Genomic DNA, 287,655 nt, shown 5'->3' with positions numbered 1-287,655 from the left:
ACGGCAGCAGCACAATAAGGTTTTATAGGTGCTGCTCTTAACCAAGAAGGGGGAAACACACTTGCAGACCATCATTAGAAGCTGGTTGGGGTCGCCATCTTGCTCCAGGCAAGTTGTAGCACTGTGCCAAGTAGTGTGGTGCAGGCCAAGGAAATAATATGCCCATATTAGTACATCCTGTGTAATTATAATTATGGTGTCATCTACTGAATCAACATGCAGTTTTAATGTCTCACTCTGTTTGACTTTTTAAATATTTATACTATATATTATAGCATATACTTTACTAATATGTATAATATTGTCTACATTCTTTTCATATTTTGTGGCAGTACCCGTTGCCAATTGCTGGCTGGTAGTTTTATTTGAGTTCTTCTAAAAGAAACTCGTGCTGTTGTATCTTTGGGCAAGACGTTGCTCCCACTTGCTGACATTCATTATGCATGGTATAGCTGCCACGTCTCTATCATTCTTTCCCAGGCAAGAAATTAGCACTGAAAAAGTCACTTGGGAAACAAAGAGATAGATCCCACAAAATTACCACACTTACTAGAACTGCAATTATCTCAAATGCTGCCTTTAAGTGAGACGTCAAAATCAATGTAGTGTTTCAATACAGCCTTTGCAAAAATTAAGTTTGTATAAATAACAAAGATCACAAAATCTCCCCTGACGTATAATCATGAATACACTATCATACTAATCACTATATTTCAAACCTATTTCCCTGGTGGTCTTAGGTCGACTATGGAACTTGCACCGACTGAGAAAATCCCTCGCTACTCTTAAACGATTTAAACGCGGATGTCTGTACCTTAAAACGGTATAATGGCTTAATTTGTTTGCTTATTACATCCATGTGTGGTGTGGGTTTTATGGCGAGGGGTGGAGGAAACTCACTGTCTGTGTGCGGTCCTGATGTCTGCAGCCGCCTCTGGGACATGGATACACTGGACGCCATGCTTTCTTTCATTGACTGGGAAAAAGCTCCAGTCTGAAGAGGCTATGTTTGTCTGACCTATAGCAGCTCTGGTTTCATATGTGACCGTGTTCACCTATAAAGACAGTGAAGGAAAAGAAACAGTGTAAACGGAGCAAGTGCATGTTTCAATGATTAGAAAAATGCCAAATTAAAATACATTACCCACCTTTATTCTATTAAAGTTGCAAACAGTAACTAGTAGCACAGAATGGCTAACTAGTACCACAGTAAATTTGCAGATTTTTTATGCCGGATGCCCTTCCTGTCTCAACCATTCGCATGTGTTGTGACTGGAGCAAAAACCGTCTTGGTGAAGTGCCAGGCTACCTTTTAGTTGTTGGGAAAACACTTATTTAACTACAAATTAGCCGTAACTAACTATCCCAATGGACTTACTAGTTTCCATTAGATTTCCTGCCACGTGCGTAACATTTTTTGCAACTTCCCCCTTTATTACAGGTGTTTTGTGGTGATTTGGTCCTGGGATAAGAGATGATTATTACCCATTAGATCACAGACAAATTAAGGGAAATGGTCATATAGAATTTCAAAATATAGAAATGTACTATATAAAGGAAAACTGAAATAATTTACAACCTATTGCCTTGAGCCAAAGAAAGTACTTTGACAGATTATGTAATGTATCTGTACATCTCTCCGTACCTATAGTTCCATTGTGCGTCTTTGTGCCGTTTGAGAGTACACATTATTAGACCAACTGTCTCCCAAGCCCTGACACATGATCTGACAAAGACCTGGGTGGGAGATAACTCAGTGGTATTAGTTTGCAGACGGCATATTGTGCACAAAGGAAGGTGCATGGCGATCAAACACGCTCCATCTTTGATCCTTAAGGTGCAGGTGGTCTTCCCGGGTTCACACCTTTGATGAGAGGCCTCCAGATCACGGCGGACAAGTGGCTTTTGTTGAACACCAGCAAACAAAAAGGACACATAAGTTCAATGGGTGGAGTAATTGCTACATGGATGTATTTAGTACTTGGGTTTGAAGTTTGAATACTGCAGTCAATACTCACTTCTAGTCACTCATGATTTGTAGTCAAGGTTTTTTTTTTTTTCTTTTCATGGGGATAGCCAGATAGTCATGCCAGAAAATTCATATCATGATTAAGATCTCCAAGATTTATGTGGCATTTTAATATAGCCTTTAAGAGGTAAAAACAGCGACCAGGTTATGAAATTTCACAATTCTGTAATTAGTTAAACCCGGATTTAGTCATTTGTGATCGTTGATGAAGTACTGAAGTAAGCATGTGGTTTGGAGCATAGTTCAGACTTTGAAGAAAGATATGTGCCTATATTTTGCTAAAAGACAGTCATTAAAAGTGTGTAGCAACTAGTAATATTCAGGAAATACATTCTGAAAGCAATCTCATTAGTTTTTAATAGAACAAAATCAAGTTGTGCTTAATTCTTGGCATGCAGCCCAGCCCTTGATTGTGTGGACAAGTGTTTGCGTGTTTGATCATAAAGCTGCATTAGGAATCACACTATTATACTATTATATCACCCAGGGAACAGATTATAATGTGATTTTTAGTTGTTGGGCTGGTCTTACCCACAATATCTAAAGAACAAAGAACATCCATCCAGCTCAGTTTTGATTTAGTGTAAATAACAGGTAAAAAAGCATTAGAGCTGGGTGACTACAGTGTGATAGAGGCAACAACAACTCATTCTATGCAGCGTTTGAGTATTTCACCAACTAAAAGTCTTGTATGTGGTCCATAAACTTGAAAAACTCTTAGTGTTAAAGAGTTAAACATCTAGGCGTTTGAATGCTACACTGGATTTCCTTCATCACCTCCCAAAACAATGTGGCGTCCTGAAATGCTGTTCATTTAAGTGTACAGGCCAACACAAGCTGCCTTTTTTTACCTCCGAGCCACCCACTCTGAGCTGACTGTGAATCCAGTTTGGACAGTGCTGCTTGACTAAACTGACTGACAACTGAAAATCCCTCTGCAGTTGTTAGAGTGCTAAAGAATAACGTACCCTTTAACACGATGGACCTTGGTTTGTTATTACATTACCTACAATAAATAGAGGGGAGATTATGAAGCTGCAGTGAGGCGTGGAGACAGAACATGAAGGCTGTTTGTTTTCTGTCCACTAGATGGCAATGTGTCCACAGGTTTGACGCACAAGCCACTGGTGAGATGATTCTTCTCTCTCTCTCCTCAGCCAAATCATTTTCACGCCTGATGAACGATAAATAATAACCTTCAGAAGCAGATCATCAGATTTGAGGGGAAAAATAGAACTCGTTGTGAAATTTGTTGTCACACGTTTAGTAGCTTCGCATGACAAGACACAAGAGTCTGATTTGAAGTAGCTCAATAAATAGGCCTTTAGGAGAATTACATCTTTCAACAATTAGCTGAGACTAATATGAGAACGCATGAACTTAATCTTGGCCTATGTTATTTGCAGTTCACAATTTGTAAAAACATGCACAAACTCCATCTTGTCCTGTGCGTGTGCGTGTGCGTGTGCGTGTGTCAGGTTCACATTCATTCACTGGTTACACAAAGTATTCAGCATAAGTTATATCTTACCTTTGGAATCAACATTTTCCACTTACATTATCAGCTGAGTCCTGACCCTCTTGATCTTTTCAGCAAATGTAACTAAATTAAAACAGTCTACTTAGTCTTCCTAATTACAGACTCCAGCCACAAGGGGGCAGAAAAATTAGTAAATTGATTCAATAACAGCCTGCAGATGTGTCGTGGAGATAGATCCCTGAACAGGACAGATACAGTGGGTCCATGGATACTCCCATGTCAGAGCCTCATCAGGTCTGGGCTAATGTATTAGAATTAGTATTAATTGTAGTTTTTGCAGGCCTGTTAAGAGGTGAGTGTTGTGTAGTACAGTTCAGTAGGATATATACTGATAATACTGATAATATACTGCCTAACTCTTCTAACATGCTTTACAGGCTTGACACAAAGCTTCTCAAACTGCTGCACTGTAATCATTATTCATTCACTCTATACTTGTAGTGTTAAGCTACTTATGCAGCCACAACTGCCCTGGAGGGAAGGAGGTTGCCAGTTTGTGCCATTGGCCCCTCCAGCCACCGCCACCATCACTCACACACACATCACAGTCATAGGAAAGGTAGTTTATAGATTAAGTGTAGTTCAGTATACATTTGATGGAGTAATCATGCTTTCAGTTCCCTGTTATAGAAAGATAGAATATTTTTATTTTGAATTGTTAATTTCTATGGCAATGGTTCTATTATTCATCACTATGAAACCTACTGAGTGCAGCAGTTGTGTAGCATGCTGTATTGTATTGCATAGGTTAATTAGTACTTGTATAGTATTGTATTGCATGTCATAGTACTGTTATCACCTCTTGATAAATGCTGTGATATGAATGTCTTTATGCAGTAACAGTTTGTTCTCCCAGTTATGCAATGTTCGCCTTCACAGCCACATGTAAAGGCCCATGCCCTCTGACGTACTTTGCTCCTCTTCAATAACAGTACAGAGAGGGGGGAGGAGTGGCGTGGACACTCTTAAGCGTGTGGGCCAGGTGTGGGATTATGCACGGGACATGTCACCCTCTGTACGACTGACTTAGGTGTCTGCTCCTGTCTGAGTGAAAGCCCATTAGACAGCATCATGTTGCTATGACAAAGCAGCAGGCTGGAGCACTGATCCGGTGCAAAGCAGAGCGCCCATCCCCCACTGCCTCCAACAACAACACTCTACTGTTAGCTCTTTGAAGAAATCATCCAAGAGCACTGTTGTATCTATGCAGCATGTATGGTGGTCCCAAGGTTAATAGCTATTATAAACTTAAACCTATTGCTTTCAGTGAAGAAGGATTCATCACATCATATAGGTGTTCAGAACAAAAACATAAAAGACTCAACACTGATGAATGAAAATACTTAAATCTGGAAGGGGATCTTGGATATGTATTATTAAATTGTATTCAATGTTATTTATGTAATAAAATAGTATTAGTGAGAAAATGCTGACTTCAGTGACCAACCACAAACTTCAATGGTAAAGTGTCATATAATGATGTTTTTACACTCAAAGAAACTCAAAGCATTTTACACTAAGGAAGCATTCTGCCACTCACAAAAAACAAAAACACTTGTCACAGACAAAAGATGTGAGGCTGGCGAGGTGTTTTGCCCAAGGACAAAATACAGTGTTTATTTCCTCACGCTTTATTTTTGTCACTATTGGTTGTTGCTTACTTTTACTAAAATTGCCCTGGTTTCAACAAGTATTCCATTGTTTTATTCCCCACCAGTCTACAAAGGTAAAAGCCACTTAATTTAACAGTAAAATATTAAAATATTAAAAGCTGTGGAAAGAAACACAACTTTAAGCAGATTTTATTCAATGGCATTTAAAGCAGTGTATGAGGACTGTAAAAAGCATTGTAAAGTCATTAGACTAAAGCATTGTACACAGAGAGGGGGAGGGTTGCCCAGGTCACCAACCCTTGACCTCAGGCCTCGACCCTGGATCCCTGACATCTGTGGCCCTGTTCCACCTCCAGGAGCCCCCTGTCCTCCCCCACCCTTCCCCTATTCTACCCCCGTCCTGCCAAAGGAATCTGATTAGAGTCAGAGGGGGCAGGAATGTGACTTCATGAAGCAACATGCTTTACAAAACACTTGTAGTTGGTGGAAAATGATTACACAAAAAACACGAGACACATATGAAGAGCAGCAACCTCCAGTGCTCATTCAGATGTCTGCTTTCTCGGTTGTGGTTTGTACACCAGTAAAACCGGTTTACTTTTTATCAAGATGGAATTGCTGTGTGGTTTGAATATTGGTTTTGTTTCAACAGTACGACTTGATCAGAAACATTTTATTACATCATTTACATCATTCGACATCATTCAACCTTTATCAAGAAAGAACTGAATGAATGATAAAGCCTGCCATGTGCTTGTTTGCAGTCTCAAATACACCACACCATTCAAGCTCCAACCACTGGCATAATGTTGATAGAGGCCCAAGTGGTTATGCCTGCTTCTGTGAAAGGGCATGTATAGAGTCACTTGAGCATATTCACATAACACAGCTGGACTGCACTTAAAGCTACCTACGCAACTCCACTCAGAGTCGATTCGGTATTCATGCAGTTTTCAGTAAAATAGGCAGTAGGACTTCTGTCATAGCAGCATTCCCAGGTTAAACAGTTCTACTTATTACGCATAGAATTATCATGTAACAGTGTGAAACTATCATTTTAGTAGTGTAAATTGTCATAGCTAATTATTCAGCCTACAGCTCTTTAGGTCACCAGCGAATAATGATTCACACAGTGTACTCTTTTACAATCGATGTATGCCCTTCCTGGCACAGCCCTGTTTATCATATCGACTCTCGCACAGTAGGTCCTTGTGGCTGGATTATATAGGCTGTGGTCATACATATTTTAACTTCTCCAGTCTAACAACTGTTGGTGAGACTCTTGTGTATCTCTAGGCAGCAGAGGAGATGATGGCTGGTGTGGGGGAGGGGCGCTTTGTGTACAGTACTGTATAGCTCAAAGCATACACACTCTGCTTTGTACAATGATACCAGTGAGTCCAGATACATTGACAAAGGCCTACAGAAATACAGTCTGCTGCTACTATACCAATAACAATAACAATACAGAACACTTGTATGTGCATTAGGGGAATTTTGTCCAAAAATATCAATACATTAGAGACAACAGTGCACAAAACGCAATAGATATTTGACCGGATATACCCACTCCAGAATAGCTTCTCCCAGCACGCCCTTATAACGCCATAACAAGAGTGGTGTGACTTACAGCACCCTGCCCCCACCCATGCATATCACCATTGCTCCTCAGTGCTGTCTAGAAAGGTCATGTGACCCTCATCAGCTTCCCGGCTTGGGGGGAGGGGAGCCATATTGAACCTGTTCTTTGTTAGGAGGTCAGCCCTAGCTCTATGGCAGGAAGCACCACTACCGTAGTACATGTAATGAACGTGCAGGAGAGGAGCAGTCTGCAGGGGGAAGTCAAATAGCTGGTTTTGATGTGTTTAGTTTGAACAAGGGTTGAGCCATAGCAGTGAAAATACTCCCGAATGGTGGAAAGGCTTTCTTGTCGAAAAGCATGCAGTTAGCTTTTTAAAATGGTGCAAGACTGATGTAAGACAAAGCAAAATGTGGGTCATGTTCACCAGCCAAGGAGCTATCACAACTATGTCTGTGCAAGTCTTGGTGGGAGAGAAAGTAAAACAGATTTTGTAAATGTGTATATTAGATAATCTCTTAAGCAAGGCGATAAGCAAATTTGAAACCATGGCTTTGATAAATGAAATTTGTTTATTCATGTGTATTTCTTCCGATTGTGGTGACAGAAAAGCCTTACACCAGCTGCATAGAACTCAGCCGCAAACCATCTGCAGGCTCGACAGTTGTAGTGCCAAAAATACATGATCCACAATGCGTCTTTCACAATCCCTCATACAGGCTGCTCTAAAATAGTGCTCAGATGAATATAGTTTTCATTGAGACGCACAACTGTAGACAGAAATTGCACTGACTACACACTGGAGGACCACTCCCAAGCTCTTTTGCGATTGTGGTTATAATGACACAAAGAACATAAGAGACCCGGGTCAACTGAATATCAAGGCAAAACTGCAGTCTTTGTGTTCATATCTGCACCAGTGTATTTGAAACTAGGTAACAGTATTAGCAATGCCGTAATGGGTCTAAAATGCAGTGTTTGGTTGGAGAGGTACTATGTGAAGATGTAACCATAAATTAACACATTTATATAGACCAGGTGGGTAAAGTGCCTTGCCCAATGACACAATAACCATCAACCTGCTTAGACAACCCTTCTACCTGAACTACTCTGAGACACTTTCTATTGTTCTGGTATTTTTGAACTAGTATATAAAGAATCCATAGTACTTTTAATACTGTAATAATGAACAAACTGAACATTCACAGTATTTTGCTTTCAGTTATATTGTTTTATTTATGCTAATGTTGCTGCTAATATCCCTATAACTTAAACTACATGATATCCTTCGAACCAGGTGCACTGTATCTGTTTTAAGCTAAATACCTCAGGTCTCTGAAATGTATCTAACATTCTGCTGTCACTACAGGGGAGCTCTGAAATTGTTTTCTGGCAGCGTGGGGCGCCCAGCTCATATATCCATTTATCTGCTCTCATCAAAAATGGATCAGGAGAAGGGCTTGTAGAGGAATGCAGCCACAGAAAAAGCTTACACTACGACATCATCTGGACATAAGACAATATTCCACTGAGTTTCCAAATGCCATGAGTTTTGACAATTTGGGAATGTTATATCTGTCTGTGTAAGAAGTTAGGGTATCCAGTGTGACTCAATTACACTGCAAATCCATTTATGATTAAAACTTTGCTTTAACAATGTTTACACGTTAATATTCTATGAGCTGGCTTTTATCTTTGAGGGGCCATACAAAAATATAACACATTTTTGTCAATCCTAAGCATGGATAGCCTATGGGATGAACACAAACTCGAGTGCAAACATTGACCTAAAGGTAAAAAATCAGCCAGATGGAACTTTTGTAGACTAGGAGTGTCAATGAACTAAGTTAAACTATTGATCTTGAGAAAATAAGAAGCACTTTGTACAGTATAGGCAAGTAGTTTGTTATATATTTGATATTTGAGCACATCTAAAACCAATGATATTTGGACAAGTCAGCTTCAGTTTAAGTCTAGTAAGGTATTGTCTTTATTTTGCGCATATTGCTTATTCTTTACGGTAACCAAAGGAATGTGTCACACCAGTGTAGAGCAGTAATGATGTCAACTTGTTATTTACTTTCCAAATCTGAATGACTGAGCAAGGCGAAAGGAGAATTAATCAACCGCTGTGTGACCAGGCAGGCGAAAAAGAGCACAGTGTGGGGGAGGGGAACCTCAGAGGCCACAGAGGCAGCATGCTTCACTGTAGCCTATGAAACTCACTTATCTCCTTTTACTACCACCAAAATACCACATTATAAGATATTTTAGGCTTAGACGTTGGTGAACACATAGCACAGGAAACATAAAATACTTCTGTTTAATTTGACTTGGTCTTTGAGTATTCCAGTTGATTGTACAGTATATTCTTGTACTGATCCACTGACAGGACAAATTGTGACATAAACAGAGTATCTTCTGTCCAAATCTCTGTGCGTAAAATGCGCGTCATCGTTGAATGTTGGTGATTGGTGACACACAGTAACACATATACCGTTTTCATCCATATTCTACAATCCATACTGCATTGTGCTTTGGCCTTATGCATAAACCTGTTGGTGAATGTAATAATTGTGTGTTTTCGTCTCCAGGTTTAAGGTCAGCAAACCCCCCTCCACCCCCACACCGGCGGCTGTCTCTCTCCCTCGCGCGCGCTCTCTCTCTCTCTCTCTCCAGTGCTCCCTGTCTGCGTCTCTCTGCCGCTGCCGTCTTCTTTCCGTCCTGTTTCTCACACACTCCAGAGTAGCCTGCAGCCCTCCACGCCAACTGAAACTCCCGGCTTTGTTATTCCAACTTTACCGAGACTTGCGCGCGATCCGGTGTCCGCGTAAAAATTTCCCCGATTGCGCGTCACAGGGGTAAACAGCCGCGGTCGGAACTTGAATTATGACGAGAAGCAAAATGGGAGGAAAGTCGCTGCTAGCTCACTGAAGTTGGAGGATCTCCTTGTGGAAGAGGAAAGAGGTGGCGGACAGCACGAGTTCACTCTCACAGTTAAAGGTAAGCAGTCAAAGTGGCCGCTTTATGGCTACATCTTCTCACTTACTGTTTCTCCGCTTTGAAGTTGTTTTTACGCACTGGATAATGCTTTTGGAAGAGTAATAATGGCGTTGATTAAAGAGGGTTAACCGGTAGATGGCCCAAGCACACGTGTATTGAAATTTTACGCATATTGTTTCTGCTTGGATAACTTTGCCATGTTTGTGGAAATGCGCACTTTAACCCCCCAAATCGCTTTAACTCTAAAACACAAACAATACAGTAAGTTTGAACCTTACTTCACCCGTAGTCGTGGTTATTTTACTATTATTTATCCTATCATTTATCATATAAGATTATCCATAGCTTATACAAGATACTGGGACATGATTAGAGTTTATGTATACAGGCTTACAACATAAATGTGTATATTTGTGTCATGTAAAGGTTTTCAAATAGTCAGGGTGGGGGAGGGGCAGAGCGTTTAACTGTACTAGACATTGCCAACAGTTTTCAATGGACAGCTCATGTTACTGTATAACTACTATAACTTATATCTTTATGTTTACACTCTGTCAGTAACAAATAACCCACGTTTTCACACCATGACACCAATAACAACACAATGTCAGTTCATAATATAAAATTAAACCTCACATCTTGATTTTAGATGCTGTTAAATGGAAAAAAATCTACTTAATAGCCTTCACATTTCTTTTAAACCAGCATTGGACTTACAGTTGAATCATAAACCCAATGACAAAATCATTTTAACTTTTCAATGCCCACTCTATTCCTGGTAGTCTGACTGATATTCTTCATTATATAAGGCTTTTTTTCCCCTCTTGTTTGTTTTTAGTGTTGGTTGTTGTGTGGTAGAGTGTTACTGATGCGTCGGTTTACTTGTGATTACACATAATTGTTCAACGCCTGCTAGTTTTGCTTATTTGAATGACCCCCTCAAATGCGTGTCCGGATATATTCCCTACGTGCTTTTTCAATAGGCCTATACAAATCATATTCAAAAATAACATTATGTCCAATGAGTGCTCTTAACCTGATTGTCACCGCAGTGAAAGGCCATAATTACAGTCGTTACAAAAAACAGCTTTAGGGTGGCCAATTAGGACTACAATGGAAGTTTTATTATTGCCTAATTGTACATTTCGACCCATTTGAGTTACATTTATTGACCTCCAAATGCGTCAGAAGTCATCCTCACTGGTCCAAAATGGAAGTTGGACAAGAAGAAGCGAGTGCACTTTGAATTAGGTCAATGCAATTTATCGTTTCAACATCTCGGTGAGCTGGTGGTGTGGTGTAGTCAAATTTCAGGATGTTCAATGTCAAGCGAGGCAAATCTCCTTCCCTTTTCATGAGAGAGTGTTATCGTACAAATACTTTTTTTTTTACTTATTCAGCAGAGGTCTAGGCTGGGTTAGACGTCTAGCAAATCTTTAGATAAGTATGCGTGTCCTTGAATATGAATACATCCTAAATATGTTGTTATTTCATCCATTACGTCATGATTCCCTCCATTATTTTGGTGCCTTTTGTTTCATCTTGCAAACTGGGAGCATTGTGCTTTATATCGTATTGTCATATGATACAGTCTGTAATGAGAATCAAATCCCATAATACCTACATTATTTGTCAAGGCTCCGCAATGTGAGATAATTTTGATTGGCACCCTAGAGTGTTTTTGTGATATAGTCGTAGCTATATGTATTTTGCATTAGTTGATGTATTAGCTTTATTTTCAAGCTTAGTAACCACTATCGCTACACATACAGTTGCTAACCCATGAATCAGGCCATTTTCTTGTAGTAAGTTGTGAATTTCTTTCCAGTCTTTCACTTCAGGGTTTCCTACATGAAATAATCTTCCTCTTGGTTATTTTCCAATGAATTCAAATCTGGTTTAATGCAAGAAGTCCAGTCTGTTTAACCAGGCTTGGGATTGGTACACGTTGTACCCTGGATATATCAAAAGTGTGCATCTTATTATCAACACATCTTTTGTTTGTACCTTTGGTTAAAAATCCTTGAAAGGTTTGAAAGTAAGATCAGCCCATGTGCTGAATAAATAAACTAGGAATAGTACTGGAAATTATGGCTGCCAATACTATGTTCATTGTGCTGGAGCAAGTGTTCAAAACAGAAATGTATCCCCAGCTCATAAGTAGGGCAAGGAAGTCCCTGAGAAAGCTCATGTCGGCTCAAGGCTTCTTAAATCCCTGTATCTGGCTGTCCAAATATTTCTGTAGCAGTATTTATTTATGATAGACCATGGGGGAGGTGAGCCATTCTCTTCCTCCACTAGAGATATGCAGTGTGCATGGGCTACCAGCCAACTGGCACACTGATGCTCCTTCTAAAATAATACCCATGCACTCTAAGCTTTAAGACATGTTGAATTTGTGACAGATTTTTATCATTGTGAAATATGTATATAAATACTACGCACTGAGTATGAAGGAATTCTGGTGCAATGCTTCTTAATTAATACTCTAAATTAATACCTTTCCCTGCTATCCACTTTGTAAACATTGTGCATTAGGCTGTTGTATTTATAAATCCATGATGACACAGTGCTATGGGACATTTTTATGCAGAATGCCAGCTTGTCCCGTTGTAACCAGCGACCTGTGCAAGGGTGACTCAAATGAGCAATCAGGTATGGCTGGATGACATCAAAAAATTAACAAATACATTTTTATTTTCCTTATATTGACAAAAAATCTGAACTCCAAACCACAAACTGCCTGAGAGACCATGTTGAGGCTTAAAAAGGCTCACGATTGCACCATTAATTTGAGCTTTACTATCAGGACTGACTAACCAATGGGCACAAAACCAGTATGGATTTTGAGTATGGAACAGACCTTCAAAGACAACATTTGCAGACAGCGCAACTGCTGCTCCTTCACCATACTCCATCCAGGCCAATACCTGTTTCTATATCTAGTTTAGCATTGCTTGTCTTTGTTAATCAGTGGGGGTTTTTTTCTGCGTGAATAGGATTGTCTAGTATATGAGAGCGTAATGATATCTACCTGCATACTATGGTGCATTTTACACTATGGTATTTATATTTATAGCTGTATGTTCTGAGAAAACTGTACTTACAATGAAATTTAGCATCTGGGTTCCTTGCCTTGTTTGTTTGACCCTGGTGTCACACAGGAGGAGAGCTCAAGGAGAGTTGGGGGTATTTAGGGTGGTATGAGCAGCTGTTGACAGAGAAGCAAGATCTTCCCGTCACCATAGCAACCATTGTATTGCCCACTCTGGTGTGCTACTGTGTTTATGGCTTAATCCTCCACTGTTCGGCTCGCTGCAGGAAGAATGGTCAGGTAAAGGTCTTACTCTATTTTCTAGCAACATGTTACGAATAGTTATGATGAACAAATAAAGAATATATGTAATGCAATGTAATGCAGAATGAAAGTTGAGTTGTTGTGTCTTGTATCTAGACATTCAGGGTATTTCCAGTAAATAAGTGAAAGTTTTGTTTCCGTATTTGAATGAATGAACGGCAGGGTATAAGAATAACTAGAATATTTCAAAGAGGTGTGAAGCCAGTGAGTTCCACACATACAAAGCGGATGATAGTGTGGTTTAGTCTGTGCCCTACATTCAAAACAATTCACAAGCTCATTTTGTACAGTCAGTGCCTTGTTTATTACTGAAGATGGGGATGTGTTTTCCGCCTCAGATTGCTTAAAATGACGGTACACTGTACTAGAGTATTTTCAGAAATGGCAATATTGAATCAGTTGATATAGATTCAAAATATGATTTGACCCAGTTACTAAACTACTCCCATGTGACACTGGAGTGGCGTTTTCTGATGTAATAGCTCTAGGGTCAAGAATAAGTGAAGATGAGACATGAACACTCAGAGGAAGCAAATTTTTCATTATTTACTTGTTACTAGGGCAATATTAAGTTACAAAGTGCACCAAGAATTGTGAGGAAATCAAAGAAAACTGTGGCATGAAAAGGTTTGGCTAGAATTGGAGATTGGATAAAACGGCCATAGTATTGCTATAAATAAATTTCAACCTTTTCTTTGTGCTGTATTATATGTATTGTGAGGTTAAATAATGCAGATGTAGCACTGTAGCAGTAAAGATAAAAATCTGAAGTATTGTATTGTGCTTTTATTTTAGCTGTGGCAAAAGCTATGCGTTCTGCTTGTAACTGGCTGTTGAATACTTAGTGAGACCATTTAGCATATGGAAAGAGGTGGAATAGAGTTGATGGTAATGGCTGTGCATAAAGACAGAATCTAGGTCTCGGCACTTTCGATTAACCGCCATGGCAATGACCGCTTAAAGTGATCCATGCTGTCTGACACCATCCCCCATTCATTCCTCTGGTGTAAATAAGGCCTGTAGTCTCCCATGTGCTGCACAGGAACTAAACACCTGGGGTGTTGATAGCGCTCATGCTAATTTAGTGGATTAATATTTAAGATGCATCACACATGGATGGTAATTCAAAGCTCAGAAGAGATATCATGGATGATCTTGTGTGTAATTGGTTAATTAGTATTTTATATAGTTATAGAAAAATGCCTTTGGAAAACCACCTAGTTGCAATTTCTATGACGTGCATTGAAATTGTGATTTTGTTTTGATTTATCTTGCGGTACTCATAAAAACTCAAGTTATGTCATGGCCAACCGGAAGATAGTCAGTTTGAATCTTAGATAAATCATGCATACTTATATGTATCTTTGCTTCAATCCAATTCCCTACTGCTGTTACATAGGGGTGGGCGGTATTGACAAAAATTAATACCTTGAAGTTTTTTTGGGTATGCCGACATAATATTCAAGGAATATTGTGACATTCCAAAAGAAAATGTTTTGAAAACATGTCTTTAAATGTATTTGTTGATGTTTAAGTATCAGGCAAATGTGAAATTACGCGCAGAAGTGCTGAAATATCTCTTTATATCCTTATTTGGAATTTTACAACATATGTTTTCTTTCCATTTTCATTTTTAGTCTGTTCTTAATCAGGTCAAGCTGAAAAAAAGAATCTAGCCTTGGTCGATTATGAGACTATTATTATATTCGAACTGCTGTGATTATGCTGCCATTTTGTATCAACATATCATTTGCTAGACTGAATCTATAGGGGAAAACTGGCTCTTACAGTAATACACTAAATGAAATTGCAAATGAGTCAAGGAATATTTTTCAAGATTGCACTCGTCTATTGGCTCTATATAATCATCTCTACAGAAATGTTCAGAATTTGCAGTGGAATGTGTTAAATGCAGAATAACCATATTGCATAATGGTCCCTGCTGTGAACCATACATAAATGTAATTCCTCTGTCTGCAAGTGCCGGACCATTCAGTGCCATACTTCAACCCATTTCCAAGTGGAATGTTGTCATTCTTATAATTAGCGGTAGGTAGGTGCTGGAATAAAGGGCTCCGGTCTGGTTGGTCAGCTTTAATCACACATGGTTGGCCACCGCTGGTAAACATGAAAAGTGTTGCCACTCACAGGAAGCGTGGGAGAAGTGTTTTCCCCTGAGACTGAGGCCCTAACAACCCCCCCCCCCCCCCCCCCCCCTTTCCCCCGCCCCCACACTCCGCCGACCTACATTGACTGTCGCCAAGTGAGTCATTGAAACAGGCTGGAGAATAATGCACAAATGGTTGTTGTGATTACCTGTGTGCCGATCATTATTTATCACCCTGACTACCCATCCCCCCACCCCGGCTGCTCCTCACCCCTCCCCCACCTCCCCACCGCCTCCCCCCAGAGAGACTGCAGCCCCAACCAGAAGCTTCAAAGGCGGGTTTTACTCAGCAGAGCAGTTCAAGAGAAAATGGCTGCTGTTTCCAGGTCTTGTTTGCACATCTGTCAGAAGGTGACTGTGCAGGAGAAAATGAGGTCCTTGGCATGGTCTGTTTCAGTGTTTCAAATCCAGATAGAAGATAGATCTTTGTGTTCCTGTGGCTGCACTGCGTCTTTAAACACTTTCTATTTAGGGATGGATGCATTTTTAGTGATCAGAGAGAAATGAAAAGGAAAAGAGAAATGTAGTGCCAGTCCCAGGCTTGGTTAAATGGCAAGAACTGTTCCAGGATGGGCCTCCAGTTTAACTACTTGAATGATTAAAGGAAGGATGCAATAATGTTTTCATTTTTAAAAGAAACTATACATGCAAAGTGTTTTCTCATAATTATTTGGTATTCATTCGATCGTTGAAAATTTGTGCTTAGGTTGAATATTCGCCACCATCACAGATTTGCTAAAATAACATTTAGTTTAAGGAAGTAGATTGTGTGGAGTTGCAAAAAGTCATTTGCTGAACTCTAGCCTTTCACAATGTGTTCTTGTGTAATGATGAGGCTCAACAATATATTTATATTTGACATTGAAAAAAATCACACTATTCTTTTCAATAGTAATGTTTTGTAATTGTAAGGCTGTTTCATCTGTCTTTCTGCAGTGTGTCCAAAGAAAGTGTAAACAAAAATGACACTTGCTCAAATTTTAATCAAGATCTTGCTATTTTCAGTTTATCAGCTTGAGCCTTTTAATGAAGAGGTCTATATTCAGTCCTTTATCAATAAAAGTATGTGGTTTGGAGTTCAGGCTTTGTAGGAAAACATTTTAATTTTAAATGGCACTGATTGAAAGTTTGTCAATACAAGGGGAAAAAATCCTCATATTTCCACATTTAATTTTTGAATTGTTCAGTCTTCTGTGTGATTGTAATTGATCCTATTTCCAGTTTTATTTAGTTCCTCCTTTCAGCATCCGGGATTCATAGAACCATAGTTACGTTTGATGTTTCAAAGTGTGACCACAGTCAGTCCACTCATGGTACTTTCTGTGAATCTCAGTAACTGTCTTCAATGTAAGCAATCAGGACTCAGTCGGAAGCTCATTCTTTAACAATTGACAGAAAATCCAAGGTGGTCAAGAGGGTGGCATTGGATGATTTGACATAGAATATTGAACCCTATTATGTGAAGCAAATTGTGGTCCAAGGCACACAAGTATATTGAAATATCCCTTTGAGTATACACTGAATTGTTAGTCAGTAATATTAGCATTTGGTGAACTAGAAACCAGAATTTGGCTGTTGTATTTCACTCCCAGAACTCTGTTGTTCACACACATTATAGAGTTACATTACATGTAGCTTTGAGAACAGTTTCTTCTATCCCTTTAAACCACCAGATGCATTTGCCGGGTTAATATTGAGTCAGAGATGTGCTGTTTAGTGACAGACCTGGGCGTCTCAGTGCTTGTGCAACAACTGGTATCACAGGCCTATCTGAGAGGGATTAAAGCTGCCCTCTTCCCTGCAGCATTCTGCTAATTATGTTTCCAGTAGTCTAGTGTGTAGTAGTCATGGCCTCATGTGCTTGCTGCTTTGATGTGGTTTGCCCTGTCCTGGTCTCATGTGGAAGCTAATTATCTTCACAAAAACACGGCGGCAGTAGGTAGCACAAGGCATAGTGGCTCAGGTGAAAAAACAGTCAGTCTTATGGCTTTTGCTTCCTCCTTTGTTTGCTTTGTGACAATAAGTTATGTAGAGGACTATAGCACCAAAGAAATAATGAGTCACTGTAATAGTAGAAGAGATTAAACATGCAGAATGTTTTGATGTGCAGGGAAGACATACCCAATCTTAAACAATCTGCTCAGGTGGAAAGGTGAATTATTCATGTTGAGTAACATGCTACAGCCCTCTGGCTGTGGTCCATTGGTAATTGGGACAGCACAATCCTCTGTTTACCATTACCAAAGGGGAAGGTGAGTGGGCCTGGGCTGGATTTGGACACAGTTGTACAGCCATGCAGAGCCCATATTTCTCACCATCCCACTATTATCGTGTCTTGTGCTCATGGCCCCCTTTTGCTCCTAGTGGGTGTGCAATTATTACATATTGGGATGACTCAATCCCATCCAGCATTTTGTTTAATTCATTTAAACCTATTCCTCACCTAATGCAAAAAAACAAACAAACAAAAAAAACAAACTAAAAACTTTTCTGTGCTCAAACTGCATCATGTCTTTTCAGTGTTTTTGTAAGCCAAATAAAATCAGTTGTGTTTTAATTATTCTAACATATATTGCAAAATAGTACCTGTGAGATGGGACAAGAGAGACGTGTGTTGTACAGTTTTCAAGCATTTATCCTGCCTAAGACATCAAGTTCCTGGGATAGGCTTCTCTTACCTGTGACCTTTTATTGTAAAAGCTGAAGAAGACCATTAAATAATTCAATGTGTTTTTTTTATATTGGTGCAGTCATGGCTATTAAAGAAATACCATTGAATATATAGCTAAAGGCAAAAGTTTTAATATCCCGATTTAATGAAAATATAGATAAAGGTCAGAATGCCGGTGTATCTGCTTAATTAGCCCTTAGCTCTCCCATGTTATTTCCTCAATGCGTAGTCTACTAACGTTTAAGATCATGACTGCTTTAGCGAAGCTCCTTTCAGTAAGATGGTTGACCCGGTCACTAATGGGAAGCACCACTCACTACCGAGAAGTCCAAATGGATACAGACACCTTCATTAGTCAAGGGAAGGGGGCGTCACATACTTACTTTTAGTACTAGACATAGATTCACGGGTCACATTTCACTGGTGTTATGAATGAAGGAGAGTGGCTTTTTACTAAAGCACAGCAAGTTAGAGTATGTTTTGCATTACTGTATGTTTCTGATTTGGAGACAGAAGAAGAAATTATATGCTCAGAAAATATCAATGTCACAATAACAGACACTCTGATTGAATGGAAGCCAGATGCCATTCAATGCAAATGGAATGCTAATCACTGTTCTCTTGTTTTCCAGAGTGGACCTATCCATCAGGCAGACCTCCTCCGGCCGGTTTAAGATGAGTATTACGAGTGACGAAGTAAACTTCTTGGTCTACAGATACCTTCAAGAATCAGGTTGGTTCTGGTTTTGTCATACTGCGACTGAGTACTTGTTGTTCCGATTGTTATAGCTCCATTTAAAGGCAAACACATCCTCATTTTTTTGTTTTATGATGGTTGTCTTCCTCTAAGTAGTGTACTTACTTATGCCAGTGAATGTGCTTGTATCCAGGTTTCTCCCACTCAGCCTTCACCTTTGGCATTGAAAGCCACATTAGCCAATCTAACATCAACGGAACACTAGTGCCCCCTGCTGCTCTCATCTCCATCCTACAGAAAGGGCTTCAGTATGTGGAGGCAGAGATTAGCATCAATGAGGTAAACACATCAGTGCAAATAGTGCAACAACACGCATGTTTAAATGTGTGAGTAACCACTGGTGCCCTACAGGACGGTACAGTGTTCGATGGTCGGCCCATTGAGTCTCTGTCTCTCATTGACGCGGTGATGCCAGATGTGGTGCAGACTCGGCAGCAGGCGTTCCGTGATAAGTTAGCCCAGCAACAGCCCGGTAATGCCATATCTGCCTCAACCTCCGGAAACCAAGCTAATGCACCAAAGAATGGAGATGCCACTGTCAATGGGGAGGAGAACGGCACACATATGAGTAAGAACCTAATTGTACAGAATAAACGCCCGCGATGGCATCACCTCAAAGGAGATACGCTATGCAAAATGGACTTTCTAACTCCTTTTAACCATGTTTTGTCATCATTAGCATAGTTGTAGTTTTATTTGAGTTCCACATGAATGCGGGACAATACAGGATTACTCAGTCATACATGAATCACTCAAGACATGAGGGTTTAGAAAATGGAAAATGAGTGTTTGTTTCCATCTCTTATCCACTACTGCCTGCACTTGCAACCATAAAAAAAAAAAAAAATCTGACTCGTTCACACACGCAGAGTTTGATAATGTCTGCTGCATTGCCATTTTTCACAAATTAGTCCATATTTTGTAATAATATTTTGGGACAAAGGTTTATCTTGTCTTGTCTTGCTAGCTACTGTGCAACATATAGTAATGGGAGTAATTTTGGACCAATCAGTGGCCTTTCTGTTATCAAATTGTTAAGTGGGTTTAGAATAATCATGTTCGATGTTCAGTAAATAACAGACAAAACGTTTTTTTTAAAGTCTTGAATATTCTAATTGTAATTAACAACAGATGAAAACAGGTGTTACATTTGAATGGTTTATTTTAATACTTTTTATCCCTTTTCTCAGACAACCACAGTGAGCCTATGGAGCTGGATGTAGATGTGGAAATCCCGGCCAGTAAAGCCACAGTGCTCCGAGGACATGAGTCGGAGGTGTTCATCTGCGCTTGGAACCCTGTTAGTGACCTGCTGGCCTCAGGGTGAGTCTGACACTACTTGCTATATTGACTTATTCATTCAGTATGTGATAGAAAGAGCAATATGTTGTAGGCTCAATATTAAGTGGATATGCTTTTTCTTTGCATAGTGGGGAAGTATTATTTTTTATGCTCACAATTAAGACTGATTATAGATACATCAGTAACTGTTTACATGCACCAAAATCTCATTATTGTCAGATTTCGATAGTTGTAAGATTATTTAAATGAAATGCAAACTGGAAAATCTGATGTGACTAATCGGAGATACCATATTTAAGAAGAAATCAGATTACTCACAGCAGATTTTGCTGTTTACATGTCATGTCAAAATCAGACAACTCCAGAAATCTGAAAATAATGAAATTTTGAGTGCACCACCACAGTTGTTCTGCTATTGATTTATTGCAGTTCTTCTAAATTTTCTTATGATACTGTACATAAATAGAGAGAAAAGAAAAAATACTAAGATATTGCGTCAGTGGCATCAAGTAGTCAATATTATCGTTAATGGTGTTTTTTTTTAATATATGGTACATTAATTTTTTTTAAAGTGACAGGCCTTGTGACATTCATGGTTTAATTCTTTGCACTGCTTGTGTGTTCAGTTCGGGAGACTCCACCGCTCGGATATGGAACCTGAATGAGAATAACAGCTCCAGCTCCACACAGCTGGTGCTCCGACACTGTATCAGAGAGGGAGGCCAGGATGTCCCCAGTAATAAAGACGTCACCTCACTAGACTGGAATGTACGCCCTCTATCATCCATCTATCATGATTCCACTTTTAATTTTTCCAAACACACCTGGGAAGACAGCTGAATAACTATGATGTTATATTTTCAACAGAGCGATGGGACACTACTGGCAACAGGTTCATATGACGGATTTGCCCGAATATGGACAAAAGATGGTAAGACATGTCTAATACAGTACTTACGTGAATAACATAAGATTTGATAATGTATTCAATTATAGCTTTTGTCTGATATGAATATGACTGTCTCCCACTAGGAAATCTGGCTAGCACCTTGGGGCAACACAAAGGGCCGATATTTGCACTGAAGTGGAACAAGAAGGGGAATTCTATTCTCAGCGCTGGGGTAGATAAGGTATTTCATAGTTCTTTTAATTAAAATTAATTAATTCTTATTTTCACTGCTGTCACTGTTAAACATATCCGTAATAAAATATTTCATAATAAGCTCTGTTCTGTTTTTTAAAGACGACAATCATTTGGGATGCGCACACAGGAGAGGCAAAGCAGCAGTTTCCATTTCACTCAGGTAAAAGCTTATAAAACAAATAAAAGTGCATGCATTGTTCTTACTAGTGTGTAATTGTAATGATTATGTTCTGTATTAATGCAGCCCCAGCCCTGGATGTGGACTGGCAAAACAACACTACTTTTGCCTCCTGCAGCACAGACATGTGCATTCATGTATGTCGCCTTGGCAACGACCGGCCTCTGAAGACTTTCCAGGGCCATAGAGTGAGTGGAGTTTGTGCTCAAAACTCTGCACTGTAAACAGTCTCATCAAAGCTAATGCTGTCTTTCTTCCCTGTAGAATGAAGTTAATGCCATTAAGTGGGATCCATCGGGCATGCTGCTCGCATCCTGTTCAGATGACATGACCTTAAAGGTAGGAGCCACTCTGAATACTAATAAAGTCTTTGTGTTTATTAGATTAGCATTTAACCTGTTTCTTTATACACAGATCTGGAGTATGAAGCAGGAAACATGTGTCCATGACCTTCAGGCTCACAGCAAAGAGATTTACACCATCAAGTGGAGTCCTACCGGCCCAGGGACCAACAATCCTAATTCTAATATCATGCTTGCTAGGTATGGACCACTATCATCTTCTCAGCACTATGTGCCCCAAGATTATGTAATACATGTTTTCAACATATCCATTGTGCACATGTTTTAAAGAAATGTATGTTTCAAGAAATGTATAAGGGTTTACTAAGTATAACCCTGACCCAGATGTGCATGCATGTGTAAATGTGACTGCATGGGTCACTGCCACAGGAATGTACAGCCCAGAATACCTGCCCACTAATTAAATCTGAAAACCACCATTGTAGACAATAGTTATAGAGCCTTACAAATCTAAAAACTGTGGTTGCACAAGACTATAGTTATACTGCGGTGTAATATCGCCTTTCTCTGGTGCCTCAGTGCCTCTTTCGACTCAACTGTGCGCCTGTGGGACGTGGAGCGGGGGGTCTGTATTCACACACTGACCAAGCACCAGGAGCCAGTCTACAGCGTGGCCTTCAGTCCAGACGGGAAACACCTCGCCAGCGGCTCCTTCGACAAGTGTGTCCACATTTGGAACACTACGGTAAGTGTCCAACCATCATTTTCCGCCTCAGTGTTATTCCAGACTGATTGAGCTGCTCTTAATGACTTCCCATTATTTGCAGACCGGAGCTTTGGTGCACAGTTACAGAGGGACTGGGGGTATATTTGAGGTCTGTTGGAACAGCACAGGGGACAAAGTTGGTGCCAGTGCATCTGATGGATCGGTAAGTTATTGAGACCATGAGACTGCATCAGGAATTTGTACTTCTTTTCACTTGAGATATTATGTTTTTGTTACTGTATGGTAAATACTACAGAAACTATTACTGCAGCTACTACCACTGCAAGCCTCTCCTCCTTGTATTACTATCTTCATGATCATATTTTCTCCTAATCATGTATTAATTAATCACAAGGGCTAATACAAATTTGTTGCAGTGGAGGGTTGTTTAAAAGTTCCATTTGTCTTGCAGGTTTGTGTTCTTGATCTTCGGAAATAGCTACTCGAGAATTTTATATTCCTGGATGAATTCAGGAATGTGCATCAAAATGCCTTTGTTCATCAGCAAATGCGCACACTGCTCAAGAAGGGCTGTATGTAAAGAGGGGACCAGAAGAGTGACTGCAGCAGCTTCAGTGGAGCCAAAAACTGAAATCTGTGCACCTTACAGTTTGTGATGTGAATTTTCTCAAGCACCTATTGGGGCATAGAGGAGGCCCAAGAACCTCGACTCCCTCGTCTATGGACTAAATGTATCCCTTTTGGTGAACCCTAATGAGCTGTTGTCGTATCTATGCTGGTTGTTCCATTTGTGAACTGGAGCAAGTGAAAACACAAAATTGTGTTTTATGTACAATGATCATATGGTATGCAACAGAGATGAATGGTATGCATCAGATTTAAGATGAAAATACAATGGAAGTAGCGATTACTGATGTGTGCTTATACACAGGGTGCTTAACATCTCCTGCTGGAGAACAGTTTGTCTCAAGAGTACTTTGTGATGTCTTTTTCCACAGATAGGTAATTTAAAGTCAAAACAGAATGTGACGTCATAAAAACATGGCAGCGAAGAAAAATCTCTGCCAAGGAATCATGATCACATCCTGCTTCATTTACTTGTCTTTTGGAAAGATGTGAAATGTTTGATTTGACAAAGAGAATCTTCTCCCTTTGGATGTAAATATAAAGAATGTAAAGAAATGTAAATGCGATAAATACACAGACTTATATACTGTGTGAATATGTTTATATACAGTATGGTTTATTTCCACGCTGAGGGGTCCATGAATGGCAGATGCCATAACTTCTGATCACCAGTGGCTCAATGTTTGTTTTACTACCTTTCTGTCTGTCACAAAATATTTCAAACTTTTGTTCTTGGAGGAATGTGCCACTGGTAAAATGCAGATGCGTCCAGAGGAGAAAAAAGTATTTTATATTTTGTCTTTGGCACTTTCTGCAAAATGATCTATTGATAAATTTCAGATTTTAACCAGAGAGATGACCATGTGTAGATAGAATACATCACTTCTTATGTTGCAGCTTATCAAATCTCTGTGTATATGAAACACCTGCAATGTGGGAGGCCACTGTTGCTTTTCCACTGTTTCTCACAATATCTTCTGACACACCATCGTTTATTTGCCTTTTGTAATTTTCGTTCTGTTTAGAGCAATGTGAAGTGCACTTTTATAATGGCGGGACAGCAAATGCTCTGAGTTTGCTGTGCATGAAGGGCCAAGGTTTAACTGTTCTTTTGTCACATTGTTTTTGATGGGCGGGTCTTTTGTTTTGTGACATTTGGATTTGCTGAGAGCCATTATCGTCTGTGTCAGACTGAGAATTGGGCTTTTAGTTGATAGCCATCATGGTGTGATGCAGAGCCCCATATGGAGTATGTGCTGTGACAGCCATTATCTCCCCTGATCCTGATCCAGGGTCTGAACATCTGTTTCCAAGACAAAATGTTGAAGTCATTCATTGTCTCAAATAAATCACTCTATTTTGATATCGTAAATCAAAATATCTTTCATCGTGTTTGTTTTTATTCATAAATGAACAGTACATAAAACACAATAGTAAAAAAAAACTAAAGCTCATTGATGTGTTTAGTGAATATGACAATGTAGTGTTAAGTATAAGTATATTTCAGCTTATTGCACTTTCACCAAAGATTACACCACTGCCATGGACAATATTGTCTTCAAGAAACCATTTCAACAGATATGAAAGGCTCTGAATGTTTAGCTAATGGGGCTTAAAGAGAACTCTGCAGAATTCTTCCAATGAAGATATACATTCTATAATATACAGTACATATTCTATTTTCTATAATGTCTATGCTATTGTCTATAATGTGGCACACAAGGCACAAAGGCAGACAGCAGTGATGTGGGATGAACCAGCTAATGCCTTACAGAGGTCCCCAAGGATTCTCCATCAGCATCTATGTCTTCATAGTCTCGTAGTTCACTGGAAATGTGGATTTCAATTGTACTAGACTCTGAACCTAGCCAAAACAAAGACAAAAGATGGGGGCAAATTACTGATTGAAGAGTGGCTTATGAAGCATCCTATTATACTGTTATACAAATGGAAGTCATTAAAAATGTATTTTGGGACTTAATTGAACCTACAAGTTTTCTTATGTTTTCCCATTTATATTTAGTAAGAAATTCATAGAGAAACTGTTTTACAAAGACAACTTTATTTCTAATAGTTCACAGAAACATTGTGTATGAAAAATGCTACAAAATGGTAGAAAAAGGCTTTACAAAGTCATCCCAAAATACATTTACATGAAGATGTGTGACATTACGTTGACATTTTATTCAGTTAACTGGTTATTATGTTCATTTGTGTGCTTGCCTCCTAGATTTCTCTACATGATTATTTCTAAATACCTCTAAATTTTTAAAATAAGTTTCACTCAAATTATTTTTCCTCACCTTGTTCATTTTGAGCACATCACAGGGATTTGAAGTAATTTGTAGTATTACAAATTGGCATGCAGAGGCTTAGCCTTTCACATCAGAGGACTAGAAAACAGGTGATTGGATGCCAAATTGTGAGGGACAAATTTGTAATGATATAACTTAAAGCAATAAAAAAGTTCACCACACACATAGGGAATAGTCTTCAGTGGGTACTTTTCAGCCTTTACTGTAGAGAAGAAAGTGTCTCATATAAAACAATGTCCGGCCATACCCTTCATGTAAACAACAGCTAGCTGCAGAGTGGCAGTTTCACCAGCCCTGGTACACAGGGGAGCTGCTCCCAACACTCTGGGCCCAGTTACCTTCTGACAGCACACTGATGGCATCGGACTGGTGCTGCCCGTTACTGACCATGTTCCTCTTCACGTCCTGCACATGGCTCTGGTACAGCAGGGTAGTCCCACTTAGAGGGTTATGGCCCGCTGTGTTGGGCACTGATGTAGACACTGAGTCCCAGGTCAGCTCCCTCCTCCTCTGCAGACTGAAGTCAATGTGGCACCCGGTCCAGCCGTGGAAGGCCAGAGTGTTGAGGAAGGCCTGCATAGGATTTAGGATACCCTGGAACCACAAAAGAATGACGATAATATGGATAGAGTTCATTATTATTTTGGAGGGAATGCAGTTTGCCATGAAATATCCAAAATGTAAATGCAGGAATGTGGAATCTGATCATTTCTAGAATTCACCGTATTACATCTTTACCCTCCCATCTATATCAAATATTACTGCTCTATATAATGTTGTGATATCAAAATAATTTAGGATAACTTACCATTATAAACCAAGTGATAAGAGCAGCATTCCTAATATTCCTGAAAGTGTTGTCGTTGATGTCGGACTGCATCTCCAGATAGAAGAGCAGACATTCATTGATGATGTTGGGCACCCAGCTAAAACAGGACACAGAGCTCACAGCGTTACAAAGAGATGGCCATGTACCATTCAACTGACTTAGCTGTGAAATGTAAGGCTTTTGTGAGGCAAAATTTGTTATCTGGGAACATCTCAAAACAACCACGAGGAGAAAATGATGGGTGGTGTTTGTCTTGTGAGAGCTACAGTTAATATCTTGGCTATTTTCAAAGCATTTTCTTTTTATAGTAGAACATACAAAACCATGGGTGTGTACTCACTGCTAGATCCAGAATAACACCCAACACGTGCAAATCTCACATAACTCTTACCATATGAAGAAAACCAGCATTATTTTGAAGAAGCGCATTTTTATTTCATTGGCTAGCCGCCTCTCATTCTCTGTGTATATCCCTTGACGGCCTTTCAGTAAAGATGTAACTACAGAGGAAACACAACACAAGAAGATTCTTACATATTCATAGATGTTAATGTGTAACAATCAATAAAGAAGTTGAAGTGAATGAATGAACCTACCAGCTGATGTGGTCCGGCTAAAGAACACTGGGTTTACTATGAGGACCAGCAGCATTGGTGCGTAAGTAGTGACGTAGTGGGGCACAGCGTGCTGCAGGCCCTGCTCACAACTGTCAGAAAACAAAGCAATTATTATTATCAAATCGTGCAAAAGTATATGGCTGATGGCTATAATTGGAGTCAAACTAGTCAAGTGAATATTGTGGCTGTACAATGATGTGGAAAACAGAGCCACTACATAGAGAGAGTGTATTACTGATAAAAATCTAAATAGTTTTTCAGTTTTGCCATTTAAATTTAACAATGCCCTTCTTTGTGCTGAAAGGTCTTGTGGCATGTGTCTTACAGTTTGCCTAGTCAAGATAACAATAACGAGCATTAAAATACGATTACAATTGTTTAATAGATGATTAGTCACGATTATTAAGATTAATCGTTGCAGCCCCGCAAAAGTGAAATATTTCATTCATTCATGATTTAATTTTATCATGAAAGAATGTGTATTTTGGCTTACTCTGAGATGGATGGATAGTAGAGCATGGCCACACCTTCAATACAAAGCAACGCAGCCAGACCCCAAGTGATCATGTGATACAGGATAATGGTGCTGAAGGAGAAAGAGTCAGTCATGAGACGAGTTCACAACACATGAGCATAGGTCTGGTCCAAGAGGATGAACAAATACATTGTATAAAGCAAATGTTGCCTGAGGTACAGAAGGAGGAACAAAAGGTGAATTTATCAACATTCGTTCCAATGGAAGCTGTTTAATTAAAAGACTGTGAAACCAGATAAAAGACAAAAGTGAAATTTGCACATTTATCTAATTGTACAGTAGAATATTTGTTCTTGATGTGTGATTTCTTTTTATAGAATGTGCTACTTGAGGTGATAATGAATAAAACTACACCTGATCCCAGCAGATGTTTTCACCACCAGAAATACGTCAACAGCATAACAAAAAGTCCACCAAAAAGAGGCGCTAAAGAACAACTGGATCCACATCTGTGAAGCAGGAGTGATAAAATAAGCTGTCAGACTGTCTGACATATTGTCAGTAATATTTGCTGTAAAAAGTTAATGGTTTAATACATACTGCACTTCCCACACAGAAGACTTCTGGCCACACTTCAGTGTTGTTGGCCACTGAGATCTCTTCAATGATATTAGGTACACCCAGCCAAACAGATGACCTGAATATAATACCTGCAGGGCAAAGCAGATCACATGGTTACACATAGTTTAAGAAACTTGCATGCTTGCTTACCGGCAAATTATAGAATATGATTTTGCCCTGTTCTAAAATTATTAGTGGGTAGAATGAAAGATTTTAGATGAATGAAAATTAAGTCTCAATGAGTATACTTTTATAACAGACATACAGACTGTGTCAAAACAGATATGAATATGTAAAAAAGCTATTTATGTAGGCCTATGTATGTATGTATGTATGTATGTATGTATGTGTGTATGTATGTGTGTATGTATGTATGTATGTGTGTATGTATGTGTGTATGTATGTATGTATGTATGTATGTATGTGTGTGTGTGTGTATGTATGTATGTATGTATGTATGTATGTATGTATGTGTGTGTGTATGTATGTGTGTGTATGTATGTATGTATGTATGTATGTATGTGTGTGTGTGTATGTATGTGTGTATGTATGTATGTATGTGTGTACGTGTATCATGATAATATATAGCCTACTACTACGATTATTATTATTATTATTATTATTATTATTATTATTATTATTATTATTATTATTACTATTATTATTATTATAAGCAGCAGCAGCAGCAGTAGTAGTAGGAGTAGTAGTAGTAGTAGTGATGGTACAAGTAGCCTTTAGGAGTAGTGGCCTAGTATTGCGCCTATAGTTTAATAATATTAATGTAAAAATGTAGGACACAAAAGGGTTAAAATTCCTGTGCCCCATAATCAAACACAGACATGCAAAAGGGAAGTACTTTTGTCAGTACTTCACAGTGAAGAAAGCTAAATCTCTGCTACCTTTCTGTACACATTTGTTCTTTACCTGCGCATCCCAGAATGTCACAGATGCTGATGATGAAGAGGATTCTTGAAGAGGAGGCTGGTCGAGGCAGAGGGCTCTGTCCAAGTCTTCTGTATCCTTTGCGTTTTGGCAGCATTTGTATAATAGCAGAAATGGCACTGAACGCAGCGCTTCCTAAAGTTAAAGCTCCGAAAAGGACAGGTTGGAAAGTTACCACAAAGTCGGTCGCAGGGTCCCGGTTGGGGCAACAGAACGTCTCCAGTCTGGGAGACGCCATTACGCACGCACCGCGGCCTGGACCCAAGAGGGTAACCGTGTCAGAAGAGAGAAGAAAAGGAAAAGAAAGGAGAGGAATCGGGTTGAGTCTATGACCTAAGTTTGAGAAATCACGGGGCTGAATCATCATGTGCTTCTATTTAATCCTGTAGCTTAACTAGCCCACAATGCCAAACACTGACAAAGCAGCGCTGTGTGAGGAGCTCTGTGCTCATATTTGACATTTTAGAAGCTGTTCGTTTATTCTGCTAGTCACAATATCCTACAACTATAAGCCTTACATTTCATTACTCATTATAATTGGGGAATTTCAAATGGGAATTATATTGCAAGCTATATATTTTCTTTGATTAAATCTCACCATTTCATTGAGTTTTCTGTCTACTTGCACAATATTGGCCCAAATAGAGATTATCATTGAAATGGCCTATGCATTGGTTTGTTTTACATTAGTGGTTCAAATTGAGCATATTCTGTGATGCATTCAGCTGTTCCCTGGACAGACTGTCAAAGGCCTGAGAATGATGCTGGGTGCAAACGCCTGGAATGAGATCTGAAAAAAATGGTAGGCATTTGAAACAGATTTATGTGCAAAAACAAAGCAGCAATGGTTTCCCGTAGCTCAAACAAAAAAGGGCATTCATTGAGTTTCTACAATGGCATTTAAATCCACGAGCACCTTCTCTGACAAGGCACAAAGTCATTTGTATTGCAGGTCAGTGGACAGAGATTAACTGCCCCCAGAGGACCACTGAGCTCCATTGACTGGCTTCTCTTTTACTGCTCTGGATGTGCAGGCTCATGCTACCCTCTACTGGTCAAGTCAAAAGAAACACAAAGCATATGCTGTGAGCAGATTCATTTGATGAATGTTTCTGATACAGTAGAAAATTAAATCCGAATTTACAGTAAAAAACAAAACAAATGTTATTAGTATAAATATATTATGTGCTAATAGTCACATGTTTACAAATGAAAACCTTCACAATATTTTACTTGTAGTGTAAATCTTGCAAAAATGAAACATAACATTTCATTGTCACTATCACTTAATGAATTTATTTTTCAGTTGTCTTGTGCAGTGGCAGGACCCATGCACTTGTTTTTGTGTTTGTATGCACGTAAAGATGGAATTTTAAAAAATACATATAGTTTTTTTTACTGGGTAAAACCATGGCAGAGGACAGTATTCTCACAGATATGCCCTGTACAGTGTGTGGAGTAGTTGCTATGTTGGCAGTGGTTAGTAATAATGATATGAGCAGGGCAGAACAAGGCCCCACATGGGCCCAATGCAGCTGCACTGTCTGAACTGATGTTGCTCCACTGGGCTTGTGCTTAATATTAATTCTGCTTCAGCACAGAATTGTACTTTCTTCAGTATCTGACAATTGTGTGTCTGCTTTTAACTTACATTTCTTAAGTTGCAGTGCGTCCTGTTTCAAACTGTCTGTGTGGGATGGGCGGGTTTCTCGTGTCAAATTACAGGTAGGTCTTGTCTGTGCTGTCATTGGCCAAAACCATCTGTTCTCCTCACCTAACCTGTTTTGTGCAACACCTCCTACATGTTTTAACAGGACGTGCCAAAGTTGAGTTTTGTTTTGACACCGAGTTAAAAATCAGCCTGCACTGTTCTGCTTATGAAGCCTAGGCACTGGGCCGTGAAGGGATTTAGGGACTCCACTGTCAACTATGTCTGTGCGAGACAAAGAGACACGTCCTGATAGAAGAGGGCCAACTGGGAATGCTGTAGTCTTCTCCAACCCGCTCATGAGTGGTGAGTTGCTTCTATACAACTGTAAATATAACCTTCTGTGAAAGTATGCAAAGTTAAATAAGTACTCCAGATCTGCACATAACATTGTTTTTATTCTTTTGCTATAACTAGTACAAAGACTACTGTAATAGTTGAAGGTGTTTCCATCTCTTACTTCCTTTGCTGTTGCCTCATGCTTTCCTTTGGTCAATGTTCTTGCACTCATTTTGAGATTAAGACCAGTTTAAGTAAACCCATGTACCGTTTTTCTCAAAAAATTCTACTGTGAAAAGAAAAAAACACCAGAAAAAGTTTAAGTAGGAGATTATGTGAAGCCTAATAATATTGCAAATTGTGTATGTTTTTCTGACAAGATTATGAATCAGACTGGTCACAAATGCATGATGCAGCTTTCAATGGACATGTTCTCACCCTACGAAGGCTAATTTCTCAGGTAACTTAATCCCATTTTTACTGCACACCACTATTATAGAAGGCTTCCTGTATGTATCTCAAATTAAATCTGTTCATAGGGTGTTAGTGTGAATCTCAACACTCTAGACTGGGTCTCTCCTCTCCTCACCGCCTGCACACAAGGACATACAGCCTGTGCCAAACTTCTGCTGGAAAATGGGGCAAATGTCAGTAAGCTTCTATTGAAAACTTTCCTTTGTTATTAATTATTGTTAGATTTTACTTACACAGCTGTAAGTGTTTAACCAATTGCAAAACAACATATGGATATGATTTAACCCTCTGACAATAATTAAACATGCATAGTTGTAGAAAATTGTCCAAAAATCCTTCATTGTTTTTGTGTGCAGCTATTTAAAGACTATATTAAATTATTCATGAACGTGTGTGTGAGCAGATCAACAGTCCGACAGTGGATGGACACACCGCCCTGACAGAGGCGTGTGCCAGGGGTCATGAGGCCTGTGTTTCTGTCCTGCTGCAGCACGGAGCCGCTTCTACAGGAACCACTCTGTCCAGCTCTCCAATACACAGGGCAGCGGCTACAGGTCAGAGAGCTCCTCTGTACATTTACCTTCTCTTTTATGGTTTAATAGTGATATAGTATATTTGTAGAGGTGACTATGGTGCCCCCCTAAAGCCTAATTCTCTCTCCCATATCAAGCTGAACAATAAGTTTATGCAACCATTTACGCTTTTTGAGACTAGGCCTGTCACAAAAACACATTCTGAACTATAATATATGGCAACAGAAAATATCCTAATAAACAAGAATATTGAAAGTACATCATACAATAATCCTAAATAAAAATAACCCCAATCCTCTCTATAGCACACATCTTATCGTACTACAAAATGCATAAAAGTAGAGTCATCATGAGGCTGTATTGAATAAAATCAAATATAAAAATGTAAAAGTAAAATTAGGATTCCCTGTGTCATCGTATGTCACCAGTGAGTATAGTAAGATTTATTGCCACATTATTAGTAACATCGGTCACTTATTTCACCTTATCAATGTAAATTTTGCATTAAACACAATAGTATTCAGTATTCAGTAGCTCAGTTGGTAGAGTGTCTGCGTACACTGGTGTATGAATGTGTGTGTGAATGGGTGAGTGGTTCCTTGACGTAAAGCGCTTACAGTTGACCAAATATGACCATTTATCACTTACCAAAAGTATTCAAAGTATGTATCATCTCATGCATATACCCCTCTGCAGATAACGTGGAGTGCATAGAGCAGCTCGTCCAGTTTGGTGCAGATGTCGACCAGCACATCGACCAAACCGGCTCTCCTCTTCAAATTGCTTGCAGGCATCAGCAACCCAACACTGTCAGAAAACTACTCCAACTCGGTAAGAATATTTCTTCCCTCTCCGACCTAAAACGACCCACTTCTTCAGTTCACATTCATGCAAAGCCTCTTTAAGTTACTCCTAAAAGTGCGGTTGTGTGTGCTTTGTGGAGTTTAGTTGCTCTAAGCTCAAATGTCACCTCCTGTAGGGGCTAACGTAAACAGCGTGGTCAGCGGAGAGTCGGCCCTTCACACAGCGGTGCGCCTGTCCTGCCCGGAGATGGTGTCCACACTGCTGGAACACGGGGCAGATCACAACCTCAGAGACCCTCAAGGCAACCGGCCGCTGGACATAGCCCCTCCCAACAGCCAGGTGGCACAACTGCTAAAGCAAGTAGGAGGTATTTGTTTTGGTCTTTTTGTTTGAGCATGAAGTGGGTTACACTGAAAAAACAGCAGTCTCAAATTTGAAAATTTAAAAAATGTGCAAATCAAGACTGAATTCAAGCAGTTTTAAATGTTTTTGTTAAATGAAATATGACTTCCTTCATTGGCCATTTTTGTTCCTTTAATACCAAAACGTTCTAAAAGCAAGATAAATACTCCTAATTCAAGCTATTTTCAAGTTATTTGATTGATGATTTTATACAATACAGTAACCCTAACCCAGATTTTATTCTCTAAGTTGATGCATTGTAACAGATTTGTAATAAATATTGAAAATGAAAGTGTTGACAGATATTTTATTGCTCAGGCAGTTTTGTTTCCAGTAGTTATTAAAGCGTCCACCAAGAACAGTTGCAGTAGTATAGTACATATATTTTCCTCCCTATAAATCTGGCCACAAAGCTGTTGTCTCTTAATAAATAATCCAAACATTTTGTGATTCCTTATGCCATTATAGCTCTTTGTGTTCCCTTAAGTTTCTGTTGTAGTTACTGTTACTGTATGCTGACATTGATAAATAGTAGTAGCAATGTTGAATTCATTGTATTTTGAACAAACTTGGTTGTAAAAAGCACTTATAATGGCATATCCTGTGTTGCAGAGGAGTGCTCTCTGTTGAACCTGTGCCGAGTGAGCATCAGGAGAACAGTCGGCAAGAACAGACTGTCTGAAATCCATGACCTGCAAATTCCTAATGAACTGAAGCACTACCTCCTCCACCAGTCAGAGCCAAGACTGATTAAATCACATTAACGCGTGAGCTTCACTTTAAGGTCAAAAGGGGGCGCACTTGTGCAGCCTTACAATACAAGAGACCACACAGCATTTAATGATTATTTATGTACAGGCTGTGATTAAATGACAAGATATTTTACTTAATTAAGCTACACATGGGAATGCCATTACGACTGACAATGCTGATGCAAATGTGACTGTGAAAACATATCATTATTTTTTAACATGTATTTATTGTATTTTGGTTATGGCATTTCTCAAGAATGAAAACACGTGAGCATTAAGCTGTGACTTCCTATTGTGTTTATGTCGTAGATGTACAAATACATTTTTTTACGCAGTTGTGGATGTGGGAACTCCCGGAGAATGAATAATAAATGTTTAATAGAGTTTGCCCTGTAGAAACACTGTAGTAACAAAATTAAATGTAGATAGTAGATAGTAGATAGTAGATAGTAGATAGTCAGACAGTAGATGGTCAGACAGTAGATGGTCAGACAGTAGATAGACAGAATAAATGACAATTCTAGTTCCTCTTTATAATGTGTCAAATGTCAAATATGTAATTTGTAATAAAAAGTCATAAAACAGTGTTGTATGTTGTATTTAAAAGTATTCATTTTGGTTTATTCATAGTCACATAATGCAATGGTAGAAGGACACAAACTACTGATTGTTTCAATGGTTTCATCCACACAGCACCTATGAATTCTTTATGTAGCAGACCGTGAGGCACAAGCGGTTATAATAATGCCTGAGAACAACTCCTTATAGACTCACTGACCTTTGAACTCTCCGTGGCAGCCTGAACTTACACCCAATCAGTGGAGCTTTCTCATATCAGATAGAAAAATCTGTAGAAAACACACTAAAAGCAGAGTAATCCAAGTCATCATGCTAACAATGCCACAAACAATATGATGCATTTTTATTAATGGCAATTGCAACAGATGTTCAGATCACACTTTTTGTATTAAAATGTAACCGTTCATTAACCCTCATTGATCCACTTTGTCACTGGACTAAATCATAGCCCCATTTCGAACATTACACTACAGGTTTTCAGCAGAAAAGAACAGCATTTTTTATTTTCATTGTTCTGCCTTTCAATGGTAAATCAACAGACATGAGATTTGTATGTCTGAACCAGACACTAAACATGTACAGTATCTGCTGCTGAACATAAGATGTGGAAAAACGGGTGAGACAAGTTGTTCTGGTAATTTAATTATTTCAATTACTTGTCTTGAAAGTGTGCCATTCTTTACTGGTAGCTGCTGTCTGTTTTGCTTGGGGCCTCCTTGGGTATTTTCTGAAACATTCCCATGATGAAGTGGTATAATTCAAAACTGCTATGACTGAAAACAAAACTATAACTTCAATTTTTTTTAAATATGCAGGCTGCAGCTAAAAAAAATAAGATGAATGTAAATTTGTTATTAAACCGTTCAAATTTCATTTCTTTGAGTTAGATAAGTTCTCATGGTTTAACATTTTCTAATTAGCCACTAATTGTGAACACTACCATGAACTGTGATCAGTCATGAACACAGACACCAAGCAACTGATGATGAGCACATAAATACAATTACTCACATCCCAGTTGCTTAGGGTAGGATCTTGTTATAGATATCGTTTGTTCTAACTAAGCTACAAGTGGGTTGTGCTGTGTCCTTGTACTCTGCAGTAATTGCTTTGGTATTTTTAGTTAGCTGGAGTCTGGGTAATTAAAACTAATGGAGAAGATTGTGGACGGAGATCTCCTGAGAGTGCTTGGTTTTGATGTGAAGAGGTTTGGTAAGGTCGCACATGGCAATGTTTTCAATTAAATGCCACTGTACTAATGAGAGCTTATTAAAGTGATGCACCACCGTGATGTGAATACCAGCTGAAATAAATGTGCACAGCTTCATAAAAACAGTTTATTTTGTACTGCAGTTAGCATGATATAAAAGTGTACAGTATAATCGCAAAAATAGCTAATCTTTGTAACATTAGAAATAAATACATTTACCTTTGATTAGGCTTGGAAATAGCTTAATGATTTTACAATGTCAGGTCTTAAATTACGCTGAAGTGCCTGGAGAGACAAATCTCTGCGCAGTAGATCCATCAGAACTCACTTGCCCTTACAGTCCTCCTCGCTATGGCAACAGTCTGTGGGGACAGCTGTGAGGGTGTGGCAGCTCGAGTTCTCCCAGGACAGGACAACCTTCTCTCAGGTGACCTCACTCACAGTCCCCGCTCCAAACTTTGTGGGCAACCTATTCAGCTGCTGGTTTTGCCAAGGTCAAGATGGTCGCTGCTGACCGGTGCCCAACAGGTACAGACAGAGCAGGTTTAGTACCATCAGGATCAAGACCAACCCCACTAGGACCTTCTGCACCCAGAGACACGTGTTCAGCTTTAGCTCCATCCGCTGGTTAGCTGCCATCATCCTCATGAGCTGTTGAGAGGGAAAAATAACTATGAACATATTGTTATTTACTGTCAAGAAAAAAGTACAGATATATCCTTGAATGAGAGCACAAGACAGGCCTGGGTAATTAATCGAATTTTAATCTAGACTGAGGTTCAGCTATGTCCAATCGTCAATTATATGCTTGGGAAGAGGTCCCTGCCAGTAAAATCATGTGGTTTGAAGCAGCAAAAAAAATACTTTTTGAAGAAGAATAAGAATGCAATGAATACATTATTTTGTTTTTCAGAAAAAAGTCTAATCTAATCACATTATATATATATATATATATATATATATATATATATATATATATATATATATATATATATATATATATATATATATATATATATATATATATATATATATATATACACACATATATACACACATATATACACATTGCATTTTTGTATTTCAGGCATCCTTAAAGAGACATCCTTTTGAATGAACCCCTAAGAAATGGCTGGAAGGTACAATGTGTATCATGGTTTAATGAAACTAAACTGGGTAGGGAGACTAAACAAAACTACAGAGCAAAGTACAAAGTATGGAAGAGATCCACCATCATGTCTGTCAATGACACAATAAATTTATAGACAGATAGAGACTGTGAGTGTGAGTGTGTGCGTGTGTGTGTGTGTGTGTGTGTGGGTGTGGGTGTGTGTGCGTGCGTGCGTGTGTGTAGGTAGATAGATAGATAGATAGATAGATAGAGAGCGGGCGACCAAGAACATCTGAGGTGCCCATATAGAGGTGTTTTAAATGAGGTAAAAAAAACACACAAAAAAAAAACCACTCTGGAAACCACTGAGTACAATAGAACACGTTTGATTAAGATATCTTATCAATTGCCTTTGTAGAACATTTTTGAATTGTTTTTTTTCCAATTATAAATAAACTTTATGGACACCATGTACCTCGCTCAGTCCCAGCTCAAGAAAAGCAATGCCTGTTTCAAAGATGCAACTTTAACTATCAACTACCAAAACATTTACTTACTATATATTTACTTGCTTACACAGTCTACATGTCACAGCTACGCTACAGACTTACTGTTGAATATGTTAAAATGTTGTCATCCAAAGCCTGCATTTATATATTTGTGGTATAGAAAGAAAATAAAATGTAATGCAAATAAGATAAATAAATAAACGCAGCTTTCAACTGCCTTTTTGTCCATTTATGTAAAAGCTGTAGGGGCATAACATACCATTGTGCCAAATTCTGGCTGTCCGCTGCTTATTGCCTCCAGTGGGCTGTCTTTGAGAGGGCTTAGAGGGGTTTTAAAACTCTCCAAGACATAACAGCGCAACCTGTGGATCAGACAATAATAGAATGTGCTTTTACTATCACACTACTGCAATAGAGTTACGCAGAAATCAAAACACTCTGTACCTGTGCTCCATGATCTTAGATTTTTGTACTTCTTTCCAAAACTGTGTGAGTTCTTGCGAGCTCACATTGTCCATTTCAGCAGCCATAATGAGAAATCTGTCTTGAGGGGAGGCCTGGGAACCTGCACACAAATCAAAATGATTGAAGAAATGGTTGGTATAACAAATGGGCATTTGTTACAAAATTAAAAAAAAAAGTAATAATAATAATAATAATTGAAGCATTGCTCATTTAGCCCCTTCACTTTCCAACAAGATATTGTGTAAAAATTACTGTAAACAAAAACTTACTCTTAAATAAGCAGCAGCTCTGAGGTTACTGAGCTAAAAGCAGCAGAACATAACCCACAGCTGGCACGTGACTTGCAGGTTCAAAAACCCAATAGTTTTTACAAAACAAGACAAGAGATGCTTCTTTTATCAGTCATAAAATAAATATGTCACGCATGAAATGGCTGTGAGCACTTCGTAAGGGTAATCGACTACGTCCTGAGTGTATTGTGAAGTTGTGGCACAGCAAACAGTGCTGAGAGCAGATTTAAAAGCCTTACCTCCATGTAAGGACACCACTATCTCCACCGATGCTCCGGGCTCACAGCTGCTGCTGCTGGGCTTCACCCGGTACTTCTCTGGGGCTGTTGTCCGCACCTATGCCATCAAATCAGTCAGGTCAGTGGTACTTATATTGAACTTAAAGCCTAGAAACTCACCTTAAAGGCCACTTGATTTTTGGTCACATTGCTCAAAATAATGAGGCTTTTCTTTTCTGTTTCTCCAGACCCAAAACTGAGCTCTTCTGCAGGACTGTGAATAAACAAGTCACAAACCAGAACACAGACATGTTATGAGCATAACTTAGAGGTTTATGCCCTAATTAATCTAGATGTAATCTGGATTCAAGTAATTAAGATAAATACTGACTGGTCTGCAAGTACAGGATTAGGTGCTAAATGTCACTAGAAAATATTAGGGAGTTTCACAGCCTTATTTTGTGGTTAATGTAAAAATAAATAAGATTATCCAATAAGGGGACCTGAACAAATTAGTAGCAAATGTAAAAACATTCATCAATAAAAAGCATTATATCTTGTTTGTCGTTCACAGTCCCTTTCACACGGTGCTTACTTTTGACCTATGAGCCACAGTTTCGAAAACATATGAAAATGTTCCCATTTTTCTCACAAAGCCATTGCCCTGTTTGGTGTTTGTCCTTATATCCCAAGGCCATATTGTCCATAATAATCCTTTTCAATGCATCCCTAATCAGATTTGCAACAGTTTGCCTAGTCCATATTTTTGTCATTTCAAAGAAACTTCAAATCAAAGAACACAAGTCTACTTTAAAGAAGAACATAAATAGGTTACAATACCCAGTGAGCACGAGTCTCCTTGATGTAACCTGGCTCACACTCTTGGAGTAAAACCGCCAAAAACAAACCTATTTTTTCCCACTTTCTCTGTTTCTGTGTTGGTTTAAAACAGCTGTAGAGGCCGGCTTTTGCTGGAGCTCAGAGTAAGTCTCTAGGCTCTCCAAACCTTTGGCAAACACAAGATCAAAGCCCCCCACTCTCTACTGAAGCCCCCAGTTCTGAATTAAAGCTAGCACAGTTCCCTAACATAATTGCGTTTAAGGCTCATTTAAATCTGTTTATCACTATAACTCACAGCCCAGAGCAGGGAAAATCCTCACATCAAAGCCATTAGTGCTTGAAAACATAACTCTGTGGACACTGTTTATGACCATGTGGATTAATATGGGCAGAATATGTGCTCTACTTTGAGTTTACTTAAACTACAGCATGCTACAGAAGACATGAGCTGAGGTATACTCTCACCCACTCATTACTGTATCTCTGTTAATTATTAACACAGGCACCACCTCTCTACTCAATGAACAATTGATTGAGTTGTAGTCCTAATGCCTGCACACAAGTGATCGACCCATTGAGCTATAATGGGACAAACATATCAATAATGGCTTTAGGCTTTCAGCCAATATGAGGTGTGCAATTTCTGTCAATAGATGCAAGGCAATTACAATATATTCAAAACTTTTCTATATTTAAGAGTTTGTTCATAACTAGGCTATTGTAGCAGCCAGTATTCTGTTGATATATACTTTACATTACAACTAAACTTCAATTATCAACATTAATATGACATAAAGAGACACAAAAGCCATTTATATTTAGTGCTTTTCATATTCTTGAATGTGATGGTGTCATACTCTGAGATGGGGAACAAGAGTCAGTTTCTATATTGTATTTTCCATTGTTGAACGAGATGATTTCTATTAGTAACTAGACTCATATATATATATATACTATACTATATACACTATATTACAAGAAAACTCCCCAACAATGTTCATTGTTGCTGTATTAAATAACATTGGCCTATAGAAGGTTGTGATGTCATCTGAAGCCCAGCAATACCTAACGTCCAGCAGAGGGCCCTTAAAGGTGGTCTCTGGCTTCCTGGCTCCTCTGGTTCTGATGTTTGTTTCTCCGCTTTTATCCACTTCCTCTGACCTCAGACTGTCCTCTACAAAGTTCACCTGCAACAACAAGACAATTTAATGACTCACTGGACTGATAACAGAATCACGTGACTTTTATATTTAAGTGAAAGGTTTCTGATTAATGGGAATAAAATTGAGGTAGTATTTAATGATGATGAAATATTCTATTTAAAAAATCTAGATGCACAGATGCAATATCCGTGACCATTGTCCTCAAATGATTCAATAGTACTGGTACTACAAACCATTAAAGAGAATCAAAATAACCCCTATGACTTTTCCCAAATGAAACCTGAGACACTGCTGACATCATTTCAAGCATTAATCATGTGAGGGCTTCCTCAACTTTGACACAGCCAAAGCTAAGACACACCATAAGACTAACAGCTGACCTATCACAAATGAGGAAATGGTTGGGAAAGTGTGTAATCAGAGCAACACTATGGTGATTGGTGGAACTTGTGTTTTTTACAGATTTTTGAGACAATTATAAACAAAGGGAGTGAGTAAAGGGACAAACTGCAAAAGGGGCCAAAGTGGACTGTGTGCGGCATGTGATGGAGACATTTGTGACTCAGGCAGCAAGTGTGTCATATAATATGATAGAAACACAACATGTCAGCTTAATTTAATGTCCTGTCACCCAAGTGCCACAATGAAGACTTCAAGAGAAATCAACTGCTGATGGAAATGTCGCCATTTATTCATCCTTTAAAGAGCAGATTTAATACAAGACGAGGTAAAAATGTTAGTATAAAATCAAAACAAGTTTCAAGTTTTAAATAGTGGAGTGCTTCATTCAGATTTGAAATTTACAGTGCTGTGGTTGAATAATGATTGGCTTTACAAGGCATAATAAATCATACAAATTAAAAGCAACTTATAAAGACAACAAATAAAACAAAGCTGGCTGAAATAAGCGGACTATTTTTTAAAAGTACTTAATGAGAAATCTCTGATAAATACACACAGTGTAAGCTATTAAATCAAAGTACAAATTGATGACAAAAATCATTTAAGACAAAAGTGAAATGTTTAAGGCACTAAAATTGAAACCTTTCAAAATGTTAAAACACAAGGTACTGGTTATAAAATATTGATCATGAACATGGGAGTTAGTGCTAAAAGGTCAATACAATTTGGTAGAAATAACAAGGCCACTATGTTATTAGTGCGAGGTTTGATTTGGTGCAATATACTGTAATAATGTTGTAATAATTTGTTCTGCTTTTGATGAAATTTTATAGAAGGCAATTGTAGTATTATTCTGTAGCGCATGTTTACACAATTTGTGTAAAAGGCACAGCGCGGTTTAGTGCAATTCTTTTCTGTAGCTCTATTGAAATGTCCTTGTGAAAGTTGCCTGGGCAAAGACATGTCCACGGCTGGTCAGAACTTTAGTTTAATGCTGAGGAGAGCACATGTGTTTCCACCGGCAGAAATCTTCTTACCACCTCCAACCCTTGTTTGAAAACAAAAAGAGAGTGAATTAGCCACCCTCATGGCCATGTTGGAATCCAGAGAAACCGTTATGGGCGGTGGTGGTGGTGGTAAGTGCAGCGTCTTGTTTGTTTAGACAAAACAGATCAGAGGCAGGGTGCAGAGCACAGTGGAATGCATTCAAACAGGCTTCAAGTGCCAACAGACAGGTACAAAACGAGATATGAAAAGGAATACTGAGCCGTCTCTAAAATACAAATACATGTAAACAGGAAGAACATTTCTAAGACAAGTGGTCGATCTTTTTTTCCGTACAGAAGTTACTTGTGTTTATGTGGTTTGAAGTACAATTACCATTACCACAGCTGACTGGTTGGCTAAGAACCTTTCCAGAAGTTGATTTTCCATTATGTTATGATTATTAGAAAAAATACACCAGACACTTGCTCCATTAGATTAGAGCTGGAACAACAGTTGGGCAACTCTTTGCAAATCTAAATCTGTTGCGCATGCTGAGTAATGTTTGGTCATTAACAATAAAAGCTTTGTTGCTGTACCATGTTACTGCAGCAGGGACGTAGCTTTGGGTGAGCACTGCTAGTTCTTTTCAAGAGATACAGTGTGTCCGTGGCAATCAAATTCACTGAAGTCCACTGAAATAATTTGGTTGCAATTCAGTTGTGCATACTGCAAATGAACCCTAGGGCTGGAACAATTAATTGCTGACAAAATATTAAAAAATAAAATAATTTCCACAAAGTACAAGAAAAATGTCAAGTTTAACTGCTTTTTGGACGTTCAAAAAAAACCTCTCTCTGCCACCCGTGCTTTCTCAAGATGATCCTCTTTATACCCACATCTTTTCTCATGCAAGCCTTCCCTGCATGCCCCTGGCTAGAAAAGCAGCTAAAAAGATTATGAAGTGCACGCTGTAGGGAGTGAGCTGATTCTTTGACATAACCTACAGTTCTAACTTCAACCAGGGTGCAGTTTGGTGGCATCAGAGCAAGTGGGTGGTTGACAGTTCACACAGAAACTTAGCAGGAGTTTCACCCTGTTAGCTATGTACTGCTGTTTAAGAGGGAAACATCGCAACAGCAGAGAAACCATGAGCAACTGACAAAACAAGCTCTATGAACTGAGTTTGTAAATAAACTTGTCTGAGAGACAGTGTAAACAGTTTCTTTACTAAAATTAGGGAAACCTACTCTAAAAGAAAAGCTAATATGAAAACAAACAGTTAAATGTACCTTTTTTGGTTTTACAGCAACCTCTGAGTTGAAGCTGGATTCCAGAGCATCTTTAACATCCAATTCTCCCTCTTTACCCTCCGTTTCTTCCTCACTGACGATTGGCCCATTGTCACAAATAGGTGTTTGGAAATCATCATCAGGAAGAGGAGGGTAACTATATTGGAATGGATCCTGGAGATAAAAATCACCAAACATTTTATGATTAACACACATGTGATCAACACACGCAACAAATAAATGACGTTTATAGTATCTGAACACCAATTCTAGCATTTATTAATTCAATTTTAACATACCGTTCCACCCAAGGAAGGTGGCAGGTACTCTGGGTTTATATATGTCTGGACCTCAGATTTGGATGCAAATCTGAGTTTGCTGATTGCCTCTGGTCCCAACCATGACTTTACAATCTTCCAAGCAGCTGAGAAAACAAGTAACCAACTTAAAACATGAAAAACACTTTTCTAACTAAAGATAAAGATACGGTTCTGTATTTGGGACCTACCATTCATAATCCAGGGCATATCCACAATTACCATTTTGGCTATAGGAATATATAGATATTAGATTTGTACAGTTTCTAAATGGTGCAGACTGTTGGTCATATAGTATGGTACTTACATAAAAATTTTGGATAATATATCTTAAAGCAGTTAATGATGTACTTCACAAAATCCATGTCCTGAAACACAAAGAAAATAAGTGCAATGTTTACATATTCATTCAGAATAAGTGTTACTTTTAACCATCTCTAATGTTCCATGTGATAAATGCCAATGTCACTGCTCTACGCTAATTAGGAGCAGCGGACAAACAGTAGATATGTCAATGGATACAGCCACTCTATCCTGGCTTAGCTCCATAATTGGCTAGAAGCCTCATTGCTATGCAGTAACCTCACCGCCAAGCTTTAATGAGATCATACAGGCTAGCTCTGTTCCAGTCTCAAACAGTGCTTCCTCTTTATGGAGCTGCTTTAGATATGATCCCTACTAAACAATTATACCATCTTTTTGTTTCAATTATCCTTTTTCCTACTTTCTAACTCCCGCTTTGTGCAGACTGCCAAAAGCTTCCCACATGCCGCCCAGGAAGAAGCTAACAGTGTATCTGTGGATTAGACCGTCCACTCACTCAATTTGACCAAGGAGATTTAAAGGTTACTTTAATCTCTGAAGTAAAACACAACTGAGGCTGTAAAACCTTTGGTATGACAAATCACACAAAGACTTTCTGATGAGTCTGTTTGTTAGCTATTTATATACACATATTTTGAAATATTTCAGTATTTCCAAGCACTTACTATATTGCTGATGCCAGACTCTGTCATGTCAAACACAACGGTAAGTGGCATTCCTGGCTCCTTCTTGGCATATCTCTCCAACCAGAAGGCTACATACTTCTTCTTGTCCAAGATTGTTTTTGCATCCTTAACATGCAACTTCACTTTGAACCAAACTGCCAGACAATAAAAATCCACACAATTAATGCATTTGCAAATTTTACATGTCTCATAATTGCTCATAAAAAGTACTTACAAAGTTTGTTTCCCTCGTTGTCATATCCATGGAGGTAGACAGCGCCAGTCTCAAACATCCATCTGGGAATACTGTTTTCAGTAAGATCTGAAACACAAAACATTTTTGTCATTACAGCATAAAAACACAGCCATTATACAGTACATATTCTGTAGCATAGGAGACTTAAAGTTATTTTTTATGTTTTCAGAATTTCTTAAAGGGACTGTGCTTCTGTTTCCTAATTTCTGTATTTTATAGCTGTATAATAATGTCATTTTCATAGGAGCTTTCACTTTGTTTGAATAAAGACAAGAGAATTTCCACAATGACGTGAATGAGTACAGCAGCAATTGTTCTCTGGGATGGTCAGTACACACTAAGTACACAGAGTTCTCATTCAGTAACACACTTGCTGACTCCAGTGTTGAACTCATCTAAATACAGTGAACTTCAGTAACTTGACTAGTCTGTTTGTCATCCATTAATATTGAATACAATTCCTATTCACTCTTTAAATAAAGTCATATCCAGACAACAGATACATCATACCATTAACACCAAACTCCTTTCTCCACTGTAGACTTTCATCTATCATTTTCAAAGCATCATCTACATTGTAGAGCCTCCATGTCAAGTAGCCTTCGACCAGGGCATCGTCTGTCTGAAGTTTTTCCACATCTCTGGAGTCGTACTTCTCTGCTGAATCTGAAATGATCACATGATACAAATTAACTGGTAGCTAAGATGTCATGCACAAAATTAACTTTAATCTAATCACTCTCTAAACTTTTGCATATCAAAAATTCAAATCACTCCATTTGCAAATATAAAAGAACCAATAAAGGTGTCATTTTGTCAGCTAAAACGTTTATAGAGAAGTATATAGAAGGAACAGTTTGGTTAGCTTGCTCTCTGATGCAGCTTTTAACAGTGAATGCAAACTAATGATGTAAACATGCCAAACTATGAATGTATACTATATTTACAGTAACAAACGATTATTATCAGCGTTATTAAACACATTTTTGAAGAACTTAGTGGTAATCGGTTGCTAAATCGTTGTCACCTTGAAGTAACTCATTCTTAAATCTCTCTCTCGTGTCTTCAATCTTCTTTTCAATATCCTGAAAAATAATAATGAAAATAATCTTAAAAACAGATACGTCGTATAGTTGAGCGCTGAATCATACATTTCGGTGAATTTAATAATACCTGCTCTCCGTGCTGTTCAACTTCAGCCATGTTCAGCTGTTCCTGTGTTTTTACCGAGTAGTTCCTTGAACAGCTAGCCCTTAGCCTCAAGCTGCTAACGCTGAGATGAATCAGTGCAAATAGTGAAACTCGCGTCTCTCGCTGCCATTTTGGCTCAAAATTTGGCCACTCCTCTTCTGTCTTTTGTGGTGGTAAAAGTAAATAAAGGGTGGAGTTTCACATTGTATTCCGGGAGTTATATTTACGATCTCAACTCATTAAATTCAGCGTTACCAAACTGTTAAAAGACGCTAGCTTATGTCATCGATGAATAATCTGTTTGCCAACTCAGCCCTGACCCAGAATGCCCTGCGAATAATAACAGGAAGTGTTTAATTTTTCCTTGGCGCGTTTGTGACGTGTTTGAGAGCTACCGTCATATGTCCTCTATTTCTTGTACAAACATGTTATTCACGTATAAAAGCGCTTTCTGTCAGTGAATGGAGATTCGGATCGTAAAGGCTTCACTGAACTTTCTAACGGTACACGATGGAAAAGTTGACCTCGCAGACTTGTTTTCACCACCACCTTGTGTCTTCATGTGGAAAATTAATCTACTTTCACAAACAAGGGTCGAGCGGAACTGACAGCGAAAGAGGCGAGGTATTATTCTCAAGACTATCGTTTAAAAGGGAAGACAATTTATTCCTAAATGAAGCGAATGGAGTAGCTGTCATCTCAACATCAAAAGGTTCACACTTGGAAATTATAAAGTGCAGATGCGCATTACATACTCAGAAGAGAGTGATTGTGCCCTGTGTTCTTGTGGCAAAACATTCTAAGAAATTAGATGATTTCCACTATAGTCTTCTCTGTCTGACCAACTCAAATCAACTTGAACCTTGCTTGAAGTTTAAGCTCCCCTATAAGGTTAAAGAGGACGTGTGCATCCTTGAGGGACCTACATTGATGTGGAGCCATGCAGACCACGTGTGGTATACGTCCTTACAGACTGGAGTGGTCAAGCAGATCCCCTTTCACATGTCACGCACTGCTATTGGGGAACTTCCACTTAACAGAGGATTATTTGTTCTTGGATTACTAAGTGTTTCAGAATCAGATCAGGAGGTGTCAAGTCAAACCTGTGGATACTTCATTCAAGATGAACAAAAGTTTGATGGAAATTTGGTTTTACCTCATCCGTACATTTCGATCACCTGTTGCCTCTTGGTGCTCTCAGCTATAAAGACTGATGATGTGCTAAAAACATCTTTAGTTGTAGCGACATCCAATCAACAACTTCTCTATGTTGAAAATGGTGTTGTGAAAGATGTATGCCAGCTTCCTTTCACTCAGCCAGAGGACATTCAGCTGGTCAATACTGGCAAAAATGGTGATCTATTTGTCATATCTTTCAGTGACAGTCATGTCTGTGCAGTGTGGAAAGACACGTTGTCTGTATGTAAATATTAAGCATTATCAATACCCTGATAAGATACACAGTTTAATTCTGCTTTATTTTCAGGTTGCTTCGAAGTGGTCAGAAGTTGTTTCGTTGCTTGTGGATGACTTTCTTGGCATTGGAACAGATCAAATGTTACTGATTTTTAAAGAGATTGATGCAACAAGTCAGCCTTTGAGAGTGTTTTTAATAACAGATCTTTGTGGTGTTTCTTACTCTGTAAGTCAGCAGGTTTATTTTGACTTAACTTCAGGAATATCGTTTCAGGACATCTTTTCTCCTTTTTAGAGTGTCCGAGCTGATGAGCCCATGAAACCACCTTGTGCTCAACCTGAGAATTATTTTTTTACCATTCAAGCTTTAGAATCACGGCTACTGGTATGCCACAACAAACAAAATTATATCATTGCTTTTTTTTTAGTATTAATCTCAAATGTGTGGTCTTATAGAGTGGGTTTACTGTACTCCAAGAACTTCAGAGAGAAGAAAGGGCAAAAGAGACAGTTATACAACAGTCATTACTATCTCTTACAGATGCTACCACAAGACATAAGCCTGCACTCACTCTGCTTGAGCAGGTAAGTACAATATTGTAACAAAAACATTTGTTACAACTTTTTAGCAGATACCATCCACAGCAGTGTGTACTTGACTGATTATCACAAATACATCAGCACTGTTGAACAACTTGGCTCCACTGGTAGGAGGCTGTAAAACCTTTGGTATTTCTGTCACTGAAGTGTAATAAATAATGCCGGGTATAAATCAGTGCATTATATAGTCCTTATCAAATTCTCTTCTCTGTAGACCTTGTCTCAAATCTATTTCTGTGAATGAAATATATAATTAAAAACGGTTTGCTGTTTTTATATGCTTTAAATTACTGAATTTTTATAACCAGCATGTATATATTTTTGTTCTGAATGACCATGATGTCATTTAGTTAGGATGGCAGTATAGGCTCACGGGTTGGCGGATCAACCCAGGTTCTACAGATACATATTGACCTTGTCTCCTTGGATACTTGCACCACATACGCTGGTGTATGAATATGTGCATGAATGGCATTTTGAGTCCTTATTGGAGGTAGAAAAGTGTTATATGAATTAGATTGGAATTTTTTAAATGTCACAACTGTTGCAGCTTTGAGCACTGTCCCACTTTCCAATGCTGACAATTGTCCTCCACTCTTTGCACAGGAAAGCCTTGCTGCTCTTTGGGACTGTGATGAAACAAAAGATGAGATTGAGGATGACAAAATGCAAGATGTGCTAACTGTGTCATCAAATCCTCAAGTGGACAAGCTATGGCATCGCGTCACAGGAGACCGGCTGGTTGTGGGAGTGATCCTATCAGTTGACAGCACTGGGTAAAATTTCTATCTCTTTTCTCTATTTCCTTTACTGCTTAAATGCATCTAATTTCTCACCTTCCTTAAATCAAATTATGTAGGAGCTACATATTTAAATTTACACAACTACATGTTTTGTCTGTATATACAAGGGAAAAAATGCCCTCATAGATCTGTAGTAAATATGAGAGAAAGATACAAATATACACGGAGACATGAACCCTCAAGACATTATGATAGTGTTCCAATCTAGCACAATCCAGTCTGGGTATGCTTCCATTGTAGGGAGTATTATACCTCTGATGATGCAAGCTAAAATAACAATGACTGAACTGGCAGTGAGTCTCCTCAGTATACCAAAGAAATGGAATTTCTCTAACCTAATAGTAAAATGTAAGCACCGCCTATGATGTCAAAAACCTTAAAATGCTGCAGAGGCAAAGTTATCTCACTGCAAGGCACATTTTACACTGTATCAGCATCTTATCTAAAAAAAACTAAGATCTTTAGAGGGATTAAATTGATGAGGTGGTCAAAAAACTATCTAATCTTTGTCATAAAAGCATTAACCAAGTAAGCATAAAGCATTTTTTGTGCATTTGGTGTGTTTTATGTTTTAAAAAAAGAAAAGAAAAAAAGGAAGAAGAAAACAGAAGTAAAATGAATTAGGAGCAGGATACACATCATGTTGTTTTTATAGTGAACCAGCTTTGTTTTTTTTTAATCATTTGCCTCTATATATATTTGTGTGTAGGATTTACTGCACCTCTCTTTGCATGCATTTTATGTCAATGTTGCATCAATATTACACTATACCCACATATTTACATTGCAGGAAAATGAGATCTTTAATCCTGCAGTGTTACATCTACCACTTTAAATAAATTGAAAGCGTATTCATCTTCACATATTCAAATCCACTTTGGTATTTCTGTCTCGAGTTAGGTTTTCTTCACACCCTTATAGCTTACTGTCTCTTTGATATCTGATTGTAAGTGATGTTTTATTTGTGTTCTAGACCAGTGTCCGGTGTGAGCTTATTTACTGTGACAGAGGCAGACCAGAGTTCAACGCCCACGGCTGTCCAGACCCAGAGCCAAGTGTTTTGGCTTCCCACACTCTGCCCCTCAACGCCATCCCCCATGTTGCCCTCCGCCCCCTCATATGCCTCCTCCTCTTCTTCCTCCTCTTCCTCCTACCCAGAGCCCGCAGCCAAGAGAAGCAGGCAGCAGCACAGCACCGAAAACAGCCATGATCTCAACACAGGCCGAGTGGCTGTGACTGCGCTGGCTGCCCTCACACCTTTGTTGAACTCCGGCCGTGTCAAGTGCCATGTCATGCTACATTACGCTCCGACACGAGACAGTTTTCACCCCGCGAGCAACCCGGCACCAACCGTTCTACACTGTGGTCAGGTGGTGCTGGACTTACACCATGACGTACAAACGCAGCTAGTGTCCAGGCCAGAGGTCAAGACAGGTAAAAAACAAGCAATATCATCAAAGTTTACCCTGTATACGTAAAACACATTCAGTCATTGGTTAACCCCACAAAAACAGTTTTATTCATACATATAATCGTTCATTGGGTGTTTGGTTGTCACGATTCTAAAACTGAAAACTCTAATTTGATAATAAGAAAAAGGGTCAATACTCAATAACGATTTTTATACCCGTCAAACACTATGTACACAACAGAATGGAAAATCCAAAATATTAGTACTTTTTTTTAACATCATCATGAGATGTTCTAATGAACATCAAGATGATTCCAAACTATTCAGAAAAGTTTTTTTTTTTCTTTTTATGTAAATGTTTTGTTATATGCTCAATTCTAAGTAGCAATTAGTCACTGATTTGTATCTAGTTATTAATTGGATTACAGCAACATCTTCTAGACATCTTTAGTTAATTATTTGATGATTCAACAAGATATCTCGAGACATGAATTTAGTGTATTAATTGTAAAAGGTTGGTCTGTTTATTCTATAGAGAGATTGGCAAATCATCATTTACATTTTATAAAATGTCCCAATCATTTTGAAATTAAACTTGTGTTAATAGAAATATAATTTTTGTTTTCAGATGAGAGCTTGGAGGACTTGCTGAGTTTGATGGCCTTACTGGATCACTGGACATTTCACATAGACTCTCCTGATTACAGCCTGGGTGACATAGTTGGCCAGATTCAGAAAAGAGTGGGCTGTAAAAGGATAGAAGTGAGCCCTCAACATCTTCTGATAAATTCTGCGGGACCATCTGCTCCTATGCTGCTCCGCTGGCATCAGATAACCCCTTTTCAGGCAGAACTGTCAGTACACACCAGGTAAGGTATTATACTCAGCCACGATCGTATCTTTGGCATCCTCTGGGTCATATGAGATGTCTTAATGTATTCTGTATTACCTCTACTAACAAATATATTTAAGGGCATATAATTTTTCCCAAAGTTTTATTCATCAGCATCAGTTTGTTTTGGTCCAAGCCTTAATTTTGCAGCAGCAGAAACTAAATGAGTAGAATTACATGCAGCAGTTATATGGAACATTTTTCAATTTACATTAATAGATTCACATGGCTTTGAAGTTGTCCCTGAGATATTCCATTGAATATTAAATAGATCCTGACTTTGCTGGATACTTAAAATTATAAATCGTTACATAAACACTGTAGCATAGTAGGTTATTGCAATGCATAGCGAAAAACAAACATTTCAGTATTCTAGTCTTGTTTTTAGTCATTTGGCATATGTTTATTAATTTATTTTTTGGACTAATCGCTGCTCTTGTGCAGTGAGTTACAGATGCTACAGTTCCTGGACTTGCTGTTGGCCTCCCTCCCAGGGTCATGCACCATGGAGCCTGTCAAAGCTACCAGAGGACAGAGTGAAGCACAAATCTTTTCTCTGGCGCTCGAGAGGGAAATCACCTCACTGAGGGACTGTGTGTCTGCGATGCTTTCCAAAGAAAAGGATGATGATAACAAAAGAATAAGCTCTTTTATCTCTCCTGACCCACGCTGTGAGGAAGCTCTCCAGAGGTGCAGGGATGACTGGCAGAGGGACGTGGAGCGGAGTAAAAGGAACTTGTGCCCCCTGGTGGACGTGCAGAGATATCGTGCGTCGACTGAAAGCTTCTTCAAAGAGCTGCTCGGTGGGGATTTGGCAGCTCTCATAGAGACGCAGAAAACTTTGTACAGCTAACAGGCTTCTGTCAGCACTTCCATCAGCCGTCGCTCGCCCTCAGTCCCTCAAGTGTCACTGTGTTTTGACTTGTGTGCTGTTTACATTGAAGCTGTATTAAAAGCTGCTCCTGATTCGCTGCTTGCTGACCTCTGTGTGTTTGCTCTTTCAGACGACCTCATGGGGGGATATTGTTTCTGATGCTGTGGTGTGGTGCTGCTTCCTAATTTCCTTAGATCACCCCTGGGTTCCACAGCCTTCATGTGATACTGCACTCTGCCTGGTCTCCTCCCGTTTGTGTCCCTGTGCACCCCCAATGCTCTACAGCATTGTTTTATGTTTTGTGTTGTTTGCCTTGTTCTGTGACAGACATAACCCTTGGATTCACATTGTGTTGTGAATAAAGGCACACGGTGATGGAGGGCAGAGGGCTTCACAGCTGTGGGTGGGGTTGCTTTTAGTGGGACTCTCGCCTCATGGTTCAGCTGTTTTGCAGTGAAATGAAAACTGTTGTCCATAGCCATCCGTGCTGTTATTTAAAAGGCCACTCCTTCAAGTGAACATCAAACTGTACTTAAAAGAACTGCGCTGGCTCCTCAGAGGATGGAGAGTTTTATCTCTCCCTGTGGAGATGAGAAAAGGACATGTATTTTGTTGGCTAAAGGTCCTGGAGTGTGTAGCAGTTACTGTCTGTCTGTTTCATGAATCCCAAAGAGATACGAACTCACTTATATCTGTGCTTCAGCGCACATAACAGGCTTTGATGGACTCTTGTGTAACATAATTATAGCTTACACTCTGCTTTGACATGTTAGATGACCAGACCTGAAACATGTTGAAAAAATGCTACTTGTGTTCCTAAATAAACTTCTTCACAAAGGCTCCTACACACTTACTATAAACACTCTGACCAAACCATCATTTCAAGTGACAGGTGGACACACCTGTGAAGCCTGTTCAGTAAATAACACCATTAAATGGCCTGGGGCTACAGTTCTCAGTTCTCTCAAAATACAAATTCAATTTCCTTCTCCTTGTCTGTCACTGAAATATACAACATTTGTCTTCACATTTATTTCCTGTTAACTCTTAACTCTGAAAAGTGAAAGGCTCTAAGGTTTGTGGTCTCTATTGATTCCGTCTCAACCAACAAGGAATAGGCATGACAGATTCAATGGTTATTTAATCATATTTGTACATCCTGATTGTAAGTTATTAATGACAACATGAGTAAACAATTCTTATTTTAATTAATAACACATTATCAAGACCATAGCCCATTTTGTCTTGTTAATGTGTATATAACCAGTGGTTTCCTGGTTAGGTGACCGTCTAATGCCTATACATCTGAATAGTAGTTTGAAGTATTAGTCTTCTTTGACATGTGTAATGATGAATGTAGCTCTGATGCATGGTTGTATATTGACAGTGTGGTTTGAGGCCCTAGTGCACTCACATTGATTCGGTTCAGAGGGTCTTTCCTCCTTTGGGGTTGTCCTCTCAGTGGGTCACCAAAACAGTGGGCGAACATCAATACTGTAGTGGTAATATGCAGGACACTGGCTACACTAATGTTGTCCTTCACTGTACGCTAATTAGAAATGCAAAGACATCCCACTAGACTAGAAAACATCAAGCAAATATATATTCATACATATTTTTAAAAGCTTACGAAAAGTCCTAAAGGGTTTAGAGCTTGGGGATCTTCTGTTTGGATCTGCTGTGCATTTCAAAAACATATATTTATGAATCTTTGAACCCTAGTAATTACTTTGATTTACTCTCTAATGTTTTACATTTGTGAAGCACAATTGTTGGAACAAAAAAAGTACAGCTTCTTTCCACATTCTGGTTGGGGTGGACAAAATGATAATGATTTATTTCCTCATATTCATTATCTCACTTTTTTCATTAACAGCTCTACTTTCTGGTAAAATGCAATTGCAGGAAATATTAATTGCAGTAATGATGTTTCACCAGTAGTACTTAATTCTGACCATTACCCCATCAAATTCAGTCAAGCCATGATTTTCCACAATGCTTAGTTGCTTATGTATTCTAAAGAATGTTTAAATTTTGAACTAAAGTTATCCTTTGTTCACATCATGTTATATTTTTTTCAGTGCTTGGTTAAACAAACTACTCTTGCTCTTAACTTTAACTTTAACTTTTAACACACAGATGATTCTTTACACAGACTAAAAGCTTTACATAATATATACATGTATATTCGAGAGTATTAATTTTCTCATACTCTGACCTTCTAGTGGCTGTGCAGTTACCATGACAACCCTCATCTCTCCCCTCTTTCCGCTCTCTCACAAAGCAACCCCTCTAAACGCTAATGAATGAGAAAGTTGCTCACCTCCAAAACACAATTATAAGCAGCAAATCATTTTTCCCCCTCACAAGCCGTCATACTGAACTTGATTACATAAAGGCATCTCTGCATATTAAAATAGCAATAACAATGCGATGTTACGTAATGAGGTGCCACTGAAACGAATGGTATTTCCACACGGATTAGTATCATTGATTAGTTTATAATCCTTTTGTTTTGGTCATTAAACAGCAATTGAGTGATTCATGCATCCTCGGTAAAACTGATATGGGCAAGTCTTTACCCAAACGGGGACATCTGGTATAACAAATATCATAGTGTGCCTCAAATAACAAGCTGATTTAATCCATCTGCATATTAAAAGCTGTTACTATTTTTGCCTTTTTATTAATAGTATCTTCTCCACAGAAACAATAGGTGGTGCCTCTGTTCTAATACAATTTGTCATGCTGTTTCCCTGATGTGTGTGTTGGCTCTTACAGGTTGATAGGATCTGGGCGCATACAGTGTGAAGGCCATTATCATGCATTTATGGAAACCCTCTGTCATATCAGATCTGTGTCACTGCAGGCCACCCAGCCGTCTACTGCATGTGTCACCACAGCAACGTGCCGGCTGCATGAATGAGACTGGTGCTGAGCTAAGGAAGGGTGGGATCAGCCACCTGCTTGGTTTTCTGCTACTGTGAGTTTGTCAATGGCTTTTGATTTAGTTTAGCCCACCACTTGTCACAAACATTGTTAGAAAATTACAACCACTAATTTAGTATGTGAAAGACTGATTGCCCAATATTTATTTAATCATTCTCCTGTCATTCATCATAATGACTAATCATTAACAAAGCAAATCTAAATAATTTATTACAGTTGGATCTAAAATCAATATGTGCACAGCCAATTTTATTGATGTATGAGTCAAAAAAACAACCTTTTAAAAGACAATTGTATATAAAGGACGTCTGAAGTGCAAGAACCAATAATCATTCAAATAAATGTCATATAAAACCATCTTGAAACATTTTCAGTCAACACCATAGGAAATTAATTAAGATAACCATTCTAGGGGGAGATTTGAATACTATTACCCCCTCCCCCGTGATAAATATATATTTCAATTATAGAACAGACTAAATCTACAAAAGGTTTAAAACTTTAAAAATACCAGTACAGAAGAGACGTGTGGAGCAACGTCGAGTAATGCAGTTTCACAGTTTGAATTTCTTCCTTTAAGGTTTATCTGTTAAATTGGATCTAAAAGAATGTCCTTCAAAGGAATTGTCTGATTTGAATTGATTTCATTGACATCATTTGAGTATGACTGTAATATCCACAGAAAAACACATTTACTGTAGAAGAACCTTTGGATACTTGGCCACGGGTAGAAAAGATCAAAACCACCGAACAAGAGGAGATGCCTGAAAACACTTCATCTCACCAGGTCTTTGATATCTAAGGCTTCAGGTATTTCATAAAAATGCAGCGTCCGATTTTTATCTGAGTCCATGCCTAAGATGTGCCCTGCTGTTCAATGTTCTAGAGTATACTCCATGTGCTTCTTTCATACAAACTGTGAGGAAGTGCTTTGAAAACACTGACAATATAAAACAATACAACCTTGATTCTAAAGTTTAAAATGTTGTTCTGTTTTGTTTGCTGTTCCTTCACTCTAGCAAATGTGGCCTTTAAATGGGTATTGTGTGTTAAATGGATTATGAGTTTGCCATCTCTTTGCTGAGAGGCAAGTGATTATTACTCTGCCAGTGTGCACACCCCCAAATGTAATAACTATATGCAAATTAATTGCAGCTATTGAATGGGTGTAGCAAACAGCACTACAATAAAGTTAGGCTTGATTGAAGAAATTCCTGCATGGATAAATAACACCGCAGGCCTCAGTGAACTTGAGGTGTAGTTTATGCTGCATTTCCTCAACAGTAATTATTTGCTTTTATTTGTAATTCATGGAATGTAGAGTGACTTTATGGTGGTGTTTTGGTCTGCTCTTGTCTAGAATTTTAACAAACCATCCTCTGCAAGAATGTTATTGTCTTAGGTACTTAAACATTGTATTTCCTGAACACTGCAACATGTGACGTTATCCCTGAAAAAAACACCCACCATGTGTCTTCTTGTAAACTGTCTCTGATTTTGTGCTTTCTGAGTGTATTCATCAGTCTATTTCTGATGGATGTCCTCGTGTCTGATGATTTTGTAGGTAACCCAGTAGAAGACGTTGAAGATGAGGAAGGCCAGTGGAAAGGCTGCCCTGGAGATGGTGTCTATCCTTTTGGCGCGATCCACAAACTTCTTCTTCATGGCGTCTGTGTCTTTGGGAGCGGGCGGCAGAGGAGCGTTAGGAGCTGGAGCTGCGTTCTTCACAGCTGAGCCATCTTTGGTTGGCAGGCTCATGTTGTAGCTGGCCAAGTTAAAGCGGCCTTCATGCATGTCATCATCCTGGAAGAGAAGATCACACACACAGCTCTTACTCACAAGGTACTATTTCTGTTGCTAAAACATCCTCTAGATAAGATTTAACACACAGCATATTTTTATTGCACATTTTATTTTATCATAATTCTTATCTTATGGAAAAGTCACTATATTCTCCACTATTTTAAATATGCGAAATACAAAAAAAGAGAAAAATAATTGGATTGTTATCAGTCTAGAAATGTGTTTTCTTAAATATGCATAGAAATGTCTTAATAAAAAGATGACATTTCATTGAGTAAAAAACCTGGCTGCCACATAATTGCATTTTAAGAGTTTGAGTCTGAGTTTATATTTTACCATATCTAAAGATAATGACATCCACAAACCAATTCTTACAGCCAGTAGCCTACAGTTAAGTTGGTTAGAAACTTCACACTCCTGACATGGACTGTCATCTCATACTTTTTGATTCCTCCGTTGTCTTCTCCTCAAGCGAAGAAACTCTTTCTGTTGCCTGGAGACAAAATTAACCCCAGCGTATTCAAGCAGCGCCGCAAAAACGAAGAGCAGACAGACAGCCATCCAGATGTCAATGGCTTTTACATAAGAGACCTGGAAGCACAGGGAGAACAACTATCAGCTATGAATCATTAAATACTGGTGCACCTGTTTTTCTGTTCAGCCACATAAATGTAAAATGGATAGTGGACAGTGAATTATTATTTTTGGTTTATTTTGCCTACCTTTCAATTATACCCTTAATTATGGTGAACATTTTTGTTGTAGAGACACTTTGTACCTTGGTGTGTTTTAAAGCACTTTGATAAGCTTTGGCTGTTTTAAATTTTAAAGTTTTGTTTTTTTTGTTTTTTTTTTTTTTTTTGCTAAAGTGGTGGCAGCAGTTGGGGGTTTGATCTCGTCACGATGTAGCTGAAATCCTCCGCTGACCTTGCCTCTTGGATGACAGCTGATTAGCATGTGGTAAAAACAACTCAGCTCTTCTGTAGCTCTCAGGGCTTTCCTTAGCTCTTGTCTGAATAGTGTCTTTCAAATGTTTTTTCTTTCAATATTTATCAGCATATGTGTCTATCTTTTCAGGCGTGGAGTGCTGATGGGATGCCAGCCTTTTGTTGTTCACCGCGCTGGATGATGCGTGCACAGAGCGATTGATGATCAAGGTCTGACTGGAGTTCCCTAGTTTCCCCCCTTTCACACTATCTGCATGAAGTTTATCATAATTGGAAAATAAGAAAGCGTGCGCACGGATCAGATGACAGAGCGGCAACGTGGAAGCTTCATCTCGCAAATTGCAGGAGTTGATGCTCTCGTGATCCCGAAAATGAACCACCTCTTATTTGTGACTAATATAAATGGAGTAAACATCTTGTGTAAAGTAAACAGAGCTGTGAAGAAGACTTTCATCCATGTTGCTCAGACTTTACATGATAATAACTACACTTTTAGTACACTCAATAAAGCATGAACAAATATTTCAGAATTAACAAATACTTATATAGTTGTTATATAGCTTAATAACTACTTAATTCATACTTAAACGAACCCTTTAATTAATTGTAAGTGTAGTTATTGGTACCAACATGTTTTTTTGTGCTGTACTGGTAGTCTACAAGCAAGACAGTACACATTTCTCTCACAGCTAATTGAAAGTGTAATACATTGAAAAAAATGCAAATTATGTTGTGTTGTTTATCTAGCCACAGTACTGATCCACGGTACAAATTGAACTTGGAAGGGCATCTGCTGTAATACCTGTTGACCAAACATTCAAATCATATCCTGCTTAGAGTTTATGCTGTGGCTTTCTAAACAAGATTAAAAAAAAAATGTTTTATTGATTTTTAACCAAAATTGTCCCCGCCTTGCAAGGGTAATGTTCCTAAGGCTAAAACAAAAAACTTCTCCCTTGAGCCATTAGTATTTTATGCCTGAAAAGTTCTTCAAAATCTGACCTTCACTTTTTCAGATGGTATGCTAAGAGACTGTGAAAACCAACTAAAAAAGTGAGAGTGAAGCTTCTAAAAATAATATAGCCTTTTGGTGATCCCTCCAGACAGCATTTCATTGGTAAAACATGTCATAATTGTGTGTGACTGTGCACTTACAATGAACTATAGTAAAAAAAAAATATATATATATATATATCTGAAATGGTGCCATATATGACATTTTAAAATAGTAATTGGTGATCATTAATAATACATCTCTCAATGAACAAATGCAAACTGTGAATAAAAATTTCAGCTGTCTTCCTGCCTTTTTAATTCATGTTTTGAGATAACCTTGCTCAGTGCATTAATACCGTAGCATCTAAATAACGGAACTTCTTCTAAATATTTCAAGTGATTCTTCACTGTGTGAGGACACCTTAATTTAGAACTCTGACTAATTTATTAACCCTTTGTGCATATATTAATCCTGCCTTCTGACTTTATGCTGCAGGAGAACAGAAAGCAGATTTGACCTTTGGAAGAGAAGCCCTAGAGCCCGAGCTTTGTGTGGTCATTGTCAACACAGTGGTGATGCCCAGTGCTACTCTGGCCGGGGCCGCATCCATGTTTATCCAAAAAGACACCCAGGAGAGGATGACGATTAGCAGGGATGGGATGTACATCTGGATCAGGTAGTATCCCATCTGTCTCTCCAAGTGGAATTTAACTTCTATACAGGTGAATTTGCCTGAAAACAAAACATGAAAAATATATTTGTGTAACTGTGTGGGAGTGACAGTGGGTACATTTATACTGCAAGGCAAATCAAATAACTAGAATAATCAGATCAGTCCCAATAATTAGATCTGATTTGATCTGATTTATAACTGATTTTGAGTTATATGCACAAAAGAAATATGATCTTCAAAAATACCTAGTGACAAGTTTTAGTTAGTGAAGTGATTTTTTTTGTAAGACCATGTAATGAATTTTAAAGTGACTCTTTCAATCTTTAACATTTTCTATTTCATTTTTGTCTTCGCCACATTACCTATTTTTACATAATTGACCTTATCAAAACAGATGTGAAAAATCTGAATACTGACGCCAGATGCATCTGTTTACGTGACATTTCAATGATCTGATTTTAGATGTCCATGTAACCATACCCAGTGAATTTGAGTGTAGGACTTACCGGTGTTGTAATGCTTTGTGCAGTATCCCAGCTCCTTCTCCTCCCTCATGATGAACTGAGGCAAAGTGAGACCTTCGGACACTTGGACAGCTCCATTCTCAAGCCACTCGAAGACCAAATCATTCATTGTGTAGCCAACTGGAAAGTCAAGAGATGGGTCCATTCAGATGGTCCAAACTAGTCAATGTAAACAGTATATTCCAATACTGCCCAAAAAAAAGTCTTGCTCAAAAGCCCTTTTACCAGTTTGCCCCTATAAACTGAACAAACTATATATAAAAACATCACCATTAGAAAGTGATCTATGTTCTAAAACACCATTTGCAACATTTGTTCAAAGAAATTCTGAACTGAAAAACATTTAAATTTCTTTTCTACAGGAACAGAACATTTTCAGCGTATCTCCTGAATACGTCCAAATGTCCACATCACAAAAAAAAAAATACATGACACCAAAACCATACATTTCTTGACATCATTATTAAAATAGTACATACAACTTTCTAGCTGCATTGTGCATGTTTGGACATCCATGGGAAAGTTCTTAAGATCCATAGGGCAGGACAGGATCAGTGTCAGCCTGAAATTGTAAGAAAAGAAAGTGTCAATCTACGGCAGCATGTAAACACACTCGGCTACTGTGAAATTGTCTTATTACAGCCTGAACTTCTGAGATGTGGAGAAGTAAAAAATAATTTGCTTGAAAAATCAAATTACAACCAAGGCGTTGGTGTGTTCTCCCACATCTTGTAACCTCTTACCTATCAAGTTGGATTCCCTTCAGCAGGTTCCTATCACACTTTCATTACTGTAACTTATTGTCTCTGTGATCCATTGTGCTCGCTGGGCTCCTGGCTATAACATTTTTTTTCACTGAATAGAGCAAGTGGCTAACCATCTTTTCATCTTGGTGCAAGTGTCACGCTCCTGCCGCCACACCTGAGCACTGATGCTGTTTGGCACTCTGCAAATAGGGACCAAATTGATCTGCCGTATATGCCTTTGTACCAGTGAAAATTAAATGTGAGTGAAACTGTATTGAAATTCATTTGGGAAAACAGATCTGGCACAGTTTAACTCAAGAATACGTACCTCTAATTTTGGTATTACTTGGCAAAAGATTATGACCACCAGTAAAGGGAATTACAGTGATTAAGTCCTCATTTGTTACGACATGTTTTGGATCTTCAAAATTGTTGTTGAAGCTGAAAAAGGCAAGCTCAAGGATTCAAGCATCTTTGACGATATAAAAATTCAAAATGGCTGTCATATACTGTCAGAGCCCCTCTTGTGGGGTGTTTATAGGTTGGCATTTATCAGAATCTACAAAAGGGCTCCAAGGAATGAATGAGGAGCTAAGCTGAGCTAAGCTTGATCTGCGCGACACTATATTTAGTTGATTCTGTCATACTTCTGTCATCAACCATACATAAATGATTGTTTGTTATGGCCTAGGCGCTTGCATAATTGACATATAGTCGTAAAGGGGAGACATGAGTGTGTGTGTGTGTGAATGGATAAATGGCTTCAGTAAAATGTCTATATAGAATGGGACTATGTGACAAGTCGATGTAATCCCTCAATTGTCCAGGAAAATGAAAATGTTTCAAAGGTATCTGGGCAATGTTTATTTAACCAAACCCTTTTAGCTCTGAATCTGGTAGTCCTCACATTAATTATATTTCTTCCAGATGACTACCTTTGAAACCTTTTCTACCATTTAATGTTCTGTTCATCTCTGCATTTTCACATTTAACTTTGATTCCTCAGGTGAAGGATATACCACTAACTGTTTTCATCTTTGCTTTTGATTCTCAACAGCACTCCTGGGATTATCTTGCTCTATTGTAATCAGTAAATGTATACATTACACAGGGCATTGTATGATATAGTACTTCACTGCTGTTTCAAAAGGCCTGATCACAATCTGATAATTTCAATTTAAATGCTATCCTTTTGGATTGACACTCTTTGATGTGCACGGGAAAGAATGTAAAAAAGCAATAAACGAACATGTCCTAGGGAAATCTCTTCATCAACGCTTTGGATTCAATATCTCACTGCCCTCATTTTTCCCCCTCTCTGAATATTATATGTGAATTCTCATTATGTCTTATCTGCAGCTCTACTTCACCTGATGCTGTAGAGAACCGTGCCATCCTTGAAGATCCGAAGCAGCTTGTTGTCCGTGGTGACATCGTGGAAGTTGGCGCCTTTCTCGTTGGCGAAGAAGAGATCAGGCTTCCATATGGAGTCCAACATGGAGGGGTCTAAGTCCAGGGAGGAGTCGGGGTATTTGCTGTATGCCAGCCGAGGGTCATTCCACTTCTGCCGCAAAAAGATGTTCACTCGGTAATCCTGTGGAGATGACAAGGAGATGTGAGCATTCTGTGAGCAGTGGTCCGGCAGATGTGATGGCATGCTGCAGACAAGATATGTGTGTTCTATCATGGTAACATTCACTATTAGAAAAATAACTAACACAACAATGCACTGTAAGACAAATGCACAATGGATGGAGAAATAAACATGAAACACTTTACTATAATGTCATTATTGGCATATAAAGGGCCTGACTATACATGACAAGTATAAGATTCAATAAAAAAGTAATTCTTTGGGTAAGTCAAATTGTATTGCATTCAAAGCCTGTGTAAGCTTAGTTTGGATTTGTTAGGTTTAGGGTTAGGGGTAATATAGCAGTAAACTATATTATTTTAACTGTAAAGCCTTAAATTAAGCCCTCTGTGTATTTTCAGCGAAGTAGGGCTCACTTTAAAGCATCATGTCCTCTTCTCCACTCTTAATATTTAATCAAAGGAAGCCTCTGTTGAGAATTTGTATTTACTGCTCTTAGGATCAGTCAATACTTTTCATGTTGGTTACTGCATTTCAAATTCTGACACAAATGTGTAGTTGAATGCCAGGGCTTAAATATCTGCTACGATACACAAATGCATCTGTAGTCAAAGTGAAAAATAGTTATCAATTTTTAATTGGCCATTATGTAAGAGCCATAACAGAGACTGAATGATACATTCATGAGATAGTGCTAATGGGGTAACTTTTGACAGTGCAGTTAGTAGTAAGCTGCATGTCACCAGAAGTCTCTCGCTCATCATAATTGATATGTCACTATGATGAGAGGCCTTTATGTAGTTTGACGTTTTCACAGCATATTGGCGGTCCCAAAACACTTGCAGTGGCAGCCATGTCTAAAACTGCCATTTATTGGCACCCTCCAGATCCACTAATCCTGGGGCCAATGAAACACCCTCCATTTATATAGTGTTATTATCGCTCATTAGAAACCCTTTGATCGTGATTAGTTTCAAAAGACACACAGGTTTTATTTTTGTGCGCTTATGGCAATTTGCACGTCACTTAATCTGCCACGCACAATTAATTAACTGCTTCTGATGCAGAGAACGATGAGGATCTGGAACAAGCTGTACTGCAAAACTACATCATCTTAAGCAAAATTACATAAAAGAAGAAAAGGTGTCATAGAAAAGCCTTCTGTCAATGCACTAATCCTTTCCTGCAATAATAAAGATACACTTACAGATCTACTTGCTCTGTAGAAATTATTTTCCTATTAGGCTCAAAACACCCACACATATTTAAAACTAAATATTGTTACAAGAAGTGATTCCATATGATTCCTCAAAAAAACAGTTACCTCCAGACATTTTGCTCTGGTGACATTGAAGGATGGCTGGGTCAAATGCAAAGGATACTTTTCCCTATTATGGGGATCAATATATAACTTAAATCTAGCACATTTTCATCTGTCAGAAATGGTTGGTGCCACCAATAAGCTTTCTCATGACTAGAAACAATGAATGAAATGAAATAAACTAAATGACATAACATGATTTAGCGTCAACTCCAGAGCAGCACCAAACTCACCATAGTAGTTTCTGCTATAGAACCAAAGCTGTTGATAAATATGTTGCAGGTGACATTAACTGGTGGACCTGCAGTTTGTGACACAATGACAAGACAAGAAGAATTAGCCAGAGAACACCAGTGCACCCACCATGGTGGTCTCAGTGACCGAGCCGAAACTGTTGATAAAAATATTGCATGTAACATTTACTGGGGGACCTGTGGAATGGACATGACAGTGACATGAAAGTCTCAAGAAGGACATGCTCGGTTATGGTTTGCATTTACCACATCAATGAATGTCAACGCTCTCTGTATGTGTTAAATGCATTATTAAGAGAATATATTTGCAAATAGCATAGTATATTGCATCCACAACTGAAACATCCCTTTTTCAAATTTGAGTCTACCTTGATCCACTCTCAAGATTGCACCCTTATGTAATCACGTGTCATACTGATTACATCATAAATAAAATCATAAATAAAAATACTAATATTACAAATATATTACTACTTACATTTTACACAATATTTGTCTTTGGCAGACCCAGCTCTGAGGAAGGATGTTAGTTGAAGGCAGGGAGTTAGATATTATAAACTGGTTAACAGAGTAATACATACACACTCAAATGTATACTTAAGTCAGCTTCACCTTAGCCCTGAAACATGCACGATGTTGTTTCAAGTCAAAGCAACTTTTTACCCTCTTGTCTGAGGACAGGAGTTCTAAACCCTTCCACTGCCTTTTTTCCTCATTAATATTGTATGAAGCTCAGTGTTAATATTTGTCTGTGTTTGTTGGCAGGTAGTAACACGTAAGAGCTGAGGCAGAGGAACAAAAATGAGAGGAAGAACTCTGAACAAAGTCAGCACAAGAAATCTAGGTCACCCTTCGGAAGTACAAACCAGCTTCAGGTATGACTGTCATCTGTTTACATCTCAACAGGAACATTGGGACTGTTTTTTCTCTCACTCTGCTGGGTGCCACATTAGTACAGAGTGAGGAGTGCTTCATCTGCGTAAAAAGTTGCAAATGTGGCCCAAAAACTGTTCAAGTTACTTGCCAAAAAGTTTATCCATGCAGAGATTTCTAGAACTAACAATTCAGATTTTGTTATTTGAACACATCTTATATTTATAGCTGTAACTTCAATGGATGTCATATATATGTGTGTGTTATATTTGGAACTTGTGCCCTCACCACAGCTGCTGTTTCTCATGTCAGGTATTGTTCAATTGTGATAAGCAAAATATCTTTAGTCCCATTTTCCACAATAACTCCACATTGTAGAAAGTAAGTTTATATTCTGTTGTACGTCATAGACCCTTCCTGCCCTGAACCTTCTGGACTATTTACTTCGTGTCTCTTAGCTCAATTCCCCCTGACAGATGCTGCGTGTGTTCACCAGCTTCACAACATGACAACAAGAGAAGAAGTCAGTAGCCTGCAGCCTTGCCACGGGGGCACCATTCGTCATTTAGCCTGTCATGGTGGCATCCTGTGTGCTGCCAGTGCTACTTTTTACATGGGTTTGATTAAGGAAACAGTACTGCCCTATGAGGGAAAGCAAACATGTATGATTTCAAGAAGGCAATCATGTTATTGTCCAGAGCTGATTGATTGTTCTTATCAGTGGAGTGGCAGCACCGTATCCAAGCAACAGCCACCATAAGTGCATCCTGACATCATTTGAAACTGAAGTGTTTATGCTGCCAATTGAGAGAAAAGAAAAGTGATGCTAAAGAGGCATCTTCAGCATGCGTATCCAATGTTTGTCAGCGTGGTGCCTTTGTGCATATGGGTAAATGGGATGAGGGATATGAATGACCAACCTTTAAAATTGGGTCTGATTCGTGCGTCGTAGCCGGATGTACGGCCCATGAGGGAGTCGAGAAAGTCTGAGGGAGACAGGTTTGATGAGGACCTGGGGTCGTGCTCCTTAGCTTCCACCGCTCTGAAACACACAAAGGCAATGAGAGCCACTAACCCGAAGCAGTAAAGGCGCGCGGAGTTTGGGCAGTTTGGAAACGACTCTTTTTACCTACACAAACCAAGCTGCGCGTGCTGTCAAAATGATACGCAGCAAAACCGATACTTTGACAGATAAAAGAAAAGTGCGTGCGTAAAGCGCACTGGAAAGTAGACGCTCACCAGAAAGATTTACGCACGTTCGTGACCACATTTTGGTTTGAAAACAGGAAAAACATGCATTTTATAAATTAATAAAACAAATTTACCTTAAGTTGATCGACTCCATTAGATAAGTAAATAAAGCCAAAACCTTGATAAAAGAGCGATTCATTCCTGGTGCTTTTCTCGTGCGCTCGCGTCCTTATTTCTTCCGTATGTTGACATTGGTCAAACACATAATCCAAATTGGTGCTTGTCTCTGAGGGAGTCGCGTTTGTTTTTTGGCTCTTTTCGTGTCACACAAAAACGCGGGAGGCATTCCTCAGTGACGCCGCGGATCATAGTTTTGTTTTACCAGAGTCTCTTTCGCTGTTTTCTCTCAGAAGAGCTGCGCTAAAACTCTTCATTGTGTTTGTGGTCGTTCCTATTTATTGTTAACGCTGAAAATTCCGTTGGAGAGGAAACCATTTGTGACTTGTGAGGTGAGGAAAGCCACTGTTGAGGAATGGGGAGTGGAACGCCTTTTTCTCATTTCAGCACTTGGACAGCTCCCGGTTTTCTTACGCGCAAGCGCATATGCCCAAAAGTGCCGAACGTGAGCTGCTTCTCAATAAATCCAATAAGTGAGCGAGGTAATCAACACAAACCAATTACAGCAGATCTATTGTTATATTACGTAAGGATTTGTTATGTACAAGAATGAGCTGACACAGCTGATATTCTAGGAGGAACCATAGGTGCTGTGTAACAAGTGGCTACTGCGTTTAAGTTTTGTGATTCATTTTAGATGCCCAATCAGTTGGATTAGTCAACAGTCTACAGTTTACAGTACCGTTACAATTAAGCTATGTTTTTCTCATATTTCCCACGTTTCATATAGCCTGATACATTTTAATAAACCCAAATGTAGCCATGGCAAAGAGATAAAAGGAGCAAAGCTGATGCCCTGTACTACCGTTTTACATACAGCTCTGTCTTGGCCACATCAGTGTTTGTTTGTAGCAGCCCACATGCCCCACAATGATATGAAAAGTGTAAACAAAGGACGCACCAGCGAGAAGCCTCTGGGAGAGTATTTGGTACCCCGGTTGCCCTGGAAACAGCTTTTCCTAGGCACATCGTTGGAAATGCTGAAAGGTTGGCCTCCCAGAGCGAGACGGAACAGAGCTGAGTGACAGATAGAGTCTCAGACGGGTGCAAATATCGCCTACTGTATCCATATTGCATATGCACTGTTTGTTTGTAGACAACGGTCCTGGCAGAGCTCGAGGATAGGCCTAAATGAGTGGGTTGAGTGGTTTTGTGGACCACAGGTGTGAATGAGTCATTCCACGCAACCACACTTGTGCTTTAAGTTTGTGGAAAAACTGTGAATTTTAAATGGCTTCATTTTAAGTGTTAATCTATTGTGGGCGGATGTATTTAAATAAGCGGTCAAACTTTCCAGTCAAGATACTGAGTCAAGTAATTTTAAATATTATTTAGAGTTCTGATCTATATCCCCAGATTTGAAGAGAAATAGACTGCCTTATTGACTTACTAATAGCCTATAAAAAAACATGTGTACAATCAATAGAAGTAATCATTGACCTTTTTCCAGATTTTTCCCACTGAGTCAAAATCCCAAATTATCAATTTTCCCATAGTCCACCTGTGTCCAGTAAAAGTACAAAATACACATTAGAATTTGAATCATATGGTATAATTTATCACAACAGTTTTGAAAATGATTGAAATAGTGTGCAAAGATGTTTTCAGTAGTTGGCTTCTCCTGAGCAAAACTGGGGGCATGTGATGCTACAAGACGCATTTGAGCCTTTGTGGCATTTGTGACTGACTGCATGCAGACCTGTACATAAAGTTGTGAAGGAAAGTGGGCAAAAAACTTCATAGACATTAAACCAGGCGACACAAAGTTGTGGGAAGTGGACTTTTATCCAGAGCCTCTTGCTGTGACTTGCTTGGGGACATGTTACACTTAAGTCTGACACCGACCGCTTTCCAAATCACGTTGGTCAAGCCAAAGCCCGCAGAGGGAGAGTCACTGTGTCCTCCTATGACATATTACAAGTGTCACCTCGGATGCTATGATTTGCCCTGGATCAGGATTGGACATGTGAATCAGAAAGCTTAACCCTATGTGGGGCACGTTTGAATGTGATTTCAAACCTATGCAACACCAGTGAGGGGGTTACATATACAAATCTATGTACCACTTCAATGGTAAGTCATGTTCAAACATTCTCAGTTACTTCTTGTGAGCTTTAGATCTCATGCAAACTGGACAGTGTAGACTCGTGCCAAGGCGTTAACCTGATTTTGCAATTATGATCAAACTAAGACTAAAATTCATAATCTTCTTGTGAAAACAATTTGTAATTTTACTTTAACTGTAATAATAATTTTGGGAGCTTATCCCATTTGTTGGCTCATTTTTCAATCCTCTTTATTTATATAGCACTTTTTATAAACACATAACAAACAACAGCTTCTGAAGCACAGTAGTTCACATGAAATATTCTCATTATTAATAAAAAGAAAACAATACAGTAAAACAAAAATAATCAGAAAAAATGTTTAAAAACAATAAATACAATCAAATATAAAACAATTAACTAATAAATAATAAAAATAACAACTTGCAACATTTCCTCAGAATGATTAAATATGTATGTATATATATATATATATATATATATATATATATATATATATATATATATATATATATATATATATATATATATATATATATATATATATATATATATATATATATATATATATATATATATATATATATATATGGGTGTGTGTGTGTGTATGTATATATATGTTGTATTAATAACTGCTGATGCCACAGTTGATGATGCCACAAATGGCTTACATAACTGTCATTGCTTTTTTCCCAAACTGGCATGTTTATAGAAATAAATTAAAAAGTGTCACATTGCATCTTGTGATGTATATTTTGACAGATCTGATTTGTTCTGGCTCGAGACTGAACATGTGTCATCTGAAACATTAAACAAGATGCACATCCTGGTGCCATAAATACTGGATCTCTCCTTTTAATTATTTAGACATAAGTGCCATTCACTGGATATTTGTGTCAAATGAACTGAGACACAACACGTGAAATATGCTTTGAATTATAAGAAACTTTTAAATGTCAGTAGAAGCAAGAGAAAACATAACAACTTCTGCCTTTTTTAATGAATACATTTTTTCTAAGGGCCAGTATAGAGCCAGAGTTGACACGCAACCAGAGCTCCAATTGGCCATTAGTCCAGAGCCTTCTGCCCAGGTGGGTCAGAATTAAAGCAGAAGTCATGTCCGTGTGCCTTTAACAGGGGGAAGAAGGATGTAGTCGTCTATGTGCAGAAATGTGAGGAAATGTCTGTCACAGTAAATTAGAGACTCGTAGACTCTGTAGGAAACACTGGGACAGCAGCATGGTGCTGGCACAGTCTCTGGAAGGTAGAGACACACAGTGCCAGCCCTGGGCCCAAAATCCTGGGGTTGCTGTCTTGTCTTCAGTGTATTAGACCACACATATTTGTATCTTTTAATGAAGGAGTTCACTAAAGCAGTGCTTCCCCAGCTGTGGTCCCACTTGTGGTACTCAGGTTTGTCTAGTTAAACTTCAAGGGTTGAACTGTGCAACTAAAAGCAAAGGGCTGTTTAATGGCACAAACACTGCAATGCAAGCATAATGTATCCATAGAGTACATATTAAAATTTAATGAAACCATAACTATGAAAATACAGCACAGTTTGACATTTGCAATTTGGGAATCAAATCCAGCCATTTGCAGAGTATTTAAACAGAGGCCTTTTAGTAATGAAAACCGTACTGTGATGGCATTAAACAGTCAGTTTGACTTTTTCCAAATAAACAACAGTCATAGAACATTTATTTGTTCAAACTTACCTCTGAGTGCCCAAATCAGTCACAGCATGTGGTTTGTAGAGCTTAAAAACGTATTGGGCATACAAATGACCTATTTACCCACCATGCACCATTTGCTATGGATCTGAAAAGTAGCTGAAAAAATCATCTGTTTTATGGTATGTTTGTATGGAGATTCTGTATTACTCACTAAAATAATTGAAATAAATTGCAAAGTATTTTCTGAAAATTTAGACCGGGGAAGTCTGCAGAAGACTTCAGTGTGGGGCTAAAGCCATGAAATGTCTGCCACACTTCTCCTGCGGTTTCCACTAAAATTACAAGACACTAAAGCTGCCCACACAAGACGAAAGCTACCGCCTGTTTTCTCAGGGGAATTAAGAGGTTTTACTTCATTTGCTTTATGGTGTTGTCTGGAGGGATTTTCCTGTGTAATTTATAACTCGCAATGACAAGGAGACTATAGCCAGACTCCTCGCAGCCATATTATCACAGCGTCGGATTTATAGTACGTTTGAATGGGCAGTCTGTGTGCATTGATCGGTGGGAGGCAGCGAGTGAGTGAGTGAGTTGTGGACTCAGAGTAGCTCACCTGGAAATAAAAGTCCCACAGCTCATGTGCATCGGTCCGGAGACAATTGAGAGGTGCCAAGTATCGCCATCGATTGCCTGTATCTTTATCCCACTTAATGACTTTGGGTGGACTATCATTCAAACTGGGGGGGGGTGGGGGGGCATGGCACATACTGAGGTGGTGTGTTAAATGTGTAAAAGTCAGAATATATGAAGGTGTGCGGCTCATTTCAGTAGCATGACCAGGTATAATAGGATGACTTTAGAAAGGCGTATAGTCGGATGTATATTAGTACTGGCTGTTGCATTATGGTAAGTGGTCCTCACTTACCATAATGCAACAGCCAGTACTAATATTTTATATCCACTTTCATAATGACATGCAAATTACTTTTTACAACTTCCTTACAACTAAGAAAATACATTTGCATCAATTGTTGGTCCTGTCCATTGTTTTTGTGTTCTTATGCTTTGAGTTTTCCTGATTTACTTGATTTTTTTTGTGTATATTATGGAATAGAAGACAACTAAAGAAGACAACTATATTTTAAAGACATATTACAAACAGTACGATGGCACACTACCGGGGAGAGAGAGAGTGGATAGTAATGAGGGGGACTGTTGAGGAGTTGAAGAAAGGATTTGTGAATTCTCTCGTGCCAAAAACATCCGACACAATTATCATAATCTGACTGTCACCAGCAGAATGAAGCTGTTGAGGGGAGCCGTGGAGAGGCAGGACATAAGAGTAAACAAGTAAAAACGGCCTATATATGTTTGTCATGCATACAGTGGAGTAGGGATAGGTTTAGGAAATTAATTATAATATGGTTTATCTCAGCGAGCCAATTTAGAGCCTGTTAGGCCAGTCCAGCATATATTTAAAATGCATGAAGTTGGTTGAATATAGATATCTGGGATTGAGGATTCCTTTTACCTTTTTAATTGGTTACTTCCACTTTTTGCTTTTTTCCTTCCAAGTTCATTCATGACGTGTAATTATATGCAGCGGTATTTATGTCAGATGCCATTCCAACATACCTACCTGTGACAACATGAACCTACCTACCAATACTGCTGGTCTATCAGTATTGACTCCTAACACAAAAATGGTTTGGCATATATTTTGTTGTTTATTTAGTATCATAATTTGGTCCATTTCAAGCTTTGAATATGAGACAGTGAACATGCAACTTCTCACTCATTTTCTGTCGGAAATTGGTCAATTTGCATTTTGATACCTTTGTATTATTGCAGTGTATTTCCTCATTTTTTACCTTTATTTGTTGTAAAACCAAACTCCAGACAAAAATTGCTTTGAAACATTTTGATTGAAAACACAGCTTGATCACACACACCAGACGCTGCCGTTTAGCACCACCCATATATAAAAATTGAGGTTTCATTTTGTATTTTTATTTTGGTGTTTTAGATTGAGTCGTGGGTTCAATATGTTGTCATCACTGTTACGTTTGAGGGGTTGCGTGTTGTTCCTTATATACGTAGCAAAACCTATACCTTGCATTTTTAGATCTTTAGTAGCACAATATTATAGCAATCCCCTCAAAACATAGGCTATCAATATACTTTTAGAAAATTGAAAGGTTGAAGCTGTCTTTTCTGATTTGTAACATTTTGCCTCACTTACCCTGAAATTGTAGCGACTGAATCCCAATTATATAATGGCCTGAAATGACCAGCTCAAATCCGCACCTCATCTTCTTGCTGACATCTTTTGTATTACATCTAGACTTTTATTTCTCTACCTTGATAGATCTCACCCCCTCTTTCCACCAAACCTGCCGCACTTGGTCTAACACCCATATACCTCCTAATAGTGCGGTCATAGGCCACTGTTCCAAATAGTCCTGGCAGTGTATAGGATTGAAGCCGTAAGGTTACCCTGAGCTGTGCATGAGCGAGCAGCCTAAACGCCCACCAGGATGCCGCCGCTTTGGGCCAATTGAACGGAGCAGAGCCTCTGTCAATCATAAACCTCCTCCCCCTCGCGTTCTCCGTGCCTTTTTCCCCATCACTGCTCATCCAAACCCTGCCGCTGAGCCGGGGTCTAAACCTCCATTGCACCCTGCACTCCACCCACGGCAAGCTGGTCCAATGCAATCCAGAGAAAAGGCACCAGGATATATCTGTGTAGTACCTTATTTGACACATCTTCAACTTTTTTATGTTAATTGGCACTGATTAAAAGTCGGTATTGTTTAAATTCAGCTAATTAATATTAAAAGCCATGTCACATTTTTCCCAGGGTGGATATTGGTAGGCTGTTGCCATTGTCCAATCCAATTATCCAGTTTTTATCCAATCATGTTCCATTGATGATAAAAAAATAAAATAAAATTTAAAAAAAAAGTAATTAGTGAGTATTTTGTTTTCTTTGTTGTAACCAAACCCTATTTCAGACTTGGATAAAGGACTTTTGTGAATACGCTTTTTGGATGTTGCATCATCTTTCATTCTGAGTCATTTTGTTTGCATGGTCGATTTGCATTTTAATGTTATATTTTAGAGTTTATTTACTAGTTCTACTGTTGTTTACCATGGGGATCATTAAAGAACATGATTTTAATTTACAGTTAAATATGTCACTTTTATGTTTATGTTATGTGCATTTCCAGTTCAGTTCTGATGTAGACTTAGTGTGGTCCTCTACTAATATACACAGTGTCCATAAAGTCCATGTAATTTAAAAAATATATTACAAAGGCCAAACTTTTTACCTCATTTAATACACCTCTCTTACACAATTGACGTTTTTCACAGATGTTCTCGGTCTCCCACTTCTCTTTCTACCTAACACTGTCCCTGCCTCCATAGATTTCTTGTGCCATTCATGAATTGCACTTTGTTCTGTAGTTTCGTTGAGTCTGCGTATCTGATTTTGTGTCAATAAACCATGATACGCATTGTGCCTTTTCTTGAGGAGGAGCCATTTCTTAGGGGTTCATTCAAAAGGATGCTTCTTTGATCAACAGCATACCTGAAATACAAAAATGCAATGTGATTAAAAACAAATTCAGCTAATATATCTTATCAATTGCCTTTGTAGTTAAATTTTAAAATGGTAACAAAATACTTTATAGACACGCTATAGATCTAGTCCAGGTTTAGTTGCAGGTTTAATACCATTTTTGATGTTGTGCGCAAGTAAACACAGTCATTCTCCCACGTTTCCCACCATAAATATGCTTTATTATATATTTTTAATCGAATATTGAACTGCAAGGACTTCTATAGGCGTATGAATCATGTTACGGCTTCCCCTCCTGCTTTCACTTGGCCTACTCAACTGATGTCATTTGCCCATTCACCCAAACTCTAAACAACAACAACAACAACAACAACAACACTCCTCCACTCCCATGGCCCCGGCTAAATCCATGTTGGCTCCATTTAGTCCTCGCTGGCAGGCTTGTCTCTGCCATTGCGCAGCTGTCAAAATGATGCAAGAATAGATCCAAAGATTGAATCGCAATTTTCAATCGCTTAAATTCTTTACATCAGTTGTTGCTTACAGCCAGGCTCATAAAAGTATGTGACAGTGAATTACCCACAGGGGGAGTTCCGGCAAGGCTGCAAAGTATTCCCAGTGTTTTTAAGACATTTATAGGGAAAACGAATGTGTTTAATGTTGGATTTTAATGGAACCTGATTGAAAACATCCCATGCATTATTTATTATCTCCGTGGAACAGTGGACAGCTTGTACAGTTCAAAAGACAACACAAGACATGATGCGTTTGCAGAACATGGGAAAAAATGATTAGTGTGCAGCCTGTCATAATGAAGTACACACTGAAGAGGACTGTCAGTCAAAAGAATAGCAAGGTCCTAGAAGTGCGCAGGGAAGTGGGTTCTTAAAGGTCCCGTCGGGGCAGTAAAAACAATTGAAGGAGCGAGTAAATGAGACTGGAGCTGGTTATAATGGTACTAGTGACATTATTACACAGGCAGCCCCCACACTAGTCTGCATTAAGGAGCATCTTGAGGACTGGAGATATGCCACAGCTATTACTCATCATGACTCTGGCTCCAAAATAGGCAAATAGAGCCCTAAATAGGCTACTATGTGTTTTACATTACAGTTTTATTGTGTGATTAAAATGCATTGCCTACTTGGGAATAATCCCTTATGTTGATGGGTTTATAATGTGGGTTGGTTGGTTGATATGTAATTTTGTCTTATAGCATTTAGATGAGACAAATGGAAACAGCCACATGGCGTCAGTAAAGAAAAGAATGAGTACATAGTCATCATTGTAGAATATAATGATTTGTTAAAGTGAATGAAAGAGTGTATGTCTTTGAATGGATTAAGCAATGAGAAATGATTTGATAGTAACATTTTCTGAAAAAGCTGCCATTCAAAATAATTCCAGTCCAGAATTTTAAACTTTGAAGGCTTTTGTACGATTGCGACAGGACCAAGATACAAATTCTAGAGATAACGGTACAGTAGTGTACTTCATGATTGAGAAATAAGGTCTTGGAGTTTTACCTACGATTATTAGACGCTGTTTATTGACAACGGGACCCTTTTTATTTTGTATCCAGTATGACATGTTTACAACATTTCTGCTCTATTGCATTTTGAATTTAACTCACAAAGTGAAATTTAAATGATAGAAGTCTTTATGAAGTCCCGCTGTATGTTTGAAGAAGTGAAAATGTTTTTGTGACGTGCCCAGGATTTAACAAATTACTGACAAAATGGACGTCATTAGAGAAGAAAGCAGGGTAATGGTATTAGTTAGCCTTTGTAAAGCCACTTTTGGACTTCAGATGAGGAGGGGGCGCCACAAGGTCAACCTCAATTTCTAATTCGTCTCTATCTAAATTATACCCATCATCTCATTCTGTATTATTGTAGGGCTGCATACCACCAGGGCAATTGCCGCCTGCGCTGCTAAAAATTGACAGAGAAAGGAGCCATTTCTAGGTGCCAATTTAGAAAGTAGGACATATTTTTGGCTTGGGTTGTACAAGAATATCATGGTAATACATGGATTGGCTATAACATTATGACTACCTGCCTTGTACATTTGATCAGAATTTTGCCACTTTATATAAGCACTGAAGTAGAGCTGAGCTGTTGATGGAATTTTAGTCGAGACTGAGTTTCAGTGATGTCTAATTGTCAATGAGCAACTTGGGACTTTTTAATCAAGAGTAAAAGCTTGCGGTTTGGAGCAGAGTTCAAACTTTGGAGGAATTAATTTGATATTTTTTTGAGTTAAATGGCAGTGATGATAAGTCTGTCCAGGAAACTGATGATTAAAGGATTTTATTTGTTTTTATTAAGACAAAATAATATTAAATCAAAAACTGTGATTGATCAATTTGAGGAAAAACTCATGCACGATTATTATAAAGTGTTATCAAAAATGGCAATACACCTACCTACCATACAAATTTGACCTTTTGGAACTGATTACATGCTGCTAACTGCCTATATTTTCACCACTTTGTTAAATTTTTACTTTACTTTTTACATTTTTGCTCCACCAGCTTTATAATACGATGCAAAATTAAACTGGATGATGAACAGGTAGATACATTTAGTAAACTGTCCAAGCTGGAGCCCTGAATATGCACTGCAACCAAACTTTTGGGCCATCTTACAGCGTTTTTTTACTAATAGATACTGACCATAACAGACCAGGAACACTCTTCAAGAGATGCTCACCCATTCATCTAGCTATCACATTTTCACCCTTGTCCAACTCAAATTCTTCGATTTTTTCCCTGCTTCAACACATACTTCTTGAGGCATGTTCTTCTGCTGAATATAGCCCATCCCACCCACTAACAGGTGTCATGTTGAAGAGATAAAATGTAATTCACTTCTTGACCTGTCAGTGGTCGTTTTGTTCTGCATGATCTGCGCTCTCTAATATGTTTTGTCCACTGTTTCATTCCACTTGGTTTAATTTTAGTAATTGTCATAGTCCATCACATTTTCACATTCGCCTGTACCAGTCTGGCGCCGTTATCACTCGGGGAACCATTTTTAGAACAGTGTGGGGCAGTAAACAGCGTTGCCATGGAAACGTCAGCGAGACACACATTGATAAGCGGATTGGAGCAGCTGTATTTCTCCGATGACGAATGAATCCTCAAAAGCCGGGAGTGAGGGGCTTGGGCTGGCAATTAAACGCTGCCAATATATTCCTGGAGAAGAAGGAGTAGGGATCTGAGCTCGGGGGGTGGGAGCGGTGCGGGGCGGCTGTGGTTTGATTTCTCATTATGAGCTAGATAACAAACGACTCTCTTATCTGGCTCGGTGGCGTGTGCCTGGTTCGCAAACGGGGAAACAATTTCCAATTAGATTTTACTTTACCAATGAATAATATTGATCGGCTGCAGCTGCTCTCATCAGGCCGGACAGAAACAATCAGGCACAGTGTAATTCTGCTGGAGTCAATACAGGCTTAAGCAGAGGAGCAAAGTGGAGTGTGCTCAAAAACCATCCAGGCACTTCAAAATTTACCTGTGTTGAAGAGGCACTTGGTAGGGTATATTTACTTGTACTTGAAGAGAACTCTGCAATAGTCTAATGTTAATGTTAATGTTAATGTTCTAATGTTACAAGTTTTATTACAAAACAACTAAAACAAAACAGTGATCTACCCACAAGCTGCAGTCAATGAAATGCATAAATCAATTCTGTTAATTTGATTACCGGTGCTCAAATAATTTATCTTTGGACATTCATGTTTAATCAGTAGTGACAAGGAAAAAAGCATCAATTTCTACACAACAATAATAATTATGTCTAAATTATGATTATACATGAACACTTTTATTATTATCTGCCACCTACTCATGTACCACAACGTATCTATCTCCCTGGAGACAAGTTACAGGCCAGATCTGTGGAAACAACTAACTTAAATGGAGTTACACTTGTTTTGTATATGTGAGTGTGACTGTGTATTGGAGAACTAAAAAAAGAGTATAATCTATATCTAGTTGTGGCATGTGTAGCAGAAGGGACACCCCAGGCAGAAACTGCAACCACACCTAAAAAAAGACCTCTTCACTCACTTATTACTGCGCCTGTCTGAAAATAATGTCAATACCATCTGCTTTGCTATGTTGTGTGTATAATCTTCTGTGTGTCATGTTTTATAGGTGGAGACTCAGCTGTTTGGATGGAGAGAAAGAGAGAGGAGGAAAGAGAGAGAGAGAGAGGCAGTGCGTGACAGTGGCACATCTCCCCTCTGTGGCTCCTAAAAAGGCTGTGTGCAAAGTGTGAATGCAATGACCTACAAAATCTTTTCTCAGAGGACCGTGGAGAACGCACAACTTCATCAGCAACTTGTTGATATGGACAGTAAGAACACAACCATCACAAACAGCTTATGAGCTAACCTGCCTTACTGTTTCTTCTAAGTCAAATTGGGGACGTACGTTTCCAAATCCGAATGCACTTTATTTATACAGCACATACAAAAAAATAATAAAAACAAAACGTTTCCAAAGTGCTGCAATGAGACAGAAAATGTAAATGCCCTATATGACTCTACTAGTCCTATGTAAACTGTTAAAATTGCAATAAATAGGTCAAATAAATTAATAAAAAAACACAGAGGACCGCACAACTGACCTCAATCTTCATGGCAGCCTAATTATGCAACCGTGGGCCCTATACGCACTATACAAACACATAATTCTCCAGGGGTAAAAAAAACAACAGCAAATAAACATGCATATAATGTGGAAGACGACTGCAGCTCTTCTGTGTGTCTCAAAATACCTACATTAGAGCCCTACATTTAGAGGTAGCACACTATACCATAAAAAAACAGGTTCACGTGTCCTTTGTGATACATCAATTGGCATAATTTTTGTTTTCCTTCCCGCTCTCTGTGATTGTATTCTGTTATTTGACCATGACAAACACTCAGAAATACAGCCATTACCGTGCTTTTAAGTTTAAAAATAATAAATACTAAAGCTAATTGTAAGCTGGGGTTTTTAAAATCCTTTAATATGCCTGACTAATGAATAACACGGCATAATGAACTACAGACAGACAGTACATGCATGGTAGTCGTGCTTTGGTTTCAAGTACATTTGGTTTATAACAGATTCAGTCTTGAGCCACAGCAGACCACACACAGTTAGAGTCATTGTTGTATGTTTTTGATGAGAAAGAGATGATAGTATTTTAGAACATTGAGAAAACGTGCTCGGTGTGACTAGTCTTCAGTGCCCACCCTGTTTCCACCATCTGGCAGCTTTTCCAGCAGTAATGATACAGTGCACTGTGTAACAAACCTCAAATCACCTCAAACTTGATCAAAACTGGAACACGGGAAGTAAGTTTATAATATCAAAGCGATAAAGGACTGGAAAAACCTAGTACTAGCAAGGTATAGAAATGATATATATGAAACTTGCTCGTTTTTCTCAATGGAGTACAGATATTTAAGAATTCCAAATAGGACCTTGGTGTAGAATCATCTGCTATTGGGGCAAATGGCGTAAATGAAAACGTCCTTGTGAGATTCCAGCTCTGTGCCACATGTAAATGATGATGAACTAGCTGGACCTCTGAAGGCTTTTCTAATGAACCGAGACCCCTTAGAGAATAATGGCACTATTACTGGACATGAGCCACAGACACTGCAAGCTGTTCCTCCAACTCGCAGTTCAAATGGAAGACCTGCGAGTGAAATTAACTGTCAGGACATTTAGATATGATCTGAACATGTACAAGCACGTGAATAAAACCAAAAATCATGGATCAGCAGTACAAAAATTAATTAAAGTTTTTTTTTTTTTCCCCCCACACAGCAGATTATTTTTTTATTTCAAAGTTGCACTATTTATCTTTTCTGGTACAAAATCAGCCATCTGCAATGCCTGGAATGGTCCACAGTATAGCATTAAACTTATCCAACTTGCACATTTTTTGCTAGTATTTTTATATTTTTACATTATAACTTGGCCTGATGGTATCACCTGCTTGTCTCCATGGAGATAGATAACTTTAATACCATAAAGTAGAACATTTAAGTCAGACCAATAACATCTCCATGGCCCTCCACCAGAATATAGTCAACAACACCTCAGTATTTGGGTTTTCTAGTTGTATTTTTACATTTATAATTTTGTGCAGTAAAAAGATAATGATTTAAAATGACTGATCACACAGAGCTATTACATTATCTTAACAATTACTGAACATTTCTGTACAATATGATACAGTTTTTATCGTTTTACAGTTTGATCTCCCAGTAGAAGCAATAGACAACATTACATCCCAACTCATAGCTTCCACATGTCCTTGATGTGGATAGGCCTGAAGCTCCATCACAATCACAGGCGCACTAACAGCCCTACAAACAGCATATTAGAGCAGAACCAGTCGATGCTGTGCCAGACTATTGATTTCATGTGTTTATGAAGAGGTCGAGGTGAAGCCCTGTCTGATGCAGCCAGTCATGCTGCTAACACATTGTGCATTGGCCTCATTTGATCTCGGCTCTGATGATAAACTAAAATTCCCACAGAAAACTACAGAAAAATGAAAGATTTAAAACCAAAGATGAATAAAATATGAGGCAGAGGCATTGTTCTCTAATTAGTATTGACAGCGTGTTTGAAGAAGACATATTAGGGCAATTATCGGTCTTCAAGGCTGGAAGGGGCGATCGGGCTGCAAATGGGTGTTACAATGTCAATATGAAATGTGAATGATGCTGCTAGTTTATTTGATGCAACTGCTTATTACAGAAATGATACATATTTTCAACAAGTTATCAGCACACAAAATCGATAGATGTTGCCTTGAACTTTTGAACTAGTGTGATAGAGTTATGCAAGCCTCATTGTGGAAAAGATAGGAAAACTGCAAAGGAAAGACTTTTATTTTATTTTTTTTTAAAAGTTTGAATTGTTTTTCCTGAATTTGAACATGGATGGATGGATTGAACATGACAAAATAACTTGTTACGAATCTGATATTAGCAACTTAAATAATCATTTGAGCCACACGCTGGAGGGACTATGTCTCTCGGCTGGCCTTGGAACGTCTTGGGTTCCCACTGGAGGAGCTGGAGGAAGTGTCTGGGGTGAGGGAAGTCTGGGAGTCTCTGCTTAGACTGCTGCCCCCGCGGCCCGGCCCCGGATAAGTGGAAGAAAAGGATTGAACATGACAAAATAACTTGTTACGAATCTGATAGTAGCAACATAATTCCTGTCACATAAATAATCATTTGAGCCACAGTTGCCATGGGACAGATGCAAAATGTGCATGCCAGTCTGCGCCTTACGCCCCTCCAAGCAATAACAAGTGTACAGTCAGACACTTAAAAGACTGACCCACACAAAAGAGGAAATATATTTGTGCCAGGTTGTAGCAAAGGTTCTAATTTTCATCTGCAGTCCCTTGACAGGTTGTAGTCAAAAATGCCGATGCCATTGCAATGTATGTAGAAAGTATGAATACAATCACTCATCTAGTCAATCCTTTATCACACATAGTGTATAGTTGGCAATTTTTTGGTTAGGGGGTGAATACTACCTAGTCAGAAACTGCTGATACACAATGTAATCGGATCTGTAATCAAGATGTAAAAGAAGATGCAAAAAAAAAAATAAAAAAAATTTAAAAAGCCACAGCCACAAAATTTTCAGTATAGCCTCCCTTTTCACACTGGTTTAATTAAATTCTATTACATGCTATAAAAGCACTCTTGCATGACACCTACACATAGGAATTAAAACATACATGCATGTCTTACTAATTATAATCTCCTCTGCTTTTCACTGATACGAACACAGGCACACGATTCAAAATACTGCGACCGCTCGGCTCCTCGCAGCATTCCGATTTTAAAAACATGTAAATCTCATGGTTCACAAAGGATAGAGATGTAAAGCGCACATAGCATTTGAGAGACACTCCGCAGAGTCAAGGGTAGTAACAGCTGCTTCAGTGTGATACCATTCAAGCTCCATAAGTCCTGTCATCCAATCAGGTGAAGATTTCCCTCAGGTGCGGCTGCTCGCTTAATCTGCACATAGAAGAGAAATAGGATTTAAGTGATATGAGCGTAAATATGTTGTCCACAGAAATGAATCAATAACTGGTAACTGAATATGTGAAAAATGTGAATAAAAATTACCTAAAAACAATCTAGTTTCAGCAGAAATCTAAAATATATGAAGGTTATATTCAATTTCCATTCAATTTAAATTAGAATTGTTTGAAATTAGACTGAATATAATAAAGTTTGTACAAAAATTAATACATGGACCAGCTGAAAAAATAATAAACAAAGCTATAAAACTAAGTGTATGCAGAACCACTTAAATATCCTTTTTGCAATGCCATAATAGCTCTTTTTTGTTAATATAAACTTAATTTATCTGTTCAAAACACAAATAAATGATTCATAATTTGCAACATAAATGTGCTGCTGCTTTAAAAATGCATGTTTCTCATTAAGAAGAAATCACAATGTGTAAAAGACCTTCACCACACACAATAGTCCATATGCAACCACCTAATCAAGATGTACTAACACTGCAGATATAATAAACCACAGTACAATAAAATAATACTATGTTTACATTCATAACACATGCGTTCCCTGCACTATGTCTTTGGAGCACAATTATCAGCAGCACTCAGTTTTAATCATAGCTGGACTCTCCATTACCCTCTCTGTGGGAATACAGATGGGCAAACCAATTCATTTATTAGAACTTCAAAGAGTTGAGTTAAATGGACTTTGAGATTAGATTCCTGGTTTCACATTCACGCGACACCAGGCAAAAATCTGTGAAAATGCACACAGCCATATACAAAGCATCTGCCTATACTGTCCCAATGCACCATGTGTAAATGTAATTAGACCCACATAATGGATCAAATTGAATGCCAAATTAACTGTGACCCATATTGATCATTATCACTAGAAGTTTGCTGCATGTTTCCAGTATAAATGTAAAAAGCACTAGTTAGTTAGTTAATTAGGCTTATTGTGTGCGTAATAACATTTGGCATTTGTGTTTTATATTAGGCTTTTTTTTTTTTCTCATTATTAGTCTATTTCCCATCATTTTAGTTGACATAGTTGAATGATCCACCAGATGGCAGCATAGTACAGTAACGCGCATGTATATGGCCAGTACAATGTTTGTTTCTCTATATTTAAGACTATTTCATACAAGAGTTGGTACAATCAAACAAGACTTTTCATGTGCGTCTTAGTCTTTGGCATATTACGTGAGAGAATCTGTGCATTCCACAAACTGTCCCGTTTCTGAAGGCAACTTTTACAAATATTTACTCTACTCTGTCATTAACCCAGGGCTGTTGGTGCCAAACTCCGTGTAGGATGTATACGGAAGAGAATAACAGAGATGCACTGACCCAATTATCCAGAGGCCGTTTTACGCAGGCTACTAGTGTTTTCTTCCTTTCACTCCTTCACTTCACTCCTGTTTTCCCATTGTGCGTTTTGCCTCTGACACAAGCAGATGTCAAGGTCAGCAAAGGCATCTAGATAATAAACGTCTTTGCATAGAGAAACTACTGTAAATCTGAAAGTTTGATCCATCCACTTGCACAGAAAACATCCAGGAAAAAGAACTTACAACATCAAATTACATCTTAACAAATAATAACAGGACTAAACTCTCAATCAGAACAAAACCAGGTCTGGAGAGCCTTTTGTCCTCACAGTTTGACAAACACTATCCTGTAATAAACCTGAATTCCTTTGTTTTACAGTGAGGATGAGTATAGATGCAACTTCCTGTCTGAATAAACTCTTGTGGTAAGTGCCCTCCTGCTTGGGCCTCAGAGGTAATAAAATGCTTTGGCTCAGTCAGTGTTTTATCTACGCAGCTCTTTTTTGACACACTGGACTTGGTCAACACTAAAGTGATGCCATGTGTTTACAAAATCTCCACCTATGAAACCACAAATGTCCAAAATATGATTTAAGAGAGTGAAGTGAGTATTTACAACAGCTTATTGGATCTTATAATCATGATCCAGTAAATAAATGAGTAAATTGACTGTACGCTTTAACTTGAACAAAACAATCTAACACATTTAACTTTAATGAACATAAAAATCAAACAATTCACAAAAATGTTACAAATGCCCTGTGACTAGACTCAGTTTCTTTCTCTGGTACTCACAACCTTCAAATGCTGATGCTAAACAGACTATTATTTCGTATTTTAGAGATGCTTTTGCCAGACTAATATTACTAACACCGGTTGTCATTAAATGAAAATGTCCAGGCAATAACCACTGCCAGAAAGGGCCCTCTCACTAAAGCCTGGCAACACAATTATCCAAGAATTGTCATACAGTCAACACATGATCCCAGCTCACTCTGTAGTCATAGCAGCTGTTATGTTTAGTATACAAGAAAGTTTTAGGTTTAACTCCTTGGCCGTTCTGCCTTCCTTTGTGGAGTTTGCATGTTTCTCCCTGTGTCTGGTGGACTTCCTCTGGGCACTCCGGTTTCCCCCATCAACCGAAAACATGCTCAATAGGCGACTTTCCAGCTGTATGGCAGTCCTGACCAAGCCTGGCTCAAGATCTGGAGATGGGTTGCTTGCTCTGTCGTTGAATGATGGGTCAAATACAGGGGGATAAATCACCTTATGGGAACAGTAAAGTGTACCCTAATCAATTACAAAGTTCATAAATCAATAGAATGACTGTCCTGACATTTTATTGTTTTTAGCTGCACATGTTAATGATGAACAGATAGTTTTATAATGTAATTCTGCTGAAATGTGTGTTTTTAATGTGTATTGGACGGCAGATGGAGAGTAGCAGCAGCTAAATCTGGTACAAATCATTTTTTCTTTTGTAAGATTAATGAATTTGTACATGGTTCTTGACAAATAAAGAATAAAAAAAGAAAGAAAGACAACTAACAGCGTCCTAACGAAGGGGTATTCAGATAACACGCTGTCAGTGGTTATAATGTTATGTGTAGAGATTAATTTTACATTCCTAAGTCCAACTGAAGTGAGGAATGACCCTGTAGCATGTCAGACATACGATCTCTGTGTGTGATGTTTTGGTTTGTCATGGTCCATCCCATTAACAGATGCATGCCTGCTGTCTGCCAGCTGCTGGGCCAACACCAAAACACTGCTGGAATGTTCCCATGTATCTCTGTTCAATAACACACAATTACGAAAGATTTTCCGATTAAAATGTTTCTGGTACATTTAGAGAAGTCAGATTATTTCTATGTGTAAAGTTGTCCAGTTAAATATTTGTTTCAGTGTCTTTTGTTCTGGGGATGTTGGGTAGTCGCCCTGTTTGACCATCAAACAGCTCTTTGAGAGTTGCCCACTTGGCGACCAATGAAAAGCCTGTGTTGGATTAGAGGCTGCTGAGGCCTCCTTGGATACCGGATACCAGAACATTGGACTGATTGGCAATCCGTCTGCACAAGGACCCCCAAAATCTCAGCAGTTTATTTAGGTTCAGTGCAGAAATTAAATTACAGTGTATCATACATTCCAAAGTCTGTATTATACTATCACCAAACCATAAATGTTTTCTACTTTTGAACATTATGCAGCTACTGATTATGAGAAAGAACGCAGAGGAACTTTAAAGTCTTTTGGGGTTCACGGTACAGGGTATTTGCCTGGAACCACTCACATAGGCTTCTGTACAATGTTTGCTTTACTAAGAAGTGCTTCTGCCACATAGAGTTTCAAAGGCCTTTATGTGACCATGTGACATCAAATAAAAAGATGTAAAAAGAAGCATTCAAGATATTTGACATGAAGTATCACACTGTTCTCCTGGACTTTACACAGTTTATTTTTTATTTTCACCCATGGCCATAGGCTGTAGAAGCTTGGAGTACTGTAGAGAAACATAATATAATAATATAACATAATGCAGACACCCTCACCAGAATATAGGCTATATATATATTTTGGGTATCTGAAAAAAAAATAAAAAAATCTTCTTCTTCTAAACTTTGAACTTTTGGTTCTTTGCATCTCGTTTGTAAAGGCTTTCATCTTGCATCACATGGACAGAAAGGACAGATAACACTCTTCTACAGTAAAAAAGTATTGATCTAACCCTTTTTTGTTCCAGCGCAAATACGCGTGGACTCAACAATGGCGACGATGACTGTGCCAATACACATATTCAGCACTTGGGGGACTTACGACCAAAGAAAAGTGCAGATAGAAGTGATAGTTGATGCAGTTGGGGCAAGCCTCTCCCCCCTCCTCCCCCTTGTGACGTCACGCGGGCCGTCTGTCTCCAAAGTGCGCTGCGTGAGTTTGGTTTGGGCAGTCAGCAGCGGCCAGCGTGCGCGCATTCCCGGGACACCGCAACATCAGTCGTAGCTGGGGGCACTAAAACTTCACTCCTCAACACCAAACTTTGGACTAGAAGCCAACAGACAACATGGGTGAGTAGTATTTTCGCAGACGCACGCTGTAATGTTTGCCTTTGGAGCTGTCAAAACTTTTTACGCGAAACTCTCGACGCGTGATTTGTGAGGCTTTGTTGCTACGAGTTGACTTTGAATTAAACTTGTGCGTAAATTAAGAGTGCATTTGCTGTTGACCTGACCCGGTTTTCTTGGGCATTAGTGGTGCAGCCTATAGAGTTGTGGAAAGCGATTAGCGAGATTAGAGATTCCAAGGCAGCCACTACTACTGTGTGGAGGTGTTGGGGGCAAATCCCATAGCATACACTCTACTTTCCTTTACATGCTTCCTTTATTGTTAAAATATCTGTCATTTTTTGTTTGTTTTGCTCTAAAAGTGATGGTAGATCATGCCAGAGTTACTGACTGCACACTTAAGGCAGAGTTACAGAGGCATCTCCAAGTGTTTACCATCTGTGCAGCTCTTATCCTTGTTGCTCATACCATGAATGTTGAGTAAAAGACTCCAGATGTCACTGTAAACAACACTGCTGCTAAACTCTGTCCTAATCTACAGCACTGATGAAGATATTGAATTGCCCCACATCAGTGCAGTTGAGGCCATAGGGTGATGGAACAGTGTGTGAGAATGTGTATCGATGCTCATTAATTCATTCTGGAGCGCTCACAGAGGGGTCATTGTGCTCCTAATTTGGACGAGTCTCTTTGTAGGACTTCAGCGAGCTTTAATGCACAGAGAGAGTGAGGGAGAGGAAAGAACTTTGGAGTGAATCACATGTTTTACAGAGCGGATGGCCCGTGAACCGTTCTCCCCAAAGACCCTCTTTCACTGTCATACTGAGGCACTGAATGGATACTGACCTTTGTGTGCAATGCGTGAAGTTTTATGTGACTAAATTTTCTATGGAAGCGTTGACTGGAAAGTACAATGCGTTGCCTTGAGAAGAAGTCTGACTTATGAAGGTCGGAATTAAAGAGTTCAAAAGGAGGCAGAAGAAAGTCTGACTACCAGTTCTGCCATCGCTGACTCAAATACTGGTCTTGGCATCGATTTTACAGTCAAAACTAAATAAAAATACACAATTTTACCCAAGCATGGTTTACTTTTCTGGAATAATCAGAAATTGTTTGCATATTCATTTAAACCATATGCCTTCCAGTTACAAAATACACTCCGGTTACTTAGTCTGGCTGGAAAACAAAGTAACAAACTAAATCTGAGTATACACCAAGCGAAACAAGCCACTGTTACCATAGCAAAGTACAAAAATACTCAGATGATCTACTTGAGAAAATTCCTTCCTCAAAATATTTTTATCTTAAGATTTGTTTACAAAATGTCCCCATGCGTTGACATATGCTATCTGAGTGCTTTCCACAACTGCAGAAAATCCCATTTGAAGATAGTGAGCGGCGATCAAAATCGATGAGGGGTAACCTTCGCCATGAAACTGCTCAACCCAAAATAAACACGCTGGAAACTGTACAACATTATTCACAAGGTTACAAAACTTTTAACTTGATTTGTTTTTACTGTGAACTTTACTTGGGTGTTATATTCTTGCAGAGAGAGAGAGAGTAAAGTGATTTCACAGTGCATTGGCCTGTGTGCTGTGTGGGAGGATCTCTTGGCCTTGGTCCTGCAGTTGTTAATTCAAAAGGAGACAGTCATTTTTGCTCAAATGTCTTCCGTTGCCCGACAATTCTTGTTTTCTGTTTCATTATAAACAGTTCTCAAGCCTTTAATCACCGTGCAAATTATCTTATACCATCACATTACCATTACTGCTTAGAAACCTCAAATCCCGACTACATTTAGTTATACCACTGGAGAAGGCGTTTAAATAAGTTTGTAAATAAACTAGCTCTCTAATTTATGCCTTTCTACACATAAGATTTGATTATGTGTCTAACATCTGAGGCGTCTTATGACTGGAGTTGCAACTAATCAAATCCAGCCAATTATAGACAGGGCTATGAACACTGCTGCTATTCTTCAGACAGGCAGATGCAGGGGGCCCGAAGGCAAGTTTGTTTTGGTCAATGTGGTGCATTCTCATCTTTTTGAAGACTTAACAGAAATGGAAGACAAGAGAACGCTATGATGTTTCGTGCTTTGATTTTTCTAAAAGAGGTTTTGTTTTCCTGTATGTTTCTTTTTTCTGTCTGCAGATTCCTCATTGGTCAAGTAAAGTGGGTGTTTTGTTAAACTACATGATGGAACAGTATTGAGAATAACAAAGACGGAAATTTAAAGCCTTGGTTTAGTCCGTGTTGCATCTGTGTCGTTATCATTTAGTTTAGACTAGACGAGTAAATGAAGGTCAGTGGTCCATGGTCACATTTTTATATACTAAACTACTACAATACTAAACATGTTATTGAACGTTGTGTATTTTACTTGTATCATGTAGCCTTCAGATTGATAGTAAACACATTGGTTGAAGAAATTATACTTTCATGTTGGAAGGTTTATGCATGGTTTATGGATATAGAAAAAGTGGAAAAAAATGGATGACATTGATTTGAAAATAGGGAATGTAAACATGGCAGATTTGGTATGGTAGAGCCATGACAACACCTTTGCCTGTGCATAAGCTTGTCACAATAACAAATTTGAAGTGCAATATATAGCTGAAATAAATCTACACAAGAAACATCACTGAAACCAAACCATAATGCAGAATTTTCCCCAAAAAAGAATTCTATTGTTAAAAAATATGAGCTGCAATAAATAAATGCCAGAATGCAACACTTAAGTTATTAGTTTGTACAATAATGAGTCATAGAAGTTAATAAGCCAACCCTCTACAGCTCAGACCGTATCATATTGCAATAAATAACCAGACATTTCCAATTAGTACAAAGAAAAGATGTCTATAGTAAAAGAAAAAATTCTAAACTGTCAACTGGACAGAAAGTTGTAGGAGTGAACAAAAAAAAGGATAGACATGATAAATACTGATGCCCAAAAATGATTGTTCCATCTGTCATATATTAAACGTAAGTTGATGGAGTAGTTGTCATGACAGGACTATATTTGCAGTACTAAGTTAACAGTTTTACAGTAAAAACATGCACGCTTGACTCATTGTTTATTTAATTAACTTTGATTCATTGTATTATAACCACAGATGCACTTCATTGCTTTTGCGCACAGTCTGTCAGATCCAATTCTGATTGTAATGGACAGTGGTGTTTGAAATGCAAAAACAATAGTTAAACATAATTAAAAGTGATACCACTGTTTCCAAACACAAATGGTTCACTCTGCAGTTGGCCGTGACTGTTTTCCATATTTTGCTGCACTCCTGTTCCCAACTCGGATGTCTGCTTAATGTCTGATTATTTAGCTCACACATCAGCACTCTACCGTCACAGTCACATATGGTAAAGTGGATGTGAACTTTGACCTCTGTATCCTGCGCTCGGAGGAGGAGAGGAAGGGCCCAGGGGCTTTAGCACTGTGCCAGCTAAGGTGTTTGTGCACTTTTTTTGCTCAACAATGTGTCAAGTGATGGCCCAGGCAATAGGAGACTGATAACACTGTTGATTTCAGTTGAGTCATGGAGATTTGACTTGCGGGGTAAATCGTAGGTCATGCAGCAGTGAGTCACAGTGGTTTTCTGTTGTCCAAATCAATACGTCTAGCAAAACTTTGGTCTTTCAAAAGGCAATGTTTAATGAGTAATCAGAATTTAAATATAACCACTAAGTACTCACTCATCTTCAGTCTGAAATCATTAATTACACAGATTGAGATGATTATAAGGTCAGGGCTGTCATAGTTTGATGAGAGCTCTGGGCTTGAATCCATGTGGCACTTGCTTGATGAATCCAGAATGATACGGCTCTGTATTTTTTATACAGATTTATATCAGTCTGGCCCCCATGTCCTCCGTTGCATCTCAAGCCCAGCCAAACGTGGTCGTGCTCTCAGATGAATTTATTTTCAGTGAAAATGAAGGGGCTCATTGGTCACATGATTTACAAATAAAATCAAATTGATCTCACATCAGATTAAGAGTTTGTTGTTGTGGTTATTTATTCTACAGAAATCTGCAATTATTTTAAATTCCTTATGATATTTTTTTCCCTTTTATTTTATCCGACATGGACCAGTGTGTCCCTGATTGCCTTTGCCTAATCCATGCATCAATCACGCTCATTTGAAAACCTATAGATTCATTGGTGACCAGACTCACATCTTTGTGATGAAGAAGTGTGTGTTCTGGATCCCAGGCAAGTTTAGCAGAGTAGTGAGCTGCATCTGTGGTAATTGCAGAAGATGAAGCCAAGACAGATCTCAGTTCAAACCAGATCTCAATTCAAACCAGACATTTCACAGATTTTGACAGCTTTTATTGAAAGTATTTTATTCTGACATTGACAAAGACTTTTTCTTCATTTATTGGTTATTCGGTATTTTCACTTCTCCATTTATTCTGGCTCAGGATGGCAGCAAAAAGTCTTGCTGGTCAGATTCAGTAGTAAAGGAATATTCAACTCCATTCACTTTAAGAAACAATGTGACTCATTTAGTGAAGTCAAGTTAACACTATACTCATGCATGTTTAGTGTATTAAAATAGTACATCCACTCATGCAGTAAAGCAGTACTGTAAACTTCAGACAATTTATCATACAAATTGTATTCAACTTCCCCCAACACTTTTTTTTTGGCTCATGACCTAATTATTTTGTGAAACACTGTTGTCATAGTGTCACTTTTGGTAACTGTACTGTTATCAATAACTGTGGCTTGAAAGGCCTGATTGAGCAAGCAGAAGCAATACTAAAGCCTATTCACAGTGGCACAGGGGAAGCAGGGCAGCTGCGTGGGCACATCCAGTTGGCATTTGAATATCTAAAAATGTTCTCTATAGGCAAATGACTGTGAGCATATGAGCCGGAAACCGAAGACTGAATAAAATGTAAGAAATGCAGAGGTTACAAAGCAGGCCTTCAGATTGCGTATCCATAGTAGACTTACTGTACACTCATTGGTCAATTTCAGTGTTTCAACATTCTTTCTCATTGTTCAGTTCACAGTTGCTGGATTGTTCCTGAACGCCAGTGCTGAAAAATTGCAAAAAGAGCCCCCCCGTGCAGCAGATGATCATCCATTCATCAAACATTCCCTGCTGTCTATAGTACAGAATCTACCCATCACATTGAAGTTACCAATAAGGCATAACAATAGAGGCAGATAACAAAGCAGTTAAAGTGATTAAAAAGTGTAGTTTTTGATCTTTGCAACCAGTATACATTCAAAATCTTTAAAATCCCATACATTTAAAGAAGGTTAAATTGAGTGAATACAATTTTTGAGTAAGTTGCTTTGAATACAATTGTCCATTTTCATCCCAAAGACCAGTATTTCCAATCAGAGGTCCCATTGGCCCGGTAATTACTGCAAAGTGCTTTAATAGAAATATGTCCTGTTTGAAAATAGGCTTCGCATTAGGAAGGTGGTGGCCTGATCATTGTACTTGTCAAAAAAGACCTCTTTGCCATTGTCAGTTAGGTCGAAGCTACTAAACCTCCCGGACTCCTTTGTCACAGTCTATAAACGCTAATATAGCTCTATAAAGGGTAACTCTGAGACCAAGTCATAAAAGTCAATCCACAGTACTAGGTCTGTTTCTCCAGGTTGTTTTCATACTCGCTCCTAGAACTTGTTTGGATTTTTGCAGTTGGGCATCAAACAACAGCAAATGTTTGTCGATCCGTGCTTACTTTACCTAGCTACAGACCACACAAAAATTTGCAATGGGCTCAACAAACTGCTGAGAAAAAACAAGTTAATGTAAACAATAGTGGATATTTTCAGGTTGTAAAAAGGGATCCAGTTACTTGGTGTAGGCTTTGACAGTTCAGATGTTAAAGTAGTTAGCTGAGGTGTGGGATTGAAGCAGGGCCTCCACTTGTAAGATCATGGTGTGAGTGAGAACAGAATGCATTAGCTGCCTCTGGACTGTGGGAGCCTGCAGGATTGAGCTGTTGGCCCTGTGCCCATAGAGTGTATTCAAGCCTCCACAGACAGCTCTTTGTCCCAGCGCCTTTAAGCAGCTGCTAAACAACCCTAAGACAAAAGCATATGGGGTACCCCTGTGGTCCCCTCGCAAATGCCCCCCAAGTGAGGAGTGACGGATCAGAATTGGATGTAGCCAAGGGAGAGTGGTAATGAAATGCTTTTATTGTCAATTTCATTTTATAATTTTGTCATGTTGGTGTATGCTATAGGTTCGCCACTTTGTCATTTTGAGTAAAAGGTTGTTTCACATGTACTATTTTGACACCCTTCTATGTCATTTTCTTCATTTTCTTTCACATTTGCTCCTATATTGATTCGACACCCTCCTTAAATGGCTCAAGACACAAGGCCATGATCAGAAAATGGCCTAAGTCATTGGCTCAAATAATTTTGAAATCACTTTGTGTTACATAATTGTCATAAGAGTTAGGACATGGTTTCTCATCTATTAGTATTATCTTTTTAAATGAAAACACTATCACATGTTGCACATTTTTCAGTTGGTAGTTTTTTGTATTTCCTGAAAAAATAAAAAAAATGCCAGACCATTATCGTAAGAAGGTGTCGATTTTGGTATTCGCTCAGTAGGTATAACCATACAACCACTAAATAAAAGGTATAAGGTTCTCCACATTTGCTAAAGCATGCCATTGTGTCATTGGGCAAGACATTCCATCAATTGTGTATGTGTATTTGTGTGATTATTGTGTTGGGTGGAGCTGGAGAAACTCTGCAGGAGGTTTTTTTGGAGCTTCAGAAGTTTACACAAATGTTCTCAATATTCAGCATTTTTGAAACAATGACATCATTGAAATAGTCTTTGTAACTTAAGTCATAAGGCCTGAAAAACAAACTGTTGAAAAGGGGCTGAACAAAACTGCATGAACGCATGTTTTATATATAGAAGTTGTGTGTGTATGTAAGGCTAGGCGATGTGGTGATGCAAATCTAATCGTGATCTTATTCCTGTGATGATGTGACAATTTTACTGAAATAGTCTGTCATTCTCCACTATCCACTCTGCTCTATGCTCAAACAAAGAGATTTTTTTTCCACCTAAACCTTGTATAGGTCAATGCTGTCAGTGCTCTAAGTGAGTGACAGGTGGACTTGACCAAGTGCAATAAAATGTGAATTTCATGAGAAGCAGATGACCGTAGTTACCTCCTAAAAGAAATATAAACCTACTATGTTCACATGAATTATGATAACGTTGAAATTGTGATCTGACTGAAATTGTCATATTGTTTTTTTTCTACATAATAGTTTGCCAGACCATTTTGTCCATCTGCTCCAGTTTCGCTGCTGAGGGATGTTGCAGGAAATGCACATGAGTGGAGTGGGGCTGTCTCTCTTCATGTCACACAGTGGAGCTAGAGTTTGGGGCCGGTGGACACAGACATTGCTGCTCCTGCCAGTAATCACTTTTCTGCCCGAGGAGAGATTCCAAGAGTGAATTTTCATTGTCTGCTTATGATCCTCTAGAGGGAAAGGATGGACAGGAAGAGGCACCGCTGCCAAACACATGAAAATCTGCACTCTGAGCTTTTATAATACGACAGCTGCAGGAAACCCAATAGCCGAGCCACAGTTTGGGACTTGTTTGCCTCACAGTGAGACTTTCACTTTCCAAATGCTGCCTTTAGACTAACCGAACTGGGTCATTCTATCAAGATGTTTTTGTCATTAGTGTTCTATTCTGTCGCTTATTGCTTCACTAATGCTTAGAAATACTGCCCGCGCTTTAGGGAAAGGAAACCCCAGATGTTTGTGTCTGAAAAACAGTTTGACCCTGTAACCACACGCAGAATACTGTAGTAGCTGCACCACAGACGCCTTGTACATGTCTCTAACCTCCACTCGCGCTCCTCGGAATCTGGGAAAACAATACTGAGGTCGCAGCAGCAGAAGAGAACTTTTACAAACTGTGACGGTGATAGAACAGACTATCTGACATGGCCAAAGTCAGGTTAGAATATGCGTTTAAACAGGATTCACCCGGTGTCCTATATTCACAGCTCTAATAATGTGTGTTGCATTTACTGATTTTAAGTATAAGCTGCGTGTTCATCCATTTGACATAGACAAACTCATACACAGCATAATTCTTTTAAGATTTTATCTGAATGACTTATTTTTCACTTCCAAGAAAACTACCTTGAGCCAACCTTTTAACTATGTCCTCTCAATAAGGGGTGTGCAATATGACAACAAATGTGTAATTTTGTGGGAGCCATATCATGATTTAGATTTTCATATCTTTCTATTGCCTTTAAATGATCATCTGCTTTTTTTTTTTTTTTTTTTTTTTTTTTAAAGTTTACTCTTCATTGTAATTGGTTAAATCCAGCTGTCACTCACTCTAAGCCTTCCAGAGTCTAACCAATGGACGTAGGTGGGGAAAAAAGTGTCAGTGTTTGTGACAGCTGCATTAACTAGATAAGTACTGAATCATGCATGATATGATCCAAATGGCATATTGTCATGCAGTTTTTTTTTTACCATATCACCCAGCGCTAGTCTTCAGTTTCTCCATCAGGTGATCTAATCTTCCATTGAAACATATCCAAATGCAGAGACCATAGTGTTTTTCCTACAAGACACATATAACAATTTCCTCCTCTTCACTAATTGTGTCCTTAACTTGTTTTGTTTCAGAAATCAGTAAACACTTTTCTCGGGGAGGCGATGTTAGAAGTGTCAGGTTCAGGTTATGGACACCCTCTTGTTTCCCCTCCAATCCTGGGACTCTGGCTTTGACTCTCTGGCTCAACAACAATGGCGTTTAAAAGTATCCATGCCGCTCTGTTGTCATAGTGCTGGCTGCGAATCCTTACACAGTGGTGCGATCTAGGGTTGCGCCTATGTCTAATTGAGGGTTGGGGGGTGCCGAGAGAAGTCTTGAGGTCAAAGGTGAGAGGTTGAGTTGGCAGCAGGAGTTTCCGAGGACAATGGAGCTGGCGGGAAAAAAGATCTGAGCAGCTGGAGGCGAGTGCGGATGGGGGAGCCATGGGAAAATCCTATACATCACATGGGGAGTCTGTGTCTGCGTGTCTTATTCTTCATTAGTTCTACCATTGTGTGCGCGCGGACATGCAAAAGCCATCCAACAAGTGGGAATATATAGAGGAATGTACTGTTGGCAGCGGTTCAAGTATATAGTTTCAATCATACAAATCATATCTTTGTTTTGTTTAATCAGTTGTGCTGTCCAAATTCATTTAACATACTACATCAGATTCCTATCAAAACAAAACAAACCGTATTAATGAAAAGCTGAATGTGTAATACAAGATACCACATGACATGGCTTTGACTGATGTTCATCATTCAAATGAAAAAGGTCTTTAAACTTAGCTGAGAGAGATGGGATTAAAGGTTATCACAGGGCGCTTTAATTGGGCCGTCAGATTTAAAATGGGTTTGTGGACATGATGTGCATCGCAATGGCAGAGTTAACTATAAATAGTGTTAGACCAAAAACGTGCCTGTTTAATATATTTTTCTTGGGATTTGTTTGAAGAAAGTTGGATTGATGCTGTAGAGCTGGACAATATGATGACTTTTTGCCTCTTATTGACGACGATGACTGAATCTCGAGCTTGATCAAAATGTGATTAATTGCACTGCTCTAATTGGCTTTCTACTTAAGTAAATGGCAGTAGAGAACCAAGAAAACATATTTGCGGCTTTCAGGCTTTGGAAATTAAATTTGTTTTGACAGCAACAATCCAATAATGTCCTTCTTTGCAGCATCTGAAGTTGTGGTTTGTACGTAGGGTTACAGGGTGCAGCAGTTACAGCTCTTGCCCACCTTCCATCAGTTTATGTTCGTAGACCCTGGCATAATCGCACTCTTCTAAAATCCAATTGCAGAATTTGTGTTTTGGCATCATGTCGGATCCTTGCCCAGGCAAAATGATGTTGGCACTCCCTAAGTTATTGTAAATGCTTGCGCCTGGATAATATCAAGCATTTGTGTGTCTTGCTCAAAAGCTCTTCAGCCAAAACCACAGTGGCTGCAGAGGTGCCAGGGAGCCAGCCTCGTGAAGTCATTTTTAGAGAGAGAAAATGCGGCCGCTGGGTGTCCATAAGTGTGGCTCCGTCTGCAGACCCAACACGATAGTAAGGCAAACATGTTATTAGAGAAGTGCTGACTTGCGCACCGTGGGCATTGTTTGGTCAATGGAAAGAACTTTATGCATCCCAAGCCAATATAAAGCATGTGTCAATTAGAAAATGGTTGAAACGGAATACGGCAGGCTACCATTGTGTTCAAGCATAACATTAGGGGTCTTTAACTTGAGCTGAAGAACCACAAATTGATGGGTGATCAACATTTGACAGCTGAACCTCTGCATGCTACAATTTACCGTTTCATTGTTGTTTTTTGGATTCTAGTTTGTAGAATCTGGAAGTAGTCTTGAACTAAAACATATTTTACATTATTTAAAATTTGAAGAACTCTAGTTTTACTTGCCAACTGCTGCAACAAGACCCATCTATTGACTTAAATCGAGGCATGTTTTATCCACTAATGAAAAGCAGTTATTTTCCCAAAACAAGGATCATAGTGTTTCATTTGTAATTGTTGAACTTGGAAAATAAATAGTCCAACGTCAGCAAACAGAAAGTGGGTCAGATGAATGGATCTCTCTAGTGTTTTTCTCGTTCCATCGATCAGTTACATCATGGCAGACATAAAGGGGGACATGAAGCTAATTGACCTCTAAATCAGTGCTCTGTTGGAAAGTGGGTCAGTAATGCCACAGTAGACCAACATAGTAGGCTTACTGGATAAAATCTGCAGTATTTACAAAAATAAATGGGGAAACCTTTTTTGATGTACCTTTCAGCCCAAAGTAACAGTTGTTTCTATATATTGCCATGTGGTCTTATAGTAGTTCTTATATAGATCAAGAACATTCTATAATTATTTGAGAATATGTAATTTTTTGTACTTTTTCTCTATTAGTTTTCAGTTTGGATTAGTTTTTCTTTATTTTTTGCAATCCTATAAGGAAAAGTGAAACTGAAAGAAGTATAATTGTGATTTGTTTTTTGTTTTTTTTAATGATAGCCTTCAGATGTGGGATCGAAGCCAGTCATATATATAATAGCGGTCCACTAATTCTTGTTCCTCGACATTACAAGAGCCTGGACCATGTTTTTCTTATAATATACCCCGTAGTTGATTTTCTTGTTAAATACCCTCTCTTATTGGTTCCCAGGCCTCAAGGGTGTAACAAGTGAGGCAGCTTCCCTTGAGAACTGTTCCAAGCAGCAGGTCCTTACGGGTGAGCGGACACTGAGGACCATTCAATGTACACCCCCCCATAGCCCCACCCTCTCCACAACTCTCCATCTCACAATACAGCCAGCCCCATTTGTACCAGCTTCATCATCATTCAGCGCGTATCCCGGAGCAGGGGAGTGGCGCTTAGTGCACATGTGATGGAGTTTCCAACCACTTTGCTTGTGACTGCATTTTACCGAAGTCAGTTTTTAATTAGCTTAATGACTGCAATTTGACAGTTTTATTGTTATGCAAAAAAATGTGTCAAATCCCAGACATTGTTTCCACTGTTTGCAAAGTTCACTAACGAGGTATTGTGTGACCATTTTCTATTTTTGGACTTCCCAACACACCATCAACAGTTAAATACTACATTTTCTATAATTAGTTTGTCTGCTGCCCCCGCGACCCGGCCCCGGATAAGCGGAAGAAAATGGATGGATGGATAGTTTGTCTAATAACTCACAATTCCTCTAGTATGTGACCGAATGGCAAGGTTAATATGACATAAACAGCCAATCATTTTACATTCAGGTGTACTTTTTGTTAGTAGATTGAATTGCCTCACTTTAGCTTCTAATTTAGTTGGTTATCATTTTTTATAGTGCTTCTGATTTTATTGATCTGAATAATCACAATTATTGATTAACCTAATAATCTTAACATCCTTATTCACAACTATCTGGCCATTGTTCAGTATGTTTCCCACCAAAGGACCATGGGTAAAAGCTTCAGGCACTCCTTGAAAATCGTGGGAATGAATAAGAGAAAATTTTGGGGGAAAACATGAGTTCAAATTTTGGCTGTGATTGCACACATGTGGTGACTATGTTCACATTAATGCAAAGAAATGGTCTATCCCCTAATGGTTAAGCACAAGCTATGTTTTAATGAGAAGGAATATTATAGCTCGGTAGGGTTGCAAAGGACAGAACCTTGCAGTATATACTTTGGGAAAACAATCAGTGGTTTTCAAAATCTTGGTTTTGTTTAATACAGAGAGAGAAACCGTGCAAAGTTGCTGCACACATCTGACATCTAGATTAATGGTTTTACTTGACAAAGGATTAAAAGTGAGTGTGGTTTTGATGTGTATAGAGCATAAGTACCCCTGAACTAACCTGTGCACTATAGAATTACTAAAATACTGGGCCTTTGAGGCAGCAGCATGTAACCAACCATAATTTACTCCAAATAGTATACAATTTCAAATGCATTGAGTTATATCTCAAGAGAATGGCTCCAAAGCTCAGAATGATGCAGTGGAAATGATTTGGAATGGATTAAATATTTTTAAAGTGCTTTTCAAAAAATAAATGTATTATTATTGATTGAATTTGGAAATTCAGTTAAAAAAAGATGTTGTCTATGGTGCATGTCATAATTTCCAAAACAAAGCTTGTGTTTCCTTTGTAGTCGGCTTTATAAAACCTCCGTGGTTGTGGGCCCAGTCATGCGTTTGGCATTTCCTTTTACATGAGCGCTATAAACTTGAGCGCTTTGTTGTCTATGCTGTCTAAAAGTTTGCAGATGGATGGCCAGTTTTTTCCCCCTTGTCTGCAGCGACTTTAAAGGTGCACTATGATGCAGTGGTCTAACTTATCTGTCCAACATTCAAGATTAAACTTGTCTTGCATTTTCCTCATTTATTGGTGCCATTATTGAAGAAGGGAAAAAAACCAACCCCTTGAGAAAAAAATATTCTTAATGTGAGCGGGCCTCTCCACAGTTCTGACCTGTAAATTGGCCTGATGGCGATAATTTCAATGCTCTACTGTGGAGCATTCCAGGCAAAGCAGTGACATCTCCATAAAGACAAGCAGGTGGCAGACCCTCCACTTAAAAAGTTACATAGTGTACTTTTAAAAGTGACAATTGAACGTTGGAAATGGATAAGCTCGAGTTTCTGTGCCTTAGTTCTGGGATCCCTACTAAGTTCACTTCCCTGACCCCTTGAGCACTCCCTCCCCCTCCTGTGCCCCTCCTCTGTGCGCCGTTCTGTCCGTGAGAAGACCCCCACCTCTCTCTCCCTCATTAGCATGCCCCTGGGTCCCCTCCGACGGCTGTTGCCAAACAAACTCTCACCAAGACCTATTTTTCTTGTCTCCTGCACAGGCTGCTCTTCTCCACTCGTACATTTTGTGTTATTTTTATAAAACGTGTTTCATTCACGCGTGCCTCTCAGATTACAGATTCCACCTCTGCCATCTTCCTCTGTTGTCCGCATCAGCCCAGAGGACACGCTGTTCCCCCTGTCATGGAAACGTGGTGGCCTTCTCTCTCTTCCTACATCCTTTTTGGAGTGGCCAGATGGAAAGCAGTTCTGTGCATGTTGAGAATGTATGCTACTGGAGAGGGCATATGGTGCTAAATAACTGTGACCTTATCTGCTTTAGGGCTGTCCGATTGAATCCCTCTTAAAAGAATGCCATTTAACATTTAAATAACCTTTTTCTACTTTTGTACTTGAACTTTTCTAAGCTTTTTTTCTCCTACAAGTGCATTCACCATTGTTGCGTACCCAGCAGCTATAGCCACTGCTGCTCTCACTGTTTTTTTCTGCTACTTGGTCTTTTGCAACATAATTTCTGTACATTGCAAATAGTATATAAGAAAACCCAGACATAAAGGTTATATCCTTTGACACAAAAATGCAGATTGTTTTGAGATGGAGACTATATGCAGCTTAGTGTTGTCACAAACATTGATTTCAAACTATATTTCAATTCTAAGGCAAAGGCTTAATACATTTTTTAATTTTTTTTATTCCACAATGGTAAAAATGTTTCTTTTTTATATAATAGAATACCATTTTGTACTCTAAATAAGAGCCATGTTATGATCATGTTTATTATCATGTGCTCTGATACAGATCTAAAATGAAAGACCCAACTTTGTCCCATTTTATAGATTCTTTTCAGTAGAGATACCTGCTCAAATCAGTATCTAGTTAGGAGTTTGACACAGTGCCTTAGTGGAGTAATAATAACTTTGTTGCTACTTAAACATTTAGTATTTCCAGCTCAACTTTAAGATTAATACCGGTAGTTAAATCCTGGGTACATTTTATTGCAAATTGGTTGAGATCTATTTCAAGCCTTTTTCAGTAGTAGTCAATGCAATTCTATTCCTATAAACAGCTTTTAATCCCCATATAATGATGCAATGTCTTAATAATGCATGGGAAATGTAAAACTAGGCCATGAGCCACATCTCAAACAATTCAAGGGTCCCCTCTCTCCCGTCTGCAGCCCCTCCACAGTCCACACTGAACTGCCACTCAGGTAGTCTCTGTCAAACAGCTATTCACACTGCACTCCACTCTCTCAAATGGGGACGTCTGAGGGGAGATGAGGGAGTGTTTCTCAAGGATTTAGGGTTTGGTTGTTGTGAAATAGAGCAGTTAAACCGAGTAAGTCAACTGAGAACTGTTTTGCTGAATCAGATGATGATCTCTTCTCAGTCACTGGCAAAAAAAATGGTGAAACCTCTTAATAAAACTCTTATTTATTTATTTTTTGCTTTTTGCTTTGGATAACTTATGATGTATAATAATGTTTTGTCCATATTGTTGTTGATATAGTTATTATTATAGTATGATGGTCTCAAATTTGTCTTGGACACACCTACCCCACTTGCTACTTCTCCTCTCTATTCTCCCCTGTTATAATCTCTAACATAGAAGCTGCAGAAGAATACAATATGTGATTATTTTTCCTAATATATACTGTGCGTAGTGAATTTTCTCTGCTACCGGGATTTGAGGTCATAGAGTAATTAATTTAATACTTGTGGATTTAGACTGTAGTCATTTGCTTGCCGCTTCTAAAGGCTCTGTATCTTCATTTCCACAGCATCAGTCTGAGCTTTGGGGCCATTTTCTTGAGCTGATTTATGAGTTGAGAGGTTCTGCAGTGATGGAGATAAATAAGCAGAACAGGACCAGGCAGATAAACAGACAGTTGTAAACACTTCTCATAAAAGACACAGATTTAGATGTTCCGCCCACTCTGCTCTGCATGTACAGGTCATTCATTATTGTTGGGTCTGTTTAAAGTTCTAAATCACACAAAGCATAAGCAAGTTTACCCTGGCAGAATTATGTTATATTCAAAGATGCTGGGGAACTTTGTAATGACCCTTGACCTGTTTATCTCATAAGGGCAGAATGTGGACCAAGCCTTTTTGTTTCAGGGACAGAGATTGTGTCATACCAAAAAACACACAAAACCCCCAAACATTAATGTCCCAAGTGTTTTAACTGACAACATGATTTACCCAGCTGTTCAAATGGTATTCAGTTCAATGGTATTATCAAAGAAAATCTTCCCCGGAAAATTAGATTTTCAGGAGAAGTAAATCTGGCTGAGTTGCTGAAAAATAACTAAACTGACACAGATAACAGATGACTTAATCAAGACCGTAGCCACATGACTCATAGTTACTCATTGTTGTTACTGAAGAGAAAATAACTAAGTTTAATTAAATAAACATTACTTTGATTCATTTTAGAAAACCCCACTTTAACATTAAGTACTGAGATACACTTTTTTATTAGCATTTTGCAGAAAATACAATTTGTATTATATTTTGCACTTATCTCCTGACTGCTCCTTACAAATTAAATGAAAAGATGGGTTAAAGTCTCATTAAAATAGCTCACACAATATTGCTAGTTCTGCTTAAACTTTGCGTAGGTCTCACTTTAAATGAGATCTATTTTAATAACTCAACCACTATGCTCCTTGAGTTTTTGACATCAGTTATGACTTTATTAGTTTGCCAGACGGGAAATGAGAACAGAGGAGGAGGACAACAAGCATCCTCAGTTCGGCTCTTTCCTGCTGTGATTACACGGTTAGTGCCTTAAATCCCTTGGGCCCCTTGTCTCCTCGTAAAGAACGCTGACAGTACCTCTGCTGCTACATCGGTCTGTATAAACTTGTACAAGCTAACTCTGTCACTGACAAATAAAAACATCACTTATCATTTGCACCCATCTCCTCGTTTTGTTCCACTTTAAAGCAATTACAAGCCATTATTTCTGAAGACTTTCCTCTCAGCTGTCACCAGATATTAGTGATCGTCCGAGTTCCCCTCTTTGGATTGTAAACAATGCACTTTTGACAAATTGTCCAACACGCAAATTCGATCCCCTTGTGAGCGCCCATTAAAGCCATTATAGTTTGTGTGCAAGTATGATCGCCCTCAAAGTGTGGAAAATGAGACTGCGGTTTTCATAAATGGTGTTTTGGCATCTTCTCTCTACAGTGCAGCAAAACAACAATACATTAGTATTAGCTGTAAACAGACGCATCTGCTTGCAATGATGATGCATGTTAGGCTAGGAATGGATAGTCGAAGCAGATGGGGGGAGTGCTCAGCAGCGATGGGAAAAAGAATTAGACGTTTTTCCATATGCCGTAGCAAGTTTCAGCTGTTGGAAGAATTCAGTGGAGTCCAGATGTAATGGTTGGAGTGGTGAATGGGTAGATTGTTGGAGAGTTGGAGATGCTTGAAACTCAATGGTAGAGATGACAGAAAAATGGCAACGTGATGATGATTACAACTATATTTGGCGCAGTGTAAATATTCGCGGTATTCCAAGCAGAACCAAACCCAATGATGTCTTGTAAAATAGTGTCAGGTCCCCCTTTTTAACATGATATCGTTACTCGGTACTGATTCTGATGCTACGATGATAATGAAATCCACTCTTTCTATAACAGAATGTGATTTTCTACATAAAATAACTGTACTTTCTTTTATATTACCATGTGATCTCTCAGTCGTCCAGGTAGATGCCAGAGCAGTCCATAGGTGTATACTAGTCTATGTGGTCTGTAGTATCTGACGTTCAATACTTGTGTGAATTAATATAGATTTAAAGTGTGCCATGACCTCCTACTTCACTTTTCATGTAACAATAAGACTTCAAGATAAAAGTGTGGCCTTCCAGGAAAGTTTGCAGCTTTTTGTTTTGCTATTGTGGTATCTTGTATAATACACTGAACATAATTGATATCACACATTGTTCTCCGCTGTATCCAACAGTGAATAATGCTTCCTTCATGGCCCATTCAAACTCACTACAATCAAGAGTGAGAACACAGTCGTTATGCAAATATAGTGTTTTTTTGAGTCATACAGAATGTTTTATATCATATGGTGACTTGCATTTTCTGACTGTACTAGTTTTTGGCTGCGATGTAACTTTTCTAGTGCGATTAAGTCAGTTACAGGTGAGATCTGTGGAGAGGCAACCCCACTCTCATTAACAATGCATGTTTTCAGAGTAATAAAATATGTGTGGTTTCATAAATAAGTTTAATTTCATACTGCGGAACATTCCAGGCAAAGCGATAACATCTGCACAGCAAGAAGTATGTAGCAAACCCAACACCAGAAAGTTTCATAGTGTCACTTTAATGCAGTTATTTATGCAAAATGCGCCACAAATTACAAATAGTTTTTCCACTTGTTTTTAGGGTTCATATCAAATGCACTCGGTTAAACATCATTATTTACTATGTCCTTTGTGGATGCAGTGTTGAGTGTTGGAGGGTCACACAGGATGCAGCACAGTGGTGGTCCAGTCCAGTCCTCCTCCTGTGCGCCGGAAGACTCTACTGCACTGCTATTCTGCCTGTCCCCTGAGGGTCCGATCTGTTCAGCTTGTCCACTCGGGCTGTGGACACTGCCTCTTTGTATGAGGAGTCAGGACTTCTTTCTATTTGTCGCACACATTGTCGTCTTTATCTGCTGTCCTCCTCGTGATGAGGATGTGGCAGGGCTGGTTTGTGTTGCGTAACTAAAGATCATCGCTGCAAACAGTTCAACTCTCTTTTATCAAACGTGTTCAGCCTTTAGTGTTGTGTTGTGAAAACAGACAAGTAGCTAAAACTAATTGCATTATTTTAGGGCTAGAGATTGACTGAGACGTGTTTTTTTTCATGGCTGATGCTGCTCAATTGTTTAGTATCCAAGGCAACCAATGAACGATAAGCTCTGCAGATATATTTGGGCCAGTTTTGATTTTTTTTTTTTCAAATTATGTCTTTTTAAATTCGCTAAAACCTCACCCACAGCCCCCTTTTTACCCCAAACCTTTAAGAGTCAAGTTTTGTGCAGTTGTCACTTGCACTAAAGTGTCAATATAAAGTTTTGTGTGTACTCTTTAGGAAACTGGTCAGCCAAACAAAATATTATTAGCCTCTGCTGGAGATTTAAGGCTGATAGCCGATAAGATAAAAAGGGAAAATATCAGCCTAGGATTATGCCTTACTTGGACTGGTACTGTCAAATTTCCTTTTCAGTTTTTGGAGCCATCTGGAAAACTGTTCAACTCACTGTTATCAATAACTTTTATGTCAAATACAGTACAACATGTCTACAACAGTTCTTTTGTGAAATGATTATTATTTGAGTTTTCAGCTTACATTATGTGTCTGTGCTGTCCCACTCATTCAGAACTGCTGGACTGAGGTGCCAACATGTCACGTACAGCTGTGAAAACAATGCCTTCTAGGATTTATTAAGAGTTTGCGAGTACTAGAGGTGAGAATGAGAGATCATCAACCACAATGACGTTCCTGGGAATAGACTATAGTGCTAGAATATAGGAGGGCCATTTTTGTTTGGCCCAACTTGCGGCCGGAATATGGATAAAGAAGATATGCATGAAGGTTTATTTGAACACTTTAGTCCAAAGAGGGTACTGCAGATATGACTACACTGTTCTCTGCTGCAGTTTGTGGTAAAATAAGGTTGCACTAAATTCAGATTAGAGATATTGCAGAGCTGACATCATGGGAAAAAAAACACCAAAAAAACAAACAAAAACTAAACATTTCAGGCGATCTATTTTGGTTCATTCTGTGTTACTAGTGCAGTTAGTTGTATTACCTCAAGATTAATGGTCTCAATTAGCCGGTTGATAATGTTGCAAATATTGAAGTAATTATCTGACATAATAACATTCCCGTATGTAGCCTGCAAAACTCAACAAACCTAATATTTGCAATGTACTCACAATGAAGTAGAATTATTGCAGTTTGATATTATTTCCTTTTTCCTTCTGTCTCTCTATTGCTCACGTGTCTACATGTTCTTTTTCCACGCTGGCCTCTGGACTTGGACGAGGGCAAACCTGATCAAAGCCTTCCTGGCAAAACAGATACCCGAGTTGGACTCCCTTGCTTCTTTTATGTCCCTGACGTGCCAAAAAGCATTGCACTCAAATTGATTCATAACAAGCTACCGCGTCTTCTACCCTTAGAGAAATAAACCATCAGAAAATATTTTCTCTCTTTCAGCATGGACGAACTTTATGACCTGGAATGTAGTGTGACAGGGGGAAGCCGTCTGACGCTCCTGACTGTGCGAGCCAGCTGATTTATAAGTCTCCTGCTTGACTACCTGACAGTGACCGCCAATACTTGTGCTGCATTTACTTTGCATAAGGGCTCAACATCTTGTGAAGCTCAGTGCAGTGTGGGTTGTGGTACGAGTCTGCTATGTTCCGCTTTGGGCACATCACTCATTGAGCTGTGGTTAACCTGCTGTCATGACAACCGCTTTTCTTTGCCCATCCCGGGATTTTGATCTCCCTGTACTACACAAACAGAGAGGACCAAGCATCTGACTGCTCATGGCATTTCCAGGCAGTATTGTATCCTTTTACTTTCCCTCTATCGTGGCAAAAAGACACTTGAGTTTCTTGTCTCTTGGGATAAGGACAGTGGTTTGGGGTGATGTCAGCAGATATGCACAAGGCCGAAGCCACAAAATCACAATAAAATAAAAATGTAACGAGAATAGAACCAAGTGACCCATTACTTTTGAAAGAGAATCGCGTTCCCTGGATTTAGCTCCTTGAGTTGTTTGTCAGTTTGCAAGATAATTGTTGCAGTGCTTTCTCTTGACATTTGAAGTCAATAACCGTAACATTGTGAAGGAAAAACCTGTCTCAGGGACCATGTTATACCATCAGCATAAAATAAACTAAGCACAAAGTAAGCACAAAGGTCCAACGAATGCTTTTCAATTTCATACTTTCAAAGGCCAAGTTTTGGACCGGAGAATAAATGCAGCGTGACATTTAAAATCCCTCAAAGTTTCTTGAACTTGTTTAAGGTGAATACAATGTAATTTGGCTGAAGAACTGGCTCCTTGTTTATTTTCCTTCTCCCTGGCCTCCTCCCTCACTATCAGCACTATCCTCTGCAGTGCTGTTAGTTTTAAACTCTGACACCCCAGTTATCATTTCAGATTGTACTCTGTCACGCACTGTTTCACAAACCTCTAACCACTTCTGTATTTGCTAATCGTCATTACGCACCTTTCTAATTTGAGCTTTATCATCTTGATCGCTCAAAGCTTCGACAAAAACACACCACCCATCCAGCTAATGAGCAAAAGGTGATTATAAAGGCTCTTCCCGACATGGCACCAGGTTCAATGTGTGTTCCTCACATAAACAGGCATTGACCTTGGTGTCCGATGACTCACAGACAACATCCTGTCAGACATGTGGATCTAATTGGAGGCATTCACTAGCTGTTTGTAAAGTGTGTATGGACATTCACACTGCCGTATGTGTTGTAGTCACTGGCTCTACTCGGGTTTGGATGAGATGGTTATTGTGTATGTAGGTTACTTCATTCTGAGTAAACATTGATTCGCAATTTGGCAGTGGACCATCCCTCTGACCCGTTAGTTTGTTAGTGCCCTTTAACAATAGTGTTGACTTGTAAAGAGGCCGGACATGTTGTTTCCGTTGACGTTTTACGATGTAGGTAGTTTTTTAATGGATTACGATCATTTTGCCTTTGTTGTATGTGTCCCTTTATGACAAACACTTTTGATATTACAGTGATTTGACCTTGGCACTAACACAGATTCTGATAAATGATGAAAACTTATTCCTGGCATACAAATGATGATTACTGGAAGGGATGATACTTGTGAGCATAATTCCAACTTATTCACCAGTGGATATTAATTAAAAAGTGGTTACTAAATACTTGTATACTTCATTTCAACTCTTTTAACTCATATTCCATTTGTGTTTTGCAGGTTGTTTCGAATGCTGCATCAAATGTTTAGGCGGGGTCCCGTACGCGTCCCTTGTGGCGACCATCTTGTGCTTCTCAGGAGTTGCACTGTTCTGTGGGTGTGGACATGTGGCCCTCACCGGGACCATCACCATCCTGGAGACGCACTTCTCCAAAGTCACCTCAGACCACGCCATGCTCACTGATATGTAAGCCATTTCAAATAGTACATCGTGGAATTTCCTTATATATTGGGCTGATCATTTTGCCCAGTATTTTCCTATTCTAATGGGTGTAGAAATTGTAGGTTCCAAATCACCATTAAAAATATATATTTATTTATTTATTTATTGAAAAAAAAAAAAAAAAGTTATTCATTGATTTGTGAACTTGGAGATAACTTTACTTGAATTTTTGGGCTCTCTTATAGATATTAAAATGTTAATCTTTGATACTAACCATTATTTGTTATGGTCAACAACAGCAAAACAACAAACGGATATTGCTTTCTTCTTTAAAAAAAAATAAAAAAAAATCCAATCCATATTGGACCATTCTTAATTTTAAGACTTGCCTCATCCAAGTTAATCCATTGTTGATATAGCAGCAGTAATGTGGAAAGTATAGTCTTGTCTTGCTCCAAAAGTAAGATTAATAGTGCTTTTAACGTACTTCTTCTAAGCTGATAATGCCTCCCCTAACTCTTATCATCCTTATCACCAAAACAACCCCAAACATGGGCTAAGTGTACAAATCTGAAATAGTTGGACAATAAAAGGGCAATGACAAAAGCCAAGTTTGAGCATATGCGTGATGTCTGAGTGGAGCTGAGGTGTTCTGAAGGTTTGCGGAGACATCACAAAGGATCCCAGCTGCTGGCTCCATCGCACACATCTGGGGACGATTAATCAGCTCATGCAGGTTATTTTAATGAAAAAGACACGTTCAGAACAGGTATTTTCCACATAAAAAATCAGATTCTTGCTTTCATTTTAAGTAGTTTGCAGCATGTCATACAAGACTAAAACAAATATATTTGTGTCTAATAACATTGTTAAATTCTAAAATTAACAATATGATCAACACAATTGGCATTAGTCTTAATGTTTTAAAAAGTTGAAAAAAACTCTGTAGATGTAATTTATGTTTGGAGTCTGTTGTTTTAAAGGTGGACTATGTAACTTTTCTGATGAAGGGTCCATCACCTGCTTGTCTCCATATTTCTTTGGCTCAAATGTTCCACAGTATGACATTAAACTTGTCATCCTGGCCAAGTTACAGGTCAGATCTTTGGAGAGGTGACCCTGTTCACAGTAAAAATACAAGTTGTTCAAGCTATTTGTGAGCAATAAAAATACCTGTAAATGAATAAATACAGGATGGATTAATTTAATGCCATACTGTGATACTTTTCAGGGACAAGCATGTAGCGGACACCCCATGTGTACCCCTTTATAGAAATATTCCTTGGTGCCTCTATTTTGGTGCTTCTATCTTAATATTTCCCTTAATATTTTCTTTAAAAAACATTACATGCTTGTCATTTCTTGCTGACAGAATCCAGCTGATGCAGTACGTCATTTATGGCATTGCCTCCTTCTTCTTCCTGTACGGGATCATCCTGCTGGCAGAGGGCTTCTACACCACCAGCGCTGTCAAAGAACTGCACAGCGAGTTCAAGACCACCATCTGCGGCCGCTGCATCAGTGGATTGGTATGTTAGCAGAACCACCCTGCCACGATGGGGTTATTTCATATACACCCACTGTTTAAAAATAGCTCTCTATTAACTATGATTTGTGTGTCTATGTGCTCAGTTTGTCTTCCTCACATACATTCTCGGTGTGGCCTGGCTTGGAGTCTTTGGCTTTTCTGCTGTGCCAGTTTTCCTCTTCTACAACATGTGGTACACCTGCAACACCATGAAGTCTCCTATGGCTAACCTCACCAGCATTGAGTCCATCTGTGTGGATGTCCGTCAGTATGGTAAGAAGAAGTTTTGTTTTGTTTTTTTCCTCTTGACATTGTTTAATATATATTTTATTGGTACCAACTAAATTAAGAGACTTTGAAGACCATACAGTAACCATAAATTGTGGTATAATGGCATTGGTATGTGATGTTTGAAACTTTGACCACTATTGATGAACTAAATATCTTTTAACCACAAAAACGTAAATCATCAAGATCAAGTCATTCATAAATAGTAGTATCCATATTTTCCGTCATAAAACCTCTGATTTCAAGGCTAACGAGCTCATATTAAGAAACCACTTTTTATTTATTGAGTTTGCAGCTGAATGTATACACATGTCAGTCTGTCAAGTCAAATTTGACTCATGAAGCTAAGGGGTGGAGAGCTACAGATTGGACCCCTGCACCAAAATTTCTATTGAACAAAACAAACCATTTTAACCTTATCACTTTCTTCCAGGTATTATTCCGTGGAACGCCACACCAGGAAAGGCCTGTGGATCTACACTAGGAGACATCTGCAACTCTAGCGAGGTAATGCTGCTTCTTGTCTGTAAAAAACTGCGTTAATTATTTCTAACACAAATGTCGGCTTTCCCCCTCTACAGTTCTACCTGTCCTATCACTTGTACATTGTTGCATGTGCTGGAGCAGGAGCCACCGTTATTGCTCTGGTAAGTGACATATAGTTTTTAAAATACATTCTCATTCATTGCATCCATATACTTTACAAGCACACATTCAATGGAGTACATTAAAGTATTGTGGAAAAAAAGTGTGTGTGTTTGTGTGTGTGTGTATATATATATATATATATATATATATATATATATATATATATATATATATATATATATATATATATATTCATATTCTGTATTAAAATTGTAATTTTCTTATACAAGTGCAGACTCAACAAATTACTGGCACGTTTTCCACAATATTAAAAGTATTAAACCTGTATTTTAGCTAGTTTGTGTGCTGTGAACCTTTCTCTACCATGTTTGTTCATTACCATTTGTAAAAGGACAAACGTCAACTTCATTTGCTTTTCATTGCATATTGTAGTTGCTTATAGTTCCCAATTTACAAAATCCAGTTTAAATTATACTTGATTACTGCTTTTGACTGCTGGAAAACTGTCTATGCTAAGTTGTCACATGATCGGTGACCAGAAAGTGGGCGGCATGTTCTCTCACCAAACCTCTCTGTTCTCTTCCACCAGCTGATCTACATGATGGCTACCACTTATAACTTTGCCGTTTTGAAGTTTAAGAGTCGAGAAGATTGCTGCACTAAGTTTTAAACAGTGCTCCATATATTTGAAAGCTGTACTGATTAGTCACTGACAACATTTAAACTAAAAAAAAATCAGAATAGGAAATATTAGTGATCACAAGTGTAAATAGCTGATTGTATGCGTTCTTTAGCATCCAGGGATGTCCAAGGGTGATTTTTCAGCAATGTCTGATTTTTTTTGTGTGCTTTTCCAGGCACTCACAGAAATATTATAGAACTCAAGGAGACAACTAGAAAGTCCAATCTAAATTTAACTTCATTTTACCGAATATTATAGACTATCCCTATTCGAACATCTAATGACTATAAATCAAAGATGTTTTAAAACAGATTTCTAGTAATTTGTTGACTGTTGAATAATGTTGATGCCATGAAGTGTTGCAAAACATCAGTATTATTTTGTTTTGAACTTAAGGTGTTAAATCCATGAGTATTATAGACCATATGTGTATTATAGAATGAATAAATAGCACTCCATGGCCAATACCCATTGGATCCCAATGGGGCCATTAGCCTCCTTTCATTCCATGTATGATAATCCAGTTCTTTTAGATAAAGTACATATATTTAGGTTGAACGAGTGCTGATGCTGACAGGCCTCGGCTATGAAGTCTGTTTTTCTATTCTTTTTCCCAAGTGCCACAAAAGAGCCATTTTGTTTTTTCTTAACACTGAGCCTGCATGCTTAATATTTCAGAAGCTTTTGATGTGTTTAGTTTCTTATACTCAATTTTTCATATATTTAATTTTCTCCTAAATTTTGGACTGTAGCGATTACTTTCGGTATAAAATAAACAATCTTTGTTTACAAAATTTTCCCACTTGGTTGATTTATTTCCCACAGGAACAGACATGGGTCTTGCGCTCTGCACTAACGTTTGGCGCTTGCATGTGACGTCTTTGCTGTCCTGTCTCATCCCTCAATAACCTAAAATTTCTTTTCTATATTTTAGATTATATAAATACACGATAACTCCACTATTGGTGATGGAAGTTTTTTGTCTGTTTTAGATTAAATAAATGTATTTGTATTTGCAGCATTACTTTGCATACAAAATGTATTTGGCTTTCACAAAATTAATGTAGAACATAATGCTAAATTAGTAAAACCTATGCATAGTCAATGTCATAATACTAGTAATTTATTTGCCTTTTATTTTTTTCCTGTCTACTGCACTGTCTATATGTTGAGCTACAGTAACAGTGAATATTTTATGCAATTAAAGTTTCCTTTTTAAATACAACATTCAAAAAACTTCCATATTTACCTTGCACTGTAACTCTGTAACTACAATGTTTATTGACTTGTCTGTATGTCTAATATTTGTAGCTTTGACCTCTATAGCTTGCTTTGCATCTCTGACATGCTCACCGCCATCAACCTTCAACCTTCACCCTCTCTTCCAGATCCACTTCCTCATGATACTCTCTGCAAACTGGGCTTACCTTAAGGACGCCAGTCAAATGCATGCCTACCAAGACATCAAACTGAAGGAGGAGCGCGAGCTGCAGGACATCACGTCACGCTCCAAGGAATGCCTCAATTCCTACACATAAGGATATTACACACCCCAGTCACACTTCAGACACATATAATGAGGCACTAAGGGCCAAGTATGGTGGCCTGTTTGGACCAATGCTCAGCTGAATTACCTGCCAGCAGCCTGACTCTGCACTAATCGGGCTTCTTAACAAACTAATATGCTTTTTCTGCACTAACACCCAATACATGCAACTGGAACTGTGAGATATTGGCTGGGTCTCTCCATTTTCAAATGAAGCTATAATTTTGTCTCAAAATCAGTGATGAGGTTATTCATTACAAATCATTTTACAATGTTTATGTGATTTGTGGTGGCCACTGTTCAAATAAATAAGCCTTATAGTAATTTTGGTACAATGTAAACAGGATTTTCGTATGCTGTTGAGATGCATTATTTGAACGATTTAAAACTTGTTCCTCTGACCTGAAAAATCCCTACCTCAGGCGTGCACAAGAGCCTATGTTCAACATTTATACCAGTTCAAAAATGGTGTGTACAACACAGATGTGAAACACCTCTGCAGCATAACAATGGCTGATTTAACATGTATATGTAATTTCAACAGTTTTGACATTTTTTGACTTGTAAAAAATACTTAGCCTTCTCTAGAATATGTGGAGTATTCACGTAATGGATACTATAGACGATATAACATTTAGAGTTAATCAAATATCTTGTTGCTGGTCTTTTATTGTAAAGTTTTGTTTTCTAAATAAATACATCATGATGTAAATGTTAAAAGCCCGTATGCTGGTATAATTTTATTAGTAGTCAGAGTCAGCTTTAAGACTGCAGTTATATGCAGTACTAGCTCCAGTAGTTACCCTTGCCTATGCTTACCCTTTTTTGGTTTCTATTGTGTAAAAAAACAAATAAAAAAAACAAACAACTAAACTCTAGCAGTGTAGATAACAATTTACATGTAGGAACAAATTAATCTTATGATTCACAATCTCCATTATTATTTTAGCCAAAGTAAAAATGCCATTGCCCTTTCATTCCTGTTAAGCTACACTATGTAGCACAAATAAGCTGTTGTGACCCCAGCACTGCATCTTGTTGAATAAACCAAATGTAAAGAATAAGGCTGCTGTTCAATCATTAGGCAGACCCAATCCTGAGGCAATTATGACTGGAAACATTTTTGTGTTAAGTCTGTCTTCCATTTTCTATGAAAAAAAAAAAAACAAAGGAAAAATTGTGTGTCTTGTGTTTATTCTTATAATTATATAGCAAAGCATCAACATGCAATTAAAACAGGTGTTTACAATTTCTAAAATAACAAGCCATAAAAAAAATACTACCAGAAATCATCGTCTTCATCCTTGTGAGAATATGCTGCAATGCTAGGAAAAAGACGAGCATAATTGTGAAATTCATTAACTGGAATATATGGCGAATTGTTTTAAGTCTGTTAACCTTAGCATGTTTCACTCAATTTTAAAAATAAGTTGGTTTGTAGTTACCTTTCATCTTTCGCTTCCGACAGACTTTTATCTTCAAAGTTTAGGGGATTGGCTTCTTGTTCAGGACTCTAAACAAGCAAATTCCCATTAGTTTTAATCACTTACTAATCAGGTCAATTTATTATATATATATATTCCTATCTCACTGCCTGTTGTGTCTCTCTTGCTTCCAGCACCATCTTCATGTACTTTTCCAGAGGATTCTCTTCAGCTTTAGACTCTTTCCCATCATCATTTGTTTCTTGTTCCTCTTGTCTCTCACTGTTTTCAGTGTTTATCACCTCCTCTTTTGATGGTGGTTGGTCTTCCTCTTGCAAGAGCTGAAAGAACAAAATCTTATTACATATGGAATAATTAAAAGTCTTATTGCACGGTTTAATAAGTAAAGTTACATGTTCTTTCTCCAGTCGCTCCAGTTCTTGCAGCTCCCTCTCTCTGGCCTCTTCTTGCTCTCTCAGTCTTTGTTCTTCCCTTTCCTTTCTTTCTCTTTTCCATTTTTGCTCCTTGTCATCCTCCTGCTCTGCCACTGAAAATTTGCGTGAGGATTGTAAATATTGTGTAAAAAAAAAAAAAAAGAAAAAAATATATTTTTATTGCTGTTGGGCATGAGTCATGAGTGAAAAATTGGTGAAGAGCAAATGATAGAATGTTTGTGTTAAGGGTTACCCCACCATTTTTTTATTAAAGTGAGTTATTAAAGTGAGCAAAAGTATGATCATTGACAGATTTAGTTACTAGTTCCAATATTTTTTTCCTCAAAATGTTTTGTGGGAATTGGAGGAATGTGAACTTCCACAGAATGTCAATATGTTCTTTTGTAAAAACATCATCATTTCATAAGATATACTTTGTCACCATATTTAAAGAAGATTGGAATTTTTTATATTTTTTTTATTATTTTTGTTGAGAGTTGTCAACAGGTCACAAAAATAAAAATCAGAAAATTTGGCTTGTAGATGTAAAGAATTCATTATCCAACCATGGCTTCCCTCGTGGGTGACAAACCACTCACCCTCATGGCTTTGTTTGGCTGGTGGGTCTTGCTGGAGATCCTGTGGACTCTGTAGGCGCGGGACAGTGGGGCCTTCTGGGACGCCAGTGTCCAGGAGAAGCTCTGGAATGTGGCTCTGCTCTGGAGGGAGACAGGCACAAAGAGAGCTTTTATGCCGGACCATAATGCACCGGGGCCAGAGGAGCGCCACAGAATACATAATCAGCGGCTCTTCATCTTCACCATTGTGCGAGTCCACTGAAAGGACACTTTGGAGGCCAGTCACACACTCATTAAAAAGCAACAGGCCTAAAACCTACTAGAAATACTTTTCATTTTGGTATTATTACACACCTACAACAAATTACAAATGGTGAAAAAACTTAAATTCTGTTGTCTGAATGATATAGGCACCTGCCCCACAAAAACTGGAGACTTATTTCATCTTCAATAGCTTTCATAGCTTTGAGGAAACAGAGGTCCTAGCACAGAATTACCTGGCAGTGGCTGTGTGAGATCCTCCAGGCTGATTTTTTCTGGCTGAGGAGAAGACTCTGAGCTGGAGAAAGCAGGCTTCAGCTTTGGTGGGCTTGAGAAGAAATGCATTGATTGGTCACCATCAAAGTACATGCACTTGTTGGAATATCCTAACCCCCCCCCAAAAAAACCAAACAAAACAACAACAACATGTACCTGACTGCATCTCGTGCTGTGCTCCTGAGCACAGGGCTGTGAGGTGGACTGAGATCAAAAAGAAAGTCATCAGAAGGAACAGCTTTCTGATTAGAGAGCTGCGCATCCTCTGTTAGGGCTGCCAGTGGGCCTGCTACTATAAAAATAATAATTCAAAACTTTAGTCTCTCTCTAATATATATATATATATATATATATATATATATATATATATATATATATATATATATATATATATATATATATATATATATATATATATATATATATATATATATATATATATATATATATATATACACCCACACACACACCCACACACACACCACATATTTTGCAATATCATTATGGTTCTGCTCCATTTCAAATCGTATTGCAAGAAATAGAATGGTTATATATGTGTTGTATTACCTTGTGTTACTTTTTGATCCTTATTTCTTGTAGGTGATTCTTGAGGAAGAGATGTGCGTTTGGCTGGAATGGGACTTACATCCCCAAAGTGTCCGTCTCTTTCATATAAGGGCTCAGTCAGTTGATGAGCACCATCACCAGCTAAAAACCCAGAAAGCGGGGTCTTGGCAGGATTTTTTAAAAACGTCACTTTAGTTTGACTTTCAGATGGTTTTCTGGTGTCATATGATGTTAGAGGGGGGGTCCTGGTAGCTTTGGGAGAGAGCAATCTGTGTGGCCGTCTCCTCAGTGGGGAGTCTGGGTGAGGAGCAGGATACTGTGGGGAAAGTGGTCTTGGGATGAGCATGTCTGAGATGTTGGACACCACTGCCCTCTGCTGGTAGTTCCTATAGGCTTCCTCAATAGTCTCAGCTTCTCTCTGTAACTCCAGCATTCGGGCTTTAGCATCAGCAATTAGATCCATGTCAGATTCCAATGTGTTACCCCAGGTGTGTTTTTGCAAAGATCCATCTGCTTTAGACAAATCATAATGTGCCGTGGTCTTCAATACTGTTCTGTCCACATATATGTCAGGAGGAACCAGGTGATCAGAGCAGATCTCCAGAATGGAGCGGTCAACAAGAGAAGGCTTGGGGTTACGCAGCACTTCATTTTCAAGAGCTGCCATTAGGGGAGAAATCAGAGGAAAGGAGGGGAAAAAAGAGGAAGGAAAGATGAACACTACATAGGTACGACTACAACCAACCACCATAAGAATAGAAAAGACAATAGACAGACTATTGTCCTTCTTATTTTTCTATCAAGGACTTATATGATGATATATACATCTATATACATCCTTGATAGGGTCATCAGATGCAAAAGTGATGACAACTAATATATAGCTATCACTCTAAGTACACAACTCATGCAACATGCTTTGTGAAAAAAGAAAGAAAAATACCATGCTTTACTGTCCTATTATAATACTGTGTGACTGTGTGCTATTGATATAAGAAAATCTAAAATTCTCTCCCTTACATCTGCAAATGCACAGATAAATGTAAAAGAAGTTGAGCTGTTTGGAAATGAACTCAATAAAATAAAACCAAATCTATGACTATTCTTTGATTCAACAGGTTTATCTTTGGCATCTTTGCACTATAATCGCTTAATAGTGGTCTGAATCATATTCCTTGTTTCATTACTTATATTTTCAATAAAATATGTAAAAATGTATTTGTTAAATTGCTGTTTTGAACAACAGGGCTCCAAGGGGTCAATCCTGGGACTGTTCCTGTTTCTCTTCCTAAATCTAGGGGTAATAATGGACTCAGACTTGAACTTTAAACAGCCACATCAAATCAATAACATCTGCCGCTTTTTACCATCTAAAAAGAATCGCAAACATCAAAAGTACACAGTCAAAACCAGACCTGGAGAGACTTATCCATGGATTTGTTTCCAGTAGGTTAGACTACTATAACGACTGCACTCTAAGAACCTCTGGGACTGAACTCCTGTTGGTGCCCAGAGTCAGGACTAAACATGGGGAATCAGTGTTTCAGTTTTATGCAGCTAAAACCTGTAACAGTCTCCCTGAAGATGTGAGACAGGCCTCTAATTTGATAATGTTTAAACCCAGGCTCAAAATGGTTCTGTTTAACTGCGCATATGGCTGACAGGTTTTTATTCTGCACTCTTCTCTTTTAGTGTTAATTTTATGATGATTTATGATGTTTTGTGATTTTAATATCTTTCCTATTCTCTAAAGCACTTGGAATTACTCTGTGTACAAATTGTGCTATACAAATAAACTTGCCTCGTTTTGCCTTGCCTGTTCAGCTTTTACCTGTTTGGCGCAGTGCAATGTACCTTGCTGTGTTTGCTGCAGCTGCATCTTAATGTCATCCACATGGTTGTTCATCCACTTGGCCTTCTCCTCACACTCCATCAGCTGTGCCCTGAGCTGAGCACTGCGCTCCACCTGCACACATGCACAAATGCTCAGTGAGTCATGATATATATTATATATATTAAATATTAGTCCTCAGAGCTAGACTAAGGCAATACATAAATTATTGCTCTCCAAGGTGAGCCATCACTGAGGGTTTGGGTTAGCTCACAGCATGTTTTCCCACAGTCAGATATTGTCTTGATACTGACCTCACTTTGGAGCTGAGCCTGCAGCACCTGTTTCTGTTTGTCCCCGTCTTCCTCTGCCTGTCTTCGAGCGCTCTGGATTCTCTGCATATCTGTGTGTAAAATGAGGTCTTCTTTAGATTAGGGTTAGATCAGAAGTGAATCATTAAAATTAAATTATTATAATCCTCTGTCACATTCAAATTATTGACACTTTTTTTTCCTTTTTTTACTCAGATTGTTACATTGTATGATCACTGTGGGTGAAATGAAAGAATTTAAACACTGTATGGATCCAGGCTTGTATTGCACAGGACTTGGGCCTTAAAATTAGTGAGCAGCAGTTAGATAAAAGACAAAAGCATGGGTTCCCTGCCACATCCTTGTACAGTAATACTCCTGTAGTCCACAGAGATAGAAAATTAGGCCTCTATCTCCTCTGCAAAGCTTTCCTATCCTCTTCACTTTGATCCTGTCCCTCATCCACTCAGCTTCTCTCTAGAAATGTATGTGCAAAGATCCAAAATTGTAGCAGAGAGGCAAGAAAATGCACTGCGTCAAAGGAATCAGCGAATAGACAAGCATGAAATAGTTTACATATAGTTAGTTAAAGATCCCGTCGTTAACTATGACAATGCAAAAATAATAAACTCAATATGGAGGTAATGGTGTCACAATTGCAGAGGAGACTGTAGTTACAGTTATAAGACCATATGTATGCTGACGCCTGGGATGAAGCAACTCTTACCTGCACGCAGATGGCTGTTCATCTCCATCGCCTCCTCCAGCTGTTTGCCCAGCAGTCGCAGCTGGCTCTGTAGCTCCGCTCTCTCTGATTGAAGGCTTGTGTAGTTACTCATGGTTTCAAGCTTCTCTTTAAGCAACTCTTTTTGTTCAGTCAGTATAGTCTGCTGTTGCTGTGCCATGTCTAGTTCAGTCTGTTCAGAAATGGAGATGGTTCTGACTAAATATTTAGACACTGTTTGATATCACACACCAGATTATTCACAATGCTGCTAGCCTAACATTCTTGATATGGCATACCTATTTTCCTCCATCTAAAGAGCCAAGAGAATAACACAATTTGTGTTATTTAGTTAATCTTATGCTAACTTGTGGGGCATGATTCTCAGGTAATTATTTGAAAAATGAATGCGCATTTGATTACCACATATAATAGTGACAGTGTTTACCTTCAGCTCTTTAATCTCTGAACATAGTCTAACATGCTCTTCCAATTTGGCGTCCAGTTTAGCTGACTCCTTTAAAAGACGCTCCGTTTCCACTACAGAAATAAATTGACAAAATGTAGTTTAAGATAATTATAAATTTACAAAAGATAAGTTATACACACTTTTATTTCGGGTCTCATTTTCTGTCAATTTTTCTGTTCTCTTGACAAATTCTTCCTTGAGTTCAAGCTGATACCTGATAAAAAACAAGAAATGTTTTTTTTGAAACAACAGAGAATTCAAGTAGGATTTCAAAATGACCTACAATACCTAGAAAGTTCATTTCTAAGTCTTTGGTCATGTGTGTCCTCCAAGGTCTTCACAGCCACTTCCCTTCGCCTCAGCAACTCCACTGTTGTCTTCACCTTTTCCTCATGAATCCGACAATTTCTGTGTAAAAACACAAACTCATTTTTCCCACAACCTCCCCTTACAGGAGCTCATCACCCAAGTTAAAAAGTAATAAAAAGGAGTAGTTACTTTTCAAAAGCCTCCATTTTGATCCTCAGCTCACTCTCCCTATTCCGAACTGCTTCAATTTCCTTAAGTACTTCTTGTCTTTGCATGTAGACATTTTTTTCTTCAATCTATAACAAGAATATATTATATATCAAAATAGTGCCATAACATTTAGAGCACAATATTCTACTACTTTACCTCTTGCTGTTTTTGTAACCGGGCTATGGCGTTTTTCTCACGTTCCATGAGAGCTTTTGTTTTCATTTCATATGTCTCCTCCAATTCATGTTTCAGTTTAACGATTTCTTTGTTAAATTTGGCTTTTTCTGCCATCTGCACTTTAGCAAGTTCAACATCTTTAAAATGTTGCAACTATGAAGCCAAAGATGAGATGGTAAATTAAAATTAGTACATTTAGAATCACTTGAAAGAGTTTTTAAAATTAATATACAATTCATTACTGTAATGTTGTGTAAAAAGTTTGCACCTTTATTTTCATTTCATCCTGTAGCCGCTCTTCAATTTCTTTTTTATACGACTCCAACTTAGACTGTAGAGTGAAAAATGCATTACCTCTGCTAGTATGATTGTCATATTCCATGTCAATCATTTTCATCTTTTCAACTGGGAAATACAAAAGAGAAAAAATATAACCAATGGTTAAAAGCCTATTTTAACATAACAAATATACAAGGCATAAAAGGCAAACCTAGTGAGTCCCCATAGCTTGACATGTTGGTTGTTTGAGTGACCACATCATTGCCTTGTTCATGGATGGGACATTGGCTTAACTGTACCAGGAGAGACATTAGGAGACCTGAAGGGGAGAAGTAGCATTACAAAGGTCTGGGTAATATAAAGCATGTTGGTTAAATGAATTCTTACTTTTGTCACAATTTACTTGAGCCGACTGAAAAACATGATACCGTTAGTATTACTATTTGTCAGTAAATATTCTGCTTTGCAAAGAAACTCTGTGACGTACCAGTGCTTTGTACAAAGATGACTCTGGAGCAATTTTCACAAACTGAAGAATATCTTCTTTTGTAAGCATCTATAAAGTTTCATAAATACAATGAACGATTTCATTATTTAGGAACACAAAAAAAAAACAAATCCGAACTTACCTTGTCTTTGCTCAGACCACATTCTGGGTTAAATACAGACAGGCTGTACTCATATCCTGAGTTTCGAAGATAATCAGCCACTAAGCTGTTACAAACTGTGGCCCAACCAGAATCACACTTCACAGATGCTGGTGACTTGCTCTCTGTCAAAGGTGGGTGTTTTAATTCCTGGATCAGCTGATTCCTCAGTTGTGTCTAAAGGAGACGAATAGTTAACAAAGCACAAAAACCGGGATGACAAAAAGAATGTGACTTACTTTTAGTGTATCAAGCAGTCCTTTGCTTTTAAATGTTTGATAAAGTCTCTTTCTTAGTTCATCGGGAGACAGCGCTTCTTCCCTGGATGCAGACATAATTGCTTCTTGTTTAAGAAGTCGGTTATAAGAGAACAGGCACTGTGTTAGTTTCGTATCATGCCACGGCGTCCATCCTCATTCGATCCCTTGTCCAATCTGAAGCAATCATATCAGACAAAAAATAAGTTGTTTAAAACATATTCCAAAACGGAGATTCACTTGATATCAGCCAAGCTACAACTGCTACAAACAAACCCCCGTGACGATCTCTGGCAGAGGCGTGTCTTCATTTAAAACCGTCAACGTCAAATTTGCTTCAGGCTCTTAGTTATGATGTCACGCTGTTTTGGCTTTTCCAGTGGCTTTTTAAGCAGGATGCACAACATGGTACATCTTGTAAAATACATAGACATGATCAAATCAGTGTGTGCTTTTATTTTTGTACCGACAGATATATTTTACCACCTTGCCTTTTTATTTATTATTAGCTAGTGCGGAACTATTGTTTTGACGTCATTATCTTGCGACCACTTAGCGCTTCACAAGGAACCAATTGACAGGTAAACAAATGGCGAAAAAACAACTCTAACATGATTGTGTTTAGTACTAGAATTTTGGTTTTACTCAATTATAAAAGCACGACGCGCGGGAATGCACAATATTTTCCCTAGGATATTTTCCCTCTACTATGGGCAACTATGATAATGCGATTGCTAGCTTAGCCGCTATAAGCAAATGTCTTACTTTGTTTCTATTAACATGATTATTTCTGTCCAGCTAAAGTTCAGGATTTCATAATAAAGGATGTCTGGTAGTTTTTATTTTGTCATGGTTGGGCATCATGACAACCCCGTATTTGAGATGGAGTTCTTGCCAAGTGGGAAGCCTGAGTCAAAGGTATCCATTTCATAATGTTGCATTATTTTTTCTTTTGTCTTGTCAACTCGTTGCTTTGACCTTGTGTATCTAATCATTTACATGTAAATAAACATGTTTATTGCCTTCAATAATGAATGCTACATATTTCCATTGACCACTGTCAATTGAAATGTTAATAGTAATGCCATTTAGATTTTCTTCTCTCAACGCTAGATTATTTCTTTTAGCAGGTTGACTTCTTAAATGGCTCGTTCATTACAGTGATCTGAAATTTTTTATAACATTTGTGAATGCAACTCTTCACAGGACGATCATCGGCACCTGAACCAATTTATTGCACATGCTGCACTGGATTTAGTGGATGAAAATATGTGGTTGTCCAATAACATGTATTTAAAAACTGTGGACAAATTCAACGAGTGGTTCGTCTCTGCGTTTGTCACCGCAGGACATATCCTTTTGAAACTTAAATAAAATAACTCCATATTGTATGAATTTGTTACAATTACTGTTTTCTTTAACTAACCATACATATAAGATTCATTATGCTCCATGATGTAAGACAAGAAGATGGAATCAAGAACTTTTTTAATGATGTGTATGACTTGTATATTAAGGTAAGTATTTTCATTTAAAAATACTGTAATTCTGTATTTTAATTTATGTTTTTCTTCCAGTTTGCTATGAATCCCTTCTATGAAATCAATGCACCAATTCGCTCAACAGCTTTCGAGAGAAAAGTGCAGTTTCTTGGGAAGAAACATCTTCTGAGCTGATCTCACTGGTTTAACCCACAGTTGTTCTGGAAATGCATGTCCTCCACTTGTATAATATGCCCCCTTAACAGCTTAAATTGGTCTTGTCTATTGCCCCAAATTCCATGGACATTTTTCAATGTACATTTACTACCATTTGTATAAGTTTGTGTATATCTTTATCAAATTGCCTTCTTTTTAATCATAATACATAAAAGAGAAAAAAACATGTTTTTTGTGAGATTTATTTTTTTTATTTTAGTGACATTGCAGTAATAATCATTTGATTTGTTTTAGATCTCATGCCAGGATGGTCATGTAACCCAAGGAGTATGGTTGTTTGTTGTCAAATTTGTATTGAACCTAAAAATTCAACGATATTTCCTGTATAATTTCTTAGATTAAGTAAAATAATCATTTCAGAAGTTTTCAATACACCATACAAGTATTATACATGTCTCAGTGCCTTCAACAGACAACCTAAACAGATAGTATGTTAAGACAATCTTATAAAGTGCAATCATCACAAACCTTGTTAGTTTCAAATATCTACCTTAGTTATTTTTTATAGGTAAATATTGAATTGTATTAAATATGATAAATGGTTTGATAAATACATTGGTTTTATCATGTTGGGGAATGCATTTACAAAAGGCATAGCAAAAAAAAATCTTATACACAAGAAGCAACACAAAAAATGTCTATAAAAGAATAAAATATGCATATGATTAGCAAAGAAAACATTAGAATTTTAGTTATATGTTTGGATTTTTTGCTTGTGAGATGTCCACTCCATAATCCTTAAATTCAATTCTAGCTTGTATTTAGTGTTTTGTTTACCGCCACTTAGGCAAAAGCCACCTTTCAGCTTTTCTGGCTATTTTCATTATTATATAACAAATCGTAAAGTCAGTAGAATTAGCATGATTTCTTATTTTTTAACAGCACTGTACCACTGAAACCCCTCATCACAAAGCATTAAAATTATTAATGTTAATCCTGTGCATGTTATGAACAGCAAGTGGCAGCAGAGCGAGGCTTTCTGTGAAGCTTGACAGTATCTGTTGGAATAAGGTGGTCCGTTCTTTCATCCATTGCCAACACCCTGCGTACCGCCTCCTCAAATGCCACGGCAACATTGGTGGCATCCTTGGCACTAGTCTCATAATAAGGATAGTCACCATTCTCTTGGCACCACTGCTGAGCCTCTTCAGTGGACACTTGCCTTTCCGTCACATCTACTTTGTTTCCCAATACCACAAAAGGAAACTTCTCAGGCTCCTTGACATCAGCATAATAAATGAACTCCTTCTTCCAATTGCCCAAATTAAGAAAACTTTGGTTGTCATCTACACTAAACGTAAGTAGACAGCAATCAGAGCCACGATAGAATGGAGTTCTCAGACTTCGAAAGCGCTCTTGACCTGCAGTATCCCAGATCTGCAGAGTTACCTGGTGGCCATCAACCTCCAAGTCCTTGTTGAGGAATTCCACTCCAATAGTGTGAAAAAGATGGGCATCAAATTTATTGGTGACATAGCGATTCATGATGGAGCTCTTCCCAACTCCTCCATCACCAAGGAGAATGACTTTCAGCAGGGATGTTTTGGACGTCATGACGTTTAGCTTTGTGCAACAATCCAATAGTAATGATCTAGTTTGTACCAAAACCACATACACATCAGTATGTCACAATTCAAGTATGTTTACTCACAAGATTTCAATGATGACTGTATGTGTAAATCTTACCCAAGATATATTGGGTCTTCTTTGCTTCCAGATCATGCATTCAAGACTCTTTTCTCGGTCACGTGGTCATTTTTGTCATGTTGAAGCATGGAGCAGCTCTGTCGCTTAAAGTTTAATCAGCTGTAACACAATAACAGAACAAACATTAGCGTTCAGTGAATCATTACGAACAAGGAAGTCGTTTAACTTTGACGACGTTTACGTCGTACTGGAATGAATAGGCTATAAATTCAGAATACCCGTATACCAGTATGCATAAAATAACAGATTGTAACCCATTTGAATGTTTCAGTTCTGTGTTAGCTCCTTTAAGCTACAAGACCAAACAGAGCTGAAACATTAGTGCACTGACATGATGCAACTCGTGCATTGTATCTTACCGTGCTGTCTTAAATGAACGTTTTCCCTTTGTCGACGAACAATTCACCAATTACAACATATGACAACACTTAACAACACCTGTAACGCGGGACAGAACAGCGTACAACTGGATTGGGTTTCCTGTAAAAATCCTAACCCGATGTACAAAGCAGATAGCACATCAAGCTAACGTAAGCTACACAGATCATGTGATCATGCTGCGCGCGCGTACGTAACAGGACGTAACTGTCACTAAATAAAACACGATTCATTAATAAATCTTCCAGGTTTATATTTTTTTTCTAATGTCTTAAAGAAGTATTTAACAGTCTGTCCAATTATTAACTATATTTCAACTGTCGCTGATTATAATATTTAGAAACCACCACAAGATGGCCTACTCTGTGGTATATGATGATCCACTGACATGCTGGGGCTGGTAAACTGCAGTAGAGATGGATCGAAAAGGTAAGTAGATAACTTTTTCTGTGATGTATGTGAGCTAACACGGCTACATAATGTGAGTATACTAACCTTAGATAAAATAGAAACTGTGTTAGTGTTAGCCTGTTGATTTTTAGAACATCTTTGCAGCTCTGTAAACCTGGCTAATTATAGACTACTCAAAACATTGTAGAAAAACATATTTATTGTATTTTTGTACATAATAAGCAACATTTACAGCTGTTATGCACCATTACTTAAAGACTAATATACTAAGCAGCCTTCAGGAAATTACACTTACATGCTTTAAGAGAATTTACATTAGGCCTACTTCAAAATCATAACTTTTTAGACAACTTCAGTTAATAGCTACACAGGCCTACTGAAAACTGAATACTGTAACTTTATCCATCACTGTCCCTGAGCTCTGTAAGAAGCTCCATACCAAAACTGAACTGAGCTTTGACAGAGTAGACCTAAATATGAGATTTTAGTGTACCTAAATAGTGTTTGGACTTGACCACATCAGGGGATAGGCCATTGTTCCGAAGAAAAAATGAAATAAAATAATTACATCACATTTTATAATTAACAAGAACAGGTTCCTAAAAGTCTGGGCTGGTATCATCTTGACACGGGCCTGAAGTCAGCACAACGTTATCCAGTCCAATTTCTCCACCAACACCACCTCCTTGTTGAGCTTCAAAGATGATCTGGTAAAAGTAAGTGCTGTATTAATATTTCACTTTTCATACACTCAATACATATAGTGCAATTCTTCTTATAATACAAATCTTTTTCAAATTGCCTTCTTTGGTGAGAAAATACATCAATCAAGTATGATTTACCGTTTCTGGTGCCTTCTCTCTCCAGGCTACAGTGAGAAACTCTGTCTGCCAGGCCTGGTTTTGGCTTTGGCTCTGCTCCCATATTGGATAAACATTGTTATCCAGGAGGACTCTGAGGGTGCCAACATTGTTGCCCACGACTCGGAAGTCAAACGTGAGACAGAAGCTGCCCTGCTGAGCCCGGTCGCTCAAGAGCAACTTGAGCTTAGCTATATCCTCTTGCTCTCCCAGAAATCCACTCATGGCCATGTAGTACTCAGCCCCTTAAAAGATCATATGTTAGTGTTTGAATTATTTGGTCATTGTGATATCATTGCATTACCATTATCATGATATGCTACGCTCCAGTCCATGTCATCACTCTTGTCCTGGACCCACTCACATCCTCCCTGATCAAAGTTACAATCCATGATAAACTCTATGGAGGAAAAAAGTCATTATCAACATAATGGTTTTCTCAAAAGCAATTTTAATAATGTCTCTCTTACCTTCCTGAACTGGAGCGATCTCAATTTCTTTAACTTCTGTGGTGGGGCCAAACACTGACTCAAATTCCTCTGAAACTGTTTATAGAGATTACAGAAAAAAAATAATTGTGAATTTTCTTAAAATATATATTTACATTTTGATAATTACTTCCTCGAAGGTATAACTTCACAGTTATACATTTTGTTTCCATTCATAGGTGTTTTATATAGAAGGTATTCTCTTCACTAATCACTATGAAAGAATAAGCAGAAAGGGGCTTTTAGCCAGCAGGTGTAGACCTGCCCTGCCGTCACTCATGTCTTCATAGGGAACTAAAAGTTGAGGATGAAGCCCCTGAAGCGTTTAAATGCAGTTGGAACAACCTTCCCCCCTTGTAAGAGTCAGACAAGTGACAGCTGGGGTTATTGAACAGCCGCAAAGGGCTAGTGTTGGAGAAGCTGGAGGGCTGATGACAGACCTCCCTACTCGGAGTCAAGTCTGTTTGCACAACAGCTGTTTTGGGAAATGTAATAAAAGGCTTGTAGACTGAGCTGCTCTGGAGAGATGAAGCTGGCCCAGGATAAGTTGTATCCGTAAGGCTTCACATGTCAGGAGAGGAAAATTCCTACCTCGAGGTGGCGGATGTCTCTAGGCCCCCCTCGTCTTTTCAGAAGTCTCTTCCTCACATTTAGGTGCTTGATTTATATGGTGATTTCATCCATAGATAAGTATAAACCAAATGCCACCCAGCTGCAGATGTGGGGAGTCTATGAAATTAATGCAATGACACTCACTGAACACATCTCCTCTGGGGTTGAGCTGGTTGTTCTCTTCCTCCTCTTCTTCTGTGATCTCTTTTGGTCTTTCCTCATCAGGACTCCCGATGTAAACCTCTCCATCATAGTCAAAAGGCTGCTGCCTGACCTTTGGTGGCTCTGTGACAGCTGGCTCTGGGATAATGTTTTTGATGTCCTCGTTCAGATGTTTGCCAGGCTTCACTGGGGATTCAGAGATGACTGCAGGAAGGAAGGCAACTGCATTAGACATTACAAGCAGGAAGCCCAAGAAACAAATGTTATCTTGTTTTCTGGTTTAACAGCTGTTATTTTGTTTTCTCAACACTGCAGAAACAACCCTTGAGTAAAAGTTCACAAAACCTACGACATTGTTATCTTTAATCGCATTAATACAATCTTGGGCCGTGCAGGGCCATGCTGAGTTTCACATTTATTAAGATGCACACCATATTACAAGCTATAGCAAAGTTGGTTGCAAGGGTGCTAACAGCCAAAGCAGTGGCACTGATTACTTTAACATCTTACCATTGAGAAAATCATCTGGGTTTCCTCCAGGTCGTAGATAAAATGGTTTGACTATAAAATAAAGGTATGTTTAACTGAGTTACCATGACACTGTGACACAGTGACACTGTGACACTTAAGTGTTATTATCAGGCACACAGCTCCCCAGCTCTATATAAAGTGGCCTACTTTAAATGCAAGCCATGTTTCCCTCCACCTCTAAAGAACTGACTTATGTTGAATGTCTTATGTTTATAAATGTGTTTCTCTGTAGTGAAGAGTACATCTGTAGTAAAGAGCAGGTTCAGGAAACTGCTAGGAGTTAAATGCTGCTAATCTGACCACTCACAATAAATGGTAAACCTATTTTTGAAACAATTTTATAACTACAATAGTTATACTTAAAAAAAAAGTCATTACCACACAATTCATTTTAAATACAGATTCAGAAATAAACATAGTATTCTAACCTGAGCATTCAAAGCCATTGCCTCTGAATCCAGACTTGCATCTGCATTTATAGGATCCTTGAGTATTCAGGCAGGCTGCATGGTGACTGCATTTATGTACGCCACTTAGACACTCATCCAGATCTGGAATCACAAGAAGTATCCGTAATAAGCAGAGGGAGGGACAAATATTCAACACATATGTTGTGTACCTTACCTACACATTCATATTTGCCATCAGTGTATTTGAGATCGTAGCCTTCTTGGCACTTGCAAAAGTAGCTACCAAATGTGTTTACACACTGTCTATTATAGGGACATAGGTTCTTGCCAGTAACACATTCATCCACGTCTGATATGTAATGAGAAATAGGCCAGTAAACATTATGAACCAAGTCTCTCATAAATATATATATTTGTTTAACTTGATAAGTGCACTTATTTCTCACTATTTGCGTATAAACTCACCTACGCATGTTCTCTCGTCTTGTCCCAGTTGCAGGCCAGTGGAGGGGCAGAGACAGCGGATCTCCCCATGAACCTCCTCACAGCCATACTGACAGTAAGCCAGAGAGCACGTCCTGGAATCTTCATTTAAGCAAAGCCGCATAATTACAGGTTTCAAGTGCTCCTTTTCTTTGTGTTTTAACTGTTACTTACTTGCACAAGAGCCATCAGGCATCAAAGTGTACCCATTCAGACAGTAGCACTTGTAACTCCCATGAGTGTTCATGCACCGATGCTCACATGGACGTGGTTTCAACCCACACTCATTTAAATCTTTGAAAAGTATAGAAATGCAAAAATGATGTGTTCAATGTGTTCTTACAGTATTAATTTCTTGTTTACCTTGATTGCATGTCTTCCCAGTGTATCCAGGGAAACACTTGCATTTGTTTGGACCCACACACTCTCCATGCTTGCATCCATGCTCACACTGAGCTGTAAAAAACATTCAGCATGAGGAAATGACCACCAGAAATAGTTTTGGTTGGAAAATCACAGACCACCACTTCCTATTAAACAGAGCACGGTGGCTCTGTTCCAGCCAGACAATTGCAACACACTGTAAAAAAACAGCTAAAATACCTTTAACAATGGCCAATTACCTGGGTATGTACATGCATGCATTTATAATTAAATTGTTCTTACCTTCACAATGTCCTTTACTGTTTTTCTTCCAGCCATAACAACACTCCAGTCTCCTGCCATAGCGACACACACCTGGTTGGCTGCCAGTGAGGACTTGCCTGTGGTGTATTTGCAGAGGACAAGTACATCATGATATCAGGTAAGATGTATAATTCAAACTATTAATTCTCTATTCCAGACATAATCAATCTGTCCTAAAAGTGATCTGTGCAGGGGGTAAAACGTAAGGTTAAAGTGATCCAAGTTAGGCCCATAATTTTTGGTGAAGTGAAAACATCCCTATAAAGTCACTCATCACTGTAAAAGCATGAACTCCTGTAGAACAGTAGTCAGCTAACAGGATATAGGCTTTAGGTGAAGAGAAGCATGCTAATAATATACTGGCTGTACAGTATTGGATATCTATTTAACTTATGGTAAAATGAGAACATAGTATAAAGTTATTTTCTCTGGCATTAAGAATCTCTGGCTCTTGCATTAATTTTCAGTATGTAACAATTTCATGCTTTGTATGTAAGCTTTATTATGTAAATTAGCTCATAAACATTGCATTGAACATCACAGACCCATTACTGATTACTTAATTGATGTTGGGCACATTTCAGGCATAATACTAAAAGAACATTGGACTATATATCATAGTTTAAGCTTTCTGTCATCTCCACATCATCAAACCCATAACAGTGAGTGATCTATATGTTGTCTGCAGTATCTTAAAAGCAGCTTGGCTCCAGTGGGTCGTAAGGGAATCTGAGACTAGAAATCCACCAGAATAGCCTTTCAAATGAGTGAGACAGGTGCTTTTGAGTTATCAACAGTTGCTGAGCCACATTTAGCAGCATCTTCGTTCCCATAGACATTTTTAGCAAAGGCATTAGTGACAAAAATATTGAAACCAAAGACAAGTTTATTTGTGTAAATTATTTTTCACTATCATTCGACTTCATAGAAACTAAGTCATGCAAAAATGAATACAAAACTGACTTACCTACTGGCATTTGCGCAGTCTGTGTAGATATATAGCAAAAGAATTAGTGTACCAATCAAGTTGAAAAGCTGCATGTCTGTAACCTGCAAGAGCTTGGTTCTCACAGGGATGACTGTTATTGTTTCTACTAGTCCACTCAGGGTCAAGGTGCTTGGCCAGGAACAGGTTTACGAGACGTGTTATATATCCAAAATGTGATTTCAAAAGTTGTGGCTCCTGTGAAAAAAATAGATTCCCCAATTGCAATGAACTATATTCTTTGTGCCATAATTCTCTTGCTATTCGTCCTGTCTGAAATTCCAGTCTGGAGTGAAACAGTGCTGTGAGGGATAGGTTGTGACTTTGTGGAAGTAGGAATGGGTTTACCAAAAGGGGGGTATAGGGAGGTGTGGTGGTGGGGGGTGGGGATTAACTCAGGGTTCTCCTCTACACACAACACAAGTCCATATTAAACTTTCCTTCACTTTGAGGATTAGGAACCTTTTCTAATCCTTTCCAATTGTACATAGAGTTTTAGCTCCTTTCCAATTCAACTTAGCAGATTTCCTTTATACCTGTATCATTACCGCTGTAAGAAGCATAGGTCTGTTATTAGCTTCTGCTCTCTCTTTGATGTGGTTCTCAGTCACAGGTTACATGGTAAAAGCCCCTCAGATGCTAGCTTCAACTTTGACCATAAACAGGTTTAATGGTTTTTCACACTTCTAGGGTCAGTTCTCACATCTGTTTCTGCTCTGTTTAGCTCAGGTGGGGTTCCTGGTTTGTTTGTTGTTTACCTCATTCCCTATAGTTGGTCAACAGTTATACAGAGTTGGGTCGAGTAGCCAAAATTTCTACTCAAGTAAGAGTAACGTTACTTGAAAATATTACTCAAGTACAAGTAAAAAGTGGCACACAGATAATAATCAACTAAGAGTAAAAAAAGTATTTGGGGAATGAAAGTCTAAGTTATGATTTGAAAGGAATGCAACTGAACAAACAAAACATTGAATAATGCACAAATTCTGGTATTTCCAAAGATTAAAACCACAAATATCTCAAGGTAAGGTGTAAGAAATGCAGGTGTTCAAATCACTTAATATTGTCAACACGAAGCTTTTGACACTTGATGTGAGTGAGAAAGCAAAACCTTTACTCAAATAAGAGTATTGTTACTTCACACAAAATATTACTCAAGTAAAAGTAAAACTACTCTGAAACAGGGGTGGGATTTTGCCAGAAAATAAAATTGTCTTTTTTTTTCACCAAAAAATTGATTTTTGATTCCATTTTCAGTTTCTTCTGCTCTCTCCACTAAAACTGTTCTGCAAACTATAGAAAATGGTAAAATTGAAAAAAGATTGCATGCATTCAGTCATCTTACTGAACTCATTGGTCATTGGGCAAATCTTTTGTGAGTGAAATAAGACAAACCATCACATGAAACATGAATCCCCAACGTGTAATTTGACATCACTGATTTCAGAGTAGTCAGGGTTGCATAGCCCTTTGATACACTCTGGCCCTGTGGCTGCACTGAGCAGCCTTTCTTGCATTTTCAATTCAATTCCCAATGCAAGAAAGTGGGGGAAATAAAAATCGAAAAAAAAAATTCGAAACAAATTGATTTGAACTTCGATTAACGATTTAATCGATTTTTTTGCCCAGCCCCACTCTGTAAAGTGCAATTTCTTCAAAAAGTTACATTTAAGTGAATACAACTGGGTAAATGTAACTACCCACCTCTGCAGCTTAACACCATCAAGTAATGTTTGTTTCTCAAAATTGCCTTACAGTTAATAACAAATATTTTATAAAGCAGCAAAAATTAGCACAATGGAAAAGAAATGCAAAATAGAATAAGAAACATTCTTCAGATTCAATAACTAACTTTAAATGAATCTTTAAAGATGCTCTTTTGTCTTATTTAAAGCTTAGCAATCAGGAACGTATGGTTTCTTCTTTTCAACCACACAAACTACTATTTTAACATAAAGACATTTTCTATTGTTTGTATATTGAATGTTTATGGAAAAAAGCAGTTCAAAATCTCCTCTCTGGTTTTCTTTTGTTTCACTCTCTCTGGCACCATTTAGTTTGTTTATGCAGGTCAAACATGTGGACTTACATCCCAATTATAGTTTGCAACCTGAATCTGTACATGTGACATCTCAAGTATCCGGATCATGTCAAGTAACCACTGTGCAGTGAGTGCATGTGCAAGGCCTGTCACTCAACTGTAATGAAGTGCTCATCCTTACAACAGCGCCCTCATCTGTTCAAGACTTGTCTGTTACAATAAGGCTCCTAATATTTACAGTATCTAGTGGCATATCTTATCTACACCCATTGCTTGTAGTGATTTCCATGCTTGCAGGGTTCTAATAAAGTAATATTATTCATTTCAAATTTTCGTCAAACAAATTGTGATGTAAAATCAGCATTTAGAAATGTGTTTAAATGTACTTGAGTAAAAATATCGAGTTCCTGTGTTGTTCCTTTTCTCACACTAGAGGTCCTTGTCTCACCATGTACAGAATATATTTTTGACAGATGGCTGCAGAAGAGTAATGCATGATAGACAAGGAAGTACATATACAGTTTCTATGGGTTTTAGAATGTTGAGTAATTAGCTGCCAATTTGCCAGCACAATCAACAATTTAAAACAAAATATTACTTATTACTTACTCAAAACATTGCATATAACTGAAACCCATGAACTGATTGGGTAACAGTTAGAGTTCCTTTTGAAAATAAAATAAGTAGTCTAGTCTAATCTACTCTAGTCTTTATTGTTATGGATTACTTACCAATTACTGCTCCAGAGTTCACTCTATATTATACAGCTCCAAAATGTGTGGGAGGACTTATTGTTTTCTTCAAAGCTTTAGCTGCAGTGGTGATTACTTTATATTAATTGCTGACACATTTTTGCCACTGTATTGAATAAGATTTTGACTATAAAAGGAAATAGCGAGCTGTTGAAGAGTTATTTTGAAAGTGATGTACACAACCACATCCTGCTTTGAATGGAGCACTTCTGAAGTGTGTAGCCTACACAACTAAGGTGAAAAATGAACGAATTTCAACTATCGCAGAGACATATTTTGGTCTGCATTCAGACAATACCTGTGTGCACAAATACCCCAATAGGGTTCTCAAAAGTATAGGAAATGGGATACTAATCAAAACTAAAACTAGTACCAAACAAGTATAACAAGTATAAACAAGTATAAGACCGTATAGACTAGTATTCGTCCATGGACCACTAGGGAACCTACTGGATGACACAGATATAAGGCCACTTGGCAATTTAAAAGACAGTACTACTATGTAATGTTAATGGGAAATTCTATTATTTAAATAAAGAGTGTTTTTAGTATCATCGTGGTATTGGAATTGGTATTGAGTATCAAGTCTATTCTTTAGTACTAAGTTTGGAATTTTTGTGTCGTGACAACAATGTACCACAGTGACAAAGGACTAGGACTATTAGAGTGTCATGTTGACATTGTGCAAGAGGTTAGAAGACAGCAAATAAAAACTTTTAGGTCATGTTACTTCAAAGTATGTCTTTTAAGAAGCACTGGGTGCTGATATTCCAGGTAGTAACTATATCTATATCTTGCTTTGGAGTTGATAGTCTTTCATAGTCAGATATATTCTGCTTATGGGAACTTACTTTGATATACAAGTTTAATATTTGAGTAGTATTTATGTCTTTGACCTCCTCCTGATTTTACAGTGACCCCCTAGCTCCTGAAACTCCTCTTTGGTCCAGGTGTTGGTGCTGGGACATCTGCTGCCCACTGATTACACAACTAAAGGCTCCTGCTAAGAGACAAATCAGAGAGATGTACCTTAAGGGACTGAGGATGTCTGCTTCAGAGTGACTGTGGTGGCCTCAGCTCAGCACCATCCGTTAATAATGTACTACTTTATGGTGATGTGATGGAGAAGCACCAGATCTCTCCTGGGGCTTGATGAGTTTAACCACATTATTTATTGAAAGCTTGTTGTAGTGTTTATTCTGGACCTAGATTGTTTTTTTGTGTTGTAGTCATAGGCATAGGTAGCCTAGCTTTTTTGTCCTTGATGTGGGCTTGTGTGCTAAAGGTTCCTCTTAACAGCACACTGCATGAAGTGAAAATAGTCTACACACAAAGGTCCCAAATAGCAGAAGTTGTATTTGTATTTAATCTCCACTAAAGCAGGTTACTGACTGTAAATGGCGCTTGCAAAAATACAGATTCCAGTGGAACCATTAATTAGTCAAATATTAAACCCCTGCTAGTCAAAATCTTAGGGTTGCTACACTTTCACATTAAGCTATTATTTATCCTTGCTGAAAACAGCCTACTAGATTATATTAAATTGGATTTTGGGAGATGTATTAATGCTACTACAAATGTAAACAAAGCTATAAGCATTTGGATCTGTGCATATATCCCCAAGTTTAGTTTGGCCAGCCCACTCAAAAGACTGTTTCTATCATGAAGACTGATCCAAGAATATGCTTCCTGTGTATCCAGCTAACTTAACAATTTATAAAAGCAATTTTAGCTTTTTGCATAGCTACATGGAGCTATGAACTTCTGGACTACCCCCATGTGAATCCATATTGTTTTCATAATCAAGGCACTAACATTTCACTTGTCATTTCAAGCAGTTGCTGTAATGCTGCATGCTGTCTCGCCACATCCTGTTACAGCTTTATGCTCCATTCTTGGTTTTCAGTCATAGTATCAGTGCTTCATTAGTCAAAATATCTTGGCTACCACTTAAAAAAGAGAGAAAATGGCTTTAAATCAGATCATGAAGAAAATGGTAGTAATAAAGTGCTCAAAGGACTTGATCAAATACGTGCCTTTACAACATATACAATATTGTACATACGGTAATTCAAAAACAGTGTTGTAACCTATTTTAATTCTGTTGGCACTTTATGGCCTCCGCTAGTGCATGGTCTAGCTAATTATGTATTTTCGTGCCTACTTGTTTGTGTGCCAAAACATGCCTAAACAAGCTATGACAAGTTACGACTAGTGCTGTATACAACAGGCTGCTTAGAACTTAACTATGCAGGCATTAAATCAACCTGTGTCATTATGAGCACAGAGAATATATAAGAGCTTCACATTGTTCTCATTACATCTTTCAATTCCTGCCTTTAGTCACACATGATAATTTCCTCTGTCACATAAAACTACCGGTATATATTATGTTTACGTATGTGGTCCAAGTTTTTGTTTAGAACCATTTTTGCTATCTGTGTCATGCAGTTAAATATTGTTTTGGTATATGTAGTTGCAAATTTTCAATCTAGTTAACAATTTGTTTACATGCTTCTCTAAGACTGGATGAGCCAGTTTGTCTTGTGTGTTCACCTATCAATAACAACTGACTTTTCCCATCATGGGTGAAATAAGAAAGACAAGGATGAAATGACAAAGGCTGAAACCTGTTCTTTATTCTGGGTAAGAGCGAAGACTTGCACCTCCCCATCTTGTCAGAAAGGAAGGGCGTTTGTGAATATAGTTAAAGTTAAACTACATGTGGCAGTGTGGAATTCTTTTATTTCCAAACTAAATATAGTGCTCAAGCAAAGTTTAACAATAAACCGTGTTATAAATTTAGCCAGCACAAAATGGGATTAATGGTGGAAACAGCATTCATCATTAAAAATAAACTTTAAGTGTCGTAAAACTATGGCATATAGAACATGATGGGACAGGTAAGAGATGTTGGTATTTTTCCCAGAGGCAAAGCTTATTGCATTCTTCACTTGAGAACTGACAGTTTTCAAACTACCATTGACACACATTGTTTGCTGGTAACCACTGGCCCATAAGATCACTATTTAGAAGATTAGCACATTACACCTGCATTCCACTTTCAGAGGAACTGACAAGATCATGCAAACCCAAAACAGGCTTGCCATTAAAACAGCTAACAAGAACAACAAGAGGCGTCTGATATTTGGGGTTTCTGACAGCATAAAGAAGGATGATATTCACTTTGTATCATGTTGCAGCAGATGCAGTCACTTCCTGTTACCATGAAATAAAATAACGGGCAAGAACAGACCTTGTTTTGATATAGTTCCTCTTTTAAAGACAGTAGTTTAAGATTTATATTCTGTTTGGTTGCATTAAAAAAAGATGCTGGGTGACCATTTTTAACATCATGGATTGGTTTGTAACTTCTATCACTTTTCATTAGTCTTGGCATTTTATATAGACTTAAAACTTTTTGATGGGCACAGAGTAGCATGTTTTATAGTCTTCATTTTTTCATACAACCTTAACTACCACTTATATTTTCACCTAGAGTTCGTCTTAGACAGCACCGAGAGTCTACGCCCTGAACAGGTAATCTTCTACCATGTTCCTTTGCTTGCCCCCACAAAAAAAACAACACATCTTGGGAAAGAACATGCACCAACTTCTGATTGCTTACTCTGAACTCAACTGCCATTCACACTGTACTTGCACAATACTGATTTCCCTCCACGCCTTTAACTGGTAAAAGTACTAGTGTTCATGGATTTGTCAAATACACCACAGGTTCAAGAAAAAATTCCCATACCAAGAAAACAATTTTTATTTGCATTTACCACATGTGAATTCCCAAACTCTTACAAAAACAGCTTGCTTGTGCCCAGAGCGCTACATCTCATTGAGCGTAGGTCCTCCAAATGTTTAAGGCAATAACTCTGCACCACAAGACAAGTCCAAGCCAGACTTCCATTTCTGTACAGAGCCGATTACGGCATGGAAATGTAATAGCAGGTGTGATGGACATACTGCAGCTTGATGGACCACGGTGAGGGGGGAACTGGGTGTTTAGTCAATCATTGGGTCTTTTCCTGCTGGATTGCTGCAAGAGAGAAGTAATCACACCAATTTAGTTTACATCTAGCAGTTATACAATTACAAAAACACACACAAAACTTACTTTCTTTGGTTGGGAGTGTGTTCTTCTCCAGGGTTTCAGTCTTCTTCAGCTTAGATTTGTCGAAGGTTTCCACTTCCTTGACGTCAGGTTTGTCCGACATGTTTTTAGGAGCTCTAAAAAAATAAATACTGATTTTTAACGAGAAACTTCAAGAATTGTATCTGTAAACTTTGAGTGGACTAGTTTGAGGAACTTGGTAGAACTGAGAAAATTCATAGGTGCAGGTGTCGCACGCGCACACGTTAAAGTCATTAAACTAATTAGCCCCTGTTGCGGATGAAATTAAACGACAAATATAGTAGGTCATGCATGCAAATACATATTAGAAAGGCCACGGAGCTAAACCCAAATGCAGAAACAGCGTATTTGCATATTCTTACCAGACAAAGGCCAGCTGAGATGCAGAAGTTTGACTCGGACACCAGGCTGCAGAGTGACGTCTGGAGCCGCCTGCAGACATTAAATAGCGTGCTGTATGCAAATAAGCTGCAAATACACGCCCCAAAGCAGGGACCGAGAACTTGTGTTCTTACATGTCTTCTTAAATAGGCTATGGAAAATTCATGAACAACGCTATTTTTAGCGAAAGTATTTTTTTTTTCTTAACAAACCATTCCGTAAAATTCTGTTCTATTCTGAGATAAGCGAGGGTCAGCCTCGTTCAAAATTGTTCACCTCTTAGCTCCTTGGTCCTAGGTCCTAGTCCCTAACTCCTTTACCTTTGGAGTTACGTCACAGGGTCAACCATAAGAGTCCCAGGAAGAGGAGGAGGAAGAGGAGGAGGTAGAGGAGGCAGAGAGGAGAAGGAGAGAGAGAAGGAGAGAGAGGAGAGGGAGAGGGAGAAGGAGAGGGAGAGGGAGAGGGAGAGGGAGAGGGAGAAGGAGCTTCAGCTGCATGTGGAGCATCCTCACATGACACTACAACACCCACTAAACGGACAACAGTAAGGCTCCTCATTGTCCTCTACGGTGCAGATTTTAATGAAAATATCAGACTGACTGTACTTAAATGACCTCAGTGTTTGCACATAAGGGAAGCTGCTGCTCTGCAGTAAACCTCACAGACAATAGATCTGTGACTCTGAAAACTTTAAACACAAACCACCTCCAACATGTCGATGTGTGCCCATGCACAGAAGAGAATAAATATTCTCCAGACTCACCATCAGCTGCACGGCTTCTGCTCTGTCCTCTGTCCCACAAATAACCCCTCAAATCCAGTGCTTTAGTCCGTCTGCAGCAGAGCAGAGCGAAGTTTATGCAAATGAGCCATGTGGCTTTGGTTTGTATAAAGGTAACGTGCGCAGATCTTCCCTTACGTCATGATGTAGTCTACAAATAAACTTTTGTTTGCATACTTATGCAAAGTTGCGTTTGTCCAGATAAATGAATTTTATAAAGTCTGTGGCAAAACTACTTTCATTGCATACAAAACTCTTCGTGCAGAGATCGGCCAAGTTCACAAACCTTCAGGTGAAATTCGCACTGTATTATGGGATGCCTCATAGCTCCTTACCAGTAAGGAAGCTCCCGAGGTTCATATGCCAATGGAGCTATGAAAGGAAACATGCAGGCCCTTTTTTCTAACTCCAATTTGACACATTCAGAACGAGCCTCAGTCTACAGTGGACATAGGTCTATTTCATGATGTAACAGTGACATCAGGTGGCCAAACAAAAAGCAACAACACAAATGTGTACACAGAAATAACACGTTTAAATTATAATAAGTAGGACTTAAGTTTTTATGATATTGTTGACTTAAGTTACTACAATCTAAAAGGAACAGAAGGAACAAAAAAAAAAAAAAAAAAAACACATTCAGAACCAAAGTTATGGAATGAAATATTTCTGTGAAAGGAGTTCATTTATGGAATAGTCTTGACAAATAAATCAAAAAGTGGAGAACAATTATGAATGATTTACGAAATACATTAAAAAGTATGGAAGTATGGAAAAGAAAACTAAGCTGCTGTGCAAAAAGTCAGGATATGTGTCAGTGATGGATTAATGTTTGTGATTTACATGAAATGTATTGAAGTGTTTTAAAATAACTATCAGTGTTAAACTAGTGTCTCTAGTGACTAGTGTCTAGGGGCAGATAACATAAGATTTCTCTTTTGCTGCTCCTTTTCATTAATTTCTTGTATGTTTAACTTTATGACTCAATTGATTTATTATGAATGAAATAAACTAAACAAAAAAACATAAATAAACTGTTTGGTCTGTGTTTAAACCACGTAGCTTCCAGTGTGACTGTATATTAGACTCACACATTGGCTCTGTACATTACTTTATTGGAGCAAACACACAATTTTTTAGTTATGCAAAAAGTAAGGTATAACAATAATAAAAAAAAAACAACATAAACAATAAATATGCTCTATTTATGCTTTAATGTACTGTCATACTCCAAACACACTATTTGCTGGTGAAATAGTTAATGTATGTTTTGTTGTACAGACACTCATTGTCCACTTTGATTATGTTTTTCAGGTTCTGCCAAAACCAGGACTGGGCTGCTGCAGTTTTGGGCCACACTAGGACGCTTTTGTCACACAGCCTTTTCCTCAGGCGCAGGAAATGTGAATGCTGCAAAACTGGTTCCAGCATCAAAACCAATATAACATCAACATTCTCCTCCAGCAGTCTTTGGTGAGCGAGATACATGGTCATCTTGAACATACCAGACTTCACATAGTCCTCTGTTAAAACAAAAAGTGTTTTACGACTGTTCCTGACGCTGTGACTTAGGTTGTCCAGAAGGGGCGTTCCCGGAAACCAGTCCCGCTCCTCCAAGCACAAAGGATGGGACTTCTGTTCCTCCCCCTCCAGTTTCACCACAAGTTTCTCCATCACCCATTCAGACACATATGGGTCTCTGGTGTCGTAAGCTACAAAAGCGTCGTAAGCATTTTGAGTTGAGTGGAGAGGGCTGTATCCTTTGAGTTTTGCTTTTAAAAGATAGAAAATGTAGAATGCATCCCAGTATAACAGATGGGCGGCCATGGTCACAAACATGAAAACAAAAATAAAGGAGCTTGTGACAATATAGAAATTAAAAGCCTCAATGTCATTTACACATTGCTGAACGTCAAAATAAATTAAAAGTGGACGTTTTGGCATCCTCGGCGTGGCACACTTCACATTAGTAGTCAGCTGGGGTATTTTTATAGTACTACGTTCCAACCACAAAATAAAATCTAATGAATCACAAGTGCATTGAAAAGGGTTATTATCAATGTACAACGTTTCCATCTCACTTCGTAGATCGGAAGCAAACGATGATTGGTTGATTATAGTTAACTTGTTATTGTTCAGATAAAGAGTATTAAGTTTAGCCCCAACGGTTAAAAGCCGATCTTCCAGTTTCATGATGTGATTGTAGCTAAGGTCAAGCACTTTCAGTGAAGGAGCATTGTCGGATTTGAATGTCAACTTGGATAAAGAATTGTGACTTAGGTTTAATACTTGAAGTTTGTGAAAAGGTTTAAGCATGTTCCATTCAAAATATGGAAGTAAATTGTGGCTGATGATTAGGTGTGTAAGGCTTTGTGGGAATTTTTTATGCATTTTCTGAGGAATCTGTTTAATGTTATTGTATGATATGTCCAATACGCTCAAATTAGTCAGATGAGTGAAAATATTAAAATAGGCTTTGTCTCTCCAAAGCTCCCCGAGATTATTTTGTTGAAACTGTAGTTCTGATAATGATTTGCTATGTATCTCTTTTGTGGTTAATGCATTAAGGTTGTTGTAACTCATATTTAAAACTCGCAAAACTGGCAGGTTTAGTGTGAAGTTCAAATTATGTGTGATTCCAACTGCTTCAAAGTAATGAGAGTTGTAGCTAATATCTAGTACTTCTAGTTTTGGCAGGTCTTTGAATGCCCAGTTGTAAGCCAGATCAATTTTATTGAAAGACAAATCCAGGTAGGTTAGGTTGGGCAACGGGGAGAATTCAGTCCCATTAAGTGCCACAGAAAATCCATTATGTGAGAGGTTCAAGCATGCAATGTCTTTGTAACCTTTGAACTGTTCCTCAGAAATAAAGAAAAGATTGTTTCTACTTAGAACCAGAACATTCCCGGCATTATAGCATTCCTCCTTGACATGTCTATGAACCTTATAGTCTGGAAATCTTCTAGTGAGGGGTGAAATGGAAATGCTGTTATGCTTTTGATAATATTGTGTATTTGAATGTGGAGCATTCTCCACAGAAATTGGATACAGTCTGTTTTCAGAAAGTAATATCAATTTCAGCGGTGAGAAATTCTTGAAAACATCGGGGGCAATTTGAATTATAAAGTTAGTTCCCAAGTTTAAGGAGGAGAGGTTTTTGAGTTGATATAAAGGTTTGAGGCTTTGAGCATAAATGAATTTAAAAACCACTGCTTCCAAATGTAAATTAACAAGTGACTTAAGATAGACAAAATCCTCAGAGAGATTCACTGTTTTAGGATATGACTTCAACCCGTAATTAAATGAGAGATCTAGTTTTTCTAGTTTTGGAAGGCATTTTAACCACGGTTGTTTCCCAGTAATTGCTGTGATTAGGAGATTAAATGGTAGCAGAAGTGTTTTGAGATTTGTCATGTTTTGGAACCAAAAAGGGCTCAAATATTTAAGAGAGTTTCCTCCCATGTTAAGTGTGTTCAGCTTTGTAAGGTCACTGAACGCATGATCATCAATTCGAAGAGTAGTGTTTTGGCAAGGGACACAAGGATATGGAGCATTACTGCACCGTGGGCAGTTTCCTTGTATCAATAGATGTGTTAAATTATGTAGTCCTTGAAAATCATCCTTTGATATATACTCTATGCGGTTTGTCTCCAAGTTTAATTTCAAAAGAGAGCTGGGTAGATTTTTAGGAACATGGGTTAAATTATTTAAGGCCAAATCTAAATGCTCCAACTTTGTCATGTTTTCAAAAGCATCGTCTGTGATTTTGAAAGAAGTGTCACATGGATTGTCGCTGAAGCAGTTTTTGGGTAGCCATAGTTTTGTGATGTTTTCCACGGCAGAGAGTTGTTGTCGGTCCAGACTCACAATGTGATTTTCACTAAGCTCAAGGATTTGCAGACTGACTGGCAAGTGTGTTGGTATATTTTGGAGTTGAATACCACTGAGTCTCAGGATTTGAAGATTAGTCAGCTTCATGAATGCTTTTTTATGAATGATCACTTTTTTATTTCTGTTGACCCATCTGAGATCCAGCACAGTAAGGTTGAACAGCTTTGAGAATGCATCTTGTGAAATTAGTGGAATGGCATTTTCTGTCAAATTCAGCTCAGTTGCGTTCGGAAATATGTGGTCTGAAACGGCAGATATGTTCTTCAGATGTCGCATTGAACAATCAAACGTGACATTAGATCCACACTCGGTTACATCACAGGGAAATTTACGTGGCATCCAGATGGTTTTACATGTCTGGTTTTCGTTATAGCAGTCACATCCAGCTATCAAACTCATCAGTAAGTAGAGCCATGCAATCAATGCCTGTAAATGGACAAGGTAGGATTTTAAGTATATCCACCAGAGGGCAGTCACTATTTATTTACTATTACTATTTTATCGTCTGTTAAGTCTTTTTTTTTTTTTTTTTTTTTTTGAAGCTTCTAACACTATTGCATTGTTGAATTTAAGTTGTTTTTTTGTAATCATTCAACAGTATCATAGTTTCAGTACGTTTTCCTACCTACATTGTCATCACTAAATTAAACAAACAACATACATTTTGAATATTCTTGATTAATATTTCTGTTTAGTGATTTAATTCTCTTAAAACTAGATAAAATACAAAACTTACCATTATTAAATGTTGTTAGTGTCCATCAACAAGTGAAGTTCTGAGTGTCTAACTGCCACACTGGCACGCATATGGAAGAAGTGGAAGTAGTATATGCATTTAAAGAAGTCAGACCATTTCACTTCCACATTTTACTGACATGTTTCAATTCACTTTCAAGTACATTTTACTATAATGGAAAACATAAATCATATTTATATGAAGGAGTTTATCAATATACAAAAAGAACATTTTTTATGTTTAATGTGTTACAAAGTTACAAAGTCTCTTTAAAAAGGTTGTTGTATTGTTTGTGACTTTCTGTAGCCAGCACGTTTCTCAGACAAAACCAAAAGTATGGCTGGGCCTGAGGATTAGTGGGCCAGTCCAGCACAGACTTACTGAACAGTCTCTTCCTCAATCTCAAGTATTTTGAATTACACACCACCTTTTCCAAGAAGATCAGTATTATAACATCATCCTTTTCATCCATGAGTCTTTGATTGGCTATGTAGAAAGCAGTTTTGAAGCTCCCACTTTTGATATATTTGTTGGTGAGAATAAACACCGTCCTCTTGCTCTTGTGGATGCTTTGGGACAGGTTATCGATGAGCGGACATCCGGGTATCCAGTCTCTCTCCTCCAGGCACAGTGTGAGCCTGCGATCCCCCCGACGCTCCAGCTGAACGCACATCTCCTTGGTCACCCACTCAATCACAGCCGCGTCTTCTTTGTCATATATCACAAAGGCGTCATAAATAGAAGGTTGGGAAATGAGCCTCCTGTAGCCTTTGAGCTTAGCCCTTAAAAAGTGATAGATGTACCACACGTCCCATAGGAAGAGATGACTGGAGATCGGGAGGGTGACACAGCACAGAATGAACGAAGTCATCAGAGTGTAGATGATGATGGACAGGTCACTGTGCTGGCAGGCTGATAAGTTCACTGATAAAACCGGATGGTCTTTTTGGGCCTCTGGAAGGACACAAGTTACATCTGTACCCAGTTTGGGAATTGTCACCATTGTATCGTTGAGCCATTTAAAAAACCTGGTAGCCTTACAAGTACATGCGAAGCTGTTATTGTGCAAAAGCAGCATATCCATCGTATTTACAACATCATCAGGAAAACTTGATACCTCCACATACTCAATCAAATTAAAACTAAGATCCAGATGTTTTAAATTGAAAGCATCTTTGAGAAAATCTACTGACAGTGTCACTATTTTGTTCTTGTGTAAAATTAGCTTTATAAGAGAGTTGCTGCAGTTTGACAGCACATGTGGCACAGTAGTTAAGCTGTTCCCACTGAGATCTAAAACCTGCAAAGAACGCAGATGTTGTAGCTCCTTCCAGTTAAAGGATTTGAGCCCGTTGCCTTTCAAGTGAAGTTCTGACAATTTGCCAGGCAGGCCAGCAAACAGCTCAGGAGGGAGGGAGTGAAGGTTGTTCTTAGAGATGTCAAGGATTTTCAGATTTACTAGTTTACTAAAATAATTAACATATCTAATGTCACCGTCCCTCCACATAACATCCAAACGGTTATCTCTGAACTCTAACCTCTCCAGAGATTCACTTTCTAACTCGGTGTTGGTGGAAGTAGAGATCTGATTGTTGTTCATCAGCAGTGTGGTCAGCTTCTTTAGGTTTTTGGTAAAATTGAGCATGTGGGTTAGACCTTCTGATTGAAAGTAATGGTCGTTATGACTTATATCTAAAATCACCAGATTTTGTAGTTCTTGGAAGGCAGTTGAATACAGCAGGTCTAGGCGATTTGAGGAAAAGTCCAAGTATTGTAAATTTGGGAGATTGGAGAATTCAGAGCCATTTAGACTTTGGCTCATCAAGTTATTGGACAAATTTAGGCACCTGAGGTCTTCAAGATTTAAAAAGCGATGATGCAAAAAGAAAATGTTGTTTCTAGACACATCCAGACTCTTCCCAAACTTACTGCACCGTTTGTTCACTAGAGAAGTGACCGTTCCTAGTTCTTTGTCTTTGTGTTTGCAGCTGCGGGCATACTCGTCAAACCTGAAATAGTGAATTTCTTTTACATCTGTGCTATCGTACTCCACCCCAGACGACATAGGAGACCAATCTTTTAACTCAGGCGCAGAAAACCCCAGAGCCGTTTGGTCATCAGAGGGGATTGAGATTTTATTATCAGCCAAATTGATTATTTTAAAACTTTGTAATTCCATCAGGATGCTAAGATTTGTAGTTTTAATGAAGTTTGTTCCAAAATCGACAACCTCTAAATTTTTTAAAGATTTTAAAGGTGCAATACTATCCATTTCTAGCTGCTGGAAAACGAAACCTCTCATTCTGAACACTCTTAAAGATTTCAGTTCAGAAAAGTGTGGGCTCAGATACAGAGTCCTAGGATATTTCTGCAGCTCATAGTTAAACGAAAGGTCCAGTTCTTCCAGGTTGTTAAGAAAATGGGGAAAGTCAAAGGATCCCACAGCCTTGGATAAAAAGTTTGACGAAAGATCTAGTACCCTGAGGTTCTTAGTACTTTTAAACCAATCCTTGCAAACATTTGTCAAAGAGTTGCTATGGAGACGCAGGGCTGTAAGTTTTGTTTGCATTTTGAAGGCATCAGGGTGTATTTGTAGAGGAAAGCCATTCGGGCAAGGGGTGCAAGGAAAAGGTGCATTGTAACAGCGAGGACAATTGCCGCTAATATCTAGAATCTCCAGATTGGTTAGGTTTTTGAAATCTTCTTCTGTCACTTCTCTTATGTTATTATTATATAAGTACAATTCTTTCAGATGAGTAGGCAACTGGTGTGGTATATAGGATAAGTTATTTGACTTCAGAGACAAAAGCATTAAATTGTTAAGCTGTAAAAATGCTCCATCCTCTATGTAATACGAATTGTTGCATGGGTTTCGAAAGTAGCAATTTTGACCAAGATACAGAATCTCAACATTTGTGAGGCCGGTAAGATTTACTGTATAAATGCTATATATGTGGTTTACTTCCAGGCTGAGCAACAATAGGTCTGGTGGCAAGTGTTCCGGTATCTCATAGAGCTGGTTGCCATCAAGATACAACGCTTTAAGATTCCCAAGGCCTGAAAATGTGTGATCTTCTATTTCCACACTTTTAATGCAGATGTTATCCTTGGGGCCGATTTTGACAGGCACACAGTTGCACCTGAAGTCTATCTCCGTCAGGTTATCCAGTCCGTGAAACGAGGAGGAGTTTAAATAATGGATGTGGTTTATGGTGAGAGTCAGGTTGGTGGTCTCTCGTGGGATGCCCCATGGGATATCGTGGAGTTTTGTCTCTGTGCAGTCTACGGTCACCTCACTGCTGTTGCTGCGCTCCGTGACATTACATGGCAACGTCTTTGGATACACGACCCGAGCGGTTGAAATGGGGAAGGCACACCACAGACCCAGCACAGCCACCTGTATCTATACAAGAGCAATGAGCCATGATTTAGAAAACATAAAAAAATCATTAGCAGTAATTAATGAATCCATTGGTTACTTCAATAAACACTTAATGATCTTATTACAATAAATATCTTTACTTACCAGCTGGGAGAACATTTTCACACAAGCATTGAACAAAAATGATTCGGCCTTTGTGTAGTACTCAAAGCATTGTAAAACTGATGGTTTATAGTGCTGGTAGTTTGTGTGAAAGTACCAGCTGCATAGGTATATTATTAACAAGCACCACTTCCCTTTAGTCACATGGAACAGACAATAGTACAATGGTAACTCATCAAGCATGAGAATAAATGTTATGTTATCTTCATCTGTCAAATCAAAAATGTATTTAACGTAGCCCTGTCTGATGTTGATTGAAAGACATTTAGTACCACTTTTACTTATTGAAGTCTAATGGTCTGTAAATATCTATATTTAAATAGCTTCTCCTCCCGTTGAAAGCACCTTGCAGAAAATTCTTATTATAGTAAAAATGAACACTGTAGCAAGTAAAGTGTGCCATGGTTATCATTAGAGCACGCATTACCAACTCTCAGCTCGGCTAAAATGATAAAATCATGAATTATTAAACATACTTCTAAAACTAAACACAGGTCAAGCTACTTTTCTGAATGAATAATTCACTTTGAAGTGAATGCCACTCGGAAACTAAGCACCTAAAAATCATCAATTTTAAACAGTGAAAATAGACAAAAACTGTGTTAACACTCTTTAGATTTTAATGTTGTTGACAAAATAACAGGAAAATACTCAGTGGTCTTATATAAACTGCAATAAATTAGTCCAAACCCAGCGAAACGTACAGGTATCTCTTTTATTTGACCAAAACATGTCCTGTGCAATGATTTGTCAGTAGCTAATAAAGTGTTTGGTTTGTTTCCAACATAATATCTTACAAATTATAAACAAGGTTCTAATAATCTAAATAATATACATTAACATTTAATAGAATGTATAAATAATCAATAATTTACTATGGTATATATTTCAGAGGCGAGGGCCATATGTATCTGAGTGGCTACTTAATAGAGCTTATTTAAAACTTTAATAATTGATATAATTTCTTTTTACCTTTATATATTAAAATACTGTATACACAAGGCAATCTTTTTCACAGCAGTCAGCACATTAGTTCTCTTATGTCTCTTATGTATGGCTTTAAAATCAATACTTAGGTTACAGTTTTTATTTGTCGAGTTGTGTGGTCAGTGAGTGCGTTAGTGCGTTGATAACAGCGGACATGGTGGCAGAGTGATGTGTCAGTGCGTCCACACTTTGGTCACTCGGGGATCGTCCTGAAGCCGCTTCTGCAGCTTTCAGCAGATTCACGTAGTTCATGACCACCTCGTCCACTCGGGCCACCAGCTGAGCACGGCGGGCCTCGCTGCTCACACTGTCCACCAGAGACATGCAGGCCTGAGCCACACAACACAGTGTGTGGAAGCTGTGGGTCAGGGTGAGCAGCAGCTCCTCCGGGCTTCCGTACTCATCTACCATCCGACTGCAGGCACTGCTCAGCACTTTGGCCTGCATTAAGAGCAGCTGGGAGAGCGTCTCTGTGTCCGCCTCGCTTGCCTCTGGGCCCTCTGCTCGTTCACCTGAGTGGCCTACACTGGCCCGCAGCAAAGCAATCATATCTAAGGCATCCCTCCGTGCCAGTGCAAACCCCGTGTGAAGGCTGTATGTTTTTCCCTTCATTGCATTTACACAGGCCAGCCTTGCTTTGAGGCTCATGTCATTCATTACAGCAGTTGCTTCTTCCTGCCCAACCTTGGGGTCTTCTTCATCTTGACTGTGCTCCTTTCTCCACAAAAAGCAGTGACTAAGGGGTCCATGACACCTCAGTGTGCTCATGTCCATCTGTGGCAGCAGTGATGAAGCTCCTCTCAAAAGCCTGCTACCTGAAGAATTCAAAGAGACTGAGCCCTGAGAACAACTCTTGGGTAATGTTCTGTCGGACCTCTGGACTTTCATCGGGTCTTCAGACTGACCACCACTCCTTCCTGTCAGTGTGGCTTTGGTCTTCTCAAACAGCGCTTCGAAGCTCCTGGCACCTGGCACTGTGCTGCTCCAGCTCCTCCTGAGTAGGCGGACCTTGTATGACCTCCGCAGGCCTCCTGCTTTGTGGGCACACGTACACGATCCGCTTTGGGGGAAGGCCGTGGCGTGCGGGTCGGGCTCCGGAATGGCCGCTGTTAGCCCCATGTGCTCTGTGCTACTTATTAATGATGATGGTGACATGGCTGTGGTGGTGGTCTCAGTACAGAGAGGTAAAGATGACTCCACTTCAACCTTCTGCAGCTGTGTGCAAGCTACACTAGGGGTAGTAGGAAAACACAGAGAACTGTTAAGCATCTTCATGATACAAAGCTCATATGATACAAAGCTCACTCAGACATTATAATTTTGTACTAATTAATAACTGTATTAATAGTGTAAAAACAGACCATATTGGACAGGGTAAATGTCTATGGAGTTGGAAAGTTTTTGCTTGTATGTGTTTTTTTATGTTTCAAATAATAATAATAATAATAATTTTATGTTCCTATTTATGTCACTCTTCACTGTTTATTTCTTTGAAAAAAATTATATAAAATTATGTATATCAAAAACAGAGAATGGAATACACATAATATATACTGTTCTGTGAGGCGTTACCTGTGGTTTCTTTTATCTTGGCCATTCTGTGAGTTCCATCCCTTGTAATAGAAAATCCCGGCTCAGCGCTTGTAGCTGCATGGATCCTCCTCAGCAGTGTGGGGTCCATGGGATGCCCCGCCTTAAACGGGCCTGGATAACTCTTCTCTTCACCTGCTCCATAGCCCACACCCTTCACCGCGCTCTCTGACATTATGTGCACGTTTTCTGTAGTGCAAAGAGGTGAGTCCATGGGAGTGACGCAGCTGCTACTCCCTGTGCTACAACCGGCATCTATAGAAGAACACTGCGAACTCTGGAGCGAACTGATGCCCTCACTTTGTAAAGAAGACATGCGTTTATTCACATAGAAATCATGCAACCGGGCCACCTCTTGCTCTGAAGACGTTTTCTCATTCTCTTGAGAGGTGGGACTTTCACTGGGGGCTGGCCCTTTTGATGGTGAGTGGATATTTAATTGCTGATTTCTTTCTGTCAAGTCTTGTTTGTCTCCTTTTATTGTCATTCTGGTGGTGTGGGAGGCTTGTGAGTCATTCCCACAATCTGGAGATAGATTCTCTGCCATTTTGTTTCCAGGTGCTTGTTGCCATTTTTGGTGCTTGTCTTTTAGGTGGGTTCGCCCCAGGTCGAGCTGGTCCACATAATAGGAGTCTCTCACAGTGAAAGCTTGATACTTGCCGACTAGATGAGGGGTATCTTCTCTGGGTGAATCCTGGGTAGGAGGATGGGAAGAAGCTTCAGGGGATTCACAGGTGTCTCTTTGCTCCGAATCCCGCTGTTTACCTCTCTGCCGGCTCATCACTGGCCCCATGTGCATCTTAGTAAAGTATTCACTCACAGATTTAATCTCCATAGTCTCTGGCTCCATCTCACCACCATCTGAGTGGAAAATCTGTGAAGAGGCAACATTAGCAGATTTGTCCTCCTCTGTCTCAGGCCTGGTTCCTGCTCCACTGTCACAGGCGGATGAGGCGTCAGTCTGGTCGTCGTGGGCAGCGTGGTACCCCTCTGCTTGCGCTATGTGGAACCTCAGGTGGCTGTCTGGATGCCTGTGAGCGGACGCCTGCTCTGAGCTCTCCGTCATTTCAGAGGAGTTTGTTTCATTACCAGAATCGGACGACTCTGGACTAAAGGCTCGTGATATTTCAACACCTGTATACCACAAAGAGACAGGCAGCAAGTTAACATTGTCAAATTAAGAACAAAGTAACAATTAGATGGTGAGGTGGATGGATAAATAAAAATGAGCGTAAAGGATGTGATGTGTGTGATGAATACTTGCCTAATTTGACATTACAAATTCTAAGTAGTGTTCTGAATGCCTTGAGACATGAGACATTGTACGTGTATGAATATCTATCACAAGAAAAAAAATACAACCAGAAAAATATGCCAACACAAATGTGTACAAAAATATCCAATGAGAAGAAAAACTGAAAAAAATGCAAAAAATGAAAACAAGACAAACACACAAATGGAAACTGATGAAAAGGGCTTTATTGAAAAAAACAAAAATAAACAATGAATGAATCTGAATGGCTGTTAATGGATGAATGTGACAATAGTGTAAGGAGAACCTGTGCTGTTCTCGGACTGGGCAGGACTTTGTTCTTCAGAGGCAGCGAGTGCTTCTAGAGCCTGTAAAGTGGACACTACTGCATGATCCAGTGGTGCTCCCTCAGGCCCTGCTCCATGTGTAGGCACTGAGTCTATGAGAGACACTGGGATGTCACTGCTCGGGGCTCCTCTCCCAGGGCCTGGATGCTCCTCTTCATCGGAGCTGTCCCTGAAGCCTGGGGGAGGGGCAGCGATGGCCATGTTAAGTGAATGAAGCAGTATGTCGTTGTCCTCCTCATTGTTGCCCTCTGGCGGGGGAGGGAGAGAGGTCAGGTCGATGATGTCGTCGCTGGACCCTGAGAGTGAGAGCAGCATGGGTTTGTCTATGTCACTCATCACCAAGTCTTCCTCACAGCTAATGTCGTCCTCATCCTCTGCATCATCCGTGGTCTCGGCGTAGCAGATGTCATGCAGCAGTGGCTCCTCGATGCACTCACTTTGACCAAAGATTTTTGTGGCATATTGATATCCGTCTCCATCTTCTATGGCATCCATCAACTTATAGTCCTCCTCGAGCCGCCTGTACATGTGGCTATGATTGTCTAGGATCTCTGGGTTGTCCTCCATAAGTCTCTGATAGCCCAGATTTTGTGGGTTCACACTGTCTAAGGGTGGGTCACCAAAAATGAATGAAACTTTTGCATTCCTGGAGGACTCTTGGGGTTTGGACCTTGGAACATTGAGGTAAGTTTGGGTGCAAGGTATTCGGCAACACTCTGCTCTTTCCACTGTGTGCATTGTGTGCTGAGTCTGGTGGATCTCAGTGACGTAGACTGGCTGGCCTTCACAACGAGCGTGGTTGAGGTATTCACAATCCTGCTCTGAGAATTCCTGGCTGTACCTCTGGCTGTTTCTGTCTTCACATCCTTTATGAGGTGTGCTGTAGGTACATTCTATTGACTGGAAGCTTTGCTTTATCCTTGCAGCATTACCTGCAAAGTGGAAAAAATGTCAAGGATGACTAGACTTGTACAGAAGTCAAATAAGAATTTCAGACATACTTTTACCCATTGTGTCTGTGTTTTTGGCCATGTTGAAGATGGAACGTCGAGAGTCCACCAGTAATCTGTAGTAGCCAGCAGTCAAACAGGCCAGATTCATCGCGTCCACAGACTCCATTAAGAGAGTGATGGGCTGTGAAACACACAGATAAGCAAATCACAAAAGTACAAAATAAATGGACTGCACAATGAGGTGGTAATGACTGACGTTCCTATAAAATGAACCGCTTTTACTCAAACAATCCATGCATCAATTAAATATTTAACATTGCTGACCTTTACATCCAGGACATGAAGCTCCACTCTGACTCTTTTCTCGTCCTCTGTGTACATCTCGATGCGATTGACGTGGCTGAAATCTGCTAACAGTGCTACCAGATTTGTTTTGGTGTTAATCACATGACTAATCCCATACTTGGGTCCCACCAGCAAAGTCACCTCTGTGTGCTTTTCACCTTGCTGTAAATATCAAGTAAATAATTGTATTTCACTTATAAAGCAATAAAGATTAAATATCTACATTGCAATGCAATATAATAATACTTACAACAAGTGTGGATTTAAAAACTCGACCACCATACAGTCTTAAGTCACTGAGATATTTGAGATAATGAACCTTTGCTTGCAAGGCAGTCAGCTGAAATAAACAAGAGAAAAATAATGAAATGTAGCATGGATATGCCTACAACAAATGGGAGACAACATTTATTTTATCTCAAGCAACAAAAACAATGGGATGTAACATTCAACGAGACATAATATATTTGAGAAGTAGTAGAAGGAAAAAGGCTTATAATAGCATGGGCAATAGTTAATTCTGTAGAAATGAAACAATGACCTTCCACTAGGTGGTAGTGTAGAGTCAATAGAAATTGCAGGATCATGAAAAACAATAATACAAAGAAAGACAAAGTAAATGTGTCTCTTAATGGTGCATTGAGTGATGTTGCATTGTTATGAGAAAAACTATACAGGGACACTAATAATTCTGGTGTGCAACATCCTAGAATAGTAAGGCATACATGTGAAACAATGGCTACATAAAAGGAGAAGTGATACCTTTTTACCAGGAGGCACCAAGTTCTGGTTGGTTTTGAGGATGTGAGTTAGAGCTTTTTTGATGTTTTTCTCTTTCATGCTTGAAAGCACAGCAGGAGGCAGAAACAATCCCAGGCCCCACTCCTTCCTATGGAAACATCATTCATAAACATTAGAAGATGCCCCTCAGTCACTCATGTCATAAACGAAGTTGTAACTGCAAGAATATAATCCATATAGTTTGACCAGGGGTGGGGCATTGATTAAGTGACAATGCTCAAATTACTCATTAAGCAGCAGCACTAGTGAATCTTCAGTCATGCCAGAAATACTTTACACCGATGTAAACTAAACTAAATAGTTTCCTAAAGGGATTGTTTAAGTTCATTGGTAAAGCTAAACATAAAACCTAGTGCACTTACTCAATGTACTTGAGAGACACTTTTTGGGACTGCTTGGTGTTGATAGTTAGAATATACATTTGCAGCGCAGCCAGGCGGAGGGCAGTGTCGTATTTCAGCTCTGACCCAAATCTCTCCAATACCACGTCATTACAGCTCTAGAGGAGACAGACACAGATAGGTTACACTGCCCTTTACTTAGAAACAGCAACAATAACAAACACTCATAGATTGTAGTTCATTATCTCTCACACATCACTATCTTTCTCAGTATATACTAACCTGCACATAAAGGTACTCAAACGCCACAGCATCTCGTCTTAGCAGCTCTATAGGGTCCTTTGGGACGAACGTGATGCGGAAAAAGCACTTCATTTTGTGTGACCCTGGCCTCTGCGTCACCTTGAGAGCATAAATGAGATAAATAGAAAGCCATCAGTCAATGTCCCCATCTGCCATGTGTCTGTTTTATAAGTCATATTGTGGCTTGTGTTCCACATTTAAATACCTCTAAAACCTGTTGTGACTTGGCGAGTGCTTCCAGTAATGTCTCAGTATGTAACTGTTTGAGATTATACTCATGTTTTTGTATAACATATGTTACTATGGTGACAGAAGGTAGATTTGTTCTTACCTGAGTTAACATCTCCTGCTCATGGAGGAGCATGAGTTTGCTTGCTGATCCTTCTGCTCTTTGCTCCAGCATAAGAGAGAAGTGCTCAATACTTTTTATGGATAATTTTTCTTGCAGGGTCATGATGACATCCTTTCAGAAGGGATAATAATGGACACATGAAGATGAGGTGAACACAATACAATATAAAAGGTGTTGTTTTTTAATGTAGAATTAAATCATACTCTAAATTATTTGTAGATCATCATTTATATCAACACTAATAAGGCCTACCTTAATGGATGTGTTGGTGTCAAATTTAAAAGATTTGGTTTGCCCATTCTCCAGATATACCTTCAGAACATTTGGCATAAAAAGAAGAGAGTTGTCCTTCACAGTTTCCTATACAGTCAGAGAAACATAATTTAAAACATGCAGAACATACAGTAATCATGACTGGTCTACCCCCAGCCAGATCAAATAGAATGTTTTATTAAGAGTTTGGGAGCTAGGTTGTCCATTTACGTCTGTGGGGAGAAGTTTTATGCAGGGAAAATGAAATAGAAGTCTTACTGGGATCTGTCCATTGATGATGACCTCTTCCGCGAAGCGCACTTTGACTGGATTAGACTTTAACTTGGCCTTCTTGGCTGCACTGATGAACGCTGATTTAGGGGACTTTAGGAGAGAAGAGAAAAGAAGATCACTCCATTTATGAAATATTCATGGATCCTTTTTCAAGGGCATTATGTTCCTCTCTTTAAACATGACACACCCCTTTTATACCACTATATCATTACATACACGCGCGCACACACACACACATTTATTTATTTATTTATTTATATTTTTTACTAAGTCTGTATTTTTGAATGTAAAACATTGTTTTCTATGTCTCTGCTGTGCTGTGGTGGTGCTGCCTATTTTTGGAAGGAATTCAAGCGTAACTGTATTTGTTCTGACTTTTATGTAGACTGTAAACAAAAGCCAAATATATGCTTCTGGCACTACGCACCACCATCTGGTTCTCCTGTGAATGTTGAGTCGGAAAGTTCATGTGGGGTCTGCTGAGGATCTAACACACTTGGAAACAGGACTGAGATCTCCCCTGTTTCGGTGTTAGCCAAGCACTTACTTTCAGAAATGGCCTTACTATAGCAGTGCCAGCTTTAGCATATGGTGTGATTAATGAGTTGTCTTTGCACAGTCAACAAAGTAATCAGATCCAAACATACCCAAGCAATCCATATCAATGCCAAAGAGACCTACTGGATACGGCTGAACCACGGTCAGCATGATGGATTCCTTGCAGCTTCTACAAAATAAAATGACAATATGAAATGCTAATTGCAATCTAAAAGGTTAAAGAAGTCTTAATTAGTTTATTTATAGTATGGTAATGACCGGAGATTTGCAGACAATACAACGATTAACAGTGTTCTTTGTAACTGAAGCATCCTGTATATATATCACTGCTATATTAATGAGAAAATGCTAATTATATACAGTTGTGAAAGTGACAGACAAATAGAAACAAATAGCCTGGGCTATGGACTGTTCAACTATACTATAAATATAACATACGACTGCAAATGTAATACTGTTGAAAGCTCTCTGTAAAATTACTCTATTATGGCTTTTTTGGGCCTGTTGAATACTGTCATACCTGACGAGGTCGATGACCTTCTCCCTGGGTGCTGAGCTGACCGGCTCATCATTGATCATGATGATCTCGTCCCCTGGGAACAGTTTGCCTTCTGACGGACCACCTGAGATCACACCAATAAGAGAGTTGAGTGCTGCACACTACGTGCTAAATCATTTTTTTTGATTATCCACCTTTCCAGTGTTGTGGCTCATAGCCCTAATGAATGCTTACTCATTGAGCACAGTTAAAATCAATCATCTACGTAAGCTGTACTCTGGACGGGCATCCCCCTTCTTTCCTAAGCCTATTTTAGGAGGGTTTAAACTCCTCAGGGAAATGAATGGATGAAATAAGCCACTGTTGAACATTAAAGTGCTGTAAACAGCCGGGTCACTTTACCTGGTGTGACTGAGCGCACCACCACAGGTTTCTCGCTGCCTGCTACGAAGCCAAAGCCAAGCACTGGGTCCCGTCGCATCTCCACCTTACGGGGTGCAGGTGCCACAAACTTATCACCCTCCAAACGCACCTCCTCCAGGGAGCTGCTCTGGGACACGTGGCTGGACAAACCATGAAAGAGCGAAATAAATAATTAATTTATTGCTTTGATCAATGAAAAACACAAAAGTAAAAACACATGTGAGAGTCTTGCTTTTGTTTCAAAAATTACCCCAGTTCATAGGGGAAGAGGAACTATTGCTATCTAGTGCCTCTCTGCTTACCAGCCCAGGTTATAGGAGTAATGGCTTGTGTATGTTCTGCTTGCAGTGATACTTCAGTTTATGAGAAAACATAATTAATTTATGAGAAAACATAATTAATTCTAATTGAATGTAATATTTGCTTAATTATTTAATGATCAGTCGTGCTGCACAAACAGGGTCATGGCACTTTTGCCTCTTTAAATCCTCAATATGAACACTGGGATTGCTGCCATCACTATTTGGCTGCACTCAGAAACCTGCAGTCTGAATCTGAACCCTATTTGACCCTTTACTTACCCTTGCAATTTACCCTGACAGTGCATTTTCCCTCATCCTTGCAATTGAATTACTCTCCCGTGCCTTCTGCAGATAAAAATGCGCATATCTTGTGTTGTTCTCACATAGTCAGTCCTTCACTGCTCCCCCTCCTCAGCGTCTTTCACTTATTTCTCTCCGGCTGCAAAGACATCGACAGCTCCGTATGGCGCCCGCACTGTTGGGTTAATTCAAGCCGTGGGCAGACAGTGTGTAATTTGACAGATACTCTCCAAGCATGTACTATTTGTGCGCAAATACTAACAATTAATCTTTCATAGCACAAAGACACAGTGCGATCTGTCAGTCACAATCCCAGCGCTTTGACAAGAACAGCCAAGGAATCAAGATGTTCAAAGATAACTGTCAACCGATAGCTTGGAAAAGATTCAATAACGGCTGCAGCTATTCACACAGCTATAATAAAAGCTCTTATTTAACAGTCAGAATAACATGTTGCTGTTTATAAATGTGGACTTTATAGGCAATTTCAGCAAAACAACCTGTTCCACTGAGTAGGTTTAAACCTGCACTATAAACATTCAAACCTCTACTTTGTTGTTATGTGTCCAAATAAACTATGACAGATTTCATACCATTTGTCACAGCTTTGAAAACAGCTGCCATTATCGAGGAAGATCATTTAAAAAAATGTATCATTTTTGTCTCAAAGCTATCATGTTGCAAGATTTGTTTTAAAGATTATTGTTCAAGTTGTTCACAAGTACTGCAGGCTCTATGATGATTCTCAAACTGTGACGTATGTAGACACTATGTATTGTTATAGTTTGTTCACATTTACTCCAAATATAACACCTGGTTTGTCTTGATTAGGCATAATTGATTTATGTACACATGAAGAGTTCATTTGTAAAAACAGATATGTGATCAAGGGATTGCACTTCACTGTTTGTATAGAAGTGTTTTCCAAAGCCAAGTGTATTTTACTGCAAGCTAAACATTATTTCATCTCTTCTTGATAAAATCCATTATTCATTATTGTCATTATCTGTAGGAGATGTAACAAAAAGAAAAATACGGAAATTCCTGTTTCTGCAATGTTCCTGTTCCTCTTTTTTATTTATTTATAGTACAATATTCTAGCCTGTGGTGTTAGGTACCAAAATGCTAAGGTGTCAGAGAATAGCATAACATTTTGGGCATAGTGTCATGATGGACAAAAAGTGAGAATTGCTGTAACAGGCCAGCAGATAGTAAGTGTCCGCAATCAATTGTTTTACTTTTTTTTAGTCAAAGGAGCATTATGTGCTAAAATTGTTGGGGAGGCTATGGTAAATAGTAACAAAAATACACTGATCAAACCTAATTCACTTTAGCAGGTAAATACAGAAAAACTAACATGTTCATAGACTGATGTACGTAGCTTTCTCTTTTACATTGTAGTATTTCTGAAAGATCTGACTATATGACTGGTTCATCACATGCGATGTTCATCTGAGCTCTTCTGGCCTTATTGTGGGAGATAAGACCAAGGAAAAAACAAGTGTCTGCTGCTACCCTTTCAAAGCTTAATTTTAAAAGATAAATGTACTTTAGTTAAAGATGGGGATATTACACCATTAGCACATGAGGTCAAGTGGCCCACCTATGATGCTACAGCTGTTTTTGAGATGCTAGTTTTGGTCATCAACATTAAATTTATTAAAATAATAATCATTTTTCTCCTATTTGCAAATTTGTGCAGCTTCAAAAATGTTAAAAACACAATTCTTGAGTGATGACAGTTGTAGTTTGTGGTGTTGTTTTTGGTGAATAATAATAATAATAATTCCAGATAAAGGGTGAGTGGCTGTTTTCACTATTGATTACAAAAAGAAAGACAACATACCACATACACACCTGATTGTTTCTGTTGGTGACTTGTTACATTACAACCAAAATCTCCATATTGCCATCTTTGTTAAATATAATCCTGGCCTTTTTAATATTGTTATGTCACCAAAACTCAGCAATTCAATAACAACCAACTCTGTTAACCTCACTATGCTAATTGAAGTCAGTCACCTGCACACATCTCCAAACCTCCAGGGCCTTCAGACTAATTCCTGTGGCTTGATCCTGGATTCGTGTTTTGCATCTCCAACAGCTTGGGTACAAATCACAGCCATATGGACCTGTGCATTCAGGAAGAATACAGTCTCCTCTCCACTGAGCCACCTGCTAAACATGGCCACATTCCCATTGTGCAGACAGCCATGTATCAAATGGTGCCTAATCATACTCATTAGCCGCTAGTGTATCTCCACAACAATCTATGCAGCAATCACAAGAGACACACTGGTGAGTACATAGGAACAGACTAAAGTGTACAAGTCTTGCGCATTTTCGAAGGACAGACAGAGAAGCTTGTTAGCCGCAGTGTTATCCAGTTACTTTGACTTGTGAAGAGCCTCACACAAATTAGCCAAACTCTGTGGTCATATTTGCTCTTTCCTGGAAGTTGACCTCCTTAAACTGCACAATTAGTGGCATAGTTTTTTTGTTTTTTTGCAGGGCGCCTCTCACAGGGACAGCAGAGATAGAACCAGCTGTGAATCTGCCAGATCGCCCAGGTGGTAATCAATCTCTGTCGGTTCATTTGTAAATGTTGTGATGAAGTCAGTCAGATGGATGCAATGACAAATGAGACACAATGCAAAGATTTATAGACATAAGTTAAAGGCTTGGGCGGTAGTTTCTCCAAAAGCAGCAGATGGATGCATACCCACACTAAAAGATGATTCTATTACATCATATATTACGCACTGTCACATTGTAAATATTAAAGACATACTGGTTTATTCATGTGTCCCTGTCACGCTGACTAAACATGTGTTACATTTAAAACAATTTGGCTTGCAGCATCCCAGAGCCTGAGCGCTGACAATCACACAAACAGACAGTAGATTATTCATGAGTCTCCCTCAAATTTAGCAAAGCAGTGTGTCGTCGCAGCCCTCTCCTCCAGCAGACACGCTCCTCTGCCAGCACTTTCCCTGCTCCTTACTTCTTATGTAACTGCTCTGACATCACGCTCTCGTGCTCTAACCCATGTGTGACACCTTCAGCAGTAAACCACGCAATTATGAGAAATAGACCACTAAAATAGATAGAGGTGTCAATGTAACAGCTAATCACATCTCAAGTGTGACAAAAAGATGCAACATGCTACACTACATCCAAACTTCGCATCCAGCCGCACACACAACCAGTTGATATTCCCTGTACCTGGTCTGGAAGTGTCCGTCAGTGAGGATCAGTTAAACTCCCAAAGAGCAGAATGCAGCTCCGAACAGGTGAAATCTTCATGGTGCGCAGAGCCGCACTCTCCAAGCCCCTTGTTGTGCATTTGGAGCACTGCATGAGTAGTAATGTGGGTGTGCGGGAGTGTGAGAGCAAGATAGAGCCAGAGAGAAGAGAGAAGACAGCTCCCTCTCTTGTCTCTGTGGGCAGGGAGTGCGCAGCGGCAGAATCAGTATTCTGAATGCACAGATGGAGACAGTGTGGAGGCTGTGACGTGGCTGGAATAATCACGGGTTAGAAGTGAAGTCTAAAACATCTGGGTCTAAGAGAGCTCCTTGCCACTGCTACCCCTGACAAGCCTCTCTCCTTAAACACAGGGCACTTACTTGATGTAGCAGTCACGGCCCTCTCTATTGGTGCCCATGTCCCACCCATTGGGGGGTCCTTGCGAAGCACTCCAGGTCCCTGAAGGGGGCGGCCAGCCGGACGACTTCGTCCTGTGGCTGTAGAGACAGAAAGCACAACATTTAGCAGTTTGCCCATATCCTTGTACAACAAAAGAAAGAGAAAAAAAAAGGATATTAGGATACATATACACTTGTCTGATAACATCCCTAGAAACATCCATCAAGAGAATATATAGTTTACTCACTATATTGACTTTTTGCTTCATCTTTCTCCATACGGTTTCATTGCTGTGTTTGTATTGACTAATGATGCTATGTGTGTAATGTAGTGTAAGACTAAACTAAAATTATAGATGATATATTGGACCCAGACATGAACTATATTTTTTCCATTTTATTTTCAGAAGGTTTCTGAATGGGAATATTTTTAATGAAAATCTTCCCCTTAAAATCCTTTCAATGGTAAACGACTCCACATTATCCTTGCTTTTTAAGGAAACTCATACTATGTTGCAAATATATCCTTCTGAGCAGATATACAAAGTGAAAGCTTTTTGTGTGAACATTTACCTCAGTAAATTACTTTATTAATAACGAAGCAGGGCATAACATTCTAGTCCACAACAATCACAAAAAGTACCACTGATTTAGTTATAGCTATGTAAAAATGTTACTAATGTCATTTCGAAGCAGCAGTTACTTTAGCATGTCAGTGTAACATGTCCAAACATCAGCATGTGAAGTAGAGTGATATGTAAACACGCAGTGATCATAGAGGGTGTTTGATTCCAGCGTGATAAACAATGTTCACTCATGGAATACAAATCACATTAATTACGTAAGCTCCACTCTCGGACCGACTTGTCATGGCTCTCTGCAGCGCTTTGAGAGGCATGAAATTGGTTTAGTTTGGATATGACAGTGGATTGCATACAATATAAAAAGAGGATTTTAATTATGTGTTGTTTGATTAATTGGTTGTATATGCAGCATTTTTCGGGGGGAGGGGGACATTGTTAACACATGACAGTAATAAAGCATTTTAGTTTGGAATATTTTCCATGTTGATTTTTTTTATTTTGGTGTTAACACTCCACTTTGTACCTGGGGCTGTAATTAGTGTGACACACCCTGTTGTACATGTGCACAGCTGCTTCCGTCCCTCTGTCAGAATTCTTGAGTTATGCTCCTGTGTCTCCCTGAAAAATCAAGCTAGCACATGTTTTAGCTTTGCTGGTTTAAAAAAATTCTTAAAATATAAAGTTTATTTAACAGATATGTTACTATTTATAATAATAATTTTCTTTTGCCTATAAAATAGTTTTGATGTGAAGTGTTGATTTATTTTTTTCCTTTGTGTTTGTAGGGAGACCAAATCTTGCTGTCCACTGACTTATGCCTTTTGCCACAGTTTTAAAGGTTTGAACATTTTAGAGTTAATTTTATTTTTTACATTGTCAGAATAGAGCAGCCTGTAAGCTGGGAGATTCAAATTTATTCCTTTTTTGTTTTAAAGAGCATTAAACTTGCAAAGAGAATCATGTCCTGTGACCAGTCTGTCCACATTACATATAGATTTTGTTATTAATAACTTGTTAAATTTACTACTAAAATGAGATTTGCATAAAGAACTCTGAAGTCCTTTACCACCTCCATAATATGATAATAATAATTCTATATACCGTAATTTAATTTTGAATACAATCCAACCATATTCTATTTTGTATCTTATTTTGTGTATCAAAAGTTTCCTCTATGTCACAGGTTATTTGAGTGCAGTTAAATAAATCTACAGTTGGTTAAAATTTCTCATTGCTGTCTTTGTTCACCATGCATCTCGTCTTGCCTTTATCTTGGTCTTTGTGTCTGGGCTCTGGGTGATGCTATGGAAGCAGTAGCAGTAAGTTATGTCACTTCAAAGCCTTGTCTGCTGTGTAACAGGGCTCTTCGCATTCATTATTCAAAGCCTCTCTTTCTCCCCTCTAAATGTTTCCCCAGTTACTGTACTGCCGATAATAAATTGCGTTGCAGTGTGTATCAGGGCTTGTGCATTCACTTTGTCTCTATGCCTTTGCACACGTGTCTTTGTGAAGGATTGCATCATCAACTAGATGTATAACCTCTGAAAATAGAGTACAACAAAGTTTTAAAAATATTTAATTCTAAAATGTTAGAGTCTATTACTAACACAAGATACAAAGAACTGGGTACTATGTGTTAGCATAACTATTTTGAAGACTATGCAGGAGCAGATACGCTAATAAAACAAATGACACATGTTTAACTAAAATTGAGCGCTGATTTGTACCAGGGAGGCCTCCTTCTTGACCGATGGTAAAACAGATTTTGTCTTCAAATTAAGAATTGCGTTTGTCCATTGATCCTCAGAACCCTTATAATATCCAACTGTTGTGAATTAGTGATGCATATAGACCATTGCCTCACTTATCTTGCTTCAAAGTTGGCTGACCTTTTCAAAAAGATTTTAATGACCCCATAGTTCTATAGTGGCTATTACAAGTGTATAAAGTTTTAATAGCAAGAATAGAAAAGGGAAGCTGAGGCCTAATATGAGTTAGTATAAGTTATCAGTTTAAGTGACTGTAGAAAGGGCGAACTTTAGTCTGGCTATAACTAGAAGTCAGAAATGGAAAAGATTGTAATGTCACCATCACCAGTACAGAATCTTGTCGTATGTTATACATGTATTAGTATTTCCACACATTCTTTTGGATTCTGACATACAAAAACATTTAGAAACCTTCCTCCTCTTGACTGATGGAAAAAAGAAACTGCCCGGCAAGATTTGATCAATGTTTTCTTCATTGATTAGCCTGCACATGCCCGTGTTGTTAGCTTTAAAAATCATACACAACACAACAACTCTGTGTGAATACAACATACCAGCGCACTCTACTCACAGGGTCTGGAGCTGAGCCTTTTGAGTATGTCTCTAAAAAAAACCCATCCATTTTGTGAGTCTCTCCTGACCACAGCTTCTTGCCTCATTCATAGCAGTGATCTTTGATTTCCATTGTTTGCCAGTGGCAGAGGCATTATCCTATTGAGTCACAGCTCTCACAACAACTCCCACAACAGCAGTGGAGCAGGTCTGTTCATCCACTAGTGGACAGTGAAACAGATATTGCTTAGTTTGCATTAATAAATAATGGGCGTGCAGTCACATTGGACTAAGTAATTGAGCGCTAAGTGGGCAAGCTATGCTATACAATTCATGAACAGGTTGGCTAAGAGTCAGAGGGAGGACAAGGCTGAAGAATTCAGCTCTTCAAGTGATTTTATAGATTACAAAATGCTGTATATTTTACTGTCTAAGTCACTGAATGTCTGTCATATATGTCATTAGTGTTAGAATATGTTATTTAATACATTTTGTCATCCCTGTCAAATGTTTTATTTTCAGTTGGAGTAAATTAGGTGCGAGGTAAAGCTCACTTGTCAGTCCTTCATAAAAGTTGCATGACCGAAGTGATCCTTGCTTTATCTGTGTGCTTCACTTTTGCTTTCATTCCTGCAAACAGTGCAGACCTGTACAGTGAGCTACACTGGGCTGTTATGAAAGCTGACCAAACTGCTAATGTGGGAAGTAACTATGCATTATGAACAAGCTGCAGCTAAGAGGAACATTCCAACACAGACACTCACCAACTCTGAATTATTTACATCAACAATCTGCTTCCAGAACGCTACGTGAAACCACAGCCTGCTACCACGTGGCTGCCATTAGACATATTGAGGATTACAATCAAGTCTATTTACAGTCATGTCATATGCAAATTGATATTTTATCTGCAAGAATGGCATTATGTTATTGCTTCTACCATGGACACTTGGCCCTTTGCTCTAAAGTAATCTTCACTCTAAATGTAAGCATTACCATGCTGGCTCTAATGCAGCAGAGCTGTATTTATGAAATATTTTCTACCTCAAAGATATGTGACACTGCTGCAGCATCCAATGAAAATGTTTTCCCATGTTTAAATATAGTGGTTATTAATCAAAGAATATGTTAGAGGGGTGCCTTTTTACAAGAATGAGGTGACACACAGCAGTGAAGAGGCTCTTGTATTAAACCAGGCGTTTATGCACAGATAGTCTGCTAATGTGATTCTGTTTGGATATGAGATCTGCAGAGAGAGAGGCACAGAGAGGGAGCAGATGAGATGACCATCTCCGGAGGGAAGGCTGCAGCAGACACAGAGGAACCTGTGTGATTAACAGCCTCTCTCTGCTGCTGCTGCTGGAAGTGCCTCATGCACAGCCACAGCCCTGCTCCTGTGTCCTGCCCTCTGTGTGAGGACACTTTACCCCCTGTGTCGCTCCAAACATTGGGTCACTGGGCCACTGACATCAAACAGGTCATGTGTTTTGAAATGTCAGTTATTCAATCTAATTTTGTCTCACTTTTACAAAAAGGCCGACATTCTCTTTCTCTGATCCATAACCACATTTATTCAAAGAAATGACTGAGAGCAGTAACCACTGGAACCATTTCAATCAATCTAAAATAAACAATTAGTTCCTTTGGCGGCCCCTTAAAAACTCAATTAATTTACACAGACTTGCTATGTGTCATCTCCCTCTGCAGCAGAACCACCTCCACTCTTCAAGAAGAACACGCTGCTGTCTTACCTCCACCACAGCACATTTGTATAGGAGACTACAAATCACCCTCTATTGCTATTACCATTACAGCAAAACTACCACCCAGGAGGACATGCTTCAGGATAACAGTGTCTATTTTTCCCCATTACTCTAACTGAATATTGTATACCGGCATTTGTCTTTGAAACCACTGATATTGTTGCTACGGGCAACAGCAGCACTGTCCTAAGCAGCGCTCTCTCTCACGCGCTTGCCTCCTCGGAGTGGTTTGGGTTTGTTAATCTGCTTTGGGTAAGAATAAAACAGCATCTGGGAAACAGCCACCCACTATGAGGCACGTGCTATTTTACACTGGCAGCTCCTGTTCACCTGCTCCATTCCACACACACACGATCTACTGTCTATGTGTCTGTCTAGATGGTTAAGCACAAAGACTGCAGCAGGGCACACATCTGTTACACAAGTAAGCTTCCAACCACAACAGGTTCAGAGCTGATGCATGTGCAATTTTCACAACTTTTAACATATTTTTAACTAGCAGATTTATGTATAAAATAGGCTATGTCCCCAAAAGATATATATAAAAAAAGACTTTTCTGACAAATGTTACAATCCATGTTTGTAGAGATCTAAACTACAGAGTTAACAGGTTATATTGGATGGATACATTTTGTTGTTTGCTAATGACATTTAATTATCCAAATAATTGTAACTTTACAATCTGCTAATTGTGGCCATTCAAAGTTATGTTTTTATTCAGTTGTGATTACTCTTGCATCCCAGTATTAAACATTAACCAAGCTTTTATAATGCACTTACCCTGCATCCATTGATTTCCCAAGACTGTACAATGCACTGTACCACTTTCCAGTTCAAATCTCTGAAGAATAAAAGTAAAAGATCTCAGCTCATATCTGGGCTCTGGTCCAACACACTCTCCGTCCAGAACACTAATGTAACTATGGCATCTCTTTTGTGGGCAGCGTTCTGATGAATATTCAGGCTAATCAATGTGTCTGCATACTGTGACTACGGTACAAATATTGTTAGCAGGCAAAAACCCCTAGGCAAAAAACAACAGCTCACAAAAGTAGAATAAATCAATATTGGCTTGAATACAACAGTTTCCTCTTTTAAGAACAGTTGTGGTTACTACACTAAGGTCCAAACTATGACTGTATAAGTGTGCACCGTATTTATGTTTCTTTGGTTATATACATTATTTGCAGTTATTTGTGTGCCATGGGCTCCCAGTGGTTTAAAACTCCTAAAACAAAACAGAAAAAGGTTGTCTTGATCAGAATCACAATTACTCTTATTCATCCCCAAGGGAAAATTGTTTGTCTGATTGTCTAATTAATAATAAAAAGACCACATAAATGCTAAGAAGATTTTCTGAAAGGTTCTGTAATTGGCCATTCTTGCAAATTTTCATGTGTATCTGAAACATGTATTGCATATACAACATAGAAGCAAACCATCGCCACGCTCTATCAGCCAATCCTGTGTCAGTAAATCACTCACTGAGCTGCAGAGGCTGCACTAGCAACGATTAATTATTGGCTGCAGGTGCTGGGGTTTAGGTAGTGAGAATTTAGAATAGAGTCTTTTTAGATTTAAAACAACTGGATTTCAGCATTGAAACTGGCAGCCCAAATGAGAGATTCATGTGAGGCTCGTTCTACTTTCTGACTGGATAATCGTCTTGAAATCCAAACACCAGCTTATAACATAAACAACTTAGTCATCATGTCCAATTGTAATGTGGTAATTAAGAATAAATCTGCATTACAATTGTTAGCATTAAAAGCAATATTTGATTTGAACAAGTTTACTTTGTATCTGTGGACACATAGCTCATGTTTATATAATTTAAAATCAAATTCTTGCATGCTGTCCCTTTAAATAGCACTGTCTAGATTGTGCATGTATATGGACCTTATTATTAGTTTTAAAGGTAAAATCAATGTGATTTTGTTTTGTCAAACCTCGTTGTCTAAGCCTGAGCAACTGAGCATCTGGAAAATCACAAAATAAGACTAATGCATTATTATTATTATTATTATTATTATTATTATTATTATTATTATTATTATTATTATTATTATTATTATTATTATTATTATTATTATTATTATTATTATATATTTTTTATCAAACAATTCTATGTAGTTATGCTTTTCCATTTAAAGCTGTGCTTTGACATCTCTTCTTCGTCTCTGTCAGAGAACAAGAACCTTTAAAGTGAAGTACTGGATCCACGCAGAACATAGACAGGCAAACAGAACAGTGTCTTTGTCTCCAACAGCAGTGGGCCACACATCTGGGGGCGTCACAAAGCAGAGGAGGAGGAACCAGCTGGGTGCAACATATACATACAGTTTGTTCAGTAAAATGTTCTTTCGAGCTTAGCAAAACCATATCCTGCTGACTGGAGCTCCTACTGGCAGCTGTGAGGGAAGAATGGGCTACAGAAAAGCCCAGCAGCAGAGCAGTGGTAACTTGCAATCACGGACAGCATTGTGTGGTGTTATTAACAGTGACAGCATGCAGTGATGTTGGTATTCCACTGGGAGCCCTCACATAAAAGCAACACTCAAGGATGCTAACAGGAAACAACTGACCCATCAACTGCTTTCTTTCCTTCAAAACCACTGAGAAGATGAAAATAAAGCCGCAGGCAAAGATGACGCACAGGTAAAATGAAAGAACTATATCTGACACTTACGGCATCTGATTTAATAATTCTCCATTTAACCCAAATCCCTGGAGGATTACTGTCCGCTGGGGCACATCAAACCAATCTAGCAGATCCAAGAGTGCACAAGGTGAGCTATGTGTCCTACCAAACGCACTCACATCACCATATATTTGCCTCCCAATCTATTACAATTATTTTATCACGCTAAAATATGACAAAGGAATCAAACATACTTTATGCTTGATACACTTGGCTGCATACATTTTTACATCATGCGCAAATGGTGTGTGTACTCGGCTCACGTCAACATAAATTACTCTAGGATGGGTCGATATTTCAAATCAGATGTTCATATCACGCTGCCAGCATATGAGTTATCCCTCAACATCGCCATTGATTTTATGAGAAGCTTCATTATCACCACCACACCAGAGTGGAATATTTAGTGAAACTACAACACAATTCAGAGGGAATGAGTCAACTTTGAATAAGTGCCTCCGCTGCATCCGCCCCCACTCACATTCATATGCCATCATACATGACTGCACAAGTTGTCACAGTAAGTCAGCAGTTTTAACGCACCCTACATGTATTTCCTTAGGGTAGATAGAAGCTCGACATGCTTGTATGGAAACATATGTAAGACAGAAATATTTCTCAGACTCACCCAGGCAGCTTTGGCATCTTAACGAAGCTGAAAACATCCATATGTGCTGCAATCAACCAATGCTACCAATCTGCACAATTCATCCCAGCAGCATTGTCTGATAAAATTATTATCAGGGGCTAAAATAAAGTAGATTTCCAACCCCCCCAAGTCTTGTGGAGAGATTTAGTCCTGTTGTCTCAGCTTGGGCATGGTTGAGTGGCCGCTGTATCCGCGCCTTGCAAATCCACAGTCTGTTGGTAAAAGGGAATCTGGCAGTCCGGCAGTTTTCCCCCCACCCTCTGGCCGTCACATCCTTCAAAGCATGCCTGTGTTTAGCCCGCGTTAAGCCACCTTTCATTTAATTTCCATGGCGGCGGAATGATGCGCACTGTAAGCAGCACGGCTTTGGAAGAGGAGCGGTGAGTGAGAGGAGAGGGTGAGGGAGGAGGAGAAGGAGAGAGGGAAGGAGGGAGGGAGATGGGGAAGTGGACAGGGAAGTGGGATTGTGTGTGTATGTGCACAGAGGTAACACGAGCCACTACTAAAGGACAGCCGTGTGGAATTCCCGAGAGGCAGGTCTCAGCTCCCAAATGGAAAAGGGTGGAAAGGATCGGGGGACAAACAGTGACACAGTGTGCTAAATGGTGGCACAATGAACAGGTTTGCTCTGACTAGTAACGGACTTGTAATATCTGAGTGTGTATTGAGTACAAGTAGATAGCTTTATCGTTATATTTTATGTAGCGTTTACATTTCACTACATTCTGCTCAACAGGCTGACTTACTGCATATTACTTATATTATGAATAATATAGCCCAGTGTTTCCCAACCAGCACGTACTTGTAATGTTTTCAGATTTTAAAAACGTTGAAATTGATATTAAAAGTCTTATATTACACAAAATGGTCTCTTGTGAGCTTTTAGTCATGCTATACTATTGTTACCTGCTCAAATCATACCCAGAGTTGTGTTTTGTTTCACTCACACATATTGGAGTAACACTGCATTATTAGTCTGTCTATATTTCCAAAGCTCAAAACGCTCTGCTCCACATCACAAAGTGGAGCGGAGTGTTTTCAGTTCAGAAAATAGTCTCATATGGGCTTTTTAAGTATGTGAATAAGAAAATATATATATACTGTTGCAGTAACTTCGACATCTTTCAGAATGTTTTGTAGGATTTTAGATGCTAATATCATTAAAATACGAAAATATAACATGTGTTTATACTTGACAATATACTACTATAAACAGATTTATTTGCCTAGTACCCAAATCTGGAGGTAGCCAACTCGGAGTGTGAGACAAAGCTTAGGGGCTTCTGTAATTTACCTGTATCCTATTCTTTGCAATGCTCCTTGAAGGAAAACATAATTATTTTGCATTTAGAATCAGTGCCTGTTTTTCCCCGCACGATTTCATTCAAAAACAGTTTAGCTTTTGACCTATGTTGTTAAATGCCAAATTAGTCAATACAATTTTTTTACATAACTGTATGATGGCACAGTAATAAATCCACGACAAGGACAAAGAATTTCATAAGCATAATATTTTGTCCAAGCATAACTCACCTATCACATAAACGTTTGGAATTACGAAACCAAATGAAAGCCTGCCAAAACAGAACCTTATTTATAAATGCGTTTGCTTAAGATGAATCCTTATACTAGTGCTGTCCATAACACACACCAACATGAAAAAAATCAAGCTAATTGCTCAGTTGAAAAGCTACAATTATGCAAACATGATTACTCCCAAAGCGCTGCAATCATAATAAATTATCTTTGTATTAATTTCAAATGTTATTCAAATTCTAATAGCAAACTGTAATACTCCCACCATCTACTGTGGGAACATTCAGTGATAAAGGGACGCACGCATAACGAGCTCCCACACTCTCCACACTGCTTCACATTAGGTTGCCCACTCGGTACGCTGCAATATTTGTGACCTTTCGAAAACACTGCCGCTAAATGCTCCAGCAATTCGCAAGAGGGCTTCAAAAGATTTTGGCTTTAAAATATTAGCTTACAATGGCATTCCACCGTGGACGGCAACAACCTCCAGTGAATGTCTGTGTGATTAATCAATGTCTATGCGAGGAAGACAAAGGCTGTGATTCATTGTGCTTGAAGTAGTCTGCAGCGTGCTGACAGATGCTGCGAGCCTTCTAATTTCCTCTGTGGTATTTCTAGGGAGGCAAACGCATCTTCATACATTTCCACATCTCTCGTTAACCCATTAGCAAAGATGCCGGGTCATTTCTCATGCCTTTTCCCATCTAAGTAATAACTACGGAGGTTTTGCCAACAGATTAATCACCTGTGTATGTGCAAACTGAAAATGATGGACGCATATGTGCAGGTAGAAGTGTAAATATTTATCCAAATGCAAGCACTAAATACAATAAGGCTGATCTAAAAATGTACTACACAAGCCAGCTACCCAAAGACTGGAAAACGTCCACCATAAATCAAACGGAGCAGATGAAATGCCTTTGCTGAAAAACCACCAAGTGTCAATTAACCTATTTTCTCATCCACGGAGGTGGGCACTTAGTCTTGTGTCTCAGACTACTGCGGGATAGGGAGCAGTAATTTATCCTCCTGGAGATGTGGAGAGATGGAAGAAAATGCACTACTTTTGGGATAAAGAACCATTTTTGTTTTCTGTTGTAAACAATATGAGATTCTAGTACATACATGATTTTGATAAGTCAGTAGTATCTGGCAGTGATTGGACCTATTTTGTCTAATGTGTCTTTAGTAACTGATGTTAAATGTCCCATATTTTGCATTATTCAAACTTGTTATTTTCAGACACCTAAAATAGTATTTCACTTCGTATAATCCCAAATAATGTTCACGTATGGAACACAATCAATACCCAATTTTAGTAAAAAAAACAACCAAAAAAAAGCACAACTGTTGCAAGCAGAAGGTTCAATAACCCCAATTCTGGTATTCTGGTTTAGCATGTTAAGTAGTAAATAAAAAGTTTTGGAATTTATTGGTTAGAGCTCAGAGGAATTTGAGCACTAAAATGATATGAATGAGTATGTTGAAGACCTTTAAAAACTAGAACCTGGAAGTACAAGCAAACAAGATCTGAGTCCAAGTCTCTGCACTAGCTTCTTATGGCTCAGAGAATACACTTTAAAACAGCCTGTGTACAAGTCTCTCCATGGACCAGCACCAAAGTACACCTCTAACACATAACATGCGCCATATGAACCATCTCACACTCTGAGGACTTCAGGGACCGGCCTCCTGTTGGTGCCCAGAGTCAGGACTAAACATGGGGATTCAGTGTTTCAGTTTTATGCAGCTAAAACCTGAAACAGAACACTTCCTGAAGATGTGAGACAGGCCTCTACAATGGTTAAATCCAGGCTCAAAATGGTTCTGTTTAGCTGTGCATATAACTGAAAGGTTTTTATTCTGTACGCTTCTCTTTTAATGTTAATTTTATGATGATTATTTATGATTTGACTTTGAATTACTTTGTGCGTGAATTGCACTATACAAATAAACTTGCCTTGCCTTGAATACCACTTGATGACATCATGCAGTGAGACCTAACGTTAAAGGGTTCTTGATAGGATATAGACTACACATGCGGGGTTACTCAAACAAGAGAAAACTCAGAACTTAAAAACATAAAAAACTAAAACCAAAAACAACTTTAAACAAATGTAAAGACGAAGTTAAAAAACAACAACAAATAACTCATTTAGCAGAATATGGGAATTTTAAACAGTTTAATTGAATATAACATGACACCTTTTATTCATATCACATTGAGCACAAAGATTGGTCAGATTTTAAGCAAATTCTGCAGCGGACTTGCATTGGAAGTATTAAAATGCCAGAGTTCATCAGACTCTGCAGGGTGAGTCAATGTGCCTTTGCTACAAGTGATCCAGGCCATAAAGAATGTTGTCACTTTCACTCAGGGTCCCGCTTGTACACGGTCCTCTACAATGGATATAATGCCTCACGTCCAAGTCAAACCTCTTGATTTCACCTGACAGATCTACATTTTATTTGATCATGCCTTTCAAACATCAGAGGAAGAGTGCTGTTGATGCAAGCCTTGTGGATGTGGGCCAGGATTGGGAGAGTCAGCGTACTGTGTGGCCAGTTGTGTTTGTCCATTTGGGTTGGCAGCCTGGAGGGCAAAAGTGCGAGACGGGGGATATTCGGGTCAGACAGGAGCGTGATCTGAGGAGACTATAGACGGAGCTTTTGTCTGATAAACTCTGCCCCGCTGATCCCCTCTGAGTGTGTCCTCTTTCCAAACAGCTGATTTCAGTCATTTCACATTTGGCCACTTAAAACCTCTAAGTGCTGTAGATGTGGGATCATGTTGCCCTTTCAGGAAAAAAAAAAACACTCTAAATTGTTGTGGGACCAAGAGCAAAATTGAAGTAAGGATTTGAACGAAACTACTTAAAATCTTAAAACAAAAGAGTTGTGTTAAACTGTCAAAAGAGGTAAGAGCTTACTGCTACTATCACCAGGCTGCTGATGTTACTATTAAAAAAAAAAGATTACTGCTTTTACGGCTACTTTTCTATACTACCAACACTCCCATTTATTGCACATAGCAACAAAACCACCTTCTATTACCTCTGCTACCACGTACCACTATAACAACAAGCCCTAATCGAAGTACCACTATTATTACTGCAGCTGCTGATACTACATGTTGTCGTATCAGTATTGTAATATCATGTAATTTCACAACTCATTTTAGTACTTAAGCAGATATTTAGATTCCAATTTATTTGAACAGTTAATAATTTATTATTTAAAATGCCCAAATTGGAGAAGGCAGAGATAAAGTACGAAGTCTTATTTACATTAGATACTCATTTAAGTAAGTATCAATACTGAAAAGAAATGACATAATTGACCTTTCCTCAACAGTTTCATCTTGAGTTTTATTAGAACTAGTGTAAGACCAAATGGTATAATAAACAGTTGCTCTTATTTTGTGTTGAAAATTACAATATTGTCTAAAAAGAGCCTCTAAAATGATCATTTGGGTATCAGAATAGGTCTCGAGTATTGAGTCTATTCTTTAGTATTGAACTCAAGTTTTGTGACACTTCTGTTGCTCATTACAACAACGCCCAACAACTTTTAGAAAAACTAAATGATTTATTAAAATGTGTCAGTTGTATTTACCTAAATTTAAGAGGCAGATTACTTCATCCCACACAGCCTAGATGACCCCTTGACCTCACCGGCTCAGTCTGCCCTGCGCATTTTGTGTTGGCACTGCAATTTATCCACCAATCCATCTCAACATGCTAACTTTCCAAATCTGCTAGCACGCCACTAATTACACCAGCGCGGAGGCTGATTTATTCAGTGAATTAAATAGCTTTCAGGAGTGCAGTTTAAAGATCGTTTGAGCTTGCATATTCAGCCCTGTGACTAAGTGGAATGAAAAGTGTTACCTGGCTGGATGATGCTATGCTTAAAAAAGATTAGTGATTTAGTTTGCCAGTTGGGTTCTGCCTTCCGATGAAGTTTGAAGTAGAAATAAGTAGTAGAGGATGTAACATATTCTGTTTGAGAGATACGGGGAAGAGGAGTGCACACAAACGCAGCCAAAAGAGGAGCCTGCAGGTTCGTGTCTATTTAACACTAAGCATGCCCTTGTGGCTCTTTACAAGTGTACTCCATCCATCTATCCATTTATTCCTCCAACCGCTTAAACCATTCAGAGCTGCCTGGAAATGAAGTCCCAGCATGCACTGGGCAAAAGGCCGGCTCCATCCTGGACAGAGGCCACGTCCATAACACATAACATCTCACTGAACAAGAAACTATGGATGTACTAAACAGTCTAATGTCCCATCTGTCAGTCTATCTGATTTAACATTGCACTAATCAAAGACTAAGACTAACACTGTTTCTGACATTTAAAGGCCTGTGCAGATTTCCCCCAAAGAGGGTCATGTGGGATCATGGGAAAATGCTAAAGGCCAAAGAGGCAAATTTGAACATAAATGTTCCAGATTATTAGGGCACGGTTATTATTAATGACACAAATGACATTTTAAATGTCAATGGGATTACATGTAAAGCCCCTTTACGTTGTGGTAAGCAGCCGTGTGTACATTTATAACAGTAGGATGTGATCAGATTGTTACTTTTATATCTATTTTTTTAATATTATTTCTTAGCTGAAATATTGGGTAGCCTATATTTTGATAAAATAAATGAATTTATGACAATTCAAAATTAAGGACATTTTCTATAGAAGTGTGTAGGTGAGATAGTGCACTGTAAAAAAGACATTTAACAGATGATTTAACATGGCTCGAGCATTTATACCTGCCTGTGCCACTGTTTATGCCTACTGAGTTTTCACCTCCTTTGGAAATAGCGCTCTTCATTGACAACTTACTGCCACCAGGATGTGAGGTTTTATTGAACCTGTATGGTTTATTTATTACCATGGGCCATCAATAATAGATTTTAATGTTGCCAGCAGTGACATATAAAATCTGACCTTGTGACACTATTGGTCCAAAGTTAAGTCTTTGAACTTGAGTGACAAAATAATTCTAATTCTGAATATGAAAAAAAAAAAAAAGATCTACTATTATTAGTTAAACAAAAATCTAAATTCTATCTCTACATCAATATTACTGATTAAAACCAATATTTGCACTGTTCACCACAAAAGGAAAAGGACGTATTTGGTGTAAAACTGCTGACCTTCATCCCAACAATGACACTATGACAACACAATAAATCAATCATTTGTTTAGAAAAAGCAATCCGGTCTTTGATTTTTGACCAATCCCTCTCTGCTCCTCCATGGCCAATGCACTTATCCAGTATAAGAGTCGCCATTCTGTAGATAACATTATATAACTTGAGATAAATAACCACGAGCTACTTACTGAATGACAGTGAAGATGCCTATATCACTGTCGTCTGAGTCCATTGTTGACGTCCGGCCGTAAACAGCTTACTTGGTGTTTTTTTTCCGGATGCAGGCCCTGGAGCCCTTTTCACTGATGAGCTCTCCTTTTCTTCTGAGTTTCTGCTACTCGATTTTGACTTTCCATAGGCAACAGTCTGACTAAGGCATTCAGCAGTTATGATTACATACAGTGCGGCTGCAGTAGTGAGCGCCCAGTGCCCGGGGGGAGGAGAGTAATGAAATAACATCAGATTCCAGGCCAGTGCATCAGAAAACACACAGGGATCAATGGTGAGCAGCTGGACTCCCATGACTGTGTGCTGGTTAGGGCTGCTTCACTGAACAACATGCAAAACATATAGAAATTCATGTAAGGTAACAGTCATAATAACAGTGATACAAACATACTAAACGGCAAAAGAAAGGCTATAAAATGTTGCGGCTATTATATGTTGTTCAAATATTATTCTGACTTCTGCCCAGGCCCTGTGGAAATGGCATGTGTTTTACCATCCATCAAAGCTTAAAATAATGCTAAAACCATAATCCTAGCTCTATCACTCGCTGCCTGCCAACTGTCGCCCATAACCAGCCGCACCAAATCCCATATAAACCTGGAAATTAGATCTTAGCCCTAATACTACTGCACATCAGGTATTTTACATGAGATTCCTATTGTATGCACTAGTATTTTCATGTAATATAAATTTGTGTGTATTTGAGCACTTTTACTATACTGTATAAGACCATCATGATTGTTCATGCTGGATTATGCCATGCCGAGTCACTCATGCATGAATGGCACACACACTCTTCCATTAGTTATGAACTGAGCACGTGTCTTTCCCTCTGTGAGCAAAGGGAGCTGCTTGCGTAACACATCCCATGCTGCGTATACACACTGTAGCCAGCTAAATGCGGGCTCATAAAATACAGAGATGCTCCCATGTTATGCACTTCTGCCCATTTTTTAGTACTGGCAGTGAAAGTGACATCAAGTGTTCAAATGTCCTCATTTAACTTCCACTGAATTCAGCAGGTGTCATGAACAGCTACTATCCTATGGATTCAGGACTGTGCACCTGAACTATGCCCATTGTAAATGACTCTTAGATTTACACACTGATGTATAACTGACATAGCTATGTCTAAATATTATTGAATTGTACTTTTTTGGGACAGACAAAAAGTTTTAAAAACAATATTATTGCAGATTTTTACATTTCCAGCATTTGGCATTCACTTATCCAGATGTTTGATCACTAAACATAAGGTAGGTTGTTCACATATTGTGTCCTTCAGCAATGAAATAATGTTTTACGTGACTGTGATTTTGTAGAAATGGCCACTTCTCTGTCAATCAGCCCCAGGGCAGCTGTGGCACATTGTCCCCAGCAAATCAGATCAACAGTGACCACCCATCCCTTGGATCTGGAAGGGAATTTGGAATTTTTCCCATAGACTTTAAAAAATAATTATATAAAAAGTTTGAGTACCTGCTGGGGGCTACGTCAATCAGCTTTGTGGTAACCAATGACCACAATGACCACACTATTGACCATTTTATTTCAAACCTGTTTCTGAAACTCATTAAACCATTAAGTTCATTAAACATTTTGCCCAAAGTTTTTAAATAAGTTTTTGGAAAAAAAAAAAAAAAAAAAAAAAGGCTAGCCTGTGTTGTGCCTTTAAACTTATAATATTGATTTTTTTGTAAAAGTCTATGGGAAAATATATGGGAAATTTTGTGGGTGGAACTGTTGAGCTCCATTGTCACGAAATATTTTCTTAGAAACTACCGTAAATTATGATGATTATTATAGTTCTCTTTAGCAGTTCTAATTCTTTCTTCCCACACATTGAGGAACCACATTATTTTAAGCACATAACGTGTAAACACAATACTTCCCTTGTGACATGTGGTCTGTATCTCCCCTGCCTGTTCTGTCTGCAACAACAGAGCGGTGAGTCAAACAGACAAAGGCGGCCTCTCTGTGCGATAATGCCACACGAGTCGGTCATGTGGCCTAACGCGCCCCTCGGGCCACTGCACACTGCCACTGCGGCCTGCTTTTTCCACACATATATGTATACAAACCACACATACAGAAAGAACAGCAACAAGCATTGCCACGGATCACGTTTAGCATGTCATCTTAGGGTCACCGCCGCCATGATTCAAGACACAGCTGATAGGCAAGACTCATTTAACTCTGCATGGATGGATAGCTCATTTGTTCACATGCAACAATTCTTCCTTGAAAAATTGCTTTGACAGCGTACATGGCCCTAAATATCTTCATTAATTAACAAAATCACTTAAGGCCAGATGAAAGTTATATCATCTGGAGTAGACTGGGGCTGAACCTAACCAACAGAAGCTCAGGCAAAACCTGGGGCAAAGCAATAATGAAGAGATGCATGTTGTAACACAGAAAAGACTAGGAGCAACTCATTTGTTTTCTTTACATTTCCATTAGTGCCTTGACTGGAGCAAGAAGATGCACTCATTTGCATAAAATGATGCCAGTGGTTCAATGCACAACAAGATGAGAGAACTGTTTGAAAAGCAAATGCTAGTCCATGATTTGTAAAAGCAATTAAGCACCTTTATTTATATAAAAGCATTTGGCTACAATGTCAGGATTCAGGGTAATTATTTTTTTCCATCAACGTCAAACTGGCTATTAATCATGACTAAATATGCCACAAAGCCATTAACCCAGCTGGACAAAACTCTTCAGATGCCTTTAAAAATGAACATTGAAAACTCACAATTTAATCAAGCCACTTCCCCATTCATCACAGCAATCAGCCATGAAAGCAGAAACAACTAGTCCAGATTGCACCAATACACAGTTAAATATACCCATAGACAGGAAGTACAAAGAAGTCAATTGCTGTCAATGGGATCGCAGGATATCGCATTCCTCAAATCAGATAGGCCCTCTTTCTCTCTCCCGTCAGCTCGCACACATAACACACAGGCTCCGCCCCCTCCTCTCTGCCCGGGGAGGATAGGATTCACAGCATCCAGCAATTATCTGTAATGTGGGAGAAAAATCAATGCGCCCATGGAAAGCTGCTAAGGTCACCAAGCCGACTTTGGCGTTCAGAATGAGAGGCTTGTTATGCTTGTGGGGCAGAGGCTTGAAGCTTCTCTCAAGTTGCTGTGAAAAACTGTGTAAAAGCGAGGGATTACGATAATTATAAGCTTGTTCAGAGAAATAATTGGCTTTGGAGAGCTGAATAAGGACTTTGATAATCTATTAATATACATAGAAGGGCAAACATCTGATATGGCAAATAGCTATTGGGATGGAGGATCAAACTGATACAAAAATGCATAAAGAGACATGGTACTTACCTCTAGATAATAAATACTAAACTTAATGTGCCTCTGCCTTCATTAAATGTCTACTTCTGTTCTGATGAATGGTCTGTCTCCATAAAAAGGTTATTTCTATGTATGAAATGTTCCACAGTATGGTATTAAAGTTATCTATCTCCATGGAAACAAGCAGCCGACTCAACTACACAAAGTTACAGGCCAGATCTGCGAACTCACAGCAAGAATCCATGTTTTTCAATGTATTTTGAAACATTAAAACACTTAAATAACAAGATAATTTAAATGCCATGATGTGAAACAATCTAGGAAAACAATAACATCTACATGGAAACAAGCATGTAGAGAACCCCCAATCAGAAATGTTCCATTGTACACCCTGAACAGACATTTGTTTTCATCTGTCAGTAAAAACAGTAATAGTAGCTGTTGATACAAGTTAAACAGCTGACCTTGGTTCCTCCTGGTTTTCCTCCACAGCCCCAGCACAGGTCTCTGCACTCTCTGCGCTCTCCTCCTCCATGTCCTCTCCATCCAGGTGTCCTGTGACTGCGACTGAAGACTCTGTACCACAAAAACAAAACCCGCTCACATACTGTAAAGGGGGGGGCCTGCTTGAAACATTGATAGTCTGCTGTAAATTCTATTAATGGCAATGGGATATGGAGAAGAATGAAAAATCAATATTGCGAGCTCAGTAATGTTTGAAGGATGAGCTTTGAGTGGCAACCTGAGCCGCGTTGCCTTTCCTCTGCTTCTGTAAGTGGTTAATCAAGTGCTTGTCTGACATCTAGATTGCATTTTCCTCTCACCATTACTCCCCATTTCGATGCAGAGATACGCTATCAAATGTAGGAGATGGCAATGTGAGTAATCATGGAAGTCAACGATCTGATAGAGAGGCGCTGGTGGAAAACAGATAGAATATCAGGTTCGGTTTTAATGTCTCTGTGTGCCACAGATAAATATAATGCACTTGCTTAGAGCTCCACTGTATCTCCACATGGGCTGTATGTGGGTGACACAACATGTTTAAATGGAAACTGTAATCTTGTGCTGTTGGGCAATAGGTAACTGGCACTGTGAGTGAGTTATATGTTTGTATGCAAACCCTATATGCTACTGTGAAAACGCACTTGGCACAAGAGGTGGAATATACATATTGAAAATAGCTGTTGTTGTTATGGAGACATGCAAAAATTAGAATATCAAGTAGGCCTTTATCTTCTATAATCCTACTTTTAACGCTGTAAAAAGAGCTGATGCTTCCAAAGAAGGGTGTACATTGAAATTTCATGTTTTTGCTAGTTAATTTTACAGTCCATTGAATCAGTTTTTCTGATACTTGAACTATGAAATTTATAGGCACGTTTAAAGCACATTTTTGAGCACAGCATAACATTGTTTGCATATCACCATCAGGATAAAAACATGTTGCCCACTGAGAAAAACTGTAATATAACTTAAAAAGAATTAACAACAAGTGAGAATAATAGACAAATCATCAAGGTGATGGTATTATTTTGTGAAGTTTAAACAGCGAAGTTACAAGTACAGTAGTAGTAGTACATTTTGTCAGTAGTTTTATTAAAATTCCCCCTCTATTATTTCAAGCAGAGTGGGAATTACACAGTTTTTTTATAATGAAGGAGCTAACTGTAACCGCATGCTGTTTCTGGAAATTTAACCTCATGAAAGTTTCTATTTCAATAGCAGGAAGTCAAATTTTTTTAAGTAGATTTTTGCAGAAACACTGGTGCCTTTTTATTTTACACAAAAGTTTATCTGTTCTCTGTTCAAAGGGAAAATTCTTTTGATTCATTATGAACGACCGCTGATAAACCACAAATCGAAATGCTGCAAGCTGAATTAAAATTCAGTATAAGTTATTTTTAGTGGTACAAAACAACATCCCCAGTGCATGGTCCAATATTAGATGTCCTCTACTGCCATCTAGTGGACAATACTAGACTCTCATATAGCCAGTGCACTACTCCTGTTATTCTAAGCTAAATATTTTAAGGTAACCCAGAGTTATTACAATAAATAAATTAATAAAATGCATTCTGGTATTTAAATAGAAGACATGAATGGAAACACTGAAAATCTGTAAGCATGTAAAACATTGCTGGTTTTACACAAACTGGAAATTAACGATACTGTTAATTTGTAAAACTGCTGCTTCTAGCAATTGTATTTCAAATAAAAAGATAAAGTTAATCTTTTGGTGTTTTTTGTCTTCAATGTAAAGATTATTATTATTATTATTATTATTATTATTATTATTATTATTATTATTATTATTATTATTATTATTATTATTAAATTGGAATCCTCTAATGTCTCAATTTCCTCAATGCCTAAGAAATATGTAGTCATACTGTCATTGCACTTAAAAAAAAAAAAAAAAAAAGTTGTAGAAAAGTGTTAAAAGTGACATTTTATTGTATTTATTGCTATTTAAAAAATGTAGTTATATCAAAATAGTTTATCATGAAGTTACGATCACATAAATTAATAGTTTAAAATAACAGCAGCTAAAAATTAGGTTCAGAGTTAAAACCCAAAAGACACAGTTTGGTGCCATCAGCTGCTGTGGACTCACTTCTCCCACAGAGACATGACACCAGGGGAAGTGGGATGAGATGCCTCTGCCGGAGGAGTCTTTACTCTAAACCTCGGCTCGACCAAATAAGTGGATCAAACAGTGAGTGGGGCCTTATCTCCACTTCCCCTGACTGTTTGCTGGACTGCTGTATCTGATGAAGCCTTATCGAGGCCCTGCACTGCTGGTTCACATGTCATGTTATCACCCAGGTCCTTTCCCGAGGGCGCCCACAGGAAGAGTGCGCTCCCTGGGCACTGCACAACAAGTATCCCTTGCCCTGCAGACCACTCCAATGAACTGCACTAGGATCAAGACAAGGAACTGGCACTGACTAGAGAGAATATTTAAACATGGATTCTTACACCTGAAATCTAATTTGTGACCATAATACACTAAACACTCTATGCTTTTTATTTACCATAGAACCTAGTTAGTACCTAGTTTGCATTTTCCACTTTGCTTGGTTTCTTTGATCTGAAACAAGCTGTAAGAAGTGTGAGAAAGTAGGCTTAATATTACATATGTATTACTATAGCCTATATACAGAAAGTTCCATTAGAAGCACGTATTGTAATAAACCAAACATCAATGTCACTGAAAACATATACAGGTTAAACTAAACTTTGTCATTTTTCACTCTTTTGGGAAAAAAAAAAAAAAAGACAAAACATAATGCACATCTGGTTTTAAATTGAACCAAGTCAATATATTAACTTTTGTTAAACTTTAGGTTAGGTCTATTTAGGACGGTTTTGATTTAATTAGTAGTAAACCACAACAATACAGACCATTTAGAAAAGCGCCTCTGTGCAGGTTAAACTCTGGAGGTAAAAGTAGGAAGTTGTGTAGGAGCGCGTGAGGGGAGGGGGAGTTTGCGCATGGAATCCAATGACACGAGCGCGCGTTTCTCAATAACCCACTCCACAAGTGGAATGACGCGCTCGGTGACCCACCGACGCTCCTGTCCGCCTGGACTTGTGGCTAAGTTATGAAATCAGACTTGGCCCACTTTATGCCAAACGCACACAGGTACCACAAGAGACGCACAGAATGTCGGCGCAAGGATTGTTGAGTAGCGTTTTTTCGTGCTCGTTGAGCCCGAAGAGTATGTCCAAGCGGAGACTGAGGCAGACCCGGAGTTTGGACCCGGCTTTGATACGACACTTCGGGAATGAGGATGAGAAGCCGAAGAAGCCATACACGATTCAGGTGAACAGAGCATTGCGCGCTATCAAAGCTTCTTTGATCTGTGTGTATAATGATGATGATGATGATGATGATGATGATGATGATGAGGATGCATAACTGCATTGTCACCTTTACTAAGTTAGAAGAACTTTCAAACAACAATTACGCGCATCTTTACGCGCTAGAAGCACTGTGCAGGAGATTCTTCTGATCTATCAAATTTAAAATCTGTATCACGGAATTCCACAGACACTTGCTGCCAGTGACTATAACCAATGCCAAACTTTTCCATGTTGTTGCTTCGTCATTTTACGACTGATTCAGTGCATTCTTTTGGATGTAACGACGTCAGACTGAGAGCAGCGTGTGGCAACTTGCAGGTTTATGTTTCGAGGTGCTGTGGCTTTGTACATTGTTGCACGTCTCCAAACTGATTCAGTGGTAAAACACTGCACATCGCCAGGAAGGCGTGGCTCTGGAAATGGTAAACACCAGTGCTGTGCCAAAGCAGATGAGGGATTAACTGTTTATTAGTTTTGGCAGTTGTCTTCTTCATTCCTTTCACTTCACGGTGTTTTATTCAGTGAGAATAAGATCAAACACTTTCATCTTATCAGATGATTACAATAACAAGATACAGTTTAAAGATAGACTTCTAAGTCTAATTAATAAGTAATTTTGTATAACTTGCTTTGTAATTAAGATTGATGGTGGAAATAAAGTAGTAGGTCGCAGTGGAGGTAGAACTTTCACTCCAATCTAATCTGTGAGCTCAGACTACTTCTTTTAGGCAACTTAAACAATAGCTACGATTACTTCTGTTGGTTGGCTTGGTTTGTTGCTGCACTTCTCCTTTTCTATTATTGTTAGATAGGGCCAAAAATAACACAACAAAATAAAGGAACTACAGGCTTTATCATTATGTCATAGGTAAAAAAAAAAATTGTGTGCTTTTTGTCAGAACTTGTAAAGGTAAAGGTTATAAAGGTAAACATACAAAATACATTGGTCATCTGATCAAGAGCACTGAAAAAGTCACTGAGTGCAGGCATGATGACATCACAATCTGTCCAAGACGTTCAATCGCGATTCGCCAAAATCTGTTCTGCTATTCTTGCTCTGGTTGTCATGGAAACACTGTTTGTTTAATGGAAATATATTACATACAGTATAAGAACCAGCTAATGAATACCAGGTATCTGTTCTCTGTTACGGCCATCAGCGCTGGTCCCATTCTGCTGCCAGAGCCCTTAGAAATGTAATCACAGTAAATCTAGCGAGTGCTGATTAATACTGAAGACAGCTGTGTACCAGTGAGCATATCTAATACAATTTATGGGCTTTAGGGTGTGCTTGCCCTCTGCACCGTTACGCCCAAGTGTCTTGCCAGGCACAGTCATGTTCGGCAGATTACAATCTTTGACATTTCTCAAACTCAGTGCCCCACATTTTGTCACAAGTTACAAAATGTATCGGCAAGGGAATAAGGTCATATATTTATTATTATTTAATGTCATGCTCCAGTCAGCTTTTGGTATGAGGTGAAGGTGCGAAATTCTAGCAGGACGCACACGACAACTTTTGCTGACAGCATAAACAAGCACTTAACCAAAAGCAACGCCAATTTCAAGTCACCAAGCCTCCGTGGTGATGACATTTTGGCTGTGAGATCATCGTAAGAACATAAGTCAGCTAAAGTTCACTGTATTCCCATTTTGCAAGCAACACTTATGCACATTCACTCCACTTCAGTCCAGGAGCTCTACACTATAGGACTCTTATACATATTATGCAACTCTTGGAATACTGTCTTTCGGAGTTCTTTCCAAAATATACTTAGTGAAGCGTAAATCACACAGCAAAGCCTTGGTGCAGATAGGAGCATGGGATATCCTTCAATTCAAAGTGTCACCTGGTGGAGTTTGTGCCAGTGCTGGAGTTGAATAGACTTGTTTTAAAGCATGAGACATGCAAAAGTGCAAGACGAGGATAAGAAGCAATAAAATGGTGCAGGTATAGAGAAAATTTGTGAATATTTTAAACATCATTACTTCAAACAATCTCACTATAATTTGACTAATTTTACTAGTGTTGTTAGAAAAGTACTATTATTTAAGTCAAGCTGCAGATAACATTGCCGCTACTACTGCTTGTTACTAGTGTTGTCAAAATACTAAAATTTCAAACTCTTCTTCTCTTCTTCTTTCAAATTCTTTCTTTAGACAGCAGATGTAATTTTCAGTATTTTATATTACCATGTGGCCATATATCCGTGTAATCAGTCGTCCAGGTATGTTCCTTTGTGTGTTTTTTAGTATCGATTCCTGCTCAAATGAGTATCTAGTTTCGATACTAGTTTTATTATTGATTAGCACCTGATTTTTGATAATCCTATTTGTTACAACTACTCAGTGACTACTACCTCTAGTAGTACAGCAAAATGACACTTAAACACAAAATGTGGCATATGCAACAAATTTGAAAAAAATAAGTATACTTTGGAAATGAAGTTAAAAGCTTGACTGTAACATCAACTTGTGAAAAGGTCTTTCTACCACTGAACTGTTCATTTTTGTATAGTTTAAAATGTTTGTTATGTTGTGTTTTAGTGTGTAATAAATAAATAACTTTAAACCTCCCATAGATTGAACAGAGCTGTGTATTAGAGGTGTAGTCACTGGGGTCTGGGGGTGAGCTGAGATGGAAAACAGGGACATCTGGTTTACATGAAGAAAGCCTCCACTCTTATTTCTCACAGTTGAGCAGCATGACCTGATCTTTGGCTACAGTCCCTCAGGCACATACTTCTTCCCGCTGGAGAACCTCTGTGTGCATGGCAAGACACTAAACATGCTGGCCACTGCGGAGTGTCCAGTTTAAGCCTGCTAATAAATAAAGAATATACAATGGCGTTTACTTCTATAGGTTACTGTTTGGCATTGATTCACTGGGAGCTCATTGTGATACATCTTTACACTGTTATGTAACTATACCATATGGCCTACTTACTGCATGTCAAAGCATTCTCCAGTGCTTTGTAAATGGCTGTCTCGAATGACCACATCTAGAAACAAAACAAAGTTCAAATTAAAAACATCATTTTGTAAGACTGTTTTACGTGTGTTCCCGATGAGTCATCCAGTGAAATAGGTCCAAGCCGTTACCCGATTCTGTTCTCCATTGCATAGGTGTTTGTTTCTCTTTGCCAAATATCTGATGATGTAGAGACAGCAACAGTTGACAGGTACTGTTGGCTTGTTAGGACTAAATGTCACTGGCATTCTTGTTGGCTCCAAGGAGAAGCAACAGCCTGAAGGTCCAAAACATCGAGGAAAAGTGCTTATTTTGCAAAGCCACAGAATTTCACCAGAGATATTAATTTAGTTAAAAGCCGATGAATGATTTTTATGTCTCATCAGACTCTTTCCATTAGTTGCTTAAGAATGGGGATAGAATTGGTAATAAGATTCAACAAAGTGCTTTATGATAGTTCCATTCTCTTTATTAGCCATTTATAGAAACAAAGAATTCAATTAATATTTGCTATCAGAAGAGATTCGCTTACTCAAACCAGTGTTAAATCAATTTGCAAGTAGAGCTGTCATGATATTGATTTATAGTGTTAGGGTTAATGTGAGAAAAAACACCACAATTTAATGATCATTCACACAATTATTCCCCCATGACCAAAGAGCAGTGAAATCTTAAAAACATAAACAGCTAGATAAGGAAAAAAAAATAAAAATAAAATTCATTAACTGGTCTTTTTTGCAGAATCAATTAGAAAATAGTCAAAATATAGTCATGATGATTATTTTTTAGCTCTAACAATGTATTGCGACCTGAATAATCACGATTGTGCATTCTTTTGCCACATATTCGGACTTTCGTGTGTTTATCTTGACAAAAATCCTCCTGTCAAGTCTCAAGTGAATAGAGAGTCCTCCACCCTCTACTGTCTTCAAAATGATTTGTTTTCTGCATGCTTCCTGTTTACCACTGCAGTACATGGTGCACTTGCTAAAGATGCTCATTTGGCTACCCAGGAAGAACAGCTACTCAGAGTTACACAAGATATTATGAGATATTATAATCCCTCCACATAAGGCCATCATGTGTCATTGCATTATCACATGTGCGTAGCAGATGTGTGACTTGAGAAGCACAATTCACCATCTATCTCCACCTCTGGATCGTTTTTACAGAAAACGTGCCTCCACATTACGCACAAGGATATTCTAAATGTCAGTTTAAATTGTATATATATTTTTTTGTAACATCTTACCTTCTCTCAAGTTTAATATACAATAAATAGGCCCATTAGCCAGTTGGAATGGCCTCTGTTTTAAGTAGTAAAACAGCGCGCTGAGCCGTGCGCAGGAGCGTCCACTGCAGGAGCGTCAGGTCAAAGGACGCGCTGGTGTTTTGTCCTCTGATAAGTCCACTTCTCGCCTTGTGACCTGACACTTTAAGACTGCTGACCCCACCCGCCAAAAACCCCTCCCTGTTCATTTATCAGTGCCGGCGCTAATGTTATTCATAGAGCACCGTCTCACCGTCATTTAATCACTCCCTGAAGCGGTGGACTCCGTGCGGTGACTGTAGCCGTGGGGCAGAATGCATTCTGGGTAATTGGTACAAAGTTTTGCGCTTCTGAAGTTATGAAGGTGAAGTAACGCTGCTTGACTTGGCGACATCATGGGGCAACCTTTTTTCTGGCGAAACTTCTCCTATCGCGTGAGTAACTGCTGCTTCCGGTGGTCTATTCCGTTTGTCCAATTATTGTAGTCATTTTCTTAGCTCAAGGAAAGGTTGAAGGTGCTGAGCGTGTCTGTAGTTTATTATCTTGCTCGCTTGCTCTTTAACATTTCAGCGTGCGTAAAAGTGCGGATTGTCCATTATTTGCAGCCTGCCTCCCATGTGGCTCTGTCCTTATCCTGGGTCGCCAATAGCTTTAGAGCCAGTATTAATCCACTTTTTTAATTTCATGAAATTAGATGAAATAATAATAACATGGTGATTCCCCAGTGAGAGTGTGCGTGGGTTTTATTTAGCCCATGACAAAGAGTGCTTTGGAAAGTTTGTTATGTACTGCGCCATTGAATAGCTTCCTGAAGCCTGAAAAATATGCATCATTCAACCTGCTGGATTCAGTTCAAGTGGGCTTGATTCCTGTAATCTAACATTTCAATCTCTCTGTTCTGTATGAGCCACCTTGCAAGCTTCCTCTTATTGTGTACAAAAACGCATTGTTGTGTCAGTATTGAATTAGGTTCTGCTGGAGTCCAACTCAAGGCAGTTTCAAGTTTTTTTAAGTCCTGGAATGACTTGTAATAAGTAACAAATGAACTGTGAATAAAGGAAGCTTGCATTTTTATGCATCTGTGTAAACAAAAAGTCTGTCAATTGTGAGACACTTTATTTTAATATAAATTGAGATTTGTAGGCCAATTGTTTGTTTTGTAAGAAATGCAAATTCATCTGAGAATGGTTTAGCCCCTCATCGCCTCAGTTTTTTTTTGACAACTAGATCGTTAAATGATCCCTATCAGGAGAAGTATTTAAATGATGTGATTATATTCATTAACTTCCATGTGCGGTATATTTCCATTGACTGCAGAGACTACATCTTCTTAAGATGCTAAGTAGTCATCATTAAATTAGACTTCTTCAGTACTTGGAGATTCATTTGTAATTGCACAACAATTGCTGTTTACTTTGTTTTGAGGGAGTGACTCATTAAAAAGACAAACTGTAGGAGCCAGACTCACCCTTGCATCAGATAGAAGTTTCCTCTATGGTCATGGAAGTGGAATGTCAGAAGTTACAAATTAGCTAAGACAATACAGTACTTAGACGGTACACCTAATAGAGATGAGGGCATAAAGGCATCATGCCAACTGTACGGCAAAATAGTTGTTTTTTCCATGTGTAACTAATGCCAACCCATATTCTCTTTTTTGTTTGTATTTCCTCTTAAGTTTATCTTGAGTTATCTTGGAGCACCCTGGCTTCCTCCCAACATCCAAAGACATGCATGTGTTAAGTTAATAGGAGACTTTAAGACGCCCTAAATTGCGTGTCAGACAGTCAGTGTCTGAGTCAGGTCTGCAACTTGCTGTGAACGTTGTCAAGTGGTAATGTCTTGTAGCTCATAGTATCACCTGCTACTTGCAGAAGGAAATTAAATACATAACAATACATATATAAATAATTGATGTTTCTCTGACCAAATATGGTACATCTCTTAGGAAGGCTAGACAGGTCTGTTTAATCTGTAATTGGCTCCAGTCTTCTGTACACTGTGAAGCATGTTGCTATGGCGAAGTCCTAATTCTAATTTAATAGGAGCGAGTCTTATCCTGATAATGACTTACTAAGCCTCTTTGGTACATGGCTCATATGATTGGCTTGACTGTACTGGATCAAAGACCTGTAATCTCCAGGAAGAAGATGCACAAAGGTGGAGGCCTTCACATCAGATGATTGGCCCCATTATTGGTACTTATGCCCCCGAAAGTGTGCTCGCTAACTGTGTTTACCAATGAACAAGCCTAATGAGCTGTGTGCCATCTTTTGCTGATGATGAATAATGCAAAAACGAACCAAGAGTGAAAGTAAATTAAATACTGCGGGCAAATTAGTGGAGTAGAAAATGAATAAAATAGAGTTATTTTTTAATTTAGAAGAAAGTATTCCCAGGATTACTAACAGCATAATAAATAGGAAAATATAAGAAACAGCAAATTAAAGTTAGTCAAGTGAACATTCTGTATCATTTAGCTGATATTGTGTAATACATTCCCATAATGCATTCTCATATTAGCAGCTTGAGATTGCATAACAAAGCATGGCATTGATGAATTTATGCTACTGATATGATCTCATTGGTTGCTGGGTGCCTGTTTGTGCTCAGGATGACTTCACCTGGAACAGCGAGTCAGGGCAGAGTGTTGGACTGAAGCCAGTCCCACTGCAAAGCCTCTCGGAGCTGGAGAGGGTTCGTCTGCAGGATGTGGCCTTCAGGAGACTGCTGCAGGACTGTGACCTTGGCTGCCACATCACCATACCTAAGTGTACGCACACACAAACACGTACACACGCCAAACGCACCACACCGCACAGCTGGGTTATAACTAGGCAATTTCAGGCACAAGACAGATGCTACATTCATTACTTTTGCAATATCGTAAAGATAGAGCCACAATGTCTGTTGGTGATTTTATGGCATTTGCTTTGACGATCGCTGAGGGAAATTACTTAGTGAAACTTGACCAATCACTTGCAGTACATAGGAATTAAACTTGCATGTAAGATACTTATAATGTCAAATGCATTCACAAATCTAACCGGGTTAGGCAATTTGACAAAAAAAAAGAAAACAAAATAATAATTTAATCGAGATCTGATCCCTCTGGCCATTTACTATTTCAGCTGTTTGTTCATATTAAGATTCTGTGGAGTTAAATGCAGACCATATCAAAAGCAGTGACATTGTATTGAATAATAAAACACATCTAAAAGTATGTAATTGGGTAGAATAATAAAAAGCAAGCAAAACAAAGTCAACTGCTGTGTTATATCTATTTACTACTTGAATAAGAAATAATTACGTTCAGCTCTACAGCTCAAACCAGAAGTTTGCATACACTCTTTAAAAAGACGCATATGCTTTTTTCTCACTGTCTGATACGAAATCAAACTTTTCCTGTTTTAGATCAATTAGGATTACCCGCTAGGGATTTGTCAAAACATTGACTGTGTTATCCTTAAGCTACTTTGTAACCAGTTTGGCAGTATGCTTCGGGTCATTGTCCATTTGGAAGACCCATTTGAGCCCAAGCTCTTCCTGGCTGATGTCCTGAGATGTTTGCTTCAGTATTTCCACATAATTTTCTTTCCTCATGATGCCATCTATTTTGTGAAGTGCACCAGTCCGTCCTCCAGCAAAACAACTCCTCAACATCATGCTGCCACCCCCGTATTTCACAGTTGGGACGGTGTTTTCAACCCCTTTTCCCTCCAAACGTAATGATGCTCAATGTCAGACCACAGGACATGTCTCCAAAAATTAAGATCTTTGTCCCTGGATGCATTTGCAAACAGTAATCTGGCTTTTTTATGTTTCTTTTGGAGTACCGGTAATGACTTCTTCTTGGCAGAGTCTCCTTTCAGCCCATGTCGGTACAGTACTCGTTTCACTGTGGATAATGACACACTCTTACCAGCTTCAGCCAGCATCTTCACAAGCTTTTGCTTTTGTTCTTGGGTTGATATGTACACGTCGGACCAAAGCACGTTCATCTCTGGGACACAGAACCCGTCTCCTTCCTGAGCGGTGTGATGGCTAGACTTTCCCATGGTGTTTATACTTGCATATAATTGTTTGAACAGATGAATGTGGCACCTTCAGGCATCTGGAAATTGCACCCAAGGATGAACCAGACTTGTCCACAATTCTTTTCCTGATATCTTGGCGGATTTCTTTGAGTTTCCCATGATATTACACAAAGAAGCAGTGTGTTTCAAATGCATCCACAGGTGTGTCTTTAATTAATTCAAATGTTGTCAATAAACCTCATCAGAAGCTTCCGAAGACATGATATCATCATCTGGGTTTTCCCAAATTGTATAGTAATCTTACTGTATGTAAACTAATTACTTTGAAGAAAGTAATGAAAATTTGTATGAAAACTTCTGGTTTCAATTGTATATGAGAATATCAGGTTTATTTCTTTTTTGTGATCAAATTTTTATTGTTTACATAATAACAACCCCCCCCCCCAAAAAAAAAAAAATAAATAAATAAAAAATAAATCATCCCGAGCTCATGGTGATATCCTACCCCCCCTCCCTGGGCTCCACATGTACAAGATAAAAAAAAAAACAACAACAAAAACCATTGCATATTTGTCTGTGTGTATGCGCACGTACACTTACAAAATACATAACAAAATACATACTTCCAAAATGCGTACATACATATACACTCACATATCCCATAAAACATATATATGCATGCACATTATATATGTATTCCTATACATTACTATACATACTATACTTATATATATTTACATATACACTTACACACACACAGATATATATATATATATATATATATATATATATATATATATATATATATATATATATATATATATATATATATATATATATATATATATATATATATATATATATATATATATATATATATATATATATACACACATATACATATACATATATACACAGTCTTGCTTATTTAAGATTATCCAGTTCCAATAAGGTTTTACTCCATAATGAGATAGTTTTTGTTTTGGCTCCATGCATTTTAGCTCCTGATAGTTCCATGTTGATGATGTAGCGAAAGGTATTGATCCAGTGACTCAGAGTCAAGTTGTTAGATGTTTGCCAGCGAAGGGCCAGCAGTTTTTTCGCTGCTGTCAACTCTACCAGTAAAATCTTTTTGTGAAAAAAGGACCAATTTGATAACATTGAAAAATCATTAATCAAAAAGATAAGTGGGGTAAAACAAAAATCTTTGTTTAACATTTTAGCTAAATAGGAATGTACAGTTTTCCAAAATATATTGACGTCTTTATAATCCCAAAACATGTGGATAAAAGTAGCAATCACATTCTCTGAACATTTATCACAATGTGGAGAAGAAGTGAGCTTCATCAGGTATCTCTTTTTAGGGGTTAAATAAGTTCTATGTAAAAAGTTGAAGTGTAGTACCTGATGGTTTGGATATCAGGTTTATTTCAATGTGAAAAGATCATTACAATTTCAGATTTTTAATGTTTTTGGTTATGAAGTCAATAAAATTAGGGCTAATCAATAAAATGATAAAAGTAAACATCCATCCATTTTCTTCCGCTTATTCGAGGCCGGGTCGCGGGGGATTGTTAAAGTAAATCAATTATAATTTTGAGTAAAAGTTAAAGAAGGGGTATTATGCAAAATCAACTTTGTCCCCTCATCAAAAACATGCTTGAAGAGGTTTTAGATGTCATCCGTGCATGTTTGAGTATTTTAGCAATCTCCCCAGGCCCAATTTGAACCCTACTTTACAGTAGTTGATCAAATTCTGTGCAATGCTTAGCCCAAAAGCCCACATCATCCACACTGTCACATGATAATTCTCCGTAAATATACGAAAATATGATACAAAACTGTGCACAGCAACCTGACAAACTTGATGTGATGTGCAGTAGTTTCATTAGCGGGATGCAGGCTGAGTGTTGTCCTAGCACTGAAGGGGGAGTGACTTAACGCGAGGAGCAGAGGGAGGGGAGACTTAAACATGCTAATATGTTGTTTGGGTGAATATAGCATTTTCAAAACAATAAAAGGTAACGTGGTGATCTAAAAATGTTATGTGTTACAGTTAATACCCCAGAGAAGTAAAATACAACCTCTTTAGTACAATTTCAGTAAGACCTACCTTTGAAAAAAAAGTTAATTAGTTGTTTACACTTGTTTGCCTTTCAGATGACCAGAAGCACAAGAAGTCCCTGAGGCAGAAACTGGATTCATTATCCAAAGAGAAACACAAAGACAAAGGTAACGTGAACTTGAAGCTTAATAGTACCTTTATTTTGTCATTGGTTTAATTTCACATCACATATTCCTGTTTGATGTCTGATGTTCAAAGGATGCTTGACATACTTCCTTTTTGTACTTTTACCTGCGCTTCTGACTTTTGCGAGACTCCTTCCCACTTCCAGTTTGCAGCCCTAGCCCACCTTCTAACACTTGAAAGACACTTTGATCCTTTTGGCTAAGGCTCTATAAAATCACCAAAGCAGACATTCTCCACATTTTAGCCCCTCAGCTCTTTAAATCTCCCGTACAGTAAAAGATGTCTCAGAGGGGCTCAGAGTTGCCCTGCCTTCCTCCAATACCGTGCAAGAAAGTGATGTTTCTGTCAGACAGGGAGTCGGGAGGAAATAACCAAAACAATCCTAAGTGGTGGTTCATTCATTACTGGCCGCTCCTCTGCCTCGGCCAGCCCACTCTTTCCTCTGCAGCTCTTTTGTTTACAAAGTCACTTCTAAAACTATGTGTTCTCCTCTCTGAGCTAAGACTGTACACTGCAAAACATGACAAACTCCTTATATTGATATTGCCAGAGAAGAAATTACACAAATAACTGAAATTATTATAAACAGAATTATTTTATTATTGATATTGTATATGTCTGTATCATATTATGTTAGTATGCATAGTGATACTGTTTCTTTTCTTTCTTAAAAAAATGAAAATAAAAGCCATAATTTAGACCTGGTTTGACCCCTGTTTTGTGTATGTTCCACATTATGGTAGTGAACATTTGTATATGATCTTTTACTCAATTAAAGGTGCTTTTATTACATTCTTACTTCACAGATCAGACTTAAAATGGCCTGGTCACATTTGATAAGATAAGTTTAATGCCATACTGTGGGACATTCTGTGCAAACCAATAACATCTCCGTGAAGATGTACCTGCCACCAGTAAAATTACAAAGTGCACCTTTAATCAGACATAGTTTTCTCTTAATTCTCAGTCTCATGAATTATACCTGGCTTAAGTTAAGAAGAAATCAAAGAACGTGTGCAAATCTTTATGGCCTTTGGTTAAAACATGGCGTATTAGGTTTTACACTCTCATTCATATTCAGCAACCCTCAAAGGACCCTGACCCACAACATGATCTTTAAACCTTCCTTACCCTTTTCGCTCACACAGAGTCTTCGCCTCAAGCGTTTGGTATTGCACTGTCCCAGGTCATAGCCAACGACCGTGTGCACAAACAGCGGCACGATCCCCTTAGGGCCGAGCACAGCGATCCCAGTGAGCTGATGCTCTCCTTCCTCCACCTCACATCCAGCTTCAAAAGGACCAACAAAGACCTGTCCAGCAGCAACTCGTCTCTGAGCTCGACGTGTGAGACCCCTAATGAGTCCCCTCAACGCAGTACACCCGACCCCGCTCCCAGGACGCGCAGGAGGGTAAGCCTTCTCCTGTTAGTAACACACACTGTCTGTCCAAAAGCAGCAGGGGCAGTGTCAGATTACACTTGATGGAGTGTTAGTGACCTTTTGGGTATATTCACTTGGAATACATAATGCATTGTGATTATTATCGACAAGGTTGTGACATAAAAGAAAAATGCCCTAACCTTTAATTTTAATTTTAATAAATATGAATGCCTTCTTTTACTGGTTAAAATCCAAACTTTACCAAAATAAAACTATGACCAAATAAAGCTACAATAAATATACTGTAGGAAGGTATTAACTTATACCATGTGTTTGATCAATTTAAAGTTGCACTATGTAACTTTTCTGTTACATAGTGCTGTAGTTTCATAATCTTTTACCTTCTTGTCTCTGAGGGGGTGTTATTGTTTTGCCTGTATTGTTTTACAATAGGGCAATACATTTCCTTGTCTTCAGAGACCGTCACTGGACCCTATTACAGTGATATTGCCTGTAATTACAGTTGTTCCTCACTATATCGCGGTTCACCTTTCGCTGTCTCGCTGTTTCGTGGATTTTTTTGGGTGCAATTTTGCATGCTTTTTTTTTTTTTTTTTTACAGTGTATGAATTTTGTTCTGTGTCCTGATTGGCTAAGGGACTGTAGACCATTGTCATTCAGTCTCCTCCGTGCTGTGTCTCCTGTACAGTACAGATGCGTTCAGCCAAATTTACATAAGTGTTTTATCGCAGTCTGACTCTAAAGTGCAGTATGTTTGCAAGTTTTCTTACAAAACCCACAATGTCGATGAAACTTTCTGCAGCGACAGATTTCAGAAATGCTTTCGATGTAGCGTATACAACCACTATGGCTGTACAATTACACCAGTTGCACTTGCATCTACATAAACCAGGAGACACCCTGCCAAAGAACACAACAAAAGTGCAGAGTTGGTTGCCAGTAATCAATGTGCCAAGCCTTGAATTTGTGGGCAAGCAGCTCTTTCTACTGAGCTTCTGCTGAAAAGTAGCCTGTAAAATATTAAGTCAAGAGTCTCAAGACACATAAATATTTGAATAGCAATACACTTTTACTTCATTACATTCCAGCTCTGAATAAATCACCACAGTGTCGTAAGCAGCAGGGGATGTGTCTGATTACATTTACACTTTTGATTTCTGCCTGACCTTTTTAGATATTTTATTGGTATGGGGAATTGGTTCAGCCTCTTGTATCTACAGCTGTGTATTCATTCACTTTTTTGCGGTCACTCCTCTATTGACAGGGTGGAGTGTCTGTAGATTGCATCACTGACCTTGATGATAACCAGTCCCGTCTACTGGAGGCCCTGCAGCTGTCTCTGCCGGTGGAGAGGAAGAAGCGCCACGACAAAAAACTCAGCCTCAACCCCATTTACAGACAGGTGCCCCGAGTGGTTGATCTCTGCTGCCAACACCTGGAAAAATATGGTACACTTTTACTTTGAGAGTTTAAAGGGAAAGTGGAATTAGACAAGACATATAGGTTTCAACTTTGCTCAACTTTCTCCATTTCTACTTTAGGACTCCAGACTGTGGGCATATTTCGTGTGGGAAGTTCAAAGAAAAGAGTTAGGCAGGTAAGGTTTCAAGGACGATTCAGAAAGCACATTTTTCATTCACAACCTCTGACCGCTATTGATTTCACGGTTTGTTTGCGGTTTATTTTCCTTAGCTTCGTGAGGATTTTGACCAAGGGTGGGAGGTCAATTTAGATGAGGAGCACAGTGTCCACGATATAGCAGCGCTGCTCAAAGAGTTTCTCAGGGACATGCCAGACCCACTTCTGACAAGAGAGCTCTACACGGCTTTTATCCATACAATGAGTGAGTGCTAACAAACAAAACATGGCGTTAAGTTTGCATAATTGCTTTGTAATTATTTGCTTGTCTTTCTTGATCCACAGTGCTGGATTTCTCAGATCAGGACAGAGTCATTCAGCTCCTGCTCTTTCTGCTCCCACCGTGTAACAGCGACACACTACAGCGGCTGCTTTGTTTGTTGTCAACTGTGGCTAAACATTCAAAAGACACCGTGGACAAAGAGAGACATGAGGTAAACAAGCTAAATATTTCATTTTTTTTTTTTTACATTTTCTAGAGTGCAGAAGTGACTGATTAAGAAATTATGAATATGACTCAGACAGTACATTTAATTGCACATAGGAAAAATATTTCTGCCCTACTTTAATGAGGATTAAATAGGAAACTGTATTTCTCATCAATTAGGAAACAGAATTTCTATACTGCATGTATAGAAATCTCCCAATTGGAGGCCCAATTGGGGGATTTCTATTGGTATTCAAATTTCTCCAACTGTACTGCTGCAATGTAGATAGCGCACTACTATTAGCCCAGTAGGCAAGAAACAACACGGAAAACATTGGAATTTTTCAACTATGCGTAGACTGGCACAAGTGGGAGCTGTCTGAACGGTTCTCTTGACAAATCAGACTATAATCTGACAACAAGAGTACTCTGACTACTGTATGTTAGACTAGCTGGCCTCTGACGTACCCCACCAAAGGCCTAAAATTAATGGGGTATGCTCCAGTCTTCTCTGAAACAAAACGCTCTGAAAATATATGACTGGATAAAACAACAGTAAAGCCAAACTTTTTCAGTGGTTATATTTTATTAATGAAAAAAAAAAACGTTGCTTTGTTTCAAGGCTTACAATTCAATCCACAGGAGTACATAATATCATTCCAAGCTTTTTTAAATCAATAGAAGAAAAATTCAATATGTGTTTCATATTATCTGTTAAACTTTAAACATCCTCATAACCCAACATAATGGTTTCCCACGGATATGAAAGCAGTTTATTCTTGGCCCCAGTCCTAGAGCATACATACTGTACCAGGGCACACAGACTCTCAGCGCTACTAACAGGCAGTCTTATTGATAGTGGCAGATACTTGTTAGGCACACATTCCCAGAGCAATAAGCAGCCTGTCTTTCACAAAACCTCTTATAATATTATTGTGACCTCTTGTGCCTTTCAACTTTATCGTGTTAAGCTCTTAAACAGAAAGCAAAGAGCAATTTAGTTCAATTATTTTTTGAATGATATCTTCTCATAAATTATTTCCCACCCTAGCCACGAACAAAGATAATAACAATCGTCAAAATAAATGAGTCTGTCCTCTGCTTTGTCTAGGTAACAGGAAACAAGATGACGTCGCTCAATTTAGCCACCATATTTGGACCAAACTTGTTACATAAGCTCAAGAGCTCGGACAAGGAGTTCGTGGTGGAGAGTTTGGCCCGTGTGGAGGAGAGCACAGCCATCATCAGCCTGGTGCAGAAAATGATCGATACATATGACACTCTATTTATGGTAAGGGCCTATACAGTGCCATTGTGTTGATATATGTTCAACAGGGCCAAAGGAAGCTCTGGTATCGCCTACAGAACACTGCTACACACTGCTAGTCATTTGTATTCTCACAGTATCAGCTGGTTTATTGGTCAGGTCTGGGCTTAACAAAGTGGAACCATCTAATGAAATGTGAGATTAGCTTCATAGGCCATAACTACTGCGCTTATAGAATCACTTATAAAAGCAAGAAGAAATAATGAAACTAAGAATGCATATAATTCATTGACAGTCTAACCACTTAAACATTTAACGGAGAAAACTGACCATGACGTATCCACTGAAATATACACTACAATGTTTAAGCACAGACATTTGTTCATAAGCACTGACTGTGTACAAGGTCAGACTGCTCGTCTTTATTGCCCTTTGTGTGTTCAAATAGAATCTTAAGTGCAAGCACGTTTTATTAGACCTCTGAAAATCTTCATTAACAATGCCAAAAGGCAGAAAGCCCATTAGACACTCTCTGTGCATCATTAGTGCTGATGTCTAAGTGCCGTTAAATCCTTACTGCTCTGTTTACTGCTCATGTTACAATGAGAGTGTTTATATTATAGCAGCTATTGTTCAAGATTTTATATGTGCTTTTCGTGCACTTACTTTGATGCCCTTCAATCAGGTTAAATAATAGCTGTGAATGTTGATTAACATTATATTTTTGCAAAGTACAAACAATCTGTGATATTTTAAATGTACATTTTGAAGTGTTTTAAGTGTCTTAAAGTATTAATTTCCCTTAGTTAAAATTCAACAGCTGTTATTACTACTACCTATTACCATTACTGCAGCTAATACTGCTATTTCTATTGCAGCTGTTATTTAAATACTATTGCTACTGACAATACTGTTGTGATTAAGATTAAATACATTTACTTTTTAATTTTTTCTTGTTCACATTTTGTAGATTAAGTAGTACAAAAACACACTTTAAAATTTTAAATAGAGTAGTTTGTTTTATCTTCCAGGTTGCACTGCCAAATTTGTTGCCCAGAATAGAGAGACTAAATTGGTTTCAACAAGACCATTTCACGGTTTATTTCAGGCATTTGGGGAAGTCATAGAATTTTACTACTACTAAATTCTCCACAGTGCACCTGTGACAATGTCTGTGTGTAGTCATGAAATCACAGTAAACACAAATCTAGTTTTTTAATGCATCCAATAAAGAGACAATTGTCTTCCCAGGTCCCAGCTGACCTGCAGAATGAAGTACTGAAAAGTTTGCTTGAAACCGATCCGGATGTTGTTGATTACCTTCTGAGGAGAAAAGCCTCGCACAATTCGTAAGGTTTTGATATGTGACAAATTTCATACTTTATCTTATTCTAAATGTGTTTTAGACTCAATAGTTCTTCTTTTTAGACATCCAGATCTCATTAGACCAGAGGAGCACTTGTGTCTGACTGGCAGGTGCTTATCCAGTGACTCTATCAAAGCATCGAGTGGAGAGGTGTCTCCCTATGACAACAACTCGCCAGTCTTCTCCAATCACCGGATGTGCGAATACACCGGAGACAGCAACTCACTGTCATCCAAGCCCACAGACCACTCTTCAGGCAATAGTTCTCCTACACTTTCATCAGACAAGCTAGGTACACTCACCAAATTACTTCAATATTGTGTATGAATAATGTAACAGAAATGGGTCCTGCTATAATTTTACAGCCCTATAAAGTTGTTTACCAGTTGGATTCTGTCATACCTGCAGTTGGAGGGCACTTTTTGTCAGATTTTCATAGTATATCCAGATTAGTGATTATGTTGTGATGAGTATAGCATATAGGAGTATTAATATTGTACAGAAAGTAGTTTACACCTAAAGATTTATATAAACATTTGTATGTATTCACATATGGACTTCATCTTCAGTATTTCTGATACTTATGGCTAATACTGAGGAGAGTGGCCATCTGTCTGACCTTGCTATCATTCCTTCAGTATAACTATTCTCTAGAGGTATTATGTACATGTAGATTTTTAAATTCCTTTTACGTATTTTATAAACTTTTCTCTTAGTCACCAATGACCCTTTCTGGGACGACTGGCATGAATTGTTCCACCAGGACTTCAGAGGTCATCACATCACCGGTGAGTCCGTCTGTCTGCACTGCTGCAGATGTTCTTGAGAGGCGTAATGAATGCCGGACATTAATTAGTGCCTTCTCCCAGGCTCTGCTGGAGATGCGTCGGAATGTGAGTCGTATGGATCATCCGAGGGGCTGAGCAGTCACCAAGGCAACAACAAACCACCCGTCACCACAACAAAAACCTTATTGGGTGGGCTGGAATTCAAGCCACACCTCCCAGTGACTCGGAGCAGCAGCGGGCCTCAAGACCACAGAGGACAGAGACAAACAGAATCACTATTACATCAAGGAGAGAGCGGCCAATCAGGAGCACTCAGTTCAGAAAACCTGGCAGAAAGGACAGGGCACTCAGCGGGGCCATTTTTTAAGGTCAGGACAGATGGCCACTCTCCTCTTTATCACTGTGCAGCGTTGAGAGAGAGCCACATTTCTCACTCCACACCTTCACTTGTTAAATATCAGCCACAAGGTCTTGACTTTCAGAGCCAGCATTTGTCCCAACAGAACACGGATTCCCAGACTGTGCCCACTGCCCATTTGCCAAAGCCAGGGCAGGGAGGAGCAGACCCCACTGCACTTGCCTGGAACTCCGACAGGTGGCATATGTGGAAAATATTGTCCAAGGAAAATGCGGACACCCTGCCAGAAACACTAGTGTGACACACCTGTCACTATAAGACAGAAACTTAGAGACTTAGAGTATGAAGATGCAGTACTGAATTCAGTGTTTGTTCTGGTCCATTGCAACGTACAATGGTCCTTTACTGACTGTATAAACAATGAATGTGTATTTTAATATGTTATGTACTGTAAGTTTTCATATTTAAGAAACTAAGGTGTCTCTGATGGTGAATGTAGACATTACTCTAAATCTGTTATTATACGTTTTTGTACCTCATAATTACTCCTTGTTTAATTCCATAACATGCTAATTAGACTTATTATTATTATTATTGTAAAGTTCTCAATCTCTTTCTATCATTTCTTTACATTTACGTCATTGCACAGCTCTCCGATCAACATGTAAGAGTGTAATTCAGTATTATGTAATTTATTCAGGGATTGTGTTGATACTTTTCATGCCTCACTTTATATATATAAAAAAAGGTTTCTGCTCCACAAAATTGTATGTTTTGCTGTGTTTTATTAAAATTGCCCTTTGCTCCTGTGTGATCTTCAAGTCATAACTACCCGCAGCACCAAGGCATTATACAAAAAAATAAATAAATAACAACGGTAGATTTAACTTTTAATAACGTAAATCTATTAATGTGAGTATAATTATCCAATGAGCTCTCCATGAAGTACCCAGACGCACCACTAGATGTCACTGTAAGACCAGCATTTGAAGCCAGACACGTGCACTCAAGAGCCTCGCCTGTGGCATTTAAAACTTACTACTTTGCTTTTGAAATTCGATCTTTTAATGACAAACTATTATTAATCACGTTGATGAAATAGTTTACAACATAAGCTAATTAACTTTTAAAGCGAATTAAAAAACAAGTGCCAAGTTAGATAAGCAACAATGCTCTTGGAGGATTTTTAGAAATGTGAAAATGCAGGTGGAGTGACGCGTTATTTGTGTGTAAAAAGCATACTAATTAGTGTCATTAACAAACAGAACTCTATTCGCCCTGATAAACCACTTACTAGCTCAACAGGGGATTTCCTTCTGACCCAGATTTGGAGTTCTAGGTCAAGTCTGCGCGTGTCTGTTTGGGCCAGTACGCGCTCCATTTGGCCATTACGCGCGCCTTCAGACGAAACCAAAGCGACAGAACAGGATGTCTGGATGTGTTTTACAGAGAACTCATGTCTCAGTCTCACCCTTCAGTTCTGTCTGAGCTTTATTACAAAGGACAGACTTCCTACGGTCCCTTTTCTCCAAACGATAGAGAGAAAGAGCCAGGAGTGAAGTGAAATGAAGTGAAGTGAAATGTGGCAATGCGTCTTTCTCAGTCTCCTAAAAAAAAAAAGGCGATCAACATCAAATATTTAATTTCACATCTTATCTGCGCAGTTCTGATGGCTGTAAGCTGATCCTTTGGCTGTGAATTCTCAACAGGGGGTCCATCTCCCGTCTGCCTCTGCTCCCTGCCATCAAGAGGCGCTCCAGGGAGGACAGAGCAAGGTCATGGAGCCAAAAAGAGACTCCAAAGTCCGGTTACAAGAGAGCGCTGGCCCGGCTGCGTCAAGGTCGAGATGGATGCATAAATCTCAGCAGGACCAAAATAGCCCCCGGTTAAACTCATTAAGGTTATTGTTGTGTGCACTGAACACATTTCAAGTTATATTAGGAATGAGATTATGTAAAATAAGCATGCAAAGGTTTTATTAGTCTATTTTAAAGACCTAGTTATGGTTAATGTAGCATATCCAGACACAAGACATGTAATCTCCACTTAATTTGATCTCTGGGAATTGGTTGTTAATTAACGAAATTCCAGATGATACTTTAGATCACATGTGTCAAACTCAAGGCCCGTGGGCCAAATTCGGTCCGCCACGTCATTTTATGTGGCCCGCGACAAAGTAAATTAAAAGGTCTTAAAATGTCAGTTTATCGGGAGATACACAGTTAAACAGCCAGTTTTTCATGTCTATGCAAATCCATATGCAATATTTGTCATTTGAATAAGTAATAAATAAATAAAGAAACAGTTAATTAACGAGATTAAAACGTAGTGGCATTTATCTTACAGTTACATCTGGCCCTTTGAGAGCAACCATTTTGTTGTTGTGGCCCTCAGTGAAAATGAGTTTGAAACCCCTGCTTTAGATGATGTCTCCATGGAGATATCATTGTTTGGACTGGAATGTTCCACAATATCACATTAAACGTACATATTTATCTCCATGGATGTTACAGCTACAGTCAGATATGTGTTTTATTCACTGTAACAATACATTTTTATCTTTGCTTCTTTACTTTGAGCATTAAAACACACGCAATTCAGTAAATGTAAGATAGCTACGTTTAATGCCATACTGCGGAACATTTCTGGCAAAGCAACATCCACAGAGACAACAGATATTGGACCTTCCATCAGAAAAGTAACGATATGTACCTTTAAAATGGATTATTCTACCTTTATAGGAAACGTTGTGTACTTCTTTGGGCCAAGTGGGTTCGTGTATTTATTTTTTATTCATTTGAATGGGACGACATTTTGACAATCGAGCAGTTTTTCATTTGCCCCAGTTTTGACCCAGAGAGTACAACAACATCACTGCTTTTTTTATAGTGACTCAGCAACTCTCTAAAAGCTCCACATTCTGTTTACTTGACTACAAATAAAAAAAAACTAAAAAAAAACAAGAAAAAACACAATGAATCTCTCAGTTCAAGAAAAGTTAGAAGGCCATTGCATAAAATTCCAGTTTGTGATTTTGTCCACTGTTTTTAACCATCTCCTTTAAACAATGTACCCAAAAAACTTTACCCGTCACATTTCTCGTGCTGTTTCTTTCAGACGGCTGCTGTCTGCTCACTCGTGGACCTCTGAGTCTCCGCTTCTCCACCTACAGCGAGGTAATTATTTCCAGCACTGTCACTGCACTGGACAAAAACAGAACTCCCTCTTAATACTGAAAACCATACCCGAAAGTTTTAAATTCTCTCTTGTAACTATTGGGATTCAGAATGAGTACTGGGCGGGATGTAAGATCAACTTAGGTCAGCCTCGATATGTCAAGTGGGTGGGATGGGAAATTAATGACTTACTGAGAGTGCTGTAAACTTCACCATCAAAAAGCACTTAAAAGTTTCCCTATGGTAACCGTATCTGAAACAACCTCAACTTTCCTCCTAAGCTTATTATTATAATCAGGTCTAGTTCATCTTTAATAACTGTGATTAAATTAGTCAAATTACGGCCGTCTGAACTTCTTTCTCAGTGCGTTTCTGAGTCTTAAGAATGTGCGGTTGTCAGTGTGCTGTAGGCTGGTTTAAAGTCGATAGATTTCCCTTGAGTGCAGTGACTGGGGTAGACAGGCGCTCCCCAGACACTCCTAAGACTCATGAATCTTCAAGAAATGGCATTCATACTTTTTCAGGTGGAAAGTGCATGCAGTCCCCAAAAATTAAGCATTAAATAATTACAGTTAAAGAAGATATTATGCATTTTACATTGTGTTTATTGATGTAAAACGGGTTAATAATAGAAACGAGTTAATTGATTTCCTGTTCAAAACTGCAGAACTGACATGTTACGGCTCTTCATAGTGACAGCTCATCGTAATAAGTAGTGGATTTTCATTTACTTTTATAATGGTAAAGCAGACCTATTATGCAAAATCGACTTTTTAGAGCTTTTAACCATGTTATAGTTGCTTCCCCTCAGCATTTACTGTAGTGGAGTGATTAGTGCATATATGAGCAGTCTTTAATCGCTTATTTTCAAGACGCCATAGTGCCAATCAATACACCCACTGCTTCGTTTGTTCTCCAATATTATTTTCTCAATCGGTGTTATATGCAGAATTTGGTAAAGCTGCACACAAATGGTACGAATGAAAAAAAAAAAAATCCATTGTTCGCTAATGTGACTCTTTGTTGTGACGTCAGCTCCCATTGGGCACCGCAGTTTTGTAACGCAAAAGTCAGCGTTTTAGGTGGATATTGTGATTTCCGACGTCTGATTTATAACATAACGATCCACAGGTGTCATAGATTATAACTGTAGAGCAGACGCAAACACAATTAAAAAAGCTACGTGACATTTTTTGTTGCAATGGCGTGAATTTGAAATGTGCTTATTTGGTCTAAATGACGCAGTGAACTGAGCAAACTTCAAACACTGTATTTTTTATAATTTTGCTAAATGACTAACAATTCAGTGCCTGCAAGACAAATTTAACAATACCGAAGGACAATAAAAACAATTTCTGCCACGACTGAAGGTGAAATCATCAGTAGAGGTCGTATGAATAGTTTATTTCTGTCAGAACAGAGTACATGCTTCACAATTCAAAATGCTTATGAATGGGGACTTGGCCTTCTGCCGTCTAATTTTCTTCAAAAAACACTGTAGTACCACCTGAGTTTGGTGTTGCATTTGTTGTCAGAAACTTGCTCCATTTGCTGTGTTTAAGAGACTGGCACTCATTGACATAATCTGGAGTAATTGTGCTGATGGTGATGATGCTGTCATTATGATCCTTAACCAAGCGTAAAAATCTTCCGCTGCAGACTTGTACAGCGATCTTATAGTTCTCAAATATGACTCAGCTGTAGCTCACCAGTTAATTATAGCGCCGCTAATTGTCCCGTAATATTGTAATAATAAAGAGAGATAATTGGCTCTGTACTCATTCCGATGTCCTTGTAGTTTCAGGCAAACGGCGCTTTGATGTGTTAAAACTATAACTTTTTGTTTTTTAGCACTGTAAATGCTGCTGTGACTTAATGTGATCCATTTAATAGACATGTTGGAATACAGTTAAAATGTGTTGTTAAAATTGCCCAAAATGTAGGGACACCTGCTACGATTGTACAATAAAAAGGCGATTTTGCGATGAGGAAATGCAAATGATCACATTAAATTGCTCAGGTTGCATTTGGCTCAATTATAGCTGTCTGAAGAACAAAGTAGTTGGCAGGATCCAGTTTTTTTGTAAATCCTAATTTCTGTAACATGAGCTCGTCTGTGCAGGTTTAGAATTGCGTTTTTATAGTGACTCATATGTTAGGGGATGAATCCTCGTTTGGGCGTGGACAGTACTCCCTCGCTAAATAACAATTTTTCTCTCTGGTTGCTCTTTGCCTGCTGGCTACAATGAATCCCAAACCTTATTTTTCTCTGCTCCTCGGCTGATAACTTAATGTGGCTGCTTCTGGCAATGAAGCAAAGTCCTTTATCTATATTAACGGCTGCTTTACAATACATCACAGGCAGATCCAGTTTTCCCACTCTGCTTTGTCCACATAAGACCAATGAAGGTGCTCCTCATGAGAAACCTTGAGTATAGACGCATAGGCTCCAAGAAGTCTGCCTCTCTGAAGGGTGGATTCACTATTTATTTCCTTTGCACGCTCGTTCGAGAGAGTGACAGTTTACACATGCAACAAGCCACCGTACAAGAGTATTCAAGTCACACCACACGCAGAGGTAAATGATAAGTGACAATGCTGAAGTGACAGCCAATCACACAGCAGCATTTGTTAGGCACCCAAGAGGAATAAGTCCGAGGTGAAACTTAGCACCTTGTACACCGTGTTCACTGTCACTGACTTGAATGTAATGTCACGTACATGTAATCTGTTGTGAATGACAGCTTGTTGTAGGCTGTGAGATTTAAAGTCCTGTGGATTGTGGAAGCATTAACTTCTATACTTCCTGATGTGAATAATAAATGATAAATGTTGTTAATTATTGTGAATTAGCAGCATGCATGAAATACAAATGTGGGTATAAACACATTGGGTGTGTCTTTTAACAGATATATTGCTAATCCCTTATTCAGCAGAATATTTTTTCATGTTGTCATCATTGATTAAACATGACATTGCAAAAGGATTGTGGATATGAGATTTTACACTAAATTTCACATGAGAATTAAATTAAGTGTTTATTAAACCAGTTTTGTGCTTGAAATAAAACATCTCCTCTCCAGACGTGGCAGCTCTGATTACTCAGTTGGTTGTTAACTATTTCAGTGTTTGATTAATCACTATCACATATCATTATTGAAGCGATTATCCATTGCCTGATGGTAGTTTCATATTATTTAACCTTTATATGACTGATATGGCCACCAATCACAGTGTCCCCATTGTGACATCACGTGGCCAATTACCCCTCTAAACTCTTGTCATGCCTCCTGCAGTTTGCCATACATCTTACAATAAAACTTTGTATGTATTTTACAAACTCTGAACGTCTCCCCGTTGTCTCTCATCAGAAAGGTTAACTCCGACAGCTCCCTCATGCTCTTGTGTAAACTTGCAGCGCTGCAGACAGGCCGTACTCGCGTGTGTCAGCAAGCTATGCCCACGCCCCAACCATCAGCCCTGATTGTAGAGGCAGACATCTCACCTCCAGCTCCTGTCTACCGCTCCTGTCTGCTGCTCCTGTCGACTGCTCCTGTCTGCTGATCGTGTCTGCAGATCCTGTCTGTTCCACCTTAGGGGAAGTGTCAGCTGTCTGCAAGATGCACTCCGAACAAGGGTGAAATTAAACCAGACATTCACCACTGCAGCCATGGAGCGGCAGGTAAGACAATCAACAAGAGAAGGCAGTGACACTTGATCAAAGCGACTACCAGGAACAGAGAGGAGTCTAACACGCTTCGCTGTCTTAATGGGAATTGATAAATGTAAAGGGAGTGTGGGGTGGCAGAGTTGTTAACCCGTTTGTATTACTGTATGGAGATTGAGGGTTCAATTCCCACAAGAGCTGACCCGATGACCCTCTCCGACTAGAAACGGAGTGGAATTTGTGTTAGTTATAAGGCACGGAGTTGCTTACAGCCGCCTGGAGTTATTTGTTTATCTTACCAGGAAAGTCCCATTGAGATTACAAACGTCTTTTTCAGTCATGTTAAGAAAGCAGCACGGTTATATCAGCAAAAAGAAATACACAGATTTGGCTATACACGCAGAAAATCGTCTGTCCATTTCAAAACGTATCAGAATTTAACTATGAATAAACATGATTAATAACGTGTCTTTGAATTATTTTTCAAAACATTATAGATGGACGTTTTGTATACACCAAAGTACACCTATTTGTCAAAATAAAGTACTGAGTAGAGATTTTTATCGCCTTTCCTACTTCACTGGGACTGTACTTTGGTTAGAACTTTTTCAGTGTTTTGTGCCAAATAGTTGTGGATAGGAAAATCTGGTGATTCAGTTTGTACTTCCCCAAAACATCTGGTTCTGCTGTTACTGCAAATACCACGGTGAGTTTTACAGGCTCCTTTTATTCACAAAATCATACCTGCACTGAATTTATAAACCACATTTTAGGAGACACAACTGTGACGGAAAATAGAAGACGACAATTTGAAAAAAATCCTAGAACCACATTTTATTTATTCAGAGCAGACTGTAATCTGTTTTGAATTTGATGTCAACAACTCTTCTAAAATAATAGATGGGTTGAAGGGTTTTTAAAATCTGTGTTTTGATAGTGATGGTCAACCTTCTGTTAAGATTCTCAAGTGTCCCTGTAATACCGAAAGTCTACAATAGAAGTTTTGTCCTAAGTTTAAGCTTCATCTTGTACTAATGTCTTATTCTTAGTTGAAATGAGATACATATGAAAATGAAATGAGATAAATAAACCATTGTTCTTTGGCTTAGTCTTTTGCAGCTTTGTGTGCAGCTGTGAGAGTGAGGGCCTAGTTATTGTGACAGACTCGATCCTTGTACCATCGCCAACAACCGGGGGCGAAACTGTGCTATTTTTTTGTATGTACTCTGGACTCCCCATAGCCACACCAGGAAACCAAAACATATTCTCATATCCTCAACTTTTACCAGTATTACTTCTGAAAATGTTTAATTCAACTGAAATGTCTTTGCGAATGTACTTTGGAGGCTAAGACTTGAGTAATTTCGATTGAATTTTCCCAGTAGTGCAGTGAAAAATCTTTGCTAGGATGTCAAGGATTTGAAAAATGAATATTAAATGAAGAGGGCAGCTTTTGATCCATCTCAAGTGCTTCTAACAAACCTCTTGGATCTAGCAGCAATAGCACTCGCTGCAACACAAGCCTCATATTGAGCGCAAATGAAAACGTCCTTTGGCCCGCGTGCAGTCGCAAACAGCTGGGTCTTTGCCCTTGGCTTTTCCCAGTCTCCTCGAACGCATCCCAGCACAACAGATGTTCAGAGTTCCTCCAGTGAGTCTTGGAGAAAGGGAAGTAATAGTGATCAATGTATGCTTTTAGGGCTAGTGCGTGTTGAACATTACGCGTTTCCCTGCTGAGTTATATTTGTGAGTTGAAGTTGTGGGGTGAGGATGGATGTTTCTGCAGCGTCGTCACTGATCACTTGTTTGCTCTAATTATAAAGACGTGACGCTGGCTTTCTCATGTTCCATCCTTCAAAAGCTGGAAGCAATTATAGAGTTCCTCCGGCGCAGAGTGCTACAGGCGCTCACCACACGCGTTCAAAAAAGGAGGCTGTTTTTTAGACTTTTTCAGTTTGCGGGCTGCGGTGAAGGAGTAAACATATGACACAGAAACACATTGGAGGCTGCATAAAAATAACAAAAGCAATGGGAAATAGACTATAACTGAGTAAGTATAGTTGGTATTTTGAGAATAAATGCTTCTATCTGCCCAAACCAATTCAAAGATGACTACTACTTTAGACTACATTTCAACAGTATAGGGAAAGTTTCTATTTTACTCGCTGGGCTGCTTTCAAGTTCGATAAAATGAATTGTTCTTGGGCATGTTTCCTGATATCAACTAATATTTGAGGTCTTATCAGTACAAGGCTCTGCTCTCCAGGTTTGTATATAGGATTATAGCGTACAGGTAAGCAATACTGATAAGAGAGAAGTACATTTTGGCTGCTCTCGCTTTGGTTGTTTCTTCAAAGGGTCACCAAATGAAACGTTTGTTTTTCCTTGGCTGCTTTTTCCTGATAACCCTGTCAGATTGCACTTTTATCTTGATACTGACCAATAGCATTCAGCCATCCGGGAATAAGCCCAGCCTTCCACACTACACATATGACAACTGACCTGACAACTGACCACCATTTTTTGCTAACCAGGGATGCACACAGATTAATTAGATCTAAATAGACACCATTTTGATGATACATGTTTCCTTCTTCTTAATGGCTATGGCTACAGCACTGATTTTATATTACTCTGAAACCCATGGATAGACGTTTCTGTAGCGATTTGCTGCAAGGACTAAACCGATAATTGTCTTCTTAAAGTGTAGGCAAATGGCCGCAGTAATTTAAACAGAGATTTACTCCCAACAAAGCACCTAACTCTTAACTTTTTTGTTTTATAAAGACAAAACTGCGTCTACTTCAGTTAGCTCAAATTTGACTGGTATAAACAGAACACTACAGACCATATCAATCTTCATATCACCATTAGATACAGTATAATGCACATTATTTATCTGCTTATGAAAATTGATTGTGTTGTTGGCCCTTGCGTGAACCCACTTCCAGCACAGCCCCAGATCGCTCAGTGGAGCAGAATCAATTCCAGGTCAATGGCCACAACAGGGCTATATGTTCTGCTGGTTAGTCATACAATAAAGTAAATGCATGTTGACATTTACAAATGCATTTTCCTATATTGTGCTTTCTATGTTATAATGTTAGATAGAGCCTTTAATTGCAGAGGAAACACAAGTCGTTTTAAAGTTGAGATAGGTGTCTAATTGTCTTGCTATTATTGGGCTTGTTTATTCTGGTGATGTTCGATTGCGGTTGCTAAGTTATGGACAGTGCGCCTTGGGGAAGGGAGTAATTAAAATCTTGAACCCCTGCCATTATTAGGCCAGACTATGCATTCGTTATGTTTGTGTGTTTATTGCCAAAAGGAGAACTGGCAGTTTTCTAGTTAGGAAACAATTATTAGCCTTTTAGATCAATGCCGCCCTCCAAAAGACAATGCCAAAACATGTTCAGTCATGCGTTCGGTCAACTCTACTCCAATTATGGCCCACCGGGTAAACAACGAGATAGAGCCATCCCCTAAGCATGATCTAATTGGGGGGCGGTATATTGCGTGATTTATTTCCATGTAAATGTATATCGAGTGCAGCCATGCATCAAGACCCTGGAGACTGACCCCATCTGCTTTAGGCCTGCTCTGCTGTTTTTCCATCACATATGCATTCCCCAAGGTGCAGCACGCAGTCCCCCATAGTCTGTCCATTTGCTATGTCTTTGTCTCATTGCATAGTATCGGTCGGAGAGAGAGGGAGGAGGGGTCCGCTGTGTCGTGGGGGGATGGGGGGGGGGGGGGGGGGTACTAATGGTGTCTGTATCCATGGAGTGACCGGCAGTTCCTGGTTGTGTTTTACGCCTGCCCGAGCAGCAGTCGGCATGGGGTGCAGATGAATTCGGGAGTGCCGTAAATAAGAGGGGAGGAAAGAAGGGATGAGAGAGAATGCTTCCCCGTGTTGTTGTAATAGGGCGTCCAGCAGCATTGCTAGATTGAGCTGTCACTTGGAGATTCACCTTTCACCTGCGTTGGGAGATCATAGCCGGCCGCAGCATCGTGTAAGTCTTGCTTCTTTGATTCGAGTTGTCATACGTCGCTTCAGTGGGTTGCGCTATAGTGACTTTGCTAGAGTTTTGTATTTGTTGTATCCTCCTGGCCTAAAGCAGGAAAACGTGCTGCAATCAAGTTTAACTGTAACTGTAATCAAGTTTGTGTAGTAAACTGTTGCTCAACTAATGCAAAAGTGTGACTGTGGCTGTTCGAATCCTATCAGGACTTGTGCATACTGTAGCTGTGTCCTTGGGCAAGACTCCTCCCACCTTGCTTGGTATAAATCTGGTGTGAGCATGAGTGATGGCGGTGGTTGGTGGGATCAGTGACGCAGGTTGACACAGGTTTGCAGTTTGCTTCTGTCAGTCCATCGCATGTCCATGGCAGCTGTGGCTTCAGAAGTAGAATAACAGAGTAAGCACTAGGGTTGTATGCATTGCGATTAGATTAGATTTATGTTTTAGTAATGTTTCTGTTGTGAGTTCACAATTTATCTAGAAAAAAATGACAAAAAGACTGAGATATAAACTGAACAGGTGAGTTTTAGTTTAGGTCTGTTTGTACAGGTCTAAACTAGAGGGTTAACCGTTTTTATACAGAATAAGACGGGGTATTTTGTTATTTGTGAAGGAAATTATGGTACTTCAGAATTTCAGTCTTGGAAGCTTGCTAATTGCATCCATTCAAGCTGGTTCTTCTATAATGTATTTTTTAATACATTATACTCTTAGACTCCATCTTCAGAATGTTGAATAGGATATTGATTTTTTTCTTTTTTCTTTTGTCTAAAACTTTCAAATTGATTCGAGCTGCTCTTCATATCTCACAATGGCAAATAATCTTTTAATCCTGGATCATCACAGTGATTAGGACCCACAACACAAACAGATATTTCCCTGGCCCATTCTTGACCTTACCTGAAAATCAAATCAAAATAAGACTGCGACCTTTTCACTGTTGTTGTTGTTTGCAGACAGATGGGCAACCCAACAAGCTTATTATGAACACTGTCAGAAGTGCGACCTTGTTTATTTCGGTGTGGCTAATTTTGCAGTAAAGCAGGCACAAAAGAACACTCAGGACTAAATATGAAGTAGCAGTATTTATACACAGAAGGACCATCAATACATTTGGCTGCATTTATATTGGTTTGCGTGCCATTGTGTCTTAATTAGACATATGTAAGCTTAGTGCAATTAGTGTTGGACATCCACGACCTAGTTCCTTACACGTTTAACCAGGCTTTGTGCGCATATATATTTCACGCTATCTTCTTTGTTGTATGTAAATGAGCGTAATAATGGTGGCACTGGGAGGTGAAGCATGGCCTTGTCTTGTGATGACAGGTAACAAATGACTGCTGTCCCTTTGACAAATTCTCCGTCTCACTGTTCCTGATTAAAGTTTATTTAGCATCAGATTGCACAGCCAATTCTTATCTGCTGCCTCAAGAGGGCTTTTCTGGTCCCCTCTTTATTCCAGTTCTAACGGCTCAGACTGTCAGCCAACAACACAAAGATTCCCTCTGGCAGGAAATGGCCTTATTAAAGATGAGAGATGCGTATTTACTATTTGTACTGACTTATCTGTAATTTTCAAGCTCTGTGTTTGAGTGATAAGCCATACAGAATACACAATGTAATGTATTCCTTTAGCAATTATACAATAAAGACCTCTGAATTATTGAGAAAGTGTGATAATTTTCTCATTCAAGACAATTTAATTGCGGCTTCAAGTTATTATTTGTTGATTGGAATATTACCATTTTTATATTGTAAAGTGTTTGTTTTCTATTCTCTTCACAGAAATGCATAATGAATTAAAATTGCCTCCAACAAATTAATATGTGAGTGAAAAGACTGTATGTACATCTGTCTGTCTGTCTGTCTGTCTGTATGTGTGTGTGTGTGTGTGGGGGTGTGTGTGTGTGTGTGTGTGTGTGTGTGTGTGTGTGCAATGTAGAAAATAGCCTAATTCAAGCACCGTATGAATTGTAGGTAGAGGCAAGAGACTCTTTGTGTGTAATCTAGGAGTTTATTTTCCATAAGTACACTTGTGGTAGTATTCCCCATTCAGTATTAAAGCCTCTGATAACATAGATTTATTTAGATTTTTTTACAGAACATATTATTGAACTTAAAATGTAAATATGCTCAAATTAGCCCTACTTATTTTACTTTCTGTCTGTAGTCCTTGGCAGTCAGGATAGTATTGCACTACACTGTTCTGATACTGAAGTGCAATTGTCTTTGACACATCTGTTAAACTCAAGGCCCGCGGGCCAAATGTGGCCCTCCACATCATTTTATGTGGCCCTCGATAGGGTAAATTACAAGGTATGATGGTCTTAACATGTCATTTTATCAAGAGATACACCGTTACACAGCCATATTTTTACATCTATTTTTTACATTTATCATTTGTAACTTGAATAAGTAATAAATACAGAAACAGTTAATTAAAAAGTTAAAAAGTAGTTTAGCCATTTTGCTGATGTGGCCCTCTGTGAAAATGTGTTTGATATCCCTGGTCTATGGTGTGCCCTATCTAAGGCCCATAGTTGCAGCTTTAGAACGCCCCTTAAAGGCAACAAGATGGATGAATAGCTTGGCTGCAATTAATTAATGTTGTCACAATACTAAAATTTCAGTACTAAGGGATAGACTTAATACTCAATACCGATTTCAATACCATGTTGATAATAGAATCCACTCTTTCTTTAGACAAAAGAATGTGATTTTCAACAATAAATCATAGTACTTTCTTTTTTCTCAGTCAGTCCAGGTGGGGTTCATTGCGGTCCATGGGTGTATACTAGTCTATGTTGTCTTACACTTGTTCTGATACAGCTCAGTATAAAAAGAACAGCAAGCCACAATTTTATTCAACTAACCACAATTGCAGTCTAGACATCAAACTTCCCTCTTCCAAGACACAATATTATTCTTTCATATGAAACCTCTTTGTCTTTGAACTGCTGAGGCTTATTGTTGGTTAGTGTATTGGAATACATGTGTTGTGTATGGTTTCACACGTCTTTGGCCCGGGGCTGTGGCAGTAACACTTTGTTCCTTATTGCTAGTGTTATTAGACCAGTGTCATGCTTGTGAGGCGTGGTGTGGGAATCATGTCAACTGCAATAAGATGGTGTCTGTCAGTATTGGGGAAGAAGAATTTGTTGTTTGCATGTTAAGTGTCTCTACCTCGCGGATTGAGATGGCCAATAGAAGTCAGCTTTGCCTAATTTGCCAACGAATTCACTGTTGGGAAATTTAGTCATGGTGAGAATTAGCCCTCTTCAGCATTGTTCTGCTAACAGTCTTTACAAAACGCTACAGACTTTTTGCGGATTGGCACGAGATGTTTTGAAGGAAGTGGAGAGTGACAGACAGCAGCGGGCCCGACTGAGAAACAAACAAGCTGTGAAGGAGGAGAGGAGAGCTGAGAGGGTTTTGCCAGTGAAAAGATTAGAGTGGCATTTGGCTGCGACGCCAAGATGCATCGTTGCTCCTGCCACGCCGCCATGGCAACCAAAGATTCGCGCTTTCCTCCCCAGTGGCCCCGCTGAGTGTCCAGACTGCACCAAACGGCCATTTAAAGATGTCGTAATTATTCAAATTGACCTCAAGCCATGGACAACCCTTCTTTAAGCGGAAATGTCTTCATGATTAGCTGTTTTTGTCTCTTTGTGCAAAGGTTTTTAAAGTTATAATCTATTCATTAATCTCAACTAAAGCAACTGTAAATTATATCAGTATTAATGACACTAAAGGTTTATTTGACTTAAAGAAGACATATTGTGTTGGGCCTGTGCTTGAGTTGATTTTGCAGAATAGGTCTGTTTTAAGTTTGAATCCAGGTGTGGGTAGTATAAAGTAGGGCCACACTGAATTGAAACTACAATTTGAATAGTGGAAATCACAAAGGGCACAGTTCTTCAGGTAACAGAACTCTACAAACTTGTTCTGATGTATGGGGTTTTTATATTAGTTTAGAACCTAAATCCTGTTAGTCCTGTTAGCTTAGAACTTAAATCCTGTTTAAACTGGGAACAAAAACTAATTGTAAAAAATACAGTTTGAGTTTATGATGGAAGTATTGCCCCCTCAGCAATAACATCCAGTGTACGGTCTCTTTATATCTTATCATAACAAAATAACACAGGTTTGTGCCTGTGACAAAACATTGTAAACAAACATTAAATATCATAAATGTTCATAAACAACATTGTGTGTATTATATTTTTTATGATATTTATACCACATTCTACCGTTCATTCTACCCATCTTCCCACCTCCAGAACTAAATTTATGTCTCATTATGAAGTTAGCATCCTCAGGTCTGCAGTGTTGTCATTTGTAACAGAGTGCACTTGTTCCCCTGTGACCAATCAGCAGCATCTTTCGCTTGTTGTTAAAACAGCAGGCGATTCCACACCTCATCATCAGAGGTGATTGACACAGTCCCAAAGGAAGCTGCGGTGGGTGGAGGGGGTTCAGGAGGGGGGGTTACCTCCCATGCTCTTTCTCTCTCTGTCTCATGGGACTAAGTTAATGATCCCAGCCAAAATCATACAAAGAGCCTGAGAAGTCGGTGTGCGGCTGAAGCGTTTGGAGCAGTTTTGGGCTCGCTTTAGAAAAGGATTAGAAGAAGCAGAGGGGCTGTGTGAGGGGAATTTCAGAGATAGCGGCAGAGAGGCAGTCGAAAAAGTGAGAAGCTAAAAAGGAGGTTTGTGAGGAAAGCCACTGTTTTTTTTATATAAATCTTTCCCCCCTTGGCTTTTGCTGGTGTCTTCATCTGTCACCAACAGCATGGACTGCCTGCTGCAAACTGGGAGGTAAGCTCTAGCTGTTCCACTGGGTGACAGTCTGAAGTGCTTTTAAACTTTAGAAAAGTACATTATAGATAGCGTATACAATGGCACAATGAGTACTTGGAAGTGAATTCTCAGTAATTTCACATGTTTTGTATGGTTGAGTTTTGCTATACTATTTTGAGATATGGACTAAACATTCTGTGCAAGACAGACTCTTGTAGGAAAATAAGCTGTAGGTGGCTGTGGCTGTGTGGAGGACACCAGTGCACTGGATCCTTTTTCCAGACCTGTACCAGAATTTTGATGAGTTTAAATTGGGCCATTAACCCAGCATGCTGAAACAAACTAAGTTAAATTTAAAAACTTATTTCAAGTTAGTTTATCACATGTTTGAACCATATACCAGTAGTCAGAAATACAGTGTTTGTTATTTACTCAGTTGTAAATTCCTTCAGAAGTTCAAAATGTTCTGGTTGGCAATATTTGGAAAATAATATCTCAATAAACTTTTGGGTTTAAATTGAAAAAAGAAAGTTATAACAATGCTTTGATTATTTTGTGAATTTAATGAGGTTCTCAAATGATTTAAATTCCCATTTTGACATATTTGACCAAAGATACTCACTTGTTTAAATGATTAGTTAAAGGAGATGTATATATTACATACAGAAATGTTTAGTTTGAATTAGTTTGAAGTGTGAATAACTTCTCAGGAAGTGAGTCAGATAACTGTTCAGTGATGCTTCTTCATTGAATGACAGTCTGTGGTGTTTATAAAGTTCAGGAAAGTTGTATACTTTATAGATCACCTTGACAATTGTGTGCAGTCAATAGTTGGAACCGAATTATCTCTGCAGTTCCATGTGGATTAAACAATTGACTATGCACTTTTTTAGTAAAGTTACTAATTGTTTACATTGTTTATGCAACACTTTTTAATGATCATCATTACAGCCTGACAACGCCCAAATCAAAGCCATTTCCATTGCTCTTTCAATACTTTAATTGAAGCCCGTGGGCTAAACTGAAACTTAAGGAGGCTTGGCAAGAGTTTGGAGTTGATTCAAATCAATATCTGTGCTTTGTGCTGCTGCCTGCCCACATAAGAATAACATCTGTCTAACACTGTATCCAAAATAAAAACGTGGCGTGTCCGACAAGATTGTGCCAGGTAATAGACCCATAAGAATAACTGAGGAAATGGATTAAACTTTATGGAATCATGGATGGCAGTTGTCCGCACATGTTTGCGTTGGGAACATTTTTGATAGTGCCAAAAGCAGATGCCAATAGAAACATGAGACAAATTTCAACACTTTCTAAGTCAACATCCCCAGCCACAATGCATTCCTGTGTGTTTTTATGTTTGGAAATGTGGCCATAGAAAAAACAAAGATGTCGTTTATTGTCAAAATTAAGCTCAGGGTAAACATTCTGTTATAACTCCACTATAAGCTATAATTAAAGGTCTTATATTATGCAGAATTGACTTGTGAGCTTTTAGCCATGTAAGAATGTCGTTACCTTATGAAAACCAGACCAGCTGGGCTTTGTTTCATTCACAAAAGTTTGAGTAAACCTTTATTATTAATCTATCTACATCTCTAAAGCTCAAAATGCTCTGTCCCACCTTGTAATGTGCAAGTCAACAACTACCAGAGTGAAGGTATATGGAGTAAAAAAAACACAGTAGAGCACTTCCTGTATTACTACATGACATCAAAAGGTGGGACACTCCCCTTGAGAGAAGAACACAGCCTAAATTTGCAGGGTTTGTGTGGTAAACGTGTGTGATTGAAACAAAACACAACTACAGATATGTTTTTGATGAGGAAACTTTATTTATATATTTATTTTTTATTACATTTTTAGTTGAGTCATATTATTTTATACGCTGCACATCCCTCTTCTGAGCAATAGTGGATTTCTATTATTCCTATTTGTTTGATTCACCATATACTTAATAGCAATGTTTATATAACTTTGTAAGCTTTGTACATCAACAGCTTAAACTTTAACGTGACTGCAGTGTTTTGATTTCCAATAAGTTCAATTTGCAGCACGGTGGGTATGTTATGATGAGGCACTGACCTGGAAAAAACCCCACACTAGTAGCTCTTCCTATAATCATTACTTTAGCTTATGCACTAGTTCATTTGTCAGCAGGATCAAATGTATTACTACGTCACTTTTTTTCCATAGTAGTGATAATAGCACTGCAGTTCTATGGTATCTAGTTTCTGGCTTTTTAGTATTTGGAATTTCAAAATGACAAAAATCTATTGTTTTGTAACTATGGCAAAACTCCATGTGCTCATAGCCTGGAGTGGTTCACTGAAAGAGTCTCTAGTCCGGCCCCTCCTGCTCTCATTGGCTAGTGTAACAACTTACAGCCCACAGTGTGTGCATGGGATAGGTACAGTGGTGAGAGAGGAGAGTTGAGAAGGGGGCGGAAAGTTTCGATCATCCTTTTGAGTTTGATGTCGACTTTGACAACAGGGTTCGAGGGTCACAGACTTTGGGAACTCTATAGCTGCCCTGGGAGTTGAAGCAGTTTTGTCGGATCACCTTTGTAGATCAGCGCTAACAAATGACAAATAGATTCTCTCCACGCCTGTGTATGGATGTCACCATGTCCCAGGTAAGTCATAGGTGAGCTCTTTGTTAGATTTATACTTTTCGCTGTTCTCTTTCTCAATTTTTTTTTTTTTTTTCCTGACCATAACAGTGAGTCAGAGTGCGTTTCGAAGCCTGCGGGCCAGGGCTGTTCTCAAGCACAGAGGTTGTTTGGCCTTGGTGTGTGCGCATATTGCTTTATGTTTAACAGGACACAATACCAGAGGGATAGAGTGACTAAACGCGAAGGATATGGGGAATTCTTTATAACTGTTATGCTTGGAGAAGAGTAGAAAACAAGTAGTTCCATTCTTAGATGTTGCATGAGCTATTCTGTGAGTAATACACTTTTAAACTGGATTTCCTAAAACTGCAATATGTATGTACAGTTCCTGGATAGCCTTGCATAATATTTATAATGTATGTAACTTATGCCTAAAGAGGAGCATACCATTCATTCCTTGATAAGATGGCAGATAGTGAACTACAGGGATCTCTTGTCTTGAAAGCTGCCGACGTGGAGATTTATTGCTGCAACATGACGATAAACTATCTGAGCCTTAGTGTTGAGTAGGTGGTTTCCCATACAACTTGTAACTCATTCACTCATAATGTGTAACATGCTCCCGCCCCCGCTGCCTTTGATCAAAAAGTGTGAAAGTTTATTATTATATTACTTCTAAGAATCAACTTATCTGTTTGGTATTCACCGCTTTTGTTATTTTGTAGGCCAGTCAGTGTTTAGCATCTACACATTGCAATACTACTTGCTACCACATGATGTCCCTCTATTAATGTCCTTGATCCAGATCCACCCAGCCAAGTGTCTACTTCTTGCTGGGGCATCAAATTAGCTAATAATATCAGTAGGGATAGCACGTGTAGCTCACATTTGGCTTTCTGAGGGTTTTGGCATATTTTCACAGCAGTTTTATTGACGTGGGCTGAGGATTTGAAAGCGACTGAATTCTTGTGGTAGTGGGAAGGATACAGTGTTTTCCCTCAGAAGCCACATGCCAAGTGTGCCAAGAGGAAATGAATTTGGTGGAGCCTCCAAATTGGACCACCGTGACCTTTAGCCTGTTGCTCAGCGGGATGGTTAACTTGTGAAAAAATAAACACGGTACCTTTATGCGGCCTATATCCCACATCGAGACGGCATTTTAACTAAAAGCCATTTTGTATTGCCTAGACATGCTCTGGAATATTTTGAAAAGAATAATGAACACCTGCACAGAATTTTAATATAGATTACAAAATAACTTGACTTGCATGTAATAAGAGTAATGGAGATGTTATTGTTGAGACAAGCAGTTAGGTCAGATCTGTGGAGAGGCAGCCCTGCACACTGTAATACTAATGCATTTTTTAAAAAGGCATTTTGGACACCTATAACTGAGTAAATGCAAGATTGGTATAGTTAACGCCATAGTGTGAAACATTCTCTTGCAGCAGATCAATAACATTTATATGAATGCAAGCAGGTGGCATAGAGCAGTTACATAGTGCAGATTTAAAGTAACACCAACTATCTTGCCATCTCTGGATAACTCCCATTGCAGCGTTAATACCATTAGCCTATAGTTTTTACCATTTAAAGTACATTATAAAAATGTGCCTGCAATACCCTACATCATGCCTTACTTAATATTCAATGTGTAAGTTATGACAACCCCTAAAGCTCCACTGTGCATATATTAACTAACTCAATTTATGCTTACTGCTTTTTAATCATCTGATATAGAACTATATGATTGCTTTACTCTGCCAGTCTGTCGCTCTTCATTTTACACTAATACGCCTCATAGTACAGTGTAATAAAATGCCCTTTAATTGTTGCCAGCCCGTGCCAAGCCCTGCGTCGCTAATGCAGTGATGTGTGCAGCTGTGGATCAGGTAGTTTTTTCAGTGTAATCACATGCCCAGTTCTGCCCCAGTTGTAAATGGTATTAGTCCAGAAATGTGCCAGTGCTGAGCTGGCTTCTTGAAGAGGCAGGACAGGGCCACCATCGGTCACACTGGTGCAGCAGACAGGATTAGGGATAAATATGTTAGGTGTCCGCCCCTGGAGAAAGACAAAGAGTAATATCAGGCTCTGTGCCGCGGCTGAATTCGTGCTTTAAAGCCATCATTAAGGTCGATAAAAGGCCAGAACCGAAAGGATTAGAAAGTGCTTTAGCGGGAAATAGACTGTGTGAGACTGTAATTGTTTAATCTCACACTGACCTATTATTCCACAGTCAAATTTCACTTCCTATGGCCAACTCCTAATGTCACTTCTCCAAGCTGCTCCTGCACTTAAACTTCACTTACGGGTACAGACTGCTTATGTAAGAGAAAAGAGGTCCCCATTATTACTACTAATGAGTATTGTATTATATAGCTATCTTAGTTACAAACAATATTCTGTTAAAAAAATTATGTTACTTATGGTTTGTGATAGTCTCATGTGCACATGAACTATCGGTGGTTTTCAGATTCAGATTCTATATGATGATGTTGACAATTAGGGGCCAAGAGCCAGTTTTCCCTATTTATTACATTGTATTTTTATGAGAAATAACTCAGTGGCAAATGCACAACATGTTGTACCTGATCATTTCTATTAACTAAAGTATGATCTAGAGGACCTCTTATGCAAAATCGATTTTTTTAGAGCACATGTGTCAAACTTAAGGCCTGTGGGCCAAATGTGGCCCTTGACATGGTAAATTAAAAGGTATGATGGTTTTAAAATGTCATTTTATCAGTAGATATGCACTTACACAGCCATATTTTACATCTAGGCAAATGCATATGCAATATTTGTAACTTGAATAAGTAATAAATACAGAAAAAGTTAATCAAGAAGTTAAAAAAAAGTAGTTTGATTTATTTTATATATGGACCTTTGAGGGCAGCCATTTTGCTGACATGGCCCTTGGTGAAAATGTGTTTGACACCCCTGTTTTAGAGCTTTTAGCCATGTTGTGGTTGTTTCCCCTCACCATTTACTTAGCCAAACTTGTATTTGTAGTGATTCGTACATATTTGAGCAATCTTTAATTTATTATTTTCAAGACGCCATGGTGCCAATCAAGCCCCGTTTTCACCAAAACCAGCATATGCCTATTGTTTTACAATTTTATTTTTTTTAATGGGTGAAATGGACAGAATTTAGCAGAGCTGGTACAAATGAAAAAAAAATCTGTTGTTCGCTAGTGTGATCTGCAGCTATCCATCCGAGGTACCGTTTGTTCTGATGACATTTATGAGAGATGTCAGCGCCCATTGGACACCACAGTTTTTCTTTTATTAAAAATCAATTTATGAATATTGCGATTTTAAATGTCCAAATTATAACGTAATGATCCACGGGGGTCATACATTATAGTTCTATAGCAGACACAAGCACAAGAGGTCTGCTTTAAATACTACGCCATCTGAAACGCAGCTTTAGGGATTATCATTGACTGATGTCCCAGTGAACAGTAGGAGTCGTGTTGGAACTTGTTAAAGAAACTGTAAATTGTGATTACAGCTATTACGTGATAATTGCCTCCATTGTAAATAGATTGAACTATTTGCAACACAGCAGGACAGACACATCAAATCCACTGTTTAGTTATGTCTTCTAAAATACTAGGATTAAATGTAATCCTATCCCACTATATTCTGTGTAATTTCAGATCTTCTGCGCTTTCCACTGTTCATTTCACGCATGCCCCCTATTTATACAATTGCCATGTCAATCTAATCTCCACATTTAGAGCTTGCAAATCTATCCCTGTTTGTGTATATTTTGGTCAGATTGAAAACAGCTACGCAAACACAGAAACACATACTAATTAGTCTATTTTAATTTCCTGTCTAATTATGCGTAACATCTCTCCTTCCCCCTTTTCAAGGCTTCATTTTGACACCAAGGGAACGCCGCTCACATCCCACGATATACACCTCCCAGGCAGTGCGTGCTCACACCCACCACTTTGTCTGAACTTTTAGCGCTTCTTTAATATTTACAGTCTGCCTCTGTTTGCTCTCAGCCAGGAGGATAAGCACCCACGGGACCTCCCTTTTTTTGAATGACAGGAGAATTCAAAGCTAGCCCGGCGGGGGTTATGTGTCTGCAAATATACAAGGAGCGCACCGTAAGCAGATGGAACTTCAGTGATAGAAGCTAGCCGGGACATCAGTGTACATAGCACTCCCTGTCGACTCCGTGTCTCATTTCATTTGCAGACACGTCCTTCATTCGGGCTGTACGGCTTAGCGCACTACATGAGGTTGATGGGAGTGTTTCAAATCACTCAGGGTTTGGATCTGTCTTTGTGAAGAGCACTCAAGTGTCCTTTACCCATCGCTTTGAAATTCTAGTGGAGAAAAAAACCCATTGTAAAAACAGGAATGGTCACACAAGGAGAGGTGAAAGTGATCTAGGTGCGCTGTGAATGGGTAGGGCTGAGGACACATGACCTGTCTGTAAGGGCATTGGCTACCACTCTATGCATTCTTGTGCCTCTGTTATGTGCTGATTGTAGCCCGGTTTCTCATCCCTCACACACATGCCCGCTCTGTTGCTCTGTTTTGTGTCGTTCTCTTCCAGTACTGGCCAGAGCTCCGGCTGTAGGTGGAGCTGGCTTTCCTGGAATTGTCGGGCAACTTTTCCTGTTGTGCTTGCTACCTCTGGTCCAATCTTTTCTGCCTATATGACAGCTCTGCCTGCAGGATTACTGGCCTGGGAGGACCTGTGCCATCTGGATGTCCCTCTCTAATGACTTTCTGGGTTTTAGGGCGCATGCATATGTTATGATGGGTATATTTTCATGAATCGGGACAGAAGTTTGCTTACAGCAGAGATGTGGCGGCAGTGCAAAGGAGGGCGAAATCCATCGGTGGGTAAACCTTGTATGAATGGACTGAGTAATGTACTTGGGGCACTTCGCAGTAGCTCTTTGCCATAATATTACTTTACATGGCTTGGTGACTTCAGTGTATTTTATAACATAGACGATGACATCAGAGGATTAGCGCCTGTATTGTACTGGTTTTACAAAGCTCTTTACACATTTGAATGTAGGGCACTAGTGGAATTAGGTCTGAATAAGGTAACACATTTGGTAAGACATGCTGTGTAACTATTTCACTCTGTGCTTATTTTGTGTTATCAGAAAAATCCCAAATGTAAACATGACAAGTATATAAACTCTTGCAATATTAAGGTCATGTTTTTAGGTGAGACAATATGAGACGATAGTGACAGCAGTAAGTCTCGGTCAAAAGTTCAGAAAGACTAAACCAGGATTAAAAGACGACAAAATAAAATGAACTGCTCAGACATATGAAATTATTTATTTATTTGATCACTCCGTGTTTATTTTAAGACTTCTTCAGAGTAAATCTTTTGAGGTGGAGCTCCATAGACACATTGATATCGACTTATTATTTTTTCTCAGGGATTATTTCTACAAATTTATGACAAAACCAAATGGAATATGCCACATAGTCATTATGTAAACATGGAGGCAACCCTAACCCATACTGTGAGACCTGTTATGATAAAAACTATATCGAATTATTGACATTACGTGACAGATGGAACAATAATGTTTGGGGGTCAATATTTATCATGGGGACTTTTCATTGCACTAGTGGAAAAACTGTTGTGATTTTTTTGTTCTATGATGAGATTTGAGTCAAATTATTAACTTTTATGCCTTATTATAGATAAAACTAACTACTAAGAGTTGCTTTCTGTTATTTATTCATTGCAGTTCAGATTTTTTAGCAATACTGCACATTTACAATCATTTTTTGAGGATAATTCTGCTTTAGAGTTTGGTTTCAATATAATCTTTCATCGTCTATTTACTTCAAAACTTGTTATTGTAAAGTTTTAGGTTTAAAAACTATTAAAACCATGTTTGCTCATAGTCCTTTGCCGTGTCAGTATGCATTACATAACTCAGCTCTGAACCCACGCGCACCTTTGATTCAGTGGCATGGAATTAAACGACCACAGGTGCATCACAGCCGGTCGCCACAATAGTCCAGTACTGTGCAGCGACACAGCTAAATATCTGCGGGTATTCCAGTAAGAGCTGAAAAGAACTGACCAAAGTAGCCCTGAGATAATTACTTTAACCAAGACTTCTAAAAGGGGGCCCACACTGTACTGATAATGAGCACTGGCTTCTTCACACATAATGAGCGGGAGGTAGAGAGTTCACATGGAGCAGAGTGTTCGCTCGCAGCTGTGGGTGTCCGAATGGCTCACAACAAAGGCTCAGTGTCTGTAAGAGTGTATTGCCCCAGCCATCAGCAAGCAGGCCAATATACTTCTGCTTGGCTGAGCTGTCCATCCTGCCAGAGAATACAGTACTCACAGGGACACATGGGGACAGGCTATACACTGGAGAGCGCTGCCAAATGAAAATAGTGTAACATCAGTGCTCATACAGGCTGCTCTCTGCATAATTCTCAGACATTTTTTATCTAGTCTGGTTTGTATTTTGGTCTCATTTCCATAATCAGATTTTGACGTTATGCATGTTCTTTACATTATATATTCACCGAGTGCAATAGACTAGCTCAGGGGTGGACCACAAAGGGCACTAAAATTTGAGGCGCTGGGCCAGGACATATATATGTAAATATTACATTAGAGAACTGCCTGCAACATGTAGCAAAGCATGAATATGGAAGGCTCATTGTACAAATTGTTTTCCAAATGCATAAATTATAATTATTATTTTTTTGTTTTTCCTTGGCGAAAAGGAGGGTCTAAGGACAGAGGATGTTCTGGGACAGTTATCCATTTGCTTGTTTTCTGTTGATTAATTTGCTTGTCCGTTTTTCTTTCATTGTTGATTTTCTGACTCTCTGTTGGTTAAATTAATTCTAATTTACAGCCCTAAGAGGCAACTACTGTTGTGATTTTGGGCTTTACAAAAATAAATTGAATTGAAATCAATAATTGATTTATTAAACTTAAGTTAAGTAAACACAGCAGAAAAAACTTTGCACAAGGTTTACCCTTACCTATTGTAATATAATTTGATCACGTTCACTGGTCCGGATTAATAAGCCCAAAGAGCCACGTGTGGTCCCTGGGCCGTAGTTTGCCCATGTCTGGACTAGCTGCATGTTATTCGAACCAGGAAATTAGAATGTGTATCAATGGAAATGAAAAAAACAAAACATGTTTTTGATTTATCACAATTTTGAATTGAATTTTGTTTTTAGAACTGGCTTTTAATATTAATTTCCTGAACATATATATCTTTTAAGTGCCATTTAACACTCTAAATTATAACGTTTTTTCCTCCAGTCTGAACTCTGCTTCAAACCACATGCTTTTTCTGGCAGCGAATTGGCTGTGGACCTCTTTATTTAAAAGCTCCAAGCATAAAATTGACAAAAAGAGATGACTGAATCTCGATCTCAATTACAGTTTGATGAATTGCACAGCCCTAGTATATATTGCAATGAATCCACACTTCAAATGTAACTCCATTCAACTCGCACTAGAAACAAGCACTACCTTTTATATTCTCCTCTTAGTTCATTCAGTCAAGTGTTAAGATTGCCCCTTTAGTCGGCTCTACAAAGTGAAATGTCTTGTGTGCTTGTTTTCACAGATAGCTGCTCAGCTTCCGTGGATTTCGCTGTCAAGCCCGCTGCGTTTGGCCTGAAGATGGAAACACTGGAGTCGGAGCTGACCTGCCCAATTTGTCTGGAGCTCTTTGATGACCCACTGCTGTTGCCCTGCGCACACAGCCTTTGTTTCAACTGTGCCCACCGCATCCTGGTCTCCCACTGCACCCCCAACGAACCCATCCACTCCATCAGCGCCTTCCAGTGCCCCACCTGCCGCTATGTCATCACCCTCAACCAGAAGGGTCTAGACGGACTCAAGCGCAACGTGACCCTGCAAAACATAATCGACCGCTATCAGAAGGCCTCGTTGAGTGGACCTAACTCACCGAGTGAAACGCGCCGGGACCGCCCCACCACAGACTCTTATGCCAAGATGGCCGACAGAGTTCAGTGTCAATTCTGTGAGCAGGACCCTCCGCAGGATGCCGTCAAGACCTGCGTTACCTGCGAGGTGTCCTATTGCGAGGAGTGTCTAAAGGCCACGCACCCCAATAAGAAGCCTTTTACGGGCCACCGACTGATTGAGCCATTGCAGGACTCCCATCTGCGCGGGCTCATGTGTGTGGAGCATGAAGAGGAGAAGGTCAACATGTACTGTGTGACTGACGAGCAGTTGATCTGTGCACTCTGTAAGCTGGTGGGCCGCCACAGGGACCACCAGGTAGCAGCCCTCAGCGACAGATACGACAAACTCAAGGTAAGTGGTGTCGAAATTAATTAGTGAAAATGTGTATAGAGTGTTATGCTGGCATGTCACGCTTTTCAGTACTCCAACAAACTTGTACCTGAAGTCGGGCACAATTACTCGTTATCAAATCAAAATTGCTGTTTGAATGGAAGCAATTAGTGAATCGAAAAATGAGCAATATTTGAAACACCACAAAACAGTCTTAAACTTGGATTATACTTTTTGTGTGTAGATTCTGCGCGGAAATTAGACACACAGACCCAAGCAGAGCAAACGTGGGCAGTATTTATAGTCTGTGTGGCCCACGCGGCTGCAGAGAGTAGAAATCTAAACTAGCTACAAGGGAATCCCGCTCATTTCTGCGCAGACCGTTTGCGTAGTTCATTTTTTGTTGAAACGTCGATGCTGAAATTTCAGTCAGTGCAGATGCCACGTGGAGGAGTGTGCCTGAAAAAAATTATGAAATTTGGCTGAACGGAACTTGCTGACTTGTCAAACCAAGCTTTATTCTGTATAAAAATAAAAATCAACAAAAAACTGCTAACTCTGTTCTGAAATGTTCTGAAAGTGTGATTCTTGTATTAGTTTTGTCAGTTCATATATCAGTCTTTTGGTCAATCCTTTGGACACATTTAAAACATATATTTCAAATTTAATCGCAATTGCAATGCTTGTCAGAAAAATAGCAACTACCGGTACATATTTTTCATAAATCATTCGCCCTAACACAAAGTAACTTATAGATAAACAAAAGGGGTTAACAAAATACTGAAAAAAAAGATCTATTAGAGTTTAGCCCATTTAGATTAGCATATTAAGATAATGGGCAATGGCAAACAAGTAAACGGCAAAATGTTATGTATTTGACATAGTAAATATGATGTATTACTACTACTATAAGTACTAATAGTATAGATATTTTATGTATTTATTTAAGTAAAACTAGTTGCTTGAACATCACACTAATGCTGTTGTTGTGTCATCTGGCAAGAAACTTCACTCCTGGTACATACTCGATTACTGGTTGCAACTAGAAGCAAAATTGATGTAAAATAAATAAATAAATGTAAAAATTACCCTGAGACTTGTTTACTGTGACAATTGAATAGAAGCAAGCCGGATGGGAAATAAACATGGAAAATCTGTTATAAACCAGATGCACACATTGTAATTATCAACGGCCGCAATATGTAATTTTGTACAATTTAAGACAGCATCAATAAGTAAAAGATTGTTGCGCATGTGTGCCTTATTAAAATGAAGCTGGAATTGAGGGGTGCTGTTAACAAGAGAAGCCCTGAACAAAAGCATGAATGTTGCATGATAATTGGTACAGGCGCACATTATGTTATCTGCAAGTGAAGAATATTAATTATGAGGTTCAGAGGCGGTCTCCCTCTTGGCCAGCCTTAAATGACTCCCTTTGCGCAGCAGGCCCTCACAGTTTGAGTGGGATCTGGTGCCTCACTTTGAGCAGATGGGTGACATCAATAAGGGATGACAAAATGCTATTAGGAGGAGCGTATAACAAGATAGCCCTGGAATTCAGACTCTAGTTTTAAAATGTATGAGCTTCAGTCATTTACTCAGACTCTGGATTGGCATTAAAGCACCAGTATTTCTCTATCTTATAGGAGTTTTTTAAAATAATTGGACACCTTTAAGTCAGTCTCTGAAGTTTTAAAAGATTGCTAGCACTGAAGTTGGTTAGGTGTGATTAGAAGGAGACTGCTGGTGAAGGTGTATGGACTTCAAAAACACAGAGGAGACTTTGTACATTTGCACACGATGACATCATACAGTGGGATAAAGTGTTTTTTGGCAAGAGCTTTAAAGCCTTTAAAATACAACATGATGTTTTTGACGAGGACATTACCACATGTTTAAATTCTAAAAAGACAGTTTTTTTCTTTAAGCAGGTTGGTTATTTATTATTTTATAATTTTTTCATGACAAAAGGTAATTGAAAAAGAAGAATAGAATAGGTAATAGAAAAATAGGTAACAGAAAAATAGAAAATCATCTCATCAATGTGGTGGTTCTTTGGGTTAGCAAAACATATCGTCACCCATATGTAATTTATAACTAACGCCACATTAACCTGCTGTACACTGCATGTATGTCAAATGTACACAGTGCATGTTATAATTACTAATAACTTGCCCTATAGCTCTAATACATTATAGCTACCCCTGGATTCTCTGAGGTGCATGGTATGAATATTGAGCGCATCCTTTTGGCCATTTTAATATGTACTGTTCATGTTCACTGTGCATGCCTCATCGGGGGCTTATATAAACTGTATCACAAAAGCCACTTAAAGCCTCTGTGTACCTGTCCCATTCTTTCACAATGCTTGGTCACCCTGGCACTGACAAACGGCTCTCCTTTTAAGGTAGGATAGGCGAGAGAGGAGCCAACTTAACCCTCTTTCCTTTGTTCGATCATGCTGTCGCTGAGCAGAAACCCCCCGGACGCTTTCTCTTTGTGGGGCGGGATGATTCTTACCAGGATGCAGAACAGGTGACCATTTCTTTACATCATTCCTCATTTAGGGACTTCTGTGGGTCAATATTACGGTGAATATTATAACCCCCAAATGCCTTCAGCACAACAGTCTTGGTGAAAGTAACTATACCCTGCACCATTGCCCCATTGTAAAGGCCCTGCCACACAGTAAGCTGAGCCACGCTATTGTAACTGTTATTAATATGCCGCATTGTGTTGTGAGGCTGCTAGATGCTCGTTATCTGATTCAGTATTTAATGAATGTGCTAACGCTATTCTCTCTCACTTAATAAGTTAATCTGTCAGAGCTGTGTTTACATTATTGGCCACACAAATAGAGCCAAGATGAATAGAATCCATTTTACCTCATTAGAAATTGTTACGGCTATTATTGCTTTTCCCACTTGATCTGGCATTCAGTCTGCAGCAGCTTACATAGCAGTAATAGGCATCTTCTTTCATGTGTGATGTTACTAGAGGATGTTAAATGGGAATAAATAAATACAGAAAAGTGGAATTGTTCTTTTATGGCTTATAGAACAGGACACAGATGGTGTGCATTAGTGTTTGGAGTTGTTGGTTTGTGACAAAGAAGATGGTTAGCAAAAGAAAAGTGCTGTTTGGCACTGTTTAAACTGGAAGATTGTGGCAACATGCAATTTATGAGCTGTAATGATATTGTTATAGTTGTATTAGCGCATTTAAATTGTTTTTGGCAGATGACAAATTATGACTTGTATATAAAGTTGAAAAAACAGAGCCTCTCGAAAAGTACAAAATAATTAAAAGCCTTTATTACCGCATGGCAGATGAAGTTAAAATCATTACTTTTATATCTTGTAATTTTGTTCGTGCTGAGTGGGATTTCTGCAGCAAATTTGCCTTCTAATGCAAAGGTTTTACACCTGATGCCCTTCCTTAACGTTACCTTTTACATATCACTGGGAACGTCACAATTTGGCAAAAGAGATCCTCCGCAGAACTAATACTTTTATATTGAAATGTGTCGATCAGAATTGAGAAAAGAGTTGATTTGAATTTTTGCAAGGCACTGACATTGGCTGAGTGTTTTATAAAGTGACACTAAAACATGATGGTCAATAGACTTCAGTGGACGCACAGCCTAATAATTCAATTTCAGCATTTTAACTTTCTATAAAGACACTCAAATGTGAACCTTTCTGCCATTTGTAGTTGTAAACATACTAATTAAATACACTGACCGAGGACATCTAACAATATAGCCGGTAAATGTAACAGCCTTTTATGTGGCGCAGTGGTGGAGGTGGTGACAGGATGACGTGTAACCTTTGACAACTGATAAAATTCCAAACTCGGACACAGGATCAAATTCCAGGTCCTGACAGTGACCCGTCCAGACCGGGTGAGGAAGGAAGAGAGAGTGGCCAAAGCAAAGGTGTGGGGCCATAAACTTTTCCATATCAAAGGAAGCTGCTTGTCTTTCCCCTCATCAGCTCCAAATCCTTTTAGGAAAACACCTCCATTAGTGGGAAATATTACAATGCCAGCAATATAAAAATGCTCTTTGTTCGTAATTTCATTCATTCTTTGGTGTTTTGTAAGTTAGGGGGAATTCCCTCTGTGTTGTGTCCAAATGGCTTTCAGCGCCTTACTCTGTAGATAAATAAATCATATTCTCTGAGCTGTGAAATTTAAAGTGCATAAACCTTATAAAATCACAATGCTCTTGCTCAAGTCCCTTCACCTGTTTTATTACTATTTCATTTTGGAGCCAAAGTAGCTTTTAGTGCCCACATAAATACACTTTATATTAGCTAGTACTTCTTCATGGTTTCTGTATATTATAAAAAGGTTGAAGATACAGTTTTATTATTATTAGCTCACAGAATATTGGTTTGGAAATTAAATATATTTGCATGTTTATACCTTGAAGATATTTACTTTAAGCAGGTATTACAATTCATTCAAGTGTCATTGATCGTGCGTATCAGATAATCAAATAGAGATTCAATCATTTTAATCGTCTCGGTCCTCGAGAGGTCAATACTTGAACTGGAATTTGGACTATTGTTATGAAAATATACTTAAAATTAAACTTTTCCATGCGGGCTACCCTTCCCTTAAATGAACAATAACAGTTACATAATCACATGTAAACTCTTTCCAATTATTGCTGCCCATTTTCCGTGACATACAGTTATCACTAATTAAACCTTGGTTAAAATTTGAAATCTGATTAGAAGTGTAATTCATGTCTACCATGGGACATCGTCATCGTGCTGCCCAATTACAGAAGCAGATTACGTTTGTAACAGAAGCCTTTGATGTGACTCAGTGATTAGCACAGTTGGGCTTTAGTTGTCCAAATCAGTGGCAGATGCTCGGCTAAGCTCCGCGGCCTTAGCCTCAACAATCATGGGATCTTTGGCACACGGCTAGCGCTGGGGGTCCCTTCACTCATCGCACACCAAATATAATCAGTTGTATCCAGTAGCCCTACTGTGTATATGTGTGTGTGTGTGTGTGTGTGTCCTCCGCTTCTTACACTTTGGTACAGTAATGTTCTCTCTCACTTGACTTGCCCCTACAATTTACTGCGGCTGTTTGCGTTTTGATGGGGAGGAGTGTGTAATGAAATATTCCTTTTCAATTTTGTTTTCGCAGCAAGCCCTGGATTCCAATCTGAGCAATCTAATCAAGAGAACCAGCGAATTGGAAACGCTGATGGGCAAACTTATCCAAACCTGCCAGCACGTGGAGGTGAGGTTGTTAATCTGTCCCGGTTCAGGTAAAAGGCTCTTGACTCTGTGGAAAATAAGTCATTAAATTATTAACATTGATAGATCATTGTTTGTTTTTTTTGTTTTTTCTGTTTCTGTTTTCTCTACGTCGACACATTTCTGTTCTCATTAGTCAGTATATTAATAATGTATGTACAATGCACTCACAAGCAAGTACTTACAGTGATAAGTGAGTCTATTAAAGTCTACCACAGAATAAGGTTTGTTGTTTGAAAGAGACAAAACAGTTTGGTCAAACTCTGTATATTATATCTATTACTATCACTTTATATTTTATGACTGGGATCATTTCAATGATCTTCTCTGTTTTTTGATTAATTGGGGAACTATTAAAGGGTAAATATTCAGGTGAGGGTCCGCCACCTGCTTGTCTCCATGGAGATGTTATTGTGTTGCAGTATGGCATTAAACTCTATCTCTATTCTGCATTGGTTCATTTACAGGTGTTTTTATGAATAATGCTTTGAAAAACATTCTTACTGTGAATGGGCTCGCCTATCCACAGGTCCGACCTGTAACTTGGCCGAGTGTCATCCTCTGCTTCATGTTTAATGCCATACTGAAAAATATTTCAGGTAAAGCAATAACATCTCCATGGAGACAAGCTGGTGAAGCTTCATCCAAAAAGTTACAGAGTGCACCTTTAATGAAACAAGAAGTATATATGCCAGAGCAGTAGGAAAGTTAACCTGATGGTGGCACGATGACTGGGTGGTACAGTGGTACAGGTTCTGGGTTTAATTTCCAGGGAACCCAGGCTGTTCTGTGCAGTTTGCATGTTTCTCTCTGTGTGTGGGTGAGTTTCCTCCAATCACTCTGGTTTTCCCATCAGCCACATGCATCATAAATAAAAATCTGTGGTGGACTGTGCCTCAGGACCTGGGCCAGCAGCCTATATTTACAGATACAACTATCCATGGGCCTACAGATGCCAAAGTAACCAGTTAGGCTACAGCCTCTCAGCCAGTGTGCTCACCTGCGCTGGAGGAGGCACTGAGACAGGGCTGAACCACACATTGCTGATGGTCCACAATATTTAGTGTCTTTGTTGACTATGCTGACTATTTTACTGCTTTAATGCATAAATGGCCCATCAAACTGCACCAGCTGATTGATAGGACCACACAAGTGCACACGCTGAGTCAGAATCTGCACACAAATTACTGTCAGCAACTGGACACAAATTTTACTTTTTCTTATTTGGCTATAATACAAGTTACTCCACATAGACATAGCATCCCAGCACCTTACTCACCGCTGCTGTCTTCACCTTGTGTGCCATCTATCAGAGGTAATTCTATTATTTTAAAGGTCCTATATTACACAAAGGTGACTTATGAGGTTTTAGCCATGTTACAATGCTGTTACCTCCTCAAAAAACATACCTGGAGTTGTGTTTTGTTTAATTCACTCATTCATTATTAGCCTGTTCCATCTTATGATGTCATGTAGTGGTAGTTTTCAATTTAATAACCACCTTTCACCTTAAGTTCAATAGAGATTGGCAATTCCAGGGCTGAATGATCTAAATGATTCTAGTGAAGGTGTATGGAGTTTAAAAACACAGTAGAGCACTTCCTGTATTATCACATTACAGCACAATGTGGAACAGAGAGTTTTTAGTTTGAGAACAGAACTCAGCCTAAACATGCAGGGTTTGTGCGTTAAACGTGTGAACAAAACAACTCCAGGTATGTTTTTGATGAGGAAAAATTATAACATAGATCAGAAATTAGTGTAATGTGGGTCCTTTAGTAGATCCATGGTTCATTCTGTGCTCCATGGTCATGTGTCAGTAAACCCTTTGCTAGTAGGCTGGTTGTTTTAGATGTTCTTCTGAGCATTTCAGGACAACTAACTTTGGTAACAAACATAAACTGTGTCTCCTTAAAAAATAATTCCATTATTTGTCCAAAAAGAAAGTCCAAATGGAACCATATTCCAAATGGAACCATATTCCTTTCAAACTCCGCCAAAGTGAAACAGACTAAGCTAGTGTTAGACAAACAAACAATCTGGCGCCAACTGGTGGTCTGTGCAATGATGACACAACAGGGCCAGGCCCAGCACTCAGATGGCCTGGGCGGGACTAATCCAATGCAGCGCTGGTGTCTGCCTGTCAATCATCCGCAAAGGGACAATCTGATAGGTCAGTTTTAACGCTCAGTGTGTTTTATGTTTTATGTTGCACTTTATCACCAAAATAAGTTCCTAGTTTGTGAACTGTGCTCACAAACGATGGCAATAAAAGGATTCTGATTCTGATTCTATGGCCAGAAGTTTGCAGATAGAAGGCCGAGGAAAGAGAGGGCATTTCCAAATGTGTAACCCCTAAAATAACACCAAGTCTGATAGGATACTTAAGTTTTCTGTTCACAGAACATTAATCCTTCATATTTATGTTGTGTTTGAGCATTTTTTGGATCTAAAAAATACAAAATTATGATTTCATTGATTTACATTTTTTGCTGACATGTCAGGGCCAGCAGAAAAGGCTTTGCTGGCAGCACACACTAGTAAAAATCCTCCAGCTAAGATAGTCCTAGCAACAAGACTACGGTGCTCGGGGCATTGATGCCCCAGCAGCATTGAAGGATGAGTCAGATGCAGAGGACAAATTTCCCTATGGGGACAATAAAGTGTACCTTAACCTTAACTTAAAACCATGGTAAAGCATACAATTTCCTTACTCGACTTTTTAACAATGCAATAGTGTTTTTACCCAATTCCCAAGATCAAATAAATTGTCAGGGTTACTTCAGGACTCAAGACTAAAATCCTAACCCAGACCCATAAAGAAAAAAATAAGTGTTTTTATTGCTCTCAAATGATTGGGATAAAAATGGCCAACTACTTTCCTAAACAAACTAACGGACAGTAGTAATAAATAATACTGTTTTCACTATCCCCAGAAGCGACCACCATACATAAAATATACAGATAAAAATGCTAATGCCAATATTATTACTGTCTACAGTCTGGGGTTAGCTTTAAATATCTCACAGACCCCATGTGTACTGACTCACAAATATTATATTGTTGTCATCTTCTGCATCAGTGTTTAATCTTGGTGGCCTTTGCTTAACATAGACTTTATGAAGTCAGGGGACGATTGCTTTGGTATAATTAAGTGAAATGAATCGATCAGGGCTAGATTGCTGTACTCAGCCTGGCCAGTCAGAAAAGACAGGACATGAATTATCAGCTCCATACTGCAGTTATCCTGTCACACGAGGCTTTATTACATATTGATTAATTGCGCCGTCAGTAATGCAGTGTACGCTAAAATTATGTCGGCCTTAGCCACGGTGCAGCATAATATATTGGGGTGGCAAGTAAATTACTAGACCTTTACATTACCGCTCCAACCCTATATCTTTTCGTCAATTATATTTTTATGTGTCCCTTATGTCTTTTATTTATATGTGCCCTAGGTAAATGCAACACGACAGGAAAACAAGCTGCTGGAAGAGTGTGACCTGCTGATTAATATCGTACAACAGAGAAGACAAATTATAGCCAGCAAGATAAAGGAGGGCAAGGTATTGTTTATAACCTCTTGTGTCTTGTGAATCCTCTGTTTATTTCTATGACATTCAGTGGCTGCTTGTGAAATGTATTATAGATGAAGGCCACATAATATAGAAATTTGGCATATTCTACTTTAAATAGGCAAGTAATGAAAGGCAGTTGCCTTGAGTGTGTTGTATAGGGTTGTAGAGACGTCTTTGAAAATATATTTTTCCTACTGTCGTGATTTATGGGTGATAGTGGTTGGAGCCTTTCCCAGTAACTATTGGCTTGAGATGGGTTTCACGCTTGACAATGACCGCACAGGCTTAACTCTTAAAGACACATGCTTAACTGTTAAGTGTACATTATTGGCCTTTTGTTTGGTCAGAGATAACTTAATGACAGTGTAGCTGCTGAAACTTACTGCAGAAGCACATTTGAAGCTAAAGCTAACCTGTGCAGTTTGATATTACAATTTCTAATAACTGGGTTATCATATTTTTTGCCTTATCTGTCTATATGTCTTTCAACTATAGCTTCATGCTTCAGGCAAAACAGTTGTATTTAATACATCTTATTTTCACTCCATTTACAACATAACTGACACAAATTTAGGCTTACATTTTTTTTACTTTTACTAACATTTCAAAAACAGTGACACACTTGCTGCTGTATAATTATAGACTTGTGCAAGCTGTGTTAGTTCATCGCATTTTAGCTCACAAAAAGGATGCTCTCTGATCTTGTGCTTTTCCAAATCTAGTTTGTGCCAACATCCCCTTAGGTTTGCATATATTATGACTTTTTCTGTGTTATGCCACACGCCGTACGTACTAAAGACTTCAGACTTTACTAGGTCGCTTTTATCTTCTGCTGCCACTAAATCATTACTAATATCTCAGAAGTATTTCTGGCACTTTATCAGCGATATACATTTTTGTGCCAGGCCTCATGAATCACTGCACATCTTCTATATGTCATTAGAGTGGCAATGTACTATTCAGTTTGGGAGTGAGAGTTCCCTTCATGTTCTTTGGAAGAGGAAGCTTCATTTTCTCCCAGGGCCTCATCATGTTAACAATATGAGTAACAAGATGATTGAAAGATTCTGTTAATATGGAAAGGCAAGATTAGCCAAAACTAGGGGCTAAACAGCACTACCAACATTGAAGTCAGACTGTACAATGGGATTATTGCTGTATTCTACTCTCCGCTGAAGGAACACGACATAGAGACTTGATATGCTTTTGCATTGTCCAGTGTTTCCACAATGATTTCTTACACATTGTGCATAGTTTACAAAAGAGCACAGTAGGCTATTACCGTGTAGCAAAGTACCTATGTTTCCTGCCTATTTACAGTGTTCATACTGCTGTGTCCTAATCTCGTGTGATCAAGGTAACACTTGAGTTTAAGGTCCACATGGTTTGGGTTGACTCAGAAGTAATTTTTTGTGGTTATTCAGCTGTTAGTTAGAATTTATAAATCACTAATAAACCACAATTAAGACTTAACATTACATTAATAAGTATTACTTAATGAGTACTAACAATGTGGCCAACCTTTGAGTATATCTTTTACTACTAGTTTGCCAATAGTATGGTCCCTAAACTAAAGTGTTGCCACTGAAACTACTTTTGCTAGCTACCATACTATTTCCATCCCATTAGTATTACCGTGCTGTAAAGTATAATGCTGCCACTGTATTCATCATTGCAAATTTTAAAAGAAATTTTGTTATAAACCATTACAACCATTATAACCATAAAATAAATGAGATTCCTCACGAAGCGCTTTGAGCCATCTAAGTAGCATTACTTAATGTACTGTCTAATTTCGGTTCAGAATGAATAGCCACTTAATAATACAATTCTTCTTGTTTTATGTTGTGTTGTTTTGGTCAGTCTATGCGCCTGAGAAAACTGGCCCAGCAGATAGCCAGCTGTAAGCAGTGCATCGAAAGGTCCTCGTCTCTCATCACTCAGGCTGACCAGACCTTGAAGGAGACGGATCACGCTCGCTTCCTGCAGACTGCCAAAAGCATCTGTGAGAGGTGAGAAAACAGGCGCTGCGTGACTCCCACCAAAGCCCCATACAGATGGAAGGACGCTAACTTACGCTTTGTTCTGCTTTGGTGTTACAGGGTCTCCATGGCAACAGCGTCCTCCCAAATTCTCCTCCCAGAAATGAACTTGAACGATAACTTTGATACCTTTGCTTTGGATTTCACAAGGGAGAAGAAGATGTTGGAAAGTTTGGATTACCTCACAGGTGAATTATTGTGTGATACTGAAAAACAAAATTCAGATCTATTGTGTCTGGACTCACTTTGAATCAGATGGAGAAGGTTATTCAAAGTCTAAAACAGAATACACTTAGCCCATATACCGGTATTTTTTAAATGCTTAATAAAGCTTAAGATCGGATGTCACAAATTGAAAATATGCCTATAAAGCAGCTGGGTCACTACTGGTAAAGAGTTTAGTATTTAGCAACTTAAAATCTCCCTTGGTTTAACATTAGCTGATAATTTCATGTTATTTGACCTCACAATCCCAACCTCTATAAAACTGATTCTTTTGTTCCTTTACTGACCCCTTCTGGTTGCTATTAATAGTATTGTATTTTATGTTTCAATGGTAGAAAAAACTAGAAAAAAAACAGAATATGATGTGCACCGTGTCCATAGAAAAACGTAATAATTTCTAACCTTTCCTTACAAGTGCCAATTATATTGCCAACAAACAAACCCCTTTTGGCAGGTAGTGTGAAGGCAGGGGTAGCAGGATATTTGAACTGGCAGTTTAATAGCTATGAAACTGAGCGCCAACTGTGATTATGTTGTACTGAATGAGAGTGCAGTGTATTTGTGATGGCTCCTTGTGTTGTAGCTCTCGGTGGATTGCCATGGGATACTGCTTATTCTTTGTACTCTTGTATGCAGACTGGATTCGACGTTGATTACCAACACAGGACAACATTTGTTTCTGTTTTCTTTCTGCAGCTCCAAATCCGCCCCAAATCCGCGAGGAATTATGTACAGCCTCCTATGACACCATCACAGTTCACTGGACTTCAGATGATGAGTTTGCTGTTGTTTCCTATGAACTACAATACACCATTTTCACCAACCAATCAAATGTTGTCAGTAAGTGCAAATAGATTTTGTTGTAAAAAAAAATCAGACTGAATCAAATGAGGAGGTTTTTCAATTCCGATTGTTTTGTGACAAAGCTTTGAATGCTCTTTCAAGGCTTTTGTATTTAATGAGTTAGGATTATCTAAAAGACATAAAGGAAAAGATAAGATTCAATTCATGTAGTGAATATTGTTTTTAAGTAGAGACAGCTTGATAGAGGAAATTCTTCCAAAAAGGCCGCAGCTTGTTCAGTCAGGCAATTTATTTCCATCTGCTTCGTTCCTCAAGCATACTTCAATGAGTGCCACTAAGCTGCTATAGATTGAAACAGGGCATACAATTAGACGGGATTGTGTCTCTTCGTCATCTGAATACTGAACAAGGTCCCCGCTCAGCAAGAAGTTTAATTATAATTTGACTTGTTCCAGGCTGTGATTTGAGTGTTTTCTTTGACTGCAGGTCTGTGTAACTCAGCTGATAGTTGGATGATAGTGCCGAACATCAAGCAAAACCACTACACCGTTCACGGTCTCCAATGTGGCACAAAGTATATTTTCATAGTGAAGGCTATCAACCAGGCTGGAAACCGCAACAGTGAGCCAGTCAAACTAAAGACAAACAGTAAGTTTCATGCCATACAACTTTCATTGAATCATTTTATCTGTATTGGCTTTTGAAAACAATATTTCCTTAGGTCAACCATTCAAATTGGACCCAAGGACAGCGCACCGAAAGTTGAGGATTTCCCACGACAATCTAACAGTCGAAAGAGATGAAACCTCCTCCAAGAAGAGCCACAGTCAGGACCGTTTCAGCAGTCACAGCAGCTATGGAGTTACGGGAAACGTTTACATTGATAGCGGTCGCCATTACTGGGAGGCCTTAATAGGAGGAAGCACGTGGTGAGCCCATTTTGCTCCTTTGTTCATTCTTTTCTTTGGGTATGGCTTTACATGGACATTTTCTGTTTATTTAGGTTTGCTGTGGGAATTGCCAACAAGTCAGCCCCCAAACATGAGTGGGTTGGGAAGAACTCCTCCTCTTGGGTACTGTCTCGCTGTAACAACTCGTGGGTGGTGCGTCACAACTGTAAGGAGATGCCCATTGAACCGTCCCCACACCTGCGGCGCCTGGGGGTCCTGCTGGATTATGACTCTGGATGTCTCTCTTTCTATGACGCCGTGGCCTCTCAGCACTTGTATACGTTTGACATCGCCTTCACCCAGCCTGTGTGTCCCGTCTTTAATGTCTGGAACAGATGTTTAACCGTCCTCTCTGGGCTGCCAATTCCTGATTATTTGGATGGCATCGACTACAACTGATATTTCTACTTTTTCTGCTCTAAAAGACAGCACAGTGTCTGCACTCATGACTATAAAAACTCAAGTTGTTGGAATAAATAATCAGGTTTATCATCTCAAGAAATGTCAAAATGAAATTATTTACAATAATTTTAACATATATGTTTGTAGATGTATTGTATTTGCACTTTTATGTACTTTTACCATAGTTTTCAATAAGAATGGTTGCTAAATCTCAAGCATGCACTTGTTCTACTTTGAAAGGGTTGAATTAAAGGCTAATTTAAAATGTGTAAAACATTTTTAAGCCATAGCACTTTAAGATAACACACCCTGCTATAATAAAGTAAATGAGTTCAAATAATTACACAATTTCATGATTTACTAAACTGGAAAATGCTGTATAACTTTCTATTTACAAATGTCATAAGGAATTTCCTAATTTTACCATAATATTTTGGCTCCCTGTAGCTCTCTACATTTTCCATGACGCATCAGAACTAATTATGACAATAAAATTCAATATGTTATGTCTATGTGTGAGTCTTCTTAAACATTCATTTCAAATGACACAAATATACTCATATTTCAGTATTTCTCCGGAGAGGCCAGTCTAGCCTAACACACCCAAATATAACCTATATGACATGATTCACTCTGGCATCTCTTTTTGTACTCGTCTAACCCGGCTTGAATGCTGCAGCGTCTCCTTTCAACTAAAGAAGAGAGAGAGAGAGAGAAAGAGAGAGAGAGAGAGAAACATGAACTCTGAGTGACCTGTGCATCAGACTCCCCGCAGACAGGCAGCAATATTGTAAGCTATCTGCTGCTTTAGGGAATCTGAAAAGTCCCTTTTGAAACAATATATCGTAAAAAACAAGTTGTTTGCAAAATGCTCAAAAGTCCAATCACTCTTTAAATGTGCGATTAGAAAAGTATGAAAGAATGTATTATTGAATTAATGTTTGTGATGTTTGTAGGATATTCACAGTAGGGCTCCACCTACTGGACCTTTGGGCTTATGTAGGTCTAATGATGAAAATAAGTAGGTGCATTGGGTTTTCTAAGGACTAGAACAAATGCATTTATTATAATAAATATAATAAATGACTCTGCATACTTTTATTTAGCTCTCAGAGCAAACAGTGGTAAGTACCACGAAAAGTACCAGTAATTACCAGTACAAACAGCAGTAAGTACTAGAGAAAGTACCAGTTATTACCAGTACAAACAGCAGTAAGTACTAGAGAAAGTACCAGTAATTACCAGTACAAACAGCAGTAAGTACTACAGAAAGTACCAGTAATTACCAGTATATACTACAGTAAGTACGATAGATAGCACCAGTAATTACTAGTGCCAGTACCATAATGTCTCGCTTTAAAATACATTCTGGTCTCACTGGTAAGTACTACAGTAATTACCAGTACAAACAGCAGTAAGTACTACAGAAAGTACCAGTAAATACCAGTACAAACAGCAGTAAGTACTACAGAAAGTACCAGTAAATACCAGTACAAACAGCAGTAAGTACTAGAGAAAGTACCAGTAATTACCAGTACAAACAACAGAAAGCACTATAGAAAGTATCAGTAAATACCAGTACAAACAGCAGTAAGTATGACTGAAAGAACCAGTAATAACCGGCACAAACATTAGTAAGTACAACAGAAAGTCCCAGTAATTACCAGTACAAACAGCAGTAAGTATTACAGAAAGTACCAGTAATTACCAGTACAAACAGCAGTAAGTACTACAGAAATTACCAGTACAAACAGCAGAAAGTACTACAGAAAGTAGGTTGTTAGGTGATTTTAGGTAAGTTAGTGTAGAGCCCATAGTCATGGAAGTGGGTCTATAAGAAGGTCCACTGACCACCAATGTTCCCTCTAATTTTTCACGAGTTTAAGCACACAAACTCCCTGAGCGGTCCCATGGACCACTGTGAGCAACATCAGACGTGCGCACTGTGGTCATGCTGCATCGCATCCATCCAAATTAAATGGTTTACTAAAAGAATCAAATTACCGCATTTACATTTCTGTTATAAGACTTTTAATTAAGTGCTTTAGCCACTTATACAATGAAAATGACAAAAACCTTGCTCATGACCTGTGCAGTATGTTAATGCTATTGGAAGTATAAATATTTAATTTTAACTATGGCAAAACATGAGCTTCCAACCAAACCCAGACAACTGTAAACTCCAATGTTGAAAACACACTTAACATTTTTATGATAAAGCTCTGACTTGTATTATGAGTATAAGCCATTGTGCGAAACTTTTGCTGTGCACTGAGTGAGATTGTCCTACTGTGTCTGGGAGACAGTCCAGTAACTCTTTTTCAGTATATGACACGATCATTAGATTTTTCAACTCATAAACTAGTGACAGTATCAATGACCAACACACACTGAGAGGAATCTGCACACCCAGCTGCTCTATTACTGTACATTTACATAACATATCAAAACACAATATATAATGTGTATTTGTATATAAAATATATTCAAAACAAGTGGTATGGGTCAAAATAAATATATATTTTCAAACCACACACTGCAAACAGTGAACAAACACACACACACTTCAAAATGAAAACAAACACACACTGGAAACTAAGAACACACTGTACATGTGACAGTGTGACATTCTGTGACAGAGGTTGGAGGATCGAGTCCCGCACGGACCAACTTCTGTCATTGTGTCCTTAGTTCTGTCATTGTGTCCTGAGGCAAGACACTTTGCCCAAGTGGTGTGTGTGTGATGATTGGTGGTGGTCGGGGGGGCGCAGATTGGCATTAGCAGCTAATGCTAATAATTGCATATAATACATATCTGACCCACAATTAAGTTAATAGCAGAATAAACCACGCTTACCGATCAGGAGCAGCATCCAGTCCATCAAATCATAAGGTCCTCTGCTCAGTCCATCATGAGATCTTCACTCGGTTCCACGAACCGCTCCGGGTCCGAGATGCCTCTAGTTTCACTTGTACAATCATCCACAGTGTCCTCGGTCGCGTACTTCCTTTGTTTTGTCCGTTTCGTCATGTTTAAAACGCAAAACTGCTGCAAAACATTGCGTAAAATTACGCAATTACGCGCGGATCTTTGCCCGAGGGCGGGCCGTCGGATCGTTAAGGGGTTAAACACTTAGCATCATTAGTTTTCAGTCCACATCAGCCACATCGGCTAAAACTGGTAGTGGCGCATGAGGAGCCTGTCAATGACGTTGATAAGATGCACAAATACGTCTGTGAATCACATAATTGTCTGGAGCAGCTCGTCCCCGGTCACACTCACTGACTCACGTTGAAAAATAGCGCAGAATGAATTGTGTGTTTATTTTATTTTCAACTCCGGTTTGATTTTTTTGTGCGCAGCACAGATTTTCTGTGCGCGGAGGCCGTGTCAGCAGTGCGCAATTGCGCACGCGCGCAGTTTAGAGGGAACAGTGCTGTCCACATGACCCACAGCACAGGAGTCTATATTTGTATTTTGTCAAAGCCATTGTCAATGAGTCAAGTAAGTCTGTATGAGAAAACATAGTCAGAATTACTGGAACTTTAAAAAAATGACAGAGTTGTTTATACTGGGTCCATGTGATAAAGTAGTACTGAACTGTTCTCCTGAAGTAGAACTGGACCGCCCTCCCCCTGTGGCCCCCGTCACGAAACTCCGCCCACAATCCCGGAACAGGAAGTGTCTGAGCCGTGCTGACGTTGGTGTTGTCCAAAGTGATGATGGCGTCCATGGAGCAGTCCTTCCTGGATCTGACAGATAAAGAAACCCGGGAGAAGCTGTCCTTATGGGATCGGCGCACAGATGCTTTGGCTCCTCTGACGGAGAGGCAGACGGACTCTGTGCTGGAGCTTCGAGCCGCTGCAGAAGCGCTGCCTGTCCCCTCTGAGGTGAGATGCTAAGGCTAGCTAGCCTGCTGCTAACTTACTAGACTTTGTGAGTCTGTGCTGGTTTAATGAATATAATCATTGTACCGCATTTAACTTGTAATCTGCATGATATGGCAAAATAATGATGTCACCTCCCTATCTGAAAACGTGCAGTGTGGGTCTTTGTAGGTGTCATTCTGCCACGTCAAGTGTTCAAACAAATGAGCTGTCAGTTGTTGTGTTTTGTAGCTGCCCATTGAAGACCTGTGCAGCCTGTCGTCCCGCTCCTTACAGTCCTTTAGTGCCACAGTGCCCGAGTCCACAGAGGACGTGCTGCTTAAGGGCTTTCAGATGTTGGGCATGGAGAATGACAGGATAGAGACCGCGCAGCAGGTGAGCGCACTCTGCACAATGTAAATATGGTCAAAAACAATGATGCAGATCTCATGATGCTTGCATGCTTGCAGTTTTTTGCCTGGTTTGCCAAGTTACAAGCTAGTATGGACCAAGATGAGAGCGCAAAATACAGGTGCGTGCCTATACAGTATAGTAATATTGTGATTTTATTTGTACCTTCACCAACATTACTTTGCTCATAAATAGCAATACTCCTTTGATAAGATAAATCTACATTTTCTGATGACTGTTATGTTAAAGCGCTATGAATTACTGCAGCCTCTGAAAAAAATGCAAACTGTATCATTTAACCACAGGAAAACAAGAGATGATCTGTATTGCTACCAGGAGCAATGCGATGCTATTCTTAAAGATGTTAGTGCAGCATTAGACCAGCTGGACTCTCTTCAGAAGCAGTACCTGTTTGTGTCCAACAAGACTGGCACCCTCCATGAAGCCTGTGAACAACTCCTCAAAGAGCAGGTAAACTGCTATCAGAACAGGAGAACTGTTATGGTTATAAGGACAAGACATCATTTATTACTGAGTGGATTTTAAGCTAAATTTTGTAAATTAATTGTATTATTGTTTTTCTGTCCACAGTCCGAGCTTGTTGACCTGGCTGAGAGCATTCAACAGAAACTGTCATATTTTAATGAGTTAGAAAACATAAACACAGTAAGTCTGCCAATAACAGTTTGTTAGTTAGTTAAGCAGTTTCTTTTTTTAGTCCATTGCATTCCCAAAGAAAACTCATTAGGGTTTTGCCGGCTTGCAGAAAAAAATAAATATTATGTACTATTGGTATTTGCATAATTGCTTTTTCACATGTACTCGGTCTGCCTGACTAATGATTCATGAAGGCCTTTTTTTCGCACTTTTTTGTGAATCTCTCAAATGCAGAATGAAATCTGCACTCCAAAATGAACCCATAAAAGCACTTTTCTTTGTTTAGCATTCACATTCAGAAAGAATATATCTTCTTATATGTATTGTTTCCTTTTCAGAAACTAAACTCACCAACACTGTCTGTAAATAGTGAAGGCTTTATACCAATGCTGTCTAAACTTGATGACTGCATTGAATATGTTGCCTCCCATGTAAGTAGCTGCGTTATACTTGTCACATTGCACAGTATCAAAGTATTGTGGTATTTGTAATTTCATTTATTTAATGCTTTTTGTTATTCACAGCCTAATTTTAAGGACTATCCTGTTTATATGGCCAAGTTTAAACAATGTCTTTCAAAAGCTATGCACTTTATGAAGATCCATATTGTAAACACTATGCAGAACCTTACAAGTCAGTTAACAAAAAGGGTAAGTAACACAGCTGCAAATTATAGTTTACAATACTTTTTAGCACATCTGCAATTTAACATGCCTTCTGTTCTTGTAGGATCCAATGGGCTTGGCAAATGCAGACAATGCCTTTACACTTTATTATGTTAAGTTTCGAGCAGCTGCACCTAAAGTTAGAGTAAGTTTACTGCTTCCCCTAAACAATATGGGCACATCATTTTTTCTGTGTAATTCTGTCAATGAATTGTGCATTTGTTACTTCAGACATTAATTGAACAGATTGAAGAGCGGGCAGAAAAGATTCCAGAGTAAGTCTAAGCAGTAAATGTATAAATATATATTCATTATATTCTATCTACATAATTTATAAGATGCTTTTTTTTTCTTTTAAATGAGCAGATATCAGCACCTTCTAGATGAGATTCACCAGTGTTACCTAGACCAGAGAGAGCAGCTGCTAAGCCCCAGTATTACATCCACCATTACAGACCTGACCACCCAAAACAGCAAAGATCACTGCGCTCTGGTAAGGCACGGCTAAGCTGCCCTTTGCACACTGTCATGTGACATTTAAGAAGAGTTACATTGACCAGGACAGAGCTCCATTTCGTATCTGTATTTTTTGCACGAATTTTCCACCCTTTGCACATGATGGATGATTACTGCAGACAACCCAATTGTACGTTTCATTATTGTGGCTCTATGTGGTCATTTTTGGCTGAGAGTTTTATGCACGACACATTTTTTGATGCAGTTTTTTTCTCATATTTTAGTTTAAGCAACACCGATACTTGCCTATTCATTACACAATCCTCACTGTTGGTCATACATTTTCATATTGGCAATGTGTTGTGTCACCTATAGTTTGCTTGACTTATAATTATTTATGTGAATGTAATTATGAGAGACCAATACACCAATTTATCAGTTCACTGACTTAAACTGACTTATTCTGGTATTTAAATTATTATTTTATCATTGGCTGGTCTGGATTCTAAAAACTCAAAAAACTCTACAGGGTAAAAAAGACAGACATTTGATGATGCTTTTCAAAACTCTTACTAAAGTGCTAATTTTATGTACAATAACAATAGGAGGATTGTTGTTTATATAGTTATAAGAAATTTAATTGACCTAAGGTTTTGCATAACAATTGCAGTCTAACCCTTTCTTACTTTTTTGACACTTCACAGAGAGTAATATTAAATTTGGGCACCTTACCGGGCTGCCTATTTGACACTGTTTTGGCATTTAAAACATCACACTAATTGGCTTGATGGGGATGTGATAATTAAAGGTCAGAATTCCATGGACTGAAAGGCATCCTCACTGGCACACCACCTGTCCATGCTTTTTTAAAATGAAACTTGAAAGGTTATGCATCTTGTTAATGACTGTCCTAATTGGTGTCTGCATCATTTATAGGCAAAGTGTACTTGTGTTTTTGAAGCACAGCCAAAGCCACACTGTATCAAGCACTGTCAACAGTTATCATCATGGCTTTTGTTTGTACAGGTTCGCAGCGGCTGTGCGTTCATGGTGCACGTGTGCCAGGATGAACACCAACTGTATAATGAGTTTTTCTCCAAGCCTACACCCAAACTAGAGTAAGTGATACCGATTTTAACAATCGCATGATGCCAGCCAACACTACCATTTTATGTTTGCTTAAGGCGTTCTCTCACCTTGCTCGAACGCCATTTTAGCTCTGATCTGTGCTTGATAGTTCCAATGGCTCTTTTCTACCTAGGTAGACACATTGTTTTCTGTTATTGATTCACTGCGAGAGGTTATTAGTTTTCTTTTGTTTAGCTAAGAAAACCTTGACAAAAGGACACACAGTTTAGATAATTCTTATGAACAACAATAATTAAATTGTCTTTGTTTTCCCACAGCGAGTTGTTAGAGAAGCTGTGTTTGTCTTTATATGACATCCTCCGGCCAATGATCATCCACATCATCCACCTGGAAACACTTTCAGAGCTCTGCAGCATCCTCAAGAATGAGATGTTGGAAGATCATGTCCAAAACAATGGTATGCTCATCTTTAATGACTGGATTATGTTTGTCATTGAAATTATTTTTAGTTCTCATTTTGGTGGGTACAGTAGCCAAAAAATGTCAGCATCATTACTTAATGTAAAAATAAAATCTAGTTAAACCATGTTGACCATGGACACAAAGTAGGAGGTACTGTCTCACCAGGCAAAAATATAGTGACCCATATAATTACTCATGAGGAAAAAAAAGTATTTAGTACAGCAATGGGATGTGACATTTGATTTATGATTTGGGATTAATGTAACGAGGCAGGCAAAAAAAAGCCCCGGATTCTGGGCTCTCCAAAGAACAAACCACATAAACTATTACAACTCGGGAGGTGCAAATGATTTAATATTGTAAGCTTTACACTTCCTTACTGCTGGAAGAGTAACCACAACTTAAACCGGGTCTAAGCCTGTCACGATAATTACTATATTGACTTCTCATTCAATGAACGAAAGCTGGAAGAATGTTTTCTGGGCTATTTATTGATTGTATCTTTTATTTGCACTAGTGGAAAAGATTTGAGTTGTAGAGGGTCAAATAAGTATCTTCAAAGACTCTGTATGGACTCCAGCTAACCACCTGTGTGTTTCATTGTGCTGACATTTTTTTGCAGTTTAGATTTTTAATGATAGTGAACATTAAGAATATGGATTAGTGTGATTCTCCTGCTTTAAAGTTATTGTGTCAGTGATATAAAGTAGTTTTATTATTATTGTTTATTGTGATATTTTTTGTAACAATATCTCACATTTAGAACTGTGTTATTGTGGCAGACCTAACCAGATCCCTCAAAAGACAGATTTATCTCAAGGAAGAATATACAATACTAGAGTGTAACTAAAAGTAAAAAAGAACTACTACTACTCTTAGAGGTACATTTTCTTTCAAAAGAGTACAAGACACTGATTACCACCCACCTCTACTGCCTACCTCCTGTAATGTTAAGTTTAAATGCTTCTGTGACAAAGAGATCTAAGTAAAAAGTCAGCGAAGTAGGTTGTTATTTGAGGAGAGAACTCAGAGTGAAAGCATGTGCTTTTGGAACCTGCTCCGCTACGTGATCCGCTTTTCTTTGAAACATGAAGACTGACACTTTTATTGTTCACCACCATGGCTTGTTCATTCTGTCACCTGCTCAGACTTTTTTTTTTTTTTTACTTTCGCGGTCGCTCCTACTCCCACATCGATTTTCAGTCTCTTTAGTGTGCGGACCCCACAGGCCTTGTATCAAATAGATGTATTTAGAGGCAAGGATTGTGAGTTTTGTCAGTGGTGCACCTGTAAGCTGACCTCTACCTCCTCTTTCACAGCGGCACAGTTGGGAGCCTTTGATGCGCTTGTGAAGCAGATGCTGGAGGATGTTCAGGAACGGCTGGTGTATAGAACGCATATTTACATCCAGACAGACATCACAGGATACAACCCAGCTCCAGGGGACCTGGCCTATCCAGAAAAACTAGAAATGATGGAGGTATGTCATTAAAAAAATAAAAATTAAAATTGAGCAAGTATTGATACTAGAAAAGTGACATTCACTGGATAGAAATGAACCTTTCCTGAATGGCTGTAGAATGATCTTAAGCTGTATCAGAATAAGTATAAGACTACACTGGCTAGTGTACGCCTGTGGACCACTATGGAATATATATGGACAACTGAGGGATTACACAGACGTAATGTATGCATGGTAATGTAAAAAAAAAAAGTATTTAATGTTAAAAATCACATTCTATTGTCTAAAAAGTGTTTTTTCATCATCATATTCCTTAGTATCGAAATCCAGTTTAAAATTTTAGTATCATGACATTAGTTTAATTGGTGCCAAGTCCAATTTATTTTGTGCTGGTAATATTCTTATTGTCAAAATTGTGTTCATAATCATTGCGTCAATGCACAATCTGGTCTGATCATGGAAGCTCAGATAGGTTAGGCCTGGTTAGAACTTGTTAGAACTTGGATGGGATACTGCTTGGAAAACCAGATGCCACAGTGAGTCAGTGTGATTGTGTACTGTACATGTAATTCTTTGTTGCTTATTGTCTATGTGTTGTCATAGAAGTGGGATACATCCTCACCAACTGCCTGACACTGAACACATTCTGAATCATTTTTTTCTTTTTTGGTCTTTGTACTGTGATGGGTGGAAGTCGGATAATTAATAGAACACAGAAAGTTTCAGTGGAGCTTGTAAATGTCAGAAACGCACAAACTTAAATTACATTTCTTTAAAGTTTCAATATCTGCGAGTGCCAAGGTTTCACCCCTTTGAAATGCTCATATTGTTTTATGTTGACTGCTTTGATTATCCGAATGTGCAAGGTCTCAAAAATGCCTGCTCTTGTACAAGAAACACTGCCTTTGAGACTGTTGTGCCTAAATGAGCTTTTTAACATCCATTCTTTTGATGTAATCTTTTGTCTCCTCGTGTTTTGTCTTCAATAGAGAATCGCTCAGAGCTTGAAGGAGGAGCAGATGAAGCAGATGTCACAGGAAGCCTCGTTCTCTGATGTCCAACTGGAGGACGGGGACAGCAGAAGGAACAGTAATACTGGTCAGTGTCTCCTCCTCGAGTTGTGAGTTTGTATAACTGTAATTGGCCTAATAACACCTTTTGATGTTATGCAGGAAGTGTAGAATCATCTCGCCTACAAACGTCCATCTCTCCCGCTGATCTGCACGGCATGTGGTACCCCACTGTTAGAAGAACACTAGTTTGTCTGTCCAAGCTCTACAGATGCATAGATGTGAGTCAGAATGCATTATGATATTATTTTGTACAAAGTTTGCTGTAGTAACTATTTGAAAACATTATCTTAAGTGAACTGAAAAAAAAGATGGTTGCAGGTAGTAGATGGATAAAACATAAAAGTAAACTGTTTTACAGTTCCAACTTGCAATTTCAAATTCAGGATTATTTCAGGAAAGTTTTATTTTATTTTTTTTAAATAACTTTGTGATTTTCCAGCGCGCTGTCTTCCAAGGTTTATCTCAAGAAGCCTTATCTGCCTGCATCCAATCTCTGCTCAAAGCTTCAGAAATCATCCTCAAAAACAAGGTGCAAATTCTTTCTTATTTATCTATTTATCTCTGAGATTCTTGTCAGAAATGCTAAGAATGTCCTATTCCTAAAATATCATATCAGATCACTTCCATCTATTTCTCTGCCTACGAGCGAAAGGAGCTTTAACTAATGCTGATGGAATGTCATTTCAACTGTAATTTAATAGACATTTTATATGCTTTACAGGGCACTCAACAGACCTTTCTTTATTGATTTATTTTTTTACCCTCAAAATTGCTGTCAATATCCGTGGCAACTGGCCCGTCTCATTCTAACACTTCAAATTAACGCTGCGACATCAATCTCTGGGGATATGTCTCCTCCTCCCACCGCTGATGTCTTTCTCCATTGTTTTAGCCGAGCAATAAATAGTTTAAGCTGCCTCTTCTTTTTGTCACACTAACACCTCCCTCAGCAGCGATGATTAAACAGCAGTTATTAATTAGCGATATTCCCTTATCGTCTCTAAGCCAGTGCTTTTTATGTCCTCTGAAGCTCGGATAGTCAGCAGATGCCCTTTTGTTTTGGCAGCCTGCAGTGTGGATTTAACAGTGTGCCATCTCTTTTTTTCCATAGACACAAATAGACGGGCAACTTTTCCTGATCAAGCACCTGCTGATAATGCGTGAACAGATTGCCCCATTTCACACCGATTTTGCCATCAAGGAAATCTCACTGGACCTGAAGAAAACACGAGGTAAGATAATTAAAGGTGCAGGGGAACATTGGTGTTCAGCTTCATAAAGCCGGTCATTACATTCTCATGCTCATTAAGCAACTTGTGCCTATCACATGCACCGGTGGCAACAATTAATGTGGAAATTACAGTGTAATGCAACACCATTATGTACATTAACTGATGGCTGACAGGGCAAAGCAGCTCCTCCTCTCAACCATCTCAGTCAAGGTCATGCAACATTTGTGGCACTAGAGGGCACTCTGGTGCTGCTCCAGCCCACGTGTAACCTGTGTGTTCTTTGTTTCAGATGCTGCCTTCAAAATCCTCAACCCCAAGGCTGTTCCCAAACTCTTCCACCTTAACAGTCACAATGCCATTCTGGAGTTCCTATTGGAGGTGGGTATTTTGGCCCCTTTTTATTAAGCACACACTTCACTTTATAGACTGTGATGGCTCCCTTTTATGGGCAAACATCATTTGGTAGTGCTAAAGCCTCTGCTCTGTGGCCCCCAGGGAACACCGGAGATAAAGGAGCACTACATTGACTCTAAGAAGGATGTGGACCGGCACTTGAAGTTCAGCTGTGAGCAGTTCATTCAGCAGCAGACTCAGATCTTTGTGGGGAGCCTTGAGGAGTTTCTCACCAAGGTAACGCTACGCTCAAGGAAGACATCGCCACGGGCAGCAACAACATGCTCTGACCTTCACTATCTACCACTAATACCTTTCATAAAAAAAAAAAAAAAAGATTTGCGTTTTCTCAGGCCATTAAATTACTCTGTAACTGACAGTTTGTGTACATGCTTATATACACTTATGCTTTTTTTTTTTTACTGTAACAAATTCTTAAATGTCAAAACATCTCCACTATATAGATACATAATCTATACTGTTATGACTGCTTCTAGGTTGCAGCTCTTAAAACGACGGCTATTCAAGGTGGTCCGACATACAATCTGGCTCAGCAACCTTGGGCACAGCCAGGTAAGATTTGTCTTAGGAAATGCCACTGGCTCCCTGCTGCAATTCATCAAAACTTCTATAGCACATGCTAGAGGGCATGTCAATGTTTTTTTTTTTTTTCCTCAGCAGTGTTTTTTCTCTTTTCAGCAAAGATCAACGATATAGTGATGGCTACCTACCGGGTGATGAAGAGCAAGCTGCCAAGCACTTTGCAGAGCATGTCCTTGTACTTGGCCAATAGAGACACTGAATTCATTCTTTTCAAGCCTGTCAGGGTATGTGGGCAAAAAAGCAATGCACCAGTTTGTAAATGATTGTTTGAAAATCATAATTTCAACTGCTTGCAGTATTCAATCATACAGGGAAGGTCAAAACAAATTTAATAGCAGCACTTGCATTTTTTAAATTCAGACTGTGATGAATTTTACATGGCAGACGTAATAATTTACTACAGCTTTAAAATAAAAAGGTGCACCAGGTATTACGTCTAATCTATCCAATCCGATGCAAAAATGTCCCTACAAAATAAGCCTCTATTCATAATTAGTCTGTGTTGGACAGAAACCCAATCTGAATGCTGAAATGTTTTGTTTTTTCCTGACCCTTTTTACGTGAGCCGGTCCTGCAGCTTGTGCCTTTAGCCACAAGCTATTAGCATAATTGAACTCTAATAGATGGATATTTGTGCTGCCTGTGTAATGTTCATCAAGGTGCCAGGTGAACCTGAATGAGAGGGGAGAAACAAAATTCAGTGGTTGACATGGAAACAGGATGGCGAGGGGACGGAGGCCAGATGGAAATGCAGTGTTAATTTCTCTCCAGCACGGGGTAATATGATTGCTTTTTCCGCAGAATAACATCCAGCAGGTATTCCAGAGACTGCACGCCTTGCTTCAGGAGGAATACAGCGGAGAAGACCTGCAAATCATCGCATGTCCATCGATGGAGCAGGTACAGCCCCAAAAGGCACCCAACATGGTTTAATAAGATCCCCGCCACAGCCTCACAGCGCTACCAGCAACCTGAGTAGACATTACTGCCAGATAGATAACGCATAGCAGCTTAAGCCACAGCATCAAGCACTCAATTTCTCGTCTCCCCGGCTCTCTTTCAGATTAACCTTCTGCTGTCTGCGAATAAGTAATACCCAAGTTTGGTGTTGAAATGCAAAGGAACGTGCTGGATGGCACTGTGATGTCGCAAGGCGGCCCGTGACCAGGAGCCAGGTCTGAGAGATGACGAGAAAACTGCAGGGAACGGTGCAAGCGGCAAAAATCTGCACGTGACCAAAGATACAGGCTTCTCTAGTGGGTTCAAGACAGTCACATGAATTGGTATTATTTTAAAGAACATCAAAATACTGCCATTCGAGTGATGTTTAGCAGTGGAAAGAACTTTCTGAATAAGGAGCACATAGCTCTTAAAGCTTATGAAGAATTTGTACACTTCTAGTGTGTATTAGGGTGGTGGGAAGATGCATTGTTCACAAAGCTAGCTGGAGATTGTTAAGGGTTTTTCATGAGCCAGGCAAAGGCCTATTGAGGAACTTGTACTCGTTAGATTTCCTTGATGGATTGGGAAGGATAAAAATAACATGCTGCAAAAATCTTTTTACTCATTTATTTTAAAATGCAACAGTCTTGTAATATTTAAAAGAACTCTATTACGAGTTGAACTCCAGGGCTCTCAGGTCCCTGTGGTTCCCCTGAGATTAAAAGCCGCACAATAATTGAGTTTGTAACATACTTCCACATTCTTACCCAGACTATTTTTGTTATTCTGTTGCAAATATGTAAAAATAAAGAGTTGTTTTATACATTTGTTTTATACCTAGGTTCATTAAAATACTGATTTGTTGGCCTAAGCAGCTTTGCACTGTACTCGTGTTTCCTCTGTGTAAGAAAGGAAGCAGGACTGTGTCAGTAACATTAGTTTTCATGTGTTCTATGTGAGATGATTTGTACAGCTCTACTATTTATGAATTTTCTGATTAAAACAAGATTAATGATGCTCTGTGGCTTTCCTTCTACCAGGCATGCCAGTGCATTTACATTGACAGAATACTAAAGAGTCATTTCACACAAATGAGGAGCCGCCATTCAAGGACACTATCGGCTTTAGGGGTCTTCTTGGCAGACAGTGGCTTTTTCATTGGCAGCCTCTGTCTTTCCATCTGTGAGATGAGGCTTTGCTGGGGCTTGACCTTCCGTGGACTGACAGTCTTTTGATAGGTGATGAGGGACCGCATGTTCTAGAGCAGGGCATTGATCTCTGCACTCTTCTGCTGCAAATACCTCTGAAGCATGTCAGGCCCTGGCAGCGCCAGACCTTTGCCTCAATTCAACTGTGACAGCAAGGAAATAAAAAATTCAAACCACATTCAATTATTTGGCCAAAAACTCTGTCAATTTCTTGCATCATTCTACAAATGAATATTAACCACAAGCCACAGTCAGATGCTTTACATTTGACTTCATAATAAGGTGAACTGTGTGGTTCCGAGCAGGGAAAGTGGGGTAAATGCTCCCCTGGGATTGGAGGTTGACGTTGGGGTTTACTGTCAGACGGAGGGGTTACCCGGGTGGATCCAGCTGCTTATCCAGCCAGCACATCTCCCAGTGGCGCTGCACTACCTAGGTGCCTGTTTAAAATACTGGATTCAGCCTAATTATAAGAAGACGCTCATGAACAATAAGCATGCTCTTGCCTCATCCACATAGGTCATCATATCTGTCTGTTCCCTCACAGATAAGTAGGCGCACTACATGCTGAAGATTTCTCTGCTAAAGATAACTAATGAATTCCCTGAGGTGTGAAGGTCAAATGAGAAAGTTGTTTTCCTTGACCATCAATACCACGGTGAACAGCCTCAAGAACAGCTGTGGGCAGAGTTATAAAACTGTTTTAGATGAAGTTAAAAAAAAAAAATGTAAATGTAATTCTCAGAGTTATATGACTCACGTACTATTTCTAGAACACTCCTGAATGTTAGTAAATGTAGAAAAATAATTTGTCATTTGTTTGTAGACATATTACTAGTGTGGTAATCACAATAGTGCTGCTTGCATGACTAATGGCAATCCCATCTTGCCTGATATGCTTAAGAATAGAATGAGTATACTGTCAGTAGGTTTATAGCCACTTGTGCACTGTTATTACTGCCCATTTGAAAACATGTTTTCCCTAGACGTTTGATGGTCATATTTCGGTAATAAGTACAAATTAAACAGGCCCAATATAAATACATACCATTTTTCTGAAACCTCTCCATTCTTATAGCCCGCCGCCCACCACATATTCTTTCAAAGTACAGCTCTTTAAAGTCTCAAGTATACTCAGCTGAAAATGAGAAGTGGCACAGAATTAACTTTAAAAACATTTAGTGAGTAAACCAGTATTAGACAAGAGTCATCCTGACCTTTGACCTTTCTGCTTTACTGGTTTTCTATCAGTCATGTATTCTTCTATTCTACGCCCTTCAGAAACTTTCTGGATAACTTCATGCCTTTTTAACAGATCAAAGTATAAGACTGGAAATAGCCCTATATAGAACTCTTCAACTATGTCCCCTCATTTCAGACCTTACACGGTATTTTACATAGTATTCTTAGCTAGTGGTATGTTTATTTTATGTAGCCCATTTCCCATACCAGATGTCTTATTTAGTGTGCCTTTTATGTGACCGTATTAACTGTAATGTCAACTTGCTAGCTCTCCCTGCTCTTCTAGGTCAAATCCGCCTGTTTGATCAGTGGTCACTTGGGGTTTCCGAGCCTGCTGGCAGTTCTTATAACTAATGTTCAACACTGTCTACTTCTGAAGCGTTCTTGAGCCCCGCGTGGGAGTGTGATCTGAAAACATTATTGACAAAAATGTGCTTTTTTAAAAACACGTACTCTGCCTTTACTGTCACGTACAAATAGCCGTCACATTTTGCAGTTAATGAGGTATTTAAAAAACATCTGGTATGTTGGAACGCCAGGCGGCATCAGTGACAGTTGCGATATGTGGAAATCGCAGACTAATTGCATGTTCCTTTTAAAGAATCCTCTATTTATGGATTTAGTAGAGACAAAGGAGGTATTTTAAGAATGCCACTTTTCTACCAAACCTTGTCCTGATTAGTTGGAGACATCTCAGCTTCCTAGTTGGCATGCAGAGGGGCACGGTAGATTTTCCTTTCCAAAACGAATCCAATCCACTTAATTATCTGGGGATATCTTCAATTTCATGTTTTTAGGAACATTCTGTAGAAGGAAAAAAAACAAAGACAGTTCATAATTTATTGAATTCTTTGAGGTTAACTTGTGCTTTATGAATAAATCACAAGTGTGAAACTCCATGTCTCTGGATACCATGTCATATCATCTTTCATAAGAAAAACTTGGGATAAAACGTAGTGACAAGGACAGGGAAGACAAGCAGAACTTTAATTCGCTCACAAATCTTTAAGAAGAGGAGAAATCGTATTGAGTTCTTAACTCCGTAAAGAAAACATTAAAGGAAGTGAAATACGTCTCACCTGTCAGTGTCCTACAGTGAAGCTTTTACCAAGTCAAGGACATGCTATTCTATGCAGTCTGCCTTTATACTTACAGGGAAGCCAAAACTCCTGTATTTATCAACCTTAACACACTCGCATCTGCTCATATGTCACCTCCCAATTCTTAGAAGAGGCTTTTGATGTCGCCCGGTTTGAATATTTATAGCCTGCAAATGCAAAAATAATGAAAGATTATCTCCGACATGCACCGCCATTTACCAGCCAAGGTCAAGGGATTAATAATTTGCATAAAATTTTGTACAAATCTCACCTTCAATGCAGTCTTTCATGTCGCTGGGCCACGGTCTAAGTGTGCTGATCTTGGCGACCGCTCTTCCGTCAAATGCTCCATTGTTGCGGATTCAAAGAGGTGACACTGCAAGGAGATTATAAGATACAAAATATGTAGGCTAGTATACAACTGATAAGACAGGCTAACTACAAAAGAATGCATTATTTCAGACAGTGATAAAAATTCATCTGTCACAACAAATCTCTTTCCACTATTATGCTCCACAGAATGGCACTTATTGTTAATGGAAATGTTTTTCACAAAGGTTTTGTTTTGACTTGGGAATGCATTAGTTTAACTTTTTGTTATGAATGCATGTTATGGTGAAGAAACATTATTTCAGAACCTATCGATTTAAACCGTTGCTCTTACCTTGCCAAAGTTTTCGTCTTTGTTTCAGTTTTGTGAAGCATATAGAGACACATGGGGAAAAGTGGAAATACAGTACTTTGCAAGCACCTTAAAAGACACAAGCAATGCTCTAACTTGAACGAATACTACAGCGTCTTCTTACAATTTTTCATAAATTTCAGTGATGAGCCAAAACTAACTAATCTGTATTCAATAGATTCTTTACAGTTGTTGGTTTGGATCCAAACAGCATTTTTTTTTTTCACTTTCATATCCAATTGTAAGCTATAAACAAATGTATTATTTAGTAGTTAATTATCAACTCTTGTACAGGTCTAATCTGGGGTAATAGTGGCTCAACAGGCACAGGATTGACTCTAACCTGTGCTGCTCGAACCTCTAACCATTAGAGGTTCAAATCCAACTCACACAATCCCACATTCACATTCTGTGTTTACGTGATTTAGTTGTGATGCAGGAGGCTGTGACTGCAGATTGACAGTCAAGGTTCTACAAAGTGTCTACACATAACTTAGAGCCATCAGTGTGTGGGGAGTCAATGAATAATGCAGCTGTGCCCTAAGACCAATCATAAGACAAAGGTTTGAAAAAGGTAACCTTGGCTTGGTTTTCAAAGTTTACTTTCTGAACTCAATCCTGTGATTCTAATAGCCTCTAGGACTTCATAAGACAAATACATCTAAAACTAGTACACTTTAAAAAGCATCTAGGCATTTTGAAATCAGCCAATTTCTGAAACGTATATATACACACAAATGTAATACTGTATTTTCGGTTGAATCTATACCAATTTATATTTTTCATTTTGATGTTTTTTGTGAAATATCTTGGGTTTTTCCAGCAGATATGTTGTGAAAAATAAGCCAGTAACACCCTGCCCAGCCCCCTAACCACAACAAAAGATGAAGATACAGTGAATACTGACAGCTAGCGAGTGGTCAGATACAAACATGTTTTGCTTTTGCTGTACCATAGCAACCACCGCAGAACAATACGTCTCCAAAGACCTCCATTAAAACTAGTATGAGACTGACAGAAAACTGCAATTAGCCTCAAATCCACCTTTGTTTTCTTATCTCCTCCTTGTGTCTGTGGTTGTCCCAGTGGATTATAAATCTCATTAAGTCAATTTTATCATATCTTGCTTTTCTTTTAGCAACAAATTGTCCTCAATGGTTTGATGGTTATAGCGGGCTGTGAGCAGTGTGTTAAATTTGCACTGATAGTGTTAATTGATTTGTGTACAACCCGTGTGCTTTGGTAGATTCTAAATTACATTAATTGCAAATAAAGGGTGAGAAAACACTGAATGTTCTGGCCGGCTTTAGCTAATAGTTTGTTTACATGGCTGAAAATAGCCTCAATTTGCAGCAGCAGGCACAGGAATAAATAAGAAAGATAATAGCGCAGTTTAATTTTATGGAAAACCAATTCAGATACATTGTAATGGCCTATTAGTAACAGGCCTAAATGTACATGATGTTCATTTTTACTTTTTTTAAAGGAATAATGTTAAACTTAGTATTTGGGACATATTGGCAGTAATCCAGACGGGACATATTGTTGCCTATAAATAGATCTCATATTTCCTGAGCCATCATTTAAGGCCACCTTGAGCTCAGTTTGTGGGTTTGCCTAAATTAGAGTTAATTTTATCCACTTTCTTGTCCTTCTTTGGACAATTTCTTGTTCAAAACTACAGTGGAAATGATCTAGTCCACTTTTAGACCTGATTTAGGCCTAGATTAGACCTGGAATAGTGATGTTATATAGTTGATTTAGATTCTCTATATTTAACCACTTTTATTCTACTGTAAACAAGGACAGATTTTTGATGTGCCTTCCAACTACAGACAATAGTCAATCAAAGCTTTTTCAGTTGGCCCTACTTTAAGCATCCATGTCCAGTGCTTTTTGAAGGAATTTTTGTCTTCAGCTTATTGTTTGTATCCTTAATGTGTGCCAGTTTGCTTATTAAATTACATTGCATTTATTTTTCGAGTCACCTCTCTATATATTTTTGTCTTACCTGTGCCTTGGCTGACTCTTGCTGCAGTTGGGGCTTAATGTTGTGCTGATTTGCGGACCACTATGTCACAGGTCTGCATCTAGCCAGGCACGGAGTAAATCTCTGAGCTCTTCATCCCGACATATTTCTCCAGGGCTGTGGACAAATGGGCTGCAATAGAAAAAGGACACCTCACTTAGCAATACGTCTCAGAGAGGAGGACACTCCAGGTGCTAACACTGGATTTACTGCAAATGATTAGAGGGTGCTACGACTTGATGGTTACATTTTAAATAAGATCTCTGTTGTCTGTTTGGACACTGCACAACTCTAGCACTCGCTTCCTAAAGGATAAAACATTAGAATCTTTGAAAGGCAATTACAAAGGGTTATCTTCCCAAAGTGTGGAAAAGAGGTGTGGCAGTTTAGATGGGTGGCAAAATGTCACATGTGATGTGAGATGAAAGAGTGAAAGGAAAGGTGAACAAGACGGCTGTGTAGCAGGGTATAGTTTAGAGACATTGGCTAAAGGCTGTTCTTTTTAAAGAGACAGCTCTTTCTAGATGTTTCAGGGAAAATAAGGTTCTGAGGTTAGATTGCCCAGCAACAGGCTCAGAGGACAAATGAACATTGATAGTTCAAGGGGATACAGGTGCATACATTGTAACCCAGCCTATTTGTATAAGTGTTACCCTTGTTCCTCAGCAGATACAGAAGAAATAAGGAGCCAGAGTTTCCTCTAAAAAAGACTATAGTGGGGAAATAAGATTAAGGCTGGCCTGGTCTATTTTCAACGAAAAAATTTAGAAATAATGAGCATTAATTAAGTAATTAAGCAATATCATAAACAACAATCCGCTCTCAAAGCACGTTTTTTCACTTCACCTGCTTCTAGCTTTGCTCTGACCCCGCAAGTCTGCGCCATAACCCACGGTGCACAAATGTCCAGGCTCCACGCGCTATGGCGCACGAAGGACACGTTTACGCACAGGAGCGTGGGGCACGCGCATGCTGATCCGGGGGCCGTGGCCTCATCTCCACAGAGGTAAAGATCAGAGGTGAAAGGTCAGACTTCACACCCCCGTGCCACTCAAACAACGACCTTCAGCTGGAGCCACTCTTTACCAAAGACACTGCTGATGAACGCGATGGGCCTTTAGCCTGTAGCAGGTGAGCAGATGTTGCCTAAAAAATAGCCCCAATCATGCTGCACAATTAGGCTAGGCACTTCCGGTTAGCTAAATTGGGATGTATGCATGGATTTATGCTTCTCATTTAGCTTGATTTGTTTTATAAACGAGTCTTGTTGCCTGTGGGGTGAAGTCACATGTGATGATCAAAGTCAAAATACTCATTTAGGGCTATTTGTGTAGCACACATCCATCTTTTGGTAGCAATCTAATGTATAGCCTAAGTGCGCATGGTTCCAGGAGGTCTTTATATTGTATTATTAGGCCCGAGCCTGGGACTACGTCCCGGCGAGGGATTCATTAAAACCGCGTCCGGAGCGTGGAAAATGGCAAAACACGCCCCGACATGACAGTGAGTGGTGTCAAAAATTAGAACTCGACGAGCTCTAATTGTCACAAAAGACCCCGAGAAAAAATAACGAAAGACGACTCGATAGCGCCACCTCAAACTTTGATTTTCATGGGGCCAATGGGAGCCCGACTCGAAAAAAGTCAACGGAAAAATCTGAAACTCACATCATAAAATAGTACATGTCAGGACTTGACAAAAATGATATTATGGCCCCGCCCTAAAATGTACAGGAAGTCGGCCATATTGGATTAAACCCGGGAATGACAAAAGTGCACACCCTCACATACATTACGTCAATGAAAGACCTTTTTCATCGTAGACAAATGAAATTTGGTACAAACATAGAACATGTCAAGACAAGTCAAAATTATATTATGACCCCACCCTAAACCCTACAGGAAGTCGGCCATTGTGGGCGGAACCCCATTTTTTCAAAATTTTACCTCTCACATTTGGATTTTTGCGCATTGGATTTTCATTCAAGAAACTTACAAATTGGTCAAGATGAACTAGACCCATTTAGGAATATAGGATACTCTCCTGGATTTTTTTAAGTTATAAAATGTGGGTGTGGCCATCCTACAAAGAAAAAAGATGTTTTTTGAAGTTTTAAATGGCCCGTAACTCAAACATGCAGTGTCCTATTTCCCGGCATTAATATACGTTTTGTTCAGAATCTTGTTCTTAATGTAATGATATAAATTTTCATAGGTCAGACATTATTTTGCTCCACAGCGCCCCCTTGAACTTTTGAATAGGACCAAAAAAATTACTTTGTCAAAATCATTTGAAATTTGGCATGGACATCTGGCTTGACAAACTGAACAAAAAAGCCAAAGAGAACATACCTCTAGCTGCAACCATGTTACCATGGTAATATAATAAATGTGTCATTGAAATACATGCGGTTCAGAGTACTGGACTTTGTTGTAGACTAAATAGATGCGCGACACTAATTCAACTATGGCCTAAAATTCAAGATTGGCAAAAAAAATTATATTTTCATGAGCAAAAAATGTGTTTCAAAATGACTCAATAGTGCCACCTAAAAAATCAAAATATATTATGATAAATATTATGAAATTTGGTACAAACATAGAACATGTCAAGACAAGTAAAAAATTATATTATGACCCCACCCTAAACCCTACAGGATGTCAGCCATTGTGGGCAGAACCCAGTTTTTTCAAAATTGTAACTCTCACATTTGAATTTTTTACACTGTGAATTTTAATTCAAGAAACTTGCAAATTGGACAAAATGAACTATGCCAATATGCCATTAGAGGTTCTTCCGACAGCTCCTCTGGGATGTAAACAGTCTGTCCTGTGACCAAATATCCATCAACGACCACAACTCCTGAAAAAGAAACTTCTATGAGCACATCTAAAGTTTGAAGTAACAGTACTGGAGTATACAGTTTTGGTTACCCTTCCTACTGTGAGGAAGTCTATAAGCAGAGATGTGTAGTACTCAGTTACATTTTACTTTTTGAACAACCATATTTTTACTCCTACTTAAGTAATATTTAGTTTGAAGTAACAGTCAACAAGTGACAAAAGCTTTATGTTGACAATATGAAATGATCTGAACATTTCTATTTCTTGCACCGCTCTTCAGTAGTAGTTTCCCCAAATACTTCATATAAATACTCTTTGCTACTTGACAAATTTCTTGGGTTACTCTTAATCTTATTAGTACAATTTGTGGCCAACTCTACCCAATTTGCACGTACATCAAAGGAGGGAAACATTTCACTCTCACAGTTAGCTAATAACTACTAGCGTTAAACAGAATATATTTAATATTTTGTACATAAATTAAATGTCTAAATGTAGGTAAAGTATAGTAAAAAAGTAAAGTCATCTGACCTGGGACATGCTGAGAGCTGAGATGGTTGAACTTGAAGCCCGTTGAGTTCAAGATCCGCTGAAAAACAAATGAAGGAATAGCCGATTAGCTTGATGCTATTAGCTAGTTAGTTTAGCTTAGCTTCTCTCTCCGAGTGCAGAGAGAAAATGGCAGAAAATTGGAATGTAAGGGCTTATATATGCAACTATTGGCAACCATGGAATGTATCCGGTTACCATGACAGCGGTTAGCTTGTTTTGATTTAATTTTAGGTTTGTTGTTATGGTTTTACATGGTGAAAAGAGAGGTAAACACTGTCAATTCACTTATGTTGAGTAAATGGAAGCCTCTCCAGCCCTGCACCTATGACTTTTCCCACTGTGAGGAAGTCTATAAGCAGAGATGTGTAGTACTCAGTTACATTTTACTTTTTGAACAACCGATCTCTTTACTCCAACTTAATATTTAGTTTGAAGTAACAGTCAACAAGTGACAAAAGCTTTATGTTGGCAATATGAAATGATCTGAACATTTCTATTTCTTGCACCGCTCTTCAGTAGTAGTTTCCCCAAATACTTCATATAAATACTCTTTGCTACTTGACAAATTTCTTGGGTTACTCTTAATCTTATTAGTACAATTTGTGGCCAACTCTACCCAATTTACACGGACATCAAGGGAGCAACATTTCACTCTCACAGTTAGCTAAAAACTACTAGCGTTAAACAGAATATATTTAATATTTTGTACATAAATTAAATGTCTAAATGTAGGTAAAGTATAGTAAAAAAGTAAAGTCATCTGACCTGGGACATGCTGAGAGCTGAAGTGGTTGAACTTGAGCCTGGTTTAGTTCAAGTTCTGCTGAACAACAAAAGAAGAATTAGCCGATTAGCTTGATGCTATTAGCTAGTTAGCTTAGCTTAGCTTCTCTCTCCGAGTGCAGAGAGAAAATGGCAGAAAATCGGAATGTAAGGGCTTATATATGCAACTATTAGCAACCATGGAATGTATCTGGTTACCATGACAGCGGTTAGCTTGTTTTGATTTAATTTTAGGTTTGTTGTTATGGTTTTACATGGTGAAAAGAGAGGTAAACACTGTCAATTCACTTATGTTGAATAAATGGAAGCCTCTCCAACCCTGCACCTATGACTTTTCCCACTGTGAGGACGTCTATAAGCAGAGATGTGTAGTACTCAGTTATATTTTACTATCTTTACTCCAACTTAATATTTAGTTTGAAGTAACAGTCAACAAGTGACAAAAGCTTTATGGTGACAAAATGAAATGATTTGAACATTTGTGTTTCTTGCACCACTCTTCAGTATTAGTTTCCCCAAAAACTTATTAGTATAAATACCCTTTATTACTTAATAAGATTACGAATAACCCAAGAAATTTGTTAGTACAATTTGTTACCAACTCTAACCAATTTGCACAGACATCGAGGGAGCAACATTTGACTCTCACAGTTAGCTAATAACTACTAACGTTAAACAAAATATATTTAATATTTTGTACATAAATTAAATGTCTAAAAGTAGGTAAAGTATAGTAAAAAAAGTAAAGTCATCTGACCTGGGACATGCTGAGAGCTGAAGTGGTTGAACTTGAGGCCTGCTGAGTTCAAGTTCTGCTGAAAAACACATGAAGAATTAGCCGATTAGCTTGATGCTATTAGCTAGTTAGCTTAGCTTCTTTCTCCGAGTGCAGAGAGAAAATGGCAGAAAATTGGAATGTAAGGGCTTATATATGCAACTATTAGCAACCATGGAATGTATCTGGTTACCATGACAGCGGTTAGCTTGTTAGGCCCGAGCCTGGGACATTGCCCCAACAAGGGACTCATTAAAACCACGTCCGAAACCCGGAAAATGGAAAAAAAAAGTTGTTAACACTCCCCAACATGCCAGAGTAGTGTCTAATTGTCACCGAAGACACAGTACGAGTCGGTAACGCCACCTCAAACTTTGATTTTCATGAGGCCAATGAAAGCCCGACTCAGAAAAAGTCAACGTAAAAATCTGAAACTTGTATCAAAAAATAGTGTCTTGTCATGTCAGGACATGACAAAAATTATATATTGGCCCCACCCTAAAATGTACAGGAATTTGGCCATATTGGATCAAACTCGGAATTGACTAAAGCACACACCCTTGCATTTAGGACATCTCCTCACACAGTTTTCATCACAATTCAAATTTGGCTAAAACCCACTAAATTAATGTGTAATGAAAGATTATCAATTGTCTTTTAAATATGACTTTGGGTGTGGTCATGGTGAATTTTCAACAAAATTGCAATTTCTGGAAAATTTCAAAAAAATATTTTACTTTCACATATTTTTGTTTGGAAAAAGCTAATACAGCGTTTATGCACATTTGAAAACTCAACATAATGATATGCAAATCATATCATATCTTATTTGTGATGGAGCACAACCTGAGAAAGTTACATGACTGTGGCTTTTATTGCTTAGGAGGAAAAAAAATTCCATTATTAATGATTTGAGGCCATTTTGACCCCCTAAATTTGAACAAAAAGTCAATTTTACTGGACCCAAAATTCAAATTTGGCGAAAAATTAATTATTTTGATGTTCACAAAAATTATTCTTTCAAAATGACTCAATAGCGCCACTTCAAAAATAAAAATACATTACAGAGAGACCTTTTTCATCGTAGACAAATGAAATTTGGTACAAACATAGAACATGTCAAGACAAGAAAAAAATTATATTATGACCGCACCCTAAACCCTACAGGAAGTCGGCCATTGTGGGCAGAACCACATTTTTCCAAAATTTTACATCTCACATTTTAATTTTTTTACACTGTGAATTTTAATTCAAGAAACTTGCAAACTGGACAAAATTAACTAGACCCATGTGGGATTGTAGGAAACTCATTTGGAATTTTCTACATAAAAAAATGTGGATGTGGCCTGTAAATAAAAAAGCTGTTTTTTAAGTTTTAAATTGTGCGTCACTCAAACTCGCAGTGTCCTATTTCCCGGTATTAATGTACATTTTGTTAAAAATGTTGATCTGAACGTAATGATATACAGGTACATAGGTCAGACATTAGATTGCTCCACAGCGCCCCCTTGAATTTTTGAATGAGACCCAAAAAAATGATTTTGTCAAAACCATTTGAAATTTGGCATGAACATCCCTACTGACATACTGAACAAAAAAGTTAATGAGAACATACCTCTATTTGCAACCATGTTACCGTGGTAACATAATAAATATGTCATTGAAATTAATAGGGTTCAGAGTGCTCGTCTTTGTTGTAGACTAAATAGATGCTCTACACTAATCCAGCTATGACCTCAAATTCAACAATGGTGAAAAATTTTGAATTTTCATGTGCTAAAAAATGTATGCTTCAAAACAACTCAATAGCGCCACCTCAAAAGTTAAAATACATTACGGCAATGAGAGACCTTTTTCACTGTAAACAAATAGAATCTGGTACAAACATAGAACATGTCAAGACAAGCAAAAAATGTATATTATGACCCCACCCTAAACCCTACAGGAAGTCGGGTGGAACAAATTTTTTTCAAAATTTTAACTCTCACGTTTGATTTTTTACGCCATGGATGTTCATTCACAAAACTTGCAAATTTGTCAAAATGAACTAGACCCATGTGGGATTATTGACTACTCTTTGGATTTTGCTACGTCATAAACTGTGGGTGTGGCCAACATGCAAACAAAAATGGCGTTTCGTATTTACTTGCACTTAACTCAAACATGCTGTGTCCTGTAAACCAGCATTAATATACATTTTGACATTCCCATACAAAAATCCAATGAGAACATAGCTCCATTTAAAAGTGTGTTGCCATGGCAACGTCTGACATTTCTCATTGAAATACATGGGTTTTTTTGTTAACTGGGATGAAAAAAATTACTTTGTCATAGACTATTGAAATTTGCTACACATGAAAAATTTCAGAAATGCTCTCATTGGAATGAATGCAGTAATATTACTCAGTCGCTGATTTGAGGGGGAGGGGCAATGTAAGCGGGAACAAGAGGCAAGAACTCCATGGTGGCATATACCCCGCGGTCGCAAGGGATGGCAAGGGCCTTCATCACTGCTTGCAGTTTTAATTATTATTATTATTCTTAAAAAGATTTAGTCCTGTGTTCTAATATAATATAAATCATTCCAAATAGTCAAGTAAAAATTCTTAATAGGGAAATATTTGGTATGGAACCTCATGCACAAGATGAGGCTATTAGGGAGAATGATGTCATGATGTTTCTTTTTTGTCATTAATCTGCCTCTTACAGGGTCTATAGACTGTGAAGTTACATTACACAACTGAAAAATGAAATAAGCATTTATCATGGAACCTTTTACTAAAAATAGTTATTATGATTAACAAAATAACATAAATGGAAACATCATGAACACAATTGTGCATTATTGCCCTACCCCAAGAGATAACTATAACATTGTGAATAAATGAAAGAATACAGAAGTTTTATGTATGGAATTTACTATTGTAAAATATTATTGGCCTGAAAAAAAACACTTTTTTTTAACATAAAGCTAAAATGATGCAATGACAGCAATACATGGAGGCGGTTCATTAAAAATCTAAAATCAGTGAAAAAATTAATTGGTGACTGGTGCCCATTATAGAAAAAAATAAATAAAATAAGGTGATGTGATAAAAACCCTGGCAAAAAGATTATCACGATATCTCCTGATGTTTGTATTTCCATAATAATATAAAGGGCACCTTGTAACCCAGCAACATTTGCCATTGTGTGTGGTAGTGGATTAACATTTCAGAATATGTTAACAAATTTAAGAATTCTGAGGTTTAATATCACATCCAAGCAGGCATGTAGGAGTTATGAAGGAGGAGAGAGAGCTGGAGTTGTTGATCGGTATGAAGGTCTACCAACAGAGAGAGGAGGAGTGGCAGGCCAAACAAATGCCTGGTTAGTCGAAAGAAAGGAGAAAAAATAAAAAAAAAAAAGCCTGTAGAGAGCTAAAGGAACATGGCTGACCTACAGAGAGAGGATGAAGGGAAGGAAAAAGAAAAATCAGCAGACATCAGTGACTCCTCAATGGAACAGCAGAAGAGTGAAGAGAAGAAGGGGACTGAAGAGATTCTTATTAAAGTGACAAAAGTCCAGGAGGCCAAGGATCCTAAAATGTCTTCAGTCATCCTAAGATCATCTCTTTGTGACCCAGCCAAACCATTTACCAAACATCATCACTGGCACTACACTGATCACTGGAGATACATTCAAGCAATTTTTCAGGTTAGTGTTTTTGGGCATCTTTGTAGGGGAAAATGGTAAATGGTCAAATTTTTATGTAACTCTTTTCCACCTTTAAGGCACTCAAGGCAGTTCCTTTACATCAAGGAACGACTCACAAATTCACATACACATTCATACACCATGCCCAAGGACACAACGTCAGTACTCATCTGTGGGAGCTGGAATCACGACAACCTGTGGGTCAGTGGATCTGGCCGCTCTACCAATGATGTTTTTTTTGTTTTGTTTGTTTTTTTTTATAGAGAGGGGGATTCTAACCAACCTTCAGATCACTGGAAAAACACTACCAATTGAGCTATTGTCGCCCCGTATGTGGACCTAGGTCAGACATGCCCAAACTGCGGCGCTCAGACCAATTTTTCTTGGCCCTCAAGCTCCCAGGTGAATTGGCCCATATTACTTTAAACAGTACTTTTTACTGTACATTTCTGAAAATCTACTTTAACAAGCCCGTATCAAATACTTTGTGTGTCCCATTGAGGATGTAAGCATGAATAAAGGTCTAGTGGTTCGGCCTAACTTGTAATAATAACGCAGATATTAAGTATTCACTGTATTGGCGACCAGTCTATGGCCCTCAATCGGCCCTCAGCTTTGTCTGTGTTTTTATATGTGGCCCTTAATGAGAAAAGTTTGGACACCCCTGACCTAGGTCTTATACTATAAACTCTGATGAACTGGAGATGGAAGATAATTGTAACTTACACATTTTTTGGAGTGTTTCTGGTTTAACATTTGACCTATTTACTGTATTGTATTGTTTTGATGATTGTGATAAGGCTTATGAACTATAGATCTGTACAGTTTTATAACCAGGAAGCAGATGTTGTACGCGTGGGGCTAAATTGTATGTAATAATCTGAATTATTTTGATTGTCTGTTGAATTTTATGTCATGCAGCTAAAGCAGCACTGTAGCCCAAGACAAATTAACTTACCTTACCAGCCCAAAAACACAATACTGTGTACAGTTCTATTGTTGTCTGACCTTATGATGATTTGTCTTTGTAGTGTGGTAAGCATGATGATTCATGGCTTTTCTGATTAATGCAGCTCTTTGCTCAATCAACAACACATTTAAAATTTAATGGAACATAATGAATAGAAAAAATAACAACCCAATGTAAAAGTATTCAGTTAAGTCAAGGCCCAATCCTAATTATTCTTGTCTTGTTCTTGTGGACCCAGTGTTGTGTGATTTAGGACTTCTCCCACTCTTCAGAGATATTATTGGAATAGGATAATGCAGTGTTTACCCTGGGAATTCTAACACAAATGTTATCAGGCCAATGTATAATTTCAATAAGATAATTAAACTCAGCCTTACAAATTGGCTCTAGATATGCTCTGGATTCCTATATGGTGTTTACTTTTTCCTAAATCACTTGTTTAATGTCAACATAACAAAACAGTAGCCGTGTATTTATCCAATTAAAGACTTAGTGCTGCTTCGTAACTCTCATCTCTCCTGTGATAGTAGCCCGTATCAGTGAAATGTCTTTGACGCAGCGCTCCACGTCCTTGTCCTCCAACGAAATGTAAGTGAAACAGTCTCTCTCTACAGACCATATAATAATGGCAGCTTTCCCAGAAGGACAACTCACACTATTAAGGATCATTAACATTGTGCAAACCTTTTTTCTTTTCACAAAGGGAGCAAGTGAGCGACGCCTCTCGTTAAGTGCTTTGACCCAGTCCTTGATCCCCACTTTGAGGCCTGCTTAAAAGGATACAAACATTACTTGTTCCAGCTGGACATGAGGTGAGATGACAATTCATATTTTCAATACAACTTAAGTGGCATCTTTTAGTGTTTTAGTGCTATTTCCACTTCTATATTCCTGTTTGACAATACACCCACTATGATACTTGTCCCTTTTGAGCGGAAACGTTTCTAATCCGAAGTATTTTGTGTTTGTGTTGGTAACGTGAAAACTTCTAGGTGAGTTTGCGTTGAGTCATCCCTTACCTCAGTATCACGTTGTTTCTTTCTTAGTGAGTTTTTATTCATTTACATTAAGCACAACATAATGACCTCAGACTTGTAAACCTTTCAATTCGTTGCTTGCAATAGAAACGTATTTGGAAACTAAAAATATGGAAAATAAATTGCATTGATAGAGAGCTGATACGGGATTTTGGCATTGGAAAAAGTCTAGACAATTGACTCAGATGTTCCCAGAAGGACTCACCTGAATTGGCCATTCTTGTCAGTCTTCACTTTTGGCTAGTTGCAACAAGAAAGGCATCCAGTGTAAAGTGATAAAAGTGTCTCATAAGGTTGGCAGTCAGATCCCAGCTCTGGCTAGTGGATTGTGTTGTTCGTTTTTGCAAGACACACACACATCCAACTTGAACGCAGTGTGTGTGAGTGATTGTGGTTGTGGTTGGTGAGGACACTGGCACAGCTTCAACTCCAGGGCAGCTGTGATTACAGTTGTAGCTTATCACCACCAAGTTGGGAATGAGTGAATAACAATGCACTGTAAAGTCTTTATATGTCCAAAATGTTATATAAACATTAGGGCTGCACGATATAGAACATTTTGTGAGATGCAATATGACTCTTAAGAACTGTGTTAATATACTTTTTGACTCAATTTAAATTATAGTAAAACAAAAAACAAAAAGTTAAGTGCTTTAATTTACTAGTGAGACAAAACCAGGGCTAACTCCAGCCATATTTTGGACTCAATGAGGAAAATTATTAATGAAATGAGTTTTATTTAACGTAGTCTTTTTTAAGAAACAGTGCATTTTTGTCAGATGGAGAAACTTGACGTTATCAGTGCTTTTGCGATATATTGTGCAGTCCTAACAAACAAGAAAGCTACAAACCAACATGTGACTAATTCTCCTACACTGCACTGGTAGTAGATCTAAGCCTGTCCGAATGCACATATAATGGAGTTCAGCTAAATATATAGTTATCTGCTGCCTCCTGTGTAGCAAATTGTAACAGTAAATGCAGGTAATTTTTCACCATGTGCTCCAAAAGGACTGTGAGAAAGAACCTATTACTCGCCTCTCTCTGGCCTTTTCTTTCGCTGCTCCCTATCCCTCTCACTTATTCGAGCTGTATGAGGCTCCGCGCCAATCTCTGTGTATGCCTCCTCCTGTGCCTATTTTTCCCTCTATTCTATAATAAGGTCTTTCATTGTTTTACCCCACAAACAAAAGGATAAAAATAGAGAAAACGTTCACAATGAATGTTGCTATAAACAAAAAGCGATTCCATAAAAGCTTCCGTGACTGTTCATTATTTTTGGAGGGAATTTATTTTTGTCGCGTTCAAAAGGGCCGCCTCACTGTCTCAATCCTTATTTCATTTCCCAGCAGTTCACAGGCTGCGAATGGGCTGACAAAGCCTCTAGCAGTGGCCAGTGGGAGCAAGATGCACATCCTGTTTAGATTCAACCTCTGGAACCTACATCGCAGCGAAAAATAGATTCACAATCACCTCTCCACCTCTGATATTATAGCCTGCACATGGGGCTATTACTGGGAGAAAATGAAAAAGGCCATCACTATCATTTCCAGGCGCTATGACCAATATGAAGCCACTGGACTAAATCGACAGTACCTTTTCACTATGAGGACTTTGTTCAGGCTGTGATGAGTGTGGAGCACCCAGACACGAGGTAGGAAATATATGCACTTTACCCTCTATCAAGGAGCCTATTTTCTACACAGTTTTTTTATTCTGTTAGAAAGATAACATTAAAAGTATAAGAGTTTCCTGTTTTTCGGTAAGGGATGTAATGAAATATATATACGTTTGAATCCTGTACTGTACTGTGCATAGCAGATATATTTGGCTTTTGCTCAGAAAGATGCATGAAAGAATGTATTCCTGATGAAGCTAAGATTGCATCTGTACTATCACATCATGGAGCTATTTACCAGAAGGCAGCTTTGGGGTATTACTATTAAAGGTGGGAGATATGCCAAATAACTCAGATCACAGTTTTCTTAGAGCTTGGATCACGATTTCAGAGAGTTCACACTTCACTGTGACTGGTTAGTTCCACCTATATGGTTCCACCTGTCACTCTGAAGCCATGTTTCTAATTTGGCTAGATAGATGTTTAGTTAAAATATACTTTGCTTTATGCGCTGACCATACTTTACTGTTAGTTTTCTTTTCTGTTCAGTGATTGGCGTGAACATATATGACCTAAAATGAGCGCATCGACTAACAAATTTCATAAAAGATAATTAGTTTTGGTCTGAACTCAAAATTGTGCAAGTTTGAGAATAATCATTTTGTGAGCCAATATGTGGAACTTTATGATAGCCACCTCCTCCTTCTTATGTAATAAAAAAACTGTTATACCTAAGATTAATAATTGAGGAGAATTTGCACTTTTTTCAAATGTCACAAACTAAAAATGTTTAAAATCTTTGACTGATTTGAAATATTTAGCCTGACACTCTCTTGGCACAGTTTCTGGAGCAGGTTACCTTTCAAACATGAGCGACAGTGTCCGTGTTCAGCACTTGTGCCTTGGTGTTTCGATTTTTCTCTTGAACTGTACAAAAAGAGAAATAATTAGGAATTTGACAGATGTCTAAGTCAGGAGAGGCAGGAGAGGGCAGGAACAGGTGACCCCCTCTGCGCCCAGAGTGATGACATAGCTTACCCTGACAGCTGAATGAAAGGCTCTGCTCCACCCACCTCCAATCTGTCTGGCTCTGAGTGCTCGCAGAAGTAATGAATCTTCACCCCTGTGCGCCTGTGCCTGGATGAACTTGACTGTGATCAGGAGATGGAGCACAGATAGCAAGAGGGAAAGCAAGGACTGCAGCTGAGGTTATTACCTGGAAAAGTTTTATCTAACATTTTGTGAAAATCTCTTTTGGGAAAAAAAAAATCTGCTTGCAAATGGAAATCAATGCATTTTTAAAAGCCTCTATGTAGATGGACTTGTATATGTCATCTTTCAGTGTGAAGCCAAATCTCCTTTTGAAATTAGTGTTTTAACTCAAAACATGTTTGAAAGAATCCAAGGCAAGAGACAGACTGCTTCAAAATAGTTAGAGTTAGTTACATTTATTTAACCATTATTTATTTAATCAGGAAAGTTTGACTGAGAATGAAATTGTTATTTAATCCTTTTCTTTTGTCAATTTTTGAGGACAAATTGTGGCACTGGAATATTGTTGTAACAGCCGTTCAGCTGTTATGTCAAAGATTCTAATAGTTTGGTCATGTCCTTGCACACTATTGTTGCTCCCATTTTCTGTTTAATTTGATTTTAAATTATTAAAAAGAAATGAAGGGAATGGAAATCATGTTATTATAGGGAACTGCAAGATTTTTAGATAGTTCCCTGATTTATTAGTTACACTCTGTGTCCTTTTGAAACATTGTATTACCTGAAAATGTTCATTCCTACTAACCTTCTGCAACTATGCTTCTTGCATTTTAAGTAACTGTGAGTTGTGCATTGCTTAGCATATTGTAATGTGCATTGTGCCATAACTATTGTAAATACCAGCTTATCCTCTTTTTTTCTTTACAGGTGAAGGATATGTCGAATCTCAGAATCCCCTATAGAAGAAAAGGTGACACTAATGCAGACTATGTAGAATGTGCAGTCGTGCACATGTCATACTTCTCCCTACCCACTCAGCTGTCTCTTTTTCTTTAATCGGTTGTTCTTGGGGAAGTGGCAGCACATACATCCTGAAGGTCACTTGACATTAGAGGAGCACAAATTTTCATGTTCAAAAGAGCGCAGGAGAAAGTGTCGGATATGATATTAACAATGGGATCCTTCTGCTTGTCACATGTTTCATGCTCCACCTCCAGGCGCTGCAGGTTGTCATAAAGCTGTCGAGGGAAGAAGTCACCTTCTTCACCACTCTTAGATGCTCTCTCTTGCAGAATCTTGCCGACTGGCTCATTTTAAAAAACACACAATATGTCATCCAACAAATCTCCAGAGGACATTCAGTGAATATTGTATGATTCCGTTTGAATCATTTTTGTTATTGTTCTACTGTAGTTGCCCGGCAGGATCCTTGCTTCTCGTTCACCTAAAATGTCATATGCTTCAATTCTATTATATTTTCGAACAATAGCTTTGAGTGGAAAGGTGATTCTAAAAAGAGCCATTTTGCCTCAAATGTGCTTGTGGAGAATCTTTATATTAAATAACAAAATGCCCTTAGACTGGGAGAAGGACAAACAGCTGTAACTTCAAATCTTTCTTGAGACCTATAAAATGATCTCACTTGGTGATAACAGACAATACACTTCAACAGCATGCTTTTGTACAGGGTGATGCATCAAGGGAAGTAATTACAGTCACTACTGACAGATCGATGAGTAATGCTGACAATAATACCTCGCTCCTATAAAAGACACATTTTCCTCTCCAGGCTTCCAACATTTATGGCAGAGCTGTCTTTGTGTTAAACATCTTGCCTGTTTTGTAGTTATTACACAGAGCTATTTCATGCTGCATTTGGCGGTGTTCTTCTGAAGGTAAACTGGCATTCAGTGTATCACAATGTATCAGGCTTATTTATGTTTGCTTTTTTAATGTTAATCCTTTACCTCACCAGCGGCGCATGTTATAAATCTCAGCGTGCTAATTATTTCCACTCTTCTTTTCAGTTCCAAATCCTTTCTGTGCCTGGAGAGGAAAATCAACAACAATGTGGACTGTGTTGCTTGCTCTTTGTTTGGGAAATATTCTGGTCACAGGAGAAGCCAGTGATCAGCATTCACAACCACTCTCTGTAATTGAACTCGCTGGAACCACCATGTCCCCTGGTCTTTTAATACAAGAAAAACAGAAATCCAACAGCTCAATCCATCCACCTCGAGTAGCAGGACCAAAAGCACCGCTGCCTCCCATGTGCTCAGAGCCGGCTCGAATCAGAGACGCCTTCAAATATGTCAATACTGCAGTCTCCCTCCTTGTGTTTGTGGTCGGAATCCTGGGAAATGCAGCCTTATTAAAAATCATATCTGCAAATAAGTCCATGAGAAGTGGGCCCAACATTCTTATCGCTAGCCTGGCTTTAGGAGATCTCCTCCACATTGTGATTGACATCCCAATCAACACATACAGGGTGAGGTGTTCAAAGCAAAATCAAGGTTCTTTTGCTGTTTCTCTTTTCAATTTAAAAGTTAACCTTGAACTGATAGCCGTGGTTGTTTTGGTAACAGCTGATAGCAGAGGACTGGCCGTTTGGATTGGCGCTGTGCAAACTTGTCCCCTTTGTGCAGAAAACCTCAGTAGGCATCACAGTGTTGAGTCTCTGCGCGCTAAGTGTTGACAGGTAAGGAGATAAGCTGCTCTCAGCAAGAGAATAGTGTCCAATCTCCCTGCACTATCTACATCAGAGCGGATAGATTTGTTTAGCATTAGCCCTTGAAATGTTCTTTGGCTGAACTATGTATCACTTTTACAGACAAAAGTCCCCTAGGCCAAAAACAGTTTTTTATATTGATTTTGCAGATACCGTGCCGTAGTATCCTGGAATCGAATCAAAGGCCTCGGGGTCTCAGCGTGGACAGCGGTCGAAATAGCCCTGATATGGGTTGTTTCCCTCATTCTGGCTGTGCCTGAAGTGGTGGGGTTTGATATGATAACCATGGACTATAAAGGCAGACATCTGAGAATATGCCTCCTCCATCCTATGCAACACTCTGAGTTCATGCAGGTAATGTGATTGTTCCCATCAGATAACAACATTTCTTTTTATATTGAGATTTTATATTGAGTTAGTGTACAGACAATGTACTAAGGACAAAACACTGATTTAGCCTTGTTTTCATTTAACCAAACGTTACTCTTAAATTATTATAGTTATTGAAAATATTTTTAATTTCTATAACTATCTCAAAAAACAAAAACAAGCAGTAGCAGCATTTTTCTACCATTAAGAGTAGTTCACATAGTAGTTTTTGTATTATAGAGAGATTAGTTATTACCTTGGATAGATACATTTATATACATCTATATTGTTTATTTTCGCAGACTTTTCTCAGTAAATCTTTTCTTTTCTCTGCAGTAATGAATGTAGTAGTGGTTAATTGTGTAGTTAATGCATCAGAACAACTACAGTGGCATAGATTAAGCCATGTATGACTGAAACATATTGTTCAACATAGAAGAGCAAACTCAGATTCTTGTCCTGTCATGCTGCACATAGACTGACTGAGTTACATGTCGTTTCCTATCCACAGCTGTATAAATCAGGGAAGGACTGGTGGCTCTTCGGCTTCTACTTCTGCATGCCTCTGCTCTGGACCGCTATATTCTACACACTCATGGCCAGGAAAATGCTGAGGAAGAACTCTGAGGCTCTAAGCGACCACACCAAGCAGGTTATTTGTCACTTGTGTTATTTCCGAGTACCCTTTTGTCACATAAATCATCTTTATAGCTTTACTATCACTCTTAACTGAACTGATCATATCTTTCCCACTGCAGAGAAGGGAAGTTGCTAGGACTGTTTTCTGTTTGGTGATTGTCTTTGCGCTCTGCTGGCTGCCTTTGTACCTCAGCAGAATCTTGAAAAAAACAATTTATGATCACAAGGATCCCAATCGGTGTCAACTTCTGAGGTGTGAAATGATGAGAAATTTCAGTTTTTTCATCCTCAGTCCACAAATTACTTTTCTAAATAGTATTTTCATTACAGTGTTTTCCTAGTCCTGGATTATTTTGGCATCAACATGGCATCACTCAACTCCTGCATCAACCCCATTGCTCTGTATATTGTCAGCAAAAGATTTAAAAGATGTTTCAAGGTAAGATTAATGGTGCATTATTGGCTTAAATATAAAGATGTTATCGCTTCGTTATTAAACACATAGTACAATCATTTGCAACTCTCATTCACATAACTATAGTTTCAACTGAACATTTAAAATTTATTAGGCGAGACTTTTATGCGTAATAGCCGCGATACATTTTAGATTTTTGATGGGGCAATAAAAGGAACGAAGCAGTTATAAAAATCACTGAAGAAGAATTTTGTGCTTTTTGTATTTGCAACATGCCAGTAAGTGACTTTAGTAGTGCTTTAGTAATGTCTTATTAATATTGGATGCATTGATTGCTTGAGGTTTTGCACCATTACATCATTCTGACTTGACATTACTCAGTTGGAACATAAGTACTAGTTATAAAATGCTGATTGAACAAAATTTTAATTGCATTACCTGCTCTTAACAGCAGCTCTATCTTATTGGAAGTAGCATTGATTTGAATGAGATTTACAATACCGTTACTGCTACTACGTTTTGGGCTTAGTTTATTTGCTACTCATTTAACACGTGACGTTTTGCCAATGTCTGAACATCATCAGGCTACATTTTGATCAGCCCTCTGTGTCATGGAGGACATATTGACTCATGTCTATAAAGTGAGCAGACAGGAGCAAACAATGTCTTTAGGGGATAAGTGAGAATGGTGTGGAAAAAACACGCCTGATGCTTGGCAAGCTACCAGACAGTCTGTCAGTGAATCAGAGTGATGTCTTACAAGGTGCAAGAAAACGTGGCTTCAAGGCGATTTTGAAAAGGGAAATAATTCAAAAGCATTTTATTGTATTCCCAGATCAAAAAGTGCACATCCAAAATACACTTTGATTCACCCTACCTGTCATCAGAGGGGAGCGCAGTGCATTGCATTTAAATAAGTACTCCAAGGTTCCTCTTCCGCGTTGAATTTTTTTGTTTTTTTACAGAGTATGCATTCAACTTTTAGATAAAGTACAGCATCCTTTGTTCTTGTGAAAAACAAAAACTAAAAATAGACATAAAATAAGAATGCACAGATCAAACAGAATGATGGTAGGTAACACTGTGTCTGTTCATGTCTCATCTTAGTCTTTTACCATAAATCACAATGTCAAAGCGAACAGAGATTACTTCACTCCAGTTAATTTATACTGCCACTTCTCCACTCAACATTTGTTCCAATGTGGCCCTTTTTTTTCTGTGCCGTAAATATGTGTTACACAAACGCCTTTTGTGTGTGTGCGTCCCTCCAGGCATGCCTGTGCAGTTGGCGTCTACCTCTTCAAGCTGTTACGCGTGACGAAGTGCAGTCTGTTTTGAAGTCCAGAATGCATGATCAGGCCTCGGAGAATCCACATCAAAGCCTGGACTCCCACGACCACACCTCTACCTGAGAAAACACCTCAGAGCACCGCCGCGGCACAGATGGAGCCCTGCCAATACTGTACATCGTGTGCGTATTTGTACATGTGTATACTTTTGAGTGTATAAAGAAGTTAGGACACTGTGAATTATAATTAAACTGCACAATATTTTCAGCAACATAACCAAGTACTCTATGATTAAGAATTCCCTCTCTTAAACACCAGAAACACCTGTCTGTAAATACTCACACATAAGGATGCTGACGAATGTATTTATATTTTGTCATATTCTCAATGTAGATTAAACTCCTCGTTTTTGCTAATAAAGAAATTTGAATCCTTAATTTGACTAACATGATTCTTTTATACCCTGTAGAGTGTTTTGTTGCCCAAGTTAATTGCTTAACAAAACATAAAAACTGCACCACTTACAATTCCTACCTTCTTTTGGTCCTGTTCCATTTAATTTGAGACGTGTTAATGGCCTCAAATTGAAGATTAGGACATTAACTTGTATCCTTTGTGTTGTCAGATAATCTTATGTGGGGGTGTGGTGAGGATGTCTTTTAATGTGTGCAGATTTTTTCAAGTGTGCGATATTACAGACTACTTGAACTGCTCTGTGAGGGCATTCCAATTTTGTAGCCTGGAAGATGGAGCAAACTTAAGCAGAAATATTTCAACATTGTCTAAATTTTTCATATGCCTAAGGGAACATCCCAATATAGCCGGTCATTATGACAGAAATATTTAATCGCAACACAAGTGCCAAATATATGTAATATCTTGCACAACTTTCTGGCATTTGTGTGAAGTTTTTGGCTGGGTTATATAAAGCCGTGGTGAATGCCGTCTTGCACGTCTTTTGTACTGTTGTCGTCGGGTGAACATCTGCTTCGGCATGAGCAGCCTGGAGTCAGACCGTTCACACTATTCGCCCTCCGGGGCTGACTCACTCCGAACCATTACATCAGATTTTACCTACTACCTTTCCTGTATCATGCATCACTGTTCTCAAATCATTGTTTTGGCCATGATGTTAACCTGGCACCCATCAGCCAACATCTTGTCATGGTCAGGCTGCTGCATAACTTTAATTTCCCCACAGACTGGACATGGAAAGACAGAGTAAATCTGACCAATGGTGTGTCAGGATTATTGCTAAAAAGATTTGTTGAATTATAAGGCTAATAATGTGTTTTTTATCATGCATACACAGCTCCAAGTGAGTCTATCGTGTTCCCTCTGCTGTTGAAACCTTGAGAATGGCATAAAACCCAGTAGCACAAGTAGATTGCGTCTCTGGTGCTGAATGACTGATTGATGGTGTCCTATTTTTAATGCATTGTTAAATGTGTAATGCACGGAGACACTTTATAAAAGACCTGAGAGGGGGGAAGAAGGAAAACGGAGATGACAGAATGAGGTCAGGAGGAGAGGCGCAGAGGGGAGGGGGTAGAGATGAGCACCTGATAGGTCTCTCTGTCACAGGACAAGGCAAGCACAAATACAGCACACTCCTGCAGCTAATGCCGTATCAGTCGGCAAAACTGTCTGGGCCCTGTGTACAGGAATGAACGCCTATTAAAACTTTTCAAAGAACGGCAAGCGCACAAGTCACAACTATTTGTGAGGAATCAGGGAAATGCTCTAATAAGACCTTGTGATGTTAGGAGAACGAGACAGGTGATAAAAGGTGAAGATATGGGTTTTCTATACTCTCTTGTAGTGTGGTGATTTTCACTTCTGAAGGTATTATTAAACCTATTTCTTCTCTTTTATGTACTGTTGAACTTTATCACGTCCAAGTATTAGCTACATAAATTCTCCTGCACTGTACAGTGCACTCTAATTGCTTTCAGTATAAGAAATGCATTCGTTTCTCTGATAAACCTTTCCACAATATGTAATTAGGTGAAGCATTGGGGTGTAGCGTGTGCCTTAACTACACAGAAAGTCGCCTCTGTTCCTTATCTGTGAATTTCAAACATTTGGTTGGATTAAAAAATAATAACACAAAAATAATGATTTGTATGTGGTATAATTTCTTTATAAAACTTCACAAAAGGTCCAGAGAACCCCAATTATAAGATAGTTAGTCAGACACCCTTAATGACCAAGTGCATCTGACTTGTTTGTCAGTTTGATAGTTCGTTTGGAAGATAACAAAAGGTTAATTTGAAAATACAGATAAGAAAGGTAAGAGAGGTTTGCACAGCCAAACAAACCATTAGATACATTTGAATCTACTGTTTTATAATAATTACCCAAATTACCTTTGAAACAAGACAATTTTATGTGTAAACAATACATGTTATGTGAAGATGGATGTTCATAAAAACATTTAGCAAACGTTACTAGGGGAGAAAGAAGCAATTTGTCTGTTGCTATGTACTGTCTGGATCCAATAAGATAAAATGGCAAATGATCACATATATATAGTGCTGTTCTACCTTTCTCCTCTTAAGGCACTCACCTGTTCAGACACACTCACACAGCAGTGCACACACACACTGAAGGTGAGCCAGGGTAAGTCTCTTGCCCAAGGATACAATCGGACTGCTCTACCACCAACGATGTTCATGTTGGGACTGAGCTACTGCCAGTTGTGTAATGCCAGTGTGGCCTTTTAAACACACACTCTGTATTTCAAAATCGCCATTCCTGTTATTTAATCAAATCTGCAGTAGGGTTGTTCAAGCACTTATAGTTACTTAAACGTTGAGCTATTTTGGCTGGACATTTTTGTGAATTGTTCCAAAATGTTCTAATCAGAATCTCATCTAACATCTTCCCCCCTTGGACTGCTGTAAATTCATTGGTCAAATGAACAAATGTTGTAGAGATGCCAGCTGACTTGAGGTACATCCAAATGTTCACCAACCGCTGCCAGGAGAGAGTTTCATTGTCAGCGTGGAATGCTATTTCGATTATTAACAACCTCCTGTTTATACGGACTTGTCATGTACTTTTTACAAGAATAGCTCTAAAGCTGATTTCATGTTTTCATCATACACGCATTCTAAATACAGAGAAAATCCCTTGTGCCCATGCATGTACATACTTAATTAAGCAATTAGTATATGTAAATTTCTTCACATGGTTTGGCATATTAAAGGGATTGGCTAAAATTGACATGAAATCCTTGCATTTTAAACAGTGCATTGAATGAAAGCTTTCTTACAGTTTGATATGACATTATTATGCAGCCTATTTGTTGCTCCACTAGCTCTTGGCGAGCAATATAAGTGCATAAGGAAAAAATTGTTATACATTTCACATGAGTCTAGTGGGTGGCTGTGTAAGCATCTAATTGATTATCTCACAGCAGAAACATTTGATTAAGGCTGTTGCTAAAGACATTTCTGTTTGCTCATCTTATTTTAAAGTTGTAGAGTAAAGACAAACGGGAGCATCCAACTGCAAATGTGTTTGTTTGTGATTAGCATTGGTAGCGAATATGAGTGGAGGGAAGTAATTCGTGTGCCCCAACCCACACACACACGCACACACACACGCACCCCCCCCCCCCCCCCCACACACACACACACACCCCCACCCACATACACACACACACACACACACACATACTGCTTTTTAAAGATACCCTCTCCTGCACCTCTCTGTTCTCACATAAGAAGAAGTGGGTCTCTGAGGCTTTGACTGTTGGATTCAACCTCACTGGGCAGGATAAGAGAGTTCAAACTGCTCATTTACCTTGATGGCAATTTGGGATGCATTTTGAACTGGCGGAACTTGGGAATAAAAATGTGTTGAGGAGTTGGTCTTGTGGGATTTTGACTTTTATAAACCGTGGCAATTGGTGTGACCTACATTCATTTATACAAATTCTACCATTTGTACAATGTAATGCTATGTACTTTGATGAAATATTCACATGATTAGGGTGAACAGTGTATAGGAAAGAACATAGTCGGCTGTTCTTCTCTTCTTTATTCACACAGAAAACAGTGAAACCTTGGTATAAAATGTTACTTGCAAATACTATATATATATTTTACTCAAGGACAAATTTGTTTTTCTTCGGTTAAATGAATCTTCAACTTGTCAGAATTGATTTGAACATGGGGGCATGGTTATTTACAAGGTCCTTTGAGTCGCAATTTGAGTAGAGTCAGTGCTGTGGTATTTCATTTGACCATGGAATAAAAGTAATTGAAAAGTGAATGAAGTAAGCATAAACAAATCAAATGTCTGAAACTCTTTCTTCTCAGTTTATGATGACTAAAATGATTTATAATCAGATGAAGCGAGGAATGGTATTTTATTTCACATACTTTCATCAAGGCTCTGACTCTGCAGTTGCTCTTGACTCCCTCTAATGGTGTTATGTGTTTGACTCAAAGATCATAACAGTAAGAGGCTAATAGTGATGTATTTTGACACAACCCTTAAGCGGTGTGCCTGTTACTTCACCTAATATCGATTTACATAATAGCCAGTATTGATGAAGATGTGACCTTAATGTAGTTCTGCAGCTGTAGCAATGAGTGTGCTAATCTCATCAGGGAGATCTCAGACAAACAGTCTTTGATGATGAAGCTGGCTGTTAGACATTACATGTTTAACTTTGTGCATGATCAGCACAACATAATGCAGCGCCTAAGCACTGTGTCAGAGGAGTGTGATGGAAAAGGCAAACAAAGTGATTGACGATGGCCTAGAGCAGAATAGTCCCCCACATGTTGTCCAATAATATACATAACTATTGTGTTGTTTCATATAAATAAGGAGGTGAAAAGTGCAGTGTTTTATTTATTTATTAGATTTTTACAGTGGGCTACTTTTTACAGCTGAGTAAAGGCTTTGACATTTTTGGTTTCATTTATTTTATCATCCACACCAAAATCTTGATCTTTATTCTGGACTCATGGTCTATTATTGAAACACGGTGACAATACAAACAATAAAAAGCTATGATTTAAAAAGAGAGCCACATCAGACTTATTCACAAATATTATGTTCAGAGGAAAACGATAACATGATTTCATTTTCTGATATATTCAGACTTATTCAGCCCACATATAAAACTGTGAGTTCTTAGTACAACTTGTAAAGTGCTCACTCATGCAGTGACAAACATCTCAGTCACATTAATCCATTATAGTTACAATGGACTTTTAAATTGCCTCCAGAGTTTTCCATTATTAGAAGCAACTGGTTATGAAATACATTTTGCATCTTGTATTTTGAAAGCCATAAATATTGTATAGCTAAAATCCCAAATGGAGAAATCCTTTGCTTCACCACTTTAAATAAAAGCCGACAATGAACAAACAGCACAGTGGTAGGTGTCTGAAGCCACAGCCGCTGCACCACTGCCAGATGACAGTGACACTCTCATGCTGTCAGGCGAGCAGTGCCTCAGCCTTCCTTTACAATCTGGAGACACACACACACACCCTGATAGGGTTCCCCATCGCGCTGCCCGACTCCCCAGACTGTGGATTTAATTAAATACTGTGAAATTAATTAATCAGTGGGGTGGCAGGTAAAAGGACTTCTCACTGGAGCCGCTCTTACATCCAAGACAAGCATTTCACGTGCACTGACACTCGTTAATTTGTGGTATGTCCTTTTATAGTTACAGAGATGCAACAAATTTGAAACTTAGCTTAGCGGGGAGGGGAGAAAAAATGTCATGAAAATTATCAAAATAGCAGCTCGGCGAAAATCAAAGTGTAAACCTGTGTTTGATCTGCTCTATCAATTAATTAAAAATTCCAGTCCTGTATAATAATGCGGTGCAAATGAGATGGAAATGAGATAAAATATTCATTTAGTTATCTGGGGAATCTGCCTGGAGGGTTTTTCAGTCTTTCGGTCTGGCTCAAAACGTTGTCCATATGGCAATTATGTACAGTAGTGTTGCAGGAGAATTGGTGTGATGCCTAGTGGCGGGGAGCAGAGTCTGCCTGTGACAAACTGCAGCCTGAATCTGATCTGAGTGGAGGGAGATAATGAGGCTGTTGTAAGCCTTAAGTATAGAGCCTGCCCCGGAGGTGGCATATCGGAGTGCTGCGGATGCCTTCGTAGTCGCACGTGCTGCAGAGGATTAAAAACGCATTGACTTTTTTCTTCATAAACTTTGTCAGAACTCCCCACAACTCTTTGGACAACTTGGGCTTTCATGTAGAAGCCCTTTGACATTGCTTTGTGGAGGAGTACAGTGCAGTTTCTTTCACGCTTTGCAGATGAGAAGTCCTGATTTGGTTGTGCTTTGTGTCTATCTATAGCTCCTTTTAAAGTATCTCACTCGAGGATGGATACATTCTAGTGTAAATTTAACTGAATCAAGATGTATTAACTAATGCACTCAGTGATATATTTCATATTGATTCTTTTGGCTTAGATGTAACACCAATGGGAGATTCATGCTTATTTTTCAATTCTTTTCAGTTATTACCCAAAGACCTATGTGCTTTTTACAGACATAATATAATATTGGAGGAAAGATTCAGTAATTAAAAAAAAGCCAATGATTACTGATGTGAATAAATGAGAACTGTTGTCATATATAATTTATACATTTTACATGATGATTTCAAGACCCTCATTATCACGTGTTATAGAGTCACTAGTTGCAGCTGCCCTGGGGTAGACCCTGCCCCAAGCTGTACAACCACCACCAATCACCCTCATTCACAAAACATATTCTTACATAGACAATATGGATGAAATGTCTCACCCGACAACAGGATGCATTAGGGATGGTTCATCTGTTATTGGGAATATTATATTGGATTTCCAAAATATCAGTATCTGCACGACATTTAAAATTGTATTGATATTTGGGACCAATATTTTTTTGGTATAGGTTTTGCCAAATATCAGTTATCATCCACAACAGCAAGATAAATATCTGATTTCTGTATTGGCTTAAAAAATCCATATGGGACCATCCCTAGTATGGATTGGTGAGAGCTGAGATTGACCTGCCAACCTTCATGTTTTCGGGCAAACTCTCAATCCAGCCATTGGCATCTCACCAGATTCATTTTCTCCCTTTCTTTTTGTAGTGAAGTCACTGCATTTTTATTTTCAGAAAAAAACAAAACAAAAACAAAACACCAAAACATGTCCCAGTGCTATGGATCGCATTTACCCCTTTATTATTGTGTCCACAGATATTTTAGCACCAAGATCTAGACATTTATTTTTGCTGTACTTCAGCATTGTGTGATATTTTAGTAAACCCATATTTTTATCTTTCCTGTCTCAACTGCTCCCCATGGCTTTTGGTCACTTGCAGAAGAGCTGGCCATGTAGATTTCCATGTTGCTTGAGTAGGTCACATTTCTGGTGAAAATACAAAAGATAGTGACATTTGTGCTGGCTCCCAAGTGTCTTAATTCTGCTCCTACGCTCCACTGCACTGCTCAAAGTTGGCGAAACTTGCCACCAATAGCTTGACAACAACACACCAGCTCCCAATGCAATGCTGACAAACCTCCCAGACTGTAATGGGCAAGCAGCTGGAGTTCACTTAACAGCCATCAGCGTCAATAAAAAAGGCCTTTACCAAGTCCCATAGAGGAGCTTGCTTTGGTTTGTACTGTGGTCGGAATAGTTTATGCTTCAGCTCAAATGGATAGAAATGAGGCTGTGAAGAAAAACATATTTTCATCTGCGGCTCAAATGAGGACCATAAATTATACATGGAAGAGGATTGCAGAAAATTGGCAACTGCCCACACCATGATTAGATATAGTTGTAGGTCTATACCTTTCAAACAGAATCGTATGTCATAGTACAAGACCCATGTAACATGAATGTAACAAAACCTTTATTTTAATTTTTTTGGCAAAACTATAGTGTCATAATATTAAAGATTTCTGTACGAAGAAAAATGTGTTTGATTCCACAATGTTAATACTGTATTGTCTTTTTAGACAATAGAGTCTTCTTTGTATTGTCTTTTAGACAATACAATACAATAGTATTGTCTTTTTAAACAATACAATGTATTTTTCAATACCAAATAATAGGTATTCCTTTAATATATCATGTGGTCTAGATCTGAAATATATCAATATATCATATATCTAAACTTTGCAGAGTGTAGCATGGTCCAATTCTGACCCAGTTATAATTTTCTAGTGGCAGTATCTGGGTAACAATATGTTTGTCAATCTAAACGGATTTTAATTTGATGAGTGGATGATTCAGTCTTACTCTGGTCAAGGCGCAGTGTAATGGCACATGGTGGAACATGACTAAGTACTTTCAAGGCAAACCTCAGATCGCGTTTAGCACAGTGTTGATCCTTAAACCAGTGTCACCTCCTTGGCAAGTACAAACTGTGTGTGTATTTGTGTAAGCTTGAAGCCTTCAGCCCTCTGCTAGATTATCAGTTGATTGTGTCTTTGGGGTTAGACTTGACTATAATCGCAAACAAGATTGTACTGAAGTGAAGACAACTAGTCGACAACATGACAAACCACAAGGAGATCAGGGTTGATTGGCCAACAATGTGACAGTCAACATAGGGGCACGGTAGGACATAGGAAAATAAACCAAGAGCCAGGGTGATGAAATAACACAATATTTCCAGATACAAACTCAAAGGTTGAAGTAGTGAACAGGTTTCTCATTGACACAACAACATCTGCTGGAAAACCTGGCTAAAATTCCTCTGATGTTTTTCTTTCAACTTTCAACTGGAGGGTAACAATATTAGACTACAGCATGTGACCAAAAAGGTAACACACTACGTAACTTGTAATGTACTAACATGTATCCCAACCGGTAATAAAATAAAGCACAAATGTAACACACTATGTAACAATGTGCAGTAACATGTAACGCAAACGTAACACACTATAACAACCTATAATGGCATGTCACCCAAATGTAACACACTATACAACAACCTGTAATGATGTAATAGATATAATCCAAACAGCTAGTAATAACATTGTACTGAATGAGGTAGTTACACTGTATCAAGGGTAGTGTAAAAACTTTTTTAGACAATAATATTATGTTTGAGTAGTGTAACTAATAGAGTAGCACAGGCCATCTCTAAAATGTTTTGGTTAGTTGTCAGTTAATCCACACATGTATTATCCAAGGATGTGACATTTCGGCCCCAACACTGTGCTAACTAGCAGCATGAGTTTACCTTGACAGCACTTAGCGTAGCACATGTACCTTGACCAGCACAGGGTTTTGACAGTCACTAACATATTCTCTGTGCATGTTTCATAGATGACTAATATATTTGTTATGGAGAAACTTAAGACTTATAAATAATCTACAAATGTATGTTAATGTTATGCAAATAATTGATTCACCATTAGTTCAGTTTATGAATAATTAAATCTGGAATATCATTAAGATGATAATACAGTGTGGGGAATACTTCAGATATATTCCATATAAAGTTGACGGTTTGGGCTATAAATATGGACAGCGAGTCGGCCATTTTAATATGTTGTTATTATAGGACCAGTGCTGCGTCCTAAAGATAAGTGGCCTGCTTAAGTAAGTAAATCTTGACATCTGCCGCAGTGTGGTGGGCAACTGTCACACGTACACTGTGAGCTAAAGCAGAGAGGAAAAAAAAAACAATGTGCGAGTCCCACTCTGTGTCCAATTTAGAGCGACATCTCTCCACAGGTCTGGGGTTGTGAGAGAAGAGGACACCATGCAACCCTATGCAATCTGCAGGAGAGGGCCTGCAGTGAGCCCTGTAATTGAGTTACCAGGAGAATGGCTATAATGTTTCATTACAGAGACAGTGCCATTTACTGGATGCAGCCAGCCTCTACGGACAATATTTACAGGTTAAAGCGAAACAAACAAGACAACCTCATCATACAATACCGCGGGGCTTTTCATTAATGCTCATTTGAAGGTTGCATACTAAATAA

The 287,655-nt window shown here is 38.7% G+C and overlaps 19 protein-coding genes and 1 long non-coding RNA gene across 30 annotated transcripts; 10 read left to right on the top strand and 10 right to left on the bottom strand.

The window, feature by feature from the left end:
* The first annotated feature begins 9,384 nt into the window (after nt 1-9,384).
* Nucleotides 9,385-24,377, top strand: tbl1x (transducin beta like 1 X-linked). The gene is made up of 15 exons (XM_033986714.2): nt 9,385-9,764; nt 18,593-18,693; nt 18,851-18,996; nt 19,069-19,285; nt 19,908-20,040; nt 20,646-20,787; nt 20,887-20,950; nt 21,052-21,149; nt 21,263-21,323; nt 21,408-21,529; nt 21,606-21,680; nt 21,756-21,883; nt 22,223-22,388; nt 22,471-22,572; nt 22,822-24,377. Exons 2-15 carry the CDS (start codon nt 18,636-18,638, stop codon nt 22,846-22,848), a joined length of 1,539 nt encoding a protein of 512 aa, XP_033842605.1. The 5' UTR covers nt 9,385-9,764; nt 18,593-18,635; the 3' UTR covers nt 22,849-24,377.
* Nucleotides 24,378-24,382: 5 nt separating this feature from the next.
* On the bottom strand, nt 24,383-29,172 carry gpr143 (G protein-coupled receptor 143). The gene is made up of 9 exons (XM_033986906.2): nt 28,779-29,172; nt 27,834-27,943; nt 27,648-27,742; nt 27,252-27,344; nt 26,738-26,847; nt 26,533-26,641; nt 26,121-26,238; nt 25,651-25,906; nt 24,383-24,861 (listed from the first exon to the last, which is right to left on the bottom strand). Exons 1-9 carry the CDS (start codon nt 29,161-29,163, stop codon nt 24,758-24,760), a joined length of 1,380 nt encoding a protein of 459 aa, XP_033842797.2. The 5' UTR covers nt 29,164-29,172; the 3' UTR covers nt 24,383-24,757.
* Nucleotides 28,726-34,334, top strand: LOC117389516 (ankyrin repeat and SOCS box protein 9-like). 2 transcript variants are annotated; one of them, XM_055230421.1, is made up of 9 exons: nt 28,726-29,881; nt 30,458-30,521; nt 30,611-30,810; nt 31,164-31,243; nt 31,323-31,430; nt 31,661-31,811; nt 32,487-32,621; nt 32,770-32,954; nt 33,609-34,334. In XM_055230421.1, the coding sequence occupies exons 3-9, from the start codon at nt 30,726-30,728 to the stop codon at nt 33,624-33,626; spliced, it is 762 nt and encodes a 253-aa protein (XP_055086396.1). In that variant the 5' UTR covers nt 28,726-29,881; nt 30,458-30,521; nt 30,611-30,725; the 3' UTR covers nt 33,627-34,334. The 2 variants fall into 2 exon arrangements, with proteins under 2 accessions (XP_055086396.1, XP_033843091.1); XM_033987200.2 differs by having other exon boundaries at nt 32,770-32,961.
* A 1,323-nt stretch (nt 34,335-35,657) lies between these two features.
* On the bottom strand, nt 35,658-45,880 carry mospd2 (motile sperm domain containing 2). Its single transcript, XM_033986918.2, has 15 exons — nt 45,547-45,880; nt 45,401-45,458; nt 44,884-45,039; nt 44,353-44,439; nt 44,118-44,272; nt 43,436-43,496; nt 43,320-43,358; nt 43,111-43,235; nt 42,812-42,985; nt 40,036-40,157; nt 38,311-38,404; nt 38,152-38,248; nt 37,602-37,722; nt 37,417-37,519; nt 35,658-36,188 (listed from the first exon to the last, which is right to left on the bottom strand). Exons 1-15 carry the CDS (start codon nt 45,574-45,576, stop codon nt 36,033-36,035), a joined length of 1,578 nt encoding a protein of 525 aa, XP_033842809.1. The 5' UTR covers nt 45,577-45,880; the 3' UTR covers nt 35,658-36,032.
* Nucleotides 45,881-45,930: 50 nt separating this feature from the next.
* fancb (FA complementation group B) lies at nt 45,931-52,568 on the top strand. Its single transcript, XM_033987406.2, has 8 exons — nt 45,931-46,983; nt 47,051-47,206; nt 47,276-47,365; nt 47,437-47,565; nt 48,187-48,356; nt 49,357-49,817; nt 50,423-50,663; nt 51,131-52,568. Exons 1-8 carry the CDS (start codon nt 46,075-46,077, stop codon nt 51,537-51,539), a joined length of 2,565 nt encoding a protein of 854 aa, XP_033843297.1. The 5' UTR covers nt 45,931-46,074; the 3' UTR covers nt 51,540-52,568.
* Nucleotides 52,569-54,733: 2,165 nt separating this feature from the next.
* glra2 (glycine receptor, alpha 2) lies at nt 54,734-65,989 on the bottom strand. Its single transcript, XM_033987434.2, has 9 exons — nt 65,567-65,989; nt 65,162-65,283; nt 63,348-63,415; nt 61,570-61,793; nt 59,933-60,015; nt 59,436-59,573; nt 58,774-58,988; nt 56,754-56,903; nt 54,734-56,312 (listed from the first exon to the last, which is right to left on the bottom strand). Exons 1-9 carry the CDS (start codon nt 65,629-65,631, stop codon nt 56,034-56,036), a joined length of 1,344 nt encoding a protein of 447 aa, XP_033843325.1. The 5' UTR covers nt 65,632-65,989; the 3' UTR covers nt 54,734-56,033.
* Nucleotides 65,990-85,157: 19,168 nt separating this feature from the next.
* Nucleotides 85,158-111,727, top strand: gpm6bb (glycoprotein M6Bb). Of its 2 annotated transcripts, none has more exons than XM_033987529.2 (7): nt 85,158-85,396; nt 106,788-106,974; nt 108,323-108,479; nt 108,583-108,751; nt 109,200-109,273; nt 109,348-109,413; nt 111,446-111,727. In XM_033987529.2, exons 1-7 carry the CDS (start codon nt 85,393-85,395, stop codon nt 111,593-111,595), a joined length of 807 nt encoding a protein of 268 aa, XP_033843420.1. In that variant the 5' UTR covers nt 85,158-85,392; the 3' UTR covers nt 111,596-111,727. The 2 variants fall into 2 exon arrangements, with proteins under 2 accessions (XP_033843420.1, XP_033843421.1); XM_033987530.2 differs by having other exon boundaries at nt 85,168-85,396; nt 109,965-111,727.
* Nucleotides 111,728-112,840: 1,113 nt separating this feature from the next.
* On the bottom strand, nt 112,841-120,688 carry ofd1 (OFD1 centriole and centriolar satellite protein). The gene is made up of 23 exons (XM_055230856.1): nt 120,634-120,688; nt 120,340-120,534; nt 120,083-120,277; nt 119,941-120,009; nt 119,841-119,865; nt 119,665-119,772; nt 119,443-119,579; nt 119,154-119,327; nt 118,977-119,083; nt 118,767-118,886; nt 118,619-118,692; nt 118,458-118,549; nt 118,013-118,202; nt 117,289-117,377; nt 116,998-117,109; nt 115,144-115,803; nt 114,733-114,868; nt 114,537-114,628; nt 114,061-114,180; nt 113,441-113,574; nt 113,195-113,368; nt 113,049-113,116; nt 112,841-112,928 (listed from the first exon to the last, which is right to left on the bottom strand). The coding sequence occupies exons 2-23, from the start codon at nt 120,433-120,435 to the stop codon at nt 112,883-112,885; spliced, it is 3,018 nt and encodes a 1,005-aa protein (XP_055086831.1). The 5' UTR covers nt 120,436-120,534; nt 120,634-120,688; the 3' UTR covers nt 112,841-112,882.
* LOC117389877 (toll-like receptor 8) lies at nt 116,911-142,568 on the bottom strand. The gene is made up of 3 exons (XM_033987610.2): nt 142,516-142,568; nt 139,110-142,205; nt 116,911-116,926 (listed from the first exon to the last, which is right to left on the bottom strand). The coding sequence occupies exons 1-2, from the start codon at nt 142,516-142,518 to the stop codon at nt 139,128-139,130; spliced, it is 3,081 nt and encodes a 1,026-aa protein (XP_033843501.2). The 5' UTR covers nt 142,519-142,568; the 3' UTR covers nt 116,911-116,926; nt 139,110-139,127.
* Nucleotides 120,859-122,183, top strand: trappc2 (trafficking protein particle complex subunit 2). Its single transcript, XM_055230859.1, has 5 exons — nt 120,859-120,938; nt 121,156-121,275; nt 121,564-121,712; nt 121,793-121,874; nt 121,935-122,183. Exons 2-5 carry the CDS (start codon nt 121,183-121,185, stop codon nt 122,031-122,033), a joined length of 423 nt encoding a protein of 140 aa, XP_055086834.1. The 5' UTR covers nt 120,859-120,938; nt 121,156-121,182; the 3' UTR covers nt 122,034-122,183.
* On the bottom strand, nt 122,940-124,349 carry rab9a (RAB9A, member RAS oncogene family). The gene is made up of 3 exons (XM_033987531.2): nt 124,142-124,349; nt 123,762-123,881; nt 122,940-123,666 (listed from the first exon to the last, which is right to left on the bottom strand). The coding sequence occupies exon 3, from the start codon at nt 123,627-123,629 to the stop codon at nt 123,021-123,023; it is 609 nt and encodes a 202-aa protein (XP_033843422.1). The 5' UTR covers nt 123,630-123,666; nt 123,762-123,881; nt 124,142-124,349; the 3' UTR covers nt 122,940-123,020.
* Nucleotides 124,755-130,113, bottom strand: egfl6 (EGF-like-domain, multiple 6). 2 transcript variants are annotated; one of them, XM_055230857.1, is made up of 13 exons: nt 129,772-130,113; nt 128,784-128,881; nt 128,481-128,573; nt 128,292-128,411; nt 128,100-128,219; nt 127,849-127,983; nt 127,653-127,775; nt 127,204-127,254; nt 126,676-126,897; nt 125,902-125,976; nt 125,736-125,831; nt 125,414-125,676; nt 124,755-125,278 (listed from the first exon to the last, which is right to left on the bottom strand). In XM_055230857.1, the coding sequence occupies exons 1-13, from the start codon at nt 129,843-129,845 to the stop codon at nt 125,171-125,173; spliced, it is 1,578 nt and encodes a 525-aa protein (XP_055086832.1). In that variant the 5' UTR covers nt 129,846-130,113; the 3' UTR covers nt 124,755-125,170. The 2 variants fall into 2 exon arrangements, with proteins under 2 accessions (XP_055086832.1, XP_055086833.1); XM_055230858.1 differs by lacking the exon at nt 127,204-127,254 and having other exon boundaries at nt 124,812-125,278.
* Nucleotides 125,205-139,550, top strand: LOC129457321 (uncharacterized). Its single transcript, XR_008649192.1, has 6 exons — nt 125,205-125,281; nt 125,439-125,567; nt 128,128-128,249; nt 128,816-128,922; nt 139,203-139,361; nt 139,461-139,550. It is a non-coding gene; the product is annotated as an uncharacterized LOC129457321 (long non-coding RNA).
* tmsb4x (thymosin beta 4 X-linked) lies at nt 136,339-137,175 on the bottom strand. Its single transcript, XM_033987533.2, has 3 exons — nt 137,089-137,175; nt 136,709-136,821; nt 136,339-136,630 (listed from the first exon to the last, which is right to left on the bottom strand). The coding sequence occupies exons 2-3, from the start codon at nt 136,806-136,808 to the stop codon at nt 136,605-136,607; spliced, it is 126 nt and encodes a 41-aa protein (XP_033843424.1). The 5' UTR covers nt 136,809-136,821; nt 137,089-137,175; the 3' UTR covers nt 136,339-136,604.
* Nucleotides 142,569-142,771: 203 nt separating the features above from the next.
* tlr7 (toll-like receptor 7) lies at nt 142,772-146,056 on the bottom strand. Its single transcript, XM_033987227.1, has 2 exons — nt 146,042-146,056; nt 142,772-145,918 (listed from the first exon to the last, which is right to left on the bottom strand). The coding sequence occupies exons 1-2, from the start codon at nt 146,054-146,056 to the stop codon at nt 142,772-142,774; spliced, it is 3,162 nt and encodes a 1,053-aa protein (XP_033843118.1).
* A 681-nt stretch (nt 146,057-146,737) lies between these two features.
* frmpd4 (FERM and PDZ domain containing 4) lies at nt 146,738-186,019 on the bottom strand. 4 transcript variants are annotated; one of them, XM_055230480.1, is made up of 20 exons: nt 185,961-186,019; nt 184,685-184,739; nt 184,354-184,560; nt 178,332-178,443; nt 159,585-159,701; nt 155,336-155,496; nt 154,955-155,057; nt 154,558-154,603; nt 153,862-153,966; nt 153,583-153,690; nt 153,310-153,441; nt 152,958-153,077; nt 152,697-152,833; nt 152,296-152,422; nt 151,784-151,873; nt 151,513-151,695; nt 151,237-151,369; nt 150,196-151,167; nt 148,619-149,770; nt 146,738-148,272 (listed from the first exon to the last, which is right to left on the bottom strand). In XM_055230480.1, exons 4-20 carry the CDS (start codon nt 178,400-178,402, stop codon nt 147,146-147,148), a joined length of 4,884 nt encoding a protein of 1,627 aa, XP_055086455.1. In that variant the 5' UTR covers nt 178,403-178,443; nt 184,354-184,560; nt 184,685-184,739; nt 185,961-186,019; the 3' UTR covers nt 146,738-147,145. The 4 variants fall into 4 exon arrangements, with proteins under 4 accessions (XP_055086455.1, XP_055086456.1, XP_033843161.1 ...); XM_055230481.1 differs by lacking the exons at nt 184,685-184,739; nt 185,961-186,019 and having other exon boundaries at nt 184,354-184,639; XM_033987270.2 differs by lacking the exons at nt 178,332-178,443; nt 184,354-184,560; nt 184,685-184,739; nt 185,961-186,019 and adding an exon at nt 167,600-167,984.
* Nucleotides 181,406-200,321, top strand: LOC117389680 (rho GTPase-activating protein 6-like). Its single transcript, XM_033987388.2, has 13 exons — nt 181,406-181,696; nt 188,592-188,751; nt 192,176-192,247; nt 193,415-193,677; nt 194,933-195,116; nt 195,210-195,265; nt 195,361-195,511; nt 195,592-195,740; nt 196,845-197,024; nt 198,252-198,349; nt 198,429-198,658; nt 199,083-199,154; nt 199,236-200,321. The coding sequence occupies exons 1-13, from the start codon at nt 181,538-181,540 to the stop codon at nt 199,811-199,813; spliced, it is 2,352 nt and encodes a 783-aa protein (XP_033843279.1). The 5' UTR covers nt 181,406-181,537; the 3' UTR covers nt 199,814-200,321.
* Nucleotides 200,322-206,199: 5,878 nt separating this feature from the next.
* On the top strand, nt 206,200-239,898 carry mid1 (midline 1). Of its 5 annotated transcripts, none has more exons than XM_055230641.1 (11): nt 206,200-206,370; nt 225,412-226,127; nt 228,582-228,641; nt 231,273-231,368; nt 234,844-234,951; nt 236,827-236,975; nt 237,066-237,193; nt 237,927-238,070; nt 238,521-238,682; nt 238,756-238,963; nt 239,038-239,898. In XM_055230641.1, exons 2-11 carry the CDS (start codon nt 225,468-225,470, stop codon nt 239,381-239,383), a joined length of 2,061 nt encoding a protein of 686 aa, XP_055086616.1. In that variant the 5' UTR covers nt 206,200-206,370; nt 225,412-225,467; the 3' UTR covers nt 239,384-239,898. The 5 variants fall into 5 exon arrangements, with proteins under 5 accessions (XP_055086616.1, XP_033843168.1, XP_055086615.1 ...); XM_055230640.1 differs by lacking the exon at nt 206,200-206,370 and adding an exon at nt 217,612-217,817; XM_055230642.1 differs by lacking the exon at nt 206,200-206,370 and adding an exon at nt 222,411-222,666.
* Nucleotides 239,899-243,057: 3,159 nt separating this feature from the next.
* Nucleotides 243,058-254,202, top strand: cog3 (component of oligomeric golgi complex 3). Its single transcript, XM_033986723.2, has 23 exons — nt 243,058-243,277; nt 243,506-243,649; nt 243,724-243,785; nt 243,970-244,135; nt 244,256-244,330; nt 244,660-244,752; nt 244,846-244,971; nt 245,051-245,131; nt 245,218-245,261; nt 245,353-245,479; nt 246,469-246,560; nt 246,849-246,988; nt 248,313-248,473; nt 249,445-249,553; nt 249,628-249,746; nt 249,968-250,057; nt 250,640-250,760; nt 251,050-251,138; nt 251,256-251,390; nt 251,651-251,726; nt 251,853-251,980; nt 252,558-252,656; nt 252,820-254,202. Exons 1-23 carry the CDS (start codon nt 243,107-243,109, stop codon nt 252,847-252,849), a joined length of 2,478 nt encoding a protein of 825 aa, XP_033842614.1. The 5' UTR covers nt 243,058-243,106; the 3' UTR covers nt 252,850-254,202.
* Nucleotides 254,203-273,868: 19,666 nt separating this feature from the next.
* LOC117389325 (endothelin receptor type B-like) lies at nt 273,869-277,887 on the top strand. The gene is made up of 8 exons (XM_055230488.1): nt 273,869-274,121; nt 274,254-274,714; nt 274,812-274,924; nt 275,104-275,308; nt 275,835-275,975; nt 276,082-276,215; nt 276,293-276,401; nt 277,649-277,887. The coding sequence occupies exons 2-8, from the start codon at nt 274,295-274,297 to the stop codon at nt 277,787-277,789; spliced, it is 1,263 nt and encodes a 420-aa protein (XP_055086463.1). The 5' UTR covers nt 273,869-274,121; nt 274,254-274,294; the 3' UTR covers nt 277,790-277,887.
* The last annotated feature ends 9,768 nt before the right edge of the window (nt 277,888-287,655 follow it).

This window comes from Periophthalmus magnuspinnatus, chromosome 21 (genome assembly GCF_009829125.3).
Source record: "Periophthalmus magnuspinnatus isolate fPerMag1 chromosome 21, fPerMag1.2.pri, whole genome shotgun sequence".
NCBI classification, from domain to species: domain Eukaryota; kingdom Metazoa; phylum Chordata; class Actinopteri; order Gobiiformes; family Gobiidae; genus Periophthalmus; species Periophthalmus magnuspinnatus.
Note: the sequence above shows the minus strand (reverse complement) of the source record. Positions and strands in the feature narration are given on the sequence as shown.

Excerpts from the sequence above, each read along its gene's own strand:
- tbl1x (XM_033986714.2), top strand. The coding sequence starts at position 18,636 with ATGAGTATTACGAGTGACGAAGTAAACTTCTTGGTCTACAGATACCTT. Across the intron at positions 20,951-21,051 it reads CCGAATATGGACAAAAGATG|GAAATCTGGCTAGCACCTTG; the intron begins GTAAGACATGTC and ends GTCTCCCACTAG. Across the intron at positions 22,573-22,821 it reads CCAGTGCATCTGATGGATCG|GTTTGTGTTCTTGATCTTCG; the intron begins GTAAGTTATTGA and ends TTTGTCTTGCAG.
- gpr143 (XM_033986906.2), bottom strand. The coding sequence starts at position 29,163 with ATGATGATTCAGCCCCGTGATTTCTCAAACTTAGGTCATAGACTCAAC. Across the intron at positions 27,345-27,647 it reads AAAACATCTGCTGGGATCAG|CACCATTATCCTGTATCACA; the intron begins GTGTAGTTTTAT and ends TTTCTCCTTCAG. Across the intron at positions 26,848-27,251 it reads TACTATCCATCCATCTCAGA|TTGTGAGCAGGGCCTGCAGC; the intron begins GTAAGCCAAAAT and ends GTTTTCTGACAG.
- LOC117389516 (XM_033987200.2), top strand. The coding sequence starts at position 30,726 with ATGTCTGTGCGAGACAAAGAGACACGTCCTGATAGAAGAGGGCCAACT. Across the intron at positions 30,811-31,163 it reads CTCCAACCCGCTCATGAGTG|ATTATGAATCAGACTGGTCA; the intron begins GTGAGTTGCTTC and ends TTTTCTGACAAG. Across the intron at positions 31,244-31,322 it reads TACGAAGGCTAATTTCTCAG|GGTGTTAGTGTGAATCTCAA; the intron begins GTAACTTAATCC and ends ATCTGTTCATAG.
- mospd2 (XM_033986918.2), bottom strand. The coding sequence starts at position 45,576 with ATGGCTGAAGTTGAACAGCACGGAGAGCAG. Across the intron at positions 38,405-40,035 it reads GGCCCTCTGCTGGACGTTAG|TCCTGCAGAAGAGCTCAGTT; the intron begins GTATTGCTGGGC and ends GTTTATTCACAG. Across the intron at positions 38,249-38,310 it reads AAAATCAAGTGGCCTTTAAG|GTGCGGACAACAGCCCCAGA; the intron begins GTGAGTTTCTAG and ends TTGATGGCATAG.
- fancb (XM_033987406.2), top strand. The coding sequence starts at position 46,075 with ATGGAAAAGTTGACCTCGCAGACTTGTTTTCACCACCACCTTGTGTCT. Across the intron at positions 48,357-49,356 it reads CTATCAGTTGACAGCACTGG|ACCAGTGTCCGGTGTGAGCT; the intron begins GTAAAATTTCTA and ends TTTGTGTTCTAG. Across the intron at positions 49,818-50,422 it reads CAGGCCAGAGGTCAAGACAG|ATGAGAGCTTGGAGGACTTG; the intron begins GTAAAAAACAAG and ends TTTTGTTTTCAG.
- glra2 (XM_033987434.2), bottom strand. The coding sequence starts at position 65,631 with ATGAATCGCTCTTTTATCAAGGTTTTGGCTTTATTTACTTATCTAATG. Across the intron at positions 63,416-65,161 it reads AATCAGACCCAATTTTAAAG|GTCCACCAGTTAATGTCACC; the intron begins GTTGGTCATTCA and ends CACAAACTGCAG. Across the intron at positions 56,904-58,773 it reads CTAGGGCTTCTCTTCCAAAG|GTCTCTTATGTAAAAGCCAT; the intron begins GTCAAATCTGCT and ends CTGTGCTTCCAG.
- gpm6bb (XM_033987529.2), top strand. Across the intron at positions 106,975-108,322 it reads CACGCCATGCTCACTGATAT|AATCCAGCTGATGCAGTACG; the intron begins GTAAGCCATTTC and ends TCTTGCTGACAG. Across the intron at positions 108,752-109,199 it reads TGTGGATGTCCGTCAGTATG|GTATTATTCCGTGGAACGCC; the intron begins GTAAGAAGAAGT and ends ACTTTCTTCCAG.
- ofd1 (XM_055230856.1), bottom strand. The coding sequence starts at position 120,435 with ATGTCTGCATCCAGGGAAGAAGCGCTGTCTCCCGATGAACTAAGAAAG. Across the intron at positions 118,203-118,457 it reads CAGAGATTAAAGAGCTGAAG|ACTGAACTAGACATGGCACA; the intron begins GTAAACACTGTC and ends ATTTCTGAACAG. Across the intron at positions 114,869-115,143 it reads GGATCAAAAAGTAACACAAG|TAGCAGGCCCACTGGCAGCC; the intron begins GTAATACAACAC and ends TTATTTTTATAG.
- trappc2 (XM_055230859.1), top strand. The coding sequence starts at position 121,183 with ATGTCTGGTAGTTTTTATTTTGTCATGGTTGGGCATCATGACAACCCC. Across the intron at positions 121,713-121,792 it reads TTTGTCACCGCAGGACATAT|AAGATTCATTATGCTCCATG; the intron begins CCTTTTGAAACT and ends AACCATACATAT. Across the intron at positions 121,875-121,934 it reads TGTATGACTTGTATATTAAG|TTTGCTATGAATCCCTTCTA; the intron begins GTAAGTATTTTC and ends TTTTTCTTCCAG.
- rab9a (XM_033987531.2), bottom strand. The coding sequence starts at position 123,629 with ATGACGTCCAAAACATCCCTGCTGAAAGTCATTCTCCTTGGTGATGGA.
- egfl6 (XM_055230857.1), bottom strand. The coding sequence starts at position 129,845 with ATGCAGCTTTTCAACTTGATTGGTACACTAATTCTTTTGCTATATATC. Across the intron at positions 128,882-129,771 it reads GACTGCGCAAATGCCAGTAG|GCAAGTCCTCACTGGCAGCC; the intron begins GTAAGTCAGTTT and ends AATACACCACAG. Across the intron at positions 125,677-125,735 it reads CGTAGCATATCATGATAATG|GGGCTGAGTACTACATGGCC; the intron begins GTAATGCAATGA and ends TGATCTTTTAAG.
- tmsb4x (XM_033987533.2), bottom strand. The coding sequence starts at position 136,808 with ATGTCGGACAAACCTGACGTCAAGGAAGTGGAAACCTTCGACAAATCT. Across the intron at positions 136,631-136,708 it reads CACACTCCCAACCAAAGAAA|CAATCCAGCAGGAAAAGACC; the intron begins GTAAGTTTTGTG and ends TCTCTCTTGCAG.
- frmpd4 (XM_055230480.1), bottom strand. The coding sequence starts at position 178,402 with ATGGAGGAGGAGAGCGCAGAGAGTGCAGAGACCTGTGCTGGGGCTGTG. Across the intron at positions 159,702-178,331 it reads GAAAACCAGGAGGAACCAAG|CCACAGGACGAAGTCGTCCG; the intron begins GTCAGCTGTTTA and ends CTGTCTCTACAG. Across the intron at positions 148,273-148,618 it reads CAAGATAAAAGAAACCACAG|CTTGCACACAGCTGCAGAAG; the intron begins GTAACGCCTCAC and ends CCCCTAGTGTAG.
- LOC117389680 (XM_033987388.2), top strand. The coding sequence starts at position 181,538 with ATGTCGGCGCAAGGATTGTTGAGTAGCGTTTTTTCGTGCTCGTTGAGC. Across the intron at positions 188,752-192,175 it reads CCACATCACCATACCTAAGT|ATGACCAGAAGCACAAGAAG; the intron begins GTACGCACACAC and ends TTTGCCTTTCAG. Across the intron at positions 195,512-195,591 it reads GGCTTTTATCCATACAATGA|TGCTGGATTTCTCAGATCAG; the intron begins GTGAGTGCTAAC and ends CTTGATCCACAG.
- mid1 (XM_055230641.1), top strand. The coding sequence starts at position 225,468 with ATGGAAACACTGGAGTCGGAGCTGACCTGCCCAATTTGTCTGGAGCTC. Across the intron at positions 238,683-238,755 it reads AGTCAAACTAAAGACAAACA|GTCAACCATTCAAATTGGAC; the intron begins GTAAGTTTCATG and ends ATATTTCCTTAG. Across the intron at positions 238,964-239,037 it reads TTAATAGGAGGAAGCACGTG|GTTTGCTGTGGGAATTGCCA; the intron begins GTGAGCCCATTT and ends CTGTTTATTTAG.
- cog3 (XM_033986723.2), top strand. The coding sequence starts at position 243,107 with ATGATGGCGTCCATGGAGCAGTCCTTCCTGGATCTGACAGATAAAGAA. Across the intron at positions 246,561-246,848 it reads AAGCCTACACCCAAACTAGA|CGAGTTGTTAGAGAAGCTGT; the intron begins GTAAGTGATACC and ends GTTTTCCCACAG. Across the intron at positions 251,391-251,650 it reads TTGAGGAGTTTCTCACCAAG|GTTGCAGCTCTTAAAACGAC; the intron begins GTAACGCTACGC and ends GACTGCTTCTAG.
- LOC117389325 (XM_055230488.1), top strand. The coding sequence starts at position 274,295 with ATGTGGACTGTGTTGCTTGCTCTTTGTTTGGGAAATATTCTGGTCACA. Across the intron at positions 276,216-276,292 it reads AATCGGTGTCAACTTCTGAG|TGTTTTCCTAGTCCTGGATT; the intron begins GTGTGAAATGAT and ends TTTTCATTACAG. Across the intron at positions 276,402-277,648 it reads GATTTAAAAGATGTTTCAAG|GCATGCCTGTGCAGTTGGCG; the intron begins GTAAGATTAATG and ends GCGTCCCTCCAG.